The following is a 286628-nucleotide window of genomic DNA, read 5'->3' on the forward strand; positions in this document are numbered from 1 at the left end:
AAAGGAAAGCTTAAGCTGGTAGGATTTGCACAAGTGGGAAAACGGGCAGGGGAGAAGATGACTGGGAATGGATGCGACGCTGGGAACAGCAACACAGAGCACGACAGAGAGGGTGGTGATGGAAACCGAATGCTGTAACAACGTGGGAAGCCTGAGCTCCACAGAGGTGGAGCACTCAAAGGCACCAGGAGAGGCAGGGTCCGACTGCCCAAGCACAAACACGGTGCTCCAAGGCGGAGACTGAGCAGCAGACAGGGAAAAGCAAGTACCAGAGCTAGATGTGGTGGACTGAATACAACAGGATAGAGGCTCTTGGGAGTTGCTCAAGAAAAGAGGCACCAAAGAGCCATCAGCACCAGCCTTGAGCAGAAAAGCAAGCCTCAAAATGAAGTTTGGCAGCAAAAGGGAGGAGAAAGTTGCAAAGTGTATCCCACCAAAGTAACTGGGACATCAGCGGAAAAAACCCCAAACCACTAGCAAAGCAAGAAATAAGAGATGGGGGAAATTGGGCAGGCAGAGGACATCAGAGCATGCATAAAAGCAGAAAGAGAAAAATATAGAGCAGAAGAAATCCACCAACACCCTCCAGCCCTGAAAAGGCAGGTGCAACACAGGCTGTGGAAGAACAAGGCAGCAGGGAGCTGGTGGCACAGGACGAGCCAAGAAGGTTGCGGTAAGACCATGAAGTCTCACAGGAAAGGATAGGGATGATGCTCCATAGTATCAATGCAAGACACAAGGAGATGGGGAAGGAGGGGCAGGGAGAGATGAGAGAACAGCCAAAGCAAACCGAAAGCAAAGCTAAGGGATTTAACAAAAGCACGGAGGAGTCTCCACCAGTATGGCAACACTAATTAAGAGGATGCGGCACCAAGATATGATGGCAGCAAATAATTAAAGGTTGGTAAGAGGCAGTAATTTAAGGCTAATAAGAGGCAGTAATTTATCAGGAGCCAACAAGAGTAAAGAGTCCAGGAGCAATAAATTCAACAATGGAGTAAAAATAAACAGGCAGAGCAAGAACCAGAGCCACCAGCATGGTAACAAGGACAACGCCGCAGCAGCGTATAAAATCTGCGCACAAATGGAGAGCACCTGATGGAGGCCCAGATGGAGCTGCTGGGCCTCCTCCCTCTCCTTATTCTAATCTTCCCCAAACACCCATCTGCGCCAGGAGGCCTTTGGGAAGACGTCAAGACAGTCACCGGGGAAGACGCATCTTTTTGAAGTAAGCCCCCTATTGCACTTGTCCCTGCACCTAGCGTCTAGACCAAGAGCTCTTTGGGGCAGAGGCTGTCACAAGATCCCCACCGCGCATGGAGTGGACAGGGTGGGGACGGACACAAGGTTGCCAGGGGGGTACGTCCAGGGGACAGCAGCCGTCAATACGTCCCTGAAGGAAGGTGCCATTGCCGGGCTTGCGGAGCACAGGCAGCACGAGGAAGGGGCAAGAGGGCTTAATAGTTGCAGCCCCAGCTAAGGAGCGACAACCAGGCACCTCCCTGGAAAGCAAAGGACCGTCCTCCCACAGGAATGGCGAAACAGGAGCCCAGGCATTAACTGGGGAGTGGGAGGGCAGGAAGAGCAGGCTGCCTTCCCCACAGCTCTTGCTGCATCTTTCCAGCACCTTCCTAGAAAGCACATAAAGCTTATTAGCCATGCTCCTGCTCCATCCAGCCCAGAGTAACAGGGAACAATTGCCATTGTCCCTGCAGCAAGGATACCTCTCGTTTGCTCATGCCTAAGGACCAAAGCCAGGCAGCTGGAGGTATGCACCCACCCCATTGCTCTCTGCGTCTAAGCTTGAAAACCCCAGTCCTTAGCTCAGGCCTCTCCAAAGCGGGTCAGTGCCCAGCGACCGCACGCCAGCAGTCAGGTTTGCTCCAGCAATCCCTCCCGTCAGCTGTCCCCAGGCTCAGCCGCAGCCACCGCAGCCCAGACAGCACTTACAGCTGGGGACACGAGGTGTGGAAAGAAAGGGCTACCATGAAGTTAAGAGAAGTGCGTTGAGACACCGATGCAGAGAGCGTGGGAAAGAGGCTAACAACATTCATGTTCATCAGGAGACAGATAAAACCACTACAATAATAAAATTTCATTATGACAGCTAAGGAAGAAGAAACAAAAATTCTTTGTTTACTGTGTCTGTAATAAAGTACAAAGGTATCTGCCTTTGCACTACTGGTTGCACAGGCAGGTTTCAGCCCTGGGTGAGGGCTAGAAGTTTCTTTATGGACTGTATGTCATTTTCCAGGCAGCAGATCGGCCCTTTGCAGTGTTAACTCAGCCCTCCGTGTCACAAGGTGCACACAAAACACCTTTCCTGGGGTCCTTCTCCTTATGGGAACAGAGATTTACTAGTTCACACGGACTTACAGATTTATGAATTTATCAAGAGAGAAACGGGGAGGACATTAGAGTCCTCACCAATGGCCAAGGACTGTGCTTCATCCTTACTAGGCATGGGAGAGTCGACATTGGTGTTCATTCTCAGGACAGAAAACCATTAGAAACCTGACTTTTCCTCCCCGTAGAGCTTTGGGTTTTACTACAGGTCTTCACTAGTGCATTCAATTTGCAAATCCAAGGGAACAGTATGGGAAAAGTTTCTATTTTTAACAAAAAAAAGTAAAATCTTCTGAAGTAATGAACTACTGGATAAAAAGATTAATCTTCTTGAAAGAGTTTTGCTGCCTTATGTACTCCCACACAATACATTTTACATACTTAAATTTTGCATGCATATATACATACAATTCTCCTACAGAGTACAAAAATAAATTGATCCATATTATAAACTTACTCTACATATGCATGTTTTTTTATTCACAGACGTGTCTGAGAAAGTTTGAGAAAATGAAAAACCATACCAGCCTGCGACTGGGGCCAGGGGCAAGGACAGAGCTGGATGAAAGCTGTATATTCTAGGCAGTAAAGCATCCTCTCCTATCTGCTCACTTTTAAGGACATTCTTTTCCCTCCCCTTATTATTTTCGTTAAGAGAAGTCCATCTATCCCAAGCACCAGAGCAGCTGACCCAATGGCATAGTTACCTCCTGGTGAGTCATCCAGTCCTGAGCTCAATCTTGCCACCCCCATCCCAATAGGAAGACTTATTTTATATAGCTCCATCAGAGCATTCATGGCGATGTCTTAAGCACAGCTAAAAGCCCATACCAGTAAGGCAAATGTTTATTCCTCACTTTCAATCATCTCCCTTGGTTTTTTGAGAAATCCATTACTGACTAAGCATGTTTCATGACCAACTTTGAGAAATGCCTTTATACAATTTCACCTCGCTTTAAAAAGGCTTTCATAGTTTTGCCTCAAATGTTCTCAAAATGCAACAAGACTAGAGACATGGGTCTAGCTCAGAGTTCCCTGCAGCCATGGCATCCTGAATTTGCTCTAGTGTATTTTTTCCTAGGCTGGGTCTGCTTTTTCTCTCCTGTTCCAGCAATCTTGGCTTAGAAAGATGAGATTTTTCAGGGAAAAAGAGTTTACAGCTCATTTTTGAGTTTTTGTCCAATGGCTGATCTGAAGAGTCCGGCAATCCTAACAGCAAGCAAAAGCAGTATGGCAGACAGGGGCTCTGATGAACTAAACATAAATGACCTACAAATCGGTCATCGCTCACTGCGTTATTCAGCAAATTTAGAAAGAGCAGGCAACTAGAAGGATAATTGCAAGCCTGCACTGCCTTTGGATGAAGCTCCTGCAATTCTTTGAGTATCTTCAGGTGAGCTTCTTTCTTTCTCCCTGCCTCTAGTTTCTCATCTAGCTGATGGGATTAGTGATTATCACTGGCTTTTGAAGCCACCTGGAAATCTACTGCTGAATAATGATAACAGCACACTACTATCTTGATGGTTTCCCTCAAATTGCTCCTAAAACCCTTCCCCTCAAAATGTACGTGGGCTGCCACCGGTGACCCAGTTCTTACTCCTACACAGTATGCCCAACCGCAGTTCAAAGGACAAGGTCATAGTAGCACCGTAAGCGTCTCTGAAGATCTTTCATTGCTGTGACCTCAAATTTCCCATTCTTACAATTTTTCTTGGCATCACTTACTGGGCTGTTTTCAGCAGATTGAAAGTCCTTGGGCAAGGAGCTGTGGTCTGCCTGAGGATAACAACAAGATCTACCTGCTCAGCTCCGCAGGCTTTATTGGCTGGCCATGAACAGCAGTGTTTATGTAGTCTCAGTCCTTTTTTATGGCAAGCCTGAGTTTGAAGCTTGCAGGGCAGCTCTGGGCCTTCCCAGAAAGGCCTCAAGAGCCACATGAGCAATGATTGAAGGCCATCCCAAGGAGCCACGGACTGAAATGATCCAACTTCTACCTCTCTCTCAGGTCAAGTCGATGGAAAAAGTTTAGCACTGCTGAAGAGATCTTTTACTTGGGGCCTAAGAACCAGCCACAGGCAGCCAACATGCACCATTTGATACCACAACCTACCACGGTACCAAATGGTAGCTACTGTGGTACCAAAAGGTCACACACGTGACCGAGACCATCTGAACAGAGCTACAGGCTTTCATTAAACATACACAAAAGCATCTCTGCGCTGCATCCACATGAAGACATTTCACTCAGACTCTTCAGTCTGACTCGCAGCCCAGACAAGTTTACAGAGGCAACGGGCAACTTCTTTCAATTGTCTGCTCCCCCTCCTAAATCTAAAGCACCACCTTAGTCATCTTTCCCTCAGGCTCTCTGACTAGCAAAGGGGAAGGGAGAAATTTCACCAGAAACTAAGGAGGAAAACCACGTGTGAAATATAGGTTGGTTAGTGTAGCAACCACTTTCTCAAAACAGCCTAGATCAAGTTTTCAGAGCCGAGAGTAAGGTTCACCAGGTAAAACAAAGACTTATTGAGTCAGCCTCTTAATCACGAGAGCCGAAAACAAATACACACTAAACAAACACAGCCCAAGATATATTACCTTCCTCCAGCAAGACCAAGATAGGTGGCTGAAGGAGAAACCAACCCCCAAATCCAACTATTTGAAAAGAGACAACCTCTGGTGTAGCATCTCCGCACTACTGCGGTTCCCAATTTCATTAGCGCTGCCTTGAGTTTTTTTGCTAATGGTGATCGGATCTAAAGAAATACTGTAAGATTAGACACTGGTCCATTAGCCAGCAACACTCAGGAAATTTTGCCAGGAAGCAGAGCTGCCCATATGGGCTTTGTGTACAGATGAGCATTCCCAGATAGCAAGGCCACCTGTCAGGAACAACTTCATTTAGGGGCTAGTTTTGCCTCATTTAGAGGCAGAAATATCAGCAGTCCATCCTTTGAGCAAACTAAACCTTTCTCCTCGCAAATCAGTATTTCATCATCTAGAAGAAATTCAAAGATGCTAAGAGAGGCTTCCTCTCAAAATAGCAAAATGCTGCCAGGTGAGCCCTCACTGCAGCCCTGGGGGCAGTGGGGAAGGGAGGTGGGATGCTGCTTGAAAGGTGCCCCGACTTCTGGGGGTGCCGCTTGCCTTTCTAAACCCAGGCACAGGCCAGTGTCTGCACCAGCAATGCTGGTCCTTGTCCTAATCGTTAAAAATTAAAGGTAGCAGTATTGGAGGCTGGATGACACTTAACCAACTTGATGAGGAGTCAGTTGTATGACTCTCCCAAGCCATCAGGCTAAGACCACCACCAAACACTCAGGAAAGGTAACAGATAACAACTGAAGAATTTGTTTTGAATGCACTGAAAGACCAGGTCAATTTTTGTCAGATGCTTAATTGCAGGAGCCTATTCTTTAGCTTCCCATGTTCACTGCACTTTAATCATCCTCAGCTCTTCCCTTACGCAGGAGAGCATATGTATTTTTAAAAGAAAGGCAACCAGATAAGCAAACTGTCAGGCGAGAAGAACAAGCAGTTCATGTCATATCTTTGAAGTCGCTTCTACCACACCCAACCACTCTAAGAATGCACTTCCTGGATAGGTGTTCTTTTTCTGATGAAAATATAAAATGAGCAATAAATGTGGGAAACATACTTTTTCCATCCCCAGAAGCAGAACACATTTCATGTAAATTGTGGATTGCCACCTTCCACAACTCCAGCCAGACGAGTAGCCCACAAAAATCAAAAAGCAACCTTTTCCTGAGGTTTGGCTTACTTAGACAAACAAATCAGAAACATCCTGGGAACAAAGCTCCATGTGTCTTAATATCCCTACTCGGACCCAAGCCAGAGTCTCTTCTGCCTCTGCTGCAACCAGAGAAATAAATGGTGCGCCTGCATCCGCATCAATAAAAGCTGTTCTGCACTTTCCCAGCACCATAAGTTTTCAGGTAAACACTATTAGCCTGCTAAATATTTAGTGTCACTTGCCCTTCAGTAAAAAGGGTTGTTTCTAATAACTAATTATATCATGTCAGATACGCCAGAACTTCCCAATATCCTAGAAAGAAAAATGAGTCAGAGTAGGGATGCTTTCTTGTGAAGTTGCCTACTGAGCTCTTGAAACAATGAAATTAGGCTCTAGGCAGATTAAATGACCTTCAAACACTTCAGTCTCCCCTCAGGAATTTTCTAACTCGGACTGCCAGCAGTCCCCCTTCCAGAAGGGCACAAGTGCTGCTGAAAGCACCACGCCGCTCGCTAAATGCCTCTCACCAGCAGCACCTACTTCATGCTCCAGCACTGACTGAATACGTGCTTAATGCTCTGCCACCCTTACAAGGCCACGGTACTTTATCCCTTTGTGAGATGACTCAGTCAACACCACCCAAGAAAGGAGTGCCAGGCAGTCGGATCGGGCTGATCTGAAGGCTGGAATATCTCATCAGCAATTCTTTTTCCTGTGTAATCACCTCTTATAAAGAAAATGGAAATGAAGTGAAAACAGTACTATCAGGCTCCTCATACAAAAAAAGACCTAAGGCAGGGTCACTTGCAGTGAGAGGTACAGATGACATCTTCAACACAATCTAGGCCCAATTAGCTGTTCACTTAAAGAGGTGCCATTTCATCTTTGCATACCCTAACTAGACATTCAATTCCATTTCCAGTCTCCATCATTTCCCCCTCTTATCTGCTGAACAACACACAGCCTCCTCTCTCCACCACCTCACCTCCAGAAGCCCTTTTTGAGACTTCCAGGGACGAGTTTTTGCACAGAGCAGGAACAGAGCAAAGGATCTGCGAGTGCTCCCCTGAAGCACTCAACTAGCTGCAAGATGATTTTCCTATGTTTTCTTCTCATGAAAGGTGCAACCAGCATCAGTGGATCCAGATTGAACCCATGAACTACTAAAAGCCTAACCACAATGATTTGGGTAAAGGATGTAATCTCATCTGGTACCAGGTCTGCAAGTGTCCCCAAGGACGAGCTGAGAGCAGGGCAAGCCTGCAGTACAGTACTTCACCCTTCAACAGAGAGGACTGCCTCACGTGGTTCATCTCTTCAGTAACTCTCCACAAAAAGGTACTTCTAAGTATGCACCCAGGCCCTCCCCACATCAACAAATGTCTTATTTCTACCACATTCTTCAACCATCTCAAGGAATCATATCCTGTTGTCTGTTGTGTACTTGGTACCTTCGTTAACAGCCTCCAGCTCTCATGCTGGAAGGGACAGCAAGCAGTTCATCCCGATCCAGTTTCTCTGGCCTGACACGACTCCGCAGGCCTGTTGTACCTGTGGTCAGCCATTGCTTTTGCAGCTGAAGAGCCCTTGTCTGCTCTGTTGCTCCCTGCAGGGAAGCTCCTCCACGCCTCCAGGCCTCTTCCAATCCTAAAACACTTTCATCTGAGGGGACACCCTAACCACACACAGCAGGGGTGAACGACAGGTTTATACAATAGCATAGAAGCACTTGTTTTTCTTCAGTTCCTAATGCTTCATCTGCTTTTCTTGACCGTTGCCACCTCACCGGCTCAGTGCTCAGCAAGGACAGCCTGTGACGACAGTTCTTCCTCCTGAACAGTCACGGCCAGCTCAGAGCCCATCTCTTTATTTGTGAAGCAAGGAGAGTTTTTCCCCATGTGTATAGCCTCAGTTGCTCATGCAGACTTTCACCTGTGCTAAGGTGACTGCTTGTACCTGAGCTATAAGAATCAAGGACCAAAGCAAGGAAGTCATGGGGAAAACATGACCTTGTCAGAACTGCTATCATTCTTTCAGGTACACAAGGACAAGTGTTCAGGTAACAACCTGCAATTTGGACAACCTGGTGACTATTAACTCTATTTGGGGCACATCTGCCAAATACACAGGCAATACAACTGCATGGTGCATGACCCAAAACACCCAAGCACCAGCTTCAAAACCGGCATCAAACAAGAGAAAGCACAAACAGCAGGATGGAAAGACTTCATTTCGTCCTTAACAAATGGACCCTCACCAGCCTCACAGTACTACCATGCTAAATCGGTTTTACCTCAAGCTTGGTTTCATCATCCTTATTTGTATCACAGACAGTAACCACCAAAATTTAATTAGCATGTTTATTCAAACACAAGTTACATGAGACCCTTCAAGAAATACATCGCAACCAGGCCTCCGCATGTCAGATTTTTTCACTTAGCTTGTCTACAAGACATACTTTGTCAAAACAGCACAATCAGACTAATTAAACAGTTACGGCAGACAATTGCGTGTGATGCAAAAACAGTTTAAGAGCAAATACCAAAGAGAGGATATATTACTGGATTACAGCCCAGCATGTAACATTCAGAAAGTGATAGGAGGAAGTTTTCCCCAACAGAACACAAGTATACAGGATCCTTAGTATACAATTTGCATTAATACCCATAATTATTAAAAAATAGAAAAATGTTAAATTCAAATATTACTTTGCTAGCCACTATACCTATAAGGTAAAACCATAAATGGACTAACTCTGCTTAGGAGGTGAAAAACACTAAGTCTCTAGGATTAACTAGAGCCCAATCCAGCAAACTACTTACACATGTGCTTAAGTCCTACTGACACTAGTGGGGCTTACACATATTGAAGTATTAGAATTAACATCGACAGATTTCAGCACGCATCAACAGTTAAGTACATGCTAAATACTTCCACTGAATCAGGATCATATTCCTTAAAGTACAACAAAGTTATATACATTAGAAAAGTCATGATCTTTCTCCATCAATCTATTGTCCTAAAGAAAAAGCTTTACTGGGTACAAGAAAAACTGATACAGTCCCCTGAAGAAGCATGGCTTTTCACGTTTTATTAACAACTCCAAAAGCATGCGCAAATCAGTGCTAGGGACAATCTATCTTAACCGTACTTTCGGTCTTCAGGCTTTCAAAGCAACAAAATTTACCCGATTTGCACCAGCGTAGTATTAAAACTCTATATGCAATTTGCAAGTTCAAGATCAAGGAACTTGTTTCTTCAGTTCATTCCCCAAGCGATCAATAGATTCTTAGAACTATACAGCTGTACAATAACGCCAGTGACTATACACAATCCTGCACGAGATACTGGAAGAAAGCTACAAAGTTACATAAATAAATGTTCAACTTCAAAAATATTTGATTTCTCTAGCACTTAATATTCAAGTGCTATTATTAAAAACACAACAAAAACTTTGCAACGTTGACATGTATCAGCCCTCTCTAAATAGAAAGATTTCCTGTAGAATTGTCCTTGTCCAGAAGTTATCTATATGGCTGTTTAAATAAAATCAGTCTTGCTGTAGCTGTGAAATCCAAGTATCCAGGCAAATGTTCCACACACTTGGGAATGAAACATTCCCTTTTGCTCAGAGGAATTTGATTGTTGGGTTTTATTTTTTTTTTTTAATCTTACATAACCCACTATATGATAGTGAACAAAATACTTTTGTTTCATAGAAACAACTAACATTTGCCCACACCAGGCAAATGGTCTATTTACAGATACATTAGGACTGCCTGACTGACAGTGAGTGTGAGTTGCTGAACTCCAAGAAACATGGAGCTTAAAACGGCGACACTCTCTGCTGAATCGCCTTCCCTTTTAGGATACGTCTTATCTGGAGAAGAGAAAAAGACAAAACATTAGTATTCATCATCCTAAAGTGAGTCATAATCTAAAAAGAAAAAAAAACCCTAGACCCACTCCTGCATTCCTCATTTCTCTGAGCCTAGGTTCCGAGTTCAGTTACACCAGAAATGATCCAATTTTACAGTATTTGAACCAATGAAAGGCAACGATTACTCAGTTGCTGAAGTTATCAGCTTCTTAGGTCAAGAGTCACCTCTTCGGTCATGTATTTGTATACCTCCTAGGAAAAAGGGATTTTCTTCATCTGTTATTCAGGCCTAAGAACTGCCATTACTAATTATGACAAGAGCAACAAAAGCATGATCTCAGGCCATACTGAGATGAACAAGAGAAGGGATATTACCTCCAGTATGTTGCAAGGTTAAAATTAAAAACCTAGCTTGACAGGAAAAAAGCTTTTGAGATGGAAAAACCAAAAGCTACAAGTGAAACCTGTAATCTCAAGTTTTTGTATATTCTGCCTGGTCCTGACATTAAAACCAGAGATCCCTGAATATAATGGCATTTGCTACGTCTTTTCCTTAAAAGCTGCAATTCAAAACCCAAAAGAAACTTCTGGAGAAGAATAAGGCTTTTGTGTGGATGGGGACAGATGGAAGCAGAGGAGAGGGTTGTTTGGTTTTTTTACCTGTTCTCCTACAAGGCCATCAGGAACCAGATGAACTGGCTGCTCATTCTCCAAGTTTCTGGCACTTGGATCAGCTCCCTTTCGCATTAGCAGGCGCACAGCATCCAGCTGACTCACCCGATACTGCAGGCTGGCAGCTACGTGGAGTGCTGTGTTGCCATTGTAAGCCTGGAGAAGACAAAGTAACTCCATGAAGGAAAGGCAGGGGCGTGAGCCTCATGACACTCGCGGTGCCACACATGTGCACATCCCGGACTACATCTGCAGTCTGGAAAAGTCATCGTACCTTTGCGTTAACGAAAGAGAGACAGTTGGGCAGCTCCAAAAAGAGACGAATGAGCTCCAGGTTCGCTTCTTCTGCTGCCAAATGTAAAGCTGAGCGACCACTTTTGCGATCCTATCAAAAAAGAAACTGTTAGTCTTCCCTGAAGGTGCTTCACCTATCCAGGGTGAACATGCAGACAAATAAAACGGAAAGCAGAGTTACTGCAGAGTGTTGAACAAACATATTTGCACTACAATTCACTGAAAGTCAATCTGAATATGTATTTTAATATTACTATCTAATGAACAATGGACCAGATCGCATTTGGCAGCAAGCTTACACAGCCAAACTATCAAATATTATACTAAGTAATGATCTGGCTCAGCACAGACCTAAACTGGACAGGGAAGCAGTTTTTAATTAAAATTTGCAGTTCAAGAACAAGGTATCACCAGCACCTTATTACTACAGATACCTCTGAGTGCTCCAAACATATTCTTACTTTTAAAGACACAAGCAGCTGCAGCCAGCGTAGCATCATTCTTAATCCAGAAATTAGACTGTCACCTCCCTCTTTCCCCATGGTTCATTTGCATTGATAATACTTTGTTCTGAATAAATGCAACATATTCTCATTCCACTTGGGTAAATTAAGCTGTAGGGAAGCTTTCAAATTAGTCTGCTTCCTTTGTAATAAAGCTGAGACAGGCATGGGAGAAAGGGACATGTTCTGCTTCCACATTCTCTCTGGACCTGGCACTTCAGACAAAGCCACTGTACTTACTTTTGCTTCAACAGAGGCTCCCATTTGTATTAGAGTCTTGATGGTTTCTACCAGGCTCTTGTTTCTCAGCAGAAGCTCCTGGACCTCAGGGGAGTGAGGTGGCTGACTGTTTTGCAGTTCATGCAGCACAGCATTATGGGCCAGAACAGCACAGTGCAATGCCGTCAAACCTTAACGTTAAAAAAAAACAACCCATCATTAAGGAGCAAATGCAATACAGAAGTATTGACTGGCTGCTTGGTTTGCAGGATGGATAAAGGAGCTTCTCTCCCTGTCAAGCCCAGGGACAGTTCCACATTTGTAAGTGACAGTGATTGCTCTTGAAGGGCTCTGGATTTGGGTTGTCCATCGCCAGAGGAGTTAAGTAGCAACCTACTGTGAGCTCTCAGCCAGCAGATAATACAAGAATCAATTTCTGATACTTTTTTTTTTTTCCTTTTCTTCCCCCCCCCCCCCCCCCCAAATGTACTTTAGAAAGAGCTATTATATGGGAAGTGGTTCAGTTAAAACAGCTCTCTGGTGTCAGAGATTCTAGCTTCTGTATCCACCAATGTATTGCTGGTACTCACATGTTTTTAACAACAGCCTATTACCACCTACCCTCTCCATGCCAAACACAGCAATCACACGTAAGAGGGAAGAGGTCCTGACAGGCACGACTAACCATGTTTTTATCTGACAGATATGCCAATTGCAATGTAATTTCAATTGTAATTGTAAATTTCAACCTGGCAAAGATGTACTCCATCTTATTGCTTCTCAACCCAGGATAACATTCACATCAGCAGCCATAAAACATTGTAACATCGAGTAACTCTGTAAATTATAAACTCTTAACTACTCACCATCATAGTTTGTTGCCTCAAGGTCCACATACTGATTGCTTCCCATGGCTCCCTTTTGGATTGCCTACAAAAGTGGGAACAGGTATGCATTTAGGTCTTATCCAAACCACATATTGCTTCCTCAAGCTTGTATGCAGTCTTACTGCAACGAAGTTGCAATAAATAACGGCATTAAGAGACTTATTTACTGTTTTCGTAGACCAGAGGATTCCACCAGATTACTCTAAAATGTCAGTGAGAACCTTAATGTGAAATTCAGTCTCATTTTAATCCATTACTGTAGAGCCCCGAGACATACTCACAAGGCTACACGGGGGAAAAAAAAAAAGATAAAGGGAGGAGTGGTATTTTCAGAGTTTCCGAAGACAACTAATATAAGACGTAAGCATTAACGGTCAGGGCAGAGCTACGCCTGCCTGGTTCTTACCTGAAGGACCTGGGCATGCCCCTTCTCGGCGCAAACATGCAACGGCGTTCTACCCCAGCAGTCTGTGGTGTTGACTTGAGCCCCCAAGCTAACCAAGTCCTGCACGATGAGATGCTGATTGGCAGCCACAGCAACCTGGAAAGCACTCTGCAAACATCGAGAAGAAAATTTAAACTGTTAGTCATCTGATCTCTAACAGGAAAGAGCAACTAAAACAAATAAAAAAGCCTAGCTACCTGGGATTATTTAAGCAGTGATTATGAATACCAGGAAGCCCGGACAAATGAAGCAGAGCACATAGTTTTACCAGCTCAAGGTGATCCCAAGAAGCATTAATAGCTCAAGGTTAATATTAGTATGCAGGCCAAATCTCGGGGTTAATATTAAATAAGCATTTCACCACATCTTCCTCAAGGTCCAGACATGCAGAACCACTCAGGTGCGCAAAGCAGGTGCAAAGATTTTGAGGAACCTCACCTGGCCATTATGCTCTTTAATATCCAGCATGTGCAGGGCAGCCATCTTCCTTGCAAGAACATAGGAGAGAGCTCGTCGGCCCTGGGCAACCGCAATGTGAAGGAAGCTGCGGGAAAGAGGGGAAACACAGAGTTACACCACCATACAAACCGGGGCTCAAGTCATTACATTTCCAAACATATGGAAGCAGTGTTATGCCGCCAGCTTCAGACCTCCTCTGGGTGACTAAGACAGGAACCTTCTTCCCAGGGCAATTTAAAGCATCGAAATTAGAATCTTTTTCTCCCCATTTACTAGATAGAAGTCCAACGATAAGTACCTGAAATTAGATGATACCAACACCTTATCTACTCAGCATACTGCAACTCTGTGCATCGCGGACCATCAGCAAGACCACACGTTTCACTTGATTAGCGAAACTACTACGCTCGTGACACAAACACTGCTAATGAACTGCTTCCATTACAACCCCATGGTCCACCAAAACCCAAACAGAAACATTCCCGGTCCTTCCACATCAGAAACGTGGAGATAAACAGCACTCACGTGTCTCCATCCGAGTCTTTTGCAAGGAACTGGTCTTGAGAGATGTTAGCCAGTTTGTTTTCCTCCTGCTCCACTTGCCATTGAAAAAACGACTTGCCCAGCTGCGTTGTGCTTCTGGCGATGTTTTGGTCAGGTAGAGAGACATTCAAAGTAGCCAAAGAGACACCGCGCTCCAGACTGCCACAGATGTTATTGGAAAGCAAGCTGAAGTTCGGAGCCTGGGGGCCGACATCAGCCTGGGGGTGGGCACTGGTCAGCGGCTGGACGGGAGCGGAGATGCCCTCTGAGCCTTCAGAGTCATTCAAGAGGGAGGAGAAGCTCTGCGACGGGCAGTACTGCAGTTCCTGGCTCTCAAAGGTATTCTGCTGGTAGCCAGGAGACTGGTCATTGGCAGCAAACGCTCTGTACTCCAGGGAGGCATCTGAAGGATAGCTCTGCGACAAATCCTGGTTCTGGGATGGAGGGAACTGGCAATGCTGCGCCGGGTCAAGGATATGCTGGGAGGTGTGATCTTGGAAGGCTTGGTACTTCTGGGACGGGGAGAAAGCCTGTGTTCCCAGGCTCTCCTGGTATTGGTCACCAGGCGAGCTGTGACTGGAGACAGTGTGCAACCAGCTAACCTGCACCGTGCTCAGAGAAACCGGGCTCGACTCGTTCTTGATGTTTATAATGTTCTGAAGCAGATCAGAACTGCTGTCGTGCTTTGGGTCGTTTTTATGAGTCTCCTCCATGTTATCCATAGAAGTTGGTGTCTGGGGTGGTGTCTGTCGGGGGGGGGGGGGGGGGGGGGGGGGGAGGGGAAAAAAAAAAAAGAAAAATCAAAACAAGCCCCAACAAGTTAAGAGGTATTACTGTATCTGGCAGTTTCTGACTACACACAGCAAACTGAAAAATAAAGGGGCTGAAAAGATTACTTACCAGGAGGTGTGGGTGAACATTAGCTTGGCGTTTGAAAGAAGGTCCATCAGAAAGGAACTCTGGAGGCTTTCTTTTGCCACTGTGACCAAGTATGCTCTTCAGCTCTGCTGAAAAGAAAATTAATTTAGAATCCATTTGGAGGTTACTCTTACAATCAACTTTCAAAATCTTATTGCAGGGTATTTAAAGAAAGGGGTTTTTACCTGTGCACTGCTCGTAGTTCACCAATCCGCCTTGTGCCTTTTGAGAAAAAGGCAATTATTCCATTAGCATAATATTATTTCAGGAAAAAAAAAAAAAAACAACAAAACCAAGAAGAAAGAAGCAGAGACTTGCTTCTATAAACACAGAATATACCTTAGAATAATTCTAGTACATGATTGTCTAACCCTAATTTAATTGCTTTTAATTAAGGTTAGAAAATGGAAAGACTTTTATGGAACTTAAATGAAAACCACGATTTTTCTTAAGGCTTTTTAAGCTATTTGTTACAATACCACAAAACTCAAGAAAATCTAGAGAAAGGCACCATTCCTTACTGAGGTCTGAGGATTTTTTTTTTTTTTTTTAAATATAAATAAGCCAACCAATTTTATACTTCTTTAATGCCGTGAACTTTTCAACGCAAAAATTTTCTGGTGACAACACTTATCTAGGAAGTTCACAAATACACACTCAGAAAGACTATTCTAAAAAAAAAAAAAAAAAAAAAAAAAAATCTCCTTTAGCCTTCCCAGAATTTCTTCTATTTTTTTCCTGTTGCTATCTTTTCAGACTGGAGGGGTCAGCCTTTATACACGGCGGAGCACAACAGCATGACAAACGATTCTTTTCTGAAAAGATTCCCCAACTCTGACAATGAATGACCTCATTCGAGTTAACAGGGAGTTTCTGTGGTTTCATAACACAAACATATCTTCATCCAAACTCCGGTTAGAAAATAAAGCTTAGTCAGAACATTTTTAAGTGCCTCCTTCTCCCGCAGCAAACCCCCTCGCTAATTTCTTCCCAGCTCCGCTCTTCCATTACGTCTTGCAAAGGAAAAACACCGACTCCATCCACATCAGATAAAGCGACAAGCTCGCTTCTAGCGTTATCGCATGCCTTTTTTTTTTTTTTTTCTTTTTTCTTTTTTTCTTTTACCCAACTTCAGTAACCATTAAAGGCAATGATGTCAGCGCTGAAAAACGCCGGTTACCTTGCCTTCCTCCGCGGCGGGGCCCGAGGACATCTGCTTGCTGCTCCTGAAGTGCAGCAGGAGCTCCTTCACCGAGTTCTTCACGCGCACCCCCTGGAACGGTCCCCGGTGCTGCTTCCCCCCCCCCATGTGTTGTTCAGCTGTCGGGAGAGGAAAACAAAACCCGAATTTAAAGCCGCTGACGCCGTTTTCACTCGAAGAAAAAAAAAATTAAGTAAGAAGGGGAACGCTTGTGGAGAGGAACCTCCGCCGCCGGCCGGGCGGAGAAGGGCCGCGGCGATGCCCCCCGCCCCCTCAGAGGCCCGCGGACCCCCCGCCGCCGCCCCAGGCGGAGCTCCCGCTTTTCACCGCTCCGGGGGTTTTTAAGCCCAAAAGGGTCCGCGACCGGTTTCGCGGCGGCTCGCCCGGCGGGGAGGGAGCGGGAACCGCGGCTCCGCGCCCTCCCCCGCCGCCGCCGCTCCCCCGGGCGCAGGGGGCCGGGACCGCCGCCGGGGCACGCCGTACCTTGCAGCGCGGGGCGGGCGCCGCCCCGGGGGTCCCTCCGGCCGCCGCCGCGGCTGCTCACCGAGAGGTCCGAGTCGGAGCCCGGCGAGCCCGGGGCGGAGTGCGCCGGCGAGCAGCTGCCCTCGCTGGAGTGGGGCGAGGCCCGTAGAAGTAGGCGAGGTTGATGGGGCTGCTGAGGGCGCCGCCGTCGCCGACATCGGGCGCCGCGTCCCGGCTGCTCTCCACGATCATGGCGGTGCCGCGGGGCGGCGGGCGGCGGCGGAGGGCGGCGGGCGGCGGAGCGGGCGCGGGCACGGCCAGGGCTGGGCGGGCGCGCGCCGGCGAGTGGGGGCCCGGGCGCCGGCGGCGGCCGTTATAGCGGCTCCGCCCCCCCGAGGGGCGGGGCCGGGGCGGGGCCGCGCGTCCCGGGAGGGCGGTGGGAGGGGGCGGGGCCCGGTGCGAGGGGGCGGGGCCAAGAGGGCGGGGCTCGGTGCCCGCCCCGCTCCCCCCAGCCCGGGCAGCAGGCAGGGGGTGATGGGGATGGGATGGGGATGATGATAGGGGTGGGGATGATGGGGATGGGGTGGGATGAGGTGGGATGGGGATGGGGATGATGGGGATGGGGTGGGATGAGGTGGGATGGGGATGGGGATGATGGGGATGGGGTGGGATGAGGTGGGATGGGGGTGGGGATGATGGGGATGAGGTGGGATGGGGATGATGGGGATGGCGATGGATGCCACCCCGTCCTCCAAAATTGCCCCTGCAATCCCTCCCGCAGCTTTTGCAGCCTCCACAACACACGCCACCCCAGATTCCCACCCCAACTCCGCTCGCAACACACGCCACCCCAGATTCCCACCCTCTCATGCAGCTGCAAACGGAAAGCGCGAGCGTCGCCCTCGGCCTCCCACCGCTGCCGGTGCCGGCTCGCGTCCCCGCGCACACGTACCTCTCGCCCCAAGCACGACGGCGCGGGAGCGGTCGCCCCGCTCCTGCCAGGCCTCGGCTCCACGGACACGGGCCTGGGAGTACGGGGATTTTTTGGCCACGTGCATCAAGTGGGCAGCATCCAGAGAGAAGGGGAACGTGAGCGGTTACTCACAACAGAGATGAGTCATCTCTTTTCCTCTGTTATCGGAGCATGCAGTAGGCCGGGGGCAGACACAAGAGTTATTTTGGTTTTAGGTTGCACCATACCGCGGTGGCAAAGCCTCTCGGTCGATGCCAGCGGGGAGAAGCCGGTAAGAAACACAAGGCCGAAACAAAAAGTGGGCGAAACCGTGTGCCTGCGATTACTGTTAACAACACTACTGAGTTATTACCAAGATTCAAAAGGGAAACTTCTCAGATTTCTACTTTTCAAACAAATATTTCTGCTTTCCTCCTTTCCACTGAGGTCACCATCTTCTAAAATACAAGCGTGCATTCTTGTCCATGTGAGGTTGCGATAGGATGTTTTTAGCACTGCAGGTGCCCCAAAAAATACGTAGTAAAGCAACACTATTTCTAAAGTATATTACGCAAATTGGAGGTCTATAATTTAGTTTATTATACATGTTTTAATTGTATTAAAAAACATGGGACAGGTGCAACATGAAATTATATTAATCAGCCCATGAGGAGGCAGGAGGGAACTACTTTATATTATTCAAATATTTCTTCCACTGCCAGGTGAAGGAAGGGTTTCACTCGGAATTAGCTAGGCAGTTTTCTATTCTAAAGACTGTTGTTTTATGCCATAGATTGAGTTTATGCAGTCACAGTAAAATTTGCAAATGTAACCCATAAAATGAAATCAGACGCCAAGCAGTACCAGAAATAGCATCGTCTCATAAAGGTAAAAATTTGCTTCCTCCCTAATCGGCAGCTATCTCCCAAGCGCGTGTTCTCACTGATTTCAATGAACACCTTTGTGCAAGTGAGGATTTGTGAAATCAGGCCGTATGTTTTAAACATGCAAGGAGATGGTTCTCTGTTGTTCTTCAAGCCTCAGATCTCAGTTACGGTACCTTAGCCTTAGGTAGACACTTTAGGTGCTTCCCGGTTGAAAAGCGCTTGCTGCTCAGAGATGCTTTAGCCCCCGAAGGCTTTCTGCACAGCGGGCGGCTGATGGGAGGGCCCACAACCCCGCTTCCCAAAAGCAGGTCCAACTGATCAACCTTTGCATTCGCATCCCTGCCAGGTAGCCAGGAAAGCGAGTCGTTTTAATCTAGCCAGGAGGGTCTCCAACTACGGCAGCAAATGGATCTTGTCTTTCAACACGCAAACGTGAATCTAAGAAGTCTATAATCCAGAAAATTAGATTTGGCACCATAGTTGTCTGTAATTCCCTTAAAAACGTCAAGATCAAAAGTAGATTTCAAACCAAAAGTGGATTTCTCTCACTGTAGTCCTACTGTGTCATGGAAGGCCCCTAAACCACACACAGGCAGGGACAGACAGCGCCTTTATCCTTACTATTCAGTAATTATTTTGTAATGGATTTAATTGAAGATTAGTCTCTGCCTATGAATGAAAACTATTCTATAAAACAATTCAACAAGTTTTTTGTCTTGAAGAGGGCGTGGAATTACTTTTTCTCTTCTATTCCAAAGTTCCTACTCTACTGAAGGCTGAATTGCTGACTTGCTCTCATCTTACCAAGCAAAATCCACTTCGGGCAACACTCTGATACCTCAGCTCATACTGGTTTCATCAGCAACATCTCATTTATCAGGTCTTCTGGCATAAATCTACTCCCAGTCAAAGCAGATTAAGACAAGTCTAATTCTACTGAGCTCCCTAACAAAAGGCTCTTTCAAAAATACACACACCCATCGGTTGCACAAGATGAGCTGGCTGCCAGCAGCCTTGCACTCTCACAGCGCTTCCATGCAAGCTACTGGTAAATGATTGCTACATCTACAAATTGTAATTATTAATGCTCCAGACCCCGAGCATCTGGATTTTGGCCCAAACACTACGTAACATCTGCGGTGACCCAAACCCCATGAGGCATCTTCAGCCTAAGAAAGTTCCTCCTGGGCAGGGCGGTGACCAAAAGCCCTTGTCACCGCTTCTCCTGATGGGAAACCCGGCGCAGCCCCTACAGACGGCAACAAACTGGGGAAAAAGGGGGTCACTGGGAAGGTGTTGCAGGGCTGCGGTGTCCAGGTGGTTTCAGCTTGCCTTGGCCGGGCTGTAACACAGCACAACCCATCGGCCTCCAGAGCTGGAGAAGGCTGCAAGGCGAGCGAGGAGGAGGACACCGCAGCAACCCAAGTGCTGCCCTCCAGCTTTTTATTGCACCACCTCCGCTTACTGGGATGCATCAATAATGCCAACTAGCGGCCAGCATTAGCAACATTTGTCCCGAAAACTTTCTTATACACATCTGGAAATACCGAGATGTGCTTATCTTGGTATCTCAGACCACTGGAAAAATAAGAAATAAAATGCATTTGTTTCCAAAAACTCTGTGCCTTCCCTCTCTTCAGAACACAGCCTGGACAAGTATTGTGAAATTAAAGCTAATCAGCCTTGGTTTAGGTTATACCCATGTACTTGATCACCGAAACGGCTTTGATCACTGCTTTTGAACGTAAGACTTGTGCACACCCTTAAGCTGCTTTGAAGGGATCTGAAAATTCAGTTAAGAACAAAAAAAAATATCCTGTTGTCTCAAAGCTTGCACTCGCTGGGTAGGGGTCTCATTGCAAAAGTCAGAGAGGTCGAGAGCCGACACCTTAGACTTTCGCCACCAACTAGGCTAATGGCAATCACGGATCTCCCTTGTGCTGTCCTAACCAGAGCCAGCACGCAGAGAAGATGCGCCGGACCCGCTGTGCTGGGCTTCCCTCTGCATTAGGCCTCCAGTAACTGTGTCCTTGCACACAGAAACAGCTGAGCCACTGCCTTAAGTCAAAGTAAAATCAAGAAGCCTGCTCAGTGTTCGGGCTTTTTCTGTTAAAACAGACTTCCATGTTTTCAATACCCTTTTTAATTGTAACCATGATATTTTCTCTCATATCTGGGCCCTCATACTGAGAACAGCATTTCAATAACGATAGCACAAATTCAGACTGAGGGAGAAATTTTGCTGCCCAGCTTCCAGCCATCTCTGGTTTATCCTTTCCGACACAAGCTTTGCAGTCCGAGCTGTGCTGCCGCGGGGCAGGGGACTCCTGGGCCGTCCTGCGGAGCGGCAGCAAGGCAGCGGCAAGGAAACCTCCCGCAGAACTGCCCGTGGTCAGCAAAGCCCACACACGGCGTGAGGGAGCGGGGGGGTACCAGGCAAACGGGTTGAGGACTCTCAGCTCAGAAAAATCTGGGCTGCAAAACTCAGGCAGAGATCTGTGTGTGCTGGCAAAGGCATCCTCCCAACACCCTATGCCACTCCCTACAGCTTTGTGTGTAAGCGATCACTGCCGATCTAATCCCTGATGTAACTAGTCCCTACCTCTATAGGGTCAAACGATGTGGTCCCAGAGTTTACCGTCACGTCCTGGTCCCAGGAGTGGTAACAGTGCTCTTAGGCGAGCTCAATTCTGGGATCTCTGGTGGGAGAAACTAGCTCCTTTGGGTGAAGCCTGGGCATGGTTTATTCCAGGGCTGCTCCCTAGAGACAGCATGAGCAAGACTCTGCCAGTTGTCTCCCTCTATGTTAGCTTACTCTCCAAAAAGGCATCCTACCTCCTCTTCTCCCTCAGAAAATCTCCTTGAAACTGTAGCTCCAAGTTATACATGCAACAGTTGGAAAGAAAAACAAACAAACAAACAAACGAACGAACAGAAGATGCGTCCTGGGGAGGCCACATGGGGCTCAGAAGAGACCAAGGCTGAGAAAGGGTTGTTACGCTGGATGGATGGGGCCGGTGGGCTGTAAGGAAAGGGCTAGCCTTCACAGCATGAGCGTGCCTGCACTGCTTGGTCCCTGGGGCATGTACTGGGGTGAATGCTATAGGGGATGTGGGCTTTAAGTAGGTAAATACATAAATAAATACATAAATAAATCACGCCCTGAAAGTGGAGCTCTGCCTTCCCTGTAGAGCAGCACGTAGTCACTCTGCCAGGCCCACAGTCCCTCCTAGTCACAAGTGAGGAACATGCCAGCTCTCAGAGCAGCCCACGGTTCAGCGGGTATGGGAGCGGAATAAACATCTCTCTTCGGTCCATCTCCTAAGCAGAGGCACGGGACAAGGGTCAGCCTCTAGGTAAAGTGGCAGAGCACAAACTACTAGTAACAAGAACTTGGTTTTGCAACACATTTCTGCAGCAGTATAACCTTTGTCATACTTAACAAAGTTAAGTTCTTTCTTAAACTGGAAATAAAAATGGTAGTTTGCAATCCAGTTGCTTAATGCAAGTGAATATTCACTGTACAGCTGTCAGAAGTTCCTTATTCTCCAGCGGGTGTAATTAGCCTCCTGCTGCACACTGTGACTTGAGACGTGCAAACGCCGCTGCCGCACCTCTGTACCCTAGCAGCATTTCCACACAGCACGCAAACCCCAAGCCATCCAGCATAACGCTCAGAATAGCATCGAGAAAACCAGAGGTAAAAGCTTAGTAACTATTCCACGCCTAGCAGACCGTTCAGGATCAATACCCGTGTTTGCTTTAACGGTTTAGGAGAGCGCACGTCAGCAGGTTGGAAATGGTCCACGACACGGTTTTGCTCTACAAGCCAGTACAGAGGAGTCAGTGTTTCTTCCCTCTTTGCTATACTTGTATTGCTACATTTTTCCTGGATGTTGGTCTCCAAGACTGACGTTCCGGGATTAGCCTGAACTTCAAAAGGGGGCATGTATAATTCTTCATATTAAAGGAAAACTCAGACGATTTATTTAACATATGTCTTTTGGGCCTTGCTGCTTTGATCCGAAGAATGCCCTCAATTCTGCTTTTTTCTCCCAGGCTGTTTGATATTTAAAAAAAAAAACAACCCCCCCCAAAAAGTGGGTTCCTCCTAAGTAGATCCTTTCACACCGCGGATATAAAGCAGCTGAAATCAGTACAGAGGAAAAGAAACCCCAAACCCAGCAAGTGTTACAGACCTGGCTAAGTGGATCTGATTTCTGTACATGCAAAAAGTTTCCCTGTATGTACACCTTGTGTTTGTGGACATTCCTCTCAAGGTACTCACTGCCCTGGTTAGTCATGTTTTCTCATAGCTTACATGTCTCATTCGTTCATTAGCGCCTTGCAGTAGGGACGCATGGCTAAGAAACACACGCACCGCTGATGTCACCGCATGTAAACAAGGAGCAGAAGGCCGTTTCCCCATAGCAAAGGGCAACGTCATACGTCACCTATAAAGGATACTGTGTGTACATAGATGAGGTAAATAGTGCATGTTCTTGCCTCAAAATTTTTTCCTTGTTACGATATTCCAGTTTAGAAATGGAGTTAGTGCAGTTTCTCAGTGCTGTTAGGGGGTCTCAGTGTAGGTCTGAAGGGGTAAGCATCAGTTTTCCTCCTGACTCATGCTGAAGACCTTTTTCCTCCTAACTCAGGTGACCAACCTGGGCCAAAACCTGTCATTCTAAGCCCACGCTCATTTTATTTTCTGCTGTCAGATGCAGGAGCCTGTGCTGTAAGCACAGCAGGTGAGTTAGGCTCTGGTGGACTTTGATTTCAGCCTTCCCACCTTCCACAAACAAGGGCCGCTTCAACCACCTGTAAAACACAACCACTGTCTCGCAGGGACCGCAGAGCTGTCCCAACGCAGCATCGCCACTCAGCTCCTTAGTACAGGAACGGGAGGAAAAACTGCTTTATCTCAGCAAGATTTTCACCCAGAACAATATGATTTTTCAAACTGAAACCTACCCAGGACGCTGCTTTCCTAGCTTCTCAATTTATGTGTAGTGATGCGTAACCTATTTAAGGTTAAGGTTGCCAGACAGCCAGGCTTCCCAAACACATGTTTTTCCGCTTAAAAACATTGTCCAGGCAGATTTTGAAAATCTACCCACTTCTTGGACATGGCAAACCAGTCACACCTACTGGACAGCAGATCTAAGTGGGCTGACCAGTCCAGAAATCCCAGGCGCAGCGTCAGCACGCACGCAGCTCACCCGTGCTGCGGTTGCATGGCAGGACCGGCAGCCGCGGGAAGCCGCGGCACTGATCTGCGCGATGCTACACAGGCTGTGAGCCTACCATCAGCTCAGGGGTGCAGATCGGGGTGCAGGAAAGCCCAGGCAGAAACAAGACAACCACAGTAAAAGACGCTTGCACCATGTTAACACTGCAAAGATCATTGAAGGGAATGTCCTTGTCTTATGTCTTGATCTTATTTCACCGTGTTTTCCAGTTTACAGAGTCTAAATGCCTTCAGTTCAGACTTCCATTCACTACAGAAATCCCAGGTTTCAAAACACATGGCTGGCTGACCTTGGGAAAGTCCTGAAACTCAGCTGTAGAGCTCTCCTTCATTAGTCAGACAAAAATTCAATAAACAGGAAATTTTCTCATTTAAAAAAACACCTAAACCAAGGCAGCCAAATAAAATGTTATTATGGTAGGGAAAATGTTAGGTTGCTTCCAAGCAGCAGTAAAAAAAACTTTCCTGGTGCTTGGGATGAATTGCATGTACTAGGGCAGGTTTTATCTTCAGTTAAATGTGTGCTGGGACAACTGGGACAACATCGCTCCATCTATGGGTCAGAATTTGCTGCCATGCAAGTCTCAACCACAGATGTCCTATGTCTGCATAAAGGATATTAATATCTTGGAAAGGATACTAATACCATGTTCTTTCTTGCTTCTACAGACTTAACAGCCAGTTGCTACACTTTTAGAAAGAAATCCATGGCAATAAAGACAAATTCACAGTAATATGTAAATCGTGCACGAGTCAGCATAAAACATCAAGAAAGCTGGAAATAAACTCTTTGATTTGGTGGGGCATGGTGCAAAGCTCTGTTCCCAGGCATTGGCTCCCTCTTCCAGTTCTCAGCTGGGAAAAGACACCGGCCGAAGCCCGACACATCCTGTCTGACAGGACGCTGCTCTTCACAGAAGCTCGCCCATGGATATTTAAGTTTCCTTTTAATTTCCTGCCAATTTCTTAAGAAGAAAGCAAGAGTAAAGGCAGCTCTTGTTTCTACCTTGCACGTTTTGTCTCAGGAGCTTGTGACTGGGAACGTGAAAAGTCACACGGGGGTTTCTCAGCAGCACAGTCAGCATTGAGTTCTGCTGCCCTCGAAAACCCAGGGCTAGGAGCAAAGCCTGTCCAGGCCGTCCGGGCAGGAGGCAGAGCTGAAGGCACGGATGGGGCTGTGCCTGCCACCCCGCTGCTCCGGGCAGCCCAGGGGTGGGAAGGGAAGCTTCCCAGCACCCAGGAGAGCTGCTGGAAGCCCGTTTCCAGCAGCAGGTTGATGATGATGATGATGATGATGATATCCCAACCACCGCCTCTGGGGCGGCAGCAGGGCTCTGGTGTCAGCAGAGCAGGGTGCAGGGCTGAGGCTGCTCAGCTGCCCCAGGCAGCCCAGGGCTCGGCCGGTGCCCGGCCCCTGGAGGCAGAGGGCATTTCCTCCCCACACACACCTTCCTCCTATCCACTGCCATTAAACACAACGGGAAACACGTGGCTGGCTGTAAAGAAAGTCAATAAAAGGTCTAACTAGCCAAAAAGAAATCACTTGCCTCAGGAAACAAGCTGATACTGGAGTTTTGTTTGGAGCAGAAATATGGCCTTCTTCCCAGTGTCCCTAAGGTGACATTTGTCCCTGACCGCTGGTCACCCAGCCTGGCTGAGGGAGAGCCCAGGGTATCACCCTTTCTCTGCCCACTATGTGCCTCCAGGCAAACCACAATGTCCCAGCTGAAAATACCTGGCTTCCACCTAAAGTACTTGCAAGCGACCCGTCCCCAGCCATACGCAAGTCTCCAGTGACACCATGGTACAAACATGCCCCCAGATTTTGGGGGTCTAAAATCCAGACCGCGCTTCATCCTCTGCAAGCAGCTTAGCGCTGAGCTGCCTTCCCTGCCTGCCAGATACGGGCACGGGTAATGAACCCGGGTGCCGCATAATCGACCTCATGTGGTAAGCCAGAGAAACCCTCACCAGGCGATGAAAGGCAGTTTATGGTTTGGTTTAATAAACCCGTCAGCACTACAAATTTTAAAGTGAAGTTTAAGTTCATTAAAATTACTCCTTTTCATTCCCACAGATTTTTTGCTAAATTACAAGAAAGTAGGTGTAGATCCCTGTTTTAATATATGTTTCCCGGTGTTGTCTCACACTGCACCATGACAGTTTACTCCTGTCCTGGTGAAGCTGGCAGGCTTGTATGCTGATGATGCTCTGCTATTCCAAAATTAATGATGACCTGCCAGGAAAGAAACTGTAATCAAGAATATACAAAACACCTGCTTCCACTAACAATGTTTCTTCCATTCAGTTGTCTCGGAGCTTAGCTTCCCATCCATCTATCCATCCATCCTAACTCTGGAAAGCTACTACATCCTCCCCTGAAAACAGAAGATTGTTTCAGAGAGAACTGCCTGAAATAGCTACGCTATTTAGGGGTATTTTGCCCCTAGATCCACTGCGGCCTTTCAAAAATCCCGCCATTCATTGTGGTTTCTTCACACTTGGTTATTACCTGCTACCTTCCCAAAAGCCAGGCATTCTTCCGTACCCGACCCCAAAACATGCACGGACAATTATAGCACAAGCCACTTGCAAGGCTAGTAGAAGTAAAAAAATAATGAGAAGCCCATATTGTTCCAGTCAATTACAGGTTTTAAGCAATAAAGCAAATAAAATGATAATAGTGTACCTTCATGTCGGAGGAGTGAAGTTAGAATTAGCTCTACGGAAAACAAGCCATTTCTTTGCACCCCACAGGCAACTGAGCGTTCCTTAGGGCCACGTCTGTGTGAATGATTGAAAAGTTCCTCTGAGGTTTAACGGTATGAAACAGAGAAGCTGCAGCAAGGAAACTTTTTTTCGCCCCCCCTCCCTCACAAAAGTCCTGCTTACTCTGGCTTTCTGGTCACAGAGAAAAAAAAATAAAATAGACACCCTAAACAACCCTCGCCTAAATTTATTACAACTCCAGGCTGAGTACCCACAGGGCTCTTTTTATTGCAGCAGGTCACACACCGCTTATCTTTCAGCCCTGGTTAAGCGGGGAGGGGACGCTGTGGCATGTGAGAGGAAGCGGCAGGGTGGAGGAGGAGGGTGGCGTGAGCGTGGCTCCCTGGACTTTTTCTGCGCGGTGGAATTTCCCAGGTGGGGTAAGCCCTGGCAGGGACATTCCCCTGCCAAAGAGGCTGGCAGGAAATCCCAGGCTGGCGTAACGCTGCCAAAAAAGGGTCTAGAAGACACTGATGCAAGATTCACAGCAAGAACGATGAAAAAGGGCTGTACGACAAAAGGGCGAAGCGAAACCTGCAGCGTACAGCATGGCGGGGTTTCTTTCCTGACAGGGTCAGGTTCTCCTCCTTGCCCACCGCCTGCCTGCAGTGCTGCCTGTATGGCCACAAGCAGCCAAGCTGCGTCTCCTGGCCCTTCTCTCTCTGGGCACTACGGGGTGACCTGGACAAGCAGGTGCCTGCGTAGCGGTCACGTAGGAAGCAAGAGAGATGCAGTGTCCCATAGATAAAAAAACAGCTCCAGCCTATGGAAGGTGGAGCAGGGCAAACACCCCTCCTTGGTGACTGCCTGGATTTCAGTGGGATTTTGCCCTCAGAAAAGTCGGGATGAGTTTCATGGAGGCTAGTGTCGGTTAGCGTGAAAGCTCCGTACAGCCAGAAGCCTGAATAAAAAGGGGGGGCTGTAAAAGAAAAAAAAAAGGAAAAAAAGTACTCCCGTTTGTCACAGATGTATCAGATCTAAAATAGTCACCTGCTCCCGTAGATACGATAACCTTCAGCATGGAAGAAGTTTCCAGGATTTTCCTAAAAGGCGAGCAGATCCACCTGAATCATACTCCCTTTTCTTCTCCTTTCAGCAGTGGCACGGGCCAGGATTCAGCGTGCTTATCAAACGTGGCGGGCAAGGACAGGACACCCAAATCTTCTCAGAGCAAATACACCCTGGCTTCAGTGCCTTTCGTTACCCCTTCCCAAGTGCAGTTAACGCATACGGCTCCCGGCGGCTGGCACCAACAAGGTAAAAGCACTGAACCACTTATCCCCCTGCCCGTTGCGTCCCCAGTGCCTCCTGTTAAAAACAAACAAACAAAAGCCCCTCAAACTTTACCCCCGCCCTCGCCCTGCCTCAGCAAGCTGCAGGAGGGAGGTAGGAGAGAACGTCTCCTTCCCAAAGGTGATCATCTTGAAACCTTGCCCCTGCAGGCAGGAAACGCTGCGTGGGCTCCATCTTCCTGTTCGCAGATGTGTTATATCACTGGAACATGTTCAACTGATCATCTTGATAGGCTCAAGACTTTTCTTTGAAATAAGGGCAGTTTGTTCCAGCCGGGGCTGGAATTTGATTGCTTGCTCGCCGAAGGCCCGCGGTGCCCTCAGTCTTGTCTAACGCACGGCAGGGCAGTGCCCCGGCCAGACCCTTGCCCTGCTCTCTCCCGCAGCAACTCTGGAGCAAAGCGCGCTGCCGCCGGGGACCTGCGAGGCCTCTGGGTGCCTTCACAAGGTACCAAGGTCTCTCTCGGCAAAGAGGGGAGGCTGCAGCCCCAGAGGGGCACGGATGGCCCAACGTCACGGGCAGTAGGAGCAGCGCCTGGAGCACCACGCAGCTCATCCAGCTGCTTCTCCACCCCTTTCTCCCCAGGTGTTGCTGCCTCTTGAATCAGAGCAGCTCAGGTGCTCTGGCTCCTAAAGCCATGGGGGACTCTTGTTATCAGCTGCAAATGCACCAGAGGTCAGCCCCTCCTGGGCACCACTCACCCGTGCAAACAGGCAGCCCCTGCTGCAAAGAGAAGGAAAACCCAAATGGGACAAGAAACCAGCGGGGGCACAGGAGGGCAGAGTAGCACCGGCACGGCCGAACAGCCGATGTGTGGCAGGGCAGGATGAAAAGTCACGACTTCAGTCAGGAATCAAAATACCTGCTTGTAGCAACATTTGTTGCACAGAAGAACGGGGACATTAGGAAGAAATTTGTTGATGTAGAGAACCTACATTTCAAACAGCGGACATGAAATTGTTGGGATTGGCAGATACACATATATTGGACACATTTTACAACAATGTAAAATAATTGTAGTATCTGCTTGTTACTGGAGCTCTTGAATTTTTTTCATTGGATTTTTAAGACAGTATCTTTTTTCTGTAAAGGAACTTCTTTTTCCTATTCTTCCTTATCAAAGCAAAGGCAAAAACGAGACACAGCAGAAGCAAATAATAATAATACAAATACACAGGGCAAAAATAATAAAGGTGGAGCAGAAAGAGAAGAAACCATTAGAAGGAAGAAACAGCTAAAGACAGAAATAGCTGCCTTGCCAGCAGCAAGCGACAATTCCCTGAGAGAAGCTGATTCAGGCAGAGAGAGAGGGCAGGCGGGACTGGAAAGCGTGACTCACCCGGCCCAGGGAAAACCGGGGGGTAGGAAGGAGTGGAAAGAACTGAGTGCAGGGTGGCGAGGGGGAAAAAAAACCCGTGAATTTGTCGTGGTTCTTTCACTGCGGGTATTTTTGCTGTGTCTCTCACCTGCTGAACTCCAATGGGCAGGTCCCACCTGGAAGCTCTTTTGTGAGATCCTTCAGAGAGGGCTGCCGTGCTGTGGCAGAGCTACAGCGCTCGGCATATAACCAGTACTGACCATTGCAAACAACCTGCGGCGGGGAGTTAGAGTGAAAAGGGAGAGCTCCGGATCAAGCTGAACCAAAAAATAACAGGTCAGTGCAGAGGCCCCAAGCACGAGGGCACCGGGTGAAAAGCACTTGTCTATTTTCAGAGCTGGCCAGGGAAGGGAGAGAACAGCAAGTGGAGGGGCAGGACAAAATGTTTAATGGGTGGCTGACCCAGGGAACGCTGACTGCCATAGCAGGGACTTGCTGTCAGACCACACAGTCTGCTTAATTTTCTGCCTTACAGGAAGAAGTGACTTGAGATGGACTGTTCTATCCCAGTAAAGTTTACTCCTCTGGATCCTTTTGTGACTTAGGAAAGAAAAAAAAAAATCAGATTTAAGAGAATGTTTACGGTGGAAAAAATCGTAGGATTTGAAGGACAGTCTTAAGCCAACCTGAAGGACAGTCTTAAGCCAACCTATAAGTTATCAACATCTACGTCATCAACTGACTTTCATTCTAAAATGAACTCCCAAGTAAAAGAGCTTCATCCAGCGGCGTTCCTGCCATTTGTTTTCAAAACACAACTACCCAGGAGTTAGAAAACAAACCACCACCAAGACTATTACATTGTGGCTGATGTTTTTCATTTGAGAGTCATCTCAGGCTCTTTTTTCAGTGCCTCAAAGCCCTCTTCTGGCCACGTTCATTACGGAGTCACTGGTCTGTTCAGCCCATGCCAGCTGACGCGGTCAGGATGTGGGGGAGGCCGTGTTGTACTTTCACTTGGGTTTAGCAATGTGCCCACCCCGCATCTGGGGCTCATACAACATAACTCACACGGTCTTAATTCTCTAGCATCCTCCCACAAAATCCCTCTCCTCCGTTCCAGGCAGAGAAGCTCCTGTGCAGTTCACCGTGACGGACTCACAGAGCAGACCTGCTCATTTCACCCCCAAAAAGGCTATGGCATATGCCCACGAAGGGCTAGTAACACCAACAGTGAAGGAACACACTGTAATTTGGACAGGATTTTAGAGAGTCACTGCCCAGATAGAAGCTAGGTTATCTTACGTGAGAGTACAGATCTGGGTGACAAGCACCGCGGCAAATTAACATTTCAGGAAAGACCTAAATATCTAGATTCAGGGAGATAATAAAACATTTTTTCCTCGATTTCAAATACATTGGTCCTGCTTGTAAGTAAGACAGCTACTGTTAGAAGTAACGTAATACCTTGCTAATTGGGGATGCAGCGCTAAACCATGGGATGAGCACAAGAAGCCCCATTCCAACCAGGTAAGAAACCAGGCAGTCTCGGCTCTTCGCCAGCCCCGGCGAGCCTCGTGTCCCTCTGTCTGGCGGCGTGAGGCTCAAGCCCCTTCCCTGCCGAGCACCTGTGCCATCTCAGGCAAGTTACGTGCCTTCTCTGAGCCACCGCAGGCTCTGAGGAGCACACGACACAGGATGAAAGCCTGCCTGTGCACTGGTCCTTATTCTGGTTATAAATGCTTTGGTTTTGTTTTTAAAAGTTCCCCACCTATGATATCTGTCACGTCTACAAACACATGGAAACCCAATATACATGGCTGCAAACCGACTGTAAGCAGAAAGTCTGGAACAGAACCTAGCATATGATTGCTATGTCATTGCTGTCGGGGAGGGAGCAGAGGAAGAGGTGGGTGAGCAGCCTGGGTGGGAAGAACTGTTCCTTTTTCGACACGTTTGGAGAAATACATGTATGCAGATTTCAGCGTGCTATATGGGAGGAGTGACTCTGTCCCACATGACTGATACTGCCTTTGGAAACCTCCACATGACCACATCCCCAGCCTTCTTCCTCTCCCTGGTGTCACAGAGCAAGACCTTTGCACGCTGTCCTTCCTTCCACCCCATCCTACCCTTTTTGCTTCCCCTCTCTTTCCTGCTCCTCACTCCCATTTCCCCTCTAAGCGTGCCTGGGGCCTGACCTCACACCACACTGAAAAGCAGCTCATGCTTTGCAGCCTCTCTCCTCCATTTTTGGCTAAGTGAAGGCTGACATAGCTGGGGCATGATGGCAGTACACTTCACTTTCAGTTTCCAAAGCAAAATGCTGGGAATAAGGCACTTTGCCTTTGCCCCGTTACCTCGTGGCTGTCAGGCGGCATTGGCGAGAGCAGGCTGGGACGTGAACTCTTCGTTTTGGAGGAACATAAGAGCAGCACCCTAGATCACCCTGCCGGCCATTGCCCCCTGCCTCCTTCAGCCGTCACCATCGGATGAGAGGGGGAACAGAAGAACAGAGCAAACACTCAGCAATACTGCCTCAGTACACTCTCTTCTAGTTTCCAGGAATTTGTAGTTCAGGGATTTTTCTGAGTCAAACAGGCTATTTTTGGCTAGACATGTAGGAAAACAGCACACAGGGCAACGCACCCTGCTTCCTTCCTTCCCAGCTGCAATCCTGCAGCCTCACCCCGAGGCAGCCCTGTAGCTGTCCCCCAGCTCCTCAGCCTGGCCCTCCACCAGCCCAGAGGCTGCCCGCTCCGCGCTGTGCGGATGCCCTACGGCCCTTGAACGCCCTGACGGACTTACAGAACACATCTCTCCTCCGGTTTTCTTCCATTACTTAAAAGTAAAAACCGTTCATAAGCTAGAGAAGCAATGCCCACGCTGCGTCTCTTCTGTTCTTCGCACTGCTTTTTTAAATGGAGTGGCTTAAGGCTTTCCTGTTGGCCAGCTGGGCTGCAAAAGCCCTCAAGGAAGGAAGCCGAGATTATGTACGAGCTTTGATGTGTCAGGCCTGATGCACCGACAACAGGAAACATCAGCGTGCTTCGGCACCAGGTCTCGTCCCCGGCTTGTGCTGCTTGCACAGATCACTCCCCTCCAAATACACATCATCGGGGGGGGGGGGGGGGGGAATTTAAAAAAAAAAAAAAAAAAATCACTTTTTGAAGTGATTTTAATCTACAAACCATAGTGTGAAACTTCTACCCAACACACAGCACAAAATGTAATAGGTAAAACTAAGGGAACTACTACGCAACTATAAAAACAGAAAGTATGTGAGGTTACGGCAAACAAGATAAACTGAGACTAAATCAGATGAAACAGTTTTAAGTAAACTTGCCCTCTTTATTAGGAACTTTTTATTCTTTGAGACATTGGAGTCGTCTTTGTATTGTAAGCAATTCAAGAATATAGGAGAAACATGTAATAGAAAAAAAAACTTTTGAAAACAAGCTCTTTTTCTAATACACAGAGTCCTTTACTGCTACCAACAGGTCACAAGGGCCTTCCAAGCAGCCTAAATATAAGAGTAGAAACTAAGCATGAAGAAGTGATCTAGACTTAACAAGTAAGGACTTTATAAATTAAATACGCATTTGCGATTGAACAATTTTGCTGTTACTTAAACTATCAGGAGTGGAATGATGTTTTAACCCACACTTCTGCAACAAAACCGAAGCAAAACTCCAGGACCCCTATCCTTCCCCGCAGACGACATCAAATCTTTGTTTTTGTCGCATGTACGTGGCAAGTGTCAACTGTAGCACATAAAAAATCATACATACCCTTCTAGTAAGCAAAGTTCTCATTTTTAAATGCTTACCTCTAACAAGTAAAACAATGAAAACCGATAATTTCAGTCTTGTAAAGGAGAACTGCAATAGTGCTGCAGAGCAAATAAAATTAGAAGCAACTGAAAACTTGAAAAAAAGTAATGGAAACTTCTGCTTTTTATCCTCACTTTCATCACCAGTTCAACTAACGTTTTCCCTAAATTTCTAGAATGAAGAGATCAGCCTAAAATGGCGTATATGAGAAACAAGATTCTCAAAATATCAGGAGCAGAAAAATCATTGTGGATCAGTCTAATCTGTAAAAGGAAGTTTACTCATTTTATAAATAAAATGCTCTGAAATCTTCTGATAAACACCACAAAAATACAATATTTTTCACTGGGATTTGAGTAAGCTGGATTTGGAATAAAGAAATTTAAAAGAAAAAAAAATCTCTGTATTGAAAGGTTAATAATCAAAAGGCTCAGGACAGGAATGAAAATATCAAAAATAATACAATTTCTTCCCTTCAAGTGAGTAAAATGGAAAGAAAAGGAAGACAGGGCTTTGAAAAATCTCATGAAATAAACTTTGATGTGTAAAGAAAGATACTTAACTGAGCAATTCCTTTCCAGTCCTGTTTCAGATTAAGGAACTTGAAAAATAACCAACCTCTTAAATCCCCATTAAAATCCATTTAGAAGCTTAAAGGTTTAAAGAAACTGATTTTAAAAATATTTTATTGCTTCCATGTTTCTATAGACGGTACATACACAACTGGTGCGACTGGTAACAAGATGAGAATAGAAATGCCAACTCATTTATAGTTCAACTGAATGACATAGAGAAGCATAATGTCCCCAGTCTTCATCTTAGAACATGAGTAACTCCTCAGTTCCTCCCTGTCTATTCCAGAGCCCAAAGAAATGAAATATTGGTCCTCATTCCAAATTAACTGGCAATTTCCCTCAAGTTCACGCCCTAAAAGTTAGTTCATCTGCTATTAAAAAATTAATCTAATTAATCTAAAAGGGAGATATTCTACCAGAAGGTGATTAGACATCTTTGCTAATAGCAGTCCCATTCTCTTTCCCTCAATTATCAAAACATTAAAAAAAAATTTGTTCCTCTTTATCTGTTCCTGGTAGCTAAGAGCGATATAAAGTTGCTGTTGAAGAGCAGCGGTGAGCACAAGAAACACGCCGCCACAACACTTTCACACATGATAAGGCTTTATGAGGAAAACTAAATGGTTAGTCCACAAATTAAGTAGCTTCCTTCAAAGTAAAAGTTTGAAGTCTTATTTTCATTAGCCTTATTTGGATAGATTTGTTTTCAGGATGAAAGCCTTATACTCTACCTATTTTAAAAAACACACCTGGAAAAGATGAAAGGTCATTTTGCATTGTGGTGGTTTACCTTCCCAGACCTGAATCGGTGTGGTCTCTTTTTAGCAGAGGATAACTTGCCATTAACATATTAAAGCAAGAAATAGTTACCTAAAGCTAATGTATGGACAGGTACTATATGAGGCAGTAGTCAGAAGGAACTAGCAAACTGAACCTCCTTAATCCTGATTTGAAAAGCTAAGAATAAATGCTATTTCAGTGTATGCGACTCCTCCAGTCATTTTTAAACATTTTAAAGTTGTTACATTTATAGATGGATGCTACTGACGACTTTTACATGCTAAAAGCAGTTACATTTGTTTTTAAAACCGTTCTCAGTTGTCCTTTATAATGAACAAGACAAACCCCACTGTTCCTCTAGCTGGTAGCATTAGCTCTCCTGGGGCTCCAGCAATAAGAGCACAATCTTCCTAACATAGCAAACCCGGCAAAGAGTAAACCATTTCAAATAGGAAGACATCTCAATTATTCCACTCTCTGCAACCTACCAATTTGCCTTATTCATCTTCTCAGTTTGCTCACGAAGACTCATCTTTTGTATCCTCCTTAAGCACGATGAGCTGCTTCAGAAGCACTCCACTACTGTTCTGACACATTTCTCAGTAAAGCCACCGGTAAAGACTACCTTTGGCCCGAGTGGGACCAGAAATAAGACAACATGGAACGCTTCTCTGCTGTTTAATTCGGGGGCTGAATTTAATCAAAACTCTGTTTTCAAAGCACTACTAGTTAAAACTGTAGACAGGCTCAATCAAGTAAGCAGCAGAAAACACCGCGCCAAGAGGCCCAAGAGCCACCAGCTTTCACACCAGCAAACCCGCAAATATTTACCAAGCACCTGCACGAGGGGCAACCCTGTGTGCATTTGGCTTTTGGGTGCGATTTTTTTGACCTTTTATATTGGCAGCAGCGAAGCTCATGACTAAATGATAAAACTGCCAAACACAGAAGGGGCATCACCGCATGGCCTTGGCGCTAGTGTGTGCCAGTTACTGGTACCCATGGCCAAGCATCGTCAAGTGCACTCAGGTCACTTGGCTTCTCCGTACAGACACAATGTATGAACGATGTCCACCAGTAAGTACCAGAAGCCCAGCTTTGCAGGAGCATAACGGAATAGCTTCATCTTACAGGGAAGGGAAATACTCCCATTAGTAAACACTTCAAGCTTCAAGTAGGCGAGCCTGCAACTTGAACCTGCAGAAACTGCCTGAGACAGTGTCTTCACTGAAGTCATAATATACACATTTCTCCATTACAGATAAATCAAGAAGTAGACCGTGTATCAAAGCTCAGAAGAGATTCAGCAATACTGGAAACCAAACTAAAATACTGGCTATTTACATTATTTAGCAGCCATTTGTAAACACCAAGGGTGCCTAACTAGTGTGCTCTATTAAATTTCAGCCAATTCTTGATGAATATTAATATTACAGATATTTTGATTGTGCTTCTTTGATTGATATTAGTAATCTTGGTACACTCCCTTCATATTTCTAATTAGGACTTTGAAAATAGAGCAGACACTGTGCTTCTTTGACACACAACTGGAGGGGATGTCCCTCAAACTCTGGAACACTGAGAGACAGACCGCTCCCCAAATCTTTCCGAGGTTTCACACACAGTTCTGAGCAGCAAAACCCTGGCAACAGAATCAGTGTCATATGGATTAAATTAAGCATACGGTGCAGACAACTAGTAAAGCTAATAACCCACATAATTTCTTATTGAATTCTGTCAATGTAATTTAAGGTGCTCTCTAATACTCTCAGATATGAATAAGGTTGAAAAGAATCAACCTCGCAGGAATATATGGCCTGAACGGTCAACTCCTCTTTACCACCCTTCACAGCTACCCAGAGTTAAGGCCACCCCGCTTATACTGCATGCAAGTACAACAACCAGAGTTCTTCCATACCATCCAGCATAATTCCATAGCTCCAAAGAGCAACTTTACTTCGGCTACAGCAGAAGACAACATACGGATACCCACTGGTGCTAAGTTTGCAGAGGGCACACGTAAGATAAAAATGCATCTATCTGATTCTTAACAATGACTTCTTTTGGGTGCAAGTTATGTGGCAAGTAATGAGCCAGAGACATCTCCCAAGCATCCACAAAGTGCACAGCAATTCCTGAGAACATTTTCCTCATGACAGAATCAAGCTGAAAGGAATACCAGTCACTGTTAAAGAGGCTCACTTCTGGCCCAAGCTCCTGAACATTAGCAGTTCTAATGATGATTAAAGTCTTGGGGCTGCGATCCAGCAGTTGAATAATTGATCTCCGAATGTTCCTCAGCCGCCGGATATACACTTCCACAGGGAAAGTGCTGAAGTGGGACCATATAGTTATGGCTATCACCGTGTTTCTCCCACCTACTATGCCATTCAGTTCATTGGCAATGTAGCGCAGTTCACTGCTAAAGACTGTTGAAAAGCGAATGGGTGGCCCGTGACAGCGGAACTTCAGTAGGATATTGTGCTTCAGGTCCACAGACATGAAAGGGCCCACGTTCTTAGGACTCCCCAGGTTAAATTCCACTAGATCTGAAAACCCAAGAGCAAGCATTAGTGAAAGACGGCATAAGAGATTAACGCTATTGACAAGATACTAGGACCACAAGGCAAAAGTAGCAGTAGATAAGGAAATCTGAACATAATTCTAAGAACTCTAAAATGAAACAGAAGATGAGCGTCGTACATGTGCTAGCTGCATATTTCAGACTGGAGTTTGTGGGCGTTGAAATTTGCAAGACAGCACACTTCAACTTCACAAGGCTGTCAATGCCTTTTCCAAGTTTCCCAAACAATTTTCTTCTCTCTCGTAAAAAAGAAATTTTCCAAATAGACTCATTCAGTCATTGCTGCCCTACGAATCCAGTGCTCATGGGAACCCTTCTGGCAACTTTAAGACTCCATTAAATTTAAAGATGACTTCAACATGTAGGCAATAAGCTCAAAATCTGTGTTCCAACACAACTTCACTGCTTTAGGGGAAAGGGAGGAATATCTAATTGGCTACTGAAATTCTGTTATTTAAGTTAAAATAAGGGAAATATAAGAAAGCATCCAAACCCAATCAACAGTAACAGAAGTCATTTGCTACTTCGTTCCGAAACAACTTGTGTGACTGGGATGCTGCAAGGCCTTACGCAGGCACCCTAACACCCTAGGTGACTTCTGCTGTGCCCCCGGGTGGCCGCCTTAACTCACAGCAGCAGCCCTCATTAGTGAAACACTTTACAAGGACAACTTTGCCGATACCTTGTGGCCCTGTTTCCAAGGCCTACATGTTTCCAGTGTCTGCTCAAACATTTGACTAACTGCCTTTCTGCCAGCACTTCCGATGATGTTTTGTCTTTCCTCTTCCTTTGTTTTGTCACTGTCACTCACTAAGATCAACTCTGTGTCTGAGATGTGAGAAAAAAAGCTTTGCAAAGGTCTTTAAGAAAAAAAATAATAAAAAAAAAAAAAAAAATCACCTGGAACAAATGCTGTCAGATATTCAAACCACTGCCTTATTGTAGAGTCTCCGAACAAGTGGATTACTTTTCCTTGTAAGCACTTGGTTATATCATCTGACTTGTTGAAACGATGGATCCAGTGTGTTCTGGATCTCCACTGGTCTTCATAATAATAACCAGAAGGGGAAACTGTGGGATCTTCAGCTCTGTCCATACTGCTTGAATCTGGAAGAGAAGAATTCTTTGAAATTAACATACAACAATACCAGGTTCTGTAATCTTCGTGGACATAATAGCCAGTGACAGACCTCCCCTGGTTTAAAGCGGAAGAGTATGATGTACTGTGTAGATTAAAAAGCTTGATGCATCACAATTCTGCAAGCCCAAGGATTTCACCTCCTACTTCTGCAGCAAAACCTGAAACTACCTGCAGAGTTGGCTGAACAATTATAGCTTAACTTGGCTTAAATTAAATGGTATCTCTGATGATAAAGTAAAAAACAGTAAGTACCTGACATCTTTCACGCTTAGACAGAAATGCTCAATGGTGGGTGCTTGCAAAAGGTGCAGGAGCGCAGGCAGAACGATGGGCAGGGCACCTTCCCCTTCCCCTTCCCCCTGCAGCCGGGCGGGACCCCCCGGCCCCGGCCCCGGCCCCGGCCCCGGCCCCGGCCCCGGCCCCGGCCCCGGCCCCGGCCCCGGCCCCGGCCCCGCCGCAGCGCGCTGCCGCCCCCTAGCGGCCTGCCCGCACACAGCGGGGCCGCTCCGCTCCGCCCCCCCCCCAGCCCGAGGTGACAACCTGACACCGCTCCCGTTGGCTTAAAAACACCAACCAACCAAACAAAAATCCAAAAAAACCCAAAAAACAAACCAACCCGCCTATGGAATAACACGCACACTGACACTCCTGTTCCAACCACGCGTGCTAGATGAAGTCTGAACGACAAGGACTCCAAAAGTAGGAAACGCCAGAATTAAAGCTACGACCAAGAATTCTGTATGCGCCCTTTGAATGGATCAGCTACCAGGGTCTCTAATTCCGTGGATTTCATACTGTCTCTCTGCTACCTAGCCCCTTCCCCTTCTACTGCCCGGACAGGCGGCCCCCTGCGGAGTTACCAGACGACGGCAGGGAAGCGCTGCTCTGGAGGACGCCCATTTGACTGGCCCAAGTTGGACGACAGCTTGCAAGCAAGCGCCAGCGATTACAGGAAGAGAAGCTGCAATCTCCTGGTTACGTCAGTCAAACGTTGCCATATTTCTCTTAGTATCGCGTGCGACACTCGCACCTCAAACTTCCGTGAGGTCGTTACGCGTTCTTCCTTTACCACGTGTGTACTCAAATACCTAAACTGACCAGCACGGAGGTGTTCCCTGGCACCAACGCCAGCCACGTGGAGCAGCCACGTCCAGCTCTTTAAACACTTTTACCCACCTTGGCGTGGAGACTACCTGTTAAGAACAGTCCCTGCCCTGTCCTAACTTGCAGCTGTTTGGGAAAGCACACATTGCCACGGCCAAAATCATGTCAGGGACTGCTCTAACTATGGAAAGGTACAGGCAGTGGAATTCCAGTGCCCAGAAGCATCCCCTGGTAGATGCTTCGTTATAACACAGGTGTAGCCAAAATCTAAACACTCAAAAAATCAGGCCGTAAGCATCTTTAAACACCCATTCCTAATAGGCATTTTTGGTCTTGCTGTTTCTATACAATATTCTCTGAGTCTTGCATTAGAAGATGTTAACCGCCTTAGACCTCACAGGGACACTGTAAAATGCAGACTACTATTATGTTGGTATAACACTAAGATTATAATCATGAGTACCACTGAAAAAGCCATTAGAAAATTTTATCTTTGGATGATTCTTTAAATCAGGCAACAGGGACAATGAAGGAAGAGAAAAAAACCCAACTAGTAATATTGAGTCATCCAATATGTATGAAACAGGAATCCTACAAAGAAAAGGAAAGAAACCCTTTATGTGGTCCTATAATTAAAGACCAATTCATAATGTGAATTCACAACTTCATTTGTTTCTTAAGTTTTGATGTAAAAATATTTCTATTTGTTACCTTTTAAATTGATTCTTAGACTACACACACACACAAACATACATATATATATACACACACATAAAAATGGTACTAGAACAACTTTTTGGTGCCTCACACTAAACCTAACACCAGCATTTCAAATCATACCAATTTTGCTCCAGAATTCAGAAAGTCATTTATTTTGGATTTTATAGAAGAGAGTGAAAGCTCCATTCTGAATAGTTACAAACTAAGAATACAAATAAAAGCTTGTATTTCAGAAAAAGAAAGTTTTAAAAATCAACTTGATCTACATTTACCCCGAAACAGAAAGGTACGTGCAAAACTAACAACAGCAGAGCAATAAATTTAAGCATGCCATCAATCCTAACAAATCCATAGATCCACAATCATTATACCAATGTATTAAGTTTATTTATTCAGAGACTGTTCTTCATCAAAGGAATTTCCCTGAGGAATACTGTGCTACTCCTATCAACGCTTTCTAACCCAGCATTAATCCTCAGGAAATGCAGGCAGGCTTTGATCATCTGTAACTCCTGAAAGAAGGGCAATATAATCGAATTTCAAATTTGCAGCAGTTTCCGCGAGGAAATATGTCATCTAAAGGATGGGGAGAAAGAAAGGGGGGAAAGTGCTACTGGCCTAACAGCAGCACTCTGTTTTTTCAGTGAACAGCAAAACTAAAAGCAAGAAATGCTGTAGGCTGTTTTCTGGTAAGACCTTATTGCTCAGGTCAGGAACTCTACCTTTAAAGTCTCCTACAACCTTACAGAAAAAACATCTAGAAAAGCTTTCAATTAAGAAGTAATTCGCTGTGTATCACATTTTATGCAGGCTTTTGAGAGGCACAAAAAGCGTGCACGTGGATATGGATAAAACCTCTAAGCTTAACTTAGTACGGACTGTCCTTTTGTTCTGTTTTTAGACAGGGTACGGAACAATTAGGTTCTGGTCCACAACTGTAGGTTCTGACACCCTGGGGTAACAAAAATCATAGCAATACTTAAATGCAAATTTTCAAAATCTGTTAGATAAAATTCTTAACAAAGAAAGAAATTAAGAAACACCACACAGCTGGTTTTGCTAGATTAACTTGAGACTTTGGTGAGCAGTTACTGTAAGACATTTTACATCTCTGAGTAAATGCTAGAAAAAAGACGCTTCTGGAAAGAGAACAAACTTTTTTTTTTAATTATTTTTTGCTAAAAATCCCATTTATGTATGTAATTTTAGACAATTGTGTTATTAGTACTGAACTTATATTACAGTAACACCCAAAAGCCTTCATCTTCTCAATACAAATTTAGAAGTTAATTTCTATTCCATGCTATGTAAACAAACCAACCAATTATTACCTCATGCTGTTGTTCTTTTTATAAATTTAATTATGAATTTCAAACAAGAATCTTATAAAGTTCACTTTACCTGTAAATGCCTTGGGCTTTACAATCACTGAGTCAGGTCCACTGGAGAGTATCGGCCTTTTGATATTCACATTGCTTGAACAGAAATTAGTAACAATAATATAGTAAGGCTGTAAAATTTGAAGGTAATATTAATCTCATTTTTTCTTAACTCATTTCAAATAAGCACACAGGACTCACAATAAGAATTTTTTACTTTAAGTTTACTCTACTTCCTATAGCTGAATTAATTCCGTATTAATTTCCTTGAGACCACTACCACTGTTCTCAGTCAGAATTCAAAATTTTGTAGAATTAGGACACAAGTCTTGCGCACCCTTTTACTGGCACAAATCTAGATAAAGGTATCAAGCTATCACAGGTCTGCAAGAAGCTTTAGGGGATTTACCACAAAGATGGGAAGTTCCCAGCTTGTGGAACATGTACCACTGCCAGGAGACAAACCACTGAAAGGTATGCTGCAGCAGCAGCTCCCAGAGCGGCTGGCTCGCTGTAGGTGCTTAACATCGCCTTCAGCCCCCGAAATCCCACAGCCTGCTTCGCCGTACGCAGCGGAGCTTGCGGCAGTCCAGCGCCACCACCGCCTGCAGTTCTCAATCTGGACTAGGCTAGCGGTGGTGTGTCCTGCCTCTGGGGGAGATGGTAGGACCAGCCGATGTCCAACCAACTTCAGAGATCTCCAGCAATAAGGTCATCCAGTAGGAGAGCAATTTGCTGAATACAGAAATAAAGCTCATCCCCCAGAACGCCAAGAGACCTCAGAAGTATTCGCTGGTGGACATCAATGAATTCTGATCATTTGTGCTGGACACATATCACTATTGTACAGCTGTGACAGATGCGGAGATTTAATACTAAGCTCTTGTTCTGTCTTTTGTTGCTGTTTTGAAGAGAATCCCTGTCTAATGTTTTTCTCTATTTTAGAAATAAATTATTTGGCATTTCTATAAGCCATTTCAGTCAAAGATCTCAGAGCTGAATGAAACAAACAAACAAACAAATTCCCACTCCCATTTGGAAACATTACCCATCAATATCAGCCATATTTTACAGGTGAACTGCCTGAGGCACAGAAAGTCAAAAGACCCACTGACAAACTTGATAAGGAATAGCCAAAAACAATTCCACTGATATTTACTTTTGATTTCTGGTCTTCAGTTACAAACATGCACACACCCTTTCCTAATTAAACTATTTGGAGCTGCTCTAAAATCTTTCCCAATTTAAGCCTCAAGTGGACATACTGCTGAAACACTTTCCTTCAACACCTTTTTTGGAGAGCAAGGCAGTAGCCTTCAACCACAATTCTGACACAACACAGTAGCTAACTTTGTCTAATTTCAGCTGAGGGTATACACAGAAACAGTTCTATCATGTCTACCCATGCACTAAGAGGTGTGTTGTTTTTTTTTTAAATGTTGAATGCGGAAGAAAAACATGACTGTGAAACTAAATTAGTTTGACACTTGATATAACACACACAGATCATTTCCATTTGCACAGGTATTGCTCAGCAGTTTGTTCTACCAGGTGTTTTCTTCATGACTGGCTTAAAATTATTGCTAAGATTTGAAAGTCCTACTGAGCAACAAAGAACACATTGCATGACATATAAGATGACTTTTACTGAGGATAAAAGCAACTGGTATTTTGTGTAAAAATAAGCCTAAAACCTGGACCTTTTTAGGTAGTTCAGACTTGGCCAAAAATACATCTCAAACCATTGTTATTGATATTGCAAGCGTAGGTGTGGAAATTAAAAATAAGCAAACACTGCCCCAAAACACCACCAGATTTAGACAGCATGCTCTTGTGAAATTGAGCAGGTGAACCAGGGTTGAATTCAAAGCACAGAGAGAACTACACTCCAAGTTTCTTTAGTTTAAGATCACTGTGTTCTTGCATGGCTGAATGGAGGGGAAGAAAATATTCAACAACTCGCACCAAACACCTGCTCCTGCCGATACACACCTCTTCTAAGGCAATCTGTCATATTTCACCAATATCCCAGAGTTTGTCCTTAAAAAAAATTACTTGACTGAGTATATATAAATTCAACAACATACATACCTTTGGAAAAAGAGGCTTTCCTCTTGTGTCAGAAGACCTTTTTGATATCCACCCTTGGCATGGCTGATTCGGCTGGCACAGGGCAGTTTTCGAGGCTTATAACAGAACCATGGCTCACCCGTGTAGAGATCTGTGAAGTTACACACAGGGAGATCTCCAGACAAGCAAACATTGCACTCAGTGGTCTCCGAATACCTCCCAGACTTGAATGAGCTTTTGAAATAGACCCTGTCTGGCCTTTCTTCTCGTAAACGCAGGAGGACTTGGACTGCTTCACTTGGATGGACAAGTGACACAGAAACTTTGATCTCTCCTGGCCAAAGCAAGGTAAAGAAGACTTTGTAAAGGCCATTACGGCAATCTACAATCCTTCCTGTTGCTCCAGCTTTCAGCAGAGGAGAGTGAATTCGTGCCTGTAGATAGTCGCCACCATACTGCTTGGGTTTTCCTTGGAAATCCTTCATACGAACAAGCACCTCTAACTGATCACCCACCTTGAAGAACCCACGGGGTTTCACAATCACAAAGTCACTACGTGCAGGATCAGTGCTTTGTACAAAGGCAATTTTGCCATCAGAGGGTTTTGGCCACTGTATCGCAGCGAGCAATGACTCCTGTTCCGCTTGTTCTCTTTTGGACAAAATCTGCTGCTTATAACCACAGTAAGGCTTCCTGGTAGTTTTGGTTGTCTGTGAAAGAGAATGCTGGACATCGTTTTCTGTTATCCAATTTGATCCTGAAACTGTGTCATCATCCAGGTGCTGGGGAAGAAAAAGATTACCTGAAACCGTGCTATTAAATGAAACACTATGAATAACAGATGCTTTGTCAGGAAACGATCCCAAGAACCGGGGTTTGCTTTACAGAGCTTTGAAGCTGACCAAATGAAGCGACTTCACGAGAAGACACAAATCTATTACTTTGGCTGTGGGCTTTCTAAGGAAACAGGTGGGCAACCTGTGGTTACCCTGCTCTGGCAAAGAGGCTTTTATATAAATCAGGTGCAATATTTTCTGCAGCAGTATTTTGGCTACTAGTGTATTCTGTAAATATCAGTAGTGTGAAAAAAATTACAAAAGGTCGTATGATTAAATAGCAAACTGTAACTCATGTTTAATTTTCTTACCGTAGTAACATTTTAGTGTTCGAGCACAATGAGGTCTAATAGCTGCCCAATATAGTGCAAGGAAATAGGCTTTCTTTGAGACATTACACTGCAGATGAATCTGATGTACCCCCTGCACATGCCTTCTAGAGAAGTCTGCTGCATGTAGCAGCTGTGGTCATTTATCTGGTCATGCTCACATTGCTTCTTATCTAATTATCTGAAATGTGGTTTCCCTGTAATGTACAGATTGAAAGAAATGGAAGAAAAGAAAGGAATGCTTCAGGGGCAATGAATTCATGAACTGGTGGGCAAGTAAAATAGTCTAGGACAAGCTAGGACTAAACAGGAAAAAAAATGTATTTGTTTGTTTATTTTTAAGATTTTAAAATCTACACACAGCTTCTCCTAAAGCCAAATGAAACACAACCAGAGCATCCCCTAATCCACACAAGAGTTTAAAAATTAAAACAGTTAAACACAACGCTAGACTAAGAGAGGAGGCTTCTGCTGCGACTTGAGATCAGTGTCCAAAACTGTATTTTTATGCAAATGACTGCAGAGATACCATCTTCTTCAAGACATTACACAATTCTGCAGGTTTGCATAAGGGAAATTTAAAAAATAGCACAGTCTAAGACTCCCAGACCTACCTGTGAGATTTCTAGTCAGCAAATCCAAACTTACACCTCAAATACGCACAAAATCAGCAGTTAATGAGTATTTAATTATTGGGTGTATATAGTAGAACTTATCCATACTCGTATTTCATAAGAAGCAAAATACATCAAATCATTTTTCAAGTAAAGATTAAAATTATACAATGTGCCATTCACATGGCATCAGAGAACATGCTAGTTTAGATTTGAAAGATTGCTAAAAAATTAAAACAACGCTATTTGAAATTTTTATAAGATCACTGTACTTACCAATATCCTAGTGTTCTCCATTTACTTCCTCCATAATTAACTGCTCAGAAATGTACCAAATTCCCAGTACTTACATTAAAGCCTTATTTATTGTTATAAACCTTTCTTAGTCCATTGAAATATCACCTAGAGTACACGTACATACTAAGCAGTTTCCCCTCTGCTACATTTTATTTGAATTTGCCAGTATATTAAAGTCATTTGAACAACACAGAGACTTAATGTACTTTTTTGGAAGAGAGGTAAACCTAACAAGCAATAGAAATGCACGGGCTTCTGAAGCCTATTACATAAGAAGCTGGTTTTGATCAGCTTAAGAGTAAGAGGATAATGAGCACACTCAGATGTAGGATGGATACACAGGATCTTCTCTGTTTGATACCCATGTTAACCATAAAATCTGAAATTGTAAACTGTTACATTTTCACTATAAAATGTAAATTGACAGGTACCCACAGATACACAAAATGTTATTATCACAATAAAAGCTTTTGCTTCTGTTTTACATTTCTACACAAGATTTAACAAATTTTCCCTGAAGGCCATCTGAGGTAATTTGTAATTATTTCTGTTTTCCATCACAGCAGGCAAAAATGCCAACGTATCACTGCACATCACTTTTATGAATCCAGTAAATTTGAGGCAAAGCTGAGAATGAATCTCAGGCACAGTTCTACTTTAAAGCTTGCCTACGTGCATTCTTGAATTAAGCCAAGTTTCTATTTTTGGATACCTTCACAACTTCTTCCTTTCACTTGCTCATGCATATACATAACAGAAAATACTGCATGGAAATATTTTTAAGAGTTACCTATATATTTTGATGCATCCAACAAGCTAGTAACCATGTCTCAGTCAGCAAAAATATTTAAGCATTTTCCTAAGGAGGGGTGGAGAGGGAGAATACACAACTTTGATTAGTTCTTGTGTTCAGCGTAAGCTCTCAGAGAAAGTTTCTTTATTTCAGTTGGTTCTACAATGGTTGGTACTTCAAGGGGGGTATGTGGAAGAAAAAAATCTTTTCAAATGAGAAGAAAGATGGCTATCTAAGAAGGCCTTAAAAACAGACCTATCACTATTTTTAACCTTCTATACATTTATTCAGGGTTTTTAATGCAGTCAGAGATGTAGAAGATGTTGTTTATGTCCTAGCTAGCCTTTCTGAAGTCTTCAAAGGGCCTACGTATGTCTTCCAGCAGGAAAGGATACAGAGAACACCAAACCAACACTCATACATTCAGAAAACAGAGCAGAGAACATAGTTCGATGTCTCTAAAGCAGTCCACCTACACAGCCTTTTTAGCAAAGCACCAGGCCAAAGCTCTTCACTTGTATGCAGCTGAGGTCCCAGACAAGCACTATCACTTCAACTCCAGCATCTCCAGGTTATGACCCATTAAGCAGAATAGATCATACCACAAATATTTCCTCAGTCAGTCTTCAAGGGGAAAAAAAATCTCTATGAAGGTAAAACCAGAGCTGCTTCGACATCCTGAAGGACCATTCTTTCTATAACATCCTTGTTCATCTTTACAGCCCTCTCCCAAGTCCAAACAGGACCATGTATAATTGTAAGCTTACGTGTGAAAGTAAACTACATCATGTATGCTATTCACAGGAGAAAATATTACAGAGATTCCATTTTCCAGTTAAGGCAGGGAAAGCTTCAGAGTCAATTCGTACACCGAAGATCCTTGACTGGAACAGAAAAGCTTTCCAAACCATCTTCCTTACTTAAGTGCTTCCCAGGCTCATCTCCAAACAAGTGTCCAAGCTCTCCTATACCTACAGATACACATGGCTTGCCCTGAGGCAGATTAATAGCTTAGTCTGTCCCCACTCCATTCCCTACCCTCTCTTTCTCTGGCTTTTCCAGATCTCTCTGGCTCCTGTATGTTAACATGTCATACTGAGACCATGCAGAACTGTGGGCTCTCTACTCTAGTTAGCAGTCAAAATAAAGTAAGATTTCTTTAAGTAGGGCAGATAAAGAGCATGTCTCAAGATTTCTCAAGTCCTCTTCCTTTATCTTATGACACAGATTCTTTTAGTTTTTAATAAAATCTCCACGTTGAATAACACTTGCCCTGCTTTGCTTATTTCCATATATACTCCATTCAATGTGTCTTGATTTTGAATGCAATTCCCAAGGGGTTTTGTTTGTTTGTTTGTTGGGTTTGTTTGGGGTTTCTTTTAGTTTGTGTGGGTCAGTTTTTGTAGGGTTTTTCATTTGGTCTTTTTTCATTATTATTTTTTTTATTTGCTGCATTCTCAAGTTAACCAGAACCCAAATGTGATCATAAAGCAATTTAATGGATGTCTGCCAAGTAGCACAGGCAGGACAGAATGGATTACATGTCAATTAAGCACAAACAAATCCAGAAGCTGTTCCTGGTGCATGAAAGATGTCATAAAAAGGAAAAAAGGAAGCTGTCTTTTCTGGAGAACTAATGAAAGTTTCAACTCAACTACTCAGCTGTTAGCATTCTCACTGCCAACTAAGCAAAAATTAGATATATAGCCCCACCCAGGCAATCATGCTCTCAAAGATATTCTAGAAGGGTCACAAGGTACTTGATTAGACCTGCAATGAACACCTGTCCTCCGTTAAATGCAATAATGTTGGTGGCTGATTAAAAATGTTGAGTATTTCAATTGCTGCTGAAAAGGTGGAACTCCATCTCAAACCCCAGTATCTTCCACCAGCTGTAACTCTTAGCTTGGCCTAGTGCATTCAGACCAATTGCTGTAAACCTGCATATGTCACTAACGTTAGAGGAGAAAACATCGCAGGAGATTCCCAGGTGACAGGCATGCGGTGGGGGGCGGAGTTCCAGTTTGCCCAATAAAGAGTCTTAATTCATGCAGCAGACAATATCTGAAACTGAACAAATACCAATTACTGAAAGGTCAGTCATCTTATTTTCAGTAATTTTACACTCCAGGTACTTTATACCTATTTGCTGTCTAAGACAGGCATGAGATCAGTTCACTGTCTTTACTGTTTCACAGCACTGAGTGGGTGCTAAGTTACTCTAAATGTCAAAGCCAATCCTAAAAAGCCATCACCTGACAGACAAATGCTCCAGCAATAATTTGAATAAAATGATGCAGTTATCTTTTGTAGGCATCTGCAATTTAGAAGCAAGAATAAAAAACTCTGTTACACAGTGCTTTTGTTCAGTTTCAGCTGTTTGATTCCACACACGATTCCTTCAACCTTGCAAGAAACTTCCCCCCGCCCCATACACTCTCTTTTCTAAGTGCTTTTAAATAAAAGAATGCTCGCAACCAATCCTGAAGTGGTTCTCTCACTCTAAAGGCAATTGGTACAAATATACAAATTCTCCTGTATCCTAAAGGCATGATGTTGCTCCTTGGCCACAACCTAATACTTTGTGGAAAATTATTGAACATTTTATCTGTGTTTACAAAAAAAAATACAATAAAATAAAAATACATTTCTTCTGGTACTATAATGCAGTGGTCAGCTGTGGACCTCAAGGCAGGACTTACTGCCTACTAAAAAGCAAATTAAACAATAAGCAGGCTATCAAATGTTTTGTGGACAGCTTGATTTTTTTTTTTAAAACACAAAGTAAGAAAAGTAAAATTCTGACATGGGTAGGACGGTTGAGAGGGTATCATTAGTAGCTTAAGAATTCAAAAGGGAAGATTCCAACATGAAAAAGCATAAAATCATAAAGAGAAAAAGCAAGGAGGCTAGCTGGGGGTTAGCTGATAATTGCCTTAGCTTTTTAGCTTTAGCGAGCTAGATTAGATGATTTGGGGATGAGAAGCGTGTCTGATGCATTTACAAACATGTTTTCAACAGTAACCAACAATAAGCTGTCCTTCCAGAGCCTGAACAGATTTGGTTACAGATACTCGGTGAAAGCTTTGTAAGACTTTTTCTGGCTTTGATCTCTGGCTGAAAAGAACGAGCGGAGATAACGTACACTAGACCGCCTGGAAAGCTATGCCAAAGGCAGAGGCAAATACCAGAGCAGGTCCATTCAGAAAAGTCAAGACAACAAAATGGGTTAGAGTTGCATGTTATGGCATAAAAATTTACCAGCAACACAAAACTTAACCAAGTTTGGAATATCAGATATGTAAAGGCCAACAAAGCCACGTAGATACTTATCATGAATAGTGGCAAGAAAAAGCACAGAGTGAACACCCATACTGCGTTTTTCATTTCATTCTCGAAGCTCTGCTAGAGGCCTTTTCTCTAAGAAAGGATATCAAAACTGTTCTTCATGCAACATCCTAGGCCAAAAAAAAAACCACAGAAAGAGACAACAAAAGAAAAGTTACCTTCTGTGTTACACAAAAATGATCACGCTAACTCAAACCAAAGGTCCATCAGACACAGTATTTTGATTTCCAGTCGTTTCCAACAGTACGTATGTGGGAAAAGAATACAGGTCAAACGTTGCGATACTTCCTACTGAAGACTTAATCCATTTTCTAGCACTTCATGGCTTAGAGACTTATTAAACACTAGGGTTGACATCTTTAAGATTTAGTACCCGCTACTGGATTTTCCTTCTGTGAATTCATCCAGACTTTTTGAATATATGCTTTTAGCAGCTACACAGTCTTACTGCAAGGACTTCTGCAGCTTTGCTGGAATCCATAAAAAACCACCCCTGCTTCCTTCGAATTCGGGATCTGCAGATTTTATTTAATGTCTTCACTAGTACTGGAATAGGTAACAAACATTCATGCTTTAGTTACTGATCCTGTGCCACTTGTGATTTTAGACCTCTCAAACATCTTCCTTGCCCTTATCTGAACCTCTTCCAATTCAACTCTGTCTTTTGGGGAGGGAGAGGGGATTTTACAGCCTCTCTTTTGGATCATTTCATTTGGGCATCACTAGCCAAGAGAAAAAAAGACTCTGCAAGCAGGATACACACAACTTAAAAACATAAAGCAATTATTTATTGGCTAACATGCATAGAAGATAGCTAGAATTTAACGAGGTATTAGGCTAAGCATTATTATGCTCACCCACCAAATGCCGCACTGGATAGTCTGGCCAGGCAGGCAGCCAACGGGCAGGGTCAGCCTCCAAGGCTCCCTGGAACGGATCCTCGGTGATTGTATCTGTCTTGATTTTAGTCTGGGCTTACTGACTAATGCAGTTTGAAAGTACCTCTGCACTAAAGCGATAAATAAAATGAAGAAATATGCAAGTCAGGCACAGCAGAGGGAAAAAGGAAAAGGCAAAGAAAAGCTGCATCAGTACAGGCTGGAGGTCAACTAGCTAGCTAACAGCTCTGCAGAAAAAGATCTAGAGATTCTGGTGGACAGCAAACTGACCACGTGTCAACAGCAGAGCATTTTGGCAATGAATTAACAAGAGCATAACCAGCTGATCAGGCAAAGTGATAATTCCCCTCAATTTGACCTTGGTGAAGCCATATCTGTAACACTGTGTCTGGTTTGTGGACACCCTGTATCAGAGTCAAGCTGGAGAGACCAGCTAAGAACCCCTGAGATGATTAGGGGACTGGAGTACATGACGGGAAGGAGACACTAAGGGAGCCAGACTTTTTTTTTTTTTTTTTTTTTTTTTTTAAATTCTGGAGAAGGCCGAGAGGGGATCTAACTGCAGTCTTTCACTACCTAAAGGGAAGTTACAGAGGAGCTGGAGTCAGAAGTCCACACTAAAAGGACAAGAGGGAACTTCCACCTGCACATAAGAGAAACATTCTTCCCTATGAGAGGGGTGCAGCACTGCAACAGGCTGCCCAGGCAGGCTGTGAAACCTGACTGCCCTTAAAGACTGTCAAAACTCAACTCAACAATACCTTGCACAATCCAAGCTAACTTTGAAGTTAGCCCTTTGAGGAGGGCGCTGGATTAAATACCTCCAGGCATCCCTTCCACTCTGAATCTTCTGTGATTTCGAGTTGTAGCTAAACGCTGTCAGTCACAATTCTAACCTCACAAAGAAGAATAATGTTGCTCAAGCCCTCTTAGAGAAGAAACAGGCTCCACTTACCTCTAACTGAAAAAAATTATGGACCAGTACCACAACAGCCAGTACTGCCATAAGCAGGCAGAAGATTTGCAATCGGAACGAGTCACGCCACATTGTCCATTCATGTCTTTCCCTCCCATGTTAGACGCTGCCATGACTTCCATTCACCACAAACACGAATGTCATTTCGTCTCAGTAGCACGCAAGAGAATTCAGTTGACTTCCACTTCATTCCTGCAAATGTATTTACAAAAATTATATTAAGTCCCCAAAATATTATTAGAAGTAAAGTTGAGTTTAACACTAAAAGCATATAAATGGCGGAACTTTGCACAGCGACAACTGGTACAACAGAACTGTTAAGACAGATTTTTGTGGCATTAATCTGAACAGTACTATCTATTATGTTACTTAATTCTCTTGGGCACGTCAAGGCAAAATCTTACCATAGAGCCAGTCTCACCTGTATGTGATACAAAAAAAAGGCAAAAGAAGAGTGCAAGATTTCTTTCTGGCAACCAAAAAACCAAAACAACCACCCACCACCCAGCCAGCCTATCTAGGCCAGGCCCACCCCGGCCACACTATCACCATCCAGCCATCATGAGCTCAAGACTTTTAGCAGAAACTTGGGTTTTTAGACATCTCCCTGTTTACCTGATCAGAGATTCCAATCAGTTGTTATTAAAGACTAAGGTCTGAAGTAAGTCTGGATTAGCAAGATAAAAGATACTTTCTCCAGTTTTTTGCTGGAAAGAGGGGGGAAAAAAAATAGCTGTAACACCTATCAGTTAAACAGAAGCTATCTAACAGAGTTGAATGCACTGGAGTTAAACTTCAGAAATCTTCTATAATGTTAGACTACATCCACCTTGGGTTTTTTTTTTTTTTATCATTCCTTTTACATCATGTACTCTTATGCAGCTCTAATGGTAAAAAAAGTAAACTTCTAGGAAGAATGCAAGGTGTTGGGTTTTGGTTTTGTTGTTTGTGATTTTTAAAAATAAAATATAATAATAGACATGTTTTTAATAAAATTTATATTTTCATGACATTTATTGTTTCTTTGAGGTTGCTTGATAGCCGATCCATTATAAAATCAGATTTAACAACCATTGACAAACAGTTCTCACAGCTTAACGCTTGTTTAGTTTGACTCTTGTATCTTCCTTCTTTTTTAGAGGGACAATTCTGAGGCAGTCATTTTGCAAGCAAAAAGGGTACCATTCTTGCAGAAGGAGAAGCTCTAAACTTGGAAACAGACAACAGATGGCAAGGAGAGACAGTCAAAAGACACCAGTCTCTTCAAACCTAATATTCCTCAAAGCTGCGTTACTCATACAACCATCCACCAAGTGCAACAACATAATCAAATGGTTAGATAAACTTGTATAACTTTCTATAAACAGTATAACTGAGAAATTATACTATTGATTAAGACTTAATATTTAATAAATATTATTTATTATTTATGAAGAATGCTGTGCAAGTTTAAATTAAACATAATGATACATTAAATATCAAAATCAGTTAATTAAATCATTCATTAAATGAACACAGACTAGAAAACTGAAATATATTACTGGTATAACCAGGACAGTCTCAAAATAGACCACACATAAAATTGCTTTACAAGGATTATAGGGATTATAACTTCAAATACTTTGCTGAGAATTACAGAGATCATATTTCTGACTGATGAACAAGCATTGAAAGAGCAAGATGTCCATTAAACTAAAAGTATCAAACTGACAAAATGCAATAAAAACACAGCTTTGTTGGAACAGTTTGGCACTAATATAAAGTATTAAATTTGTATAAAATATCAACTCGGGTTTTAAACGATAACTGATAATGAATATACCTAAATACATCGAAATGCTAGTTTAAGGCCATATACGACCATTTGAGGAAAAGAAATAAATACATTAGAGAAAAGAGGAACTTCCGATTTTGTTGCTGAGAATTCTCTTCAAATCACTGAAAAGCACGAGGCACTGAAAATTAATAGAATGTAATTTCTTACACCTAAAAAGGCCACGGAGGCTGCTCCCATGTATTTTTGTTCAAAAGTGTTTGTTCAAAATTTTCTGTACTTCTGTAAATGTCACAAGTTCTAAAACATTCAGATGTACAGGTTTAGAGCTTTCTTTGTACTAAAGGCCTTAACATACTTCCAGTTTCATCATCCCTGAATAACTGATCTAGTCCATTTTTTATATAATGGAAGCACATAAGTACGCCAAAAAGCCTTAGATTCTTACCCTGTTCTTGGAGCATTCTCTGAAGCCATCCATGCAAAAGGCCAAAAATAACCTTGAAAACAATACAGAAAAAAAAAAAGTGTATATATATACGCACACACACATACACACACACAAATATTTTTTAATAAAATCTCATATATTGGTGGTTTGCTTGCAGTGACACAAAGTAACATAGCAGTTAAGCCTCCTTACCTGTAAAATTAATTTTGTTTCTACGATAATCCAGGGGTTTTTTTAAAAAGTATTTTAATTTTTTTATTTTAAATTTTAACTTCAGTCCTAGACCTTTGAATTTTCTGCTACTTATTGTTAAGTACTACTCCTCTCAGCTTTGTTCCATGTTGTTACAAGCCCCATTTTGCCCAAGATTAAAAACAAAAACCATCTCAGTGACATTTTCATGAACGCTCTTCAAGTTCTCTCATGCTCAATCACAGGAGTGGGTTTTTTAAGTCATTAAATACTGTCAGCTCTCTATCCCTATACTTCCCTAAGCCAGCAGCGTTACAAAAGCACGTATTAGTGCAACCGCTTCAAAGCACTGTTATGCAGAGCGCTAAGGCAGACCAGCCCGTAACTCTGGCGATGGCAAAATCATTGCACTGAGGCACAAGGTTTCTAGGCTAGCCCCTTGCCTTGCTGCAGCCACAGAAAATCAGATTTGCGGCTGTTTTTCCCAGCTCAGCCTTGCTCCCGGAGGAGAGAACAGCCCCTGCGGCCCGCTGACGCGCAGAGGTCAGCGCAGAGCCTTTGCAGAGCGTTTGCAGAGCTCGGCTTTGCTGCGGCTGCCCGCAGCGGTTCTGGCGGAGGGGAAGCAGCCCGCTCCCCCGCCGCGCTGCCCAGCGCCCCGCGGCGGGACGGGCACCCGCAGGGAAGGGACGGGGGCAACGCAAAGCAAGCGGGAAGCGCTGCTGCCGGCAATATACACGGCAAAGCCGGGTTTTACCGCTCTGAGGGTACTTCTTATCGCGCTCTTCCCACCCGGCGCACACCTCCGCCGGCGGCCCGGGCACAGGCCGCGGGGCCGCTCGCAGCCCCGGGGGGGGAGCGGCGCAAGAGGCTGCTCCGGCACCGGGCAGCCCCGGCACCGCCAGGAAGCACCTTCGGCCGCCGCCGAGGTAAACCCCGAGCGAGGCCCGGCAGCGAGGGGACGGGGCGGGGGGGAACGGGGATCCGAGCGGGACACCGACACCCGCCAGCCCCGGGAGCCCTCACCTCAGCCGGGCACCCGCCCCCGCCCCGGCGTCCGAGGCCGCCGGGCCTCCCCGCAACGGCCCCGCCGCCGCTCCGGCTTCCCCCGGCAGAGCCCCGTCCCCCCCCGCCCCAGACCAGGCCCGCAGGCCCCGCCGCCGGCGCCCCGCGCCCCCTCACCGCAGCCCCGGCCGTGCCGCCGGCGGCGGGCCGTCCCTCCGCCGGCCCTCCCTCCGCCAGCCCCGCCGCCCCTCCTCCCCCCCGCCCCCGCCGGCAGCGGCCATGGCACCACCTCCCGGCACGGCACCGCCCCGCCCCGGGCCACCCCCCGCGGGCTGCGGCACCGCCGCCCCGGCCGCTGAAGGGCCCGGGCCCGGCGGAGGACGCCGCGGGCGGAACCTGGCGGGGCCCCGCCGCGACTGACACAGCGGTCCTCGGGGGCAGGAAAGCCGTAAAACCGCACGCCCTTCTCTCCGGGCGCCCTTCTCTCCGGGAAGGGCCTCGAGGCAGGGCGGGGGAAGCCTCTGCCGCGTCTGGGTCGCAGTAGGTGAAGGCAAAGACACCAGGAGGCGGGGAGGCTGGCGCAGAGCTCGGGTTTATGCCAGCTGCAGGCGCTGAGCGAGGGGGACAGGAGAATTAGGCAAAGCCAGCTGCATTAAAGGGGGGACTTCAAAATGCTTGAGGAGATGCACGCTGTCAGTGTTGGGTTTAGCACCCTGCACCAGAGCTGGTGACAGGACATCTGCAATTGGATTTATAAACACTGCATAAGTTCGGGAATACCGCTTTCCAAACCATTCACCTGCTAGCGGTTGTCTGCCTGAGTACAGGTTAAAGGCTCAATCTTATTTGGGCTAAGGAATACTTGGCTTGCTTAAAACCAGGCACACACAGAGACAGAGCAACAGAACTATTCCTACTTCAGCCATTATAAATACTAAATGCCTCCTCTTGTCTCCTGCCCCCGCCCCATCAGCCATAGCTATTTCAAATGAGTTACAAGTGAGATCACTTCTACTTTTCTCTTCCTTTCCCCACATTACAATGCTGATTACCTGGTAGAGAGGGAAAGCAGAAGTCCCAACAGGCACCAGCTGGTTTTAGTACTATACACTGTCGGTCAACAATTGAAAGCCATCTGGCTGGATAAGCAGAACACTAAAAATACAGTATCTTGAAAGATACTTGGTATTGATTTTGTCTTCCTCTCTATTAAGTCTGTCAGTTTCATAGCAGTCTCATTTCTCATCACCCCTCCTTCATGAGCCGTGCTGTGTGTCAAATTCTCCTATAGTCTTCAGTTCAAAGTGAGACCCAAGGCAAAACTACCTAATTAGCCTGCCAACTGCCAGGCATAAGCCCATCTCTGTAATATAACCGGACTGATGTTGGGGATGAGGGCGTGGAAGATGACAACGATGACAAAACCTGCGCTCGTTTCACAGGACATGCTATTCTTCACCACATTTTACATTTCACCATCCCTCAATGCTGAGAAGGGATCCCTACTACATTTCTCCATAAATTCTTCAGTTATTACTGTAGTTTGCCTTGATGAAGGCCTAATAATGAATCAAATGTGCTTTTCTATAGCCTCTGAAGTGGTAAGCCTTTGTGCATAAAGAGGCCGTAACTGATCACTGAACATCTGCCCCCACACTCTATAGAAGGGACCTTGTAAAAGGCTGTTTGGTTTTAAGGTATTTGAATGTCAATGGCTTTGGTGAGGTCTGTTCCACATGCAACATCTAGACATCATTAGCCCCAAAAAACTACAGCTTCAGCAGCTGTCACTCACCTTACATCCCGCTTGGTTTAATCACACCAGAAGCACTTGGCAATTATTTTGAGAGGAGTATGGAAAGACAGATCATGAAAAAGAATCAATCTTTCCTTATTTCTTTTTCCAGAATTACATGCAGTAAGGTGACCTTATGCTGGGCCCTTGGCCCCATTGCCTTTCTATCCCTCACCTGCAAATAATAATCAACAATACACAGTACATGAGATAATGCAACTGGGATTACTAAACCGAGTCTTAATTTAGTGAACAATGCATTGGACAGAGTCCTGGATAGAGTCTGCAAAGAGCACAGCCCACCCTGTTCTCTTTCTGTACACATCTTTGACCAGTCCCCTTTTGCCACATTACCCCTGCATCACTTCTCCAACCATTTCCCACGTACATAGCCATCTGGTGGTGTCCCCCCGCAGCTCCTACAACAGCGAGTTTCACTCTGACCTCGCACACAAGTTCAGCATGTCCCCTGGTTTCAGGCATAGCAATAACTAAGGTATATTTGACTTGGCTCAAAAAAGTCTTTTGCTGATCTGGTGCTGCCAGACCCTTTTCACATCATCTAACGCTTGTAAAGGGGCAGAGTTTTTGCCAGAAGAATCCTCTTCCAGCTTCCCCAAATCCTTTCCCAAAAGGTTACAGAAAAGCTTACCTACAGGCACCAAGCAGCCTTTCTACTTCCCCTCTGCGCCAGGAAATCTGCTGCAGATCCTCCCTCGGGCAGCCGTGCTGCATTCCCCACTCCAGGGACATGCAGGAGCACAGCTTCCCGCTGCCCCCAGGTCGTTCTGTTCCCCTTTGGGACTAACACAAGCTCTTCCAGGGCTCCCTTCCCTTTTCTCCACCAGACAACAGGTTTGGCCACAGCCATCTCAGCCCAAGGATACCTGGAGCACATCCCGGTTTAACATTGCCACTGGCACACCAAAGAAGGGAAAGCACCAGGTCACTATCAATATGAAAAAGCAGGTGAGAAAGGTAGTTTACCTGTCCTGCTAGCAAATGAATAGCTACTTCACGTGCTTAAGACTCTCAGTATCTGTGAGTAAAGCCAGAGAATCAAAGACCAAAAGGACAGCCAATCTGCTGTAGAAAAAGTATCAAAATTGGGAACGAGCAAGCCACAATGAGAAGAGGACAAGCAAATGAACTCCACTCCAGGGAGCTCAGCACTACAATACAGCTCTTGAAAGTACAGGCTCCAATAGCACATGCATTTGCCTTTAACTTCAAGCTGAAGGGGCTGTAGGAGCTAACGATCGAAGGAAGAAAAGAGAGCTCAGGCTGTAGAATTTCTCAGTGTCTCCTGTTTCTCCTCAGGTCCCACAGTCTCTACACACATATGCAGCAGTAACTTCCTCAGCTCATTTTCCATGCACTTCCTACACCAGAAAACGTGCTGCAAATTCTCAAGGGACTGGAGAACTTCAGGTGGCGCAACAAAAACAGCCAGGAAGAGACATCACAAAGGCTGCTGCTTGAATGCAGTTCAGTACAATACCAACAAAACAACCCTGGCTGCTGGAGTGCTGTTCCTCACAACCCTACATAGTTTGAGAATTCTTTACGCTTTTGTAATGGTTTATTGCTTTCAGCCCAACACACAAACAATTTCAACACGATGTGCACAGATTTTACATTTTCCAGGGCATCCTTCATATCATGGGCTTCCCAGTTTTCACAGACAAATTAAAGAGTCCTGGAAGTCAAAGGCTGTGACTGGTTTCATTTGAGCATCCTGTACACAATTTTCTGCTATTTCTTGCACAGATCAGAAAGAAGGCAAACAGGATCTTGGCAAGGAAAAAGGGCGATAGACTTGAGCAACCCCAAAGCCCTCACATTCACAAGTTCTGCCAGAAATGACTTGGGCTGTACCTGAAAAGGTCCTAGCAATCCTCAGGAAGTCCCCACTGGGACACCAGGCAAAATCACCTAGGGTGGTATGTTGACTCCGTTGGTTTTGGTGCTCCTAGACCAAGGAACATGCTGGATTCCTTGCAGGACTTGTGGCAGTCACATGCACCTTTCCAGACCCACAAGAAGTTATGATGGAGTGTCACAAGGGACATGTCTGAAAATATCCTTATGTATAGGCAAAACCCGTGCCAAGCTATAGACAGCAAATGAGAATGAGCTCCATCAGTGACATGGATAAAGTTGAGGAAGCTCACGTATTAAGATCTGAAGAGATCTCTACGTGCTGTCCCATGTAGGCCGAAGTAATACTTCCTTCTACCTGTACCCCAAATTGATGCATTGTATTGCCACAGACCCTTCACAAATGCAGTATTATGGCTTGAAATGAGTGATGCACTGATGCAAACTATACCTGGACATAATGGTTTGTGCTTTTGCAACTATATCAACACAGTAGAGAAAGATTAGTTTTCACACCGTAACACCTGGGTGAAGGGGAAAAATACCTCCCCTACCATCTGGGCATAATGTTATAGAAAATTAACAGGAGTTTTTCAAACCACACTGTCATACACAAAATAAAACTCAGCTCCTAGCATATGTAAGGATTTCAGCCCATAAAATTCTAAGTAACTATTCCCATTTGAACAAAATTGGGTCCATCCGCTAGATATATTTACCCCTTTATTTTCCAACTCTAGCCAAAGATTTTAATGTCCGATCTTATTACAAACATGAATCAAAAACGGGGACAAGAGGTACCTTCCGCCTGAGCTCCTGAAGTGTTACGATTACTATCCCTACAATATACAGCATTTAAACTTAATAGTGCAGCTTTAAGGTCTTAACTCTACTCCAAGAGAAAACAGCACTACTCTGCTCTTTTTTAGACTTCACTAAAGTGAAGTCCCTTCAGCTATGCCTATTTCTGTCTTTCAAATATCTTCATAGAAGAGCAAGAAGCGTCTCGTTTAAAAACCTCAGCTAATTTCTTCAGTGTAATGAAGTGGAAGCGCATAACAGAGTTAAAAAACGCCCGCTAACCTCCATGTGTGAAATGAGAGTTAAGCAAAACAAAGTTATTTTTGGATTTTTTTTTTTTTTTGTTTGGTTGGTTTTTTACCTTTGGGATGACTGTCCTGCAGTAAAACACGACTTTCATATATGTCTGAGCTCCTGGACTGTTTGTCTGTTAAAGCCTGAAAGATGTTTAATTAGTCTTCATCTATTTAAGCACACAGCAGGAATCTGACCAAACCAAAATAGGAGAGGTAACAACATGTTTTGCAATTGTATTTCTCTTGATAAGCCCACAGCCTTAATTCTCTTTCTAGAAAGCTCTATACAGAATACTGCCACATCTTTTAATTTAAACACAGTAGGGAATTAAGAACATGAAAGAGTGGGCCAGTGATAGAAACAAAGGACTGCAAGTCACGAATACCAATTTTAGTGGCATCTGCTAATCAACTGGTGTATAAATTTCAAGTACCCTACACACTCTTACTATATTCAGCACTGAAACAGTGGGCCATTAGATGCCTCAGCTGTACCAAGTCATGAATGCTAATGCTTACCTTGTCATCACTGTTTTGCGATTTCTAAACCTTTTATCTCCAAAAGAGCCCTCCAATGGTAAGACAATGACTATTAGCTGTAAGAGTCAGGATCAAGCACAAATTAACATTTTCAGTAAACGTACAAATCATTTATTTAAAATTCAAAACTCAGAGGTACAAACAAAAATATTTAAGAAACAATAAATCCAGAAATGTAAACACTTATAGAAAATATATGAACTGTACCAATTTATCCACCCACAATTCTTCACAGAAAATAGTGAGAAGTAGAAAGACAAATCAATGCCTAATTGTTATTTTTTCAGATTCTAGTTTAGAGGTAGAATACTACTGTGAAAGACTCAACAAAATTTAGTTCAGTAGAATTATGCTACAAGTGCATTTGGCCCATACACTTAGAAATGTAACGAAGCCAGAAAGTAAGTTTCTTATTGAGAGCTCTTACACAATAAAATTTGGCGTGGCACTTTCCAAAAGATAAAGCACCTTTCCTGATAAATACTGGTTTATATTTTTGCAAGTAAAGGATCCTGTGCTTTTTCCATTACTGACATAAAGAAAGCATTTAAAAATAGACAGAAAGTCCCACCTTCTTGGCAGGCATATAGAAAGCAAGTGCTTTTCAGTAACTTGTCCTAGAAAGCCAAACTGGGAAAAAACCTGTAACTATCAAAGACGACTTTTTGAAAGACTTCATGAATACTTGATGCTTACTTATTTGGGTGGCACAGTCCTCAAGGAAAAAAAAAAAATTAATACAACAGGAAAAAAAAGTCTCTTTTCCACTAGCTAAAAAAAAGCAGGGGAACTGACCAGTTTTTACATTTTGTTGTCATTCAGTCAGTCTCCACTAAATGCTACAATTCTATCCTCTCAGGGAAAAGCATATCTGTGTGAGACACACTGTAACTTCAAGTCCAGTAGAAAGTACCCAGGTAGTCTCAAAGGAATGTATCTTTCATTTCTGTTCTTCAAATAACCTGCTACAAGTAGAAATTAAGATTGTAGCTCTCCAGACAATATATACAAATTCATAAAAACCAGGAACGTTTTGCAAGCTCAACAACATACAACATTATTCAGAAAAAGCCCAAACTTGTTTTTTATATACAGACTGGCTGCTAAATGCATTATTTAGATCACTGCATGCAAATATAATCTATGGTTGTTTAAGGAGCTTAACTATAAACAAACTGTTAGGCTTCTGCAATTTAGTTTAACAAGGACTTTCTCAAGTATTTGCTGAAAGATATTCGTGTTTTAGAAGCAACAAAATAAAATTTGCAGTCTTAATGCCTTCTTGCTTTGTGGTGTGAGAACACTTGTAGAGATGTAAATATGATAAAATCCCAATTTAGACAGCCAGTTCACAAGGACTCAACTTAAGCATGACCCTGCTTCTTTTAAGGAAACGAAAGCAGAGAGTTAGGCCAATGTTCAGTACCTTTTAAAAATTCCATCGTTGCCACACATACTTTGTTTACAAAATAGCACCACACAGGAATAGTCACCACAAAAAAAACCCATTAGAGTTGCTGCATTCATTCAGCAGCTAAATCTCCCATTCATATAAATGACAGTTTTAGGTACTAAAAAAAGAGAGTTGTGACCATTAAGCTCAGTTCATGGAAGAAGGCAGAAACAGAAGTTTACTTACTTTCATTAACGAGGCATTGCCTTGTGTTTTTCTTCTATAAAGAAGTTATCTAACAGAGAGGAATCAATACAATCCAAACACCTTAAGCTTGAAATGTAGAATGTGGACAGGTCTGCTTTCATGATATTCTTCTACCTTTCCAGATACCATCTGGAACAGTGTCTATCCAGTATTACATACAGTAGAAAAAAATGCATTCTTGATTACATGAAAGATTGAAATTTGTAAACTACAAAAATAATTGGGAGAAAACTGAAATAGCAATCATAGAAGAGTTGGTGTTATCATCACAGATTAAACCTGAAAACAGAGATAAATGCATTTCCACCTTCCCCTTTGTCCCTACCTTCAGAAGAACAGGCAAAGAGTAGTTTCTGCCATAGACTAGCTGAAAGAGGTCTGTATGTGCCAAACACCTCATTTGGGGCAAAACTACTTACGTGGCACAGTTTAAATCGTTAGTCTGAGCTATATTTAGCTTTTTCTGAAGAAAATTGAAGAGCGCTTAAACTGTACTCACAGCAGAGCTGACAACATTGCCTGACAAACAACCATGAGTAATCTCTTCCATCAGCACTGGAGGACAAAGTAGAACAGACAAACTTTCCTTCTACAAAGTCCATTTCTTCTGGGGAACATGAAGCCTTGCAAAAGGAAAATGCTGAAAGACATACAATACGAGTACAGGAAAATTTCAGACATGGATTTTCATATATTAGGCCTTCTGATTCCTTTATGAAATTTCCATCATCTCCAAAGGGAGCTGTGCATCCCTGTCCAGGTAAAAGACTATTACATACATAGATTAAGAAAACTTATACAAAGAAGAGTACATGTTAAGCTGTATACTAAACTATGATATTTCTATATCATGATTCTTTGAGAGCTCAAAACGGACTGAAAGAAGCCATTTTTAAGCATACATCCAGTTTGATTCCTCATTTTTCCACTCTATCCTCCATTATGTCTTTTCCTGTATGTATTTTAATGGTCAGGATGAAAATATTTTGTCTATACACAAACTAATTACATTTAACCCTGTAAAAACTAATCCAGAACTTCTTCATTCTTTGTCATTTCTGTGTATTTAGGCAACTCGTCTTCTACACATGCAAAATACTTTTCAGAACATCAGAAAAAAAATCTTTCATATTTCACAGCTTCCCCAAAAGAGTAAGATAAAGCTGATTACATGTTGGTACACACTTTGCTGTACCTTCATAAAATCAGTTTTGGCTATACAGGTTAAAAAAAGCCAACAGTTGACCTAGGCATTAGTTAAAAATAAGTTGTCTTGTGTTTACAAGCCCTAATAACAGAGGAAGCGTCAAGAAACATCTAGGGCTTCCATGAAAAAAAAAAAAAAAAAAAAAATCAAGTTTCACAGTCTTCCCCCTTTGACACCTCCAAAACTAAAGTTGTTTCTCCTCTTTCTAATTCTGCAGCAAAAGTGACAATAATACAAAATAGCAAAATATATATGGTCCCTTAGTGTCTTCACTTTATCTAGACAGTGGCCTAGTTTCTCCCAGGTCTTGCATATGCTAATACAGCACTCTGCCACAAAAGAGAACTTACCTAACCACTGTCTCCAGAGTGTTAGGTCCAACAACTGTTTCACAGACACAAGTAATTCCTCTCTCAAAACCCCAAAAAAGTCTCTTTAAAGGTTTACATTTTTTTTTATATCAGATTAACAGTCAAAGAGCCAAATTCTATGAACTGTGGAGATCTCTAAGCATGGCAGATTTAAATACAAGTTGAGAACCTTCAGAGGACAAGGGTACGATCATGTAGCCTGCACACTTTTTTGCACAGTTAATTAGGTGCTGTGATACATTAATGCACCTGTACCGCTTTCAATACCCAAGCACACTCATGCTCTAAGATCTAATTATGAATATGGTTATGCTACAAACATGCTGTAACTAGACTGGGTTAGAAAGATAGCACATTAAGAATCTACCACCTTAATTGGGTTTGCTTTTGTTTTTAAAGATTGATGTCATGTACGCAAGGCACAGTCAAATGTCAACCTGACTGCAGTGACAGCTCTTCTGAGAAGTTAGTGCTCTAGAATTTATTTTTTGGGGGGGTGGGGAGAAAGATGATGGCTACTTCATGCACAGAGGCAAGCTTTATTCTTCCAAGGTGAACTTCACCACTGGGCAGATGGCTGGTACAAGGCCAATACAACATTTATGTTCTAAATAAAGGCTGTTTTGAGGCCTCAAGCAGATACTGGCCTCATGCCAAACTCCTGAGTAGTGGTAAATTCCAGCTCAAAACCTAAAGCAGACAACCAACCAAAGCTTTTACAAAAATTAAATTATTTTACATGGTAACATGGTCATAAGAGACACTTCACCATTAGTTGATTTTAACAACACCATAGCACCAGAAGTTAACCTGTGGATTCAGAGAATTATAATATGCATGTGTCTCTATATCTGAGAAGTTAGTATTAACAAATTATCTGAGAAGTTAGTACTGGCCTTCCAGTGCACATTGCAAAATGAAGTATTGGCAAACTTAACTGACCCCTAGAAGTCACATCAACTTTTATTTTACTAGTCACATGGCAAAACAGATTTCCCTTGCTATTTCTGCAGTATACTAAGATACCTGATCTTTTTCCACTAAAAAAACAAAATAGCAATGACTAGGCAAAATACAAACCCTATTGCTTGCCCAGCATTTAAGTGAAAAGCATAGCCTAGGTAATTTAGCACATTTGCCAACAGGGAAGAAATACAGCTTTTTATCCACATCCAATTAGAATGTCAAATACTGGACATACAGAGAAAAAAAAAAACAAACAAAAACCCAACAGAGATGTCAAGAAATAGTTTTAAGTCATGACATTTGCTTTTAATATCTATACCTGTAGATAGAAGTAGCTGTGATCCATCAAACACACTAATGTCTTGAAAGCCATGCAGATCCAAATCCCAAAATGACATTAGCATCCTCATGGAGGTAAAACATATGTTACCAAGCCTGCTGCTGTAACCCAGCAGTGCAGTCTTGGAAACTATGTCCCCAAATCACATGCCCTTTAGAAATTCTTATTTAGTAAAGGCTGCTACTGGTTCCACTTTGAGTCTTACCTGAGAAAGTGGGGAAATTCAACCCCAGGACAAACAAAGGTCAAAGTTTGTCTGAAGCTCCCTAAGGTCTGACTCCTGTAAGTCCTTGTTTCAGTGCATATGTAAATGACCTAATTCCTAGCCAGCAGCTTCATGTAAATGACAAAAAGAAGTCACTGACCTGGACACTGGTTTCATGGAATGCATCTTTGAAACACTGACCAAACTACTCTTGTTAAAGTCAAAAGAAGTCTGAAAGGCAACTGCTTTCATCTTTCTCAAGCTGTATCCATACATGCACACACTGCCTATACTGACTCTGTTTCCTCCCACATTGTTCCTTTTGCAAAGTAAGAACTCAATCCTGCTTTTTAGGAAAAAAAAAAAAAAAAAAAGCTTACTAATACATTCACCGAAGAGAATTTACAGCAAACACCACTACCCCCACACCCCCAATCTTCAGAATTAATTTAATGGAAGCCAGTTATTAGGATATCAGTTTTATGTTTGAAAATAAAGTGCATAATGACTGTCACTGAGAACTTTGCTGATTTCAGGTTAGCATAGTTAGTGTCAGTCCTCAGCAACATCAATAAAATACTAATTAAAACATAAATTGGTAACATGAGTCAAACTCTGAAACAGCACACATGAAAACTAAGTTTTGTATAAACAGGAAAAAGAAAGAGAACGGAAAGTGAAATGGAATCCCTAGTCCTTTGTGGAACTGAGCCTATACAGCTATCCCAACATGCAGCATCTGAAACGAAGAATCGCAGTCTGTTTGCTTCCCTTCTACTATTCCTGAATTCAGTTTGCAGCTTTCTGGTGCCTGACTGATTTCACCTCGGGCAGGAGAAGATGTATCTTGAGGGAGATCTACAGAGACAGTGTCAGACGAAGAATCTTGGCTTTCTGCCGAAACCGTGATTTGTGGCCAGCTACCTGTTTCATCATTGCAATTTGTCCCTTCATCAGCCTCTTCCAGCTGCTGAACAGATTTCAAATACTGTTGTATTAGTCCATTGTCCTGCTCATTATTAGAGCTCTCTTTACTTTCCCCACGGTCATCCTCTGCATCTGAAGAACACGCTGAAACAGAATTGCCACATTGTTTGACAGTTTCCACTGAAAGAGAGCTCTCGGTTCCTTCCGTTAAACTCTTTTCAGTGCTACACAAGTCATCGGCATGAGTCTGATCAGCCATGGAAGAATGAAAACCAGAATCCGGGAACGGCAACAAAGACTTTTCCTGCAGAACATCACTAGCTGGAACTAACCAAGCAGAACTAACATCCGCCGGGGTTTCTTGCTCAAGTGTGGATGACTGAATAGATGGTTCAGATGGACAGAAAGCACTGGCTGAAGGGATCACAGGTTGCCAAGTGGCACCTAAATTTTGTGTCACTGAAAGCTGCCATTGTTGAAGGGATTTAACCTGTATAGAAAGAATTTCATTATGAAATGCAATTAAGAAAAGTACTTTGATTTCTAGAATATTTCTTGCAATCACCAACAAAGCTCTAGCATAAAATTTAAGACCAGGCAAACTAAAAAAAGGTTCGCTGTACCTTTAGGGAAAATAGGTTCTTCCCACTGTTAAATAATGTCTTTTAAACCTAGATGCCCAACACTGACAGAGCACATAAGCCTCCCAGTTCAAACACCTGAAGAAAAAGGAATCAGCTCTTACAACCAGAAAGGCTGGTGAACCTTTATGAAATAATCCACGCTTAAGAAAACAAATCAGTCTTATTTTTGGAAGAATAGTTTATTGCAAGATGTATTAATAACTTGTCTACTTTAGAAATGAGCTGCTCACAAGCAACATAGCTTGACGCCATTTCATTTGCCCTGGGCATCTAGCAGTCACATCATTCTTCACACTTCTGCTATGTTTATTTAGCTTCCCTTGCATTTTGTCCTCCTCCTCACACCAGACTACAATTTAGCCTTTTGTAACAAAACCACTGTTATCGCGCTAATACTTATGAATGTTATTTTATCCCAGAATACAAGTATAGCAAACAACACAGCAATTAGATTCTGGAAAAAATGAAACTATATTGACTATCTCTTCAGGATTTACAGTATGAAATAATGACTTTCAAATTCATATGTAAGCAGAAAAATAAGAGGACTAAAACAATTTACCTCGTTCCAAAGAAATCTGACAGCTTCCTCCTGTACAAGCCTCTGAATCTTGTCTTCCTCTCTTTCTTTTCTTAGTCTGCAAGAACACACATCCAAATTTATGCAGCTTAAATAAGCAACGTTTTGGTAATAAGATCAACAAGAATACATAAAAAGCCTACTTATATAACAGCACTCTTGAAAGATACAACAGAGCCTAACATTAAGACATTACTGCAGTCTGGCTTGCCATCAATATCCAGCTGCTGACTTCAAGTTTCTTTTTCAGAGTTACATTAAGATTCTGCTTCCTTTTGCTGTAGCGCATTTATTGACTTGCTAATACTTTAAGTGCCTTCATTTTAAAATGAAGAGCTCTGGTTTAGTTTAAGTAGACATGCTTCTTTTTCCTGCACAAAAAAAAAAAACCAAAACAAAAAAAAATAGTGCTTCTTCATTTCAAATTATGCTCTCCCCAGCTGATACCACTTGGATGTAGGCATGATGTGTAAGCATTGGGAGTTTTGAGGTTCACTAAGGGCTCAACTTGATTCACAGAACTTTTGCCACTTGTGATAGTAAAGGAAGAGAGCCTGTCAGACCACCAGTTCCCAGGCTGATCCTGAAAGATATTAACTAAATCTGAAATTTATATCTTACAAATGGAGGAACTTTGATAATGATCCCCTCCAAACATGGATTCATAGGATAAAAAAAAAAAAAAAAAAAAAAAAAAAAAAAAGAACCAAACACAGAATCACATTTTAAAATTGTATCATGCAAGGCAGAGAGAGAATTCTTCTTTTCACCAGTAACAGAGGAATGACTCTCATTATGGACACTTCATTTACAGACTCTGTAATTGCCAGGAGACAAGTTAAAAAAAAATATCACACTTAGCAATTTCTATTTTGGTTATGTAGTGAAACATGCAAGTCCTGCTAACAGAGGAATAGAATACCCACTCATAGAAGGTACTTTGAGAGTATGAACAGCGATGTGCCTAACTGTGCTTATCTTCCAGGAAGCGATTCTCTACTGTAATCACAGTTTTATATTACCAATGCTAGGTTCTACTGTGAGTAGTTCTACCGAGACCCATTTATACCTGTTCTGAAATATCCTGGAACAATGGTTATATTCATTCAGATTTGAAAATACACAGCTTGACCTCAACTTACTTTTCTATTTCATCAGTTAAGCAAATGATGTGCTCCTGCATTCTGTTTAGCCGAATTTCATACCGCACTTCCTTGGCTCGGGGATGATAGTTCCTTGTGTAAAATCCTCTCCAGCAGGCTTGAAGCTTGGTAGCTGCTTTAGTCATTCTTTGCAGTTCAGCTGCGCCTTGATCAACAGCCACCAATGAATCGGAACTTTCTCCTGCCATCTGGTCAGGACAGAGAGTTGTAACTCCCGATTCAGCACCTACTGAGGTGCTGGGGTGACTACGCAGAACTTGGTCTTCAGAGGATGCTGAAGAGCTGCTAGTATTAGCAGTCAGGCTAGCTGTTACTGGATCAGGAGAAGGCAACAGCATACTCTCTTCGATATGCTCTTGAGTTTCCACACTTTCTACTGCTCTGTTGGAGTGCTCCCTTGTAGCACATGAAGCTTCTTCCTTGTTAGCTGTTTCTCCTCTATTAACATCTCTCACACATTGAATCCCTGTATCATCATCTAGGCCCAAATTGATTCCATGTAGCTTCAGATCTGAAGTAGGAGACACTGGAGACAATCCTGAAGCAACTGGCATGAAAGTAGACTCTGAGGATAAAAGGCTGCTGTTTAGTTTGTCTTCATCTGTCTGTATATCTTCAAGGTATAGCTCCTTGTGAAAACTTCTTTCAAGAAGAAAAGTGTTCTTTACTGCATAGGAATGATCATCGTTTGCACTTGGTCCAACCCAAGAATTCTTCTGGATGATAGGTTCTAAACAGGCAGAAAGCCATATTCAAAAGTGTCACAGTATTTCAACAACATATCTTCTTTTAATTCATAGGGATTCACAACTTGATTTAGATAGTTAGAACCTGAGTGTGTAAGAAGATCTAAAATGCTACTAATGATAAGCATTATTTCTATATAACAATAAGGACAATAACTACTTATCACAGTAACATCCACAAACTTTGCAAATACTGGATACGGTAAATTGCACAAACTGCCTCCCCCTGGAGAGGTTAGCTTTTATCAGATGGAACAATCAAAGTAATAACTCTTTAGTTTATTGGATTGTGTTTTTCACCTAACAATCTCACCAGCATTTCAAGACATGAATAAGCATAGAATGTATTTTTAGAAAACAACGTATAAACTTCAGTTGAAAATCTCCAAAAATCAATAGAACAAAATATTAGCAGGGCCTTGTTCTGAAATTCTCTCCACAAAGTTATTTCCACAGGTTAGATCACAGGTGCAGATTAGCTTCTTACCACTTTCAAGAACTATCTGTGGTGGCTGGGCTGGACTGCTGTGTTCATAAGTAACTGTCAGTGGTTTGTTGGGCGTAGAAGACGTAGGTGGTCCTTCGTTTTGGTTCTGATGCATCAACTGCCTCTGGTGGAGCCTAAGCACAGAGTTCCAACAGATTTTATATTTCTTTTAAACTCTTTTGGTACAGAAGACATCTAAAAGAAGCTATCAACTACTTTACAGGAAAAAAGTGATCACACCATTCTAAAACAAGAGGCTAGTTATGCAGATCCCTACACCTACAGGACACTAAAAGGACTACTCACAAAGTAGGGGATTGCACACACTGCTCCTGTTCCCCTTCCTCCTGCCCCTTTTTCTTCATTACATGTACAAGTATCAAAAAAAAGAGAAAAAATCCAACATGCAATTCTGACTACAGACTGAAAACCATGAAGTATTTCTACACACGAGGAAGGAAGGTATGCAGATATTTTAAGTGTCTACTGCAGGATACATTATGCTTATATGCATAGAGGAGTTTGAGGAATGGAGGGAGTGCCTTTTACATTTGAAAATGACTGAATCAGGCAAAGGGTATCCCTGTTACTAAAGGGACAAAATCCTAATACAAAACAACACTGCCACAAACAAAATTATCCTTTACAAACTGAAAAAACACAGATTGTTTCAGCCCAGCTAAATTCAAAGATCATGAGGTAGAGATCAGAAAAGTCAAACTGCCTTAAAAAAAAAAAAATATATGGGTGGGGATTTTGGTTTTTTTGTTTGTTTGTTTGTTGATTTTTAAAGAGTTATATTTTGCAAGCCAACTTCCTGAATCCTTCTCCTCTGAAATGGCCCCAACATTTCTATAATTTCCTCCTGAAGATCAGTCTACACTGACAATGTATGCAGTAGCACCTTCCAGATGCTCCCGCGTTTCCAGCCTTTTGATGAGATGCCGCCCTTCTGCTTACCACAACACTTTCGCTGCCCAACTTTCCACCCACACTATGCCACTTACGTAGCCTGCTCCTTTGAGTTGAGTATTCTGCTCTGATCTTTCTGCAGAAAGTTTGTCAATAGGTCCTGGGGACTAGGGATACCTGTATTATTATGTTTTCTGGCTTTTAATCCCAATTACTTCACTTTTTCATGGAAGCAAAGTGCACCACAGTAACTCTCCTGATCTACTTGCATAGACATTTGCAAAATGGCTACTGCTGGCAGAACCAGCAAGCTCTGCAGAGGCCTCTGCTGACAGACCCGAGGTGCCAGATACAGAGATTGTAAAGAGCATCACTGGGAACAGTGTCCCTCAAAGGACAGCGTTAACTTTAAAACCAAGAAAGAACACGCTAACAACAAAAAAGTGACTAATACACCAGTGTACCACAACAGTCTTCATTTACAATTAGAGCAAAAGTTAATCTAAGCTCCTTTTTGAGGTTTTCCTCACTTTCTCCATGGCAAAAAAAAAAATCTCAGTAGGTAGGTTGTTTATTTTAATCACAGTCCTAACACAAATCACATTCAATATCCTACAGAGGACAGACTGAAAAATATAGAGGATTTGCCCCCAGATGACCCAGCAAGCAGGGAAACAGTCCTGCTGCTGCCTTGCCTCTCATTCCCCTCTACGATACATCGTGTAGCTGTACTCTTCCCACCTCCAGCCCTCACTGCTGCTTTGAAATACTTAACAGGAAATATTATATCTAACACATAAGATGACATATAATTATGTTCTCGATTACATTCTCTAACAATAGAGAAACAAGAAGTTCTCACCTTTGCTTACTTAGTATTTTTTCCAATTTGGCATCCTCTTCAGTCTGGAGACCATATGTAGATATAAGAGGACAAACAGTAGCCAAGTACTGGACTAACTGAACATGCTGCCCAGGTCGATATGACCTTCCTTTACCTTGACTGTAGAGCCATTCTGCTTTCAAGCTGTTGGGAAAGGGGAAAACGGCCACAATTAATGCATGGGTAAACGCCCTAACTCTCCTTTGATTACTGTTCTTCTACTTAAGAGCTAATGTACAAATCTAACAAAAACTTGGAACATGAGCAATGCCCAGAGGAATTGGGATTTTCACTACCAGAATAGTGAATAAATTACTCCCTCACACCAACATGGATTAAAAAAAAAAAGGTCTGAGAAACACTCTGCAGTCTCTGCTTTATCTATGTGTAGCCTTTGAGCACTGAAAATATTTGTGTGAATGAATTTATCAGCAAAGCTTTCACAGAAACAGAAGAAACTCACACAAACATGTAGAACAGCCACAGACAGCAAATCTTGCTGAGAGCATTCAACAATTAAAATCTGTTTCTAATTTAAACATTCTTCACTCTGAGAACATTTAACATAATATGTTCACATATAATACTGCTAATACCAAAAACTCCACTAGCCATGAAAAAAATTCTAGAATTCTTACAGACAGCTTTTTGGTAACCTCATGCTATGCTATGGTGAAACAGAAACAGGAGTGGTTTGCCTTTGACCAAATAAGCAGCTTTTTATTTTATTAACTGGGAAATAAAACAGTAATGTCCTGGAATGTGTTCACATATTGGACTAGAACATCTAGTTATGGATATGGATAATATTTATATTATTATTTTTATGGATTTATATTATTTTTATGGATAATATTTATACTCTTGGACTGTTCTGATGTCAAGAACTTTAAGAAAACATCTCATACAGATATCAGTGATATAATGACCACAATGATACATTAAGTGACATGAGCAAAGTGATATTTAACTAATTGATACAAAAAAATGCCAAATCTAGAAATGCATATGCAAATCAGACCCTTTATAAAAGAGCACATTTGAGCTTCCCCCAAGCTAATAGCTTTAATATCTGCTGGTTGTCTCACTCTGCAAAGTCAAAGAAGCTGTAAACTTGGAAGGGATAATAGACCATTGATAAATTGCTACCACAGTTTTGCTCTGTAAAAGTGTGACTGAGTTGAGCAACAAAACAACCTTAACTTTATACTTCTACTTAAATAAACTTGTGATTTCACATAATAATTCCAGTGTAACAGATGAAAAATTTAGCAAAAGCAATAGTGTTAATTGGCCTGTATCTCATTAGCAAGGCAAACAATTTCAGATCATTAGCACTTTTCCATTTATTGTTATATAGAATGCAACTTCAGGTTAGCCAAACTTTACTTCATAATTTCAGAGATTTAATGATACGATGTCACCTTTCCTTCTGAGAAATCACATATCCGTCGAGAACTTTAAGGTTGAGACACCAGCTGACAATATACGGCCTGTAGTCAAAGCCAGGGATAGAAGGCGTGGCCATCACACAAGGGTTGTTCATAATTGACAACTGTTCCAATTGACGAAGAGAGGCCAGGAAAGAAATCTTGAGAAAACAAGATATATTCATTAACTGAAGAGAACCATTAAATGCTTATAGGATGTACCACATTTCTCTAGTTACAGCTAGATATCCCACACAACATAACACAGTTACAAACACATTGAAAGTCATGTTTGCTTTTCGAAATGTGAAAGCCTTCTATCAACTACTGCCATTTTCCCATTAATTCTCTTGTAGGTACTATAGCCCTTGGAAATTATTAGCTTCTCTTAAAATCTGGGAATTGGGCTTTATATATGGAAAGGTATAGTATTTCTATCATTCAGTTCACTATAACAGGCATTGATATTTTGACAAAAAAATGGCAAGACAAAAAGCTGAGAAACACTGTTTGAAGAAGAGAAATGTATTACCAAAACAAGATTTTTCTTCCAACACGGAAGTCCAACTGTCATTTTTGGCTGCTACTTATATTAAGAAAAAAACCCCACCCCACAAACAAAACAATAAAGACAAAAATCACAGGAGAATATTTGTTAATCTTATATGATGTTTGAGAAACAGATAAGACATGGGCCCGAAAACATTCAGTTGCAACAAGCACAATTCAAACCTCTGTTCTAAACACAGCAGCTGCAGAAGCCCTCTGCAGCAGTTAATCAGCTCAGTTTTCAACCTTCAGACAATCATGAAAAGCTCTCTATGAATTTACCCCTTAAAGTATACTTCTGACATCCTTGAATAAATATAAAAACAAAAAATAAAAAAGGCAAAGCTTCTTCTAAGGATAAATTTTAAACAGTATCACGTAGCTTGTGCAGCTAGTGAAAAGCATAGTCATTACGTATAAACTATTAAAAGTTACTTCTGTCAACATGGGTCACATCAGAGTAGGGAGCCCTTTTCATTTTTATCCACCTACAGCCTTTCAGTCTACCTCAAGACAAGGTGATATATCTTCTGTATCTTACCTCATTTAAGTCTCTGATTTCATTTTCTGCCAAAGAAAGAACAGTCAGATTCTGAGGTAGGCAAACAGGGGCAGTGCGAAGTGAAGTTATAATATTTCCATGTAGCAACAGAGTCTATAAAATAAAAATGTGGTGATGAAACGTATGTTTGATCAAAACCCCCGTATTTTTTTGTTCAGGCAGTACCCGCAAAATACACACAAAAGAACTATAATTAAGGCTTTCTGGTATCATCAAAATATTTTTGTTTATTCCAGCAAGGGAAAACTAATTTTTATATTTGACATCAAAATCTTCTAATTTTAAAATGCAGAACTGAATTATAGTCACAGATACAAAAAATGTATTTGCAAACATTTTTTCTCTACAGTGTTCATGCTGAAAGAGTTAACACTATGTTTTGTCTTGACTCATGACATAGGACAAGAGAACCACGCGCTATGAACAAGATCTCACCATGTTATCTTTATCAAAATCATTAGAGTGGTTATAGAAAAATTACTGCCTCAGTTCCTACAACTTGAAAAACAAGGAGAAGAATTCTTACATGCTTCCCTCTAGAAATTATAGTGATTAATTAAAACACTTTAAGAGCTAGTGTTTGAATAATGAATGCTTTAAAAGGCAGCAATTTTCAAAGCAAATTTCTTTATGCAAAGAACGTAACAAAACCAGAGATAAAAATAGCATCTACCTTCAGTGACGTAAGCTTGGAGAGATCGCCTAATTGAGCTATGTTATTGTCTGACAAATCAAGATGCTGAAGAGATAGACAGGAATTGATTTGTTCAATGGCCTACAAAAATAAAGAAGTCAATTACTCACAGTAACTCTGTTTTAGTCATTAAATAAAACCAGGTATCGATAATTATAAGTTATTTTGAAAGCTAAGAAACACCGGATAAGTAACCCAAAACAAAAACTTTTTTTTTTTTATACACAGTTTCATTTTAAAGATGATAATTCTTTTCCTGTTTTGGAGACTATTTCCCAATTCTCATTACATTTTGATATCAAAACCTTTTTTTTTTTTCCCTAGACAATTCTTGTCCAGAAGTTGCCCTCATAAACCAGCAGACACTAAACTTCAACATTTGTTTGAGCCAAAACCAGAAATATATTCAGATTTCTTTGGAGCATTTTCCAAATTTCTACAACACTAGGTTCTGGAAAGTCTAAAAAGACTAAATACTTTACCTTAAGGTTATTTCCTGCCAAGTTCAGCCATTCCAGGTGCACCAAATCCTTCAGCCCTTCCACATACCCAATACTATTATGAGGCAAGTTTAGCACCCGGAGCTTAGTCAGTTTTGCTACACCCATCATTCGCACCAAACGATTGTTGGCTACAGAGAGCTGCAGATCGACACACAAATAAAAGAAACAGTTTTAACTATTAAATTGCACAGAGAGAATAGGCTTTTATTTTTAGTGGTTAAAAATCTAATCCAACAGGAACTACTTCAATCTATGTATTCCATTGTCAAGCAAATAACACAGACACAAAAAAGTGCAAGAGCCAGGAAAGAAATTACTGATCAAAGCAAGCAGTCTTCACAACTCACTCTGCAAACCTAAGAGGAAATCTTCCTCCTAGCAACAGCTAAACAAAGGAGAATGAATGAGGAATCGTGTCATACGAAAATAAGGTTTTAAAATCAGCATTGCCAAATCATTGTGCAAATTGTTGCACCATTCCTGGTGTAAAATCATATTTTTCCTCTGCCATGTTGGCAGTAAGTATATTTCACATGATTCTCAAAAAAGTCCTGTGCTAACAGGACTGTAAATCACAGACTTTTTAAAGGGCAAATCCTGATTAGACATACACATTAATAACATGACCACCAAGCTGGCAGACTGGTGAAAGTTTTTGGCACCGACAAACCCCACCTCTCCTGTCTCAGTTTAGCTTGTCTCTAGAAGCCATTAGGTGACTTCAGGTCTATCTGGAGGCACTTGCAGTGATAATTAACATGGACTTGTACAGCTTTGCCCCAGACGGATTAACGCTCTGACTTTTGCAAGCACCATGCACATGCTTAACATTGTTATGACTAATACCTTCATGAACTTAAATGGACTGTTGCTAGTATTTAAATTAAGGATAAGCACTAGCAACATCAGGGCCTACATGATTTGATGTTAACAAGACTACATAGATCCCTCCCACTTCATTTGTTTATTTGCTATTTCTATTTTAAACTAATCCACGTGCCTTTTCTTCTTGTAAATTAAGGCTATTGATCCTCTTCCTTTGTGAAGAGTTATGAAACCCAAATGGGGAGAAGAGTCCTATATCTATGTATGTATGCATGTTTACAATTACACAGAGGAAAGATAAAACAAAGTTATTTTTACGGTTACAAAGCTCAGGTATTCAAAAGCTAACAAGTATCAAAATTTGGGTTATCAGTGACTTTTCTAAGTGTCCTTATCCCCCCTCCCCATTAGGATTTATTTACTTCATTTTTAGTTACCTAGGTAACTAGCAAAACAGCCTCCCCCACTACCAACTGTAGAGCTACACTCAAAACAAAGCTTTCTATTTTAGTTAGCCACCATTTATTTTCCTATGAAGACAGTAACTGCTAACTTACTTCAACTACATAATATGTCCTTAAAGCAGAAGTATTTTAATTAGCATCACAGTACCATTATTTCATAGCAAATTCAAGTCAAGTAACACTGACCTGCATCAGATTTCTGCATTTCTCCAAGTGTTCCAATTTAATTATCTGGTTTTTGTCCAGAATCAGAGTGTGAGTATCAGCATCACAGGGTAATGTCGGACCCAGTTTTTGCAATCCTTGACCTGACCAGTTGACTACCAAGCCTTAGAACAAAAGGGAGAAGAAAAACAAAAAAGGAGGGGAAAAAAAGCCCCAAAGTCAACACTTTATATATGAGAACACGTACTGAAAAAGCCAAGCAAGATAAACAGATTTGTTTTATAACGCATGCAGCTAATTTGCAAATACAAATGAACTTTCTTTTCCACGTAAAACTGAAGCAGATTACTTCAGACCAAACACATGAGAACAACTGATCCAGTTATTGGAAGACATGGATTCCAGGCCCCGTCCTAATAAAGAATTCTGATGCAATTCTCGGAAAGTCAGTAACAGCTCCTCTGGAATGGGAAGCAGAGCAAAATTTCAGTAGCTAAATTTAAAAGTGTGATCCTCAAACCCCAGAATTTCAAAAGCCCTTAAATTTTTAAATTCTTCAGAGATTTCAAGTTTTGAGTAGGTTGACAACTACCTATGTGTAGGCACTATCTAAATTCCTGCTTATAGGCAAACACAGAACATGCCCAGCACACATCCGTAGGACCACACTCCACACACAACAGCAACCATATCTGTCACTAAAAAAAATTTTGGGAAGGGGTCTGGAAAAAGGGTAAGCAGCATCGACCCTTTCATCAATCAGAATGTGGGAAACCTGAGGCAGATGCAAACCTACCAACTTCACCTTCCTGGAGAGTTCCATCAAACACCCTGCTAAAATATTTGAAGATTAGGGAACTTAATTTGTAAATGTGAAATGCCCATGTGACAGTCCTCGGCCTAAGGAAAAGAAACAATCTTATCATGAACAAGTCCTATAAAAGCTAGACCACTAAATAAAAGCCTGCAGTTTTCTCTTTTCCCTTTCTCTCTCTCTGTGTATTTAAAAGGAAAAAATAATATTAGCCTACACCATTTTTTTTACAAGGGCAATCTAGGTACAAAACACGGAGGTTTCAGCCTGTGAAACCAAAACTGACACCTCTCTGCGGTCAGAAGTTGAATGCTTAAACTTCAGAAGAGAAAGAAACTTAAGATTCAACCCTCCCTTTAAGATTTCCTATCAGATATATTAAGATATGCTTCCTTTTAGCAGTTTGGCTGCTGCAAAACCTAATCCTAAGTATTTAACTTATTGGGTAGGAAACGTGTCTAATTCAGAGCCAAAGATTCCACTCCAGGACTTTGCTGGCCAAATCCTTCAGTGCATCTCACCTTAGGATTTTGGTGCTTGTGTCCTCAAATTGTATCGATAGGCTAAATGTTACATGTTCCAGAAAAGTACCTAGGGAAAGGTCAGAATAAAGGACCCATTCATGTAGCCATACTACAGTACAGGTGATATTTGGGCAGGAACAAATTGTAAATAGGCTAGCATATCATTTAATTAACAGAACACACAATTAAAATGTTCTATGCAAAAACTGTTACTATATCAAGTTAAAAGGAAAACATTTGCCACCTACAGAGAACTTGAATCACTAGGTACCCATGGTGACAGCTGCTAATAATAATTTTTATATATAAAGCCTCTGCTGTGTGTTTTACATACACATGCCATTCTAGTGCTTGCTCATCTCTTACTATCTGCTCAGAAAATAATGCTACCTTTTTCAGCAGCATGTCCCAGCACAGTGTTCTTACGCTAACATGCACTACATATTAATATTCTTACAGTTTTCAGGCTTTTAGGGTTCAGTTATGCTAAGGATGGAGACAAACATTTTTGGTCTACCATTCTGCCAACTAGAGAATATGCTTTCCTAAGAAGCATCTCTGATGACATTTATGACACCTCCATTGCTTCTCAAATCCACAGCCACTCGAAGAGCTCTGCAGAGCAGCAAGGCCGAGACAGCAGTAGCAGAAACAGTCACACTCCTGTCTTGGCACATTCAGAGAGAAGGTACTGCATGTTTCTCCCTTAAGTAGCCATCTCTGCAACCACTTGGTCACCTTAACTAACTAGAAAAGTTTTCCATCTGCCCATTAAGGGCTTGTTATGAAAATTTTCAACTGGCCCATGCTGACTGAGGAGAGAGGCTAGGATGCACAGTATAGAATTACAAGAGTAATTCTTTTATTCATGTGCATGAGGCGTCCCATTCAAACTGGGGCACGCCAAATGTGGTTTTATACATGGTTCTTATACCTTTATAGTGTTCAGGTACAACATGATTTGACTAATTGCTACTTAACACACACTACCATTTGCAAAGCAACTGCCTTTCTATGGCATCGTTATCCACCTGCTGCTCCACTGATCTAGATAACCCTGGAGTCAGTCTTGCTATACTTATCTATGACACCGGGTAATGGCAGGGTTTCACAGATGTGTTGGAGGGACTAGAATGTTGATGTTATCATGTCGGTTGTTCAGTGGCATCCTTTAACCTCTCTGGATAGCTTTAAGATTCTGAGAATCAAAGGTCCTTGTGCGGGGCGGTGGGGAGTTGTCCTTCTTGTAATGAGGTGGGGTCCTTTAGTTTGCTTGCTTAAGCACAACTACTCAGTATACAATGTAAACTACATAAATATACATATATTAAGAAAGTTAATACAGTTTCACACTATAAAGACTAATTGGTATAGTAGTTAGGGAATGAGATTTTCCTAACAGGCTTTCAGCACCCAGAAAAAAGTTTCGGAGTTGCTCATTACTCGTTGGGCAGGTATGTACATCAACAGACACAAGGAGGTTCCCACCTCAGAAGCTCACAGCTTTTATTCAGGCCCCTGCTCACTGAGTCCTTAAGCCCCCAAAGCCAGGCTCGCGTTATCACAACGCGCCATCCTTTCAGACACAGCTGCAGGGAGCAAGAAACTGCACCCTCAGAGGAGGCGCAGCCCCCCGGATCTCTCTACCCTCCGCTGTAGGGAAAGGCGCCTTACCCCGCCTCCCGGCCTACCTCCTGCAAGGCTGCGGGCGAACCCCTCCTCAGGGGCCCGGGGCTCCGCAGGGCGGACAGCCCCCCTCCGCGCCCCCCGCCCACGCCCAGAGCCGAACGCGCTGCCGGGCGGCGACCCCCGCCCCTCAGGGCGGCCTGCCCGAGCGCGGGAAGCCGTCCCGACGCCGGTCCCCTCGGCCCCCCGCTTCCAGCCCCGCTTAGGGACCTCAGGTGCCGGCCGTAAGTGCGGAAAGCGAAGAGGGGAGCGGCCAAGCCGCCCCCTCATCCCCGAGAGGAGGGGGAGCGCCCCGGCCCCCCCTCAGCCGCGGCCCCCGCCGCCCGCACACCCACCCACCGCCGGGCCACAGGGGCTTTCGGGGCTCGCAGTCCGAGCCCCGCGCCCGCGGCCGGCACGGCGCCGCCTCCGCACTACAGCTCCCAGGGTGCGCTGCGCGCCCCCGCCTCTCGGCGGCACACAACGGACGCCCAAACAGACCCCCGCCACCCGGCCGGCTGCCCACCGGCGCTCCCCTTACCCCCGCCAGCCGGCGGGGCGGCCTCGCTCCGCGCCGCAACCCCCGTCGCCGCCATGCTTCCCGCTCGCCGCCGGACGCCGAGGGGCTGCCTCGCTCCGCGACGGGAAAACGGTGCCTTTTATCCTCGGCGGGGCGGAAGGTCCCGCAGACGGGGCCGCCCGGCGGGGCGCTAACCGAACGGCGGACAGCCCGCCGGCCCGACCGCTCCCGCAGGGCCCCCGCCCGCCCCGCTCCCTTCCCGTCAGGCGCTGCGCGGGCGGAGCCGTCCCGGCGTGCTGCGCGCGGCGCACGGAACGCCGGTTCGCACCGCCCCCGCTTCCTCTTCGCCCCGGCCGCCGCCCGCCTCGCAGCTGCCGCCATCATGAAGTAAGGGCCTCGGCGGCTCCCCGCCGCCCCATCCGGGGCCATCCGCCGCGGGGAGGCCGCCGGAGGGCTGCGCTCTCCCTCCTCCGCTAACCCGCTCTCTCCTCTCCCGCGCAGGGTCGAGCTGTGCAGTTTCAGCGGGTACAAGATCTACCCGGGCCACGGGCGCCGCTACGCCCGCACCGACGGCAAGGTGAGGCCGGGGGCGGGCGGGGAGGCCGGGGCGAGCCCCGCGGGGAGGGGGCAGCCGCGGCGCCGGGCGGCGGGGACTGGCAGGAGCGGGCCCGGCGGAGGGAGAGGCCGGCGAAGGCCTCGCACCGGCCGCGCAGCGGGGAGCTCGGTGTTGCCCGGGGCCTCCGGGGGCGTTGCTGTGGCGCCTGCCGGAACCGCTCGTATTGAGCGGTACGAGCCCAGCATCGCTGTGCTGCCGTCGGCGTCTGGATGTCGCGACTGCCGTCAGAGCCGGTCGGCGGGAGAACCGCACTTGTGCGGTAGCCTGGGAGTTGGGTTTTAGGTTGTGGTTTGGGAAAGGTTTCTCAAAGCGCCCGGTCTAAAGTGCCGAGGTTCTGTAGAAAATGCTACTGAGACATACTGCATCTAATGCTGAGGTCTGCTGAAGCAAATAACTGGACTTGCAAATAATTTGGGTGCGGATCATTGGGATAAAATAGGGATGAGAGCCCTTTCAGGCTCTCACATCTCATACAGATAGTTCTGTCATAAATAGAAGTACACTCTACAGATCTACAAAAGGAGGGTTTGGGTTTTGGATATCCCAGTGCAGTCGTCTTGCTGTACAGAATCTGCTGGGAAATGACAGCTAAGTAAATAGACTGATTGAATCCTCAGGTGCTCTCCTGGGAATTAGTTTATACTTTAAATTGAATTGTGTAGCTAATGACAAACCAACCTGCTAACTCTGCCTGTTAGTCTAGGCAAGATTGTTAGCCAAACTATGCAAGAAGGAATGGGGCAGAGTATTGGTCTCTTGTCTGTTTGACTCGCTTACACACGCAGGAAGCGCGTAGCTACTTGAGGACAGACGCTTTCAAAGTATGATGCTGGATATGTCTGCTCAGGCTGCGCCTAGAACACAGAGCAGCAGTGGATGCAAGTGGTAATTTGAGCTTTCCTCAGAAAAATGAAGCTGCTTCGGAATGCCTTGTACGAGATCAGTTTGATCAGTAGAACAAAATTCCAAGCTTCCAATTTTTTAAATTATCTACTAAAATTTTTAATTGTCAGAGCTGTGTAACGAAATACAAAAGCATCACTGTTGAAGAACACTGAACCAAAGAATTACTCGATGCGTTAAGGTAAACCGTGATAATGTCTTTCATAGAAACAAAGCTTACGCAAAATACTTTACCTTCCCAGGTTTTTCAGTTCTTGAATGCAAAATGTGAGTCTGCATTCCTTTCTAAGAGAAACCCCCGTCAAATCAACTGGACTGTTCTGTATAGGCGTAAACACAAGAAAGGACAGTCAGTAAGTATAAACCAACTAATGGCGCTCTAAAGTTTTCTACCAGAAGATGTGGTCACTGGTTTGTTAGAATAGCGGTAACTGCAGTATGCTGGTGTTTAGCAGAAGTGTGACCCATAGAACCAGGATGAAGACGGGCCAATAATGGCGAAAATGTGAGTGCATTTACATGAGTTTACGTGCTGCTTTATGTTTGAAAGGTAACCAGTTCAGCAAAAGCATTGTATTTGGAGTGTATCACTTCTTTGAGGGACCACTCAGAACCACAGTAGGTTCGGTAGATTTTAACAACTGTATGAATGGCGTATGTTTTAAAAAAACAGTTTTAGAGAAGGTGGGTAATGCTGTTTAATGTGCAGACTTTCTAAAAGTTTGGACTTGTAAACTTCCTGAATTGAGGTAGCATAGAGAGCTGATTTGGGGGTTAAGGGGTGGGGGAGCTTTTCATGTACCCTTCTTGAAGACTTTGGGCTGTAACTTAGTAGGAGGTCTTTCCTATGTAGTTGTCATTGCATGAAAAAGATAAATTAATAAGGCATGTAGCATGAGGTATTTTCAGTGCTCTTGCTTAACCTTGCACAGCAAAAGAGCATTTAGAAAGGCTGACGTACGTGTTCTAAGTCAGTGTTTTTACCAGTTTTTTGGGGGAAGGAAAGTTGGTGTTCGATGGCTTACACCACTGCCCAGCACCATGATCCCACTTGAAGCAGGTGGGAAGTGTCTTCCTTTCAGAAGATTCCATCAAAATGGACTTCATCCCTCCCTCCTGTATTTTTTTCCTGGGAAGCCTGAACTTCTGACATTCTCCAAAATACTTATTTATTTAATTATTTATTAATATTACCTTGCAGAGGAGAATACGTTGTTCTTTTTTAGCTATTCATCTGCTTTGGCAAATCAAGAAATCAGTTATCTCCAAAGTGAGGAGTAAAATTCTACTTCTGTATACAGTTTTATAATAGTTCCCGTCTTAATAGCAGCTTGTTTCTATAATTGTCTTTAGCCTTTTATTTAATGTCTTGTGATACTAATTGTCTTCAATTCCTGCCATTTTAGGAAGAGATACAAAAGAAGCGCACGCGTCGTGCTGTTAAGTTTCAGAGGGCTATCACTGGTGCGTCTTTAGCTGAGATTATGGCTAAACGAAATCAGAAGCCTGAAGTACGAAAGGCGCAGAGGGAACAAGCTATTAGGTGAGAAATCAGAGATAAGTGGAGCTATCTTAGGCTTTTCAAAGATTATTAATGCTTTTCATACAAGAGCTTAAACTCTAGATGAACTCCGTGTTTTATAAGCATTTTTGAGAGTTTGAGGTTTGTTTTGTTTTTTTTTTTTTTAATGAGTATATTTGGAGGTAATACTGCGTAATCTCAGCAAGAGATAGTAGCAGCAGACAAAGGTCTCTTTTTGCCCTCTCCCTTTGTGAAAACACCACTTTTGTCACACACAGTTCTGCTGTCTCTGTAGTAGTCTCCCCTAGAGGGTGCTGAATGCAGATGATAAACGTGAAATAACGCGTTCCTTTCTTGATCTTAGAGAGTTCTTACAGTGCTGAGACAAACAGTGAATGGCAGGCACAGATAACCGTTACTCTCTTACTGTGAATTAACAGGGCCGCAAAAGAAGCCAAGAAGGCTAAGCAAGCAACCAAGAAAACGGCTGTTTCTGCTGCAAAGGTAAGATGGATAGAAGTAATGAAATGGAATATGCTGTGTTGGAACACAACGTTCCGTTGCAGCGCTTAATTGGAAATTCACATTTGTGTTTGGAAGAAGCATTTGCTTATCTGTTTTGATCTGGAAGCACCTTGACCAAACTTTTGTACTAAAGTTAAACACACCCAAACAGCTGAATAGAATGAGCCTTTTTTACAGAAGAAATAAATACTACAGTTAAGACAACTTTCTGACCATGTGTCAGAGATTCTCGATAGCTAAACACTTGCTGGATCTGACATCTTCACTGTCTAGGAACTTGGTAACAATATACCGATGAATGTTAGCATCTATTTCACTATTACTTATGAATTAATACGGTATGTTGTCATCATACATGTCAGAGGCTTACAGTGGTACGTGTGTAACAATGTTAACATGATTCTAATCTGATCAGATTTAAATTGCCTGATTTCTGTCAAGAATCTTAAATACACAGGGACGCTTTCAGGACTGCAGATGAATTGCTTCTCTTCACTCATGCTTTATTATTTCTCTACAGGCTCCTACAAAGGCAGCACCTAAGCAGAAGATTGTGAAACCAGTCAAGGTTTCTGCTCCCCGTGTTGGTGGAAAGCGCTAACTTGCCAAACTGTTAGTGATGCTGAATAAACACCTGACTAACCTTCATAACTTGTGCCATGTTCCCTTCAACTGTGTGAGATATACTGAAGAGAATTAATCTATGAAATAACCATGTCTGGTTTTGCAGACTGAAAAACACCTTGCCAGAAAACATTTGGTTTCTCAGACACTCTCCTGTATTAGCACACATTTCATAAGTCTTTAATAAATGACCAAGGTGGCAGGGAAGATGACTATGTTGAGAAGCTGATGGTTGAGAAGCTGTTCTTGCCTGAAGGACAATACAGCACATGAGTACAAGTTTATTCCACATCTATGTCAGATGGCATAAAAAGAGGTTTCTAAGTTTAGAGATGCAAACTAAAGGGTGTGTGAAGCAGTACCATCTGTAAGGGACTTAAAAACACTGATGCACTTCTTGTGTTGTGGAACGCATGTAGCAAGATGTTGTAGAAGATAAACAGAGAAACAGGTTGAAAAAAGGGACTGGATGGTTTCACAGACTGCATGGCTATCACATGCTAAGGTTCAGATGCAACTCCTGGGTCAGGAAGTTTAAAAAAAAAAAAAAAAAAATTGATTGCTGGAAGCTGTTGTCAGAAAAAGGATGGCTGTGAAGGTCCTGCCTTGCACTCGCCCACTAAGCTAAATGGGTTTCTTGACCCAGCATAGCCATTCTGCAATTACGATCTAGTTAGTTATCAGCACTTGCAACACTGGTAACAGGTTGAATGAGCTTCGAATGCAGCTGATGGTATACATTTACTTCAAGCCTGTTTAGGTTCATGTTTAACCTCCAGAATGCAGGTAGGGGTTCCCTTTGTAATTCCCCACCCTCCTACCCCCAGAGGGAGTGGCCATTTGTTAAATTCTTCATGTGAAGTATATGTCTGTCTACTTTAGTCGTTACACTACGTAGACAGCATGCCTAAACTTTGCCGTAGTTTTGATGGACAGTAATAGCCTTGGCAAAGCAATGTCCTCTGACTTACTAGAAGCACAGGAGAAAACCTATATTTTCTGGATCAGATACTTCTCAATTTATTGATGCCACATCTTAATGCCTGTTAATCCTACCACGCTAGTCAAGAGAGCAGCTGTCTTCTCATAGTTTTGCTTCCTACAGTTGTTTTGGGCTTCAAAAACATAATGGCTGTAATGGGCACTTTGGGTTATTGGTTATATTTTGAGTTGCATCATACTTTTTTGGGTTTATTAATAAAATAGATACAGGCCTGGATGAAGGTTGCAAGTCATTTAAAATAGGTCTAGCTTGATTACATTAGTAGAATTTGCACCATTATCTTCCAAACAATTATGCTTTTTACTGAAAAAAAAAACCAAAAAAATCCAACCATAGGAGCTACTTGTGTTTAGAATTAAATTGAAGGCTTTTAAGCTGGATAACACACTTGAAAGTGAAGGAGCCAGAAACTGGAAAGGAAAAGAGGGGAAGGAAAACTGCTTGTCAGAAGGGAAAGGAATTTTTAACCATTTAAGACTGAAAGCTGAAAACACCACTGAAAGTTACCTATGCTAGTGACGACTATATAAAATCCTGATTGTATCAGTGTCTTGTATAAAGTGCCTGGGACGCTGCGTGTAAGTCAAAGTCCTCAGCTAAAAAGCTGAAAGTGAAGATGAGCTTTTACAATCTGCTTGAAATACCATTAATGATATATAGGAATTGATTATCAGACATGACTAATTAGGAAGTCAATATTTGTTAATGCTTTGAAGTTTGCAGGCTTTGGCTGCCTGGTGTTACTGGGGAGGTGCACAGAAATGCTTTACAATTACTCTTCCTTGCTGTTTATTCCTGAGTTCTGACTGATACAGTGAGACGGAGTAAAGAGTAACAGCCCATCAGGTTACTCCTTTCACAAGCTATGCTTCAAGTGAGTGAGGCAGGCTGTTCAGAGCAGGGCCTTAACCTGGTGCATTAACTGCACATTATTCAGCTCAAACACAGATATAATGCAATGAATTAACACAGCAATTAATAAATTAAAGTCCTTGTGTTTACCTCATGCAACATAATTGATCCTCTATTAAATATTTATCATGAAAAATTGAATACTTGTCTTTTTCATAGACCCACAGAATAATTTAGGTTGAAAAGGACCTCCAGAGGTCATCTAGTCCAACCCCTTCCTCAAAGCATGTCCATTTAGATCAGGTTGCTCAGCTGAGTATCCAGCTGAGTTTTGAACAACTCCAAAGACAGAAGTTCCGCAACCTCTTACGGCAACCTGTGCCAGTATTTGAGCACCACCATGGTTTAAAAAAAGATTAAAAAATCCATATATATATAGGTAGAATTTCCTGTGTTCTAACCTGTGCCTGTTGACTATTGCTATGCAACTCTGACAAGAGTTTGCCTCCATCTTCTCTCTATCTCTTGGTGAGGTAGCTGTGGACAGCAGCAAGGTCCTCACGAAGCCTTCCCTTTTTAAGGCTGAAAAAGCCCGTCTCTCAGCCTCGCCTCATCCCTCGTGCTCTGATCCCTGACCACCTTTGCGGTCTTCTGCCGGACTCGCTCCATCCAGTCAGTATCTTTGTATTTGGGGGGATCACAGTACCCCAGACGCCGTCTTCCAAGTACTGAGCGCAGGGGAAGGCTCGCTGCTGGCTGCGCTGCTGCCTGGGCGCGGGCATCCTGCAGCTCCTGCGCTTCGTGTCTCCGTTACAGGTGCAAAACAAAATCAGGTCAGAACTCGGACAAGGAAAACCAGCAGTTGACGTTCAAAAGATTTTCCTTCCTTTTAAAAATAAAAAAGAGCGCGCTCAGCGCACCGAGACGCAGCCGCCGCGCCACCGCCCGCGCTGGTGCAGCTGGCCCCGGCTGCGCTGCTCCTGACAGGCACGCTCACACCGTAACATGAAATCACGCTGCCAATGTTCTCGCAGCTCCTACTCCCGAGGCAAGCTTGAAGCGGAGGCTGCTCGTTTCGGAGCTAGGGCTATAAAGTTATTTACTGAGAGGCGTCCCCTGCTCCCAGCACCACGGCCGCGCCCGCCCTCACAGGCTTTGCCCGGCTCTAAGATGGCCGCCCCCAGCCTTCCGCCCGCCCCCTCCTTTGCCCGTTCCCAAGATGGCGGCTTTGTTCCCCCCTGCGAGCTGCGCCTTCCCTGAGCACACGCCCCTCCTCCCGCCCCCTCCCATGCGCGCGGGCTTCTGACCTCACTTCCTCTTGTGCAGCAGCCATTTTGTCTTTCCGTTGCTGCTGCTGCCCGAGCTTCTCCCTCCCACCCGCCGCCGCTGGCTGCGAAACTCCAGTTCCCCCCCGGGCCTGGCTCCCGCCGGACCCGCCGCCCGCGTTCTCCCGGCTCCCCGCGCCCGGGCGAGGGGCCGGCGGAGGCGCGGGAGGCCCCCATCCTCCCTCCCTCCCCCCGCCCCGGCAGGCGCCTCCGCAGCCCCCCCGGCGAGGGCCGGGTCGCCCTTCCCCCCCCCCCCCACCCCGCACCGGCCCGCCGCATGTGACCGGCCCGGGCGGGCCCCGTCCCGCGCGGAGAGCCTGACCCTCCTCTCCCTCCGCCCGCCCTCCGAGAGCGCCGTGCCCGGCGCCCTGCCCTTCCCCGGCGCGGCCCTGAGGGCGCGGGGGAGCGGCGCGGAGGCCGCCCCTTCATCCCCCCCGTCCTCCTCCTCCTCCTCCTCTCCCCCCGCCCCGCCATGTCCAGCGAGGAGAGCTACCTGGCCATCCTCCGCTACCTGACCAACGAGCGGGAGCCCTACGCGCCGGGGACGGAGGGCAACGCCAAGCGAAAGATCCGCAAAGCCGCCGCCTGCTACGTGGTGCGCGGCGGCACCCTCTACTACCAGCGGCGGCAGCGGGACCAGCAGCGCTTCGCCGAGCTCGAGGTGGTGCTGCAGGCCGAGCGCCGCGCCCGCCTCATCCGCGCCGCCCACCTGGCGCCCGACGGCGGCCACCGCACCCGCCTGCAGACCTGGCAGGGGCTCTCCCAGAAGTACTGGTGGCGAGGTGAGAAGCGGGGCAGCCGGCGGAGCCGGGGCGGGGGGCCCGGGGCCCGGCCTCCTGGGGAGGATGGCTGGGAAGCCTCCCGCCGAGCGCGGCAGGGGGCTGTTGGTTGTGGGACGCGGTGGTCGCGGAGGTCCTTTCCAACCGGAGTGACTCCATGATGACCGCTGCCCGCCAACCCTCCAGGCTGCGGGTCGCTCCTTCGGCAGGCTTCGCTCTGCCAGTTACGCCCCGCTCAGCGCGCTGCCCCGCGGCTTCGTGCTGAGAAGCGATGGGCACGCCGAGCGCGGCCGTCCCCGTTCGAGCGTCGCGTGTGCAGCCTGCCTAAGGTAGCGATTTCTCAACTTGTACGCTTTGTATTGGGCGATAATCCATTCTGGGTGACCTAGTTCGGCTTTTAACCTCATAATACCTGTTCCAGCTAGCATGCGGACGGCGTTCGCCTTTAAATAGTAGAGCTGCCAGTGGTGGTTCGTAGTCCTTGCACTCGTCGTTACATTTGTCTCTTTCTTCCAATGAGAAGCCAAAACGACCAAACTAATTCTCAGTGGGGTCCTGAGTGATGTCATAGCCATTAGAAATGGTAGTGTATGAACATCAATAATTCCCAGTCGGGGCCTTCCTTCGGCTGAGCCAATTACTTAGTATCTGCCTTCTTTTTGGATTTGGTGTTCTGCTTTTAGCTTGATGTATCTATTAAACAAATATCCTGCTTTTCAGTTGCCCAGGGCCCAGTTTCCATTTGTACTGCTTCTCTTGTTCTGCTTTTTTTTTCATCCATCAGTCAGCAAGTCTGTCATTTCAGCTTTAGTTTTCCCTGTCTTAATTTAGAGGCTTTTTGCTCTAGCTGCAGCCCATCCTTCCAGTCCAGATCTCGTTGACTTGAAGATCTTTGATGTGAAAAAGGACTTGGTGTCTCAAAGTTGATAGAGCCATTCTGGATGGTGGTCTCCTTGCCTTTATCTGGGTTCTCATCGTCTGCCCAATCTTGGACTGTTCTAGCATCTACTGTCACCCTATGCCGGAAACTTCCTTAATGGACCTCCGTATATCTTCTGTTCGTCAGAAGAGGGCATTCTGTATTCTGCATCTTTTGCTCTTATTTGTTAGCTTTATTTGCACAACCTATATTCTCTTATTTCTCTTGCACTGAGAATACTAAAATTCATGCCCTGCTTTCAGTTCAAGCGTCATGTTTCTTATCTGTGTCTCCTTTAAAACATTGGTTTCCCCTGCCATTATAATATTTTTCTGCTGCTAGTGGACAGCAGCTTTGAGTCATCATCCTGAGGTGGGTGCCAGTCTGTTGTGTCTGTCTGCTCTGTAACTGGGAAGCAATGGGTTGGAGTGTGGCCCCGTGGCCAGGAAGGGTGTTAGGTATGTGATTTGAAGACCAGAGACCTTCTGTCCCAAGAACTAGCCCTGGTTTCGGATTAAATCAAGGAAACGTAAAAATGTTTGAAATGGGCATGAATGCCTGTCTTGGGTTGCCCGAAGTCTGTGTTTTCCTGATCCTTACGGAGATAGGTGTGTAATGATAGTGCATCTCGTGCTCTTGAAAAGGTGTGAGCAGTGCCAGTCTAACTCTGTCAGCCAAGTTTTTGAGCTGTGCTAGATTTTGAACTATAGAGACATGACTGTTGTTATGTACGCTTTTATATTGTCCTAGCGAAGAAAATTAATTTGGGTTGAAAGCCATACACTGAAAATGCCTTGGTACCTAGAAGAGGACCCTGAGCATAGGAACTATTGAGTATCTAAAATTATTTAGTTACACCGGTTAAGGTACTGGTGGGAGATAGCCTTAAAAATCTTTCAAGGAGGGTGTGCTTGACGTAGTGATGTTCTAAATGTTCTATCTCAAATTAACGAGGGATTACAGTAGTGACGTAAAATATCATACAATGGTGTGAGAGAAGCAGAACTGGTAAAAAGAAGTCAGAGAAGGGAAGTGTAGGTGACTGACTTCATTTTTCTCAGCGACTGTGTTACATTGTTTTGCTAATCACCTACATATTTAGTGACGTGTTTAAGGTAAATTGAAGATTAGAAGCCTAATTAAGCTCCATCAATTTTTCTTAGGTATTCTTAAGCAGGTTAAAGATTACATTAAAGAATGCAGCAAGTGCCAGGAAAAGCTAGATCGCTCTAGATCTCTGTCAGATCCTTCTGAAATGCTGGAGGAACTAGGACTGGATGCAAAATCTCATGAAGACAGTAATGAAACGGATGATGAATTGAGTAATACGGCATCAATCCCAGCTGCATCCCCAAAGCCTGTGAAGAAGAAGCCAATAGCGAAGCATGAGCTTGTATTTGTAAGTACCATTGTTTACATCTGAATGTATTTAAGATATTTGTTAACGCGTTCTTACTCACATACTTATTTTCCATTGTTGTGATAAACTTGTAATAATAAGATGACATAACTTTTGCCAAAGATATTCAATATGTGGAAACGGGTTACTGCTATATATGACATGAAAGTAATTATAGTATGTCATCTTTGGAAAATAAAATCACCCCGACTCCTATTTATGCATATAGGACCCAAGGGAAAATGAATGGCGAAAGTATAAGTAGTAAAGCATCACATACAAGATTCTCATGGAATCCATATATGTTCCTTAATAAATGATGCTGTATTTATATATAAATTCTTGTTGATAACTGGGGGCTCATATGCATGTAAAGACTTTTGAATCTAGAAACCATTTCAGACTGTAGCATTGAAAAATACAGTCAAAAGAACTGTTTGAATATCCGTGTCTTCCCACTTTTCCAGTTGTTGGTTTTAACTGTGTTTGGAGGGAGGGTGAAACTTGACACGTTTAAAGAAAGAAAACAATAGTAAAGTTAAGCTGTATATTATACAGGCTTGAACTGATTGTATGGTTGCAGAAAATAATCCTTTTCTGTGTTTCAGTGTGAATGCTTAAAAAGGCACAGTCTAAATGTAATGAAGTTCTCATAATGTTGTTTATGACAGGTTGACAGTAAGGGCCTTGTGAAGCAGTCATCTTCCAAACATTGTCTGTCAGTCTTAAACCAACTGAATCAGCAGAGGCTTTCCAATCAGTTCTGTGATGTGACTCTGCTGATTGAAGGAGAGGAGTACAAAGCTCACAAATCTGTCTTGGCAGCCAACAGCGAGTACTTCCGAGAGCTCTTCATTGAAAAGGGAGCTGTCTCTAGTCATGAAGCTGTAGTGGATCTGTCAGGTGAATTGTTGTGGGTTCAACTAAGCTAGAAATCATAATATCCTAAGTAAGGTGTACAGTATTTGATTCAGTCTTTTTTGAGTGTTCAAGACAACCAAATATTTTATCTTGCTTTTTTTTCTCTCTTTTAATCTAAAAGTATTTTGTGTGGATTTTAATGCTAAAGTGTTCACTCTGGTTTTGCATAATCTGATCTTCCATATTGAATGGACTATGGGATTTCATCTTAAAATTTCTGAGAAGCTTTGGATTGATTTTTTTTTACCTTGCTTAGGCGTGTTTTCTCCTTGTATTAGTCACAAACATTAAAAAAGGGAACATAATCAAATGCTTGAATACATCAAGAGGGGATGTTGACTAGCTTCTCGGAGAGCTGTTTAGCTGAACAAATACTGAATTGTTTCTTATGTCTATGAAACGCTGTTATACATGTTTCTGCTTATTCCTCAAACCTTCTGGTACCTTAAAGATGGGAGACGATCCTAAAATAAACGTTCTAAAAATAGCTTTGTAGTGATGAAGAATACTGTACGGAACATATGCCTGCTGCATTGCTTTCTCATTAGTTTCTTAACTGTGTCTGTCTCTGCATGAACAATAGACATGCATGAGCAATAGATTTCTAGTGTGATGGTCCAGAAGGTCCCCCAAATTAAATATTTAGATTTATGATTTACAAAACTCTGGAAATCATACCACATGCTTATTTTTAAGCATTTCTATCTATATATCCATGTCTTTTTTTTTTCATTAGCCACTTCCTTGTCTTATTTTTCTGCTACATCAGTTGTTACTTAAGTCCTGACTACTTCCTGAATGTAGCAGGTCCAGAAAGACTCTGGTTAAATTAGGGTTAATCTGCTTCAAAAGTATTGTGGCTCTCCCAGCACCTTGAAACATTCTTCTAGAGAATTTTATTGTGAAACTGCCTCAGTTCTACTTACTGGAAAGTTGTCCGAGCTTACTTCCACATAGAAAATACACAAGGAGGATGCTTTTGCATAAATAACAATTAATTGAGTCCCAGTGGAGGGGCTTCAATGTTACTTGCAAGTGTGTTTCGCTCTAAATTTCAGATTTAACCATATCAAAGGTGAACTGTTGTATCCATCATGGGATATTTTGGTGTAATTCAGGGTCGTCAGTGTTTGCTCTAATCTCTTGTTTTCTTCCTGGTAGGGTTCTGCAAGTCCAGTTTCCTGCCTCTATTGGAATTTGCTTATACTTCAGAATTAACTTTTGATTTCTGTAGCATGGCAGAAGTGGCCATGCTTGCTCGGCATCTCTTCATGTCAGAGGTCCTCGAAATCTGTGAAAATGTGCACAAACAGATGGAAGAGAAACAAATTACGGTGTACCAAAAGGGAGATATTCAAACAGTAGAGTCAACGCAAAATCTAGCAGAGCAGACTGAAGTTGAGACGCAGCCCGTGGACGGTGCTGAGCAACCGGAGCTCGCAGCCAGTGAAGTGCCAGTAGCTGTGAATGGAGCTCCTTCCTCTGCTGGGACAGAGGAGGCAGCAGCACCCCAGCCTGACCTCCTGCCCCCAGAGCCTGCGGAGGCCACTCCGGATGATCTTTCGAAGCCTGGGGAGCAGTGTGAAACAACTGAAAATTACGTCAAGATGCAGCTGCTGGAGAGCATTTCAAATAGCACCGTGTCTGTCGTAGAGGCTGAGCCATCGGCTGTGGAAGCCATGGACACACAAAGTCAAACGGAAATTGAGACAGATCAAAATGACAGCGGTAAAGCAAATGCGGACGCCGCTTCTGAAGACTCCTCGGAAACACTCAAGCAAAAACGTGGCAGGCAAAGTAAAGAACAGAGCATTTCAGTTTCACAACCGGAAAGCCTAGCTTCCAGCCAAGATGATACTTACAAAAGCAAGCTTCGCCAGCGTTCTGTTAGTGAAGGGGGATATATCAGATTGCATAAAGGAATTGAAAAAAAACTGCAAAATAGAAAGACAAATCCTAAATCTGCAATACAGCAGGTATTCTATCTGTCTTTAGGCCCGTTGTCAGTAATCGTCCAGTGTTTCGAGACCAATCTGAAAAGACTGTTTCCCGATTCCAAGCACTGTCTGGCAAATGTTTTTCTTTTTTGAGCAATTAACATTACTGCAAACCAAAGTAACTTCTAAGATGTGACAGTTGTGCAAAAAAAAAAAAAAAAAAACTAAACCAAAACCAGAAACAAAAACATTGGCGTCAAAATTCCTTCTGTATTGAAGATCTTTAGAATGCTCAGTGACCTTAGCCCAGCTTGAGTATCTTCTCACATCTTCTTATGGTTGGACAGAAGGTGTATCTTCTCCCTAAAATTCTTAATGATCTGGGAATTTAATTCTTTACTAGTATGTGTGTATGTCAGTCGTAGATAAATGTATTTATCTATTAGAGAAGTGAGACCTTACATTTGTTAAGACTTGAAAACAGAGCATTGGGGATGAAAAATTTGACATCCGATGTAGATCTTAAGACATAGTCATAAGTCACAATAGTGCAGTCCTGCTACCTTCAGATTAGGGTCAGTTAAAAAAAAATAGCTTCAAAGAGCACTGGTATTAAAAACTCTAGCACTCAGACATATTGAATGTTTAGTAATTGAACTAGTTGTTCCTTTTTTTTTTTTTTTTTTTTACATGAAACAATCTTCTTACTCTTTCCCCTTCAGGAGCCTTTCCTCTTTTAGTGCTTATGGATAGCTGACATTCACCTCACTGAGCGTTAAATACATTTGGTTTTGTGACAGAGTACACTTTGCCTTACTCATTGCACGTTGGCTAAATCTTAGGAAGAACTGCTAATTTCCAGAGGGGTTCTGTGAGACGTTTACATACTAGAGCCACCAGTCCCACAGGCAGGGGGATAATTTGTTATCATTACAACACCCTCCTCCATAGCAATTGTAGCATTAGTCTCCTTTTACAGATGGACAACTTAAAGCCCAGATGTTAAAACTAGCACAATCAAAATATTTGAGCAACCTATTTATGATGGTTGGAGAATGACAGGTTTTTGTTCTGTTTTGGGAGGAGGAATATCTACCTTCAGGAACAGCTCCTGTTAACTTATTTTGCAGTTTTTAAATCTGACCCCTCAACAGATGAGGTCTACAGACAGTGGCCACCTATGGAGAGAAGAAATTGGTTTAGATAATTGCTCAGAGTTGGACTCAGGAATAGGTCTCTGCTTTCCTAACTCACCTCATAGCTTTTAGCATTTTTGTCTCGTGCATCCCTCAACTCCACCCCATGGCACTGGATGTCGTATAACATTGGGAAAGAGACGCTCCTTCCTGAGTTCGCCCCGTTTTGAGGCTGGAAGAATAACAGGAAAGAGAGGTTGTGGGGAAAAATGCTGCTGACTTTTGAATTACAGTAATTGCAGTTGGCACGGAGATGTTGGGGATGAAGCGTGCTTTGTATGAATGGATTATTTTCCCAGCTTTTACTAACCATCTACTGAACAAAATTATTTTTGTGGCTTCACACTTTAGCTAAGTTTGCATAAGTTTTCAGAGCAACAGCAAAATTAAAAAAAATTTAAAATGTCCCTGTGTTGAGTTTCAGTTTTGTTTTGAGAGACATGGAAGGGCTAGCATGTTTTCAAAACCTGTTAAATACCTCATTTGTTGAGAGAACAGGAAGAAGAAATGGGGATGCTTGTACTTTTTTCCCTTACCTTACTCTCACAAAGCTGAAGGGGAGGTACCTGATACAGGAAATTTCAGCCTGATCACTTACAATTTGGCTTTTAAAGAATTTGACAGCAAGTTTCTACAAAGAAAAATGAGATTATCAGCTCCAGGTAGCACTGCCAATACTGCCTAACAAAAAACCACTAGTGCCTAACAAAAAAAACCCTCTAGTAAAGCTGGAATTCTCTTAATCAGAAATAACTTTGCTTAAATACTGTAATTTTTTTTTACAGGTTATTAATAACTCAGTTTTTGCTGGCTGGTAGAAATTAATTAGGCCACTTTTTTTTTTTTTTAACCTGATTACTTTTGTAGCAAAGCAAATATAAATCCTGAAAAGGGAAGTTGGGAGTTGAGGAAAGGGTTGGAAACATTTGATAGAAACTGTGACTGGCAGTACTTTGTGGTTCCTCTGTAACTATCCCTTAGCTCTCACTTAGGCATTTACTCAGGGCTGAATAGTTAGTTGTCTCTGAACTGGTAAGTCATTGTCTGCCTATAGTTATAATCAGTTTATGGTTTTAAAACAAGACCAGTTTTTCACCCACCATGAGATCTGTAGTTTTGTAGTGAACTGAAAGGGGCTGACTTTCTAGCAGATAAGTAAACTGAGCAAAATTAGGTGGTATTAGAGTAACACACAGAAACATCAGCTTTTAGTACTAACTTGCAGAGGAAGTATGAAATGCAATGTAGTAAAGTTCATTCAAGGGTTATGTTTTTCCAACTTAGGTTGCCATGAAGCTGGTACAAAGAGGGAAAAAAATGAAACAACCTAAAAGAGAGAGCACGGAAAATAATGAAGTAGAAGCTCAGCACAAATGCACTGAGTGCGGAATGGTGTTCCAGCGGCGCTATGCACTTATAATGCACACACTGAAACATGAAAGATCTAAAGATTATAAATGCCCAGTAAGTTGTTTTTTTTTTTTGTCTGTAATCCTCCCTCTTTATGAAAATTCCTTCAGTAATGATGTTCGTAATTATTTTTCTTGCCTTTTTTCATACATGTATTTGTTTTCCTTATGGATTTCAGAGACTGATGCAACCCTGATCTGGATGGGGTGGGGTAAAATGTGGTGCAGCCACATGGCCTGTCAGCACTGTGTGACATGGGAACACGCTTGCTGCTCAAGACAGTGCTGGCATGGGCTTTACTTTTAACCGTACCAGTAAATTTGCAACTGTGTTTAGATTAGCCTGGAAGTTAGCTTCGTTGGGAAAGGATCAGAGGTTCTGTCAGTAGCCATAAAATTCAAAATTTACAGCTATTAATTAACCTGAGATAAAAAGCCTATTGGAGTCAGGTCATAGACCTAGCTAATCATATTACTATACTTAAAACCTTTCATTACCTTTTTTTTTTAAAAAATAATTTTGGAGTATTAAATGCAAAGTAAAGTTGTAATATTTTCTTTCCCAGTTGTGTAAAAAAGAATTCCAGTATGGTGCCTCCCTGCGAGCCCACCTTGTCCGGCACACTCGGAAGACCGAAGTGAACACTGCAGCTGCTAGTGTAGAAGAGACAGGCGTGTCTTCGGTGAAAGGGAGAACTAAACGGGAATTTATATGCGATATATGTGGGAGAACTCTACCTAAGCTCTATTCTCTCAGAATACATATGCTCAAACATACAGGTGTAAAACCACATGCATGCAAGGTAAAGTCCTTTTACTCTGTAATCAAATTAGTAATGTTTTCTTGACATTTTAGCATTGACACACTGTCGTAAAATTTAGGTTTAATTTAGGTCACTTCAAAATGGGGAAAACTATTGTAACATTCCTGATGAAAATTCTTGTAGTCCAAGACAGAGAAAACTAGAATGAAGTTGAATCATGAAAGTTCATTTTCCTGTGTCTAGAAGCATGTCTTCCCTTGAGTATTCTTTTTTAACAGACCAGTTCTGCCAGTGGTGTGAAATCACAGGCTTGGCTGTCCTGGTTCCCAAGAAATACAGGAGGTTTTGTTGTGCTTGAAGTTAAACACCTATTACATAATGAGTTTTATTTGTCCTATTCCACCGGATACGGATTTTTTTAGGTTTGTGGAAAGACCTTTACGTATAAGCATGGATTAAAAATGCACTTAGCTCTCCATGAAGTACAGAAACAGTTCAAGTGTGACTTGTGTGAAAAGTCTTTTGTCACAAAAAGAAGTCTTCAGGAACACATGAGCATTCATACAGGTAAGTGATGAGAAAGGGGATCCTGTTACTTTGGTTGGCTATTGTGTGCTGCTGAACTTTGACATTGTTCTTCAGTGTCAAAGGAACTGTTTAAAAAAAAAAAAAAAGTAGTTTCTCCTTTTTCTTCTACTGGTCGGGCAGCTGAGATAGAGGTAAGTAGTCATTTTACATTTATTTTCTGGGCTTATTTTACCATAGCTTAATATTATTATGCAAATGTTCTATACAAGAACAGGGAATCATGGTTGGTCTGTGGCTATGTTTTTATGTCGTAGTTATGCTTGTGTGATGTCAGTTCAACAAAGATGGGCAACAGGCTGGAATGTTTGGGAGCACTTGCACTTCCAGCCTATGCTTTCAGAGGAGAACACGCTAAGTTAAACCTCTGAGAATCTGCATATATGTTTTACAAGCCTAATACTGAAATTTTGTAAAACCTGGTATCTTGAAAGATCTTAGCATGTGAAAGATGACAATGTAATAATTTAATACAAGCAGAGTTTTAAAATTGTAATGTGTAGAAATTGTCTGTGTTTCTTGTTTCCCTAGTTGGGGGGAATCAAAAGTAAGGGACTGTTTCTGTTAAGACAGTTTGTTCCAGAAATGAAGGAATTTTATTAGTACTCAGCACTCCTAAATTGATGAATCGGAGTGGAAAACTTATTTTAAGGTGGTGTTCCACAAATTCACGATGTAAGTCATCTGTAAGCAATGCTGCATTGCTGGAGAAGTTGCATATTACATGAGCACAGGCAATTGGTTTTTTTTTTTCACACAAGAGGGCAATTTTTTAGGCTGTTCACATGTCATGACTAATTAGTAGCTGCAATGTTGTACCTGTGTTTAAAAACATGGAATAAAGTAATTTAGAGTTGCTACTCCCCACTCTGTATTATTACATTGGCACATGTGAAATATACTTAAAAATTCCATCTGTGTGTAATTAAACCCACTTCTCTTTGTAGCACTGCTCTGATTACTTAAGATAAATTATATGAGAAGAAAAAAAAACACTCTCACAAAGCACTCCAGAGATACAGAGGCCTGGCTTCGTAACATGCTTTGTTTTGTTTTTGTCAGGAGAATCCAAGTATCTTTGCTCCATCTGTGGAAGATCTTTCCACAGGGCATCAGGACTCAGTAAACACATAAAGAAACACCAGCCAAAGCCTGAAGTTCGTGGATATCAGTGTACTCAGTAAGTTGGTTGGTGGTTTTCTTGGTGGGCTTTTTTTCTTAACATTAATGATCGTAGTAATTTTAAACATTAAAAGCATCTCCTTGATGTAGCGTAAAGCTGTTCACTGGCCCGGAATAAGACTTTAAAGCATGAGAGTAAAAAATGCACTTTTGTTAATACATGCGTTGGAGAGCAAAAGCTTGGTTTTTAACTGTTACCTAGCTCTAGTTTCATCCAGTTGTTTTTCAATGAGTGTGTTTGTGCTTGGAGCTGTAATCAGTAGCTAGGTGGTTTTAAAGCTCCCTTGTAGGACAGAGAGAGGAGTGGTAAGCTTGTCAGAGGCAAAGGGCCTTCAGCCTGTTCTTGCCCTCTTTTACTGTGATAGTTGATTTCAGTTTAAATTGAAAATTTCCTATACGGTCTATGAAGTCATGTCCTTGTGTGCACTGCAATACATGCTGTGTTTAACAAACAGCTCTGCAGGACATCGTAAATTAAGACTCACTGACTCTTGCAGTTAACTTGATTATAAAACTTATCTGACCACTGAAATATCTTTGTGTTATGGACTTTAGTTTAGCAGAAACTCTGTGTAACTGGAAAGAGTGTGTCTCCTAGTGCATTAGCAAAACATAGATACTTCTTCCATGACCAAGCAGACTATAGATAGAGAACCTTTCAAGTGACCTGCAAAAGCACAAATGGTGCTTGATTTCCAAACTGTCAATTAGGTCTTTGGAAAGCTCTCTCAGGTATTAAGAGGGGTTGTACAATTGATATAATTGCCTGTATACAAGTCATGGTTTTAATGAAAGCTTTAATCTAAAGTATAAAGTATCTCTGGTAGTGCTGCTGCGTGCTAGCAAAAATAGTATTTTCTAACTGCTGAAAACTCACTTTAATTCTGTCAGCAATGTTTTTATTTAGTGCTTTGTAATGCTAAAAATATCCATCTTAGAAATACAAAGAATAGAGTTAATAGGGTCCGCAACAGGGACAGAACTGTTTACTGAAACATACTAGGGAAGGCAATCTTGGTTCCGATTTCATACCAAGAAGAGCTAGTGATTTGTAATTTTATATAGTCATACTATGGCAAGGTATAAATGAAGGAAAACTAGGAATTTGCCTGGGTTTAGATGTATACAAACAGCAAGCTGAAGAATGAGTATCACCACTTTCTTGTAGGATTCTGAATTTGGTTTTTAATTTCTAAAAAAAAAATACATTTGAGCATTACAAACAACAAATCCTGGTTATCTTTGTATCACTAATTACTCCTCTTTGGTTAAGGGGAGAAACAGCTGTTGCTATCCTCATAAGTTCATATGGTATGATACAAATTTCTGATGTCTTCCAGTTGGTTTGCCTTTGATTATTCCCCATAAAAATAACAGAAAGAATAGTTATCCGCAACAGGAAAAAAAAATATTTCAGAGGTGCTCAAGTTACATTCCAGGCTTTCAGATAAGCTGCTGTTCCTTTTAATTTTCCCTAGTTTGGAACGGGATTGTGCTTTATATAGATATTGATGACACAGAAGGTGGTGTCTTCTCAAAGTCTTCAGTTCCCATTAAAGAAGAGGGTTCCAGTGCCTTTGAAATCAGGATCATCAAGATCTATCTTATATGGGATGCTAAAGGTTTTCCTTTACTGTTACAGGTGTGAAAAGAGTTTCTATGAAGCTCGGGATCTTCGGCAGCATATGAATAAACATTTAGGTGTGAAGCCATTTCAGTGTCAGTTCTGTGGAAAATGTTATAGTTGGAAGAAAGACTGGTATTCTCATGTAAAGTCTCATTCTGTCACAGACCCGTATAGGTAAGAGGAAATTCATTTAACAACTGACATGTACTAACCAATATGAGGTTATACAGATGCACAGCCAGGCAGCAGGGAACTGCCTAGTCCATTGTTAAAGTACCAATTGATTCACATGGGCTGGGGTCTTGAGTACTTGAGAATGGATGGGTGACTTCACATAGCGTGGTCCAACCGTTAACCTGCTGGCGCAATCCTGGAACTTATACATACGAAGCTGTGAGAGGGGAAATATAATTGATGAAGTCAGAAATGCTTTGTATGTGATCCCACTTCTCTAGAATGGTAAGTGGAAGCTTTGTGGCTGTGAATAAGAGAAAAAGTAGCTCAGTCCAACAACATTATTTCTAATTAGGGAACTACTTGTCATGTGAGACAGTATTCCTATTAAACTTTGCCTACTGTAATTAAAGTGCATTTTGGTTTAAAAAACATAACATAAGCACAGCATGATGGTTTCAATAGACTTCTCACTTAACACATTTTAGGTGTAATATATGTGGTAAAGAATTTTATGAGAAAGCTTTGTACAGAAGACATGTAAAGAAAGCCACACATGGTAAAAAAGGAAGAGCAAAACAAAATCTGGAACGAGTTTGTGAGCACTGCGGAAGAAAATTCACACAACTCCGGGAATACAGGAGACACATGAACAATCATGAAGGTACGTAGAAAACAAGTAGTCACAACATCCCTCAACCCCTAAAAACATTATGGAGAAAGGGGCAGTTGTTTCTTTGAGTCTGCGTATGTCCTGTGTTGCGAGACGCATAGAAGTTCTTACAGATTCTCCAGTTAGTTTTACGCTAGTCCTGGTTTGTTTGTTAACTTGCTTCCAGCGATTCCCAGAAGTGGCTGTTGGGATCGTCCTAAAACTGCAGTCATACACAGGGACAGTGACAATTTGTCCTTCTCAGAACTTTAATGAAGTGGAGCTTTTTTACAAGTGATTAAAAAATGTATATCTGGCAAAGAATTGGATGTAGAAAAACATTCTCCAGTTTGAAAGGTGCACACGGTTAACAAAATATTCTTCAAACAGGAGAGCGATTGGCCTGAATTTAAAAAAAGGACCACTGTTGGAAATTGGTCAGCTTCTTGATTTGTAACAAGGAGTAAGCTATATGATGTTTGGGGAAAACATGAAAACACTTTATAATTTAAAAAGTATGCATTTTTACTTTAGATGTGAAATATTGTATTGATTTTTGAGCATTTGGTTGTTCCAGCTGTGTTGGAAGTCTATATATACTCCTGTCTTGGGGTAAAAACCACTTTTTTGAAGCATGTGTCTTTTTAAAGAGCTGTTATGAATAAATCAAAGAGCTGTCTGACTACTGAAATAGAGATTTTGAGTTTGTTTCTAAATGGAGAAAGTATCCTGTAAATAAAGTACCTAGCCTGAATCTGCAGTAACTGGAAAACCCAGTTTTGAAATAGTGTTTGTCACCACCCACACGCCCCATTAGATACCGCAGACCACAGAACTCAGACGCTGTAAGGGAGAATAAGATTACACAAACATCAGGTGCAGTATTTGAACCTATGCGGCGTGGAGGAGGAGGGAAGAAGCCGTAGATGGTGTTATAAGCTAACTAGAGTAAGTGCTGGTTTGATGAGCCCTGCATAGCAAGATTTACAGAAACAAAGTGTGACTAGGAATGTAAGTGACAAATTCTTCGTTTCAGAAAGGCATGACTGGCAAAAAAAATTAGAATTTTATTAAGCAGCATGGACTTAAAGTAGGGGAGAAACTGCATTCAAAGGAATTTTGAAAAGAAAAAACTTTTTAAAAGTAAAATGTTAGATTGGGCAGAGCACTTGTGGAAAATCTTACCATTGCATGTATTATGCTCGCATTGTATCGTAGTATAGAAATGGTAAACGATCTCTTTCTTACATGGAAAAAGTTACAGTATTTCTTTTATTCTTTTATACTGCTGTTCTCCCTGTCACGTCTCATCGTCGCTCGTGCATATTTACCAACACTGATGGCCATCTTTTCCTTGCTTTCCCTTTGAGAACAGGTGTGAAGCCGTTTGAATGTCTAACCTGCGGAGTAGCCTGGGCCGATGCACGTTCATTGAAGCGTCACGTGAGGACGCATACCGGAGAACGGCCGTACGTCTGTCCAGTGTGCAATGAAGCTTACATAGATGCCCGGACGCTACGGAAGCACATGACCAAGTTTCATAGGGACTACGTACCCTGCAAAATTATGCTGGAAAAAGATACTCTTCAGTTCCATAACCAGGGGACACAGGTGGAGCATGCCATCAGCATTTTAGCAGCAGACGTGCAGGAACAAGAAACTGAGATTAGCGTTGGCGGTAGCGAGATTGAGACCGTGGTGGTGACAGGAGAGACGCTCGAAGCCATCGAGGCAGTTGCAGCTACTGAGGAATGTACGTCAGTCTCTACTCTCTCTGACCAAAGCATCATGCAGGTGGTGAATTACGTGTTGGCGCAACAGCAAGGACAGAAAATGGCTGAAGTGACACAGGCCATTGAAACCGTAGAAGTAGAAGTGGCCCACGTTACCAAGACAGACTGAATATAGTATATGAGAGAGCAAGAAGGGTGAGGTCTTGCGATCTGTGAGAGCGAAGTATTTAACTGGGCACTTGAGGCTTACAGTGATACCTATTTTGAAACAGTTAATCCCCAGTACTGAATGTCTTGGTGACGAAATACCGCATCATGCTTTACGGGGAACCAGCTAAGATGCTTCAGTGTGGGCCAAGGCTTTGAAGCCTAAGATTTCTGCACTGGCCATAGCTGTAGGGGAAAAAAGAAGTTGGAATAATAATGTTTTCTGTGTCATGGAGTAAGTATCATGCTGTAACTTTTAAAAAACAAAAAGGAAAAAAAAAAAACCATAAAGAGGCTGCACTAAAAACTAGAAATGCACAGCTATCGGTAGCATTTTTTTACTTTTGTTTTTATGTGCATTTCATCAAGTTTGTGAGCAAATTATCTCTATTGGATTCTGCCTGTTTACGCCCCAAGACAAGGGGATGTTAGAATGCCTCATGCAGCGTGCGCTTCGTGCGACGTACAGAAAATGCGAGGCTGGTTTCTTTGGGTAGGTGCACCATCGGCAGTTAGCAAATCCCAGTTTTGAAGAATTCCAGGTCGGTGGGTGGCAGGTCCAAGGTTCGGCAAAATGCCGTAAAATATTTTACGGATAACGGGCAGGGGTCCGCTGACGTCTGAGGAGGTGGTTCTCTGAGACGGATTGTGAATTTAAGTTGCAGAGGACAGCCCGCTGCAGGGAGGCTGCTTAGGGGGGTAAACTGCTTTTTATTTGTAAGTGAGGAGCTCACGCTTCATCCTCTGCGCACAACCGTGTTTTGTTTAATGGTGTTCGGTTGCGTAAAGGAAGCTGTCGCCTGCGCTGTTGGATGTATCCAAAGCAGGCAACCTAATGATGGATGTTTCTGATTTTTGCATTACACTTGATGTAGAAGCTCTCAAATGAAAAAGGTCTGATGGCACGCTTCTTTGGGAATGTAACTGTACTGAACAAGTCCAGCGAGTTAGAATCTGATCTTGTCTTGTATCATGTTGAAAGGAGGAGCCCTGATAATTCCCAAATGGGACACATAGCAATATCAGGATAGAGAACTATGAAAAACTTAGTGTGGGGTAAAAATTAAATATTTCTCAAAATACCAGAGTCTCCAGAAGACCTTATTACTGCTGCTGTAAGAAAATACTTCTGGGGCAAGCTAATTCCTGCTGTTACACCACAGAGATGGAAAAATTCTTACTAGGTTTTCCTACGAGTAAGCACGAATCACAGCCATGCTTGGCCCAAGTTTAAACGCCTCTGATTTAATACCAGCAACAGTGCACATCTTAATCTGTACAAGGTTTCACTGTTGTTTGCTTGGGTGTTTTTTAAGCCAGACACGTGTCTGTCGAGGTACCTGAATGTGCTATGCACCTGAACAATCAGAGCTGTGTTCTTTAAATTGTTCTCAGTCTATAGTATTACCAAATGTTTCCCAACTTTGACAGCAGCAAGGTAGCCAAGGAGCCAGAAGCCTGTAATATTGCAGGGTAAACTTGGTAAATAAAGTTACATGCCTGTAACTCTGTACTACCTGTGAAACAGATCCACTGAACAAAATTTAAGTAAAATCTGTGACGGAATAGCCACCTCATTCGATTTAGTATTTCTGCCTTTCATCTTATTTAACTATTTGAGTATCTGTCTACTAAGCTACAGAATGGACTGTTCTTTTTATACTTTGCAAGCATGTAGATAAGCAGTTGTTGAAAATTTTGTAAGCAATACGTAGTTAAAGTTCCTGCCTTGGATCCGAATTAATCTGTAGATGACTATTCAAGGTCAAGGTCTTCCTGCAGGGAAGTAATGTAGTTATTTATACATCCTGCAGCCCTTTACAGGTGTATTCTTTTCTATTACCAAATGGAGTAAAACTAAAATTAATACTTTAAAACAAAAAATATTGCTAGCTGTAACTCTTGAATTTTTGTACGGTCAAGAATCTGGAGATAGCCATCCTGCTTAAAATTAAAATACTGCCATTATGATGGAAGAAGATTTAAAAGAGCGCTCGGTGGACTTTAAAAATCACTTCGATGTTTGTATCTTACAAATAATTATGTATTACTAAAGTGAGGAAATGTTCAAGGAAAAATAGCTGTAAATAGTGCTAGAACATTATTTGTATATTTAGTGTGTTACCTTACAAAAAGAATATTACCAGCACCTTAGTTTGATCTTTGGTGCATTTATTTATTTGCCCAACCTCTGGAAGAGACAGAAGTGAATCTGAGTTTCAGAGCCTTGTTACCCACTGTAAAAATGCTTTACCTGACTCGATGGCCTGCCACTTAAAAACAAAAAGCAACCAACCACAAAAAGTTGTTTCCTGAACAAGACTCAGCCAGGAACCCCGAAGCCGACTGTTGCGGCACCCCGTTCCTGAGGCACCGTGCCTTACCCTTTCAGAAGGGCACGGGGTAAGCGGGGAGCGCCCCTCTCAGCTTTGCTGTTCCCACACGTGTGAAGTTGCCTTATGTTTTTTCTTTAGATTTCAGCTCTTAATTTAAGATGTTCACTACACTTCTGCAATCTGTTTGAAGTCAGACTGCAAATATGCAGTTGGTATTATTTAATTTGATTTTTTTTTTTAAATAAAGTTCACGAGAAGTGTCCATTTATAAAGTATTCCTAGTGAATTCCTGTACATAATGGATTTGATCTGTACATTCTGCTGTTTTTATTTAGTGTTAGATGTATAAAGTTACGGTTATTTCTGTCATTAAATAAACTGAGCTTTGCCATGAATTACTCTTTTAAGCAACTTTTTTTTTCAGGAGGGGAAAAAAAAAGTGTTACAGAATTATTTATTCCTCTTCAGTATTTAACCTTTCATATATAGATAGTTCTAGTAACACCTGTTTTTTAATTTTTGCTTAAGTCTCAAAAAACTAACTTGTATGAGGAAAGGAAACCCACTGCCCTCCTAAATTCCGTCAGAACACGGCGATGGGAGAGCGCAACGTTACCGAAAGACAGCGCGTATTTATGCTGAAATGGGGGCATCCCCTCAGCCCTCCCCACCCAGCTGCAGCCGTTTTTGGCTTGCCTGGGCTGTCGTTGCTCCTGGCTTGGGGTGGCAGTGCCGTACGGACACGGGCAGCGGGCAGCGTCCAGCGTTTCCGTCTCGGCCGCTGCCCTGGGACGAATATGTGAGCAGGGGTTGTGGCGTGGGCGCTGTCCTCCCGTGCCGCCCTCCCGGCCGCTGGGCGAGCTGCACGGCCTCTGCCTTGCCCTTTGCTGCGAGAGAAACTGTAAGGCAACGTCCATGTTGCGAAGGCCGAGCGCTTTTTGTGGTTCATCCCCATTCCTAGGGGAAATGCCAGGAACGTTTCGGCCTATTAACTCTTCTGCGAGCCCGTAGAGGTAACCAAGCCAAGTGGGAAGCACATAAACAAAAGGCTGAGTGCTGAAGGAGCAATGTGACCTGCCATTGACCAACCGTTCCATAGGGAGGCAACTACAGGTGAGAAAGTGATGCGTGGGTGATTTTCAGTTTTACACCGAGGAGCCAGTCCTGCAGCTGCTGCTGCCAGGCGGCGGGAACCCGGCACCTCTCCAGCAGTTCCCGAGCGAGACCCGTCCTCGTGCAGAAGGGTTCCTGCTCCGCAGGCGAGAGGCTGCGGCTCACTCCCACCGCCCTCAGGCACAGGGCGTGCAGGTCCCGCCCGAATTTGGAGGTCCTTTTTGCAAAGTAACACTTTGTCTTGCACCCCTATGAAAGTTTTATCCTGAGGGCAGCATTTCTTGTCTTAGGTAAAGCGCTCTGCCTTACAGGTGGTAACATCAGTATTCACTTACTCGGTGCTTTTAGATGTGTAGTAGCCCAGCCTCCTCACAGCCTTAAATTTTATGTGTGGACACGGCTGCGTTAAACAAGCATCTGAGTAACAGAAATAAAGCACGGCCTCAGACGACACTTGCTAGTTTCGCAATTACTCTTTACACTACGCTGCTGTATTTGGTGCCTGCAATTCTACACGGCGGAGGCTGGTGTAGTATGAATGCGAAAGGCTACCACAGTCACCCTTCTTTCACAAAAGCAAAGGCAGAATTCTGATTTTATAACAAGCTACTGAGCATCAGCCAACACTTTATATGCAACTACGATGCTTACAAATTATGGAAAGCTGGGGGAGAAAAGGAGAGAGAATGATGTTTTTATTATGACTTGCATTACCTTAAGTTAATACACTTGTACTGCAAGGAAAACATAAACGTGGGCTCATGATGTCAAGTTTCAGCGGAGCTCTTGCTACAGAACCACAAACGCTTCATTTGTGCATCCGCCTCATCAGGAAACCCAATCCCAAGAACCAAATTTTAAGAACGAAGTCACAAGATTCGCAAAGGTTTTTAAGATCTCGCTACATGCCACTGAATCAAAAAATACACGCTCCGATTGCTATCTGCGACGGTCACTGCCGCCCTTACCCACCCCACCCAGCCTCAAGGGCACTGGCACCGACGTACCTATACCACAAAAAGCGTGCGCGCACGCGCTGCGGCGTTTAAAGGTTTGCTTTGGTAACAAAATCTTGCTTGGCCTCCCACCGCTCCAGACTTTTAAACGAAGTTCATGAACAGAAATTTAAGACGCTATATACAGAGTTCAAGTGTAACAGTTCATGTTTCATGCTTTTAATTCTATGGATAACTATGCATCGATCCTGAGGCAGCGGCTCCAAATTACTAAGCAGAAGTAGCTTTCCTAAGCAAGCACTACGTAGTTTTTAAGATGCCAATATATCAAAATCAGAGAACAGCAGGCGATCCCTTCGTTAATAAGCCCAGAAGAAATAAGGACGGAGTTACTAGGATAAAGTAAAAAGCAAGCTGTTAAATGTCCAATTTTTATGGTGTTCTAGTGTCTCTTAGCAGACGAACTAGACAAATTATGGGGACTTTAGAACGTAACCTTCCCTTCTGTAGCTTGAGGGCAGAACTACTCATTCCTCAACTTATAATTTTATACTGAATTACAAATTACCTCTTTTAGCAGAACACCTTTTAAGGCCTTGAAATTCTGCTGCTTCTCCAAACAGATTTAGCTTCTTATCTTACGGCAGCCTAGAAAGAGTTCTGGTTACACCAGTGATTTCCAATAGTTTAAAACCTCAGTTTGCCTCAGAAGCTGCCGTTTTCCCCGAAGCTGCCTTTCCCCCACGACGAGCGCTTTGGCACAGCCGCCCCGGCAGGCAGAACTCGGCACAAGCACGCGAGCTCCGACAAGGAGGTGCTCTGCGGACCGGGCAGACGCAGAGATCGAGCGCGTCAGGCCCGAACGCCGCCGTGGCTGCTGCTGCGGTGGCCGCGTTAGGACGTGACAGCAGGCTTTGTCAAAGTTGGCTGAATACCGTAATTGGGTCATCTATGACGTGGGAGCAAGCCCACGAAATTAAAATCGCATCCGTCAGTCACCTCACAGACAGGCTGGTTGGGCATTTCTTCTTTCTGCTGCTAAAATGTGGATTCTGAGCATCCGGACAGTGCACCTCCTATGCTTTTAAAGAATGAAATTAGGTGTCTAAGGGGCTACACCCAGGACTGCCCAAAACACTGCCACCAGCAGGTGACTGCGCTGGTTTTGTTGTTTGTTTTTTTGGTTGTGTGTTTTTTTTTTTTAATTATTTTTAATATAGTTAGTTAGCATTAGATGAGTTTGGATCCATTCACAACTCAGCAGGCTCAGAAGCAGCCTAGCTGCAGGGTGGCACAAAAGGTTACTGGTTAACTACTTCTACCTTCACCTAATGTCTTGAATGGTTTGCAAGCGGCTCAGGCGCTAAGTAAAGCTTTACTGCTACGCAAGCACAAGCCTTCTGAGATAAAACTGCACCAGTTACGTGGCTAGGCATTTCAGCCGCTGATAGGTACGCACACCGTGCTATACTAAGCAGCTACAGGTCTCAGCATATCTCCTGGAAGCACTTAAGATAGCTCAATCAGGCAATTTGCCACGAGTTTTAGGATTCCCGAGTATTCTTAGAAAAAGAACAAAAAAATAACACACGCACCCCCAAGACTATCTTCACACAAAGATCACGACTGTTGTAACAAAAGCCTAGAACTTCAAGTGAAGTTCTAGCTAACATTTGCCTCCACAACACTTTTCAGATCAGTTCTTTCCTGCAAGCGTCAGACATTAAACACCAGCAGACACCCCTGCAGCTACACGGTCAAGCTTGTTAGGCACTCAGCCCTGAGCGGATTTAGGCCACCCTGATCGATTTTCTTCCATGAAACACTGAGAAGGAACAAAACTCACACATGAAGTGAGGCAGGATCTCTGCTCCCCTTCAGCTGAGATCTAGAAGCTGCTGCAGTCTCTCACAAGGTCTAGGATTACACGTATTGACCACGGGAGCAAGTAAGATAAATATAACTTTTGCTCTCTCACTTGCATGGAAGGTATTTCCTAGCGTGTCTGCTGTTCTGCCTAGCAATTTCCGAAAGGATTTTGAAGTACCAGGAAATTCTGTTGAAATGGATGTCTACTTCAGCCGAAGATGTGGAAGACATTGCTGGTGTCAGGTTAACTAAAAAAAGAACAGGTCTCAAAGTCATCCTCTCACTCTTACCCAAAGTTCCCTTTTGCTTTTTCCTAATACAAGTGACTGAGACAGCAGCACGTAACTACTAAGGAGCAAGATAAAATAGTTATTCACTGTGAATTACCACTATCTTAACGGGATTTATTTCGACAAACATAACCACATGTGATAAAAGTAAGAGAAAAGTCAATGCTTCATTTTGCCTTGCTTAGTTCCAGCAATGCCCAAATCAGTTTTGGAAGTCCTGAAAGTCAGTTTTGAAAGTGTGTTTTGTTTTGTTTTAAATAAACCAAAGATTTCTGCTATGGAAAAAAAATAATGTATATGTTTTTATGTTACGTTTATAACAAGGCTTTTAAAGAAAATAGTTACAGGTATTCAACTGCATCAGACTTCAAAAGAAAAAAAGATTACACATACAATACAAAAATACAAAAAAATATTTTTTAGAACTTACAAACTCAAAAGTCTAAGTGGTCAGAGCTTTCCTAAAATAATAATTAAAAAAATACACTTCAAGATGCACTTTCCTTTCTGCACTTGCAGGTTCAACTTTAGCATGAACAAAGGTTTTAGAGGCAGGATGAAAGCAATTAACACATTGAATTCTAATTTCAGCCTGGAACTGGTTGTCATTTAGTGGTCAACGCTATCAGGTATTTGAGTTTAAAAAGAACCTTGTGTTCACAGGGGGGAGGAGGGGGATGTTGCTGTTGATAACTTTTTGTTTAACCAGTTTTGCTAGTAAAATGTTTTAAAAATATGCAATCTGAATTAGACTGAAATTTAGACAGTCCTTACTAGGTTTGAAATCCTACAGCACTGTTCTGCAGTATGAAAGCTAGGAAATTAAACTGACCAGACTAACGTCATTCTTGACAATTACTGCAAAAGGCAGACAGGGAGGAAAAGGTAGAATATTATTTCTGAAGTTGACAGTTGTTACAAGCATTAGGACTGCAAATACAGTATTTTTCTTTAACCTGATAGCATCCACTGAGGTCATAGGCATCGAGGCATTTTGTTTTAAATGGCAAGACAGGGAAAGTGCATCTTTTATTTTTCATACTTAAGCAGTGAGTTACCGATTTTTGGTGTGGCTTTTATTCCTTCTAGGCATAGTAAAGAAAAATATTTCAACCAAATGTGAAGCTTAATGTACATTAGCTTGTCTTTTTGGTGGTGGCTTTTGTGTGCCACAAGGAAATGCTAACAAGCACTACTCAAGGCTAACGATTTAAGAGGAGCACACTGAAAATACCGATTTACCTGTGTAGTGAATATTCTTTACAGACTGTATCTAATATACAGACAAGGCCCATTTCCTGAGGATGAAACAGGCCACAGAAGGTTACACATCCTACATGACGTTTTAAACAAAATTAGAGCTAAGTTACCAGAGCCACTCAGAGCAACGTAATTCCTAGTTTGCGGAGACTTAACAAAGGTGACTGCAGGGAGAAAAAAAATCCAGGTTCTTATTATTTCCTGCATAAGTTTATATTCAAATTAATAGTCCAGTAACACTTCTAGCACAAGACAATGCTCACTTTCTTTAGCAGTATTCCTAGGAGTCAACTGTTTCTCCTGTTATGAAGAGGGAGCCAGAAGTGAGAATGCCAGAGCATTCAACGTTAACCTGATTAAAGAGACAGTAACCTTTTTCATCCACCTTAATTAATCACTGACAAAAAAAAAAAAATCTTAAAAAGGTACCACTCCAATTTCTTTATTATCTGTAACCTTTTGAAACTAATCACATGGAACTACAAAATTAGCAAATGCCTTGAAATCTGTATACAAAACATAAATTACCTCTAATTTCAAACTCAGTTATTAGTGTACCACTCAAAATCTTAAAAAAGTGGCTCCAAAGATAGTCTTATACCATTCTTAAAAAAGGAAACTGTTCCTTTAACGTTACACCCTCCCCTCCCCCCAAACACCCAACTCTCAATCCACATCATTTAGTTATTTTCTTGGTCGTGGACATTTCCAAGATGAGATTTTATATTTCGTTCCCATAGCTTCTGGTTGTCAGAAAACCCATGCTTTCCTTTATTGAAGGAATTTGGTCCTGCTGAGGTTGGTGTATCCCTGTGAAAAGTAAAACAAGATCAGTTGAGAAAGTCAGTTCAACTATAGCAGTTTGTGCAACATGACACTGAAAACACCAATTTCAAGTCCATCCTGCCACCAGAAATTACCACACATTTCCTTCTTTCCATTACATTGGGAGTCCTCACTATTAGCAACTGTAAGTTAGCCAGAGAATTGATCTCTCTGTAGCATGTCAAGACAGAGCGACGAGATGGGGCAGCAGAGGAGGTGGGAGTGGCAGCAACTGCTGCCAGCTGTGAAGAATTTGTTGCAAGGGCTACAAAAATGAGGATCCAAATTTGCCACTGGAGAAAAAAAACTCACTGAACTGTAGTGAGCCTCCAGAGGACTGACTGTAAAAGCAGTCTATCAGTCTATCTATAAACATATTTAAAATATATATGCTCAAAAATCCATCCCTAACTTGGAGTGAAGCCTGCTCTGAAAATGTTCCTATTTGTTTTAGGATTGGCCCAATACTCAAATTTGTGGCAAGCAGAAGTATTACATAGATTTGTTTTAAAAGTAAACAAGCTATTCTGTGTCCCTCTGGAAGAGATGATTCTCATCTTCCCCTTGCACGGGAGTTGAAAAATCTGAGCAAACTACCCTACTTCAGGGCAATTTATAAAATGGAGAACTAGAATAACACAAAGTTTAGCAGCAAGCATGAACTCCCACCTATTATCTTTCCAAGAAGAAAGCTAGCTTCTATTTAATATAGAATCAATTTCTTCCTCAGAAAGAAAGAAGGAGGCGAATAAGATTCAAAGTGCAAATGTGAATGTACTATTTTTAGCGTGCAGCTGACATATTAGAAAATATTTCTACTAACATTTTCTTGATTCTGGAGAAAAACTTTTTGAACCTAATCTATCTTCTTATATTTCTAAACCATCTGCAAGATCTGACCTGTGCTCGAGAAGGCATTCTCACACACTCACCCTTCTCCAAACCATAGTTAAAAGCTGACCTACCTTCCAATGTTCTTCATGCGCATCTTGGCTTCCGGGGGCATTTCTTCTGGTTCACTCTACAGAGAAAAAGGAGATTAGAGTGTGGCTGGCTGCTGTCTTTTGAACATTTCAAATGCCTGACAAGATAAAGTATGGACTACAGCCCTACAGGAAAGCAAAGTGACTTAGGACAAAACAGAGGTTCTACAAGGTTATAGAAAGTAATATAAATTCCTTTGTTCACCTCTGTGTAAGACGGAGCAGTAACGCAACAATAAAATATGTAGCAATCCAGAAGCAGCACAACTTTTCCTCGCCTCCCCTTTATCAAGGCCAGAGAAAGCAACCATTAATTCAAATTACGTTGTGCATCTCATTTTCAGGGAAAAGTTATCACACTTTAATGATTTCTTGAATCAACACAGAGCTACAGAGTTGTAGTCTTGAACAGAAACACAAGAGATGTTTCTAGGTTGAAAATCCCTGACATTTATGTAAAGAACCTTAAATGACCGACTCTCTCTGCCTAACTCTAACCCACAATGGTACCTTAAGCTGTGTTGATCACTAGCTTATTACTCACATCTTCATCTTCATTGAAAGCTGCTGCTACAGAAAGGGTTTTTGGAGCAAGGGTTGGAACAGGCTCTTTAGGCTTCTGAAAAAGACCAAATGCACAAGTAAAGTTAAGTCTACTAACTCAAAAAAGCTACCCTTGGTACTTTAAATATTTTGGTAAAATGAAGTCAAACATCTTCACTGAAATGGGCAATGAGGGGGAAAAGTGTTTTTGTTTGAATCAAGCAGATAAAGGTTTCTCTCTAATGAAAAGGGAAAATGGCTGTTCATTTGTGCATGATATACTCTGAAAAGCAGGTTGAGCCCTCTCATATTACAATTCCCCACAAGCAAGTCTTGACTTTCTAGCAGACTGCAGGGGTACACGGCCACTGATGCATGACATGAACAATTAAATCAGAATCTGAACAAGTTGGGGTATTCAAAATTTTACTATGTCACTGTCTCCATTATTCTTTTGGAGTATCCTTATCCATCAATGCCAGAAAGATGAATATGTTTATTTTCTTGTCTTTTAACAGCATAACTGCTTTCTGGCTTAAAACAATTCAATACTTTTTAACCAGCATCAGTGTGCATCACACAGTCTGATTAATATAAGGCTCCTGTAAAAATATTATTTTGATTTCCAATAAATACCTTCCTCTATTTAAAGTTCAAGAAGCTATCAAAGTCACAACTGTTGCTGTAATACAGCAGAGATATCGAAAGCAGCTCCGAGATCACTAAGAAAGCATTGAGTCATCAGTAACCGTCTGCTTCTACAGTACTATCAATTATCTAAATCAATCATCTAAATCAATGGTATACAGTGCTTCCTCCATTTTGACTTTGTTGGTGATTATTTCATATACACTCATAGTTTTGAGGCTGCAGAGTCCTTACGTGACTGTCTACAGCTAATCCTCACCAATAGTGTGAGGTATAGTATAAATGTATAAATATCGTGCCATTTTTTAAAGCATCAGCTCCACAGGAATGGGTAACATACTAAGGGAGTAAAAATGACTAAAAAGAAACAGGGTAAGTTTCAGCACTGTCCAATCTGGTGCACTGTCAGTCACCCACTAAATTCAGTGAGCCAGAAATCCTGAGCCAAATTTATTGCCACTGGAAGTATCTTTCTACATGAGACATGGGAGCTTGCTAGTGGCTCAGAGAAGGCCGCTTTGTCAATTTTTCCAAAGTCTGAGCTGAGCTGATTGCATTTATACCCTAGAATGCCGCCAGCCCACATCGCCCTCCCATCTCAAAATAACAGAGCACTCTTTTCATCTTTTGCAGATCTGTGAAATTCTGGCATTGCAGGTGCAAGCCTTTCATGATTACAGTTTGAATTTAATCCAGACAAGGATTTATAACGTATCCATCACAGTGGTAGGTGGGAAGTATAAATGAGCTGTATTAAAATTGAGAGGCAGCATCTGGCTTGTCCTTGCCCAAGCCAGTAGGGGACTACTTTGGTAGCAAAGAGAAGCAGCTGATTCACATCCGAACAAGCACAAGGATACCCTGTACTGGACAATAAAGGGGATCAGAATTCTTAGGACCCTATGTAATGAAGCCTCATCTCTCGCATACAGTATGCGTGAATCATACTGACCTTGCAAAGAACAGGCAAAGTCATTGAAAAATAAACTACAGTTCCCCATGCTAAAATAAGGTCTTTGGAGTGGAAGATGACCTATTAAGCCATCGAGGAGAGTACTTGCTTTCTTGTAGCTTTAAGCATCCTATGCAACGAAGCTCTCGGCACTCATTTCAAAGTAGCCTGAACAGTTTAACAAGTCTGCTCATTTCCCTCAGGAAATTATTCCAGACTTACCAAATCTCATTACAAAATTATTCTGTATGTTCAAAGATCTACAGTTCATTTCAGTCAAGCTTTATGCTTCCCGAGACAACTGACCTGGTATTAATCACCTTGAAGTACTTACACATGCATGACCAGCTGGCCCTGCAATGCTTTCTTAAACTTTATCCAAGTTACCCACATGTAATTCAAAGCTTTTCCTTCTGCAAGGAAGCCTCCCCAAAGTACTTCCCCCTTTGCCTCACTTCCCTTAAAATTAAAAGCCCTCAGACAACTTACATTTGCTCCTAGTTTGATGGATATTGCAGATGCCTTCTTTGCTGTCTGACTGCCTATGGAAAATCCAAACTTGGACATTTTGGCAGGAGCAGGCTTTGTGGTGAAGTCTTCAGCTTCTTCATTAGCTGCCCGTTTCTCTGCGCTGCGGCTCGAACTTTCTCCTCCATTACTGGAAGAAACAGTCTTAGTTTTCACAGGTTTTTCTGCCTCTTCTTCAGGTCCTGGTGAAGTCGAAACAACTTACCAAGATGAGCTATTTTTACTGAGCAGATTGATGGGAGCAGCAACCTCAAAAAGCATTATACTTTGGGTGCAACAGGTAAGGTGTTTTTAGTGACAGCAGTTTCCACCAACGTACATTTAGTGGACAGCAAAACACAAAGAGGAGAAGAAACTGCAAGCACTCCACTACTTGTAAAGAACTTCTTGTGTATGAGCCAGGAAAACAATCTTGAAGCACCATCTCTTTATTTAGTATGGAAGTCAAAGTTCATGTAGTAAATTAAATGTAGATGACTAAATCTTTTTAGGATTTAAGTTGCCATAGATAAGCTTTCATAATTGGAATCCCAATTCCAAATCTAGAGCAGATAATCTAAGTTAAAATTAATTCTACTAAATTTCTATAACAAACATGTCCATGCCAGTCTCTAGGCTTGTCTGGCACAACTCTAAAATCATGGAAGTGACTACAGTGAGGCCGGCTGTCTCAATCATGTTTCAAGTCACTGCTTGTCCGCATCTCATCTGTAATAAATCTGCCAAGCTCTGCTTGAGGAAGGAATCAGCACTAGAAAAACATATATATAGATTTCATCTTTTCTGGTTTTGTATAAAGTCATGGAAAACATAGCAGCTGAACAATGATCCACAGAGAAAAACACTCAAATCACATTTTCATTCCTATACACTCAGCTTCTTCAGCTACACCAAGAGACAAAAGTGTCCTTGGAAAACTCGTACTGAACATAGTAAGTCCTTTAGCAAAAATACATTTCTCTGCTGCTGCAATAAGCAAACCACTGCAGTAGCAGAAGAAGAAAAAAAAAAACCAAAACACCACGCATTGGGGAATGGACAGGAAAGTGCTCATACTATCAGCCCAAGAAAAACTGGAGCTAGGAACAGTTCCTCCTTATATCAACTGAGAACAGGACCCTCCACACACAGCAAATTCAGACCATTGGGGAGAAAGCTCTCTGCACTGCTCTCTTACAGCAAAAAGCTATTAAGTAAGACAGAGCAATGGGAGAGAAGCTAGTCTGAATCAGGGGTCAACAAGATTGTAGCTCTGAGAAAAAAAAGGAAGCAAACAACATCAGGAGAAAGAAAAACTAGGGACACCATCTATATATATTTTTCTGCTATTTCCCAAATCATAAGCAGCAAAATATATCCTTTCTACCCCACTCTTCTACCTATCAAGATAATAAGTAATTGGAACAAAAATGGATTTATTATTCACCTTTGGAAACATGGCAGATCGCAACAAAATTAATTAATAACTTTAATCAATTTCACTCTATTAAAAAAATGGTACTAGTCTGCACCACTAGAAATTTGACCCAGAAAGTACAGATATGAAAGTGACAAACAAAGGAGGAAAGAGAAACAAGCAAAATTTACACAAGTGACCTTGGGTACTGGTTGCTGTCTTAGCACAGTTTTCCAAACAGCAGTCCACAAGGCTATGAGAAGCTCTTTACAGCTAGTCCATGAAATCACATTAAACAGAGTATTCAATTACAAGTCCAGTCTAGGTACGCTACAGACTGTGCGGTGATTTGAGGGTAGGCAGAAGATTCATTGGCTTCAAAGTGTTGGAACCGTGGGCCTAAAAGTCTTCTTTTTCATAAGATGATACAAAATCCACAGCAGCCCAAATCTCAAGGCACGCTGGACTAGTCCAGGTTCCTAAGCTAATGCTAGCTTGAAGGTAATTACACTACAGATTACTTCTTTGACTGCAAATTCTAGAATATTGCTAGGCACAAGATAAAGCCTAACACAATCTACCCACATCTGTTTTCTCACCAAAATATGAAATAGCTTCTCTCTCAAAATTAGCTCCTCTCACCACTACATTCTGAATGTTACTTCTACTAGGCTCCACTTAGGAAGAACAGCAAAGTGTTGAAAGAAATAGCTTCCTTACAAAAACTCTTACTTGCTGAAGGAGCTATAAAGGGCGTAGGACAATTGGGGTAGGTGGGGAGGGAGCCATTGTGCTGTTCTATTTCTGCAGGAAACAGTTAGAAATGCAGACATATGTTATCCATGAAACAGGTCTCTCCCATCTCCCATGCCAATGCATATATATTTTTCAAGACATTAAGGCTTCTTTATTATTTCCTAGAGATCTCAAGGAGGTCATATTTCACCTATGGAAAGCACCAGTACCATTTCGAACACTAGTCTGCCCAGTGCTCTTTTCATGGATCACAGTAATAAAAAGCTGTCCTGTTTCACAGATGAGTTTTTCTCATAAGTATCAACAAGCTATGTAAGTGGAGAACTTTCACTGTCTAGGAGGTTTAAGTGACAAGACTGACAGTGCTAATTGCGCAGCATTTCAGGATCTCTTGCCCCTGGGAGTGAGAACATTGGTGGTGGTGGGAACAAACCAGTCACAACTAAGTCAGTTTTAAGGTAGATGCCACTGATCTTGGCAAAAGCTAAAGACTCTAAATTGCTTTCAAAAATCACCAGTTATGAATATGAAAAAAAACCTCAAAACCCACCCACCAAAAAAAAAAACCCACAACAAAACCCAAACAGAGGATCAAGAGTCAAGGAACTACCTAAAATCAGCTATTACTGTTCACATTGTAGTGATTATCAGAAATAACATTCACTGTTGAGGATATCCTAAGTAGTTTACAAGCTTGATTTAATCTTTCAACAGATCAAAGAAATGCCCTCTGCCTACAGATATACTTAAACCAAAAAAAAAACCACGAAAGGGAGACTACATCTTTCCAAAGACACTGTCTTTTCAATTTTAAGTAGGGGAAGAAAGAAGGAAAAAAACATGATTAAAAATTTTAGGAGAACTGATAATAAGCAGTACAGAAGATGACAGGACTGTCCAGTCATAATATAGGTAATATAAAACCAAACAGAAAACTTGCAGATTGCTGCCAAGCAAAAAACCCAGGATGCTTAAAGCAGTAGCTAAGGAGTATTCACTGTACCCATTTTAAAAGGTGCCACAGCTGTTAAAAGCTAATCTTTAAGGCGTTGTCTTCATCCTTGCCAGCAGCAACAGCCAAATTTCTCTCAATACACGGCAGAACTATGCCGTATATTTTTTTTACGGAGAGAGAAATAACGCATTTACGTGCACAAGGAGAAGCGGTTAGATTCTTAAAAAAAGCTCCTCTAAGGCTGCGGCTGACTCTCAGGCGTGAGGACAGCGGGCCCAGACCTCGGCCTCTCCTCCAGCGCAGCCCCCTCAGGCCCGGGCCGCCCCCTCTCCCCGCAGGGCCGGGCACGGCCCCTCACGGCCCGGCCCAGGCCTGCCCGGCCGGGGGCGGCACCCCTGGACCCCCCCCACCCCTGGGGGACCGGCCCGGGCCCCCTGCCCACCCCGCAGCTACGCGGCGAGAGGCGCTACATGTTCACCTCCTGCGGGCTGCGGCCGCTTCGCCTTCTCCCCCTCAGCTCTGCCGTCCGCCATTTTCCCCGACTCCGCCTCCCGCGCCGCGCATGCGCGCCGCCCCGCCGCGGCCCCACCACCCCTCGGCCCTCCCCCGACCATAGAGAAAGCGCGGGCGGAGGCCAGAGCGGCCAGGCCGGCCCCGCCTTCCACGGCGCAGCGGCAATGACGCAGCCGGAAGCTTTGCACTCCGAGCCGGCTAGGAAGGCGGGAAAGCCTCGAATGACGCTGCTCTGACGCCCTTCCGGCCGGTAGGCGTGGGCGCGAAGGGCGAGTGACGCGGGGCTGTGCAGGCGGCCGCGCTGCGCGCGTGGGGCCGTTTCCCTCCCGCGGGGGTGGAGGCTCAACGTCACCCCCGCTCCCCCGCGCCCCTCAGGCGTCACACGCCGAACCCCCGCGTCACTGGTGTTCAGAAGAACCACGTCTGCGTGCAGCGCTGGCGGCTGCCACAGTCACTGGCGTAGCCTCCCCTCCCCTCCCGGCTTAAAAATCATCTTCCACGTTTCACCAACACGAGCTCAAGCGAGCAATGACGTCATTTTTTCTCTCCCCAAAGCAAAAACCAGTTCACAGATCAGAAGAGGCTGTTTTTATGGAGAAACAGCAAATAACAGGAGGCACAGTCCCGCAGCGCACACCTCTTGTGTCGCCTCTTCCTCAGGTGAGGAAAAAGAGGGGCCGTTGGAGCGAGGCGGCCGCACGCTCGCGTGTCCTCGCACCCGAGGGCTCGACAGGGAGCGGGGACGCAGCCCCGCGCCGCGCCGGACGCGCTACCCCAGGGTGAAGCTTTGCGTGCTACCCAACCACGCGCGGCCGAAAGGAAGCGGGTCTTTCTCAGCGCCAGGGGTTCTCCGCGCTGCAGAGGCGTCGAGGGGCAGTGCCATCCGCTGCCTTCCAGCCCCTCCTCGCACCAGGGGACGCGTCATCACCAACCCCGGGTATACGGGGAGCCTGCTCTTCGAAACTACATTTCCCGCTCATGGTTTTTGAATTTTCAGGACAAATCCTACCATCTGCCATCATTGACTTCACACATTGAGGTAATCAGATTAAATTAAAAAGATTTAAGTACCCGTGAAGGCACCAAGAAATCCCTCCTCCTCCTCCTCCAGACAGCAGAAAGCTGTATTTAACAGCACGCCCGTTGTAGCTCGGCCTGAACACAGACGTTCACAGCGAGACCAATCACTATGTTTTCAGCTGTGAGAAATACTACAAGGCTCTCCGCTCCTGTAAGTATTTACTAACAGGACTGTACATCATCTCAAAGTTCCAGCACTTTGGGAAATCTACACCATATGGACTGAAAACACAGGTGCTCAGGGATAAATGTTTTACACAAAAGTACATAAGGTATTTTTTTGGCGGGGTCAAGAAAATTTGGATTATTCCTTCCAAATAGGGACCTGATTCGTGCCAGATAGAACACCCAGGAAAAAAAAAATCGTGCAACTCCCCAAACTCATGCTAGGTTTAAACCATGGTTTTAGTTCAGCTATTGAAAGTCAGTTCATCTATGCACCAAAAGAGGGTCCAGGAAGTAAGGGGGAAAGGCCTCTTCTGTTTCACCTTAGGTAGTCTTTTAGAAGACGACTGTGGACGGCCTCCACCTGCAAACCCAAAGCACTGAGGGATTCTCTGAAGAACCACTTTTGCATTCAGTTACAGTCACCCTTGTCCCAGCATGATTCAGCTGAACAGGTTTATATTCTTTGTACAGAGTAATTTTTTTAGAACTGATCATCTCATTTCTCTTACATAATTTCAATACTCTGTGAATAAATTCAAACAGCTGGAATACTACGGTAATTAAAAATAGAAAATCCCTAATAACAGTCCTTTCAAACTTGACCAAGAAAGGCATTTTTAGAGATCAATAACTGAATACAGTTCCAGAAGTCCCGAGAAAATGGAACATTCAAGGGCAGTTTTCTCATAATAAATCATTCTCTTCCCCATCACTCTACTTTTGCATTAGCTTCTTAGAGTAGTTCTTGGCAAATTGCTTTCGTACTTCTTCCTGTCTCTTTCCAAGTTTAAGTGTGTTGATCAGGTTTAAGGTTTTTTTCAGTTCATGCATAGGCTTGGTTACAAAGCCATAATACTTCCTTTTCGGAACAAACTCCAGAGCCTTCTTCCAGTCTCCAGTATCTTTCAAGGTTAATAAAATATGCATCATTTGATCCAGCGTGAGATTTTTGGCACCAGTATTCCAAAGCAAGTACTTCTCCAATGGAAGGGCCGCAGTCTCCAGCCCCAGTCGCTTTGCCCGTGCTAAAGAGACTCCTGTTTTTATGCTCCTGTCAACCATTGACCCGACAATATAGATTTTATTGTGATCGAATGTTTTCATCACTTTGGGAGAATCCGCAGTAAGGTAGATAAGCTTATCCTTTGGAAAGACATCTGTGTAGCACTGGTCTGTCACAGTGATGAGCAATTTCCCCCACGCCTCTCTATAATGCTTGATGAATTCCTTATGATAGAGGCTGTCGTCTTTGAAGTTACAGAAGTGGATGTGGAACGGATCCACAGATCTTCGATTGCAGCCTTCACTTAACACTAGCTGTCTGACTGTATTTGCAACTTCTCGGGCGGACATATCTTTTTCGTAAGACATGTCAAATACTAGGGGTTGGCCAAAGATCATAGACTGAGCAACCCTCCAACTGTATGCTCTATCCATACAGTTGGCCCACAAACATACGAATGAATTCCTTCTGGTCTCATCAGTTTTTGAAGCGTGCTCTTGTGTTTCCAGCCTCCTTTCCCTCTTCTCATCCATCTTTCTTTTGTCGTTTTTCTTGTGAAGTTCCTTGAGATGCAAATATTTTAAGTACTTCTTTTTGGCTGACTTGGAAGGACATTCCATAAAGGTTTTTAGCTGTTCTTCACTGATATTTTCCGGAACTGATCTGCCGGCTAGTCTCCACATCTCCAAAATCTCACGTGCAGCAGCCAAACTGGAAAGCTCCTTATGCTCAGAGACCGTCTCACTGACTTCTTCTTGCACCCCAGACTTCATTACCTTCTTCCAGGCATCTAAATCTAGTTTTTCTGAGGGACTGCATGAATTGTCCTGCTTCAGGCAAAGCGATAAACTCAGAGTTCTACTGAGTGGAAACAAATCCTTTTTCATCCCATGTTGCGCAGCAAATGGAAGGACAGAACTTGTTACAATTTTTTTGAGAAGCACATTAGCAGACTGCATACTTAAGACATGTACTGTGTTCAAACACTTAGCTGCAAAACACCAACAAAAGGGGGAAAAAAACTTGTCAGAAATCATGAAGAAAACACACAGAGATTTTCATCCTTAGTAAGACTGACAGACAATAACTTACTTCTTGGAGAATACTAGAAATTTCTGCTTCCACTATTACTTTTCTATTGTTTTCTAAATAAAAACACCGTATGTGGCACTGCTGTGAAGAGACTTGGTTAGTTCTGCTGTTTAAAGCAGCTATAGTTAATGCAATTCAAAATGTGTTCAAACAACCTTCAAGTATTTGCTGAGATCTATTTAAATTATCTGTATCACGTAAGAACCTTCACAACCAAAGCAAGCAAAATGCTGCATGGAGACCGAAAATATTTTTATACACGTCCAGAGGTGCCTACCTAATTTTCCTATACTGTGAAAACGGACAAGATGCTTCATCTTGCAACATTTTCTGGAAAAGCTTTCTATCGCAGAAGATCACATTTTTGCTTTTACCTTTATATTTTGGGAAAGCTCCACTGGCAAACTTTAGTACTAAACTTCTTCCTCTTCTATACGTTTCCACATTGTAGGTCACTGAAGTACTGAAACTACCAATGCTGTAGTTTTGCTACACCGATACTCCTGCCAATGAAAGCACTCTTATGTCCCCTGAGCCCCTTGTTCCCGGCTCTGTCATCAGTGCAGGCATTCAGGTGGCCACACTATGAGCCGAATCAGAGAACCGATCTTAGGGACAGCTAACCAGGAGGCGGAGAGAGAGAGGGGAAAAAAAAAAGCTCGTTATCATCCCACCTAAATGAAGTTCCACGCCTGATTCACCGGACACCTAGAAACAAGAGGAGATGGAAGAATAAACAACTAGTGTAGGAAAAGGCCATCTTTTTTCTTTTTGCTAAATTGCCTGTGAAGTTGATGTTGGCACATAAAGCTAAGGACATGAAACCCACAGTCCCATTAATTTCATACACATTTGTATTTAAATGTAAAAGATCTGCAAAAAGAAGGAAACCACAGAATGTTTTTTTTCCCTTGTCCTATACAAACCTACTTAAGTAAAATCAGTGAAGTTTCAGGGTTTGAAAACACATGATTTGGCCAAAACATAAAAATTAGCTTCACATTTTAAAAGCAAATTCATACTCTCTGTAATAACTTATCACCTGAAAATAATTTGATATAAAGAACAAGTTAAATCTAATTTTGGGGTTATATATATACCTGCCCAGATAAAGAGCCACAGAAAGAACGGCGTATTATTAGGAAACATTACATAAACTAGGATGTATTTTATGATACTGTAATTGGTCAAACTGGTGAGCGGCCTTTCATTTTCTACTGTTATTAAGAAAAAATGAACAGAAAAGCCCTAATAGCGTGAAGTTAAGAGAAAATCTGTAAGCGTTACAATGGAGATGTTAATAATTTTATATTTAAGTGTTAAAGATACTGGCAAAAGTAACAATACAAAAAGCATGTTGTCCAGCTTGGAGAAATCAAGGGATCAGTTCCTCAATAAACTTACATTACTGGAGCACCAATTAAGTCAATAACTGAAAGGCAGATTTACACAATCTGAATACTTGATGACAGCTTTGGATAAAAGCCAAGTAACCTTTCAGTGTATCCAACACGCACACTACCGTGTCATTACTGCATGAATTACTCTAAATCTCTTTGAAGAACCGACATTTGTAGGACTTTAAATATTTTTCTGATTTTTTTTTTTTTTTAGCATGACTTCACTGTAACTCATCCCAGGAACAGAAAGGCCCTTCACTGATATTTCAGACTGAATAATTCGGTTACTCCCGAGCGCGCCTCGCTCCCCCCTGCTGCGGCGGGGAGCGGGGCCTCCGGGGCGCCGCGCCGCAGGCCCGACCCGCGCCCGCCGAGGAAAGGCGGGCTGGCGGCACGGCAGGCAGGCGAAGGTCGCCGGGAGCCACCGGCGGGACGAGGCGGGGCGCCTGACGGGGCACCTCAGGCGCCCCGGGCGTCTCTCGCCGGTACCCCCGGTGGCGGGAAACACGGGGCGGGAGAGGCCTCCCCCTCCAGCGGCTGCGCCCGCACCTGCCCGAGCTCCGGCCGCGCTCCAGCCCGCCTGGCCGCCGTCCCGTCCCGTCCCACCCGGGAAGGGAAGGGGTCGGGGGGACGCCTCCGGGCGGCGGACGCGGCTAACGGCCGCCCGGCAGCGGCAACGACCCCTCCGCCATCCCCAGCTCACCTCAGGGGAGAGGCCTGTACGCACGCAGGGAGGGGCCGGTCCGCCGCGCCTTCTTGTCCGGGCGCGGCGCCGTGCGCGTCGCCTGTCCGCGGGGTTCCGCGGCTGCACGGCGAAGGTTCCGGCCCTCTCTTCTCCCGCCACCGCAGGGCCCTGCGGGGTATGGTGATCCCGCGGGGGGCGGGCGGGCTGCACCGGGGCCCCGCGGGGAGCCTCCGGGCCCTGAGGGGGGCTGCCGGGGGGCCCCGCCGCTGCCGCTGTGCGGGGCGAGGCCCCGTGGGGGGCGGTTGCGCCTGGGCCCTGCCGTACTGGGGCGGGGGCGTGAGGCAGAGCCCGGGCCCGGGGCGTTTGTCAGCCCGGGGGGCGGGCGGTGAGGTCGCGCTCTTTTTTTTTTAACAGCATGGAGAAGTTTCGCTGATTTTTGACGCAGTTTTTTTTTTTTTTTTTTAGTGGAAGCCGTGGTCTGTCGGGATGAGTTTTCTGCTGCCCAAACTGACCTGTAAGAGGGAAGTCGATCAAGCAATAAAAAGCGTGGCCGAGAAGGTTTTGGTTCTCCGGTTTGGAAGAGATAACGATGCTGTTTGTCTGCAGCTCGACGATATTGTAAGAGCAATTTTTTCTTTTCTTTTTTTTTTTAAACAAACTCTACTAGTATACGTATTGCATACAAGAGAATGTCATATGTTGCTTTTGGATAATATGGTGTCTCATGAAAATTTTGGTGACAATTAAATGTAAAATGAAATAATACTATATTCATAAAGCGGTTTGAAAATTAAGCAAATGTTTATGTTATTGTAGTGGGTGTACAAAGTGCTTAAAGTAGATAAGACACGATATTCTAGCCCCGCTTAAACTGATAAGACATAAGGGAAATGGGCTTTATAAAGCTTGCCACCTGTCTTCCTCTTGTGTCTCAATCCGTTTGTCATCCCTCTTTTTCACCCTTTTCAGCTTGCAAAGACAGCTCACGACCTAAGTAAAATGGCAGTCATTTACCTGGTGGATGTGAACAAGGTTCCAGTGTACACCCAGTATTTTGACATCAGTTATATTCCGTCTACTGTGTTTTTCTTCAATGGACAACACATGAAGGTTGATTATGGGTATGTCATCCTACCTGGCTGTATCTATAACGTCTGTTAAGAATTATCAGGCTTTCTCTATGTTACCGTGTCTGGGGAAGGTAATGTTTGAAAACTAACCTTGTTAGCAGCATCTGCGTTTAGAAGTCTGTAGGAAGCTAGAAGGACGTAAAATTAAGAAGTATTTTGAAATATGCTCTGATGCAATAAGTAGGTGTCAGCTGTGAAACGTGCCCGATTCTGCAAAAAATCATATGGTTGAAGTCTTAGACATGACACTGCACCGTTTTGGACTGTGGAGGTCACATTATATTCCTGACTTGGTTTTGCCATTACCAGTGTGGTTCATTCTTTCAGAGTGACCAAATCAGAACCCCTAATGTCATTATACATCTTTTCTTGTCTTTAGGTGGTTTTGCTTTGAACACTTTAACCTTACGGTTCTACCTTTATCGTATGCTTATATTTAGGTCTCCAGATCATACCAAATTTGTAGGAAGCTTCAAAACAAAGCAAGACTTTATAGATCTGATTGAAGTGATTTACCGTGGAGCAATGCGTGGAAAGCTCATTGTGAGAAGCCCTATTGATCCCAATAACATTCCTAAATACGACCTTCTCTACCAAGGAATTTAATGGGTTGACCTGAGATAAAGAATTATGGAGATGGCTGATGTTCTAGATCCCTTTTTTTTCTTCAAGCGTTTTTAGCCACCTCTGACACCGTGGGACAGTTTGAGCATTTATGTTGAAGGATCATATTGGTCTCCTTCTGAAGACAGACATTCTGTCACCTCCTTCTTCTCTTGTAAATAAAGCTACATGTTCATGCGTAGAATTCATGCAAGTGCCTATTCTTTGAGCTGCATGCTGACCAGCACCCACAAAACAGGCAGGTTGTGTGCATCCTCAATGATGGCACCTCCAGCGCCACTTTTGTAAGTGAACTAAAGCACCGTATAGTCTATTAATTGTCTATTTAGTGCCATTTTCATTCAGATGCAATAACAGTAAACCTACCTTTATTTAAAAAGCTATGCTTGCTCTCAAGAGCGTTCAACTGACTGTGCCTTTCCAATGGAATTTTACACTTTTACCCATTACTGGTAACGGGACAGAAGCTTTTTCAAACAGTATTAGAGATGACTGAAACCTGAAATGGATATAAACACAAAAGGGAAGTTGACACACTCTTTTCTCTGGTACCCGATATTACTGTTCAACAATTTTTTTGACTGAGACAGGAACTGGAGGTGTAGGATAAGGTTTTGTCATTCTTCAAAGCCCTTTTGCAGCTGCTGAGCACTTTTAATTCCCACAGGATTAAACTGGAAATTAAGAACAACAGTTTTGTTTACATTCGCTTTGACCTTCTGCTTGTATAAATTGCAAACCTTAAGTATGGATATTTAAAAACTGTCTCTATTTCCAACCTCTGTCTAAAATTAAAACAGCTGAGAGAAAACAGCAATGTCATTCTTTTGCATCAGTTTGGTAATTGCAGGTTGCTAGAGCATTGTATTTCTATAGCAGCTCATGCCCAGTAATCTCACTGGCTTAGTTGGCTTTAAAACAGAAATTACTTTAGCTCACTGTATCATCTTTGGGGCATACTGCCTCTGACTGGAGGGAAGGCAGTAGTGTGTAGTTCCCTGAAGTATCGCTCAACTTAACAGTAAACATTTCCAGGGGGAAGGTGGATGTTCCAGCTCTTGAAAGATTTTAAACACTATATGGTATATAGTGGGGAGGGAATAGATCCTTTACATGCCTTTTATGCTCCGGATTTGTCCTTTTAATGAAAGCTATGCACTTAAGAAGCGAGTGTTTTCCTGATAGTTTAGTCTGATCATAGAGCTATAACTGCAGAACGTTTATTTAAAAAACGACACAGATGAGAGTTGATATACCTTAACGTCTTTATTTTGTGCAACTTTAAATTTCACAGCTAGGTGAAGGGTTGTGGCTTAAAGCTTTCAACAATGCACTTCTTTTCTAATAGTTAACTTGTATTTGTGTGTTTCTCGAAAGCAAACAAACTATCTTCAAGATAGAACTGTAAGTTGTTCCACAGTGAGAAGAAGGTCCTTAGATGACTGAAAAGTGCAGGGGCAGTTACGAAAGGAAGAGACCACTATCAAGAACAAATCGGTCTACCTTTATTTATTGCCTCTCTTCTCACTCATGCTGCTTCTGGTTGCAACAGGTGAATACCTAAAGGCTGTTGTGGTCTTGGCTTTCAGCATGCTCTTCAGGTACTTAAAGATGGCACGTAAGCAGCAGGAGGGTGCTAAACCATACTTTTCCGTTCCAGCAGAAACAGTAGGACAGTTCACTTTCATGAGAGAACCTACAGCTTTACCAAGAGGCTTGCTGGTTGACACCCATCCACGGCAGTATTTCTGTATCCATTCTTGTATTTGTGGATCGCTTCTAGTCTGGTGCTGCGTGTTGTGCATGGAGTCGATGAATGCCACACAGTACACTTTATTCATTACCTCCCATTTTCTCTGCACCAGCAGATCGACGAACACCAAGCCACCGTAGCCATGGGCAATGAAGGCCACATTCTTGGCCGCGCTCTTTGAAATGAAATGATCCCATACATACGTGGTATGTTCCTCAGGGCTGCTGCTGCCCCTCTTGGGAATCCACCAGACAGACGGCCTAGAAGTCGGTGATTCTTCCCCGGTAGAAAAGCTTAACCTCTCCTTTTCAGTCTTCGGATCAACAAAGTTGTCATTGGGATTCAATACAATCACTCCCCCGTGGTTTCGAAGGGCCATTTTGATGAATGGTATTTGTGTTCCATGCTGCAGACCCTCACTGACAATCGTCCTTTGCCCCCACTGTCCGGCACGGGAAACTCCATGGTCTTGAAGAAGGACAGTTAAGCTAGAGGAACTTGTTAGTGCATTCTTGCTCATGAAAAAGAAACTTCTTGGTTCATCCTCTGTAGCATCAGTAGGAATATAAACTTTCTGCAGCATGCAGACTCTTTCCAGGAGCTCATAAACATATTGGGTAATCAAATGTCCCAAAACTTGATAGCGTTTATGATTTTGCTCATGTGCATTCTTGTAATAATTGAAAACAAAGGACTCATTTGTATCCAGATGTCTCAGTTCCCCTTTTATATTGAAGTCGTACTTCAGTTCCTCTTGATACCCTGAACCCTCTATTAGTTTCCTCCAGGTTAGTTGGTGCTGTATTTGTAACCACTACAAATTAAGAAGACTATGTCAATGTAGTGATAGACCTCCATACAACACCTACATAAAGAAAACCTATTGTACTAGAATTCAGATTTAAAAGTGGTTACAAACAAAATACTCGTTGATACAGACGATCTTGGTGGTCTGTAGTAAGCCAGCTGCTTGTAAAGCCTCTCACAGACCTCAGTTGCTAAATTCCAACAGCAGTACATTAATGCTAATCTCTCCAGTTATTCGTTCATCCTTGCAAGCACTTGCCACGTGGAAATTGTGGAATGGATGACAGAATAAGCTAGCCACTGTGATCCAGGAACAGGAGAAAAGAAAGTCCACGCAGCAAACTTTCATGAGATTGGATTGAGGTCTCTAGTTTCAGCTAAGATCATTTTTCAACTTGTATGACTGATCAACTGATACGAATTATACCAGGAAGTGGTTTCCATGCAACTGAAAAATTAAGCTTATCATAACCTTCTGTTTTCCTAATAACTCTTTAATCTGCTACTGACTGTCCCTGGCTGTAGAACAGTAAACATGGGGTAACCTTTGGTGTGGTTAGAATCCTACTTTTATAGGATTTTTGTCCTAACAGCAGAGATTTGCAACCATTACATTCCCACAATTATCAGTATTTTTAAAATTAATTTATCATCTTAACACAGTAATTTTGTTTTGCCAAATGGTTTATATGAAGTTATATTTGGCAAATACAGTGGTACAAGCTACTAGATACCTTTAAATTTTTCTCGTTGAACTAACAGAGGTTTTTAGAACACAGTAAATCACATTCTGACTATGTTAAGACTCATTATACCATCTGATAAAGCTGATTACTAGTACAGAAAGTGATCTGAAAATTTTCATGTAAGCGACTTGAATTGGAGCCCAACTCCTTTATGGAATGCAAGTTACCTTGAGTAAGCTGCTTAGCATATTGAAAATTATTTCTTACATGTCCAAATTAAAAAAAAAAAAAAGTTCTTTGCTTTTCAACAGAGCAACACCACATACATTTTCCTTTTGAGCAATCTCCATTGGGTCAGAGATGTTAAGTCATCTCTTCAGCGTCATTCCTGTCTTTTGATTCAAAGAGAGTAGGCTAGAAAATGCTACCTTCTCCTTTTTTCTCTCATATAGTAAGTACACATAGAAATGGGGAAAAAGTCAGATTCTATGATATATAAACCATTTACTGTCTTGCCAGTTTCTTGGAATGGAAACAAGGAATTTGCAAGCGCATGCATTCATCTATGATTTTTTCATTCTGCTGGAAGGCATGAAAGACACAATGAGATGGGAGGACAGTCTTTTGCTGTACTACTGAAATATGGGCAGTTCACACAAAAGAGGTCATATTTAGTAGGGAGGAAGCTACCCATATTCGTGTTCTTTTCCCCATGCAATGAAGCAGGAAAAAAACGGACATGGTTTAAGGAAAGATGTCTGTGGAGAAAGGTGAAGCACAGAGGAAGCATTCCATAACGATTAGGAATAGGTAAATGCAGTTTCTTCACAGAGTGGCATGCTGTTCAACACTTCTCTCTGTCCCTTTCTCTCCTCACCCCTAAAAGGCTGGAGACTGGTTTCCCAACATACTGTGAACAGGAAGTTACTATGCTCTTACTTCAGCTACTAGCAACAACATTGCTTTTTCAGTTCCAAAACAAAACAGGATACGTGATTCCAAATTAAACCCCACATACGTAATATTGAACATCTACTTAAATACCTCCTTTACAAAGCATTGTGAAAGGTTTCCAAAGATTTCAGGAAGCAGAAACATAAAAATAGAGTTTTACATCAGGCATAGGTATGACTTCCCTTCCCAAAATTGCCTTCAAGGTGCAAACTGAAAAATTTTGAAGCAATTTAGAGTAGGTTATCACTTAAGAGTTCACTTGACTAGCACCTTAGAATCATATACTTATTAGTCTGGAGGACTGATTTTATTTTAGTAATGCCATTTATAGTATTAGAAAGCAGCTATAGATTGTTCTAGATACAGCTGCATAGTGCATTTACTTCTTTTTGGCAAAGGTACATTCTAAATCAGTGTTGACTGCTGCTTGTGCTTCATTGTCTGTATATAAATGCAATATTCAGGGGTGTTTATGCTGGCAACCTTTACAATTGCTATTTTGATTTTAAAAAATTACTGTTGGGGGAAAAAAAATCCCTCTTTCCCTTCCTCCTACTTTTCTGTTTGGATTCTAAGATTCTTCAGCTGTAAATTCGGCTAGTGTTTGTTACAGCAGTTGGCATATTTGAAACACTACTGCAGTATAAGTATTATTCTTTATGAGATTTTCCATTTAAAAACAGTTTCCTCTATTCTAGTAAAGGCCAACATTACCGTATGCTCTCCTGCAAAATCTGTCATCATCATAGACGGAAATCTTTTTCACTCTGGGATTGTAGACAATTTCTCTGCATGAAAGAAAATAAACCCATCTTAGTTCAGGTTTCATTACTTAGGTACTTTATTTTGGGGTGTACCTATAAAATATATCAGTTGCTGATAGTTAAGGCCATCTGAAGCGTTTCAGATAGTTGCAAGTTACAAGCTAACATCTCATGTTTGTAATTTACACCTGGCCATAAGTTAAAGCTAAACCTCTTCGGTGTGAAACTAAAAAGTTGTCAAAACTCGTTTTGCACGGCTTGCCGTTACTTGATATAAAGGCACTACCAGACAAACCAGAAAGCTACGCACAAAACGTAACATTCTGAAACTGCCCTGAAAAAAAAAAAAAAAAAAGAAAAACAAACAAAACCCCACAAAAACCAACAAACAAATCTTTGTCTCCGCTGGGCTGTGGGAGGATTTCCAAGGCCACCAGCTGAAACCCACGGCCGCAGCTGGGGTTGGGAGGGCGCCCAGCCCTGCCCCGCGGCCCACCCGCCCCGGCCGCGCCTGGGCCCCGCGGCGGCCCCCGGCTGCGCGGGGAACCCACCTGCTGCGGCCCGGCGGGGAAAGCGGGACCGGCAAGGTACCTCTTACACCCCCCTCGGCTGGGCTTTGTACCGCTGCTTTTAAAATACCGAGGTTGTCTTGATTCCTTCCGCAAACCTTCGTTTTTCTCCCGTTTCCTTAGCGCGTGCTACCCTGTGCTTCCTTTATATTTTATTGCGTTCGCAGTACTCGTTTTGTGACTACTCATCAGTTTGTCAGGGGCAGGGGAGCACCTGTAACAGCCCTCCCGGGGCGCCATCATTCGCTCCGCGCCACTGACGGTTTTTTCCCCCTCAGCGGCTCAATTTCAGGCGAAGCCCGAGGAAGTTGTACAGCGGGGAGGCCGCCCGCGCGGTGGGGCACGCCTGTCAGGGAGGGGCGGGCGGGACAGCGGCCGCGGCGGGGCTGGAGGGGATTGCGGGCAGCTGCGGGGCAGCGCCTCACGGACGGGGGGGAGGCGGTTACTGCGGTTACTGCCGTTACGGGGCGGGAGAGGAGGCGGTTACTGCCGTTACGGGGCGGGAGGGCGCGGGAGAGGAGGCGGTTACTGCCGTTACGGGGCGGGCCGGCCGGGCGGAGGCGCTGCCCAGCCCGGAAGTACCCGGGGAAGCTGCGCAGGCAACGGCGGGGCCTGGATAAACAACAGCGGCGGCGCAGCGCAGCGCTGAGGGGTGCTGCTTGCTCCCTGCCCTTCAGCTGCTGAAGGGGGGAGCGAAGCTGAGATAAGGCTGGCTGGCAGCGCCCCGGTGGGTCCTGCGCCGTCGGTGTCCCCGCTGGCCGGGGCTGGGCCGTTCGCGCCGCCCGGGGTGTCTGTGGCGAACGAGCGGAGCCGGCCGGGGAGGGCGGGTGAGCGGCCGGACAGCGGGAGAGGGGAGGGGGCGGCGTGGGCGTTGCTGCTCCCTTGTGAGGAGGCTGAGGAGGGGGCGCGGAAAGGCGGAGCTGCTGGGCCTCGGCACCGCTCCGTTTGTCAGCGAGGAGCCCGTTCCCGTCCGAGCGGGAGGAGCCGGCGGCTGGGTTGGGAGCTGGGGGTGCGGGGCGGCCCCGCTCTGCCCCGCGGCGGCCGGGGGCGGGCTCCTGCGGTGACAGCCCGGGGGGTGCCACCCCTGGGTGGCGCCGCGCGTTCCCCTCAGAGCTGTCAGGAGGCCGCCGCTCGTCAGCTTTTCCTCTTTGCGAGCATCGGATAGGCAGCAGTTTGGCTTTTCTTTAATATGTTGCTGTTCCCCACACCAGGGGACTGGGGCTGTAAGTTGAAAAACGGCCGAGCTAAATGAAAGTACACGAACTTAAAGGTCTTCTTGAGGGACTTCAAGCTAGCTGTAAGGTTTGAAGGTCTTGCACTGGAGTCATACAGAGTATTTATAAAGAGAATAAACCCCTATGAATGCTGGAAGCTCTGAAGCTGTGTTCTTCCACTGAGGAAGAAGTTTAGTTGTTAACAGGAATCCTTGAATTTTATTTATTCTTGGAGCTCCTGTAGTGTTACAGATGTCTTCTGTGATTCCTTTTTACTTTATAATCAAAGCCTGAATTGCTTATTAGCTGTGTGCTTGCCAGGGTGTGGAGTTAAGCAGTAAATGCCTTCACTAAGGATAAATTTTGGTGAAAATTTTGTTAATGGTTCTGTCCATGCTGACAATGTAGAGCCTTGCCTGAGCACGTGTCTCTCTTGTATTGTGGCTGTCAATGACTTTTTATCGAGGCCTGTAGTGACAGGACAAGGGGCAACTGTTTTAAATGGGAAGGAGGTAGATTTAGGTTGGACACAAGGAAGAAATTTTTTATGATGAGGGTGGTGAGACACTGGAATGAGTTGTTCAGACATGATGTGAATGCATCGTCACTGGAAGTGCTCAAGGTCAGGTTGGATGGGGCTTTGAGCGACCTGCTCTAGTGAAAGGTGTTCCTGCCCATGGCAGGGGGGTTGGACTAGATGCTCTTTTAAAGGTTCCTTCCAACCCAAACCATTCTGTGAATGAGGTTTTTTTGTGCTAGCTTGCTCAAAAATTATTTTCTTGTTCTTGCTTAGTACCTACTACTGTGGTCCTGCTTGCCTCTGAATAAACAAAACACAAATTGCTAAGCTTATTTTTTATCTTTTCTTTCAGTAGAGAAAATCATGGAAGGAAGAACATCATCTTCAAGTCACGTCAGTGTAAGTGTTCCTACAATTTGCAACAACTTACTTTGAGGCTGTGGGTATCCTGGGGTGTTCTGATGTATTTGTGCAACAAAATTTGTTCTCTAGTGGTCCAGCTTTTGCTTTGTTGGAGCACTCTTTCTTGAGAAACAGTTTATTCTGGTAGCAGTCAATCGTAATGTCTGCTGTTGAACATCTATTAATACGTGATAGGCTTAACATCTGATTGCACGTAAACAGTGTGTTCTAAAGGATATTTTAGGACCTAAGCTAACATCTAAAACATTAAGAGTAATGCTCATGTAAGTAGAGCAGCTGCATAACTGCATAGTATTTAGTTATCTGTAGAGATGTGTTCAGAGACTACTTATGCTAGTGTTTATTTTTTTCTAAGATATCCCTATTAGTAGTAGTTTCTAGTAATGGAAGCACTGGTGAAAACAAATTGTAGGCACAGCAACTGATTTGGTTGGTTAAGGTCTGGACTGTCTAGTGTTTTAGAAATAAGCTGTTTCCAGCACCCTGTTTATGCACTTTCTCTGACCCTTGCTCCTACAGGTGGGAACCTTCAGAAAAGTACTGCTGGTTTAGATGAGGAGTCTGCTAAGTGCGTATGCACATGTATGTGTTGAGTTAGTCACCTTCTGTCAGGGAAAAGCTGAGGCAACTGCAGATGTTGCACTTGCCATAGATACAGACCTCTGTTGGTCACCTCTTGATTTCGTGCTTGTTCTGTAAGTTAATTGTGGGCACTGCAAACCAACATCTTCTTAATGAGCGCAAGCATTGGGAAGATATTGTACAGTGAGGTGGAAATTTTGCAGATGAACATATTTTGTGTTTTTTATCCCTTTCTGTCTGTCCATCTGTCTCCTTCTGTTTTCTGAGTCTGCCCTTACTTGTTCTCAGTGTTATCTGTTATGTTATTACAAAGGTTATCTGAACCTCTGTAACTTTAAATGGATGTTAAAATTTTAGATAAATATGTGTTCTTAGGAAGCTCATAACAGAAACCACTAGTCAGGCAGCTGGTGGAGTTCTGAAGTAAGAAATTTGTACTTGGCCATTAAGGTGCAGATCAGAAGAATGCGTTCTGACTGATAAAATATGTTTATAGGCCACTTCTCCAAAAAAAAAAAAAATCAATCTAATTGCAGACATTCTTGAATAGGAAAATACCTGTTTCAATCCTTAAACGTTGATTGAAAGGGAAGGGGGGTGCTCGTATTAGTAGTTGTTACCTGTGTGTAGCATTTACATCCTTTATAATTTGAGGAACCTGTTAAAGACGTATTTGTTATTACAGCATTTTGACCAGTAAAAGCAGTTTGAGGTACTGTATAGAAATTCAGGTCTAATTACTAAAAAAACCAAATCTTTGTTTCAAAGAAGTGTAGAGAAGGAATAAGAGCCCTCACAATTCAAACTGAAGAATTGAAGGATTATCTCATTATGGTACAGTATGCTTCAGTTATGGTCTGTCTGAAGGACTACCTACAGAGTTAATGCCTGCAGTTTCTGTGTTAATTATTAAGTTGTTGGCGTCACTGTTCTAGAGTCCTTGCTTGTAATTTCATGTTGCAAGGTAGGGCATCTGGTGGCTTGCAAATTAAGTTCATAATACGCTTGACAGTGGCTATCATATGGAGTAGCTTCAGCTTTTTCCTGGCTGAGATAGACTCAGTTGTCTGAAAGATGCAAATGTTGCATTCCCTCTCCGATACATTCTTATCTGGTCGTATTTGCAGTGTAAGGTTTTACTTCTCAGGGTACCTGGAGAAATGGCAAGGCTCACACTTTTATTCTTTCAGTTGATATTATTTTAACTGGTAGGAAATGCCACCCTCTTTTCCTTGTCTTGATGAGCTGGTAGGAATCTAGTTTGACCATTTTTGTTTTGAATTTCAATGAATGAACAGTATTTCCTACATATTTTTTCTGTATTGGCAAACTTCTATGAGTTACTAACTGCTTTATCTTCCAATAATTACTTTTGAAATGCTGGTTCCATTTTTGTGAAGCTTGGCAATGACAATAGCTGATACCATTTTAAGTAGTGTATCGGTGCTAAATTATCATACCAAAATACTCGTACTATTCTAAGATGCAATTGCTCTTCATCCTGAAATTTTTTTTGAGAATGCAAGCCTGGTGCGACATTTGTTATGACATTCAGCTATTTTGTTTTCTCTTTATTATTCTCTAAGATGAGATGATTAAACTAGAGTGTAAACAAGTCAGAGGGAAACTAGAAAACTGTAAGTGCCGGTAGATTGGTTCTCACCTTCTGGGCACACATTTGAAGTTGTTGTAAAGGTAATGAAACAGGAAGAGCTTTTTCTTGCTTTTTAAGACAGTTCATATGTTAAAACTAGTTCCTCGTGTGGTATGACACATGATTTGGGATCAAGACTCAGTGAGGAATGCATTTAAATTAAAGTCATAGGTCAGTGGTTCCCTTGCAAATTTCTTGTTTTGCCTGACAATTAAGAAAACTTTGTACGTGGCAGTATGTTGGCTCATAGCACCAGTGGATAATTTAGTTTTGTTATGTGTGTAACATCATCTATTTTCAGTTTCATATACCAAAGAAGAAAATAAACACCAAGTCAGAGGATGTCCAAGTTCAGTCCCCTTTGGCAAGGCTCCCAGGCTCCCACCATTGGGACTACCCTTTAAAAGAGGTAAAGAGAAGTTCTTCGAAGTGTAAAGTGTGTAGGAGAATGTTATATGGGGTTTTTTGTTCTGTTTTGGAGGCTGGATTTTTTCAATACTGAGTGCTGTCTTGTGACCAATATCTGACCCAGATTGTCTTGGAAAGAGACAAGTGTGTAGGTCTGAAATCTGCCTGAAAGCATACAGTTACAGAAATGGAAGTACTGTATTACCAACCTAAATTGTTAAAAAGCAGAGTTTGTCTTCAGGTGTAGTTTGAAGTTATCTTGAAAATAATGAATTTAAAGGCAAATATAATTTTTTTTTTTTTTTTTAGTTAATTGTCCTCTGATTCCTGAACTTTTATATTCAGGTCACTTACCAAAATTTTTGTTATGATATGGAAATAATTTTTACACTGAGTTTTCAATTAGTCACTATTTGTATCCAAGAGCTTAAACTTTAAGAGACTATATTAAGTACTGTATGACTTTTGACTGACAGAATTTTAGGTGCTAATACAGAAATAACTGATTTCAGTATTAAGACAAAAGACTGTAAGAGTACTTACATGGCATTTATCGTAAATGAGTGTCTTGATCATCTCAGTCACATATAGAAGCAATTATTTGCTTCTACAAATCTGTTCCAAATTCAGTAAGCATTTTTAAAATGCCAAGTTTTGGAAACATATTTTTGCTGCTCTTGACTCCTTCAGCTCAGTATTGAGAGTTTGTTGCTGCTTTTAGTGCTTTGAGAATCATGGGGCTGGACAAATAGGTTCCCCCACAGAGGAGTTTTAAAAACCTAGTGAGGGAAGTTAGGAGTTTCTCTGACTTACAGTAGTGGTGATAAGGTGACCCAGGTCTCTTGGTAGGCCTGGTCATTTGAGTATGCTGCAATACAAACTCCCTGTGTGGTTGTGTTCTTTACTGTTAATACTTTAAGTGAGCAGAGCATCCAATTACAGTTGTGTTTTGAAGTCAGAAGTAATGTCTCTTGTGGTTACAAGCAGCAGCCTCTTAGGCAGAGCCAGGCAGCACTTGTATGGAATTCTTCCTGTCTTTCTCTCTGCCTCTATAAAAACAGTGGTTAGACTGGATGAATTGAAAAATCTTTTTTTCCTTTTTGTTTCCTGTATATTGCCTAATTTTCCATTTCTTACTTTTCTTACATGTTTCTGTATATTTCAGACTTTTCCATGTGGTAGAGGGTGCTGTATGCTTTAAACACTGACTAGTCTTTATATTCTACTTTAAAAGAAAAGATTGCTCATGAGGTATCATAATTAAAAGACATATTACTGGTCTATCCATACAAAGGTCTCTCTGGGTTGTATTTAGTGTTGCCAGAGTTTGTTCCATGTTGTTTGAGTAATTTTGTGCAGCTTTCAGTGATTTGGGCATATAGGTCTCTAACATGCTTGAAGGCCAGTGCTATGAGGTGAACTAGATGATGTTTGAAGGCAGGAGGAGGGGCGAGCATCTTCAAGGCAACTTCTTGCTGCCAGCTGTTTTAATAATGAGGGTATTTTCCATTACAGAGTTGGCCCCTATGGTAGGGAAAAGATTGATTTGGGATGCACCTTTCAGACTTCACTAAAGCATGTAAAATATGCGTGGGCATGAATTTTTCAGATGCCCTTTCACCCCATGCTTGAACAGAAATGAAGATAAGTTTGTCTGCTTTCAGCCTGACTGGCATAATTTTCAAACATCTCTTTGCTCTATTATCTTTTGTATTAAAAAAAGCAAGGAGAGATTAGGAGGAGGTAATGGCAGAGGGAGGTAGGTTTCTGGAATTGCAGAAATAACTATGTTTTGGCGGGGCTTCACTAATTTGAAAATATAAGTGCATTCTGGTAAGGTACGAGAATTTGGAAAAAGTGAAGTCTTGCTGTTGTGGGTTTTGCCACCCAAGTACCAAACCTTCACATTCTTTTCCTTCTCAGAATTTTGTATCTTTGAGTGGAATATAATTTGGTTAAATGCATAGAGTTAAAGAAAGTAGAGGTTATCTTGTGTATTTGTGATTATGTAAAACAGGCCTAATGTTGAAGTCTCTGGGATAGTCCCCCTCTAAATAGGGAGATAATTGACTTGTCCTGTATTGTCAAATTTCTTCAGGAGAAAAAAAGTTCCATTCAAGATCAGGTGGTACACAGGCAATTTAAATCAAGCAAATTAATTCTTTGCAAAATTGGTGTGTATATTCTTTGTGGCTCTGCTTTATTTGATCAGTTGCATTGTTTCAGTGTCTGGCATTGTTCCCTTTTTCTAGTGTGATATCCATTATGACATAATGTCTGTTAGAACCTGCCAATTTTATTTTTTTTATTTCAGTGGAAATTAAGTGCAAACAACAGAAGGCCTTCCACAAAAGGAAAAAGGCAAAAAGACTGCAACAGACACAGCTCTAATGATGAAGAATCAATTGGGTAAGAAGTCATCTCAAAATTAGTTCTTCTCCGTTTGTATATTCAGAGTTTCATAATCTTTCTTGAAGATGGGTATCACTGATCTCTAGCTAATTATTTGTGTCATGCACAGATGATTTTCAAGCTGTTAGGTAGCCCACCTTCAGAGAATCATGTTTCAGTCACTTAATGGCATTGTGAACTGTGAAGCAACCATAACTTTTTGTTTTAACACAACACAAGACTGCGACATCAGAATGGGAATTCAACACTTACTGGAGCAATTACTGCTTGTTGACCTGCTTGGAATCTTGAAAGGTGTTCATTGCTCTCCAAGTGTAAATTATCATTCTAGCCCTAGATATTTTAGATATTTAAGAAGTTTCCCATATTATCTTTTGTTTGTCACTTTTTGCTCTGTATTTCACAGTCATTAAGCTGACTTTATCAACTCTTAAAAACAACAAACCTTGCCCCCCCCCCCCCCCCCCCCCCCCCGAAGCAATATGATGATTAGTAGGGGAAGGAAGTAAAAAGGTTTTTCACCTCTATGTTATAGTTAAGGCACCTAAGTGAGTAAATAAGACTGATGTGCCATTTCTTTATGCTCTGCTGCCAAGAGCAAATATCTTGGTTTCCTTGAGATTATGGCAAATTATTTAAAATCATCTTCTGTGCAGCTGTCAGCTAGATAATTGTTTATCCAAGAAAATTTTGAAGCTGTGAGTGCTGTAGTTGACAAATGGAAATGAAAATGTAGAATTAGGTTCATTGACAGCAGCTAGGAAGCATAATGACTTCATAATGTAATTAATCATGTTTATCTTAATGAAGCAATTGTTATTGCATGAATCATTTAAATCTAAACAAATAGGAGTATGCATTCTCTGCCCCATTTTCTGACTGGAACTTAACTTGACCATAAGTGATTTCTTGTCAGGAGGGGCTGTTAAAAACAAATTACACAGGTAATGAAAATGCTTAATGACAGCAGGGGATTTTGACACTGCTGAATTCGGTGTTTTTGTGACCTACAAATAGTCATCGTTTAGCCTGGTCTTTATATTCAGAATGCTTCAAACAGAATTGCAAGGAAGAGCTGAACTTAACAAAAGATTCTGAATTTATTTTTCATACCTCCTCAGAGGCGTAGCTGTCAGTTTACATGTAGTTACCTCGAAATGCTTCTCTCAGTAACTTTAACTGAGGGAGTGGCTCACAGGGTCAGAATTTAACAGCTATGTTAATTGCAGTTTCCCGAGTTTTAATTATGCTGTGAAATGGTTGATATCTGATATCAGCCTCTAAAGGTCTTTCAGTAAACTTTGAACTGACCTTTCAAGGTTGAGGAGCTTTAAAAAAACAAAACAAAAACAACAACAACAACAACAAAAAAAACCACCTTTGGATCTGTTACATATCTTAATTTTCTGTTACATATGTTAATTTTGATATGTGAAAGACTTTAAAGTAGCATTTGTAGGTGTTCCATCATTTTTACCGAAATTATTACCAGCATGTTAGTGAGAAATGATTTAGACTGGAAAGAGACAATAAATATTCAGATATTAAACCTATGTATTTTTTACTTCCTCAAAAAAAAAGATGTGTGTCTAGAGATGAGCTGGAGCTTCTCTGTATAATAAACTTAAATCTACTCTCTGCAATAAAGCTTGTTTTAAGTATTCTGTTTGGGTACCAGGCGTTTCTCAGTAAGTCAAAATCAACATGCTGACCTCCTTGCATAATAAGTAGAAAGAGCACACGTGTTCTAAAGAGGTGGTGTTTGTTGAGCAAAAAGTCCAAGAACTGACAAAACACAGAAGAGGTAAGTGTGAAGTGGCATGCTGAGAATCTTTCTAATGTGAAAGTTGCTCTGCTCCTTCTTCTGAATGAGGAATTTTTTATTTGCATTGAAAAGCAGGAAATAAGTCTTAATGACAAACTCCTGTTAGCTTCTGATGTTTTAAAAATAGTCTTTTTTTATTGATAGGAGGTAATCTCAAATATTTAGAGAGGCGTGTTTTGTCTAATGCATTACTTGAGCGTTGTTATTGTCATTTAATTTTAGTCAGAAAGGACAAAGTGGATGTATTAGCACAAACCCACTTTCACTTGTGTTTTTAACTGAAGTTCTGGATTACAAAATTTGATAGTTGATTGCTGCTGTCAGTCCTGCTGTGACGTGAGACCATGGGGGCTGGAAGCAGCAGCCACAGCTGCTCTCACTTGAACACCTGTGTTCATGGCCCTGTGAAAGGTCACTGTTAGGTGACTTGTTCGTGATCCCAGACCGGGCTCTCGGGACAGGTTAGTGCCGTAGTCCTCCTCATACGCTGGAGGTCTCTTACACATTCCTACGATTGTGTCACAAAACAGATTAGGACTGTCATGAAATATGAATAGTTCAATTTATTAGTGTCGTTGCTGAAAGTTAGGTATGGTAGTTATGTAATTGGACAATTAATATTTTGTATCTCACTTAAAAAACTTTTTTATTGGTGAGGAATGGCATAACACTATTTCAAGGGTAGCTATCACCACCTGGAAATAGAGCTTAGAGGTGTCCACTTGCCTCAGCTGTATTACTCCTACATTCTCCAAGAAGGAAATAGAGGGAAATTAAAACAAACAAACAAAAAAAAAACCAAAACCCCCAAATGAAATAGAACACTATTTTGAAATTTAAGCTTCTTGTCCTGGTCTGTCAAGTTTTCTTTAGGGGGAGGGTGGGAAGAGCACTTAAGATGCGCGTGATTCTTTCAGCTCAGTATTTTAAATGTTAATTGAAATACATGTCACATCTGAATCAAGTACTGTCTCCGTAGCAGTCAGGTTTTTGTGGCAATCATTTACATGCTGGTTCCCCTTGCCCTGACAAGCGTGTTTTGGCAGTAATAACCTCCTGGTCCAGCAAAGCAAGGAGGTTACTAGGGATATTCATGTTTAGTGTTAAAACATTGGCTTCTCATCAGTTGATGAAAGGTCAAGGCATTGAAGTAGGAGGGGGACAGACAGAGGCTCCCTTCTCAACAGGGTGTAGTCAGTGAATGTGGCAATCAGTTTCCCGTTAATGATAGTGCATCACGTTATTCCTTTGGGCTCTGAAAGGCCAAGGACCTCCAGAGCTGTGCACGTGCTGCAGCAGCTCAGATAGCTGAATGCACATCAAGTCTATCAGTGGCTTTATTCTGTAAACCCAGGACAGATGTTCAGCTTTTATGGGACCTGATGGGGTGACTCTCACATGGTATGTGGCATCCCACTGTCAAAATATTTATTTCCCCAAACTTGGATTTACCAGTAGAAGAATGTAGGCATGAAGATGGTGGTGTAGACAATTAATAATAATTTACTCCAAAAGGAGTCAGTAGCCTCCAGGTCTTGTTTTGATCACTTTCTAATATAAATTTGAGCAAATTGGAGCCAGTGGTTACAACACTGGTGTGTACATAAAGATGATCATTGAGAAAGGAACTGGATCTAGCAGCTCTGATTATTAGAAATAGAGGTCAAACATTTTCCCGAAAGAGGTACAAACAATTAATAGCTTTTGGTCGTGCGCTTTGTAAGGTAGGATAATCCTTTTTCGCCTGTGAAAAGGGATATGAGACTTGCCAGGAGTAGCTACCAGCATTTTTCACAGTACATATTTTTTGTCTGTTCCATCCTTACATGTGTAAGTATGTTTTCATTACCTTTGCATATGTATTTCTTTCTGTTTTGTGGAGGTAGATAAGAGGGTATACAGTACGTGCTTGATTTAGAAACAAAAATAATTGCCTTTGGTTTTCCTTCACCAAGATGCCTCCAGTCTTACTGTTGTGCAGGTTATTTGCTGGGTCTGCTGGTGGGACTTGCTTTTAATGTATACTTTGCTTGCTTTTTTCTGCTTGATACTAGTTTTTATCTTTTGAAATGTCTTTTGCATTACTTGCTCACTTTATTCTGTGGAGAATTTAACAGGTAATTTAGGGGTCTGTATATCAACCATTGTTTACAGATATACAGGCTGGCTTAAGTGTAGATGTTTTTCCTGAATCTATTTTACACCCAGTCTTTATAACATGATTTCTCAAGAAATGCCACCAGATGCCATTCCTCCTTTAGAAAGGGAAGCCATTAAAGGCTGTGAAGCCACTGTACAGCCCTGAAGATCACGTCATAACCAGCTGTCCTGTCAAGATCTTCAGTCAAAAACTGGTGCCACGTAAGAAGTGATGCCTTAGCATGGCACTGACGTCTTTAAGAATAGCCAAATGTATACTATTTTCTTCCTTGTCGTTTGTTGAAGGTTCCTCTCCTTTGCACAGGCTAGTGTGTACTTTAAACTGTAAGATAATTTTTGCAAAGATACTTGCTGAAAATTTATAAACCCCATTTAAATCAAGGGAGCGGGAAACATTACAAATTCTGTACTTAACAACAATCAGTAAACCAAATTCAGAGGGGCCTGGAGCCTGCCAAGGTCTAGCCTGATGCGAATGTGAGCAAAGGATGTCAGATCTGAGTTTCCAAGGTGGCCAACAAATTATAGGTAATGAAATCCAGTTTCACTGGAAATTCTGCTTCTGATGCCTTTACCTGCTGCTGTGGGCTTTCTCTGTCATGATGGTATTGTTAAAGACCCTAAAGGTTGGAATCTTTTCTGTTATCTTTACGAGTCCTGATCATACAATTAAAATAAAGACTGTGACCATGTATGGTCCCACTGGACTAATTACCTGGCAAGTTCAGGCTAAAGTTAGTAACATTTCATTATGGTATCTTGTGTTTGACAAATAGAAAGAAAAAAAAATCTTGCATTTCTACAAGGTGGAACAATGAAAACTGAAAGAATTTAGATCTGGGAAATAGACTGTTAGGCTCAGCATGATTCTGGTCAGGAGAATTGAAGTGTTCCATAGAGAATAATACATTTATGTTGTCTCATGGTGCTCTACAGTAATGATTTTAAAACTTTTTTTTTAAGGAGAAACAATTTCTGATTTACATCTTCATATTGCTAGGGCCCACTTCTGCAACTGTTTTGTATTTGGAGGAAAAATGCAATTTAGATACTTCAAGGTTTGATTTGTAATTTCAAGTCCTGTTCGAGGAAGAGAGGAAGTATCTGGCTTAGTTTTTCATTGTTTCATCTCTTCTGGCATCCCAAAAGATGAAATGTCTTTCCACTATGGTTCTTTAGTAACTGGACCTCTAAAGTAGTTTGGATTTTCCTTATCTTTAAGGAGGAAATTAAAGCACAAGAGTAAATGTCTAATTTCATAAGATTCATTTGCATGAGTTACTTGATGACTTTTGCCTTGAAATTGCCTTTAACTGCTTTAGTAGTTGTAAATTTTCTTAACAGTCTAATCGGTTCTTGTGTAGCTGAATTTTGAATTTTTATCACATTTCTTAAAAGTATATATTCTTTATTTCTTTTTATATTACTTGTATAATCCTTACTTCTAATATACCTTACAGTTGAACAAACAACAAATGATGTATAGGTCTGGTCACTGTAAGCTCTTCTGTCGTATTAAGCTATGGTTAATGTATCAACTCTGAACATTTGAGAAGCCCAGAAAAAAGCTAGAACTTCTGACTTAGCAGGGACTTCTGTAGAAAATAAGTCTCTTGTTTCCCATGCTAAATCAAGAACACTTTGCAGGCTTGGTATATGCTCACTAGGCTGCTACAGTTGGGCTTCACCATGTAAGACATTATTGTTAGAAAATTGTCCTTCATGACCTGTATTTACTTTCTAAGCTTTTCAGCAGTTAAAGCATAACTTTAAATGAAACTCCAATCTCCAGATCCTTGGAGTGTAGAACAAACTTTTCTTAGGTCTACAGTATTTGAAGCACATGCTTGGACCCTGTAATAGGTTCTTAAAAACAACAGTTCTTTGCATTAGTAGTCATAGAGTATATACAGGTCTAGGTAAAAGAACAAATGTATACCTGCCTTTTCCTGAGTCTGCCTAAAACGTTCTGGAGCACTCCTGTGGTTTTGGTCAGCCTTCTAACGAGACAGTCTTTGTACATACGACGTCTCATTGCCTTCATAGAGTCAATCTCTCACTTCAGAAGCACTGGATTGTTTTTCCAACAGCTAATTAGGACCCTTCCCTTACATAACACACTTTTTCTCCTCTGTCCAGATTCTTGGGATCAGAATGCCTTAATGTAGCGGTTGGGTGGTTAGAAGTTTCCCAAAGAAAAACTAAGAGAAGCTGAAAGAGTGAAGGAAACTGTCTTCACTTGAGCTTAAGTTGCTTAGCTTTGGGAACCATTTAGGTTTATTGTCCATTGTCTAGATAGTGGTCTCCAAGGTGTGGTGTGTGCAAGACAATCCACTGCTGTGCAGGAAGGAAATATTTTTTTTTGTATAATAAATAAAATATTTCATCTTTATCGCATCCTTTTTAAAATTTGTGTGTTTTATAGTGTACATAATATTAGTACATCTGTATAAATCATAATTAAATAAACATTTTGAAGGTGCATGCTCAAAATACTTTTACTGGTAGGGGTGCATGATCGAAAAAAGTTTAGAGACCACTGGTCTAGGAAATGCATAGCAGAGCTCTAAGAGAAAGCAGCTTGTTGCATACACATGGCATCCAGTGATGCAGAGATCTAATAGGCTATGAACATTGGTCAATCTTATATGCAGGTTCTCTAAGCTGTGCATAGGAACCTTACTGTCTTTTCAAGCTCAGTGAGGGGTCATGTGTCCTGTTAACATAAGTAACCAGGGAAAAGAAATCTCAACATGCAGGCAACTACTGAAAGAGCAAAATATAAGGATTATGTGAAATGTCTTCCCCAAGTTCAACATGTTTCACTAGCATGGCAGTTCCAATTTTTTTTTTTTTTTTTTTTTTTTTGTTCAGGCATATCTGTACTTAAGCAGTTTTCATGCCATACCTATTTGCTTACCACTAGGTACCATGTAACCATGCTGTTGAGCTGAATGCAGCATGTCAGTGGGACAATTACAATTTCCTAAAAGTTCCTTGCACGGTTGTCAACCCACTGAGGAACAGCAGCCATTTGCTTAAGAAATGTCACTGTAGCATGCACGTAACAGCTATGTGAGTAGTAAAAGGTGTTTTCTTTAACTATAAAAGAAGGATTCTTGCTCCACAATGTGAACACTTTAGTTTGTTATGCAAGACATGCAATAGAAAGCAATTCTTGCCTCAGTAATCTTTTAAAACCAACAAATGAGCCCCAACTTCAGTGTTGTCTCAGGACCAGTCCTGGGAAAACAAGTCCAATTCTCATCTGTTTGAAAATAAAGTCAATCCTGACAAATTATCTATTATATATAATGCTTATTGGCTTATAAGGAAACTGTCCAAATTACTGGCCATGCTGCAGAATTAACTCTTTTATGTGAAGACTTCAGTACCAATTTTGCAGAATCAGCGAAGTATAGATAAAAAACTTCAATAGGGAGTTTTTACTAACTTTGTAATTCATAATTTGCAATTCTTCTTTAGTCAAATTGAATAGAAATCGGTTGGAGCTTCAAACCTGAGAGATTGTGCTAGCTTCTTGATTTTTTTTTTTTCCCCCTAGCAAGATCATAACCTATTTTTTCATATGGTAACTAATAATATTCATGGTTCTAAATTACTATGCCACAATACGAGTGCTTGTTTTCATATCCTGCCAATGCTCAAATGTACACTTTCAGAATAGTTTGTAAGGCCGTAGTGACTACTTCCAACATTTTGCAATAAAAAGATGCACCAAAATTCCCATGCTTCTGCACTGAAAGTTTGCCTCTTCAGAATCACATATGGATGTGTTAGTGATTGATGCCAGAAGAAGAAACCTTGAAAGGCTGTCCTGATCAAGAGATGTCTTTGTGATTCCTCTTCTCCAAAGAACTGCTTTTTAAATTGTCAGGGAAGTGAACTTAATTCTACTGAAGATATAAGGTATGATGCAGAGACAGTGAACTCATAGAAAAGCTTTGTTGAATTCATGTGACTTAAGAAGTTCTCAGCACCCTATTATTAATTTATTATTATATGTATGGCAGGCAACCCAAAGTTATCTTGACGAATGTCCTGAGGACGAAAATAGGAAGAAAATACACACAGGTGCAACCTAAAACTGGTGCCAATTTTTCTGATGCTGGCAAGCTGCAGTCAGATCAACCACCCTCATCATCTGCTGCCAGCCTAAAGATATGGCAAATTTTAAACCCTACTCTCCAAAGCCTTTTTCTGTCTAAAAGGTACGTTGTCTTCGCCTTGTGTCACTAAACAAAATAATTTTCCTTGCATTTTTTTTCATGAGAAAGTATTCTTTGTTGTACCACAGCTGTCTTGTTCATGAACTATATTCTCATTCTCATGTCATCTGACCTGACTGAATTCCCTTGTACCTGGCTCCTTTTGATAATCATTGAGAGAGATGGTTCCAGGCACACGTAGTGGGTTTTCTGATTGGATGGCTTCTAGATGGTCCTGTACTGACAGGACCAATTAATGCTGATTTAGTGATTGGACTCTGAAGATGTTGGGGTTTTTTTATTCTTGTGAAAATAAGAGTACACTTGCATTTAACTACCCTCTTTTCTTAGAGGAGGTGTCAAGGTGTATTCTCACTGTTAACCGCTTCAGACTACTCATGAAAATAGGAGAACTGTCATAATGGATTAGAAGAAAAGTATATCAAGTCCAGTATCTTTATTCCTTTATTGGAGGTTACATCCAGACTACAACGTCCTATATTTTTATTTATTATTTTTTATATTTTATATTTTTATATTCTATTATTATTTTATTTAAATCCCAATATGAGAAACTAAGTGGATAAATCAAGGACTATACAACAGTCAGGCTGCAGTGACATTGTATGAAATAAGTTGTGCTGCTCTTACACATCTGTGCTCAAGCGGGCGGTTGCATCTTCATATTTCTGTTTAGCTTATTTTTGATGCTTGTCTCTTCTAGCACTTGCAGATGTTTTTCTGAGCCTTGCTGTTGCTATTCTGTAGAATGCCACCTGGAAGCTGAGGAGGGGAACAAAATCTAATGCTACATTTTTCTGTGTGTGCTACTTTTCTACCTGTTGACTAAGCGCTTGAGAAAATTCAGTCTATTTTACTGGAGGCTTCTTGTTCACAGGAAAATCAAGATTGTTTGCTCTATAGTTCTGAGAAATGTGTACAGATATTGCATGAAACCTATTTAGAGATAAACATTTACCAGTTTTTAAACAATACTTAGATGATGTGTTAGAGGCAATACAGTGTGACTTGTATCTGGCTAAGGTGAAATTATATGGCTAGTGTTTCTTACCCTGGTCTCTTGTTGCTTTTTTGTGTTTATCTGCTTATCTTGGATTTTAAGTTCCTCATTAGGATTTTGCTTTGTCTCTAAGGGACTGAAAGTAATGATGTTTCATGATTATCAAGCCTCTAAGATACATGAATTTAACAAGAAGTTTCTTTCTCTAGATTTCAGTGCAGTATTTATGATTTGCTGTTATATATATGGCAGGCAACCCACAGTTCTTTTGACGAATGTCCTGAGGACGAAAATTGGAAGAAAATACATAGACAGCCACGTAATAATTGATGCAAATTTATCTGATGCTGACAAATTACAATCGGGTCAACTACCCTCATCATCTGTTGCCAGCCTACAGACATGTCAAATATTAAGTTCTCCTCATGAAAGTTCTTTTCTGTCTGAAAGGTATGTTACTCACTGCTGATTTTGCCAGTCTTCCTGAAATGACATAACTTCACAATGGAAAAGAATTTCCCTGAAACAATTTTTGTTATACTCTTGTCTTGAAGCAGGAGATTGGTTTCCTGAGCGCAAACTAACATGCCGCTCCAATGAGCCATTTTAACATTGTGTTTATTCTGATTTGCTGTACCTGATGTTAACAGGCTACTTTTCTTTTATAGAAGGAATTTCCATTTACAATAGATCAGTGTTTTCATTTGTGAAGAAGGCCATGTAATTCAAACATGTTTAAGTTGGTTTTGTGTCCAGAACCAAAATATTGCTTTCCTGTTGCTGTTAATGTGTTCTAGCATGATTTCAAGTAACTTCTTCTGCAGAATTTCTCCAAATTCCTCTCTGTGGTTGTTCATTTCTTTTCACATTAATCCACCAGCGTTCTCAGTCCCAACAGAATGCCGTTGGTTAAGGGCTCTGTGTGTCCCCTCTCATTCCTTAACATCTACTTTTCCTCTTTTCTTCCTATATTTAAGTTGACTGAGCATTACAGTAATGCTTGACATATAAAACTAGCAGAAATCAGATACTAGAATTATATAACATTTGTTTTGGCCTCAGATGGCAGTTGAATTCAGAATAAGCTGTTTCCTCTTGTCTTTTATGGCTGCCTCTGCCTAACAGCAAAGTATACGCAGGAACAAATAGCAAGAAATTTGAGGGAATAAAATAGAAAGAGGAAGGCAGAGAAAAATTATTTGTGAGGGCAGGAATAATCAACAGTTCCAAGGTTAAAGAAATCTTAAAAATTATTGAGAAAAGTAAGTCATATTAATCATTCTCATACATAAACATCTTAGAGAACCTAAATTAGTATGAATTCCTTTCTCTTTTTCTGTTTGATTCCCATTGCTGCTTAAATTAATCTGACAAAGCTCCAATTTAAATGAGGGATTTAGAACAGTTTGTTAGATTGTCTCATTTTAGAAGCATTACATTTGTTGCTAATAAGTACTTTTCCATAACTTTAGACTGACTAAAGTGTGGGGAGTTTGTTTGGGTTGTTGTTTTTTTGTTTTGTTTTGGTTTTGTTTTGGTTTGGTTTGGTTTTTTTTTTTATTACAAAATATTTAAGATCTATGATTTTTAATATCTGATTTTTCCACTTGGTATTGTTTTGGATGATGGGAGAGAGGAGAACATGAACTCTTGTATGTAACTCTAAATCTGAGGAAACATCTTGCATATTTTTTCAAGGTCATATCTGAGGGGCGGCTGTTGAGTTTTATGTTAAGCACAAGAATGGTTTGAACTAGTCAGGTTTTTTAGTAGTTGGTGTACTCAACTTGCTTTAGATTTGGAGTGGTTCATTGCTTGAAGGATTAATTTTCCATTCCTGTGATATGCTTTTCTAATGTATTAAGTAAAAGGCTTGTTATTAGCGGGAACCAACATTAGGAGAATTTTCCACCCCTCCCCAGTGACCAACCTGTTAGTGCAGGTTGTAATAGATATCACATGGAAAATGGAGAATTTAGGAATTATTTCGACACAGTTGTGGTTTGATCCTGGTCACCTCTCTGTAACTAAGCTCTGTGCATAAGATACACTTGGCACTGATTCTTTTGGGGTCTCTTCTTTCAGAGGAGAGTAAAAGCTCCCCGCTTATGATGGTTATGCATATATATGTTCATGGCCATATAGAAATTATTTTGTATCGTCAGAGTAGCTAGAACGCACACTCTATTTTAGTAAAAATCGTGCCAGTTTTGTACTATGGAAATTTCATATTAAGTCAAAGAATTGTGTATGATCAGAACAGGGTGGTAATAAGTTAACCTTTCTCTATCAGCTAGAACTGGCTGCGAGCTCCCCATTTCCTTTCCTGCTTTTGGTATTACAGAATTGGTGGATTTTGCATTGCTTGTTCACTGCAACCCAGTGTGAAATGCATTTGCTTAAGTCACTACTGACCTATCAGTATAACTGATGAATTTGCGATAGATCTTAAATGTAAAGAAATTTAGGGTTTTAAAGTGTGTTTCATACTTGTTTCTCATGGCTGTTGAGAACACTTCAGTATATACTGCCATAGCTTCTTAGCTTATGCATATATCTGTTAAGAGGTACATTTTAAACTGAGGTATCAGCAAAGATTGGAAGTGAAAATAGAATGTGCAGAATTTGTGTATAGAGTAAATATGTTTAGGGAAGTCTATTAGCTGAAACATTCCTTTTGAAATGTTTGCTGTTGTTGAAATGCCTGAATTATGATGTTGGTGTAAAACAAATGCTAAACACCACTTAATGGTTTTGTATGGTCTTTGAAGGCAGTCAAATCTATATAGCTGTTATGCATACAAATATTGAAGTTCAGAGAGATGTGGGTTCCAAAATCAAGTTTTCTGTAGTGAGGTTATTCCTGGACTAGAGCTGCCTCATCTATGGAAGACTCTGTCTTGTTCAATACACATAATGAATAATAGTGCTTACCGAACAGTTTTTCTGTATATGGTCCAATTCATGATTCTTTGTGAATGGAACGATAATCAGTAATTTCTTCACGGTGCTTATATACTGTTCATCACTGTAGTATCAGAGCACTCTGGAAATCCTTATTTGTCTTTACAGTATTCCCAAAGAGCAACAATACTCCAGTCTACAGATAAGGCACTGAAGAATAGGCATCTGTTCAGAAAGTGTTCAATGGTTTTGGCTGTCTAGTTAAGAGATATCAAGAATGTTTCTTTCCCATGGTTGGTGATGTTCCTTATGGGTCCAGGCTCAGCTGTCAGTGATTTCAGTCATTGCGATGATTTCTTAGCTCTTTGCCAATTGGAGACTGCAACATTATGAGTTAGGTGGCACGTTATAAAACAATGAACACAAAATCCCTTTGGATTAAGTGAGGTGACAAAGGAGGAATGGAACAGATTTTCCAGAGCAGCATTAAATTGCTTTATCTATGAAATCTTCTTTGTTTCCTTTTTTATTTTCCAACTCTCACAGAAAATGAAGCAGAGGTCATGAAGGTTAGTTTCTTTTATCTTGTAACCCTGATAAATTTTCAGAAGAGAAGTCTTGCATACTGAATGTAATTAAGTTAATGTGAGAAAATATCACATGAACATATAAATAAATGTTATCCTAATGCATACACTGGAAACCAAAATACAGTTATGTAGACTTTTGTCAGCTGTAACTAGTCTCCAGAGAAGTTGAGAGTATGTTTACAAGATCAGGCCTCAAATGTGAGGATGTCATACAGGTCAGTCTATCAGTACCTCCTGAATATATTCTCCTGTTTATAAAAAAGATTACTTTCTTGTATGTCCTTCTTTTTAGAATGAAACTACAAACTCATCTGAACACCTGTAGGTTGCCTAGTTTCTTGTATTGTAATCCTTTTCTGTTTCTTTTCTGTTTCTTCGTCATTCGTGTCCCGTCCCCCCTCACCTCCTTCAAAGGCCGTTTTGAGCAGGAATTTCTATTTCAAATCTTTTCTCGTTGCAGGAACTTACTCAGTGGATTCTATTAGCAGTTCTAAATCTAAATTAAAAATATACTACATTGCCTCATTCGTACCGCATTCATGACAAAGGCAAGGATACACTCAACTAACTGTTGTTCTCTCTTTTTTTTTTTTTTTTTTTTTTTTTTTTTTTTTTTTTTGTTATGTGTTCTTGTTGCAGTCGTGCTTTACAGGAAAATAATATTTCAGTGTCTGATGTCAGGCATGTCAGATTTTCATTCTTTGTGCCTTTTAGAAGCATCCGTTTCGTTAATAATGTTAGAGTATCTGTGTGTTACCTGTTAGAGGAACTGAATTAGTTTGTGTTTCATTTGCCAAGCTCCACATGCTTACAAGAGAGGCAGAAGTTTGTGGTTCAAACAACACTTGTTTCTGTTGGGATTTTTATTCAGTATTTTTTCAAAAATTAAAGATAAGTCATAGTTAATATTCTTTCCAGGTCTGAGCGTTGCCTGAGAAAAACAGATGATGATCTGTATAGATTGACCAAGACTTCTAAGGAACCAGAAAAAAATAATGTCCTCGCTTTTAGAAGGCGGGAGCTGCAGAAGAAAGGTTTGTAGTGAGCAATACTCTGGCATTTAAATATGAATTTTGGAGAGTGTTGGGAAATTTTCTTTTTTTAGTCTAGTATTATGAGGAGAGCACAGAAATAAAATAGACATTGCACGCAGTGTATGCGTTTCCTCAAAATGCATTTTTTTACAGATATGGTAAAATATGTCAAATAGCTGTTTTTAAATAGGAATAAAGCTATGGTGAATCAGATCTGTGGAAGAAAGAGGAAACTGAGGGAAGCCTCACTGCACCATTATAATCCTGATTTTATAAAAGAAGTCTTTTATACTCAAGAATGTAATACGTTAAGAATGCTCAAATGGTTTGTGTACCCTGCTGAAATGTTTATGCTATATGACAAGATTTGTATTTACGGCTGAAAAATGATGAGCTCTATGCTGAGTCTCTAGGGAGAATGTACTATCTTTTTAATGCTGGTTGGTAATATTTGCAGATTAGAACCAGGAACAGAATATTCCATCCAGCAGAAGATAAAAGAAAGACTGTGGAGTATGGAGTGCTAATTCTTACTTTGAGGGGAGCTATGAATTTGGTTATACCCTTATCTTAACTAATTGTGCCATAATAATCTTTCCTTAATTATTTTAGGGAATATATTTTGGCAGCCACACACAATTAAAAAAGGAAAGAACTATCATGGAAGGTATCTGCTTCCATGCACTTTATTTAAGACATAATAGATATGAAGAAATACAAAGGTTTTTAAAGATAACCCATTAAATAACTTTTTTTTTTCTGACACAGAAAACAGGAACTACGATGAATTGGAAAAGAGGCGTAGAAACGTGAACAGCACCACTCTTAGTCAGAAGGAATATTTTGATTCTGAGAAAAGGAAAAGAAGATCTAGTGGCCATATTTCTGATGATTGTAATGCACACATTCCAGAAAAATCACTTCTATTGTCCGTAAGTTGCACTTAATTTTAATGTATGTGTTTGTGTACACACATGCACACACACTTCGGTAGCAGCAGTAGCGACATCAAAAATAAAACAACTATACTAATAAGTAGGGGATGTAAGGACACTGTTATACCTGCTGAGGGAAAGTTGTTCAGTGGCGCATCAAGAAGAGTGAGTATATGTACTTCTGTCCACAACATCAGAATAGGCTCATTGTAGCAGCAGGGTTGAGAGAGATGAATGACAGTGTTTCCTTCAGATGGGAGCATGGAGTAAACCAATTTTGGAAATAAGGCATCTAGCTACGTAAGTGAAGCTTCTTTCACAAATGGTATAGAACTAATTAGGAACTTTGATACAAAAATTACAGAGTGTACCTGGTGTTATTGAAACTTCGCAGATGTCATCTTTCTCCTTCCTCCTCAGTCTATCGTACCCTTCCCTAAAGTTTTATTCTTATCTGTCGTTAAAATTAAAAAAAAAAAAAAAAAAAGAAAAGAGACTGAGGGAATCAGTCGGTCAAGTACAAACTGTGATTTATATTCAACCATTTGAATATAATAAAGGCATCTCTGTAACCTTGTGATTAAAACCGCACAGAAGTAGGTAGTTGCTGAGTCCTGTTCCCCCAGTTGACGAAGCCACACATTTGCAAAGTAATGAACATCACTGGTGCTTGTCAGTGTCAGACAGTGAGAGCTGCTAAAAAATCAGAAATAGTTTCTCGTTCAGTTTGAATGGAGGTCATAGCAGACTTTTAAAAGGTTGTCCCTCATACCTTTATATCATAACCTTTGGAATACGAGGAAGGAGAAATTACCCTGACTTGAGCTCTAAATGCAGCTGCATTAAGCTACACTTGTTTTGTCTAGCACATAGCTAAGTCTCGGTGATCATTGATCTGAACCATCATAGAAATGTCAAAAAATAAACATATATCCCATCTCTGATTCCTGTTTTCTAGAAAGAGCAAAGATTGAGTTCAACTTGGTCTCCTGGACACAGAACATCCTGTGAGGATGGACAAAGTCGCAGATCTAATACAATTCTGGTGCCGGATTGTATTCCGCAGCCGTTGGAGGGAGACTCTAAAGACACTTCCACCCACAACCACTTAAGGCCTGCTCACAGCTGCACAGAGGAACCTGGCTCAGAGTGTCTTCCCAGAAATTTGTCAGAGAAACAGCTTTCTGCCACCAGTGAGGACGTGATTTCACCACGAGTTAGTACCATCAGGAAATTAAAGATGGACACATCACAGTACCTGAGCAAGCTGCGGAACAGAATCTGCAGGGGTAATCGGCAACTTGTTTCAGTTGACCCAAGTATGTACTGTGTATGTACTGTATCTGTGCTGCTGATAATTACTATTGGTATGCTTAGGTACTAGGAGAACTCATGCATGACTGACTAGTTGAAACACATGGAACAAAAGATTGAAGACAGAGATCACGTTGTTTGTAATGTATTGTGCGGATTAGAGAACAGTGCCTGGTGCCAGTGTCCTCTGCTGGAGTGTAGAGGGTCTTGTACTTGAGAAACAGGATAGACAGCAGGATTTTCAAATTCCAGTCCTTATTTTGCAGCTGATTTTGTGGCTATGGAAAAACCAAGCTTGTACTTTTTAATGATGCTTAAACTGAGAAAAAATATTCTCTCTTCTTTGAAGCAGCTATGTTGTGGCCTGTTTCTTTTAATAGTCAAATAATTTTGAGGATCTTGGGTAAAAAGTGTTAAAGATACAAAGCAGTACTTGTTGCATACACTTTCATGCACGCAGACCTTGACTGGTTTGGACAATGTACTTTAATATTACGTACTGGAAGAGAGAATCCTTTGCTCATCTGAAATCCACAATGAATGAAATATTCTCAAGTCTGCATCTTGTAGTATATGTATAGTTCTTTCTTCCTCTTTAGTTGTCCTTTCCAGTGATGATGAAGATGGACCTTCTGAACCAAAACGCACAGAGCTGCTGCAGGATAATATCGCTGACAATAAAGAAACAGACCAACAGTCTGACTTCTGTTTCTCAGCAAAGCAATTGGAAGACGAGACGGAAAGTCATGCAGAGCAGGTAATGCAGTTTTTGGTCTATGTGTTGTTATGCCAACCCTTTAATTTATTTCTCCAATGTTTATTTTTTCTTGCATGTTAGAACAAAAGTGAAATGCTTAGACCAGGTGTGATTAGTCCCAGCAACAAGCAGTAGCTGCAGTAATTTATTTCACAGATAGAATTCTGGACAGTCTTCAGAGAAGATCTCTGGCTCTGAAGCTTGAGTGTTTTTGCAACATACAATGTATTTCATATTTTGAAAATAAATATTTGGAAATGTTTAATATTGCAAAACAGGAAAGATCAAATAGTAGTCTGAGCTAGAGGTGAACATGATGAAGATACATATGTCTGTGAAAAGTTTTTGGTTTTTTTTTATTCCCCCACACAAAATTTTATATTGATTGTAGTTCAAGGCAGTAGTTTCTTCTTGTCATCCAGTCCTCTGCTGTAATTCAGTGCATGGAGAATTTCAAGGATCTCTGTTGACAGCAGACAGAGATAGGGTAAAGTTCCCTTTCCTGTGTGGCTAGCAGTGGAATTTGAATCTAAAACTAGCCATAAAGGTTGTTGCCTCATTTTGGACTTGATTTAGCCTTGTGCTGCTTGCTTTCACCTGGATTTGGGTTCTCTCTGTAATCCTGAAGCAAGTCAGAAAAGCCATTGCTGCCTCTTCTCACAGATGCATCATTTTCATCATAAGCATTGAGTTGGATTCTGTACCTCTGATATCAAAATGGGTATTTTTTGTTGCTCTGTTGTTTGAGTTTTTACTTGGCTTTAGATTAGTAAAGAGCACAGGTTATGTCTTGGCAATGCGAACTTTAGAGGTGGAGTAAGACACTGTTAGACCCTTAAGGACATTGTCAGTAATGATCATAACAACATTTACAGCATTTTAATATGGAATTCTTACATGGAAGTTGGCTTTGGGAGTAAACTCTTATAAATGTAAAGAGAAAATGCCTAAGGTTACAGGAGGGAAGTATCTCATTTAAATCCCTGTAGTAAAGATACTTTTTTTTCCAGTTTTTAACAGAGTCAACTGAAGATAAATGTCCTATCAGCTTACCTTCTGGAAGCACACCTAGAAAACAGATGAACCCAGCACTCGATGTTGAATTTGACAGTCTATACATTGGGAAATATAAATGGTTATCAACAGGTCCTGCTAGGGTAAGTTGTTCTATTATGGTGATATTTTGAGAATATTTTAAAAAATTCTGGTTAAGCAAAGCTAGTGGTACTTAGTGTGGAAGCACTGAGTTCTGGTCATTGTTGCATCAAATTCCTTTGGCTAAATGATGGAGTGTGTAGTCCATTACCTCATATGTTTGGGTTGCTGTCAGTAGAAAAGCTAACTGGGATTTTCTATGGCCCCAGTTTTCAGAGGTAAAGGTTCTGTATAAATGCTGTACTGGAACAGAAATCATACTGAGGAAGCTTTTCATGAATTCTAACAGAAAATAATGGCAATGTTAGAGTTAATGTCCCTTGAAATAAACACCAATTACTTTTCTCAGAAATAGTACAGCTATTAGAATAAAGTAATCCATAGTTATCAGAGTTCAGATACTTAGTATGTGCTAATCTTTCCTTTTAAACAGAAAATTGCTTGTTTTGTAGCTTTAAAGAGCATAAAAACAACGCTAAAAGCATTAGTGCATAGGCAACATGCTACTCACAGGGTGTAAAAATGTAAGTGAAAGTGTACTTCAAATGGAATACCAGCTGCAGGAGTTTCAACAGGTCTTTGACCAGGCTCATTCTGTATATTGCAATTGAAAAATAAATGTTTGGATGTATATATCTTTTTTTTTTTTTGCTTGCAGTAAGACATTTTGAAATCTTGGATTGTAATAATAATTTCAACTTTTCACAAAACAGCGGTTTTGTACAGCAGTTCTCATGCAGTAGTGGAAACATTTCAAGGAAATTTCCTAAATTAATATGCCAAAATCATTTGAGGGATGAGTTAAAACATTTTTAGAAGCAATACTTTTAGGTGGAAAGTGGAATTTTTCCTTGGACTGTGGTAATGTAGGAGAACCCTCTTCACTCAATGTATATGACAACCTTCTGTCAAAGTGACAATAAAACACGCTTTATTTAACCAAGTCTTTTTAACATGGCAGCAGTGTAAGTGGAAACTTTAAAGGCCTTTAATTCAAAGGTTAACGTAAATAGCAAAGTAACACCCCAGTGTTGGACCGTTTATATAGCGTCCTTAATTCAAATAGTGCAGCTGACAGTCTTTATTATGGGGTACTTACAAATAAGCTCCTCTTGTCCCAAGTGTTAATAATTTTTTTTCTTCTTAAGGAGCCTGTAGGCAGCTCTGCAACTTTCTGCTTATTTCTCAGTGCTGAGCACCTTTGGAAGTCAGTTTGCTGTCCTTTAGATTCTGCAATATGTATTTAGGAGTGGTGTTTTAGGTGAAATAGGCAGTATTAAGTCTCAAATTAAGCATATTGGACTTGGCCGTGTTAGGTTAACAGTTGGACTCAATGATCTTGAGGGTCTTTTCCAACCTAAATGATTCTGTGATATTATTTTCAGTTTATTTGGCTATAAGCAAAGAAGGATGTGCAGATAATTAAAAGTTCTTACTTTGTTTTAATCAATTTGTAAAAGCAAAGTATTTATATTTTTTTAATCTTCTTTCAGTTTACAGTCAAGTATATTATGATCCCATTTCAGGGTAAGAAAATTTTTTTCTTTAGCCTTCTCTTAACTATATCTTTAAAGTATTGCATTAAAATACTCAGTATATATTTATATTATAAATAATTCATAATAATAATTTATAATTTTTGCTTTCACAAAGACGTTAAATAATTTTGTAAATCTACATTTTTCAATAAATAGAAGTATCAGTGTCTATAGTGTAAGCATTAATAACTCTAGCAGCTTCTTACACTTTTAAGGTGAACTTGTAGTTCTAATGGTCTTGCTTCTCACATTCCTGCATATATTAAGTGTTGAACTATAGTAAATATGACTATGCATGTTTTGGAGGTGAAACATTAATCTTTTCAGAGTAGGGTTTTAGACCCTTAGGTTTATTAAAGAAAAATGTATGGGTTGAATAAAGCTAAGAGGAATATAATTGTAGATTTGCATTCAGTCCATTTTCTGAAGCTGATGTGTGGTTTCTGTATCTTATAGGAGAAGGTTTGTGAGCAGTTCTGAATTGGATTGACTAAAAGCAAATCGGAGTTCATGATTTGCAATTTTTTTTCTATATTTGTAGGTATTAACTGTGGTTATTCTGAGCGAAAATACAGTTTTTTTCATGAAGAATCCTGCATTTAGATGTTTAGCTTTTGGTGTTATGATTTGGTAGCTTTGTTTTACATAGTTTGATATAACTGATTTAAGTATTAAATTCTCAACACATTTTATGTAATACCAGGAATAAAATCTACAAGTACTGTTTTAATACACTCTGGTCATACTTAGTATGTAATTACTATAACATGTATGACTTTATAATTACCCATGGCTGTGAAAGATATGGTTATTTTAAATTCTGTTTTCTACAGTGGCTCTTAATAAGAATATTAAGCTGACAGTGGATACTCTGGATCTGAGAAGGTTTGGTTTGTGGAGAAGCGATGGTGGCTGTTCTTCAACAACAATAATTTTCCTTTGGTTGTCTGTGGATTATGGAGAAAAGATTGAAACCCAATTAGGAAAGTTAGTTACCAGCAAGCCATGTGAGTAATCTCTTTCCTTAAATGCAATGAAAAGGTCTAATATATGGCATGTCACTAAAGCAATTATTTTACAGTTGTGCTTCTGGAATACTGAGAAAAGCCTATAGCTTTCTAAAGATAAGTTGGTCAGTTTTGCTTTTCTAAAATGCCTCCCTATACTTGCATTTGGAAGAAAAATCAAACATAATGTGATTCAAAACCACCGCTAATTAATAAAAAGACCTTGTTAACACAGTTCAATTGTAATCTGTGCGAGGAGGCCTTCTGAAACTAGGCTTGTGTCTAAAGTATCTCTCCCTTTTTAAAATAAGCGGGATGTTTTAAGTGTCCTTACTCTTGAGTAATGTCTATGCTAGATGAAATGCTTGGCAGATAAAGGTTTATTTGATCTTTGACAAGACTGCATTGGGCCATTGCATTATTACTGGAGAAAATTTCCACTAAAGGCCGAATGGGCTATTTAGTCTGTAGGGTCTTAAGGACTGGCTCTATTTGCTTTTCTAGCGTGAAGGTCTGTAAAACTGAATATAACTTTTGCTCAAATATTCAGAGTGGCACAATCACACAAGGTTTTTACATTAGAAAAATCATTGGAAAATGACATTAGCAAAATGATGATGTCAGAGTTGCCTGTGTGAAATTTAACAGTATGTTTAGCCTGTACAATCACCACCTATATGAAGAAAAATAAGTAATGTTAACTTTCTGTACAATCACCACCTGCATGAAGAAAAATTATAAGTAATATTAACTTTACATAAGGAACATGAGTAGTTTGAAGTGAGATACTGTGTGAAATTTTAGCAATGAGTTACGTGATGGAAGTTTATCAAAGTTAGGGGTAGCTTCTATAGCTACACAGCTCCCAGTGAAATGAGTGGAATCTGAAGCTGTGAGGCACTTCTTAATCTTAGGTTTATTTATATTAGAGGAAAATATATTGTGCTGGATCTGACAGCCTGAGAGGGGCGAGGCTGCTGTAGCTTCGTGTCCCCGGGTCCAACCAGTAGCAAGGCTGAGGATGTAGTCCCAATAGGTAGAGCACACAGAGCACAGACATACACCACATATATACATAGCTGGCCACACAGATAACACAGACACACAGCACTCGTACAAACACAGACAGCACCCACAGCATCATCCTGCTTCCCCCTCTGGCTGAGCAGGATGGAGGCCCACTAGTGAGAGAATAGATATGTATACATATATATATATATATGCATGCACGCACATATCTACAAAGTGGATCTCTCTGTTGGCTGGGCTCAGACACTCAGTCTGCCCCATTGCTGGCCCTGGATCCCAGTCTGTCCAGTTGCTGGCACCTGGACATACAAGCCACTGAGGCCACTGCCAGTTGCTGGTACAGACGGTCATGCGCACGCGGGCACGCAGCTGGCCAGGACCCCCTTGGTCCAATAGCTGACCCCCCTGTGCTCTCATCCTTAGAGGTACACAGGCAGTCTCGCAGCCAGAGCTGTCCCTTAGGGGCCTGCTCACCCCTGGGGCTCCCAGGACATTTCACCTATTCACCTAGTTTGGCTCGATCTTCGCTAGCAATAACACATTTACTTGCCCATGCGCGCTCACTCCAGTTGCTGTGCTCAGACCCCTGTACACACACATCAGATAGAGAGTTCCTCACCCAAGAGAGTTAGAAAGGAATTTAACAAGAAGACAGGACAGACTGTGCTGATCAACACACAGGGCGTGGCCAGACAAGCGTACTGACCAGCAAAGTATTTAGATGCGACTGGTCCTTTTTATGCCCTTAGCCCTCTGTTTTCCTACAGTGGTTCCTCCCCAAATCATCTAAATGCCTCCCTTTGCCTGCCTTTGGTCCTTCCCTGAAACATCCCATAATAAGTCCTGTGCAATCCCCAAATGCTCTTCCCCTGCATCCCATCCTGTGGGCCGTACACCCCAGCAGCAACCCCCCCCTCAGCCCAAATGCTCTGGCATTGACTCATCTTGATGGGTTTCAGGTCTGGACCCTGGGGCTGAGGCTCTCCTGGGTCAGCCCTGGGAAGGGCCCAGAGCGGGTGTCCCTTCCTCCCAGTCCTTAATTCGGGTTCCTACCTGCCATTGTGCCCCCGTGCTTCTCTGGGCTTGTGGAGGTGGGCCTTTGGTGGGCTGATGGCCCCTGTGATGGCCTGGGAGGGTATTATTTGGGCTCCCCCTCCTGCCGTTGTCTCTCTATGCTCCTTTGTGGGTGTGCAGACAAGTTTTTATCACATAACCTAATAGTTAATACTATCCATTCTCTCCTTTTTTTGCAGCTGAATGTAGTGAATTTGTATTTCTTGAACTGTCGCAACCACTCACAGAATGGGAAGAAGACAGACTGACTGAGCTGATGATAGATGTGAGCAAGAAGAACAGAGCACCAGATCTCCCTGACTTTTTGTCTTTGAAGCAAGCATTACCCTTGTTTAAGGACCTTTCTCCTGAAGAGAGCTCTTTTATGAGTTACAGTAAGGATCTACTAAAGCAATGTATGCCAAAAGAGAATACCTCAGATGCTCGTGAGCCTGCAGTTCAGGTTAGTGAGTAGCTGTTGCTTGATTCATCACCACCTGTCGGCATTCACATGTTCTAGTAAATTTTAGATCAGCCAGTTGCAGAAAATAAATTCTTTCTTAATCCATAGCTCAAAAAAAAAAAAATCAATTATGTTTGTTATTTCTCTCTCACAATGGGACAAGATTTGCAGTAAACTAGATTGTGTCCACAGAGGGATAGTGTATAGATCTCATCAGTAGGTGACAAATACTGAAGCTTTAGGTTGACTTATAGTTGCGTATGCCTAGAACCACCAGGATTTCCCTTGTGGTGTCTCCAGGGCAGCAAGTTGGGAGTTAATCAAGTAATGAGTGATAGAGCCATTTTTCAGTTGAGCTGGAAGTGAAGGGGTGTAGCAGAGGAGGAGCTGTGCATCTTGCTTGTTCCAGACACCTCTAGACGTTCTTGTGGGGGCTCCACAGCTTGAAATGCGAAATGATTCCTAAGGTTGCTGAGGAGATGGGGCTGTGCAAGTTAATGTGTTGATACATCTCCCTCTGAGGAGTAAATGTCTCAACTCAACCCCACATCATTGTCACTTCAGAAATTACATATGTTTGTTCCCATTAGTAAAAAGCATGGGGACAACAGGTCAATCTGGCTATGAAACTAGGAACTTAAAAATTGAGCCAGCCAGTTCAAATCTGTATCATTTTTAGGCAAATTGTTAAGAACTAGATTTTCAAACTTTCCAAGCATACACAGCTCCTAGTAAGACAGTCTGATACTTGTCTCCATCCTTTCAGGTCCTGTTTCTTCTCCAAAACCAATTCTGCATCACTTGGCTGAATAATGCTTAAACTGTTTTAGAGAGAGGTTATGAACAGATGAAGACCTGTCATCATTTTAAAGGGGACATAACTTTTTTATTGTCTGAGCAGTGGCATATTTGCCTAAATACTGATGTTTAGACTTCTGTTCTACAGCAAGATTCCTCTTCAGTGATGTAGGGTACTCCTGTGGGCTTCAGGTTTCATTTTTGTGTGTTCTGTTTTGCATATCGAACTGTGTAATGCTTTTTACTATTGTTTGGATTTTTTCTGGTAGGAATCAAAACCAAAAGTGGTCAGGCCCAGTTATGCTCTTGCAAATAAACAGAATAGTGGTTGCTATTCTATCTCTCTGTCCTCTGCACTGAATGAAGAATGGAAAGAAGTAAGAGAAACGGGAGCAGTTAAGAAGTAAGTATATTTCATATAAATGAGAAGGTGAAAATAAAACAAATGGAATAAACAAATTGCAGGAATAAAAGCATTCTCTAGTTGATTTGAAAGTGGTGTGTGAAAGATGCTCCAGAAATCTAAAATATCACGAAGTATGAATGTAGTTATTCCTGTTTCCAGTTAATAGTTAACAGACAAAATGGGTGTGTTACAGGATGACAGAAAATCTCACAGAAATTCGAGAATACCTGAACTGTGACTACAAGCTCATATCATGGATGCATCGGTGGGAGGGTAGGGACCTCATGGCCTCTGTGAGTGTCCATCTAAGTCCATATCACAGGAAAACTATTGCTAACTTAAGCTGAGCCTTTTTTTTGAAATCTAAACAATGTTTTCTTTCACTGTTGTGTCACACTCAATCTATTTATAACTAGTTTGTCATACAATTTCCTAGTTAGTACAGGAACTTGGTTGACAAAAAACATTAGAAAATGAGAACACACAAATGTGTCATGCAGGAAGATACTATGAGAGCACTCACATGCCTCAGTTCTGTCTGCACTAGCCTGTTAGTCCTCATACTTCTAGTACTGCAAACATTAGTGAAGTAAATTGCTCTTAAGGACTTTTGCCTTTTGCCATCATCACTGTTTTTACTGACAGTATAGCAGTTGCTTTTGTTTCTGCAACAGCAAAAATGCTCAGTTCATGGTTCCAGTTAAGTAATACGGTTGTTAATCTAGAGCTTTTTAACTACCTTTTAAATACTAGCGTTAGAAGTAACTTGGACAGTTTCAAACCACTTACAGTACATTATCCTGCATGGTGCGTAAACTCAAGTTTCCTGCTTAGAAGTGTGGGAGTCCTTATTGGAGTCTTAATGAACAGAAAATCACTGTTCATTCATACCATTTGAGAATATGTCCCCTAGTATTTCTTCCCATTTTCTATAGCCATTTGTCAGTTACTTTTATCAAAAATAGAAAAACAAGATGAAGGTAAAAATAATCTTCTTTTCAAAAGTTTTCTCAAAATTTCAGTGTGCAGTGGGGTGCATATTTCTTTTGTAACACTTAACTATTGGAGGAAGAAATGGTAAAGGACTTTTGAGTTAGTCAACAGTTTTGAGAACTACCACTTTTAACAGGTTTTCTAGAAAACCTGTTACATGTGGAACAGCCATGCTAAGAAGAATGCCATATAAACACAGTTTGTCACTGTTATAATGTGATTTGTGTTTTCTAGTTTAATTGTTTATCCACCCCCACCTGCAAAAGGAGGACTGGGAGTCACAAGAGAAGACCTAGAGTGCTTAGAATATGGAGAATTTCTCAATGATGTCATCATTGATTTCTATCTTAAGTAAGTATTCACAGCCTTAATTGTACCCTTCTTTCTGGGACTTGATCTGGACATGAATGTTACTGTAAATGTTGGTCACTAAATACGGTACAACAATTTTAGAAGTAACAGTACGATGAATTTGTAAGTTGGGTGCTTTTTTTAAAGCTTTTATGTATTCTCAGCAGTTTCATTTGTTTCAGTTTTATTCTTCTTGTCCCTCTAAAGGGCTGTGATGTAATCCAGACAGAATAGCTGGGGGGGGGGAAAGCTTCTTGGTGACCTAACAGAACAAAACGTACTGAGCAGTTTTAGGCAGGTGTTTGAACAAAGTAGAGGGTCTGTACTAGGTAGTTTATTTACTAAGTTTGTATGAAGTGGAGCATCCTCTGCTATTCTGTGCAAGAGTTCGGGAATCCTTCTGATACACAGCTCCTGCAGAAAGGAACACAGCTAATACCTCTTGAGGAAGTTGTGCTTGGCTTACCTGCTTCATGCCATCCTGCTAAAGTTGCTTGTGAAAGCAAGTTTTCCAAAACCAGCATTGTGGGCCACTATTTCCTAAAGCTGAGGTTTATTTTCCCTGTGCTTACTTAAACCTAAGCAGAATTCTGGCTCTTTTGAAGGTTGTCTGCAAGAATTCCATTTTGCTTGGCATCCAGCATGGCTGTGGTAACTGTGAGCAATAGGAAGCCAGTTAAAACTTCTTGTCTAGAGGAGTGGGAAAGGAAATGTGTACCAGAGTGTTTCAATGTGGTTTTACAGCAAAGCCACCTGTATTTTTTTGTAAACTAAAATAAATCATGCAGCATGGTCCTCTCAATAGCTGTAGCTTCATCTCGCCAGAAAAGGAAGATTTGAATAAAGGAATTTAATACAATCATTGCATAAACCCCTCTGCTTTTGAAATTTTTTAGACCTCCCACATTCTCATTTTTCATTGTGTTGCAAGCTGTGTCACGTATGTTTCTGTTGCCCAAATCATCAGGTGAAGCTGGAGGCACCTTGTCTAGCGTGACTGCAATTATGAGAGCTGTGGCCTTCTAGGATGACAGAATAAACACTCAAGCTGATGTTTATAGTAAAATGATCAACAGTAAAATCATACAGAATGAGTGCCTGTAGAATATTTCTCTTGACTTTCACATGCATAACCTGTAGAAGTAAAATGGACAATTCATAGTGCTGAACTGTTCTATGCTTTTTGTATAACACTCCATAGGCTTATACTAGGTTAGGTTTTCAAGCCTGTCTTGATTGCAAGGGCTAGAAACCTAACTCTAAAAATACATTCAGAAGCATCGATACTGAAGCACAAATCTGAGATAAAAAAATAACTGTATTCTTAGCAGTTGCTTGGCTGTTATGTACTCTGATGATGTCCACCCATGTGCATATTGAAAATAGAAAAGTTTGGCATGATTAGTGGCTGTGAAGGCAACTGATAGTAAGCATAACTTGATTATGATAAGTCATTAAAATAATTGTCCTTTTTTTTTATCAGTAATGGTACTTTCTAGAAAAGGAATTTAATAATTTCCTTCTTTTTTCTTTGGTAGATACCTGTTGTTGGAGAAGGTGCCAAAACATCTTGCTGATCGTACACACATTTTTAGCAGTTTCTTCTATAAGTGCCTGACCAGGACAGAAAAAAACTCTGAGGGGGATCTCAAAGTTTCGTAAGTTCATTTTAGATGCCATTATGACCAGAAATAAGCTATCTATTGATGTCACTTGGAAGTTCTGCAGATCATGTCCGAATTAGCACATAAAATAGTAATTGGTGTTCTCCAAAGGACTAGTAGTTAAATGTTGTAACTCACAATTGAAGCATACTAGTATTTTTCATTAAAATCTGCCTGTGATGCATACTTAGTATGAATGAAAATGTTACCACCTTTCTCCAACTTTATCTGAATCTGTACTTCAGAAAATTATTTATATATTTTGATCTTTTTATTATAAACTCAGAGTTTTGCAAGGTATGCATGGTTTTTAAGAAATTGCACTTCTAAAAATATTTTTAGGTCTAGCACATATTTTATTTTAGATATTGGTAATAAATTATTGTCCAAATTGTTAGTAAGAAAATTTTCTTACACACCAGGTTTACACATTTGTTTTTTAACACTTAAGCATACTGAAATTGGAGAGTTTCCCAAAAAGTTATCATTAAGAGCTCAAGAACGCTGTATCACTTTGTGTTTCCAGCTAAGACTGTATAAAGGGTAGGACCATCCCTAGCACACTTTCTGTTCCTTCTCAACACTGATGTTTGAGAGTGGAGCTTGCCCTGCTGCTTCACTCAGTGATGATCTGCCAGTAACTTTAATTCTGTTTTCATCATTGAGATAATTGAAGGTTTTTTCTGTTTCTCTGAAGTGATTTTTCTTCTGTTATCCATGAAGTCTCCAGGTTTTTCATTCTATTGGCAAATGAGGCCACCTGCGCAAAGAGGTGTGCCATCTTGTTTGTGTTGCAGTGCTGGGTGAAAGCTATGTTAAAGGGAAAAAAATGCAACTTCTGTAGTATTTTCAAAGATATCTCAAAAATTCAAGGAGCTGTGCTTGAATGTCTTCCGTCATTTTACTGTCTTCTGACCCTGAATGTTCTGAGGTGGAAACAAAATTATCCACGTTAAGAATGCTGTTGTGCCTTGATCAGATTCCTTTTACAAGGCTGGACTGTCCGTAACCTTCTTGATGAACTAGAACGGCTCTCTTAATTCACTGTATTTCAAGACCTGTAGCTGCTCCGGATCAGGAGATAGCTTTGGAAATTCTTGGTTTGTGTTTGGGCTTGGATACTTATGTGGTGATTACAGGTAGTTTGGGTTTTGTTTGTTTGTTTCTGTGGGGTTTTTTGGATAAATGGATAGTGGAAAATTTGGCTCTGTACAGTTGTAGATTAAATTAATCTCAACTGATTTAGCTACTTAACTTAAAGGCCCTTTGCTTCTCTTTCTTCACACTGCTTAGGTAGTAGATTAAGAAAGCTCCGTCTACAGGTGCTTTCCCAGGCTGCAAACATGCCTTCCCCTTTTAAGTTCCCAGTGCTTCTAGAGTCATGTAGCAGAGGAAGTTTGCAGCAAGTCTTCACTTAATGCTGGCCCACAGCAGCTTTTTTTCCATTCCTCATTTCTGTTCTTCCGTTCCTCCTACACTGAAGTTACATTTTTTTGATCACAGATCAGGATGGATTCAGAACAGTAATAGGGATGTCTCCTGAGTAGAGTGAATTTTGCTTTCTGATCATATTGGAGCAAAGTTCTATGAACCATTGGTTTCTATTTCAACTTGTGCAAACTAAGAAAGCTGAAAATCTAAATTTAGGTTTCTTCTCAAATTTTTCTTATTCTCCTAGTATTCTGTCCTCATGCTTTGTGTCTCTAGGACTGGAGATAAAATGTGCTCCAGCATTTAAAGCTCAGGGCTGGAGGGAATCTGTTTCAGTTCTGGCTTTGCTACAGGTGTATTGCATGACCCTACGCAAGGCATTTAGCTTTTTCCTCCAAAAGATAAGGTTGTTTAGACAGGCCTTCAAAAGTGGTATTGTGAAGTTTAATTCATGGATGTTTGTAAATTGCTATAGATCTGTTTTTACACTGTCTGGTGTTTAGTTGAGATTTTTGCATTTAGTGTAATAAATAATAATTGCTGGATAAATAACTGCAAGAAATCCTTTCAAATCTACGGATGATTTTTTCCAGAAGAGTTTAAGATGGTTTGGAAATGGCTTGTTAGTCACTTGGGCTTAATGGTGTGCTGATTTATTTTTTCTCTGTCTGGGAAATTTGAACAGTAAATGAAAAACCCATTGAGGGATTGGGAAGCTGTAGGAGTACTAATCCCTATACCTTGCTTTAAAGAAAAAGAACAAATCCGAACAACAATTGTTATTTGGTTTCTGCAGAGCAGCACAGAGAAGACACAGAAGAGTAAGAACATGGACTCGTCATATAAACATCTTCAATAAAGATTATATCTTTGTGCCTGTGAACGAGGAGTAAGTCTATATGTTTTAGACACCTTTTCTAATATTTGAAGATTTAAATATTTGAATGTTGTGGTGATAAAAAGATTTTTATCTGTAAGGCTTTTTAGGCTTAAGCTTGGATCATTGGAAATGAACATATTAGATTTTGAAGAAGTAACAGGTGTGGAATGAGTAATTTTGAAGTCTCTTCAAAAGTTAAACTTTTTATTTAGTTGTCTTCAGTAAACTTTTCATCTTTTGTTTTTGTTTTACTGAAAATTGCTTATATGTATTTTTCAAAATAATTTGTGTGTCATTATGATGATAGCTGTGCACTTAAGTAATATTTCTCTAAAGAAATCACAGCAACTCATAGTGTTAATCTGTCAGGAGTAGTACTTCCATGGTCTGTGCCTTGGCCTGGTTGAATAACTGACCTGCAAACTCCAGTAAAACTGAAGTCATTGAGAGTTAATCTGCAAAACAGCTGCAGAAAGAGATAAGGATAGAGGCATGCCATACCCTCAGCTATATTTAAAGCTGGGATCACCATCGCAGATTATTTTATTACTGTTTTTTTTGCGTTTTTTTACAGTGTGGGATGGGTGGTGAGACACTGATAAATAGCTGTGGTGGGTTTGTTGTTGTGTGTTTTTTTGTTGTTGTTGTTTTTTTTTTTTAGAGGAATTGGTACTTATTTTTGCTGTTATGCCACAATGCAAAGTAAAAAACAAGTGAGAGGATTATTGTGAGGTGCCATGAAGGAACATGGCAACAATGGTTATGTGTCACAGAACAGTTGTCCATGAGCTCTTGATGTTATAAACACTTTTGATATCCTTTTCAGAACCAGATGTTATAAATTTTTGACGTTTTTCCCCCCCTCTCCCCACTGCTGGGCAGGTCTCATTGGTACATTGCAGTTATCTGTTTTCCTTGGTTAGAAGAAGCTGTGTATGAGGAGTGTCCCCGTCAGAATTCATTGTATCACCAGCCTCAGTCTCCGCTTCAGGCAGAGAGTGAGAACACTAGAACTGGTTCAGTGTTGGCCTTTCCTGGTAACTGCAAGGATGAAGAAGAAACGGATGCTAACAGAAGTTTATTCTCAAAAGGTAGGTAATCAAGAAGAAAATTATGTCAAGCCATATACAGTTCTAATAGTGTCTTAATTCTTGAAGGAGAGATATGATGTCTTAAAAAGTATCTTTCACGTCAAGATGGATGTAATATGTTTATGTATTACCATGCATAGCAAGGACTGCACTGCATTCTTCTTGTCTGCAACTCTGGAAAATACTGGAAGGGACATGTAAAATCAGTGGCTCAGATCCCATCATGAGTGGAAAGTTCTTGGATTTCAGTAAGAATTTTATCAGGAAGGCAGGCCCTCAGTAACTCTGCTATTTGAACATTCAGAAGGGAAGCAAAATCAGTTTATACTTCACTATTGTATTTTGAATACTAATAATCATGAATTTGAAAATGAAAATATTTCAGTTAGGAAATGTATTCTTAACACTTTTTAATTTGTTCTTTTGTGCTAGGTGGCAATGAAATTGCTGCTTCTGCTTCAGTCCTGGATGCAGGTATTTCTAAAGTAAGTGCCTTTTTGTACTGACAGAGGAAACATCTATTACTCTATTTCTGAAGGCTCTGAGACTTGACCAAGTGATTTTGCATCATCTTTTTTGCAGCAGCTGTCGATGTTTGTGTGGCCTGCAGCATGTGCAAGGCACTTTGAATTAGCCTAAAGTCCTCTTTTGCCTACCTATGTTGCCTGTGCTATGCTTTCACCTGTTTTTAAAAATTATTTATCAGTTTCTCTTTCTGAAATGGGAGCCTCTCTGGTTTTACCTTTAAATCTATGAAGACATTTGAGTTTATAATTGTTGTAGTTTTTTTACTGTTATTTTTATTTTCTCTTCTCCCAGATCTCCCTAAGTAATTCCAAAAGTCAGATTTGTAAAAGGTACGTTTCTATTTTCATACTAATATCTTATCGTTAAATTATATTAAGAAATTCTGCAGTCATTCAATTATTTGTCATAAAGCCACAGCTGTAGGAACTTGTCCATTTTTGTCCATGTTTGTTCAGATATTGATGGTCTTGTTAAGCTGTATTCAAACAAAATATTTGCTTCAGTAGTGTTGGTAATGAAAGAGTACAATGATTTGTTTGTTTGTTTTTGTTGTGTACAGGCCTTGTATACTCATCTTAGATTCTTTGAAAGCTGGTTCCGTGCAGAAAACAGTTCAGGTTTTGAGAGAGTAAGTAACTACAGTTTCTATATATTAGAAAGAGGTGCTGCTGGTCATATTTCTATGTTCAAAATACTTCTCTCTATAAAGGTGTACATTACTAATGTATTACCGTGCATAGCAAAGACTGCACTAAAGGAAAATCCATAAAGACCCATGACAAAGAAAATTGTAATAGCAATACAGAGGCTTGTGTGAAAAGCCTGTCTTTGTTCTGCAGCCCAGATATAATGCAGAAATTGTAAAGTGGACAGTCTTTTTGAAATTGGAAAAAAAAAAATTAAAAGTAGAGAGGGTTTTTGGTTTTTTTATCCCCTCCAGTTCAGTAATGGAGGGTGTTTTTAACAGTAGAAAAACAGATTCTTTAAAATGAATACTTTGAAATTTAAATGATTAATTTTCCAAAGGGCTGCTCTTCATGTTTTTGATGGAGCTTACAGAATTGCATTGTTAAATCCGCTCCTATCTATATGCAAAAAAGTAGAAGCTAGACTGAAGCTGTCTAAAAGCTTGATGTGTCAGTATAGTTATATCAGAATGGTATAGTTTGTTTTGAAAAGTGAGAGTAAAAATATATTTAGTCTTTTATGTGATAAGTATGTAAGTATTGGAAGAACATCTCCAAACTTTCAGTACTTTTACACATGCCTAATGACTTTAAAATCTATCAACAACTTTTTAAAAAGTTGCTACTATTAAATATTTGAAGCTAAACAGAATTGTTCTTTTTGTTCTGTGTTGTATCCACTTCACTGAAAGGAAGAAATATCTGCAAACCAAATAGTACATTCTTCTTGTAAAAGTAAGTTCTTCAAAATACTGTGTGAGGGTTAGATGAGAATCAGAAATTTTTGTGAAACCATCTTTTCCCTAGGTAGAGAGGCCTCCCCACCATGTATGTCTTGGGAGGAAGAATGAAATAGCTTTTTTTTTTTCTTTTTTTTTTTTTTTTTTTTTTTTTTTGGTCTCTGTGGGATGTATTAACTTAGTGCTCTATGCTTTGAGCTGCTTCTGGGGTTGAAATTCCAGAGAGGGTGGTTTCCTGGAGTTCAGAGAGATGTCATGAAAGAGGTGATTTATGGAGTTGTGAAATCAGGGAAGTTTAGGAAGCAGACCTCTTATTCCTTCAATTTGCACTTACACCCTGAAAGCAGAAGTTTAAGGAAACTGACACAGGGATTCTGTGACCTCTTCTTTCCTTGAATTGATTTTTGTTGTGTTTTAGGCAGTGGTCAGGCTCAAACAAATGAATTTGAAAGCCTACAGTCATAAGTTCTTAGAGTTTGTAGGGATTGTGCTTCACTGAACAGTCTTTATCTTTGGATTGTTTCATGTTTGCCTTTTTTTTCACAGTTGCTATTTTCCCCAAAGGTGTTTTGGGTGTTTTATATGTATTTTTATTCTCAGAATTGCAAGGATTTGGGGCTTTTAGAAATCAAACACAAAGTCTGACTTAATGTATATATTTTTTTTTTTTATTCCCTAAAGTCAGACTTATGTTTGATTTTTCACAAGCCCTGAGCCTTTGCAACTCTGACTAAAGTCAGCAGAAAAGTATAGGTAACTGTTGCCTTTGAAAATCAGACCCTTATGCTTTCAATCCCATCTTCAAGATCAGTGGCCAGCCCAGAACGTAGGGCCAATGAGTTGCTACTGAAGCACAAGAACAATAGAAAAGCCCGATAACAAGTAAGTCGTAATCATTAAAGAAGTGATCCCTTAAGGTTTTTAACAAGTCTTTATATACCTTGTACACTAGTAGGTTGCAGGGGTTATGTTGGTGCAATTGTAACTGAAGTTGTCAGGTGAATTCTAAGGTTTTTTTAGTGGTTTGCTTAGGTTAGAAAACCACTGCTGGCCTCTTAGGATGAACCCAGGAAAAATCTGTGTGATAGCCAGGAAAGATTACTTGAGGAGTTCTTTTAGTTAAGGTTTAAAAATATCATGGTATCCTAATAGCTTGAAGAAAATCAGCACAAATAACTGTTTTTAAATAACATCATGTGTCTTTCTGTTTCATATATTGCATATTATGTGGTAGAGATGCCTCTGAGTGCGATAGAATATCGGATGCTGGACACTGTGCTTTTCCTTGTATGAATTTCTTTGACAGATTCTGTGAAAAAAAATGGTTAAAGCTATTTTAGCTTTTTGGCCAGTTCCAGAACAATATTGAGTAGTATCCCAAAATACATTGAGCTTGGGAGTTATTTCTCAGGTATTTAATCTGTTTGCTTTCTTTTGTAGGTACCTTGAAGCGGAATGGGAAGCTAAACGAAAAACGCATCGAGAATTCAGTAAATCAACTATGATTGACCTCTGTCCCAGAGTGCCTAAACAAGACAACAGCAGCGATTGTGGGGTCTATTTGCTGCAATATGTGGAAAGCTTCTTCCAGGTACAAACGGAAACTACCTTCCCCTTTCCCCAAAATCACCTTAAACCCCAAAAAACTATTTCTGAGGGAAACAGCCAGACACAAAAGCCTGTGATGCTCGGCCTCAAAAGTGTCAAAGCCATTTGAGGAAGAGGAGATAAACCCCATTCTTCAAGTAGTGGCAGGGGTCTTTGTATCTGGAGCACAACAGTTTCTCATCTCTGTTTGTTGGGAAATGTTTCTGACCCTGTAGTTTAATGTTGCTTTTACATCGACACACGCAATATCCCTAACTATTTGGGTGTATTTGTGGTCTATTCAGTTTACGCATTTCTGGCCTACAGATGTTACAAAGGCATCTTTTCTGCGGTCTCTTCTTGTAGCCTCTAAAACTTTGGTCAGCTTGTGCATTGGCCTTTGAGTGGCTCTGCAGGCAGCAGCTTCTGCAGAGAGAGGGGGGTGGAATCCTTAAAAGGGAATGCACAGAGCTAAGGGAGCCTCCCTTTCCTCTTCAGCACATACCTTTAAACATCTGCAGATGCTGGGCTTCAGGCACTGTCTTTTAGGGTGTCCCCAACTCTTCCTCCCCTGATCAATGCATTGCCCTCTTGCTCTGTTGTTTGAATGGCTCTGCTTGTTTGATGCTTTTACATGTGGTCCATGTTTTCTCTGAGAGTCCTGTGCGTGGAAAGCCTTGTGTGGGGCCTTGGCCAGTGGACAGATTTTTCTTCTGTAGTAGAACAGATCGCCATTCCAAAGTGCCTGCACACTCATGCTCGCAGAGTGGGGAATAAATGTGAGGAATTAGAGATCTGCGTGCAGTTGCAGGGCTATGATCTTGTTGAGATCACGGGGATGTGGTGGGATAGCTCACGTGACTGGCGTGCTGTGATGGATGGATACAGGCTCTTTTGGAAGGACAGGCTGGGAAGACAAGGAGGTAGAGTTGCCCTTTATGTGAGAGAGCAGCTGGAATGCATGGAGCCCTGCCTAGGCTTGGATGAGGAGCCAACTGAGAGCTTATGGGTAGTGATTAAAGAGCAGACTAATATGGGTGACATAGGAGTGGGCATCTGCTGTAGGCCACCTGATCAGGAAGAACAAGTGGATGAGGCTTTCTACGGACAGCTAGAAGCAGCCTGTTCACAGGCCCTGGTCCCTGTGGGGGACTTTAACCACCCTGACATCTGCTGGAGGGACAACACAGAAGGATATAAGCAATTCAGGAGGTTCCTGAAGAGCACCGATGACAGCTTCCTGACCCAAGTGATAAAGGAGCTAATGAGGAGAGGTGCTCTGCTGGACAGCATACTCACAAGCCAGGAAGGTCTGGTTGGGGATGTAAAGGTCAAAGTCAGCCTTGGCTGCACTGACCATAAGATGGTGGAGTTCAGGATCATGAGAGGAAGGAGCAGGGCAAAAAGCAAGATCACAAGCCTGGACTTTGGCCTCTTCAGGGATCTGCTTGGGAGAGTTCCATGGGATAAGGCCCTGGAGGGAGGAGCGGTCCAAGAAGACTGGTTGATATTCAAGGAACGCCACCTCCAAGCTAAAGAACAGTTCATCCAAACAAGCAGCAAGTCAGACAAAGATGCCAGGAGGCCTGCATGGATGGAGGAGCAGCTCCTGGCAAAACTCAAACATAGAAAACAAGCATACAGAAGACCGAAGCAGGGACAAGTAACCTGGGAGGAATACAGAGATGCTGTCCAAGCATGCAGAGATGTAATGCAGAAAGCCAAACCCAACTGGAGTTTAATCTGGTGAGGGATGTCAAAGGGAACACGAAGGGCTTCTATAATTATGTAAGCAGCAAAAGGAAGAGTAGGGAAGATGTGGACTGACTGCTGAATGGGGCAGGGGCCCTGGTGACACAGGACATGGAAAAGGCTGAGCTTCTGAATGCCTTCCTCATCTCTCAATTTGTCCTAAACGTGCCAGGGCTCATAGACCACAAATGATAATGTGTTTTTTGCTTTGCTTTTTCAATTTGTCATATACTACTTTATTCAAAAGAAGAAGGTGAGATATAAGCATGGCAAAAGAATGAAGAGGGAAAGAGGAGAAAAAATGACTTTGGCAAATCAAATATGGTGGTGTGGTCTTACTGCCAAAGCTGCCAGCATCTCTCAGCCATTTCAATTTGCTACCCTCTTTTGTTCCAAATTCTCCCCCTCTCGTGTCCTGCTAAAACTGCTAGCAGTGTTCTTGCTTCTTTGTTGTCTGCTATCAGACAGACCAGCTCATGACAGTAAAACACATGCCTGAGGCAACAAAACCTCATCATCCGTAACTGCTGTGTGCTTGATCCTTCCCTATAGTGTGATTGTACGTGTGTGTTTTGCGACCGAAGTGCATCTGTCCCTTGTTAGATATCAAGAGTATGTCTAATTGTATCATAGTACATGGAATCTGCCTTGAATATGCGCTTATACTGATGTATCTTTAAGAGAAGTGGTGCTAACCTGTTTGGTGTTTACCACAAGTAGCTTGTGGTAAGGGTATGTATGTATGTGATTACCATGGAGGAACTGGAATTTGACTTTGAAGCCTGTCACTGTCTCGTGGAAACTTGGTTGTGCATCCTTGGTCTCAGCAGTAATGGAAGGGTTTGAAATTCTTCTTGAAGGTTGCTTTAGGAAATTCATGCTGTAAATATTCCTTTTTCTGTTACCAGAATCCCATAGTTAACTTCGAAGAGCCACTGCAGCTGGAGAAGTGGTTCCCTCGTCAGCTGATCAGAAGCAAAAGAGAAGAAATTCGAGACCTAATCTTGCAACTGCACTTTCAACAGCATAGTGGCAGCAGCAGCTAATAAATCTAATAAGCCAGACCTGGCAAAGAACATTGCTGTGTAAAGTAACTGGAACTCTACTTAGCAGCATTTGGGCTCTTTCTGCCTTGCAACGAAGGAGAAAAAAAAAACACCAAACAAAAAAACCCCACAAGAAGTATTTTGTTTGTTCAGTGTGTATTTATTTAAAGTTTGTTTTTTTTTTTTTTTTTTTCATTTGGTTTGTGTGGTCATAGAATGCAGTTGTGGTGGGGAAAGGAGAAGGTTGTAGATAAAAGTGTAAATATGTAAGTTAAAGCTAATACATATGGATTGCTAATTGATTCTTTACTTGGAATATGAAAGCTGCGTACAGGTGTGTGCCACAAGGATGTAAAAGTATTTTCATCTTTTGGAGCCTGTTCTTTACAAGTCTATATAAACATGGATGATCAGGGATGATCAGGTAAGAGTCAGGCCTGAAGACAGGATTTTGACCCTAATACTGTGTCTCTTTCGATTTTGCAGCTCATACAGATGGAATGAATACTATGTATTGTTTTAATTTAAGGATCTAATATTCACTCTCTTTAGAGATGTATTTTTTGGTTTGTTTCTGATTACATACAGAAGTAGTCTGCATGTGTCAGAAAATTCTGCCAAGATTTGAGGCTGCTGAGTTTTTTGTTTTGTTTTGTTTTCCCCTCCCTAGCATGATCATCATAAAAATTTATTTCCATGAGTGTTTTCCATGACATTTGCTTGAGAGGGACTGCTGAAATCTTTAAAAGTTGAGAGTGGATTTTTTTTTGAAGTCTTTTTTATGACATTTTTTTTCTTATCAGATTTTGGAAGAAATCTTGCTGTCAAAGTACATGCCGATACCATACATGTAGGCAGTAGATTTTTTTAATCCTATTCGCCTTATTATTGGGAGTTATACCTGCGAATCTTATGGCATCACTTCCATTAAAAAGACAAGCAGGTTGTGGCTCAACAACCTCAAAAGTTTAAGGCGTTTTACTGAAAAATAAGGCTGTTTTCATTCCAAAAGGTCTTTATGTTATATATAATGTCTTTAAGATATGTAATTTACATATAAGACAAACAGGATTTATACTTTGCTCAGGAGCATTGAGTAAAGATGGCCAAATATTTGAGTGTTTGAACTCAGACTTGATTTGATAAACTAGTACGAGTTTATCATTGTCTTAATATGTATTTATGTAGTTGTTCCTCAAGCAGTGATCACATGAAACTTCAATAACATTTTGACAAGTGCACACTTTTTTCTGTAGTTACTGCACAATAGAAGGTGGCTGTTCTAAGAGGATGCTTTCTCCTGTTCCCCACTGTAAGTAAACTTAAGTGTCATCACACCCTTCAGAAGGACCATGTGTCAGATAACCACCAAAACCACCTGTGTCATAAACATACCTACAAAACCAGAGCTCTTAAAGCTGGAAGTAGGCTAGAGAGTTACAGTGAAAATTGAGGGCAACCCAAAAATGCGAACATTTTTATGGCATCACAGAATTCTCAGGGCCCCTTCCCTCAAGACGACTCTGAAACCTAGCATTAGGAGAAGCCAGTTATTATTTCAGGTTCTGTACAGTCATCCAAAAAAGTCTCCCACCATTGTTTCTCAAAGCAGGAAGCATTCTTTCTGGAGAAGAGAGGCAATTTTAAAATAAAATAATTTGCTGAGCGCAGTTACCTTCTGTATAGCTGTGAGCAGCCTAGTGCAATTACTGTGTGATTTTTGTCTTTGTTTCTACTTTAATTCTGTAGTTTGTCACTACCCACTCACCAACATCTGTCCCCCTCATCCCAGAGCTTTTGTGGCTTTCATCACCTAAATCACATCATCAGCATTACTTACAGGGATAATCTTTGTATTTATTGTAAGACAGATGAAAGATAAAATGCGGAAATGCGTGCGTTTTCTCTACACCTTTTTAATTGATGCATATTTTCAATGTTATGACAAATAGTTTGGGCTTTTTCTTATGGTAAAGTTAGTTTTTATCATAAAGTAATTTGTTCTTTTTTAGATTGACCGATTTATAGATATTTAAAAACAAAAGTCATGTATAAACTTTTCTAAATTGGTTTTATAACATTAAAGGATTGCCTTTGTAGATTTGTTAAATATGTGCTATGAGAATGCCAATACATTTGATATTAAAATTATCTCCAGAAGTTGCTGAATGTGATTGTTACCATTTTTTTCCCAGCTGCCACAAATAGCCAGTGAGCTGAGCATAAGATAGGCCATCTTTCTGCTTTTAAGGTATGTACACAGTATGTGTATCTTAACCCAATTTGTATCAAAGTGATTATTTGTTCTCCAGTCCTTATAAAGGCACGCAGCTAGTTTATAGCTGCTTGTGGCAAGCAAGGCTGCTTTTTGACTCAGGAGTCTTAGAGTTGGTTTCTGTAATTAGGCTAACAGTCTTGACAGCCTGAATGACTAGCCTGAGCAGTGCCTGGGTCCACCAGCCACAACCCACCCCATTCCAGCCATTTGCATTTAACATACGTGGTGAATCCTAGGAAGTGTCTGTGGAAAAAGTTACACTCCAGGTACCTTCGTGCTTCCTTTTTAGTTGCTAGAACTCCCCAAAGAGAACTTTTGGCATATATAAGGCACCAGACTGACTCGGGGACCTTTTTGCACATCTCCTGCATCTCCATTTCCTGTATTAAGCCCTGTTTAACTGAAATTATAGAGTGGCGTGATACTTCAAAGCAAACCAGTCTTTGTAAGGCTCTTTACCCTACACAGTGTAATTTTGGTTTCAAGGCAGTGAATTGTACTCAAAATGTTAAATGTAGCTATGAGTTTCTTTTAAAGAAACTGCTACGTTCTGGCTGTGTGTGACCAGAAACTGGCTTCCACGAAGAAATCTCAGTGATGGGGATCAGTTTAAGGTACTGTTGGCAAGCATGACACAAGAAACAAGGTGGAAGAGAAGTAACTTGTAGGAAGTAAATCTTCCAGGAAAAACAAAGAAAACATTAGTTTTCATCATGAACTGGAGAAGTGAATCACGAAACTGCAGGTGTGCTTTTTTAAAGGTATCTGTGGACTGCTGTGTTTTTCCTCTGGAATTGCAGGCATAGATTCATTGCAGTTCATCTGTCCTTTCTGGGACTCGTCTTCTCAAATTTGACCCTGAAATGAGCTTGCAGTACTCAGTAAGTACTACACCTTATAAAATAATAAAGACTTCAAAGCCACAGTAGTAACGCTTTTATCTTGATTATGACAAAGAAGCAGAATATTGCTTCTGGCAACCCCCGCAAAAAAAGACTCTGGTTTCTAGATGGAAAAGCAGGAATTTTAGAATGAGACTCGAAAAGTTTCAGGATTGAAAATGTTTCCATTAATGGTCGAATGAAACCAAGAACAACAGCAATAATTCTGTCCAACCAAATTGAAGTTGGAAACACTGTTCAAAGATGAAGCACAGGCCCTGGGATCATCTTTGACTATTGAGCAAGGTAAGAGATACTTATCTGATCAACAGTTCAGAAAAGGAGGAATGTTGAGGGTAGGCTTACATTACAAGGACAGAGTAGACAATGAAGTGTTCGATCAATTTGTTTGACCTCACTTCCTGATTTTTCTGCTCCAAATACATTACAATGCTATGTGATGGAAGAGGTGGCAGTATGACGGGCTATGGTGGGCTGAATTTGCTCAGCTGGAAGGCTAAACAGCTTCAGACCTTGCTTATTCTTGGGAGGCAGTTCACCAGAGAACTCCCCAGGAGCACAAGTGAAAAGTGGTACTGGTGAAATGCTTGGCAACAGCAAGCACAGAAACTGAACAAGTGAAAAGGTTTTGTCTAAGCTAATTTTCTCAGCTAAACTGATTGGGAATTTTGTTGCTGAGTCCTGTCAAATGCCATAAAGTCGGTTGCTGTAGTCCAGTCACAGGAGACAATTTATAATCTTGGTGTTAAGCCCTGTGAGCTTGGAGATAGGGAGTGTCTGCCATCATATGGCTCTTCATTAGGGGCATTTTCATTAAGGTATACCATCATTTTGTGTTATTTAGCTACAGATGAGTGGCTTTAGCTTTTTGATTAAATTGCATTTGAAAACAATGAAGTTATTTAGAACAGTATGTGTGCTGTAGCAGAATTTCAGTGACGGTTACCTTGCAGAGAGCTATAATTCAGCTTAATCACGTCTGCTATGTGAAAGTGCATGTCCTTTCTTTTCAGAAATACAGATCATCAGAAAATTGTCTTTTTATTTTTGGAGGTACTGATGTGACCTTGACGTGTTACATCACTAGGATTATACTTCCCTTTTTTTCCCTAGCAAGAATGTACTTTTCCTAAGTACTTTTGAAGAGATGCAATTTGGCTGCTGGAAATGAAGAACTATGCATCTTCTGATTCAAGGTATTACTGTAAAGGCCATAGTCAAATCAAGGGAGGAGTTAATTTTCCAAGGTTATTTTGGAAAACTCTTGCAAGAGTTGTTTTGCTTGTTTTAAGAAACTTTAAATGATGATTGTGCTTTTAGTTACGCATTTTGCCATCATAAGTGTAGGAGATTTTCGGCTGTTGCAAATCTAAATTTCAGTGCTGAAATCAGTGTTGAATTTAAAATTGACAGCTTGAACTAATATTAATGAAACTGAATTTAAATGTTTAAAATATTTTATCACACAGAAGCTCACATAGCCATACCATAGAAAACAAATTGTGACAGAGAGATGAAGCAGGTAGTTTTTATACTATTCATATTCTGAGTGCCTTTGAGTACTTTGCTGATGAAAAAACCAGGACTGCTGTAAATCTGAAGATTCTCCAGGAAAACTTTTAATTGGGTTTCATACTTTTACTGAAGCACATGTATTCTGAGAATTTTCTGTAAAAGAATTAGTTATCATTCATTCTTGAGGTAAGTTAGCCTTTGCCTTTATAAGCATGTATAGTATTTCTAATCTTGATTCAGTTGCATTTTTGCAGGGTAACGCAAGCAAAAGCGTTCATGACAGTGAAAGCACCAGACTCTGCAGAGGATTTAAAAAAAAAGTCTGGTCTGTGTTGTTGAATCCAAGATTGTAATAAAGGTACCCAAGCTAGCCTGAAAAGTTGCTCTGTCTACCTAGAGATGCTGCATAGGACTTTGAAACAGTTTATGAGCACCTGTGCAATGTTGTTCCCGTGCCTTGTGTCATAGGACCGTTCGATTTCCACCTCCAGTGTGGTGTACTGCACTCGGTGCTGCTGCCAGTATTGCAGTTGGCTTGACAGAGCCAGCCTAGGTGAACAGTGCTGGTTCGATATATCCAGAATGTCTGATTTGAAGAAAACTGTTTGGGGGTGTTAGAGCAGCTCACTGGTTTAACTTAAAGTGTAATTTAGAAGTTCTGTGGAAAAATCAGGGAAGATATGTTGTTGTTTTGAAAAATATCTACTAGAGTCTGTTAGATGTCAGAAGACAGAGCCTAAAAACAAAGGTGCTTTTACTGGATTCCTGTGAGTGCCCTGTGTGTGATATCAGGAATTACCAGTGTTATCTGAATTGCTGGAGTTCAGCAGAGCAGCTAGAAGAGAGGAGTCAGCACTGTATAGCTAAGGAGCTCTGTGTAAATGCTCTGCAGACTGTCATCTGGGAAGCCTTGGGAATCCAGCTTTGAAATATTTATGCAAAACCACTACGAATAATAGTCACTTCAGACAAATTGGCAGTTTGCTCAGATTGATCTGAACGCAGTAACCAGCAAGTCCTGAGTTAATGCCACCCAGGAGAGAGCCCTGACGGGGTTTTTCTAGTGCTCCGAGTGCCGTCTGCCATTGCAGGACTGCTTCCATACACGTTTCCACAATGAGCTGACCCTGGACAGGAGGGGAGCTGAGATTGCTGCTGCTTTCCTGCACTGCTGTCCTTCCTGCAGTTCTTCTTAGCTGATCATCTCTTCAGGTATCTGTACGCATTTGTTCCTACTGCTCATGTCAGATAATACCTGAACAGAGATGAAAAAAATCACAACTTGCCCTGGCGTTATCTTTGGGGGAATCACCTCTTCTGGGATGCAAGGGACGGTGGTGTAACAGCACAAGATTTTCTGCTTTAGCACAGGCTCGGGCAGCAGGGCTGTATTAGCTCTGTCACCAGAAGACGCAATCCTCCAGAAAGATTCCTTCAGTGTTATCTACATATGCATCAGTGTTTAAGCAAGTCAGTGCATTTTTAGATCCATATATTTGTATAAGGAGAAGACAAAACACGCTGAGACCTTCCACTGAAGACTAGTGTGCTCCCTCTGATGTTTTGTGGTCAGCATGGTTTTAAAAAAGGGCAGAAATTGAAGGGCCAATGAAAAAACATGGCTAATTAAATGTGAAAGGTGCTGTCCTTGTTTGGACTGTCTGTTAATGGTATGACAAGCTCTGGTAAAGAGCTTAGCTGGCCAGCTTAAAACTAAAAAATTGTCTCAGTCCATCTGCTAGCTCCAAGGAGTTTACTTCCATCACCTTTGCTTGCTTCTTCACTAAAGCAGAATACTGTCTTTGAAAAGAATATTCCCAGGATGTCTCTGTTGACTTTTTTTTCCTAATGTTTTTTCCAACGGTAATTATACCTGACGTCAAGACATTTTCAAGAAGGGCAATGCTCTTGGTTGGTTCAAGGATACGTTAAAGACAACAGCTCTTTTGCTAAAAGGGATTTTCTTATTTTTTCATTCCTATTGCTTTTTTTGGCACAAATATGTTTGGCTTCATTTGGAAAATCTTTCTTTGCTTTCCGGTTTTGGGAATGATTAAAGGCGATCTTCAAATAGTTGCAGGTAATGCAGAAATCTTATTAATATTCTGGTTTTCAAAGTTGAGCTGTGGCAGGGATAGGGGGGACTAATACAGAGAAATGTTTGGTCTAATCTGTGCCATGATATCAGTATAAATATGGAATGCTTAAGAGTGATTTCCAGGAGGTATTACTGTGCATTTGTATTGTTTTGAGTGTAGAATGTAGCTACAAGAGGCAAGTTTTTCCAACTTCAAGAGACAGTAAATACTGAAAAATTTTTTACTTGGTGCTTTTTTCTTTAAGATTTAATATAAAATTATTAAAAATTGAGGTTCCATCTTCTGCTTATGCACACTGAAGATGTGTCAGTTTGGGTAAAGATCAGGCTTTTGTCTTAGTGACCTTCTTTGATGTTCCCTTCTCCTTCTGATGTACCATCTGGTGGTGGTCTTCTGCACTAGAGCTGACTTAATATACCATCAAAATAACCACGTTCTTCATCTTTCAGTCATTGAAATCAAAGGTGCTATTGACTTGGAAGTTGCAGAACAAGCTCATAATCTGTGAGATGAAAAATGCCATACACTTATTACTGTTCTTTCTCTAATAAATGATTCATTGTGATTCTTCTTCAGTTATGTTTTCTGGGGAAAAAGTGAAAGAAGAAAGTTGCGTTAACTAGTTTCAGATCAGCTGACTGCTGACTGTGGAGGATAGAATATTAGACTGTTGGACTAAAACCAAATAGACACATTCTCCCCATAGCTGTAAAGTTTCCTCTGGAGTGATGTGGAACAACTATCCTAAGAGGGAATATTAAAAAAGCTGAAGCTGATGAGCCCTTTTTTTTCCCTTTTCTTTTTTTCCCCACTCCAATCGAGTAGGGAGCTATCTCACGGTGGTGAAAGGCGTACTTGCTAGCTGTCAATTCAAGCAGCTTTCTTGATGCAAGGGATATAAATGTTTCTTGTGGAAAGAAAGTATGGAATAAGGGGACTTGTTAATTAATTAATTACTTATTTCATTCCTGGCCCTGAAAGCTTCTGAGTAGATGTCTGTTCACAAATATAGTCCCATTGCCTCAAACAAGCCAATCACAGAAGGGAAGTTAAACACAAAACATTAGCATTCAAAGGCTTAGGGCTTTAGGTTATGTTATCATTTGATGGGATGCTGTAAAGAGCTTAAGGTTGTTTATAATAAGACAGTCATACAGATGGGTTTTGTTAACAGAAAAAAGCACAGTTATGTCCTTCAGAGACCAGAGCAATTGCATTAAGATACATGAGGTGATTGCATCACTATCTCATCTGAGAAATTTATGTGTGGTTTTAATTTTACAGCAGAAGGTTATTCAGCTACAGAAGGAGGACAAACTAAAGATGGTTCACCAACCCCTCAGCTCAGTGGCTGGCAGTTGGCAAACCCTTCTCAGCCTCCCGAGTTGAAAAAGCTTCATGGCATCGTGAAGGCTGAACAGGTCAACAAGCATTTGCTGTTACGAAGGAAGAGGTCCATTCTGTTTCCCAGTGGAGTTAAGATCTGCCCTGATGAATCTGTTGAGCAGGCTATTGCCAACCATCTGAAATATTTCAGGCTGAGAGGTAAGTGATTGTACGTCTCACGGGTAATTGATAAAGAGCATTTATTTATAAAAAAATAATAGATGAAGCTTTTAAACATAATAAATACCAGGCCATAGGAAATAAATTGTTACCCAAGAAACTTAGTTTTCTGTGATAATCTTCCTTATGAGAGCTGTTCTGAGCTAAAAAAACACCTTCTGGTTATGCTCATATATCATAAAAACTCTCAGTCCCTGGAACCGCAGTTAGTGTTTAATAATTACTCATCCTTTATCATAGAACAATTTGAATGCTAAGAAAAATAGGTGTTGTGTACACGTTAGCTAAATGACAGAGCTTATACAATCATAGCATCATTTAGGTTGGAAAAGACCTTTAAGATCATCAAGTCCAACTGTTAAGCTTGTTGTTTTTATTTAGTGTTCTTCAATTGCTAGTAGAATTCATTGAGGGATCTTTCAGAAAAGCCAAGTCTGAGACGTTGGTGTCTCAGCCATGTGACTTTTGACTATGGCTGGTTGTGCAAAGCATAATATATTCTGTTGTCTAGAAAGCCAATCTCTGTGTATCAGGCTGTAGTATAATAGAGATGAAGCCTTTCTTTCGAGATGTAGAAGTTGGTGTAACAGAGCTTTCTCTGAAAAGCTGAAATATTCCCAGTAACAGCTTCTTTCATGTGATGAAATATTACAGCAATATGATGTATTTTAACCCTTCTGCCTGTCAACATTGGAATGGGGCATCGAGGTCATGCAGCACTTTCTGGTATGTGTGTGTCTGCACTGTAGCATTCAAACAATTCATAATGTCTTAACATGTTTGCACATAATTGCTGAAACAGGAAAGAGCCGCTGTCACTTAAAGGAGAAGGAAAGGTGTTCAGAGACACATGTTTAATGAAACGTTTTTGAGTGCCTATAGAAGAAACTCCCACTGGTAACTAATTTGTTCACTTAGAGTAGTGAAAAACAAAACCAGGAGCTGCTGAGTGTCTCTGTAAAAGTAAACATAAAGGGTGTATTTGGAGAACAAAGTGGAATTATGTGGGATCAGAGCCTCATTCAAATATGAATTGCGCCCAGCTTGCGAGGGGTGTCGACATTGATGATCACACGGACAGTTTGACAGGCTCTGCAAGCTTCTCGTTTATGTCCACCCAGTAACACTCAACTGTTGTGTTTTGCTCAAAATGAATCCATACTATGTGCTTTAACTGCAGTCACCCCCCAGTTTTCTGTGATAGTGGTATGTAAGGGCAATACCAAGTAAGCAAAAGCGTGAGTGGTAATAAAGAAGAAAAATCTGTACATTAGGTTGTAAAAGCTTATTTAGAACTTAATGGTCCTAGGTTGAACCAAAAATCCACCTAGTCCATCTGCTTCCCTACTGGACTTATGGCTTCCACAGTCCACAAGGATTTCTTGAGCAGAGATGCTATGACCACTCTTACCACTTTTAAGTTAAAACTTTCGAAAAAGATCTCTGCAAGTAGCAGAGGTGACTTTAATTAGCAGCAAGGTGAGCAAGGTCTGTTTGAAGCAACACATCATCTTCATTCTGATAGCAGCAATGCACTGCACCACGAGTATGGTGATGTTTAGTTAATTGCATCCTGAGTAAATGCACCCGAGGTAGGTGAGAGTTGATGATGCTATTACTTTCATTCACAGTAAAGCTGTTCCTTGAGTGTTATTGAATTATATACCAGCTTTTTCTTGAAACCATGCTTTTACTAGCTTGCTGAATCAGTGCAGTGATGAAATAGTGAGATGGACTTGCTTCTCTCTGCACTGTCAAGAAAATAGTCCTAGGAAAGAGTGTGGTCACTGTTTAGCACTCAGACACCAGCTATCAGTGCTTAGAAAAATAACTGACCCCACAAAGGAATAAATATGAAAGTACACAGAATCTGTTGATTTTTCAATCTCAGTCTGCATTTTTAGAAGCTTTTTATTCTGTATCTGTTGAAGTAAGGAATGACTTCAATATCCCATACTTTCTCTGGAAAGGATGATTTCAATACAATCTATTCTTTCCCTAGTTTTACTTTACTGTCAGCAGTAAACAGTGCCACTACCATGGAAGGAAAGGTTGATTGCTGTTTTGGTATAAGAGCATGTTAGAAAAACGGAAAAGGTTTGCATGTGCTGATTATCCAGATTACATTTGTTCTATCTATATCTACCTTAGAAGGAAACAGGTGGGAATATAATTATCTATGTGTAGCTTCTAGCTTTATTTACTTTTTCTAGCTTGCTAAAGTCTCTATTAGTGTCAGAGAGACTGACTGACGAACACTTCTTTCATAGCCTTTAAGCAAGTGCTTATGTCATAGAGCTGTAGGCTTAACAGTGTACAGCTGGTTTTTTTTTTTCTTCAGACTACAATGCCTGGATTTTTTTAGCCTTAAAAAGATATAAGATAAAGAGATATAGTAAATATATAATAAATAATAAAAAAAAATTCAAAGGGCAGCAAAATACAGGGATCTGGAGAAAAATCAGTATTTTTCAAAGCAGCAGCAACTCCCTTCACATATGAAAGTCTAAGTAATGGTATGATTATTCACTGGTGGTTGTTGTTATTACTGTAGTAGTCAGAACCACCAGCAAGAATATGGGTGGTTTTGTATTTGTTTCTCTGCACCTGCGGTCTAGAAGAGAGATTCCTGAGGTGCTGATTTATTCCTACAGTCAATCACATTGCAGAACAAACTGAGTTTTGCGTTAGCAGAAGGTATTATTTTCAGTCTGTTTTGAGACAAATCTGGGATTATGATTGTCTCTGTATTCCCCAGTATGATATAGTCTCTGTATCTCTTGTAGGTATATATGGAAGTTGCTGCTGTTGGCTGGCTTTGTATTTCATTTAAGATGTAATTACTCTGGTGGCTACTTTTTCCTAAATCTTGTTTGCATTTTATCCTACTGTGATCCATTGTCTTAAACAATTCAGTGTATGCTCGTGAGTACATCTTCTTTTCACATGAGTAGATCAGTTAGTCTCTCTGCCAGAACTGTTTTTGTCAACCAGAGCTTCAGAGAAAGCTGACATCTAAAGATAGTGTTTAAAGATCCTGACCAAAGAAGGAAGTGGGCCGTATTCTCGTGTGTCATACCTGATGAGAGACAAGGACATTTTGGAACTTTGGAAAGAATAAAAGGTATTTCTCAGGAATGAAATTCTATGTATGATTATAATCCCTAGATTTGGTAATCTTGGGCATAGCACTGAGCTTTCTCATTTTCCCTTTCTTGGGTCACTTCAAATCTATTTACTGAAGCATTAGAAATAATGATGTTATGTTCTGCACATGGACAGAGTTAAGAGTGACATTTCAATTTGATGCTGAAATCCTAGATGTTACAAATTATTCAAATCTTGCTGAATAATGATGACAGCAAACAGTCAAAAGTCATAAGAAGTACCTGGCTAAACAAGCATACAATAAATAAAGTGTCCGGCTGAGTGAGCCTGTTCTCCTTGCTTCCCCCTCATCCCTGGCACATATTATGCATAGCTCATGCTCAGCCAATAGATTTCTGAAGTTTATTTGTAGAAGGTCTAGTTCTGTCTCCCTCTCCATTTGAATTTTTAGATGTCGGCATATTCTTCTAAAAAGCTTGACTTTTCCCATGAAAGACACTCCTTTGTAGTTACTGAAATATTACTGGTGAGAATAGTTTATGTGCTAGAGTTTAGTATGTTAGTGTTCAAAGAAAAAAATCTTTCATGTGGATTATCTAATCCCCATTCAACTATTTTAATTTAAAATCCTGGTTTGTTGTGTATGTTGTTTAAGGGTTGCTATGTTATAGGCCATACACAGCAGCATTTCAGCAATAGATGAAGTGATTTCTCTGTATGTGTGTATATTAATTTGTTTAGTGAGTGCTAATGAAGTCTTTGCAGGAAAGATCTCTTAGGAGGTGTCTGTCAGTCTCCTTGTCACTGTAGTCCTGATCAAAACCCACTGCAATTAAGCCATTCAGTTGTGCAGAAATTGTTAGAGAGAAGGAGTTGGTCTCATGTTGCCTCAAAATAGAATATTCAGCCTGATTCAGTGCTCCGAGCCACTGTACATGATTCAACTCTTAAGAAGCACTAATGGGATTTAACTGGGATTAAACTCCAGCACTGCCCACTTACACGAATGGCCAGAAAGCCACCCTACCCCCTACTAGGTGCCCAGTGCTGTCATGTGGTGCCCCTTGTGTTAACCTCAGAAATCCCTGAGCATGGACTGAGTGTAATAGGCTAATTGTCTCTCATTTGAGAGATAAATGCATCCTGAATGGTAAAGCTGGAGCCACAGAGACGTTGTGTCCTACCCAGGTGTGTGAGAGGCAGCTATACAGGAGAATTTCAGAGAGAGAGAGAGAGAGATCATCTCATCACAGATCTTAGCTGGAGGTTTTGAAAACAATGATGAAGTCTTTAGGAAAGGCAGCTTCAAATAAAGTTGTTTTTTTTTTTTTTACCCTTTCCTGCAGATTTATAGGACTGAAAAGAGCTTGTGCCTGCCTATGTTGTATTTTTTTAGCTGAAACACAATTTATCTTAAGCTTTTCAGGATATTCTCTATTATTTGTAAGTATTACTTGAGCGTAAACACTGCATTTGAAGCAGATAAGCTCCCAAGGGCTGGGCTTTTCGGCTTCTGGAGTAGATATGTTGGGATTCACATGGGCTTGGTACATGTCCGGCTTTCTGAGGCAGGCTTTGAAACTTGTTATGGCCTTTAAAAGTCAAGACCTTGCCTACTTTAAGTACCTATGACACTTTGCTCAAGTGGAAGTTTGCACAAGGGCATGGGCCAAACATGCTGATCTTTCAATTCTTCCTACCTGAAAAGAAGGATGAAGATGATTATCTCAGTGATGAGTTAAGCGACTTCTAATTTCTGAGGCACTTCAGGATGGAGTACATGCAAAGTGTAGTATGTGCATGCAAAATGTACTTTGGGGAAAGACTGCAGAACAAGCCATCTGGTTTGCATTCTCGGTTTGAATTCTGGTTGATTGTGTCAGACAGTTACACAGCTTCAGTGTACCTACTTACTTTCCTGTAGACAGCTGGATTGATCACATCTCTGTAGGAGGGAGCCTCTCTTTTTCTCATAAGCCTTCATTTTTTTAACATTTGAAATCTTCAGAGGAAAATTGCAAAGTAGCCGAGAAATCAGGTAACACTAAAATACAAGTTATTTATTACTGCAGCCATGGGATGAAGGAAGTCATTTTCTAGAGGAGCTTACCTTCCCACCCACGTGTAGCTTCAAGGCTCTTAGCTCACTGCCTTAAAAGATTGATCTCGATTTTATGATGCTTTTAATCAGTATTGTTTGCCAGGGATTAGAGGCCTCATCGCAAATCCTATCTCCTCCAGGGCCTGGTGTTGCTAATGCTGTCCCATATATCTGCGCCTGTGGCTACCCCTGTAGCAGGCTAGTGAAAGTTTGGCGTGAGATCTAGCCACAAAGACATGCTCTTCTCACGTGCCCCGAGGACTGATCAGGTGGCATGTGGCAGCACTGCTGGGTCTGCTCAGCCGTTCCTTCCTGACCCTGGCAGGGCTGGCTGCTTGGCTGGTTGGTTTTTAAGGGTTTTGCAGCTAGATGTAGAAATCTACTTCCTGGAAAGATCGTCGTGCAAAGCCTGTACAGCAGTATTATTTTACTTAATAGTTGGAGTATGTTAACACAGCATATTGCACTAAGCAAGCAGCTTCAGTCATAACTCTGAACTGTTGGGCTCCTGTCAATTTACTGTAAGGTCTGATGCTGCAGTTTTTTTCCATTCCCTATCTACTTTAAACATTTTGTATTTAAAATTCAAAGTTACATTGCTAGTCAAAAAGCTTACTGGTAAATCTGCTGGGTTCCGCCCCTTCCTTCCCCCCCCCCATTTTCTTTTATTTTCTATTTTGGTTTCAAGGAGTTGGTATTTTAAATATTAGCCAAAAGTTGTTTCATTTATTGTCAACATATGTAGATAGTATACTTGGCACTGGCAAGTTGCTGGAAGGTCAGAAAGGATAGATAGTGAGTTATTTTTATACAGTAAAATATAGTTATTTACTGAAGTTTCCAGTCAAGTCCTGTTTAACTTTGTTTACATTTTTATGTCTCCAAGTTTTGTCTACAGAGTCTCAGAATGCTTATAATCTAGTTATGAAAAACATCTTTTTCTTATATGGGAGTTCTCAAGAGTTTGTTGATAAGGAACTTTGAACAACCTCCCTGGCCAGCAGATAGTTGAAAACCCGCCACAGGGGTGGGCTCCACCATCACGTTAAAAGAAGCTTAATGACATTTATTATGGAACTTGAACACACTGTGAGGGTGGTGTCTCTTCAGTTCCCTGCATGGCCGTGTCAGTGAGGCCATGATAAGAACTGGCTCCCTCTTTGACATACCTGAAGGAGAGGTGGGAGATAGAATCGTACTTGTCTCTTTCTTTACGTGAGCGTGATTTGAATCACACTGAAGAAACAGTGCTGTTCTTCTGCTGTGCTTGGAGTGGCAACTCTCATCTAACTGTGAAACATTGGAAAGGTGTATGAGAAAGAAAGACTGAAACAAAATTGTTCCTTTTCTTAGCCAGGCTATGAATTTGCTCTTGAACACCATATAGGTAAGCATGCTTGGGGATGGTTCTTGGGTTGAGCCCTTACAGCCTGGAGTTTTTTTATCCTGCAAAGCTGGATAAAATCTTTACAAACTGGCCAGTTGGAATAAACAGGACAATGACAAGATGGACTGTGTGTCAACAAGGTCGCAGGGTGACTGTGTGTGGCAAGCAGGTCACTGTGGCTGAGGACGCCATTTTCTGGGCAAGGCTAGCCAAAGTGTTTAAATGGCAGTCGTGGTAGATGTTTGCTTGGGGTTTTTAATCCCTCCCTGAGTGTCAGAACTAACAAACTCTCGGACTACTTGGGAGGAAGAAATGGGCCAGCCTTTTCCTTCTGAATACAGAAGCAATTTGCACCATATTGTCCAACTTGTTACTGCTCGCTGCAGTGGAAACGGCTAGATAAGGCACAGGCTGGAGAGGATGGAATGTGACTCCTTGTCCACGTCCCCTTTCCTCAGAAAATATGACCCTGTTCTGACAGCTTAGGTCTGACTCATGGGTTTGGAGCCCACAGATGACACAAAGCTTTTGGGATTGGAGTTCAGTGTGTTGTCTAATCCTAAATGAAAGGACACACAACAAATCCTTTTCTATTGGGAGCTGACTGGGACAACTGTTCAAACGGCAGCAGCCTGTACTCAGGCAAGACACTGTCTCATCACATTTGTTTTAAAAAAGAGATTAAACTTATTTAAGAGCATTAAGGAAAACTGCCTTCAATTATTACTGCCAATTATTACTTGGAACTGGAAAGCCAGTCCTTTGACATTTGAAAACTGTAGGATTAGACAGTGCCACTGCAATGTGTTTGCAAGCTATTGCCATAGCTTCATCTCTCACTGATAGCCTGCTGTGAAGACTTCTCAGCCACAGGGAATAATCTCCTTGCAGGATTGTTGCTGTACAACGTTGTGCCTGGAGTGAAAGATCTATTAGTCAGAATGCAGGATACAAGTACCACCAAAAGAAATGAGAGCAAGTGGTATTCCTTGGTGTAGTCTTCTGGATCTGAAACAAGATTTTGGTCTTTTCCAGCTCTTATGAGTGGGATGGTAGAGAGGATACTACAGATGTTATTCTGCTTTAGGAAGCTTATTAGTACTCCAGCAGGATCCAGAAATCCCAGAGCAGGATTGCGGCTTCGTTGCTTGAGGTCTGTGCAGAGGCCATATGGAAACGTCCCTGCCTCAAAGAGTTTGCTTCCTCAGCCGCTGAGGAAACATATGTAACTTGAGGGGGAATGTGAGAGGGTGCATGGATGCTTGTAAATTTGGCTATTTATTTCTGATTAATAAAGATGCATAAGCAAAATTGATTGGAGGTATCTCCAATACTCCTTACCTAATTACTGTATCTTACAGATAAAGTTAACTGCTTGAAAGCTGGAGGGGTGCTAGAGCAACAATATACTACTGACAGTTAATAATGCAGAGCTGGAGGACTGTATTCTTTAGTCATACATGTCAAATGAGCTGCAAGGCTGATCTCCATGTAGAAAAGCTGTCAGGAGTGTGGCATGGAAATGAGAGATATCTACGTGTCTGTAGAGTTCCACAATGGAGAAATGGTCTCAACTGCTCTGATAAGCTGAAATTCGGGGTGGAGAAAAGAGCTTTTTCTGTATGGTGCCATCCAGCATGCCAGAATCAGCTAAGCTTTAAGGGCACTACTGCATGTGACACAGTTCCTTAAGGTTGTTATTTATAAAGCCTTCGCATTTAAGAAAAATGTCCATCTCTTTGTTGAATGAAGGTATGCTTCCATATGTGAACTATATGTTAAGTTTTACACAAGTACATTTAATCGATTTTGGAATTCGGAATTCAGAGTATCAAGAAGTAGCAGCAGTGAGGTACTGTTTTTGGCAGCCTGGAGCGTATTTTTAAGCTGATTGAAGAAAATGACTTTCCAAAGATAGACTCGTGGTCAGTCTCCTGTAGGGTCTTGCTTATGACGTCAGGACTTTCCCTGAACGCAAAGCATTCCTCTGCTGAACTGTGTATATATAAGTAGTGAAATCCGATTAAGACCAAAAAGCAGGTTTGTCTGCTACTACTCCAGGCTGGCACCTGCTGCGAGTGATTTTTAGAGTTGTTCTCCTTTTAACGTTGTTCTTTTCCAGGACACAAGGAAAATCCTATAAATCTTCCAGTTATCCTGGGTCACAGAGAGGTTCTTGTTGAGCGTCATGTGACCAACTTCTCTGATTGGCAAAGAGCACACGCAAGATAGGGAGGTTAAAGCACTTGACGTAGTACAAGATGATTTAACCCTTAATTCGCAGACTATCTGTTCAGTCAGAGATGTCTAGTTCTTTCTCAGTGCATACATGCCGTAGGGTTAGAGATTGACTTATTTCTTAGCATAGTATGTTGTTGTGTCATCATCCTGCCTTGTTTTTCAAATTATTAATGCAATTATAATTTCTGAAACTTATTTTAAATTCCATGGAGAGGCGAGTCCAAAGGAATTGTAACTGATTGAGGCTCTAAAACCTTGATCAGTGCGACTGTCATTCTTACAAATTAAGCTCCAGCTCTACTTTCTGTGAGGACGTTTGCCATACTATTTTGGTTTTCTAAATTTTCTAAAAATTTGACCCACTGATCAAAGGCAGTTTCACTCAGTGAAAATATTATTGTTCTTGATAGTTGTTAGGAGACAAGTGCACTCTCTCTTGCTCTCTTCTTTTTTTCTTTAATGAAGTAATTAATTACTTCAGTAAAAAAAAAAAATCAGGGAGGGAAGTAGTATGGGTGTGGAAGATCCACCAGATCTTCACTGTCAGTCTGTGGTGGGCTGACCCTGGCTGGACACCAGGTGCCCGCCAAAGCCGCTCCATCACTCCCCCTCCTCAGCTGGACAGGGGAGAGAAAATATAACGAAAGGCTCGTGGGTTGAGATAAGGACGGGGAGAGATCATTCACCAATTACAGTCATGGGCAAAACAGACTCAGCTTGGGGAAATTAGTTTAATTATTACCAATCAAATCAGAGTAAGGTAATGAGAAATAAAAACTAAATCTTAAAACACCTTCCCCCCACCCCTCCCTTCTTCCTGGGCTTAACTTCACTCCTGATTTCCTCTACCTCCTCCCTGCCAGCAGCGCAGGGGGACGGGGAATGGGGTTGTGGTCGGTTCATCACACGTTGTCTCTGCTGCTCCTTCCTCCCCAGGGGGGGGACTCGTCACAACTCTTCCCCTGCTCCAGCATGGGGTCCTTCCCATGGGAGACAGTCCTCCATGAACTTCTCCAGCGTGAGTCCTTCCCATGGGCTGCAGTTCTTCAGGAACAGACTGCTCCAGCCTGGGTCCCCTGCGGGGTCACAAGTCCTGCCAGCAAACCTGCTCCAGTGTGGGCTCCTCTCTCCACGGGGCCACAGGCCCTGCCAGGAGCCTGCTGCAGCACTGGCTTCCCATGGGGTCACAGCCTCCTTCGGGCATCCACCTGCTCCGGCGTGGGGTCCTCCACAGGCTGCAGATGGATATCTGCTCCACCGTGGACCTCCATGGGCTGCAGGGGGACAGCCTGCCTCACCATGGTCTTCCCCAGGGGCTGCAGGGGAATCTCTGCTCCAGCGCCTGGAGCACCTCCTCCCCTCCTTCTTCACTGACCTTGTCTGTCTGCAGGGCTGTTCCTCTCACATAGTGTCACTCCTCTCTTTGGCTGCAGTTGCGCAGGGTTTTGTTTCATTTTTTTTCCCCTTCTTAAATATGTTATCCCAGAGGCACTACTACCATTGCTGATGAGCTCGGCCTCGGCCGGCGGCAGGTCCATCTTGGAGCTGGCTGGCATTGGCTCTATTGGACATGGGGGAAGCTTCTGGCATCTTCTCACAGAAGGCACCCCTGTAGCGCCCCCGCTACCAAAACCTTGCCACACAAACCCAATACACCGTCCCTTCAACACTTTACACATTTACGTTTAGGGGTATAGTGACTGTATTCTACATATTAATGTATTGAAAGGTATACAACATTTGGACTATACTATCCTGCCCACCCAGGCCATGGAAGCACGCCTGTTGTACTAACACCAGACCTTTCTTGTGCCTTCAGTGTGTCAGGAAACAGTCTGGGAGGTCTTCAAGACATTCTGGGATAGACTGCCAGAGCGTGAAGAATATCACAACTGGATGAGCCTGTGTGAGGAAGGAACCATGAGTATCTTTGAAATAGGCACGAACTTCAGTCAGTCCGAGGAGCACCGCAGTCTGATTGTGAAGGTGGGTGTCACACCTGGTTGGTGTTTTCTCATGAGCAAGGGCATAATGTGCCACTGCAGCGTACACCTTGGCATATGGCAGGTGGTAACATGTGGAGCACTTAAAATGGACAGGCATGAGTATCCCAGCTCTTGGATCTGTAGTTCTCAGATCAGTTCCAAAGACAAAGTTGTAGCTGATCTGATGGAGGGAAGAGCAACGATGATGAAAACATTGTCTTCAGTAGGTATGTTCCTGACAAGTAGATGATGTCTAAACCCCTTGTCCTAAAAGGCAGCACGACACGAGGCAGGCTGTGGCGCATTGCCCTCTGTGGCGTGTAGCAGCCCTCCTGCTCTGAACTGTGCATGGAGATGCCTTCAGCTCAAATGGCACTTCGAAGCGGGAAGTTCTGAGCTGTATTTCTGATGCTACCAAGGCGTATGGCAAAATTACCTGTTTGATGTTTTACGTTGCTGTAGGTTTGTGACGTCTGTGCACTGCAGCCTGAAGGAAATGAGTGTGGCTATAAATACAAAAACCTCTAGTGTCCTATGAGGGCAATTGATAACATTGTCACCATGGGGAGTTGCAGAGGTTAAAATCAGAGTACGAATGTAAAACAATTTAATAAAAAATTGCTGAATATCTTGGTATATTCTCTGTTATTTCAGTTGAAGTAAGCTTGTTTTAGCTTAAAGCAAATAAAAGGAGCATTAAGCTAAACTAAAGAAGCCTATCTCAAATGAAATATGAAGATGTCTTTTCAGGAGTTTGTGAATTTTAAAATTAAGTCCTTAGTACAGAATTAAGTACTTAACTTTGTATGCATCTAAGATACAGTAGACATCTTAATTTCTCTGGATAAAAGGCTGTCTTAAAATGTATGGTGGTTTATGGATCTTCTTTACGATTACAATGTCTTCTATTTTTGAAAGCTAATGGATGAGTAGTTTTATGAAACTGATAATAAGTCTTAAATGTATGATCCCATAGAATCGGTAATGTTCTGCTAGTATGGATTTTTCCTTCCTGCTTTTTTATGGACTCTTATGCTAGGAATGTGCACTAGGGAATGAGGATGAAATTGTTGTGGATAATGGGGAGTGGTTTTTTTTCTGAGCCTGCGTGCTAGTCTTCACAGGTGGATGCTAGCCAAAGTTTGCTTCTATGATGTCTGATGGTACTGTTGTCCTTAGAAGACTTTGCAAAATGATGGAGACAAATTCATGTGAAATTTTTATGTGCACAGTGAACGTATCATTGCTTTATGTAAGATTTTGGTAGTGAGATGATCTATAGCGGGAGCTTATTAAAAGAAATCAGGATGATTCTTGGAAGCAGGATGGTGCATCTAACTTCCCACTGCTGCTTTACCTTTTTGGGTGTGATCCTTTGGCATTACAGTGGAGTCAGATAAAGTGCTCTGTGTTTGATGATTTATTCAGATGGTTTATGTGCAATTTATGTTTCCTTTCTCCTGTAAATGGATATATTCCCTTCAGTATTGCAATATTCTGGGAAAGGACTGTGTATCCTTCTATCTGCTTTCAGCATAGTTGATAAAAGGTGATGGTTGTTGGGCTGATTTGATGGGAGACTAGGGGGATTGAATGCTGTCACCACTGTGCTCCACATAAAATGTCACGAATCTGTCAGGGAACTTTTTTTGAAATAAAAGCCTGAATTCAATTTAAATTTGAGCCAAAGACTGAAAGCAAGAGCACTCTATCTCACCCCCCAATCAGCCAGCTTCACAGGGTCTGATGGTGTATTTTTGAATACATAGGTCAGAGTGTGGATTTAATTGCTAACTCTAGTACTGACTCACTCTTTCTCATATGTGCTCGTGCACAAAATGCTTGTCGGAGTGTGAAACCTCTTTAAAGCACCTCTGAGAACATTAAGTCCAAACAGATGCAGCGGTTACGTCTCTGCTTTTAAGAACATCCTTCCTCCTGCTAGTTGCTTGCTCCAGTTGAATGTGGTGGTAAGAGCTGGAGTCAGCCTGTGGGACCGAGCACACTTCCTAAAGCACTGTGTCCTACACTCTTGTTCTTTCCACTTTCACCAGCTAAGCTGACCAAGTTGCACGGCTAAGCCTTTCCCATACTTGTGGGATTTTTTTTTTTTCTCTCATTACAGCATGTTTGTTCATTTGTTCGTGGTCAGCTGTTGCCATGTGTTGTTTTTCCATTCTTTAGGTTTGATCTATAAAGTGCTGAGCACTTCTCACCAAAGGGCTGCCATCATTTCACAGGGCACACAGTACTCTGTAGTGTCCATACGTGATACAGGTGAATAGTCCACACTCAATTGCTTAAAAGGAAGATTCACTTCTGCCTGGCACTGTAGAAAAGCAGTGTATGTGGTTGTCAGTAGTTCTTTGTCTGACCATTACATGCCTGATTAAATACCACTTGTTTTTAATCGTCCTCTGCTCTCCAGTATCTGTGAATCATCTGTGGTTAATTTCAAGAGTTTAGTTTAGATCCTGCAGCTGATCAAAGTATTTCTGCTTTTTTTTTTGGTACACATTGGCTATTACTGCCATAGCATTGATCTGCCACCTCTTTTGTATTATGCATGTTGGCAGTTTCTGGCAGTCTTATTCTAGAGTATCTGTATTACTTTTTGGTAGATGGCAACATGAAATTCAATTTTCAGAAGTGCTACATGCCATGAATTCTCCCTCCCTCCCTCTCTCCCTCCCTCCCTCTCTCTCTCTGAGTTCAGCATATCTGAAAATTAGGCAAAATAAATCTGTGGGGTTTGCTCTCAATAAACAATAATTCAGCAAAATGATTGCTTTCGTGCTATTTTTGCTGTAGTGTGGAGTTTCTGTTTTGAGTAGTGTAATTAAATGACACTTTATTAGCCTTCCTTCCTGGTTTTATTTCTTACCCTTTCCTCTAATCCCTGGTAATCACTGTCACACACCTACAGATGTTGTGATGTCTGCTCCAGCATGGCTTAGTTCATGTAAAGAAAAATTCTATTTCTCTTCGTTTCAACACACTTTCTTACTGGATATCAGCTGGAGCTTAGACCAGCTCTGTTCTCAAGCTCTCATACTTTTTTCCTTCAGAAAAAATGTTGTTCAGTCTCTAATAGTCTGTCAAAGACTTGACTAATTTGGTGGAGGTGAAGGTATACATAGCTGGAATTTGCTCTTTTGCCATCAGGCGGCTTCTACTGGTAGGGGAGGTGTGCCTCAGAAGGCAATGCTTTTGCTGCTCTGTAATAAGCAAGCTATGCGCCATATGTTGTCTTGGAGAATTGAGGCCTGCCTCTGTGTCATTGCCTATACCTGTGTGTGTATATATATGTGCATGTCATATAGTAATATATAATACGTATACTAAGGTTTCTTCAGATTCTTAAGGCAAATCACCTGCCAGATTTTCAGAAGGAGCAGATGAACAGATTTATGCCAACCATAAAAGATTATTTTAAATATTCTTTTTTTTCCCCTGAAATTCCTTCATTTTACTTTCTGTGTGATCGTGATAAATGAAAGCACTTTACGTAGGATGAATACTAGCCTAACAAATTTCTTTGGATATTAAGTAGACTTAAAGTGTGGGATTATGTTATCCCTCCATCTCTTTTCAAATCTTGGCAGAAATAGAAAAGGAGAAGGTAATTCTAATCTAAAGGGAAGTTTTACAGTATATTTCTTCATATAAACCTTCCTTCGTATAAATTAATTCTGCTTGTGTTCCTTACTGCGTAGCTGTATTTGAGGGGGAGTATAACTCTGTATTATGTAGAATGTTCTCATTCATCCCATTCACGTGGTCGTTCTACACTTTGGGCCATGCGTGTCTGGAATTCTGATATTGCCAAAACTTGCCCCCACTCTGCCTTGTGACTGTGGCATGTTCACACTTTTGCTAGATAATTCTTGAAAAATCCAAGAGAGGAGAAACATAAGCAAAAGTAACTATTAATTTCCCAGAAGCCTTGTACTTCTTGCTACCAGATTGAAGCACTGCTGCCAAACCATCACAATCTGTGCTGTTCATAGGAGCGTTTACAGCTGGCATATGATATTCTTTGTACAATGCCCACCTAGCTGCTGGGCACATTTTTTTACTTTATAAATTACTGAAATAATGCAGCAGTTCTGGAGTAGCTGGTCAAACTGTTTTGATACCTGCTTTCCTGCTTTTTCTGTCTGTTAGAGAAGACTTTTTTCCTTCTGTGTGTTCTGGGGATGCTACAAGGAGGGGTTTTTTAGCTACAAAAAAAATGGCTTCCCTGCCTATTTTTTTCTACAATTTTTCTTTAATTCTGTGCAGCTTGTCATATGAAATGAAACCAGAGGTTTGAATTTTCATATGCAGCCTATTCTTACAGTAAATAAGAAGATTAAAGGAGAGTCAGTTGCCAGTGCTTCCCTTGTTTCTTCCTTTAACTGCTGGGACCTGCTCACCAAGCATGGAGTCAGGAGGTGGTTTGGGTGTTGGTGAGCTCCCAGGCTAGACTACCGCTGCCCCGTCCTCACATCCAAGAGCTTCAGCAGAGCAGTACAAACTTCTGCTTCTTCTGTGACCTGTTAGGGCTGAGCAAGGCTGTTGGGAATAAAGTTTGCATTTTTCTCTTCCATTTGTAATACTTCTAGACAATGGATTTATTGCAGTTTGAGAACCAAATACTGCAACAGTCAAAAGAACTTTTTTCCTAGACTGGTTGTCTACTGTGTCTCCTTAGCATGCTGAGAGATCGCTTAAGGTTCCTGTCCAGTTTTTGGAGCTTCATACAATTTCCATAGAGGCATCTGCTGCTGACAGTGATTAGGAAGAAGAAATCAAGCCAGGTGGACTAAAGCCTCGACTCATGTGTCAGGTTTTTTTCCTTTTCTTTTTTTCCTTTTTTTAATCATTTTAGTTTCAACAGGACAAAGCTCTGCTACTGTTTCAGCCATGATGCAACTGAAAAGGTGTAGCACACCAACCAGGTGCTCTTCCAAAGTGTATTTGTTGAAGAGATGTGGAAAGTTCAGAAAATTGGTGGCTTTGTGCTGCCTAAACAAAATTTTGCACACCTTGAGGCTCACCAATCTGTAGCATATACGGAGCAATTAATATAAGAAGTTCCAAGCAACATTTTGGACAAATTGCATCAGAAGATGCTGCGCTGAATGTTTAAGTGTGAAGGAACAAAGTTAAAAGGCCCCGAAGGTTTGAAAAATGTGGAGTGGTAGTAAGACCAAAGATATTTTCAAGAGGTTTAAAAAAGTAGATGTGAAATCAAGCACATCCTTATAGAGTTTGCGGTTCTTTAAAATCAAAAACAAAACCACAGTGTGCAGAATACACTGTAAAAACTCAGCTTCTGTTGAAAGATACTGGTGAGTACCTTTTACCTTGCGGACACCTTGATTGCTTACATTTTTTTTATGGAGCCTCAGGTGATTTCACATTGACTAGTAGTATATATGCTTATATAGCAGGAAACAATGTCAGGTCTTGTTATGAATACAATTCATAAACATACTGTGATTAGAAGAGAAGGAAAAAAATACAATTCCTTTCTAGTGAATAAAATACAATCTTTACCAAGTTACGCTTATACTTTTTTTACTTTCCATTTTTTTCATTAGCCTGATGTCGTATCACAGAAAACAAGGGAATAATGTCCAGTATAAGACTTTTGCTGCTGTTGTAATACAAACTGTACTATAACATTTAGCTATAGCGCATGCTGACATTTTGAAGGTGGCCTTTGGCTGTGGGGAAAAATAAATTATTGGAGATTTTCTTGGGTGATTATTTTGAGCGATCTTACAGCCTCTTGTTTAATACTCTCTTGATTGCCAGTGTGCTCTGAACCTAGCCCACACTGATGTGTCTATCAAACAGAACAACAACAATAATAACAGCAAAACAAGTAGGTAGACTTCTGTGTGTGTAGGCCCAGAGGAAGAAAAAAGTGACAATCAGAATTTAGAATACGGGGCACGTAGATAAAGGTGAAGAAGTAACTTCTTCCTGGAGCAAGAGACACAAGTCAGGGCCATGCCAGCTGCTTAACCCTGGTTTCTGCCTGCATAGAGCTGCTTCCCATGTGGTGTCGAAGCACAACTACTCAGCAGTCCCTGCCAGGAACTGGTCTCTGAGTTTTTAGTGCAGTGGATACCTTGAAATAGGTCTAATAATATTCCTTGGTGGGTGGAGAGGACCTAAAATACTGATGGTCATACTTATCTGTTTGTGACCTTCCTCTTCATCAAGGCACTTAAAGCAAGCAAAGAGGCCCACCAACTTGCATGATTTTTGTTATTGTTCTGTTTGGTCAGTTAATTTGGGGCCATTTCTTAATTCATCAAAATCCTGAAACTTGATGTTTTACAGTTCTTGGAAAATTCAGGAAATTTATGTTTTACCAAGAGACTCTAATGGAATAGACCCTCGCCTTTCCAATACAAGTAAAATCTCCTTCCCAAGTCCATAGCAAAATGCAGCAAAAAGCATGACACTGCAGTGCTCCAGTCATAAAGTTCTGTCTGCATCCCGCATTTCCAGTGTGGGCATGTAATAGGGCAAATCCGTCCCCTATGCCAGATTGCGTGTCCCAATCGCTATTTCTCCAAACTTCAGTCGAATTTCAGAAGAAAAATTTTTAATGAGCTGCTGTTCCTTGTAGATCTGATAACAATCTACAACAACAAGGCATGTTGAGAAAAGCTGTCATGAGAAATGAAGAATTAAGGGAGCTCATGTAACTTAAGTCATTGTGCAGATACTCAGCTATACCTGCTGAGGGCTCATATATAGCCCCATGTGTATAACAAAGCGTATCTGAACAGTGTTGGGCAAATGAGACACATGACAAGATGGATTAGGTCATGAATCCTTTCCAAGGGAAGCAGGGCTGTAAGATTTTTGGATGCCGGAGAGAGATTTGTGCTGTGCGCACCTTTTGGTGGGGCTGAGATCCAAGAGTTAAGCTAAGAGTTAGCTGTGGAAAGGAGTTTGTAGTACAGCTTTGTCTGAGAACCAAAAGGCAGACGGTTTCCCCAGGAATCCCCAAAACAGTGACAGGAGGTGCTCGCCTTCCAAAAGTCAACTCGAGAAGCTCCTGGGCCAAGAAACAAACCCTGCAGTTGTGCTGACTCAGCAGTACATTTGTTTAGCATTGACTCTTAAGCCCATCAGCAGCTCTATGTTTCAGTGTGTTTGGAGCACAGGCTAACTGCTCAGTGAGGGAGACTAGGATGAAAGGGGCAGAAGGCAACCCTACCTTAGGATGCCTTAATGGGTACCAAAACAAAATACCCTCTTTGCATGCTGAAATGGGCACTTAGCAATGTAAAATACATGATTTTTCCTGAATTCTGATCTGTGTTCAGAGGTGGGGTGTAGCACCCCAATGACGAGTTGCTTGCAACCACTTACTCCCGGTGCTGTAGTTTCTGATCACTTCATGCGGTAGATGATTTTGTCTTCCTAAGGTTCCTCTGAGGCAGAAAGACCTTCTGTGCTGTTTCTCCTTTTCTGTGATCTTCCTTGCTAACCATTGTCTTTCTCTGTTTAATGAAATGCCCTGATCATGGTTTCCAGTATCTTTTTGATTGCTGACTTAGATACCTTAACATTTTTTTCTTTGCATAGAACATCTCCAGTTTCTTCTAAATCTGCAAAAAAGCAGATTTCGTCTGCTCTTTCACACCCTCCACCCCCCCCTTACGTATGCAAAAACAATTTCTTCTGTTGCCCTCCTTTGAGCCATTATGTCAGATTTCCTTCACTCCCTTTCTTATCCCCACACTTACTGTTCTCCTGTTGACTTTGTCTCTTTCTTTTTGCATTGAAAGTTTTAGCCCCCTCTAATTTAAGAAGAAAAAAACCCCCCCAAACCTTCACCACATATATGCAAACAGATGAATTAGCTCCGGTTGCTTCTCCAAATCTTGCCTCATCTCCCTTTCCTCTCTTAAGCTCTTTCTGTGTTAATGCTCTCTCTGGTCACTCTCCTCCAGTTCCAGCCTAAATCTGTGTTTTTGGTCTCTCTCTTTGTCACCTGGCACAGCACAGAAACTGTCAGCCCTGAAGCCTGTGCTCACCTCTTTCCAGGCAGGGCTCAGAACTGATACTTCATCCTCATCATCCTTGTCTGATCAGCTCCTTTACTTTGCAAATCTGTAGTTCTTCCTTGTCTTCCCTGGTCTGTACCTCGTTCCTAGATAGCACTGCCTAACACACACTTCTATGTTGAGAGTTCACCTCTGCTGTGGAGCTGATTCCTCCTGGACAGACTGGACACTTAGCTTGTTTCTGACACCTTACCATGGATGTCCAGCTTTCATTTCAAGTTGAACATGGCTAAAACAATTTCTGTTCCACTAAGCTTTTCCTACTATCTCTCCTTTTGCTCACTGTAGACCATATTTTCACCTTACCTGTCAGGGCTGTGCCTCAGAGCACTGCTCTCCATCCTAGCCTTCCCTCCAGCTTCAGTTCTGGGCATTGTCGTCCATTTCCTTGAATTCCCCCCCAAGCTTTGCCCTTGCCTTCATGAGACCATGATTCTGCCACGCACCGTGGTGGGGAATCAGGACAGGCAAAAAGAGAATTGTTTCTTGGTATGACTTTCCTGTTGAAAATGATGTGTACAGGTGGGTTAAATCAAACATGCTTGGTACAATCCTACACAGATGGGCTTAAACTAATATGAGATTATTTAAGATCTCCTTGACATTTCCTCCACCTTTTTCTCCTGCCTGGAATTATCTCCAAGGTATTTTGTCTTCTGTGCATAACAATCGCCTCTTGGGATCAGACAAGAGTATCCTATATAATTGCTGTTCCTGCAAATTCACGAGTTGACAGAAGCTCATCCATCCAGTCGGTACTGTATATGATTTGTGGGATTGTGGTAGCCTGTATTTAATGCTATGGACTCTTATTAATTTGTGATAATTTTGCGTTATATAAAACTAACAGATCTGTTGAGAAAGGGAGGTGCTAGTGCAACTGACACAAAACCCAGCTCCCAGCTTTAGAATTAGTATAATAATGTTATGAAGGTCTCGCTTCAAGAGAACTAATTTTATACAAAGCATCTGCCAGAGGTAGCTTCACTGAGTAAAAGCCATTCCCTTGAGCTTTGGTGTGACTGCTGCTGCAGCTACGTAGAACTATTTATAGATCACTTCAAGTATTCAAAGGGTAAGGATGTTAATTAATCCTTGCAGATCCTTGTGTGGTAGGTATGTTTATAACTCCATCTTGTTAGTGAAGGAACTGAGCCAGGGAGGTGAGGTGATTTGGCAAAGGCTATTCTGTACTAAATGAGAAACCAAGCTAATGTTAGAACTCTAGAGCCCTTGGCTTCTAATTAGGGGAAAAAGCTGCCTGTTTGCCATGAAATTCAAATATGTCAGTGCTTGCCCCCACCCCAGGCTGGAATGCAAATTAGATACTTAAGAGAGAGGAAGGCAATCACACTACGAACTATCGCAGACCATGCCAGCTTAGCAATAGCGGGATGCTTCATTTTCACATCCTCAGTTGAAAAAAAAAAAAACATTTAACGTTATAAAAAACAAGTCTTATGTTTCAGTCTGTAGGGCTGATCCAAAATATGTGAATCTGTTTTACAGCTCTCTGTAGACTTTAAGACACTGAAGACCGGGTATTGAGATCATACTTTCCTTTTGAATTTACTGTAAAACCTAAGATTTTAGCTGTGACATAAAGCTGCAAGATGATAATAATCTCTGTGCAAGCTTTGCATTGGCATATGGGTTTTAATGGATGACTGATAATTCTTTTATCGACTCATTTGTAATTTACAGTTCATGCATTTCGTTGTCGTCGTCGTTTTTGCAATAGCTTCACAGCATTATATAGCAACCAAATGTAAGGGTGACAATCTTTACCATTACTTCTCAAAGCTGCTGTTGAATCCAGTGGGAGATTTTGCCTGAGAAAGAGTGGTAGTAAGTCAGGTCATTTAAACAGTCATTTAAAGCGTGTAATCCTTTAAAGTTATTTTATTTCACAAAAGATGTGATTTGCAGTGAAGAGAGAATATTCTGTCCTGAACTAGGTGAATTAAGGAATAATCCAGCTACCCTATGCAGAGGCTGTCATTCAAAGCCAATCATACAGTATTAGGCATTGCTAGTTTACTACAAAATTGGATGAGAACTTAGTCATTTGATGCCTTTTTTTTTTTAAATGTAGATGTGGAGAGAGAGTTTGTTATTCCAGGCCTTGGCCATTAAAATAATAATTTGGCATTTCAGGTTTGGTTCTTGTAAGTTCTTCTTTGAACTTATTGAATAGAAGACTTGGAAATAACAAGACATATTGGTTAAGTTCTGGGACCCAGGTCTGGGAAAGCTGGATGCCACCAGCTCCTCAGGCTGCCCTGCAACAGAGCTTTGGCCAAGGCATCCCTCGCCGGGGCATCTCTGTGCCTCGCTCGATGCAGTAGTCAGGGCTATACTGACCTCTGCTGTCAGTCGCCTTTGTGGACTAGTGAGTAAAGCTGATGGGGACGGACTACCAGGTGGTATTAAAAATATGTCTGGGGCCCCTAATAACCGGGGTTGTTTTTAATAGCACCTACGAACTGCCTTGACTGACTGAATATGGAAGAAAGTCTCTTTTTCTAATGAACAAACACCTGTTACTAAAAGGGCTACTACTTATCTGTAACTTTCCAAAAGGTTGTAGAGAGGGAATCAGTCTCTCCATTCCTTGCAGATCCCAGCGCACTAAAGCTGAGTACAAACACTGTATAGAGCAGTGTAATGACCTCTTAAAAAAATACCCAAAGTCTAGTACAGTTTTATTGGCCCTGAGTTAGGCTTTTCACTGTTAGACTACCTAGTCTTGCTAGTTTCTTTGTCACTTAAAACTGGTCTCGCTGTGTCTTAGTTTTTCCCACTAAAGTATCTCCAAATACTTCATTCAATGGACTTGTACAATAAAGGTTGGCCAAAGGACATGCTGAAAAGCAAACTGACTGAAATTAGTATTTTGGCAAGCCCTCCTCAGGCTGATATCCAGGCTGCCTGCCGTTCTAGCTGTGATCGCGCTTACTGTCCACAGATGTCCTGGAAAGAAGAGAAAGGTAGTCCTTGGGGTGGCTCCGAATCAATAAAAACTGAACTTCTAGACTTCCTTAGAAACATAGGTGAAGAAGAAGAAGAGCAGGCTAACCTGTTCAAAAAGTCTCTTCTGCCTTTTCACTCCTCCTTCACAAAAAGAATCACCAAGATAGCTTAGAGTGTCAGTCCTCAGGTCACTAAATACACATGGGTGTTTCGCAGAGAAGTTTTCGAGTGGAAATACTATGTGCTAAGTTTATTGTCATTTAACTTCAAAGTAGATATTTGAGTTGATCCACTTTGGGTTGAGTTTTTACTGAAAAATGTATCTGCATTGATTATGTAAAGAAAGCCAGCCCAATAAACAAACCGCTAAACAATCTCCTTTCCCCTAAAACCAGAGAGAAACAGAAATTTTGTAGCTGAACAATAATCTTCTATAAGTATTTTATATTCTGTTCACATTGGTACAGCAGCAGGACACAGCATTATTCCTCAACAACTATCGTGCTGCAAACCACTCAAGATCTCCTCCACTTCTTGTGGGGTTCCCCGCAGAAACTCCTGGGACTCCTCTCTGCAACCAGTGTCACTAACACCAGGAGAATTTTGATGAAAAATTGTGAACTGTGTAGCCCTGCCTTAGTCTTTATACACCAATAAATGAAAAAATGTCACCTGTGTCACTCATATAACCCTATACAAAGTCATCAGACCAATCCTACTATGTTATTTTTAAGCTGTAACTGTACTTTCAAAAAGATGGTTTTAAATCTATAGACAAGTAGCAGAAGTAATAGTGTATTTCTTAAGAGCACTTGCTTAAAATGATCTTATTACTAGCCTCCTCTAAGGTGAGAACATTGTTCCTGCAGAACAATGCAGGAAAATCCAGAAATGCAGTGCATCTTCTGACAGACCTAGTGCTCTTCACAGCATCTGTTGCTGAGTTGCAGTTGTATTTTGGAAATGTAGGACACATTTTCTTTTCGGCGGGGAATTTGTTAATAAATTTTGAACTTAAAAAATGAACATAGAACAAAGAAAAGGTAATTATTTTGGCACAGGGGAGGCAACAAAGTGATATAAACTGTGTTTCAGTTCCTTTCACCTTATGATACTCAAATGTACTTAGGGTTGGTTTGTTTGTTTGTTTTCCAGAAACTGTCCTATACAAAGGAAGCAATGGGCGGGTGAGTATCTGTGTTTGCCTTGCGTTTTATTCTGCCTGGAGATAACAGCAGGGCTGAATTGTGACATTTTGTAACCTTTTCTCTCTTTTTCTTGTCAGCTCCTGCACTGATTGGTCATGTGGGTAAGTCATTTTCCCTTTTTAAAGCCTTGTTGTGATCGGTCCTTTCGCCAGTTCTTGCTGCTGCTGGAGTTGATTTGTGCACTGAACAAAATTCACCTTTGTGCAAAAGGGCACCTAGGAAAGTGCAGTGGAGAAATCCTGTGGTTCTCACACGTGAACCTCTCGCAGGCTGGCCTAGCATGCTTGACGTGCTCAAAATACCTCAGCCAATCTGGGGCTTGTACTTTTGCTTAAGTATGTCATCACCTTGTTGGCCGTCGGGCACAGATACAGCCTATTTACCTGAAGAGGTTTAGTGGGGAAAATCTATTTTGGGAAAGAGATGTGTCCATAGTTACTTGTGTTAGTGTTCCGGTTATCCTGTGAACCTTTCCCAAAGGCTTTAAGGTAGTCCTGGTCATCATTACAAAAAGCAAAAAAGTGGAATGTTTTTTAAATGCTTTTTAAAAAAAACTTTTGAGAGGTGTGCTCTAAAAACAGATACAAGGGAATTGGCTGTTTGGGCTTCTCACACTTTTAACAAGGCAATAAAAATGAAAACCAGTCTGAATTGTGGCTTCTTTTTACCAAAGCAAACCTGAACTTGACCTGGTATTTGCATGTCTTTTTTGAACTGAAAGGAAAACCAGTTCAAGTTATTACTCCATTCCTACTCAAAACTTAATCTAAGCTGTTATTTTTAGAGCAATTCAAACCCAAACAACCTAGGGCTGAACTCATCTGAAAAATTGGCAAGTTCAATTCCCTGCTTTATGGGCCATATAAAGCTATTATAAATATGAGTAATTCATTTACTGGGAAGAGTAATCACTTAACAGACTTTTAAAAAAGCCCCAACTTCCCAAATTAGGTATCCTTATAATGATTTCATAACCACAACATTATATATATATAAATATAAATTTTATATATATATATATATAAAAATTAATAATGTGAGACAATAAGGGCAAAAGTGATTCCTAAGAGACTGGTTTCTCTCTGTCCTGTTGAGCCAAACACTCCTTTGACATGAGCGCTCCCCGAAGCCTCCAGGTCAACTGGGTGGCATACATCTGTTCAGAATTTTCTCTGTTGAGAATGCAACATTGACTAAACTTTTATATGCTTTTCTTTTTGAAAAGCAACTGAATTAAAAAAAAAAAAAAATCTTGTCCTTGTAAACTTCGCGGGTCTGATTCTTTCTCATTAGCATCCGTCATCCTCTAGACTGGCTCTTTACATGAATGGAACCACATCTTACTTATCAGAAAATGTTAATTCAGAGATACAGTTATCTCAGTCTGAATGTTGAAAACTCTGAAAAAATTAATCTTTCTGAAGAAGTTTGAGTTTGAAAACCTACTGTATCCCTCTGTGTGACCATTCAGGAAATCTCGTAAAAGTGGAGATACATGAGAGGAATTAGAGTCAACACTAATTAATCTAGAGTCCCTACGTGCACTGGGCTGAACAACCTAACAATGCAAAAAGCCCAACATTTGATTGAAAGGTGGATCAGAGTGATTAATGTTGTACTCATACAAAATCCATCTTATCGAGTGCTTTGTGACAGGCATTAAAGGGGCTCCAGTAGACAATTGCCAAGCTTTACCCAACTCAGTTCACTGTGAGGCTTTATTGCATCTCTCTCAAAAACTCACTGCCTTTATCCCAGTATATATGACTTCAGATTGTTTGTAGCTTTAGGATGGGATCACCGTCAGTTTAAACTTTGGTTCTACTATATCTTTTCCTCTAAAAGCTGTTGTATGTCTTGTGCTTGGATATGATAGTGTTTTATTGCATAATGAGAGTGATACAAGACTGAATCAGTGAGACAGAAAGAGGTAGATTTGCTCTGGATAACGGAGCATCAGGAAGAAAATACAATTTATTTTGGCAAAATTAAAAAACACACAACCCTTGTTCTAAGAGCATCCTGGGCATCTCTGCACCACAGGGTTTAAGAAGTGAAATTTGTAAGCCAGGGTCATGTAAAAATATTGGCTGTCATGGGTAGAAGATGTCTCATCTAACTTCAGGCATCTTCTATTAAGAGGAGTGAGTGAGCCATCTCAGTATGGCCAACAGCCAACATTATTATTTCCTGAAAAAATATACTAGACTTCCCAGTACACATCAGAATAAAATGAAGACCTTTTTAAAATGTTCTGTAAGAAACGGGAGTAAGGACCTAAACCAGGATCACCCGCAGTCCTTAAGGCACAGCATGGGAAATCCAGCATCAAGTCCCTCCTGCACAGAAGGAGATGTGAGTGTGCTTCTGACGGTTCCTGGGCAGTGCTGGTGTCGCCTGCTGACCCACGTGTGCAGAGAGGCTGGTCCAGCGCAGGGCAATGCAATGATTCGAGCATGGCTGTATTGCCACCCCAGCTGTGCCATCTGTGTCAGAACAGGGAATTCACCTGGCCTTATGTCTCAAGGGATGGCAGGACTACCCTAAAGCACCAGCTGTAGGTATCTGGCTGAGACGTTCAGGGGAAGGACAGGCTTCTCAGGAGGATACCTCAGAGCAGGGGTCTAACAGAGGTGCTCTGACTTGTCCTCTGGCGAACTCCAGTTTCTCTGATGACTGTGCAGAAGCAGTCATTTCAGTTTGGAGGCCTAGCACTAGGCGTATTTCTCAGTCTGTTTTCCCACTGATAAGAACGTAGGAATTTTTGCAGTAGATTCGTTTTGTAGAGTATAACCCAGGCACAAGAATTAAGAGTGTTTTGTTTTTATGAGCTTTGACCAATCTGTTTTTTCTGTGAAACAACTGGGGGACATTTCCTTAATTTGAGGCTGATCTGGAACAGAAAATAGGCCCTGGATATCTGTTGGTCATTTTAACTACACTACCTTTCTAGATTAAAGCAAAACTGTACTGAAAGCGAAAAACAACTGTTAAATTGAAGCTGTGATTTAATACATCTCATAATCCTACCTAGATGTCAATACTGTGTGTCTACCTAGCTGGAAAAATCTGGTTTCAGCTATTTAAATGCTAAGATAGTTTTAGTGTAGCCTACAGAAAGGTGGCTTGTATTTGTGTAATTTACTTCCCAGAATAACTCACAATCCGGCATTACTGACAATTGCGTAACAGCAGGATGAAAGTTCGTTCCCATAAGGCTCGTGCATGCATTCACGTAGGTTAAACGCTCAGCTAGCCTGGCCTTTTATGGGACGGAGGGATTAAACTAAGTACCACTGAGGAGAAAACCTCAAAGGAAAAGTAATACGTAGGACATAATGCAGATGTGTATAGAGCGGCCCAGTGGACATGGCAGAGTTTTGCCCCAGTGGGAAGTGTGGGAGCACTACATCAGCTAAAGACTTTTAATAATTGCTTTATTCAGTAGGTTATCAGGACTTTGCATAATGAATTTTGCTCTCTTAATTCTGGAGTATGTCTCGTGACAATAGGACAGTAATTTTGTCTAATTCCTGGCGGGGGCTCAAAAGCCAGAAGTTGAGAATCAACTGGAGGCAAAGGAGTAGCACAAAATTGCTGCAATAGAAAAGTATAGCTTTTATGTCAGAGCCTTGCTTGAATGGTGTATGCACAATAACATACTGAAGAAAAGATAAGGAGTATGGGATAGTTGAAAAGGATTAATATAATGTACTACTTTTTCTCTTCTTCAGAAGTGGCTGTTAATGTCAAATGAAATAAATAGAAGCATGTGTCCTTTCTGAGTGGTGCCTGCTGATTCTGGACTCACTGAAATCAGTCACAATAAATCAGGTCCGGACCTCCTTTGTTCTGTCCGTGTTCTCTGCTTTGAAATACACTGGCAAATTTAGGATCCATATTTCATCAGTGGTGGCAGCAGTGGCTGATGATGCATCAACTCAAATTTTGTACTGTTTTGTACTATTTTATACCATTTGTACCGTTTTATCTAAATGTGCTTCATGAAAGAAAAAGAGTTTCCATGCTGGGATCATTTCAACAGTTCAGCAGTTCTGCCTGCAGTGAAGTAGAAACACACCTGAGCTTTCCTACCTTTCCATACATATGTGTATGTTTTTATATTTTGCTTACTGCTCAGCCAAGGTGGTCCAGGGCATCACTCATGCAGGTAGGACAATAGAAATTACATTTCATATGTATGTGTCTCAAATTCACCATAAGCTCTTGCTGGAATATAGTCCCTCCATGCAGAGTGGCTTGCTTGTGTAGGTATAGTCAAAAATAAAGCTTGGGCCCTGGATTAATCCTGGGGAAAAAAAAAAAAAATCCCCAGTATTTTAAATGGTGTGAAGGGGAATTTGAATCTGTGTTTACTTTGAAGAGCAGTGTGTTCAGGCAAATCAGTATATGCGCTGTCACGTGCATTTTGAGTGGCTTCCTTAGATACCTAGTACTATTGCTGCTTTTTTAGGAGATTAATAAAGTGGGCATTTGAAAAATTAAAAGGTTAAGGGGAAGTAGAAGGCAAAAAGAAATGGATGCAAAAAGAAAGCGAACCTCATCGTTCTGATAAAGCAATGAAAAAACAATGTTGTGCATAAAGTGAGGTAGGTTATAGCACAGTTTCTTAAAACAGTATTTTTATCCTCCTGAGAAAAAGTGGTAACTGTTAATTTGACCAAATTCAGTACTTGACTCGTCTTGCTTGGTTAGATTGATTAGGGTTTTACTAGGTGTTATTTAAACCATCGGCTTTTAATTTTCCAGCTAGCTGTGAGCCAGAATTTTGTCAGAAAATGGGTTGCCTCTTGGGGGCTTGTATTTAAAAGCCCCTCAGTACCAGTAAGAATATATTACCCAGCCTTGGCAAGCCTGTTACTGCTTAAGGTGATGGTTTTGCTACGCTCTAAATGACAGCGGCTTTATTCTCCCCTTGCTTTTCAGCACTCTCACAGTTGCCCCGTGGCCCGGTTTGGTCTGTGGTTGCCACCGCGTGGCTAACCCGCTGCCTAAGTTGATGTTACTAACCAGAGTGCCCTGTCGCATGGATGGCTGCTGCTCATTTGAGTCAGCGACAGTGAGAGTGCTCTGGGACTTGTGAAAAATTGGATGCTGCTCCTCTTTTGAAAGTGTGATTTATACCATAGCTCATCATTCTCCTTGTTTTTTCTTGCCTACTTTGAGGATTTTTTCTTTAAAAACTGAAGCAACGTTAAAATTGATCTTGCAGTACTGGGCGCGGGTGCCCGGGCGCTGGCAGCGTGGGGGCTGCAGGGCGGCCTCTGTGAGGAGAGGCACAGCCGGTTCCCGCCGGCTCCGACCGACCCGCCTCAGCACGGCCGAGCCCCGCGGCCGAGCTGGTGGCACCTCAGGGAAGGCATGTTTAAGAAAGGGTGAAAACACTGCACAGGGAGACAAGGAGGGAACAAAAAGAATGAGAAATGGCGGCATAGGGAACACCAAGGTCGAAGGCGGAGGAGGCGCTCCACGGTGGAGCAGGTATTCCCTGCAGGCTGTGGAGGACTGGTGCTGGAGCAGGCAGACGTTTCCTGAAGGAATTGCTGCCCCCGCAGAGCCCACACCGGGTAGAGGAGTCAGGAGTGAAGTTGAGCCTGGGAAAGGTGGTGTTTTAATGTTTGTTTCTCACTACCCAAATCTATCTATATGCAATAAATTAATTTAATTTTCCCCAAGGTGAGTCTGTTCTGCCCATGGAGATAATTGGTAAGCAGTCTTCCTATCTTTATCTCAGCCCATGAACTTTTTCATCTTATTTTCTCCCGTCTCACTGAGGAGGAGGAGTGAGAGCGCGGCTGGGTGGGCATTTGGCCCTTCGCCAAGGCTAACCCACCACAAAACTGCATCCCCATTTCAGTTGGTCAGATAGCCTTTTAGGGCCTTTTGAGATGCCCTAAGTTACGGTCCACATCTGCAGAAGGCTGGCAGGTATGATGTGGGATCCGCGGGCGACCAGTGCCTTCTGCCGCAGCAGCTGGAGGTCAGGAGCGCCTGGAGGCCCTCAGAGTATCCTGGGCACCGACCCACTGGATCAAGTCCTGCGAGTCTCAGGTTGAGCTCAGAGCCTGAATCATTCTCCCAAAGCAAATCACGTTTCTCGCTGTCCCCTTCTCAAGAAAAGAGGGTTGATACGAGGCTTAGCTAATGTTTATGTACGCGTTTGAGCACTTCAGCTGAACAGAAGGTTACAAATCCTGTGGCAGAGTTGTTTCAATGCACATCACTTTGTTTTCGTTGAGTTTTTATTCTGACCTTAGTTACACTAAACAGTTTGTAATAAGTAAAATCCCAGATTGTTTCACCTCTCCTGAAAGTAGAATCATAGTTGCTTCTGAACATACCATCATTACATATGATGCACTAAAATGCTTTATTTACTGGTGCTGTAATTTGGTGAGACTCTGGTACAGATATAATCTAATGCCTATTGAAACTGGTAAGAGTAATGCATCCTTGGAGTTAGGTGACTTTAATTGGAAAATATTGCATCTGACCCATTAATAATTAAGCAATAGGTTTTATTTCAGTTCTAAGATGATAAACAAGTAAGGAAACTAAATCCCTGTAAAATGTAACCAGCATTCTTAAGAAAATCTAAATGCTTTTAATGTGGGGTTTTGTTTTGGTTTTAGCAGTTTTAAAGTTGATGTTTTTTGAATGAGTTACTTGTGACTCTTTATGCATGTGATGGCAATGGCAGAGTGGGTAAGAGGGGACATCTTGTCTAAATTATACTTGCTAGTAAAATTTGGCTTTCCGGTCTTGGAAGCCATTCCAAGATTTATTGAGGTTGTCAAAGAATCGGTGGAGAGTTACCTTGTGCTGTGCTGGCTGAAAACAGGTAGCAGTGTCCACGAGATGGAAGCAGACACAAATAACTATTTCAAAGCTTGCATATAGCTCATCGGCTTTAGTTGTTCAGAAAAATACATGAAGGTTTTGTTTAAACTCTCGAATAAGTATTTTCTGCTTTGTTCATCTGGAGATTATGTTGTTTTCCGTTAATATTTTATAATTGTTATGTAGATCTCACCCTGTCAGTTTAACATTCCCTGAACTTACGATATTTTAATGATTATGCGCAGGACTAGCCTGTGCCTCCTGAGAAAGGGTGGGTGAAAAGATTCTTGGCTTAAATAGAAAATTCATCAGATTTGTCTTCAGGTCTCTTTATTGGCAAGTGTTATGTGTCTGTGAGAGGCAGGGGGAGAAACAGAGTTTGAGACATTAACTCAGTGAAACTATCATATGTTTGATCATATGCTTGCGCCCCGGTATCTTTAGTATGTAACTTTGGATCTGGTTGTCTGGCTGGTGCTGGAAGCCTTTGATTTTTGGAGTGATAGAGAGACTGATTATACATCCTGAAGGAGGCAACGTATCCATTAACTTTGACTGGAGTTTTGATTGAGGACAGACTGCAAGACCAGTAATCTAGTAAGTGAATCAAAAATCAGACCTGACAAGGCTAGGAAGCATGGCTGACATAGTGTCAGCACTTGCATATATTACAGGGAAGACTCCTTGCTGCAATGCTTATTTTATGGCACAAGTATGACCACGAAAAAAAAAGGAGTTCCTTTAGAAGTGAGAAAAATATCTCAATGCAATCAACTTCAATGATTTTCTGAAGTCTGAAGTTCAGTTTCTCTCCAGCACTTAAAATTCTAATCTTACAGATTGGGCTGTATATATTAAAAATATGACAAACCTAAAAAATATTTTTTTCTTCATTCAGGAAAGGCTTGTTTCTGTCAGAGCGTGTCTCCCACTCTTGGTAACTTGACAGTTGCTCAGGGCTTACAGAAATGGCCCCAAGGAGCTTGGGTGTACTCTAAGAGCTGTGTCAAAGCTGTTAGTTTTTCTTCAGGCTGACAGTCTTCAACTGATTTTTATCTGAAATGTTTTTCTTTTCCACATTTGGCCTAGAGTTGTTTTGTGTGTGTGTGAATGCAATAATTGGATTTGGAAACTGATGCCTTTTGAAGATTTCCAAATGAGCAGGGTAAAAGTCATGATAAGAGCCCATCATCTTGTAGTGATTTCAGTACAGTTATGATGTTTTAGTGCACTGGTGAGTATTTTAAAAACTGAGGGTTTTATAGAATATTACAGGTTATCTTTGTGTTTTATCTCTGGTCTTTGTATTTGTTTCCTTTACAGAACTGCTAGAAGGCAAAATGTATTTTGGGGGGAGCTCCAAGTCAGTTGGAATATAAGGACGTTAGCAGCCCAGGGAGGCACATGATGTGTTGCATGATGCAAGCAAACCAATATCTAAGTTGCAAAAGATAACTGAAATATTGCAAAGCCTAGTTTTTACAATGTTATCAGCAAAGTAGTACCATGACAAATTTCTTCTGCAAACATGTTATTTGGTGTGGCAGCAGAATCACAGATAAATCAAAAACTAAGAAATCTATCTTGCCATGTCCAGCTTCAATTTCTGATTTTATTTTTATTTAGCAGCAGTGGGACTCCAACTCCAGCTTCGGATGCTGATGTTACCACATTGAGAGGTCAGTTTTCATCTGACTCATGTCAAGGCTGATTCTGAATTACTAGAAAATTGAGAAATTTGATGGTGTTTGGATTTCAGAAAGAGCTGTGTATTTTTCCATCTCCAAATAATGCTCTTTGTGATCTGGAGATCGTGTTATATGCTGACATTATTTTGTTATATAAATAATGAAAATCCTACTTGAGAAATTAGTTCTGTGCACTTTTTGCTGCACTTAACTAAATGTTTCCAAAATTACATCTGCTTAGATAGAACATTAGCATTTTGTTCTGATTAGTGCTTTTGATACTTTTCCTGAGGCTCTTCAGGTGTTTCCTGTGTTGTTTCTGTCACGATGATGGGAATAGGAATCAAATTTTATTGTTGGTTTATGCTTGCTGAACTGCTTCTGTGTGTATCTACATGTACATGGGTATAAAAAAAAATAAAAACCAAACAAAATAATACTGCTCTCTCTCAAACTCAGATGCAGCTGCCAATGTTCCTCCCCCTCATGAGATCTCTGTTGAGAGTCCTGCGGGCGGTACCGTCAATGAGATCAAAGATGCAGACACTACTGTGAGTGGTTTTTTTTTCATTTGGTTCAGCACTCTGTTGCCTTTCCTAAATAATATTGTTTGTGGTCATTTGCATTTCCTAGCACTTAAAGGTGTTGTTAGCCTAGTGTGTTAACACAAATTAAGATTTCATAAAAACAGGGCATGAATTTTAGAAAGTTTTAAAATAATTTCCTGGGTAGGTTTTTCATTTGCAGAGACTTTGCAGTGCCACTTCCCCCACAGTGAGAGAGAATGGATCAGTTGAGCTATCAGGTGAGGATTTTGCTAGTGACATAGGACTAGACAGGGAACGCCTAGGGCTTTTGAAAGCTCCAAGAACGTGGAGCGTTATTATTCCTATGGAAACACAATACACCCTTAATTGCTGTAGTAGTGTTTCAAGGGTCCGTGTGGTACAATTGCGTAGGGCAGCAGAGAGGTGGCCTGGATAGCCTTGAAGATTCCTTCTGATTCTCTGCTCCTTTTCCTCTGCTGACATAGGCGAACTTTTTATGTATCATCTCACAGTCAACCTTACCTCAATATCGAAACAAAACTTCCAACATAGGGAAGCCCACATCAAGTACTTAAAATGTCTCTGTAGAAGTGAGCTGGCTTTCAGAAGTGCTGACCACCACATAGGTCCCAGGGAGGCATTTGCTTCCAGTAAACAGCTCCTCTGGATTAAAATTTAAGCTCCAACTTTAGATTCCAACTGCGGTATTCATGGGCCTAGATGACTGAAGAAAATTTTGCAAACCAGTGGTATGAATCAGCTGGCTTTTGTTTTCTTATAAATGTGAAACTCTCACTGGATTTACTGAGAAGCTTACGAAGTTGCACATGCTGCATATAAGTAGAAGCTGATTTATGGTACTGGGTTTAACTCTGCACTGTTCTGTAACCTAGTATGGCCATGAAACAAGGCTCGGCCAAACTGTACTTTCTTCTAGAGCTTTCAGGGCTGACTGTGGAGCTCCGATATTGAGCTTCCAAGAATAAATACTGAATATGAAACAGACAGACAGCTTCTGACTCAAGTCCAGGGTCTGACTTTATATTATGTACCAAGAACACTTGCGGTTTGGTCCCATGTACACCGTTATTCTTTTTTGAAACAGAACTGCCTGAAGTATTTCTGCCTGAGCAGAGAACAGGACCACTCAGTAAATGAGAAAGAAACCAGAATTAGCTTTCTGCTGCTACAGTGTTTTCACTCTGTGCGGTTACATCACACCTCATCGTTGCTCTGTGCAGCCAAAGTCCATTGCAGATTACAAGACCAAGAGTGAGCAAAGCTCACCTTCTGCACTCATGTTGACTGTACTTTTGGTTTGGGGGGACTGATAAATGATGGAAACTACATGGAGTTGCAAACAGCCATACAGTAGCAGCACATATGTGCCTGCTAAGTATGTATCTCTCAAATGCTGACTGGCTTTATGTAGCGTACCAGTCATTCTGGTCCTTAACAAAGTTATCTAGTCAAAAAGGGACGGGGAGAGACAGAGAATTTAACTAAAAATTTTTAGAGGGTCCCTAAACAATGTATAAGTTGCTCACTGGTGGCAGCTAAGCTTTATGGGGAAAAGTTTTTCCATTTCCTGCACCATACATAACACAGGCTGCAGTTTTGCTGAAAAGGTCTGTTTTGTTGGCTTTCTTTTTTCCTTTTTAATGTGGGGAAAAAACAACTGCATGTAACTAGCCAAAGACATTTGGCTGTTTGGTTAAAGCCAGCCTTCCCTCCTCTCCCCCACAAATCCCAATTTTTTGTTTTAGAACAAAACTGTGAAACAAGATCTGGTTTTTCTCATGTTTTTCAGTATACCACAAGGAACAGTATACTGGTTGTAAAATACTAAGGAACTAAGCAGAAAATGTTCTTCCTGCATCGCTCAGTCCTTCAAGTTAGATTAAAATTTGGAATTCACTGTTGCCTGTGGCAGCCATGATAGCTACACGCTTCCCTGCTGCATTGCACAGCCACTGCTGCAGGGCTCCTTGGGCAACTGCAGACCAACCAGTTGAAGCCCACCAGATTAGCTTGGCAGAGATCCCCACAGATCTCCCAATGCCCACTGTATATCCAGGGGGATCCTTAACCTACTGAGGCTGAACAACACAGAGTGTTGTTCTGAATTTGGAACTTGGCAGAGGTAACTTGTCTTCCAGGTAGAATAGTAAGTGGGAGCCTTGTGGTCCCACACAACTAGGTTTCTGCTTGTAGCTGAGGTCAACTAGAAGGAGTTGCACTAAAGATGTGCAAATGGAAAATAGAATTACCTGCAATACAAGAATTCTCAAAAAAATTTCTTGCTTAGTAGACTGCCTCATTAGTTGCCTCCTCTGTCCCTGAGGCTCCATGAGCACCCCGTTATAGTGCAAGGCAAACAGGTATGCTGATGGCTCAAGTGAGCATGCTGTGCTTTGGACTGCAGTTTTTACATGTCATTAAGTATGTCCGTGACCATCAGCGTGGCCCATCAGTGGTGCCCTGAAGGTGTTCCTGTCCATACAGCATTTATGGAGAGGGCTCAGGTTTTCTGCCCCGTCACGAGCCAGAGAAACCTCCAGGTTTGCAGCGGCTGGAGAAGTTTCTGGCCCATGTAAGAAAGATGTTTGGACCTAAGCTTAGGAATGTAGCGTGCTGTTGACAGATGGCAGACCATATGTACATAAACATATCTGGGGATGATTTTTACATGGAGTAAATCCAGGATAGGTAGGAATCTGTCTGTGGTGAGTAACGAGGATTTATTTCTTGGAAAAAAACCAAAAGGCAAAACAAAAAAAAAAGGCATTAAACCACCTCGTCTTTTCTCCCTTCTTCCTTCTCTTCCAGATCAATAATGAGATAAAGAAGCAGGATGAGAAGCTAATGAAACCTGTAACTGAGCAGATGATTGAGTTCAGCGTTTTGATTGTTGGCGAAAAGTACAGTGAGGAGCTGAGTGACCCAGCCTCGGTGAAGCATCAACTGCTCTCTGAACAGTTCATTTCTCAGGTGATTACCTTCCCTGACTTCCTTTTTCTTTTTGCTGGCTCTGCAAAGCAATAGTAGCATGTAGCACCTGTGTTAGGACTGCCTTTTTCTCATGGGCTCTGCAGAACTAGGTTAGGGCTTTTGTTGCCTGGGGCAGGCTGGAAAATATTCACCCACTGTGAGAATACTCTGTTTTGTCTGACTTTTTGAAGTAACAGAGTGCCATACATTGTGCGTAGCATACCAGTTCCCAAAGACCGATTACTCTAGTTTTCTTCTTGTGTTTCTGATGAAATAGCCTGCTATCGATTTTGCAGGCGAAAGAGGTAGAGGTATGCTTTTGGGAGGATCAGAAAATTATGCTGAACCCCTGAATGGGGACATACTGTAAATGGGACCTTTCTGAGGGACTGCTTTCTCTCTCTCCCCCCTTTTCTGGTTTCATTAATTTACTTTGCCTCATGTTAGCAAAAGAAGCTAAGCCAGATGTTATTAATAAACGAAAAGCATTTCCACTTACTTTAGTCCTTTTAAAGACCTATTTCTACCAGGGCTACCTTTGGCCTTACTATCCTTTCAGAATTTTTCAGTACCCGTCCCTGTCAGTGTCACTGCAGTAGAGCTTTTAAGCTCACAGAGAAGTGACAAGATTCTTGTTTGCCTCTTGCTGCAACTTCATTTGTTCTTAAAGTTTTAGGACTTGAAAATCTTAAATTTTAAAGATACATTTAACATCTTTCTAGTAACCAGTCTGCCTAGAGTTTATTTCAGCGCTTTCTAATCTCATTGTCCAGTTTGAATTCTTCCGTAATGTAGTTGGTTTGAAACTGGGGAGAGAAAAAGATAATGTGAGGGTCCTAGCAAACCAGCCTGCCTGCACTCTCAAATGGCAGGACATGAATCAGTTCATGAGCCGTCAGCCTGTGCTGAGGCAGTGCTGGAAGGCAGCTCGAGTAATTCCAGTATAGCACAGCATTAACGTGGAGTGCCAGCAGAAGGTGAACAAGTCCATCGGCACCTGCCTATGTGGACATGCTCTGGGTCTCCTACAGAAGCTGAGCACTGAAATGGGGTTTAGGATATCTTAACGGTTACACAGTGTCCAGATTTTGGACTGTAGAAGTAACTCTGGCATCAGTCTAGAGAATCTGTCTGTACAGAGTAGGTGATAGGTGGGGAAATGGGAAGAAGTCGCCAACAGCAGAACTCGTTCATCATTTCTGCTCAGGAGCGACATTTCGAATGAATCGTCGTGCACTGCAGTGAAACACTCTCTGAAATCTAGGCTGCCAAGACTATGCTTGCTCCTCATTTATGCCCAGGATCGGCAGTGCATGTGAGCACGTTTTAAAACTCTCCAGCCTCAGAAGAGTTCTTAAACACAGGCTTAAATCCCACTCAAGTCAGTGGGAATGAACCATGGTTTAGACTGTTAGGCACCTAATTAAAAGAAAAAATACCTATGTGCATATACATATAAATATGTGTATATACGCATATATGCATGATTTATTAAAACTTTATTTCAAGTTAATTTAATTTTAATTAAAATTTAATGTCTTAATTTGTGTGCTACAAAGTTGCTGGCCTATCAATACACAAGTGCATATTTAAAATACGATCATACTGCTGTCTCCTAACTTTCCTCTCCCTATTGTTTCCATTACTTTTTAAATTTTGTTTATAATGACGGTAATTTTATTACCATCATTTTCTTGGGGCGGAGAGTTTGTCTTTCCTTTCTTTTGGGAGAGGCATCTAGGATGCCATAGAGCAGCACATCATGCGGCTTATCTCTAGCTTTGCTTCCTTCTTGGTCGCATTTAGTTGGGGTTCTCTGTTGAATCCCTTTTACTGGGGCTAAAGCTGTGCCAGATGCTGGGCCAGATGGGAAAGAGATGTACTGTTCACTGCAGCCAAAAAGCATCACCACAACTGTCACAAGTTGCTAGTGTAGGCTAGACATCTTAATTTTCCTAGTTGTGTGGCCAAGTAGCAATGCCATAGTGTGTGTGTGTGGAAGAAATGTCAGATGGGACAGAGTCCACCTGGCACATGGATGTTCCACTCCTTTGATCCCTTGCCTGGTTTTCTCTGTGCTTGGATAAAGAAGCTCTTGCAAAAAAGAAAGTCGGCAGCACTTCGATTGTTTAAGTCTCACCAGAGACAGTTTAAAAATAGGGAGATTGGGGAGGGGAAGAAGAATTTGAGGAGTAAAAAATAATTCTCAACTGGCAAGAATCTTTTGGGAGGGAAAAAAACCAACCCCAAACCGGCACGAACCTGCAATATCCTATTTCTTGTTTTTGTCTTGTGTAATACAGTTGACTATTGAATTAGGCCTGGATGTGCTACCATTTTGCAGCCCCCAGTCATCTCTTTTGAGTAGTGCTGCCGGTCGCTCCCGAGCCCTTTGTATGTTTAGGGCGGCAGAGATGAGCCATGTTTTGCACTGCGTAATGCATTAGTGCCTCTTTGAGGTCCCTGTTCCTAGGGCAGCCGTTGCTCCTCTTGTTTAAGTTGCTACGGTCCAAAGCATTTTCCTGAATTCTTTTTAGTCCAGAGAGGTTTGGGAGGTAATGGAAACCTTTTGGGCAGAGAAGGGTTTGTGCTGCATAAATAAGAGAGAGAGTGTAGTCTGCTATGGGCAGTGCAGATCTCTGCAGAGTCTGTTTGAATTTCCCCCCCTTTGAACGTTTCTATACATTTCTTGGGGAACACTGGTTGTTGTTCTTCATACCTTTTATTTTCCTTTCTAGTAATGAAACAATGTCACCAAAACTATTCTTCCATAAAGAGAGAGAATATTCAACCATTTTTCTCCTATGAGAGATAACAACTTAGATACGTTTTTAGAAAATGTTGAAAATACTTCCTGTTTTTTCACTAAATGAGTAGGGTGGAGGAAATCTGTGTTAATTTTTTGTTTTCTCCTCAAAATAGATCGAAAGTGTATTTGAAGGACTACCTGGATACAAAACCATCCGTGTCCTGGGTTACAGGTAAAAAGATACTGATGCATACGTGGTGATTGAAACCCATCATGTATGATGGTGTGATGTGCTAGCACCGCACCTGGGAGAATGTTGGGCATGTGCGTGGGAGTTCCTAGGATGTGTTAACCAAAGGACAAGTGCTTTCGTATTGGTACCTTTAATACAGAGGTTGAAATAGAAATACAAAACTGTATGTAAATGTAATAATCTCTTTTTTGTGCCTGGCATTCACCACAGAATCTCACATGATATGCTTGCCTTGATTTTAAGACAAGGCATTCTTGTTCAAGATTCCATCCTAAAATTAAGTGAGATCTTTTCTAATTTAAAATTAGTATCTGATACCTCTTCAATACTGTTGACATGTCCTAGTATTAAACAAGGAAGAACACAGAAACCTTTTTGAAAAAATGTGGCGTATTTAAATTTTTTTTTTCAACTTCTTAATGTTAATTTGGGATGACTCTAAAGGTTGGAGTTTGACATACATAAAGGTCTGTCTCCCTTTGATCAAAGCAAAGGTAGGTGAATAGTTTGATAAATGATATGCAATGTTTTAACTCTATTTATTCGTATAAATATTTTTTTTTAAAGACTAGTTTCCTCAAATCAATTTGTGCTTCGGGATGACAAGTTAATTTGGGAAAAAAGGGGATACTGCGTATTATGCATCAATCATCTGATGTCTGGGGTTCGGGGTACATGGATCACAAATTATGATTTTTCTTGAATGGACTGGGTATAACTTTCAGAATCTAGTGAGACTGTTCATGAATTAATCTAAATTGTGTTTTCTTTGAGACTTTAACCTGTGTTTCTTAGAATTTATTGGCTGGAATATTCTAGTTAGAAAGCACACAGGTAACAAAGCAGCTATCGTGAGAAAGCTTTTATGGTTGGAACCCCAGACTGCGTTCAGTTTCCAGCCTGGGAGGCAGCAAAACCTTCCATCTTGGTATCTGCAGTCTAATACATTTGCGAGCTCTTGATTCATTTGAGAAGACAAATAAAAGGTTGATACTTCTGGCAAAGTACCAGAGCTCTGTGCTCTGCTGTGCCTGGCAAAAAGTGTTTGTAAACTAACCCTCTAGGTAGAATTAGCGAGCCTTGATTTTCTTGGTACTGAGAGCAATTTAACTGATTCCTTGTGATCAATAGGAAGTATCTCAGTTCAGTAAAAGCAGAACACTTTGTTATGTAGCAGAATAATTATGCAACTTATAAGCATTTTGCCATATGCTTTTCCAAATTTGTGTGCCTTGTAGAATACCAAAGCAAATTTGTTAAAGATAGAAGACTTAAAGGAAATAATAACATTGATTTAACAGGTTTTGCCATTGTGTTTTGTTTTGTTTCTATATTCAGCTCTCCTGAGGAGGACAGGTAAAGACAACTTTTTTGTATATATTGTCATAATAACAGATGGAAAAACACATTTAGCTGGACGACTCTGTTTTGGGGATTTGTAGTTTTGGCTCCAGAGCGAGATTTGTAGTTTTGGCTCCAGCATAAATATTATGTGAGGAGATTCTACCAGAAACTGCGAGTAACTGCTCTGTTTTGATTACAGATAAACCTAATTTGCTTATTTAAGTCCTAATCATAAAAAACTACTTGGGGAAAATCTTCCTAAACACAAGTCAGCTACTGGGCTAACTTGTGTATAGGAGTCTCTTTTGAGAAGAAAACAAAATTCCTTAACGATGACTCAAGGTCTTCGTACTTTGCAGCTAAGTCTTGAATAGATACGGGATGATTATTATTATAGAAATTAAAGTAGGTAAGAAAACCATAGTTCCCCAGCAAAGGCAGTTGGCTTAGCTACTTCAAGGCCAGAGGTGCTGCACATCTTAGCAGTAATTTTACAAACATCTCTTAGCAGAAGATGGGATCGCTCTGGACTTGTTTTTTGTTAGACATATGCAGGTTAAGCATCCAAGATTTTCCTCCTTTGGTATTTTAAGAACTTCACAAGACAGAAAATGAACTGCAGCCTTTAACTTCATAGACGTCTTATTTTCTTTTGTGTATTTCTCAGGAAAGGCGTAACCAGCTTCCACAAACGGTTTTACAGAGGATGAGCATTTTAATTTTAGAAGGTTAGAAAACACAAATCTCTTCACAAACAGTAGTGACTTAAAGCCATCCTCTACTACTCTGCACTTCGGCAGGCTAAGATGCATGCAACTATTCACAAAGTTATGTTCCAAGCACCAGATGTGCTAGCCCTTTCCAGACAGATGATGGTGTCATAGTTAGTAGTTAGGAATTATTAACTGCAACTGACAGCACAGTTGTATTAAATCTAAATGTTACTTTTGAAGAGCATGCTGTATTCCATCTTCGCTGTGCCTTTTCACTACTGCTGTCCTTTTTTATTTCCTCTGCTGACAGTCAGTGCCCATGGTGAGCCTGTGGTGGGCTCATTTCAGTGACAGAGCCAGCAGCAAAACTCCGGCAGGCTCCTGGTTTTAGTCAGTGTGTTTGCTGATTATGTCTCTGTTGTATCTGGTGCTGGGGCTTTAGAGACTGCTCTGAACAGAGCCATTACTTTAGCAATCCAGTCCAGCTCTGTGGAATAACGGATAACTTGTCTTTGGAGCGCATTTTTCTAACACTTCACAGATGACTTCATTTTCTTGCTGTGCCCTGTGTACAGCCATATGTTATATTATATATTTTCTAAAGCTCCCTTGTGCTTATGCCCAGTATATGGTAAATCTGATCACTACCTATTCTGTCATGTGGGAAAGGACGTCCAGACATATTCAGGAAAAGAAAATTAAGAAAATGGAGGAGAGTTCATATGAAAAAAGCTAAGCTGTGCACAGATACAAAGCTTCTTTAAAGAATAAATTATCAAATAAGTCTAGAAAAATGTTCCCAGTTATAAGCTGTATTAAATATCATTTCATTGCCATTAAAGACATTATTTCAAGCAGATTGACACTGTACAGTGACAGTGTTCAGGACTATTGTATATTGCTACTATATATTTTCGTACTCGGAGCCATTCCCACCATTGGCATGATCTTAAAATCATCGCTCACACTACTGCAGGCTGGTGGGCCCACTAATAATTCTGGCAGAAAACCAACGGTTTTGGTCTGCTTGTGCTCTATCTGCCATTCACAAGTAGAAATACAGGGCTGGGACCTGACCAGGTGTCAGGTTCTGGTAGCCTTTTCCTTGAGAACTTTACAGTGGTGGAAGGCACAGGCAGGCAGACGCAAGCGTGAAAAGAATTAAATTGTTTTTATCTAGAATCCTTTAAAGCAATATGTTTTTATATTAAAAAAGGTATTGACACATATTCTTGGGGAAAAAACATATCATAATATTTGCTGTATGTTGGAAAACCTTGCATCTCTCATCTGTGTTCTCTTTCTCTTTGTACAACCGAAGTGGGGTGAAAGTTCACTCTGCTGTTACATTTGATGGAAAAGCCATCAGCAATGCCACCTGGGACCTGATTAACCTTCATTCCAACAAGGTGGAGGACAACTCCTTTATGGGCATAGAGGATAATCCGACAGTTGTGTACACCATCAGCGATTTCCGAGATTATATTGCTGAAATCCTCCAGAAAAATGCCTTGCTTGAAAACACTTCCTTGTCTTTAGACCCTAACTCTCTCCAGCTTACTAATGGTGGGTATTAATTCTTATGCGTCAGTGTGCCACACATCTGAAATTTTATAAACTAAATCTCAGAGATGAGTGAATTACTCAGCTGCCCTCTGAATAAGTAAAAAGAATCAACAAAAGCAACTGTGTTGTAGCTTGTTTTGCTCTGATCGTAACCAGGTCAAGTCATGAGCAGTAGTATCCCAGTCTTTATCCGTTAGATTAGCCTCTTTTTTGTCTTTGACACCGAGGTTTGTGGTATGCAGTTTCAGTAATACATCCAACAGTTAACAGGAATAGAAGGGGAAATGTGGTTCACGTGATGCGTGTTGCACCAAGATGACCTTCGGCTTCGTAGCTCAGAGTTGGCCTTGAGCAGCACAAAGGAAATACCTGGTTTATTGTTGAATATTCAGCAGTCCTGCTGGAGGTGGCGGAGGAGTGCTGTCCACCCCCCTGTGCTCATCTTCCCTCTGTACTTCCTGCCAGTGAGCTGGGGGCAGTTCCAGAAACACAAGCTCTCTGGCACGCTTTTTGAAAACATTTTACCCACAAGTTTGAGATGAAGGAGGGTTTTTCAGTCAGTCTTCCAAAACAACTTCCTCACGCTGCTACTGCAGCCTTTAGATCCCCTGTATTTATATTTCCACAGTGAAAGAAATACTACACCCTATGCCAGAAGACCCATCCTGGATTACTGAGCACCCGGTTGTGCTGGAGCGCCCAGAGTTTGAGGTGAGTATGGTTCCGTGCGGTGGCCTTCGGACACATTTGAACAACTTAACTCAGTAAGGCGGAATTACAGCCAACACCCAGAGCTTCTCTATCCTGTTGTTCATGCAGAATAAGTAGTAGTGAAGGCACAACATATACTGGAGTAAAACCTCTGGTGAAATCTCTCACCTGATAATTTTGTATCTGCTGCACAACAGTTTTCTGTGATCATCTTATATCACATGGCAGTACTGTGTTCCTGGCTGTTCAGCCAGGTCTCGCTTCTTAGGCTTCCTTTGTCTGTTTTTTTCATAATGTTTAGATGGTGAATTGCTCTAAAGACATGATTCTTCCCACAATACTACCTTTCTTTGGAAAGAGAGAAACACATATAAGCACTAAAGCTGGCTGCTAGAAGAGATAAAATGGTAAATTTCATATGCTCCTTTATTGCTTTCACTGAAAGTTCTCAGTTCAGTTTTAAAATGATGTCCATCCCCTTAATGCCAGCAAAAGAAACATAGAAAACTAATAGGCAGTTTCTTTTTTTTCCTCTTGAAATTGTAATTATCTCCTCTGATTACCTCTGGAACAAGCCAGGGCATAGACTGCAGTTCCCCATTGGACAGGAGACCTAGCGTCCCTGACCATGTCTGTGCAATGCAATGGGGCTTTAAGCAGAGATACCAAGTTAGGTGCCAGCCACGCTGAGATGGAGTTAATTAGTTCTGCCGACAGCTAGAATTTCGGAATGGTGGAGCACTGTCTGGGCTTAAGGATTTATCCAGTAGGTTTCTGCTCTGCACTCTGTTGTATAGCACACATGTGCCTTCCAAAAAGAAATGAGCTCAGTTCATACCGCAAAATCCAGATCCGCCTATGTTTGATGGTAGGTTTTCACTAAATTCGTTTTGAGATAACGTTGAGAACACAGACACATTTAATTTCAGGCCAACTTCTAAAATCTTATGGAAGCAAAATTCGCAGTCACTTCACAGAACCCAAATATTCTTGTTATAATGGTGACAGGTATATCATCCTTAATTTCGTGCTAGTTTTCCCCGAGTTTTAAAAACTAATCACTGATGTCTAAAATGCAAATTCATATGGATTTGAAATAAATGGCTTAAACATGGTGTGAATAAACATGAATTTAAGTTAACTTTCAGGAAAGGCCTTTCTCTTTACTAGAGCTATCTAACTAGATCAAAATGTTACAGATGTTTATTTTAGTACGACAAATAATTCTGCCATCTTTACATTCTATCTGTGGATGCTCTGACAAATATGCAGGCAAGAAGATTTAAGAGTAGAGGTAGCTTTGCAATAATAAATTTTAAACCAGTTTTAGGGAATAGTATGTACAAGAAAAATTTCTGGAAGTTACGTTTTTCTAATCATGGACTATTAATAATAACGTCATCTATGTCTTCAGTTAAAGACTCTGATTTTACAAAACATATTGAGTATATCCAGGAAGAGCTGTGTGCAGTCTGCAATACACAGATATTTTGGGAAGTAACTTCAGCTAAATTTAAGAAAATAATAAACATGCTTAAACAGTAAATAGGGCTGAAATGATTAGTCAGTTACTTCCACAGATGTCAAACCTTTATGCTTCAAGTAGGTACTGTTAAGTAGAACTGTTACCTACGAAAAAGAGTTTTGCTATTATTTTTCTTAGCTGATTTGAGAATAAGTTGGATTTGTATTATCATACATACTCATGACATAATGTGGGACTATCATGACTTCACCATCTAATTGCTAGCAGATGGTACCAACTACTCATTAATTCTTTTCTTTCAGTTTTACAGCTCTTAAAAAGCGAAGAAAAAAAATCAAGTCTAGTATTTGAAATCTGTATTTTTCTTGTTATTTCTCTTGAGTTGTAACAGGTAGAATGCTCTGGCTTGCTGAATACAATGCCTTTCTGGCAGCAGAAGATGGAAACTCAGGGAGGGGGTTCTGTGTTTGCAGTCATCTGTCATATTTGTAAGCCTTTCAAAAGACATTAGCGAAAACCAGAACTTGCCAATATGATATTAAACTTGTTAATATAATATATTGCACTGTAACAAGAATCTTTGAATAATGTTAGTTGTCATAGGAACATCTGTCCACATTCAAATAAATGATGAAGTGCAATCCCTGGCAACTAAATGCTCACATGAAAAAACAAATGTATTGAGAAGCTATTGCTGGTAGTCCTTATTCATTCTTTATGGAATTTATGTGTGTAATTTGTTTCTAATCTTGCACAGTAACTTTTTTTACGGCTTTATTTATAGTGGTCAGTTTTGCCAAAAAAGATAATTGCTGGAGCACATGTCTACACGGTATACCTACTTTTCAGTTGATTGTTACCATATAAATTAAAAAATGTGAGGAGGAGACTGTGGTGGCATAACAACTGGCTATAAAAATGTGATCAATACAGGTAGACAAATGACTGAATAAAAATGCCTTAACTGGCTTGTTTCCAAAGCGTTCAAATGCAGTTTGAATCAAGTTGAAAATTTAATTCACCTGTGTTTCAACCAGGAGTAAAATTTCAAATTGAAAAGTATTTGGACTCTTCCTGTTATTCATGCTGGTCAAGTAAAAGAAAGAGATTAGACAGGAATGGTGAGCTACAGAAACGGTAAATCAGTAGTTTGTAATACGTGTACAGAAACCTGTGTCCACTGCCCACTTAAGTTCACTAGTCACCATCAGCAATTGGTTGGTTCTTAGTAAATTGCTGCTTTTTGAAATTGTTGGGCAGTTTTTCATACCCCAAGGGCTTTTTTTTGTCCATATCAGACTATTGCACAGCGTTGATATGTGGGCAGGTAGCCATGGGAAGCACTAATTCCTGGGTTGTAGGCAGGCAGCTTGCTTTTGCAGCCTTGACCAAAGAACGCCATCTTTTCATTGGTTTTTCCCAGTATAATTCCCTTATGAGACACCGTGGTAGTAGATGAGTGTTCAAAGGCGAAACGTGCTAAGTATTCTAACTGTAAACCAAATAATGATTGGGGTATGGAGTAGTAAGTAAACGGTGTGCGAATGAGAGATTTAAAAACAAATTCTTTTTTCACATTTCAAACAAATCACAAATTAATTGTGCATGCTCTTTGTTGTTCATCATTACTGCTAATAGGTTTTTTTTCTGCATAGGCATCTTGGCTTGGAGACTAAAGTTATTCCAGGTTCTAAACGCTCTTCTTTATGGTCTTTGTTTCCCTCCGGGGTTCTCGTACCCACATACTAAAAGATAGCAATAAATGACCAACAGGGCACGCGTACATTCAAGTTCAGTTTCTAAACTGAAACTCTAAACTAAGACTTCTTCATGCCTTAGGCAGTACTGTGTGCATTTATCTTTGATTTAATTACAAACGGACAGATCCATTTTTTCAGTCAAGAAAAGGAAAGGAGATGGGGTGGGTATAGATGGTAAATCTCTTACTACCATAGCCGAAGATGCACTCCAAACAATCTGAATGGCTTCTGTCCCCTTTTAGTGGACGTGACTGGACATGAAATGTATGTCACAAGGACGTGCATTTTACATCTACATTGCACGTGATTAGCGAAGGGTATATATTTGCCAGTCTTCCCAGTTTGGCCCCTCCTGCTGCTGTGCACTGCTTTCTCACAGAGGCAGTAGTACCAGATTTTGCTGTCGGCTGCTGCTAACACCCTTTATCAGGTGTTCAGCCCAACGCGGACAGGCAGTGCTTGCCCTGTAATAGTGGAAATATTAATAGTGGGTTTATGTTCCAGGACAGCACCTTTTTAGCTGAGCGGCCTTCAGCAGATGAATCAACTGTCAGCAATACCTTGCCCTTTGATTTCACCAAACCAGATTCCACTTCAGATAGTGAACAGTCCAATGACAATGAAATCCAGCCAAGAGCAGAAAATCTGGACTCTGAGGCCAGTTTGGCACCTGAAGCTCCGCTCTCCTCAGAGGCTGACGTCACTTCTTTGCCTGATGGGCTGAATTTAGAGGATGGGAATCGGATTCCTCATTTGGTCACTGCAGCAGTGTCAGGGCGTGATTCCGTGGACTCTCTGGAACGGCTTTCAGCCCCCAGTTCTTTAGATGGTAAGTTAATGCCATTGACTAAAGCTTAAATTTGGATGCCAGTGCTTCCTGACACTCGCCAAAGGTGTAGGTCACCAAAATGACTTTTCAGAAAGGTCTAAAAAAATTGCATATCTTTTTCTGATAGTTTTTACCTTTCCTGTGTGCATGTATCCGAGAACAATATGCTAAGATAAAATGTTTGTAACATCTAATAATGCCTGTTTATCCCTTCAGGAAATGGTATGTACATGATACTTGTTTAATTGCACAGAAGTATTTTTGTATAGGGCATGTTTTGGTGATGCCATGCAGAGATAACTCATCTCTGAAGTAGACTGACTGCCTAAGGACGTGCCACACAGTTACTGCTTGCTTGCTTACTCTGCAGTCTTGACTTGGCCCATAGAATATCTGAATGAAAAGTGGGAGAGATCGACAGGGGTCCTTCTGCCTTTGGCATATAAAGGCCGGGATATATCATGGGAAACACGCTGAACAGAGACCTACAGACAATAAAATGAATGGAATTTGACACTTTTTATCATAAACAACTCCCACAGCATTCTCCGGGAGAAACTGGCTGCTTATGGCTTGGATGGGCGTACTCTTTGCTGGGTAACAAACCGGCTGGACGGCCGGGCCCAGAGAGTGGGGGTGAATGGAGTGAAATCCAGTTGGCGGCCGGTCACAAGTGGTGTTCCCCAGGGCTCAGTACTGGGGCCAGTTCTGTTTAATGTCTTTATCAATGATCTGGATGAGGGGATCGAGGGCACCCTCTGGAAGTTTGCAGATGACACCAAGTTGGGCGGGAGTGTTGATCTGCTGGAGGGCAGGAAGGCCCTGCAGGGGGACCTGTCCCTCCAAGGACAGGCTGGATCATTGGGCCAGGGCCAACTGTATGAGGTTCAACAAAGCCAAGTGCCGGGTCCTGCACTTGGGTCACAACAACCCCATGCAATGCTACAGGCTTGGGGAAGAGTGGCTGGAGAGCTGCCTGGTGGAAAAGGACCTGGGAGTGTTGGTTGAGAGCAGGCTGAACATGAGCCAGCAGTGTGCCCAGGTGGCCAAGAGGGCCAATGGCATCCTGGCTTGTATCAGAAATAGTGTGGCCAGCAGGACTAGGGAAGTGATCGTCCCCCTGTACTCAGCACTGGTGAGGCCGCACCTCGAATCCTGTGTTCAGTTTTGTGCCCCTCACTACAAGAAGGACATCGAGGTGCTGGAGCGTGTCCAGAGAAGGGCAACGAAGCTGGTGAAGGGTCTGGAGCACAAGTCTTATGAGGAGCGGCTGAGGGAGCTGGGGTTGTTTAGTTTGGAGAAGAGGAGGCTGAGGGGAGACCTCCTTGCTCTCTACAACTGCCTGAAAGGAGGCTGTAGCGAGGTGGGGGTCGGTTACAAGCAATAGGGCAAGAGGAAATGGCCTCAAGCTGTGCCAGGGGAGGTTTAGGTTGGATATTGGGAAAAATTTCTTCACTGAAAGGGCAGTCAGGCGCTGGCACAGGCTGCCCAGGGAAGTGGTTGGGTCCCCATCCCTGGAGGTATTTAAAAGATGGGTAGATGTGGCACTTAGGGACGTGGTTTAGTGGTGGGCTTGGCAGTGCTAGGTAAACAGTTGGACTTGATCTTAAAGGTCTTTTCCAACCTAAATGATTCAATGATTCTAATTCGAAATGTATTTTTATTTTTAGTGTTTGAAGATACTGGACTATCTGAAGACCTTCTTTTGCCTTCAAATCCTCCTCCTCACCTTGTGCCTGAAGAACCTCCATCTACAGATGATGATGCAGTTCCTCTGCTTTCTGCACCAACAGTGGCCTCTTCATCAGTCATGGAGACTGATAGGAAAGACACAGTATCTGCTGAGAAGGAAGAAGTAACTCAGGGCAGTCCTGCAGACAGTAACAATGCAGACTCTGTGTTGCATGAGTCTGTGGAAGAAATTAATTTTCCCTTAGAAGTACACCCTGTGGAAGATGAAACTGATATATATCTTGGAGATAGAGTTATATATGATGATGGGTCTGGTTCAGCTTTTGACGGCTCAGGAAAAGAAATGGAATCAAGTATTTGGCCTTGGGAAGAAGCAACACTGGAACCAGTTTTCTACCCTGGTCCTGATAGCTGGCTTGAGGGTGACAATGAGTCTTTGTTAATCAGAACTGAGGATATTCCTGAAGGCATGATCTTAGACTATATTCTTAACTCTGGGAATAAATTGGATGATGATCCTTCCAAAGATGAGAATGAAGGTATGGCCAATATAAAAGAAGATTTCCTCGATGAGGCTGAAATATTTGTCTTTCCAGAGACTACAACTCAGCAGGTACCTCCGTTACAGACAGAAGAGCCATCATCTGTGGAGCCATCTACACAGAGAGGAACATCGGGCATGTATGATTCCTCTTTTGTTAAACCATCCTTGGTTTTGGAGCCTGCAGCGGACCATTCCTTTGTAGACACGCCAACTGGGGAGGCCCCTGTCTCACCGCACAGTACAGGTCTGTCTGTGGAAGAGAGTCTCCTTACACCGACAGGGACCGTCAGTATGGAGCAACCTGAAGAGTCCAATGTAGGTCAGAACATCATTTCTGAAGCAGTTGAACACCAAAATGAAGACAGGACAACGGCAGAAGAACTGTTCACAGTGGGGCAGTCAGATGTAACTGAAGCTGCTGCAATAGGCCACTTGGACACAAGCTCTTCAGAAGCTATTCTGACTGCAGGTCCTTCCACGGTAAACCCTGATGCTTCCACAGAGGAGCAGCAAACCCTAGATTCATCATTGGCAGGGCGAGACGCTACTGGATCAGCAGTGAAGGAACCTGCTGATGTTTGGCCTACTGACAGAGCACCAGAAAGCTCATTAGATCAGGCAGTGCAATCGGCAACGCCGACTGCCGCTCAAGTTTCAACTGCAGTTCCTTCTGTGAGAGATCAGACCACTGTTCTAGAGGGCTTCGCTGGACAGGCTGCTGCAGACCATGACACGCACGTTTCCATGAGCTTCAGCACTGTTACGAACTCTTACCTAATGGTGAGTGTAACAACAAGCACCGTTGAGCCTCCGTCCCGTCTCCCTCCTGTGGGATCCACGGCGGCAGCGTCTGTGGCTACCTCAGCAAAGCTGGGAGATGAAACCACGAGAGTCCTGGATGTTTCAGTGGATCTGGGTCGCGTGAGCACTGTCCGCTTTTCTCCTGAGCGGACTGAGGAGGGAAGGAGCATGACTGAAAGTCACGTGGAGCTAACAACTCGTGTCCAGTCCACAGAGATGGCCAGCGTGGCTTGGGCCACACATGAAAATCACAATAGCACTCCTGTCTCGTCACGAGCTCTAGTCGTGTTTTTCAGTCTTCGGGTTACCAACATGATGTTTTCAGAGGACCTGTTCAATAAAAATTCCCCTGAATACAAAGCGTTGGAGCAGCGATTCTTGGAACTAGTAAGAATCACTTCTATGCTAAATGTCCGTTACTAGATAGACAGAAATTGTCGGTAAATAATAGTTTGTTGGCTCTCCTTTGCAGAGAACAACTCAAGACTGGTGTTCATAGATATTATTTGTGTCCCTCCATGGGAAAAATGTCTGGAAACGGGAGGTGGGATGTGCTGTGTTGTTTGTCTTTTATTCAGTCAGCAGTCTCTCTAAAGCGTAACTTTTCAGCGCTACGGGCCAGACGCTCTGCTGGTGTCAATAAATGCCGCGGTGCAGCTGAGGTCACGCTGACGCTCCCCTTATTTGCTTCCAGAGAGCTCTGCATTTAGTCCATAGGGAGAGAGAAGTAAATAAATGGGGGCTGTGGGGAGGTAACTTTTCTGCAACTCTTTCAACCCATCCTAAGTAAGAAGTAGCTTGGGGAACTAAGCTGTTCCGAAACCGACTGATGGCTGGCAAAGCCTCACAGGAGTTCTACAGCAACAGTTGTCTGCCTTTAACCGGGAGATTCCCCTCTCCTGACTGAAATGAACCTTTTGTTGTGGGAGATGAAGGGAGCAAAGGAGAGAGAGGGAAGGGGGACGTGCTTGAAGGAAATACCCTGTGAAACGGGGAGCTTAGATGGAGGGAGAGTACCGCGTATGGCCCGAGAACTGCATTTCTGAACCGTAGATCTTTGGAAACTGTCTGCAAATCGGTGTAAGCTTAGGAACTGTCTGAAGTACTCGGGCTCCTGGCAGGCTGCCAGCACGGGCCTCCGTTGGGTAAAGTTTTAATGCCCTTGCTGTGGGATTTGGATAAAATAATTCCGACTGCCGCTGTTTGATGCAGTAACAGTGCAACTGGCTTGAGTAGAGATGCAAAGATTCAGCTTTTCTGTCACGTCCCCTCTGTTGCAGCTGGTGCCCTACCTGCAGTCCAATCTGACGGGCTTCCAGAATCTGGAAATCCTCAACTTCAGAAATGGCAGCATCGTGGTGAACAGTCGAATGAAGTTTGCCAGACCTGTGCCTCGGAACGTCACCAACGCCGTCTATATGATCCTGGAAGACTTCTGCAACACTGCGTATCACACCATGAACCTGGCCATCGATAAATACTCCCTGGATGTGGAATCGGGTAAGGATGGCAGGGAAATGCAGGTAGGAGTAAGGGATTTAGAGCTGCTTTAAGAACTTACTAAGGATCCGAGCGGCTCAGAGACTGCCCGCTGCTTGTCACAGGCTGGGCTTTAGGAAGACAGCCTTTCACAGAGTTCAAACAAACGAGCAAATCTGTTAAGGGACTAAAGAGGTGACAATCAAAGTGGGACCCAGACTGAGCAAACTATATAGGGCCCATATAGAGATACGGGGACAAAATCGGGTCGTGTAATTCTCTGTGTAAGGCCAGTGTGCGTTCACTGGGGAGCGAGGGGGAAGGCTGGTGCCTGTGATCATCCCCACAGGTGGCAGCCAGCGTAGCTGCCAGGCGGGCATCTGCACCGGTAACGGCCACTGCCTCACCCTCGCGGTAAGGTCTCGGTTGCCCTAAAAGCTTACAGGCCTTCTTAGTTCACTCCTCTGGCACAGGGAGAAAGCTTCTTCCCTGTCCAAGTTAGCCCGTGGTTTACAACAGAAGCAACTCGGAAATGTTTCCTGTTTTAAGGTTAGAGAAAAATAACAGCGCTGACCTGTTGGCGAATGGCAGCTGTTCTTCTGAGGGAGCTCTCTTATGAAGACGGTCTAATTAGCAGGACAGATCTTCTGATATTGATCATTGACCTGTATGCCAGCCCTCTTAAGCTTGATACAAGTGGGAGAGCTCAAATGCTACAGGCTGGTGTTCCTCGCAGACAAAGGCAAATCACCTCGCAGTTAGGTGCCGAGTGCCTGAAGTCCCCTTACCCTTCCCTGTACGCTGCTTAGATTCTCTGTAACAAGAAATACTGGAGATCGGCCGTGTTTTACTCATTTGCAAAACACAGTTCCAGCAGACAGGGAACATCTGAGGTACTGCGCGTTCCAGTAAGGAAAAGAACATTTTATACTTGCTTTTTCGATTGGCTCGTTGGGTGGTCTTAGCCACCCCGCTGACACGCACTGTGCAGAGAGAGATGACCGCTGCCTAGCACTCGTTCACCTTAGCAGAACCTTTTGTTACTCAGGAAAGATGCAGGCCGGATTTTGGTGGATTATTTTAACAAAGAGATCATTAGAGAAAATGGCAGCAGCCAGCCAGCGCTTTGCCTCCGTTAAGGTTCTCCTCTCTCATTCGTATTTTCTGCTTTGTGTATTCTCAGGCGAGCAAGCAGATCCCTGCAAGTTCCAGGCCTGCAACGAGTTCTCCGAGTGCTTAGTAAATCGCTGGAGCGGGGAAGCCGAGTGCGTCTGCAATCCTGGCTACCTAAGCATCGACGGGCTGCCCTGCAGTAGCATTTGTGATCTGCAGCCCAACTTCTGCCTGAACGACGGGAAGTGCGACATAAGCCCCGGGCAAGGGGCCATCTGCCGGTAGGTCCTGCTGCTGCTTGAAGTCCGTCCTTCCTGTAGGCAAACCCCTTCTCGTCTCCTCTAGCGCAGCATTCGACAAGATTTGTGCAAAACGCTGTCAGGTAGTGTGCAACAAGGGAGACGATAATGATTATCATGTGTGTTATGCTGCTGAGTGGGGGTCCCAATGTTAACATTAAGTTTTCTTCTTAGGTAAATATCGGAAATGAAACAGTAAAAAATTTCTTTAATAGAATAGAAACATCAGGAAATAGAACTAACTAGGAAAAATGGTAGTAATGGAACATACTCAGTTGTTCAAATCACCTTCATTGACCTTTGGGGACAGAATTTATCTCCAGAGGTTTTCTCAAGTAGCAAAGTGTTCTTTAACGTCAGAAAACATGAGAGAGTTAATTTCATCATAAAAATTCCACCCTGAAAGGCATATTCGTACAGCATAAATACATTAAAAATAGTGGTCTTGGTTAAGAAAAAGGCATAAAGTTAAATCATGGCCACCTGGGAAGAATCATGTGTGGTTCATAAAAAGATCAAGGCACAGGCCCCTTGTTCAAATTTTTGCTTTTAAAAAGATACGGATGCATTTGAAGAGGATCTCCGTGTTTTACAGGTGATTGACAAGGCTTAGCACAAGATACAGGCAAAGTGATGCTCCCTCCAACACTGCACTTCATTTTTTTTTTTTTTTTTTTTTCTTGTCAAGCAATGTAACAGTCTATTTTTAAAAACAAGGTATACCTAACAAAAGGTAGGAGGCTGACTGCAAAAAAGAATATTTCTACTAATACTTACTATTTATGTTACTTCAGGTGATTTTTTTTTTAAAAAAGCTTAACCTAGAGCATCTCTAAAATCAGTCTCAGAGTCCTAGCAGTTAATGGGAGAAATAAAAATGTTTTTAAAGCTCCAAAAATGGATGCTCTCACAGATGTACTATAAATTTTATCGTATTTGTATAAATATCTGGACTCAAGCATGCTCCGGCCACCATTTACTGAAAACTTTTTGAAAAATTTAAAGTATTGCTTACTACTTTCAGAAACTATTTCAGATATTTATGTTAGAAGACTTAATTTACTGATGTTTCTTATTAATAAGGTTCACTGCTGTGAGTGCTCGTAATAAAATTCCTTGAGTTTTATAGCAAGAACTCCCAAACACGCAAATGTATTCTTTTTCCTGGTGTATTTAAAGTCAGTGTTAACATTAAAGTTCTCAAGTTCAGAACCACAGCAAGGCGGAAATAATGAATGCTGTTTTGGGCAGCTGTTCCAAAGGCACACTCTTGGACACACACTTCTTTCTAGTCATTTATTTTATGTATTTATGTAACTAACCATAAACATTCTGCTCATTTAACACAGCTTCTTTTGTATTTACATTACAATATGAATAAGACAACTGCTTTCTACCTTGGCAGTGTTTGATGTCACGCGCCAGGCTCAATCAAGGCCTAGCTTTTTACTTAGTCTAAACACCTTCCAGTTTTAACACATCACAGGATACTCCGAACTGCAAAACCCACAGGCTTTTTCCATCACAAACGCATTATCCTTTTATTATTCTACTTACCTTCACCAATTCAGTAATTGGGGTTGTTCGGCCTGGAGAAGAGGAGGCTGCGGGGAGACCTTATTGCGGCCTTTCAATACTTAAAGGGGGCTTATGTAAGAAAGATGGGGGACAGACTTTTTAGCAGGGCCTGCTGTAATAGGACAAGGGGTAGTGGTTTTAAACTGAAAGAGGGCAGATTCAGACTAGATAGAAGGAAGAAATTTTTTACAATAAGGGTGGTGAAACACTGGAACGGGTTGCCCAGAGAGGTGGTAGATGCCCCATCCTTGGAAACATTCAAGGTCAGATTGGACAGGGCTCTGAGCAACCGGATCTGGGTGAAGTGTCCCTGCCCATTGCAGGGGGGATGGACCAGATGGCCTTTAAAGGTCCCTTCCAACCCAAAGCATTCTATGATTCTATACCAAAAAGGCTGTTCACAATAATAATAACAACAATAAAAGAAAGTTGGTGTTTGGACATGCAAAGGTATTTATTGAGGTGACTTAACTGAGGGCATGTCGTAACAGGAAGTTAAATACATTTCCATTAACCAAAGCTTTTGCTGGTGTTTAATTCCCCATTTTTCTCTGTGCAGGTGTCGTGTGGGAGAGAACTGGTGGTACAGAGGGGAGCACTGCGAAGAATACGTGTCTGAGCCGCTGGTTGTGGGTATTGCAATTGCTTCTGTGGCAGGATTCCTTCTTGTGGCATCTGCTGTCATCTTCTTCTTGGCCAGGACCCTTCGAGACCAGTACACAAAGAGCGACACCGAGGAATCACAGGGGTAAGCGACACCACCTAATATTTTAAAACACAATAAAGATAATGCTGCTGTAAATCTCATCTCGGGCAGCTGACAAGCAACAGGATGTACAGGCGCCTCCAACTGCCAGGTTTCCTCCATCTTCCTGCTGCCCTGCCAGGCTGCAGAGAAGCTCACAGTTTGTCTGTTGCTCCCCCAGGCAGGGCGACAGCCTCTCGTCCATGGAGAACGCAGTTAAATACAACCCCATGTACGAGAGCGATACGACTGGCTACAGCCATTATTACCGGAGATACCCTCAGCTAACCTCCTACAGCTCTACCAGCGCCGAGACATCCACAGAGTACAGCAGTGAAGAGATCAGGCACATTTATGAAAACAGTGAGCTTACTAAGGAGGTAAATGGCCTTGTTTTCACAGCGGCATGGAAAAGATCACAGGAACAATAAGATGTTGTAACTCTTGTGTAACCTGAGAGGTGGGCCCCGCCTTTCCCAGGGTCTATGCTCTAGGTAAACAAGTTGCAACTATGGCTGCTGCAGTTATTTAAGAGAAGAGAGAAAGGATTTCTCTCCCTGCTTGCTGTCAGGTACAGAGAAAGGAGTGGGTGTGTTCTGACCCGTAATGGATTTCACACCATAAAGGAGGTGACCCCTTAGGTAACTTCACAGGAGTTGGGGGGGTTCGCAGCTGTATCGCTCGACACAGCCTTTAGCTTGTAACGCCAACTACCTTATCTAAGAGTAGTTACACAGCGAAGACCTGGCGCACCCAGGCCTTTTTACAGGTTGGGTTTGTTTTTTTTTTTAAAAAACGTTTAGGTCTTTCTATAAGCTGCGAGTTAGATCACATCCTTCGCCTTTCGTCCTGTATACACGGTACCCAGGGTTTACTCTAGAAGGCTGAAGAGAAGGGATTTACATCCAGGAACTGACCACACATCCTTAAACAACCGTGAGAGGTGTCAATCCAGCCTGGAGCTGGGCTTGGAGGGAAAGTATCTACGAGAGAGAAGTGGGTTTGTTAAAGCCTGTTGAAATGCCGCACTCTGTCCAAACCCTGGTTTTGATTTAAAAGTAAGGGATTACTGGATTCCAATGAAGTACTTAAAAAAAAGAAAGGCATAAAGAAGAATGTTAGTATTGGAGTGCCCAATTTCGAGCTCTACTCCTTGAAATAGCAAAGCATAGGAGTTTTATTTTCCAAAACCCAGAAATGAGTTATTTCAGTAGTATTCTAATTTCTATTGTCTCCTTACAATTGTGTTTCTTGTATTCCAGGAAATTCAGGACAGAATTCGAATTATAGAGCTCTACGCTAAAGACCGTCAGTTCGCAGAGTTTGTTAGGCAGCATCAAATGTGAGTGAAGCGTCTTGTCTGGCTAACTCCTTTGGTGTGTTCTCATGTGGCCTTTACTACGTTACTGTATTTTTTTTATATAAAGGGTGTAGAAATGCTGAGACACTAGAGGGTAAGATTTAAACATTATTTCTGAAGAGGTTCAATCCCTTTAAAGTACTTATAATAATCAGTGTCAAAAGTAGATAGCCCCAGAAGGTACGTAAAAAGCAGCGAAGAGGAATCCTGAAGTTGGTGAGTGTCAGAGAAGCACTGACATCAGTTTAGGTCCCTGAAACCACAGACAGAACCTTCTTAACTCTTCTAGTGTAGTCGCTATTGCGTAGTGTTCTATTTAAAATAGAAATTTAAAAAGCATGTCAGTTTATCTTGAGTTCTCAAGACTTGGCAACGAACCAAAACCCAACAGATCACTAGTGCAGTCCTGTCCAGCGTGGTGGGCACCTACCACAACAGAAGTCTTACAGTTCCAAACGATTAAGCAAGCTGAGCCGTGTGCTTTGATGAAAGTTAACCATGAAAAAGGCCATCAAGGAATTAATTATTAGCATACACACTCTTATGAACTGTACGCTCACTGCAGCAAGCAGCAAATTACAGCTGGCTGGGTTAGTTTGAAAGATACTGTAGGACAATTCCTTGGGATCCTATTAAAAATAGCTACAGTAGCAAAAATCTTGTCTTCCAAGATCATCAACTAGACTTTTTTTTAATTGCAAATAAACAGCAGGTCACATTTTTCCATGTCAGTTGTTCATTTTTTCATCTTGAAAAGGATCAGCGTCTAGATTTTCCACAGCTGGAAAGTAGTAAGGGCTGCCTCATATAAGCCTTGAATCCAGTGTTTGAAAGAGACCAACTTAATCGTTGCTTCTCTGTTTTTCATTTCAGGAAGCTGCTTTAAGAAAAAAAGAAATCAGTAGAATGCATGTGGGAGATAAAGACTACCTTGTTGCCATAGCAATGGGCTCAGATGTAACTGCAAAGTTACTTATAGTCTTAACGTTGCATGGATGGGTACAGATGTTTTCTAAATGAATGGCTAAAATGTACACATGTCTGTTTATCTCCATTACTTCTGGCTTTTCTGGGTAAAGTGACATTTTTTAAGAGGTGATCAGAAGTGGCAGAGGTTATGAAAGTTCATTATTCTTTAACTCTGAAACAGACAGTGAAAGTTTGTATACGAAGGCAAAAAATCTCCACAGGTAAGAGAAGATACATGCACAACCAAAATAAAGGGCACGTTTAAAATCCCTGCCTGGCATTTATCCCCCTGCTGGAGGCTACTGTAACGATTTCACAGGTATAAAGCACTAGCGGAAAGAAATATTTGGTTTGCACGTGAATGATTTGTAGGGGAGAACTATTGTGCTAGAATTCTGTTAGCATTATTTTAAAGCATTCCCGTTACAAACACAACCTCACTGGAGAAATTGCTCTGTTGTACAGAAGACTGAGGCACATTTTGTCACCTGGCATTAGCGACAGGGAAGATAGCAGGGAGCCTGCAGGCCTCCTAAAGGCTCTCCCCAACAGCAAGCATCACCGCTGCCTGTCCGTGACGCCCCGGGGCGCCTCAGCGAGGCGGGGCGGCGCTCCGGCAGTAGCACCACTGCTTTTATCGCCAGGGTGGTCGGCTCCTCGGCTGTTCCCAGCAGACAGGCGAGCTGGGGCACGGAAGGGCTTCTATCATACAAATGTTCTGGGAAGCTTAAGTGACTAACATTGACTTTTTTTGTATGTAGACAAGTTGTTTGATATTTTCTAAGTTAATATGCATTATTTATTTGTTGTGTATTTCCCTACCAGTTCATTTTCATAATGGATTTAATTGTTGAAATAGAAGGATGAATAGTTTAATGATGAAATACTACAGTGGCATTTGTGCCCATCCTTTTGAAAAATATACTTAGTGTTCACTCAATGGTGAATTCAGCCAACCAATATTTGAATTTTCTTCACTGAACTGGGCAATAGCCTGCCATGAGCTCTGTTTCAAAATCAGGCTGTGGTACTTAAGCGCATGCATATTTGGTAGATGGCAGCACCTTCCTATGGCGAAGGGAAAAAAATGAGATGATTCTTGGCTTAGTGGAAGTCAATGTAGAATTCCTCAGACAGAAGAAGTCAGCCTGAAGCATTTTAAAACAGCTGAATTGAGATGGGGACCTCCGAGGTACAGAAACAGAGTTTTATCGTCAAGTTTCGAAGGGAGCTCTGACTACACGGTAAGGTGTGCCGGGGCTCCCTTCGGTCACCCAGTGTCTCCGGTTTAAGGCTTTAACGCGGCTGTCACAGGTAGGGCACTCTCAGTCTCATTTTAGCTTCCACTAGCAACCAAGGCCAAGTTATTTCTTATTTCTACAAGGCCTGTAGTTCTTGGCCGCATGTGCCAACAGCCACCTGATACTTTTTACAGTTAGGCGACAGTGAGAATTACTTACTTGTCTATAGGCGGCTTAGCTGAACAAGTGAGTATTTCAGTGCAATTCTTCTACGTGTCCTGGAGAACCTCACTGGACCACTTGTGTAGGACCTTCTTGCCTTGAGTGGCAGGGAACGGGTGTCAGAGCCACACATCTGTCAAAGAAACGCTTGCGTAAACCACAGTAAGCCCCAATGACGCCAGACAGCAGGAAGCAACGTGGTGCTGCTGAACACCGCTGCGACCAGATGTCAGGAGGCCGCGTCCTGCTGGGTGACCCAGGGGCTCTCAGAGCAGCTGGTCTGGAGCCCCCTCCCTCCTGCCCCTGCAGCAGCGTGGCGGAGCCCTTCTGTAACGCCAGGGCCCGCCATCACGGTAACTGTGCGACGCAGAGAAGTACCGGGCTCGGGGCAGGCACCAGCGTGGGGCTTGCTTCTGCGCAGCTGGGCCGTTTAAAGGTATTCTCCTGTTTGCTGTGCACAAGCCCAGGAGTCGTGGTTACACTTAGTACGAGGTATTTCAGTGTATATACCGTGAATCTTTGTGTGTCTGTATACATACGAACATAATGGTATCTTATTTTCACTACAATAAAACATTATTTCCAAAATATTTTTTCTATATAATTAACGTAGAGATTATGAGTTTGGTACGAAGGGAGAAGGTATCTTAGCCATGATGATTTGTGCACGTAGGAGCAGAAAGTTTGTTGTGTTTTGTTTTTCTTTTGTTTTTTAAACGGAGTTGGTTAAGCTGTTAAACTCCTTTGCTAACAAAAGTGCCAAATATAGTTCATTATCACTTGCAAGGTTATATTCTGAGAATTCATGCTGGAAAGGACATAATTGAGTGCTTTGCTTTCAGTTAAGCTCTTTGCCCGTTTTGAAGATGTTTCGGCTCTAATCAAAGAGCTGAAACACGTTGTTACTTAGGTGATCTTGAAGTCTTAAAAGCAAAAACACTCCCCCTCCCTTCAAACCTCTTCATCTAAACTGTTTGATGATGCATCTTACAACAACCCAAGGAGGACTTAATGAACTTGCTTTGACACTTTCCGAATCCAAGGCAAGGAACTCTAACTATCTTAACAAAAAGAAAACCCCAACCCAGCCCTGTGTACACATCTACCAGTACTTGCTCTCAGTTCGTGTGCAGTTTTTGCCTCGCTAAAAGTAAATTTAAGAATTTAGGCGCGATTTAAGAACATGTACGAAAGCAGTTGCTGTTTACTGAACGCTGACAGGTCTGCCAGCTTCTGTGGCTCCCCAGATGGAAAGGAGGCCCTGCATGACACCGCCAGCTGCCCCTCTAACAGAGGAGCTCAAACGTACAGCAACCCATTTTGGACCACAGTGCAAAACCTCAGGGTGTAAGTTCTGCCCACGCTATTTTTGGGGTCTCTCAAGGCACCAGTCCACAGTGGTAGAATTCTACCACGGCTGGAAATTGAAAGAGAGAAGGAGCGTTCAGAGCTGCAAGACTGACAGGAACTGCGCGCTTGCCTTTTATTTGGTTGCTTTTTAGCAAAGGACAGAGCCTTGCCCAGCAAAAACCCACTCAGTTACTCCGTATCTTTTAGCTAGCCTGTTACGGGCCGGTCTGTGGACTTCATGTACTGCTAGGTGACAATTTGGTCCCAGAAAACAGATTTCTTCAGGTCCTCAGACATAGCTGAAACTCTGCTTTTCTCCCGTCTCCTCCAAAACAAGGAAGCACGGATAAAGTTTAGATTTTTAAGAATTAACAGCTTAGTTGTTAAAATGGAAAAAGCCTTTAACAATTGAAACTTCCGCTCCCGTTCCTCATCAGACCTGCTGGAATTGGTCCTTGCTGTGAAAGGCTGCAGAAGGAGCATGAGAGGACTCCGAGCACGCTTCCACACGGAGTCTGTGGACAGCAGGCGTGCCAAGGTGCCGGTGCTCCAGCGCAGGGACGGTCAGCTCATCCTGTTAAAACACAAAGCAAAAATATTCATCAACACCCATTTATCTGTCTGTCTGGAAGCACTACAGGACAGACACAGACAGACTTTGTACAGCATATGGAATGTGACAGGGCACTGTTACTATTTAAATATTAGTAGAAAGCAGGCAGCAATTTCACGGCCCTTTGTTTACTTGAGGTGCGCTATAACACCAGCAGCATTTCTGTCTTATCTTTCCACTGCTTGATCCAGTGTGGGAACAGATGCTTTATGTTCTACATAACATCCGTCCATTTGCTTTGGTTTCTCAACTGAAAAAGAAAAACCAACAACAAAAAAACCCCACAGCTATTTCTGGGCCAGGAAAGGGAATTTGTTCATTTGTCAGTCCAAGTGGGAAGTTTTGTTTTTGCCACGTTCAACACTAGCTGGCTCTCCTACTGCAGATTATTAATGACCCCCAGGAATGTCAGTTGAGTTGCTGTCCTCTTGGACTCCCGCCCTCCTCGCTGGGTCACCCACTGCACTTCGCAGTGGGAAACGCACTCACGGCGGTTACCTCTGCTTGAGGACGACAGCAGGCTGCAACGCCAGAAGGAGAGCTTGCCTGAGGTGCCACAGAAGGAGCCAGCCGAACACCACCTCACAACCTGTGCTTTTAGGTGTCCTGTGTTTCCAGTCCAACACAAAACCAGATTTCAACTCTTATTTGTTTCAGGATGAAAAATACCCTCAGTGCTGGAATTCTGTGGGATGCGTGCCAATTATTTATTATTTTTTAAATCAACTCTCCCATCAGCACATCTCAGGACTATGTATTAAATATATAAGTTGGAGTAAACTACACTTAAAGCCTGACCTTTTATACAGGGACCACCTCCCCACTCCCAGCTCTCCTTTATACAACCAAAACAACAAAAAATACCCTCTGTCTTGAGTCGTTGGAGGTGGAAATGTTATTCAAAAATCTCATACTAAACACAACTCAGAGTTAGTGTTAACTGGCGTTGCGATTGCATCTCCACAGCTGATTACCAGATGGGGAAACTATGCCTTTCTGGAAAGGCGGCTGTAGCTTGAACAGAAATGAAAGCAGGAACAATAATGGATATGGCCATCCATCAAAACTCTATGCAGTAACGCGGGCACGCGGCTGGGTAAAAAGAGGGCAAGGGAGGAGGCAGCCTCTCGGTGGTGGGCATACGAGCAATCCCAAGAGTGAAAGACCTCCATCTACTCACAGGAGACAGCGACAAGGAAATTCACTCAGCTCCACCTCAAGAGGATCACAGTGATTAAACGATCTCTCGGCCCATAAAGGGAGGGGGATGCAGAGCACTTCCAGCAGCGGCACAGAGCTCAAGTCTCCCAGCACGACCCCCAGGTAACTGCTGGCTGCGGTGCACTGTTCACAGTTCCGGTCATCTGCTCAGCACGGGAGCGGCTGTTCTTCCCGTCCCTGTTTTCAGACAGGAAGATCAGAGGGTTTTGATCTACAAAAATGCAGTATACAGTTCTCCTGTAAACCAGGGACCGCTGCACAGCTTTTTTATTTTCTTTTTTTCTTTTGTTATTTCTTATTTTAAGTTTTGATTCAAAACAACAAACCAAAGCAACCACCGACAGAAAAATAATCAAAAAAACCTTCCCACACTTCACTTTTTTAGGGTTTGCTTTCTCCCTGCTCCCCTTAGGCATGGATGGAAACCCACAGCCGTGGTGGGAAGGCAGCGTGGTTCTAGAGAGCTCCTCCACAAGAAGTTCTCACTTTGCCCTTCTCCCCTTCACATTTATAACGTCAGCTCACGCGTACCGGCTTTCAAACCACCAAACCAACCAGCCAACCCACGCTGAAATACCCTCCCGAGGCTGGCAGTGAACATGCCTGGAGCCTCATGCACGCAGAGACTGACCTTTCAAGAGAGCCAACTCTTTTGCATTATGCATGTAGCTCCTGACGGGATGTCACATCTAACGCAACGCTGAATACACCAAGCTAACAGAAAGCAGAACCAGCGGGTAGATGACTTAAAAGTAAGGCTGATGGCAGGCGGTTTGGGGCCACCTCTCAGCACACCACACGACTCCACGGGCATTTTTCAAAGGGCAAAGCACTCACCTGCCAAGAAAAAGGAAACGGAAGCTGCTGGTAAGACATCCGAAGCAGAGAAACAGTCGCGGTTTGCAGGCCGCATAAGCCAGTCTCCAAGAAGGGATCATTTAGCCTGGAAAGAAGGAAGAAAGTCATGTTAGGAGCAACAAAGTAAATGAACAGGTTATTATTTTTACTTTTTTTTCTATATAAGGAAGAGGAGAAATATCCCATAATCACTATGGTTTGATGTACGTTCAAGTCAATAAGCTGCTCCTGGCTAAGTATCCTTAATATTGTGTTGCAGAGGGGAGGGCAGAACTCCGATCGTTTTGCCCCGTCAGGCCTTCTGCAACCTGCAGCTGCCACATCCAGAGCTAAGCAGGGAGGAAGGATCGCCCAGAGCCTAGGGCTCCAGCAAGGGAGGTCAACTGGAAAATTTTACTTCTGCAATATTAGCGAGGGCTGTGGTTCTGCAGCGTTGCTGCTCAGCACCTATTCGAGAGCTGTCTTGTATCAAGCACCCTCAGCTGTCTGCAAACAAACTTGTAAACCATCAACCGTTCCTCTCCAGATGGAGCATCGCAAAGTGTTCCACGTCATGATAGAAAAACCCGATTAGCTGTGCTAACCAGTATGTTCCATAAACATACAACAAAACTTCCCACTGTTTAATTATTTGTGTGCAAAAAGCAGATGATTTTATAACATGAAAAACTTGAACTGGCAGATCATGGGGGGGAGAAAAACCAGAAGAAAACGCAGCAAAAATGGGAGAGCTGTTCAGCCCTGTAATATAGAAAACCAAAGATGTGAATTCTTCAACCCTCATGTGAATCTCTCATGAACATTTTTAAGCCTCTTGCAGTACGATGTCAAAATGGTGGTGCGCAGTCCCCGTTCTGCTCTGGGAAATGGGAAACCTCAAATCTAGCACAGATCGGTCAGCAAACGGAGGCAGCGTTCAGGGACCAAATTTGAAAACTAAAGTCTTTATCCAGTTTCAAATGTCAGACCATGCAAAAACCCATACACAGTTCATCCTGAGAAACAGACCTGGTACAGCCAAACACAATTACTTGCTCTTTGACGGGCTTTTCTAAGACCACCAGCTGTCTCACACAGCTGGATTTACTCGATCATTTCAGGACTTCTGCTGGTCTACACAGTGCTTGCCTCAAAACTCTGCCACTTTGAGCTTTCTCCCCTCTAGTTAATGGAAACAACATCAAAGGGCTTCAGCTTGGAAGGGCCTAATCAGAACTTGGTCCCAATTAAAGAAGCCATCAACCCAGCCCGCCAGCACCAGCAATACTGACTGCTCTGCAGCTGTGCCAACTGGATCCCGCTTCAGGATGCTTTTGGGGCGGGAAGCAGGGGCAGAAGAAGGGGAGAAAAACAGACAAAAGACAAAGCTTGGCTACGGTCTGGGTCAGCAACAAGTCAGAAATAAAAGTCTAAGTGACACTGTAGCCTTAGGCACACTGCGAGGGAAAGCAGGCAGTCCTGTCCCCCTCTGGTTTTACAGGCTCTTACTAAGGGCAGGACAAAGGAGAGATGCATTGCCACAAGAGGAGTGACAGGAGCAGAATTCCTTCAGCTTTGGAGGAAGCCTGGAGGGACGTTTCCACTGCGGGACACGAGGCACTCTAGGAAATACTCATTTCAACTTGGTGTCCGTTTGGTGTGCGCACTGAAACACCCGCTCTGTTTTTCCACACACACAGAGCATGGTGAAACCAGAGTTAAAAATCTAACCTCTGCAATGAGCTATGAAATGAAGCAGAGCCAAGGCAAAGAATACCTTCAAACTGGGGGAGGAAGGACTGAGGGGAAGAGCACTCGAGCTTCTTACTAGTGCCAAAACTCACAATTTGAAATCTCTCTACCTTTCCACATTTTTTCCACCAACATATAAAGAAAAAGCAAACACTGTTTCAGTTTTTTTCGTAACGTAGGCTGTCCTTCCTTAACTTCCCAAACAAACCTTTCTATTTTTATTACCCTTTATCCATAATTACCGCACACTCAGACCCCCACTCCCAAAGTCTAAACCTGCATGCCACTATGGCAAAACTTTTATCAGTAGCAGCTCCCCGATGACACTCCGACTCTAACCTTCCCTTATTCAGAGGCTGAGAACGGAACGGCCTCCTATCCATACAGTCATGTCCTCATTTTCAGTCTTTCTGCAATAAAATATTGCAAGAGCTTTTTCCAAAGCAGGTGTAGTGGGTTTTGTTTTGTTTTATTTTTAAAATCAAAATGCAGCAGAGGATCTCACTAAGATACAGAGTTGTTTTACTGACAGCTATTTAAGACGCCAGATGTATAAAGCCCTTCTGATATTCATTCCAGCTCAAGGGCACGGCTGACAGTCTGTACCTGTTGATGCGGGGCAGAGATACTACGCTTTCTCCACTTTTTATGGTACCAAACGGTGACCAAACAGCCATGTCTGGAGTCTCATTCTCCATCCCAAGATGCAGGAAGAGCTGTATCAGCCTAGTCTAGTTACAAGGTTTTTGGTTGACTCCAGCTGACTAAATCTCACTTGCAGCTGCCTTCAAAATACCATATGGGCGTACGTGGTTCGCCCGAGCATCAGCAAGAAAGCCAAAAGCAACCACAGCCTGCCAAGCAACTGTCAGCTCAGTAAAGCTGCCATATAATACGCGGACCACAAACAGTCAACATCATACTAAAAGGGAAGACTATTAGCTTAGCATGGATTCAGGCAAATGGTCTACAGGTAGAGATCCCGCACAGGGCAGCACAGACTGACGTCCGCTGTAGGTTAATTTGTCTTTGTGGGTAAGCTATTCTACACGGACCACGAGGCCACTCAGGCTGCTCCCAGCACTGAGCCTGAGCTGGTCTGTGCATGGCAAAGCTGGCTCCAGGCCGGCAGCAGGGGAGCGCTCAGAACAACACGAGCGATGGCTTCATCAGTGCTGATCCTGCCTTAATCAGCCACAGAGCTCTGGAAAACCAGGCTGGCGGCAGCAACCCGGAGCGGCTCTGGAAAGGACTGTCCCACAGGGGCAGCCAGCATCCCCCTCTTCATTGCACCCACAGCGACAGCGAGTGTCCTCTCAGCAGCTGCAAAACTGACATTTTCCAGTGCCTCCTGAGCAGACAGAACCACAAAGACAAAAGTGTTCTCTGGTTTCAGGGGTCTGAGGACAGCTCTCCTCATAGCTTACTACAGAAACTGGTTCCATGACCGACTGCTCTGCAGAAGACATTAACTACTGGTCGTGTCTTTGCTTCTTAAAGGAAGACTGAAAAAATGCAGTCCTACTCGAAGCGTCAGCATAAGCTTTGACATTTTGCTTGCTTTTAATTATTTCTTTAAATCACGCTGGAATGCTTAAGCCTGTCACTTTTAATAAGCAACTTGTCAACTCAGATATTGACACATTTCTGAAAAATCTGCTGCAAGGTGTTTCTGAAGATTAAAAGCTTCTGGTTCTGTTTCTTTATACATAAATGGTATTTACTGACGTGCTTTTATGATATAAAACATTCCTCAGAAGACAGAGCTGTTCAGCCAAGCAGCCTTAATTCAAGCACTAGTGTTTTGCACCTACTAGCGCAGTACCTGTACCAAAGCAGAAGCTGTTTCAGGGGTGATACAGGCAAGTTAAACGCATTTCCTCATTATGGTCACATTAAACATGCTCCAGGCCCGTTCTAGAGGCAGCGTGTTGCAATCAGGGTGCTTTCTGCAGAAAGCTGGCTGAACATCCCCCTCTGGCCGCCTACCAGCCTGAAGAACATCCAGCCACTGAATCCCTAAGCATCTCCTACGGCTCCAGAGTTGATCACAGGCCAGTCTCGAAATCTTGTGGTCTAGGTAAAGTCCTTCAACGCTGATCTTTCCCTTAGCATCTCCCCCCAAAACTGCCACCCACCCACCCAGTCACCAAGGTCCAATCTTTAATATCCTCCCTGGATCATAAATAAGCCCTGCTCCCAGAACCTCGGAACAGTCTCATCCCGCTCTGGTAGATTCTTGCCAGCAGTGACAATAAGCACTGGCCATTGTTCACAACAAAACATTTTTTGTAGTAATAATGAGATATTATCCACCAGCACACGTATCACTTCCCAAGTTATCACACTTATTTGCAGTTTGCCTCTCTGCTGAGGCTGCCAGTGACAGTCCATACCCACTGGAGAGTGCAATGAGACAGCTAACTCATTTCACATAAGCCCCCAACTCGCTATCCAAGGGCAATTAATTTTCTACTTGGCACTGAATCTGAGGAACACTCGCATAAAAAGAACACAAACCCAAATGCTCTAAGTTACACTTCATCTGAACATTGTCCACATAAATAAGCACAGACATTAATGAGAGAGAGATGTCAACACTAAGAGGTGTTGAAAATTATTTTAGGAATAACGAATGCTTCGGGGATTAACAGTACCATATGGTACCTTTCACCTCCAACTTACTGGTACAAATCCAGCTAGAGCAGCATGAATAAAAGCCTTTACCATCTGCTGACTTATTACTTTATGGAAAATAAACAGGTGTTTGTATCACACACAAACAAAATCCACCATCATAACTGGACGTCTCATTGGCTTTCCCAGTAGAGGAGATCAAAGAGGGCCAGAATACTCTTCTCTCCCCCAGTACAACTAGTCTGTCTATATGAGGAGCGAGGACAGCTGAATGCCAAATACTACTACCACCCACTATCAGAAATTAAAATATGACCTACCATGTTTCCAGCAACAGTCTTTTTCAGGGAACAGGACGATTTGTGGCTTTCAAACTGAAATCTCATCTGCAGCAGGTGTAACAATATTCTCCCTCCCTACAAGCTTTATCTTGCTTGTATTCTTAGACCATCACTGCTATGACAGCACTACTATAAAATATTTCACATTTAGCAGCCTTCCTATCAGCCTTAACAAGGAAGCCTGAAGTAATCAGCATCCATACCTCAAGTGAGTTCATTTGAATATTATCCTTTTTTATTCAAGAGTACTGAGTTTGAGTTACCCCGTTTGTTTATAAATGTTCCAGTTTCTCCCTATGAGTTAGAAAGGAGATTTTTATTATTATTATTATTATTACATGAAACATGCAAGCAGTTACTGTTGGTTTTAAACTTCATAGCAACCGGTACATAAGCATCCTCTGAGTCTCCTCAATTTATGTGGAAACCACTTTTTGTATAGCAGGATTGACTGGCTGTTTAATACATCTTATCTTTGTCAGTGGCATATGGGAGCTTCTCTGAATAACTCAAGACTGGAATAGTCAGAGCATAATTTGTTTGCCTTCTTTAAAGCTCTATTTTTATCCTGGAGCAAGCAGAGTTTTTTTGGCTAAGGCTGAATGCAGTTACTCTCACATCACGTAATGACCAGGAGCACAAATCACATCAGAGAAATCTCTTGAGTTTCCTTGGCAAATCTGCATCTGCCGTGTTGTAGCCTCTTAATAAAAAACAAAAACAAAAAAAACCCCACCAAACCATTAAGTATTCTTATTTCACAACCACACGTACACTTTGAACACTACAGATCAAAGGCATGGCAATGCAGACCAGACATTTTCTATTATTCCTCCTTTGACTGTTTTATCAGTATGATTAACACACATCAAGTAAGACAAAGCTAGAAATAACTAAGAGAGATTTGTTAAACCGAAGATCTGCCAGAAACATCATCCTACAAGTCATATTTTGTTTCTTCATACAGCAGACACGCTAGCTCCCTGGTCTGACCACCTGTGTCTTGATGCACTGTCTGGCAGGGCACCCCAGGGAAAATTTTCATGCCTCTGCTAGACTTTTCCAGTATCTTTGAGCTTTTATCCTTACTCTGCCAAATACACACATACTATATAAATAAAGGATCAGTGACTACTAAGTCGCTAAACATTCAGGGCCAAAAGCAGCCCTGTACAACAGAGAACAGTCTGCATTACTTCAAAGTGACAAAGCTCCAGGTCCTAGTTTAAACACAGTGTGCACTTAGGTGTCTCACTTCTCCGTTCGCTTCCAGTTCTTGTACGCTATTGATTAAACCGCTGCTGAACCACAGTGGAAGTCCTAGGTGAATTAATGCACAAGGTCTCAAGGGGTGTCCTCCCCGCAACTACGTGCCGTGCATAAACGGTTACTCAAGAATTTCAAAAGGACCAGAAAGTGCACGGGCCCAGATGGCATCATGTCAGCCACTGCCTGCTAGAAAGGCTTAACCCATGTGGGGATTTGCTTGGCACTTATCCATTTAAGATTTTAATCCACAGCCTTTGTCCTTCAGATTCTTCTACGTATTTGTGGCACAGACAGAAGGCAAGATTGCTTAATTTGAGCCTTACTTTCAGACACCTTCCTTGTCACTCCTGACAAGTTTCATGTCTCTCCCCAAAATGAGTGGCTTCTCTTTGTCAGCTGTGTGTCACTACCTAGTGTGCCTTCCCAGCCTTCCCAGGAGAACCAAACCAAACGCCAGCCATTTGACACCTGTTTAAATGCAATTACGAGCTGGCTGAAACTAGATGGACTCCTGAAAAAGAGATAAAGGGACAAAGTCTGCTTTGAAAGGGACCACAAAACATCCCCGCAAGCTCGCACTGCTCTAACAAAAGGTAAACCCGGAGCTACAGGAGATACCAGGGACTCTGTGTCATCCCAACAAAACCAGCTCAAACCAGAGTGCAGCGGCATTTGCAAGGCAGACCAGGTGGCTTGTTGGAGGCTGCGTAAAACCAGAGCAAAGCTCCCAAGAGATTTGCTAACCTATCCATTTCACAAAAAGGGCACAGTCTAAGCTAACAGTGTCTTCCCACCATTTCCAGCACCTCTGGGACCACGCTTCCCAAAAGGCAGAGAAATGCTCTTACAATTCACCAGGAACTCATCATTGGTTCATCTGCACATTGCAAAGACCCCTGCAGTAAACTCTTAGAAGCCTTGTGGTCCACGTAGGAGCAGACATCATCATAACCATGGATGCATCAACATTCTTCTGGGCAAGCTTAAACCCAGATTTCAGACCTAGGTGCCGATCACTTGATTTACCTTCGTAGTAATATACAAGGAAAACCACCTATAACTTTGTAACCGGGGAGGTCCAAGTGCTAGCTTTTCGGACCTTCACTTTCGAAGGAAGACTCTCAGCCTGTGGAACTGCCCATGGAACGAAAGAGCCCTCAGTGAAGCCAGGGTGGAGCCTACAGGCAAAACAGATCACTCAAGCGTTCGGTATCGGCCACCCTGGAAACTTTGGCTAACACAGGTGCAATTGCAGAGGCTGCTAAACCTACCTAAGAGCGCTCCTTTGCACCTTCTCCCTGTGCCCACTTGGGCACTTCTGCTGCCAGTGTGTGATGACCGGAGGTCACACAGCTATGTGCTCAGCTGAAGCCAGCGAGACCCCCAAGCCCGAACAAGCATTTTAGCTCTATCATATCAACTGGCTGCCCATCTGGCTTCACTGGTGCCAATGCTGGCAAGGGGGCAAGGAATGCTTTCTGAGCACGGGGGATGGGGGGACTTCTCTTGTCGGCACTGATCTACACGTTTAAGGTGCAGTTTCATAATCAGCCTAAGTCGCAGTGGGTGCTTGGTACCTGACCGGCAGACCACACAGCCGGCTTTCTGTATGAACACTACTACGATTTGCCCATTTGCTTCTTCAGTATTTTACAATATTCCCTTCTAGCCCTCTAAGTGGGATTCCTACCAATACCTCAAACTATCAGAATATCTGAGGAAAACAATCAGACTCCAAATCCAACATTTTCCTTTTCTGCAGAGAGAAGGGAAAGCACAAAGGAGAAAAATATTCTCCACGCACATGCTCACATACAGTTTGAGGCTGTGACGTCCTCCTTCTTAGTTATTGAAGGCAAAGTCTGAAGGACTGCAAAATCTTTTCAGTCATGAATTACTCAAAAATACGGCTACAACTGTGCCTAGACTTTACATGTCCAGTTAACCTTTTTAGCTCAGTCTCCAGGTGGGGCGGAGGTAATAAATAAATAAAACTTCAAATGCAGATTTTTTTTTAAATGACAAACAACTACCAATGCACCAACTGCAGACTGCAGTGTTATTAGATGTACCAGAAAATGCTCACAGAAACGAGGTGTGTGTGAGCTAATAGTATATTTCTGGTTTGTAATTTTCCCTGCCACAGTTTCTCTTTTAGTTCCCGATTCTTTGCTCTCTCCTTCAATTTTCTCAACTTCTCCCACCCCTTAGCTGCATTTCTTACAGTATGAGTATAGTCTTTCATTTTCTCCCTCCAGAAAGTGGGACTTGAATGAGTCTTGCACACTGAATGGCACCTGATGTAATTTTCTCATGTCCCATCTCAAGTGTCTCAACTTCAAACACTACTTTGTGTCCCCTTATACCCAGTTGTCTTTCCTTGATCTCACTGTTACACTCCAAGCTCAACAGCATGAGCTCATTATTGAAAAGAAGGACTAAAAGGTGGCCGGCTTGCTATTTACCTGTAATAAGAGAAGCTGTCTGAAACCGGAGGCATCTTCATCTTGCATACAAAGGCATTTAAGAAGACCCAGTGACCTGATGCTGAACTTTGAAAAACTGAACACCAAATGAGAAGCAGTTTTCAGAATCAGATCAGATTTTCATTACTCAGATCCCGGACTCACTCCTGCTCAGAGTCCTCAAACCCGGATGCTCCCTCCCCCAACTCTCTAAAAAGGGACAGCTGAATTTAACTTCCAAGAGAAAAATGTGATGGCCACTCCTGAAGGCACCTGACAGCAACACCTTTTGGCATGAGTGTGTGTACTTCATCCTTGTCCTCATTTGCACCCCCAATGCAGCTGACCACACAAAACTAACATACCGCTTTAGCCTTCACCATCTGTCCTCACCCACTTTTGGCAATTCTGCCTTACATTCTTTACATGACTACCATGATATAGATGAGCTTTAGGGTACAGAAACACTTATATGAAACTGGGTTTACTGGGCATAAAAATCAGGATATCTGTGTAATATGTGTACAAAAGCACAACTTCATACACACACAGAGAGCTATTCCAGCCAGCAAGTTTGGACTGTCGTGTTCTCTGAAACAGAGATGAAAACAAGGACCAAGGGGAATAAAGCTACTGCAAGTTAATGCACGCACGCATACACACGTTATGCTGGAAGTTTCCCCAGTGGCTCAGATTCTCACTTTTGTTAGGTTCAAAGGGGGCTTCTTCCCTCAAAAATTGTATCTGCTCACATGGTTCAAATATGAATTACACGAACTTCACAAAGGAATTAATTGGGGTTTGATTAAACTCTTATCAAGTCCTGTATCCTGAGTTTTGCATCTTTTTTTCCTGACGTTCTGTAATGGCTTTAAATATAACACGGCCAAAAATAATCTCAGATTCTTCTTCTGTAGAGATACCGCAGCTGTGACACTGACCACAGCATCTTTGTGTGCGTGTGTCTCTCTCCCCCCCATCTCCAGCCTGTCCCTGCTACTTCTTTCCCTGGACTACCTACACAATCTGATCTCTGTCATCAGCCTGATCATTTTTTCTTCCAGCCCCGTAACATTCTTGACTGCGACAACCGCTGAAGTCACCATTTGCCTTTCTAAGCTCACCTCAGTTCCTCAGAGCTATTCAGTGTAGTACTACTTAGATAGTTACCCTAGCTGGTAACTTCAGTTATACGTCCTTCACTGATCTGCCACCCTCACAAGCTTCGTGGCTCTATCAGGGCACATCCTCTGTCTCCAGGAACATACTCACCTGCTCTTCCATTTTACTACTTCACTGCACCTCCATCCCATCCCATGTTGTGCCACCATCCTTTGCCGTCCCACTGTCTGCACTACCCCCAATAGAAAACTCTTGCCCACGACTGTCTGTAGAGATTTCTCTGTCCTCCTTCTAATCACCTCTTTGAACCACTTTTGATCGTGATTCCCCACCCCGGCCCCACAGACATGTTTCCCCAGGAGGAAACCTACCCAACAGACCTACACAATTAGTGCTGCTAGCTTAAAAAAAAAAAACAAACCCCAAACCAAAAAACAAAACACCAATCCAAACTTACAGAAACCTAAGAAAACCACTGAGAAGGTAAGAAAAGGAAATTTAACTTCTTTGTAATAACACAGAGAACTATACCCCATTCCCAGTTATATATAAATATATATATACACGCAGACACACAAACACACCATTCTCATATTCTGAAATTACTTCTGGCCTTGAACATTTAGTTTCCAGAATCATGTTAAATGTTCTCTGCTCCAGGTCACAGCCCTAGCTCTGTCACAGGCTTCCTACATTATCTCAGGCAAGTTACTAAATCTTTGGAAGTCTGGAGCACCTGGTTCCTCTCCACTAGAATTACGGGAGTACCCAGCTCGCTCAGATTCATGGCAGGGCAATCAATCCTGATCTGTATGCCTGTTTCCCAATCTCTTAATTTTGCTCCTCTAATATTTAACAGGGATAACATTAGTGCCTCATCTGGGTGAGGCTCAAGAAGGCACTCAAGCACTTGCGGAACGTTCAGACTAAAGTTGTACAAATGAATTGCAGTAAAAGAGCAAAACCAAAACCCAACAAATCTGGCCAACAATAAACATAAAACAAAGCAGAGAAACACCTCAAACCCTAATTGTGGAGGACAAATAAAGATTTATGAAAGATCCCGTCAGCTACTAGACATGTATTATCTCTCCTCCATGTTACATCTAGAAAATTCTCTGTGTTTATATTGTTCACCTACATAGGCGCTTCACCTCGCGTCTCATTAACCATGGTGTCAGCGTCTAGCAAGCTGTCAAGTGGCATCACTAATAACTGTTGTCTTAAAAACTGCATGCTGAACTACCAGCAAAAGAGCTCATTAGAAAGAATAAAGGAGAAAATCTGGCCAAACTTCTCGTTAATTTTCATTTATCCTTTAAGGACAATGAGGAGAGCAGATGGTTTATCATTCCTGCACAGCTTCTGAGTAAAGAGTGCTGATCCATTGATTTAAGGGTCTTATCTCCTGTCAGCCCTGTGTTTGGGAAATGGCATATTGCAAGGTTTCCCCTTATTACAAGACTGCTTTCCCGACAGGCCTGGAAAAATTTAAGCTTTCCTGTCAGTCAGATGAGCCCCTTTATCCCATCTGGCGACAAACCTTGGATAAAAATAGACTGCCATCTGACTAAGCAACTGTGCGACTGAAAGACACATGCTGGAATGCAACCGATGTGAATATTAGTTATCAGCTGATGCCTCTCCAGCAACACCTTATGGCTGCCGGGAAAGCAGATGAGACTTCTTTCAACAGTGCACTTAAAAAAAATTAAATTAAAAGCAAGCATTTGGCTTTGTGTTTTTTTGGGTTTTGTTGTTGTTTTGTGTTTTTTCTTGGTTGTTTTTTTGGGTTTTTTTTTGAGTGGCTATACTACAGCGTCCCTATTTTAAAGGCGGCTTGTTAACTTGAGCCTTCTCCATGCGTTCTGTGCAGAAAGCTTCATGCTATTTTCTTTTCACCTTTTGTGCTTCTTTCTCCCCTTTCACTTTTTGGGACAGAAGGGAAAGAGAACAGACTCAGAAGGAAAGATAGTTCAGAGGACCTAGAAGACTTCTGCGTAAAGACTTTGATGTAATGCATACCAGTCTGCTAGTTTGGCATACGGAAATGACTGTTGTTGGCTATTAGGAAGGTAATAGGACAAATAGAGATCAGGCTTTCTCACAGTAAAACATTTCACGGTACCCTAAAAGTATTAAGAGTATTTTGGTTTTATTGACAGAAACGTCTTCTGTCTAAAATTAAAAATAAACAAACAAACAAATAAATAAAAAATTCCTATCAATCACTAACACAAGCTAAAAAGAGTCAATAAAGTAACTGAGGTGAGAGAGAGAACTCCTTTCTCATCAACACATACTTCATCAGTTTAGTCATTTGAATTGGGAAACCTTGAGGAAAGAAGTTAAGTGATAGCAACTCTGCTAACATGAAGTTTGAATCTCTTCTATTACTTCAGGCTGAATAAAAATTTGTGGTAGCTCAGAATAACATGACTTTACAACTATCAAATTCTAACAATTTTAAAGCATAACTTCTGAGAAATTTTTGATGCATGTACACGGAGCATAACTCGTGAAGGTTATGCTTTGCTACCTGAAGTCCACATTTTGGACCGCAGAGAAACATTCACCTGCCTTTCCAACACTCTTCTACTCCTTCACTGTCAAATGTATTTCAGCAGATAACCTAGAGCACACAGTTATCTCTGCTGGAATTTCTGGACTGGTACTTAACTGAGAAATTGCAATATTCTTTTGCTCATGCTTCTCCAAGTAGTTTACTTTTATACATCTATAAGTAATAATGATAATTAAAAGTCTTATATTTTTGAGTGTTACCATTGTGCCCTAGAAGTGCATTAGACAGGGTACCTCCACTTCAAAGCACCATCATATTATTTTAGTTAGGAAATAGCACAAGTTTGGATGCATCAGGGAAGGAAAAATTCAGGGAAGTAGTCAGTATCTACTGCCCTAAGGACTGACCACAGACTAGACTGTTACCTCTAGACTGCTACCTCTACATTACTATGGAAGACTCCGCTTCAACGATAACTTCCAAGAAAAATTTAAGCAAATGCTATATTAGGTATGAGACGAAAAGCCAGTTTCCCAGAGAAATGCGGAGATGCAGTGTTCATTTAATTCATTTATGTCACGTGATGATCCACACTGAAGGGAAGAGTGGAAAGAAGAAAGTTCCTAACTTTTACTGTCACCCAACCGGTTATTACTAGATAGTCTTGAAGTCATGTCATGGTCCTCAACAAGACTAGGTGAGCAATTAATTCAACACATCTCCAGAAAACTACCGCATATTTATAGTATCTCAGAGCAACATGAATTATAGAGGAAAACACGTCTTTTTCAGTCCTCTACTGAGGTCTTTGAGGAGAGAAAGACATCTCCAAGACGTAACTACAATTACTTTAGGCAAAGCTGTCACTTTCTACTCAAACTCCACAACAAAACAATTCTGACTGGAAACATGCACTGACTGATGCTTTGAATGCTGCTAGAAGGCAAACAAAGCCATTTACCATTTTGCAACAGAGAAGGGCTAAATTACTTTGCACAACCCACCTGCCACCATGCAGGAAGTTTGGTTTGCTTTTCTGCTTTTTAAAAACTAACAATAACATCCTTTTGCAAACAAAATGGTAGCAACCAGTCTGACACAAACATTAAACTTAAATCCTCCCTATTCTGCCTACTCCCCATGTCATTTATTGGATGATGAATGTTTCAGATCTTGCAGAGGACATGTCCTTAGATCCCAGAGCAGACAGGGAAAGTTCGAGCTTACTTCCTTTTAAATATGGCGATTAGTTCTTGGTCCACATATGCATTTTTTAATTGCGTTATCAAAAAAGGAGTGTCTTAATTTTCTTCCAAGAATCACATTTTGCTCCCTAGAAGAGGAAAGTCTGTAAAGAGCAAATACATATATTAAAAAAGAAAGAGACACCCAGATCACAGAAAAAATGGGAGCTTCCCATTTTTCCAAAAGATACTCTATTAGAAGGAAGGTCATTTTAGGATTATTGTAGTATATACTTTCCATTAGCTGTGAGCCTCCTGCTCACCCATAAGCTGCTTCTCCTTTTAAGTGCAGCAAGGACTATTCATCCTAGTTGTGGGGCTGTATGCGGTCAAACTAAATGATTGCATTTGTGCTGACAAGGATCAAATGAACATGTAGGGTCAAAAAAACCTGTAGCAGCTGAGCTAATTATAGCAGGGGGTAGGAGAAATTAGAGCTGGCATGGTGGGCTTTAACAAGTGATATGAATAAACCTGCCCAAGTATAAATTGCAAGGATTTATTGCAATGCAAATGCAGGAACAAGAACTTGAGTCATAACTGTCCCCTAGCCCAAGAAGACAGGATATGCGAGCTGTTGATTATAACATGTTCTCAGCTTTCAGCAGCATGAGTAAAAAGAGCATGTCCTGTTGTTCATTTTTCTTCTTTTTTCTTTTAGCACCTTTTTTTTTGTTTGAGGGGAAGGGGGTGTGCTTTCCAGCACCTATTTTTTGGGGGGGGGGTGCTTTCCACGAACTCTCACAGCTGCACTCCTCAGTATGCTTTGAGAGGCAGCTGAGAGGAGAGGGGAAAGTGAGTGTTCTGATGGCCATACAAGTAATAACAATTCAGAGAGTTTTATCCTATTCAAGCAAAGCCAGCCTTCTACTCCAGACTGGTCACCAAGCTTTTTCCTCTCAGTTTGAGTGACCATCATGTAGTGGCCGGACAAAAAGGTCTATTACAAGGAACACCTCCTGTAGTCAGTCTGGGTCATTTTGTGATGTGCTACAGATATCACGCCAGAAACTGAAGTTCGGTACCTTTCACTACAGAATTGCCCAGAAGGCCTAAGTGGCATCCTGGCAATGTATAAGCCCCTGATCAAATAACATACCACTTAAAAAAACATATCCATTAGTAAACACGCCATTATTTCAAAAGGATGTGTTTGAAGCAAGCAGTACTTGAGATAATGCCTTGCTGACTGATACATCTGCTTCCCACGATAACTGGAAGGCTTACTGTACTTTCCAAGAAGTTCTATATGTCTGTTGGCCATGCAGGGCCAATACCACCACCACAGAAGCAGCATTTAGGTCCTACATCATTACAGAGCAGTGCAATCACTGCTTCACGACCTCGTTCTGGTTACATTTCTACCATTTTTCTAGAAGATTCTGGCAGCCAAATTGTACTTGTAACTGACACACATAGAAATAAAAAAAAAAAAAACAAACCACAAAAACCCCTTAACAACAACAAAAAACCCCAAGAAATCTTGCTGTCACATCCCAGTTAAAAGAACAAGAAATCACTAGTATGACAAAAGATTCCACAATGCCTTCTTTTTTGCCACTTAAAAATGACTCCCATCTTTAAGCTTCACCCACTTTTATCGTTCCAAGACATTTTTACAAGTCTCAAATTGTATTTTTACATATTCAAGGGTAACAAAAGGATTTTTATTCACTGGACTATTCACTATGCCTATACTGCACAACAAAGCCCAAAGCAGAAACACCTGGGCTGGCCCTTCTGGACAAAGCGGGGTTGTACCGTGGCCAGACTGCAGCTCCCACTCGAAAGCAGAGACAGCACGGTGCCACAGACCAGCAAGCTGTACCACCTGGGGCTTACTGAGGGCGTGCTGACACAGTGGCAGTGCATCAGCTCCAAAATGGGGACAGTCTCCACCTGGGCAGGTACACTGTGCCCCCATGGCATGATACACGCTTGCTTACTGGAGTGCCAGGCAAATGAAGTGCCTCAGCACCCAGAACCTCTGGCCCAACTCGCCAACTTATGTCACACCCACAGCTAAAAGCCAAAGCACCGGAAAGAACAGAAGCCTCATGCGTCGGGTCGTAATCCAATCCCAGGATTAGGGATTAAGAGCACAGGCTTTCAGGGCAAAAGCAAACAATCTGTTTTGGTGAGTTAAAGCTTCTTGTGAAGAACAGACAAAGCAATATTGCTTCTTGCCAACTGAAGATGCTGGAATACTGGGAAATTTCTTCAGGCAGTATCCAGTTGCACACAGGGACTAAGACTTCAGAAATACCTATGTCACGGAGCATATGGTAAGAAAGGGAGAAAGTCCCACTCCTGCCACCTCTCTTAAAGACTCTCATCTCTTTTTGCTCCTACAGTTCCATCCTTCAACTAACTCCCTTCCCTACAGTGTAGGGATGCGGTTGTAATTCTCAAAACCACCACTGTTCTCACTACCTTCTCTCTGCTTCCAAGACTGCTAAGGCTTTTAAAGCCTTTGCTTCAAATTCTTTTCCAGGCTTTATTGACCCAGTTTATGTCTTCTGCAGACTCAAAGCTCTAACATCTCCCACATTAAGACGAAGAGCCTTTCCTTCATACTTATTGACCTTAATCTTGCCGTAATAGTTTAAAAAAAAGAAAAAAAAGAAGTGTTCAGCACACACTTCAGCAAGCAGTATCTTGTTCTCCCTACAACTTTTTTGAAGTGCACTAAGCCCAACCAGATGTAGCATTTTTGACAGCCCATAAAATATGTTACCACAAACATGTTCTCCCCATAAAAGGAAGAGTCTGCCTTTGCCATCTCCTGTTTTTGTGCCTTAAAATTAGCTGAATTGCCCATCACTCTCTCACTTTGCCCACATTCATGAAAATATTCTCTGTGCATTGGTACAGATACTGCATGGATCAAGTTTCATTACTTCTGGTAAAAAAAAACCCAAAAACCAAACCAAAACCAACAAACAGAACTTCAGAGAATTCCTGCTTTGATTTCACTGACGTTTTTCAGAGAGTAATGCTCACCTTCACTGCAAGCTAGTTAAGGACAATATGTTTGACAACTTGCAAGCACACAACCAAGAAACACTCTTCACATTGCTGTATGAAAGTCAGCTGTACATCCTATGCATTTCAAAAGAGAGAGTCAGCCAACATGTAAACAGCAGAGGAGCACAAAGCCCTGTAACATTCACGTGAGTCAAAAGAAGGACAGGGTTGCTTTACCACAGTATTGTCAGACAGATGTAGTGCCAGTGCAACGTGCTTAGCAGTTTTGACCTACGAAGTCCTAAATAAACTGTGACTACTCAGGAGAGTCCCTCACCCAGCTGTGACACTCCTGTGAGTGACATCACTAGAAAATCGTGGGCAGGAAACTCCTGCGTTACTCCTTCTAGCCTAACAGCTTGAAACAAGGTCTTTTACACTTTGTTTTCCTCTCCTAATTTAAGATTAAAAATAAGAAAGGTTGGAGTGACAAGCACTTGGGGATTCTGGTATTAATATATGTATATTGTTGCCCTGTTACTCTATCATTGGCTAGTTGTTTGCTTCTGGCACTATTTCTGTTCCAATTACTGCTTGCCTTCTCATCATGTTCTATATGGAGCAGTGTCACATACGCACAAGGCTATCAGGTAAAAACTCATTTGTTAGAATGAATGCACACTTAGCAGCCATATGAAAAAAATCTACCTATCTGGACCTCTCTATTCATTTGTACCATGTGGTTACACCAGTCACACCCAACACTTGAACCTTCCCTAAGTTACCTCTGGTATGTTTGTGATTGTGCTCTTTCCAATTCTGCTATAAGAGAGGAGAAACACCTTTGATTTGAACTAGGAATAGAATCATAGAATATCTCAAGTTGGAAGGGACCCCACTAGGATAGAGTCCAACTCCCTGCTCCTCACAGGACTACCTAAAGCTAAACCATATGACTAAGAGCGTCGTCCAGATGCTCCTTGAACTCTGACAGGCTCGGTGCCATGACCACTTCCCTAGGGAGCCTGTTCCAGTGACTGACCACCCTCTCAGTGAGGAACCTTCTCCTAATGTCAAATCCAGACTGTGTGCTGGAGACACACATACCTCATTACTGCTGCTTCAATTACCTTTGAAACAGAAACGTTATGCACACAAAGCTGGGGCAGCAGCATGGTGTCCTCAGAATCAGAGGCACAGACACAGGCGTGCATGGAAGTGGCCAAGCCTGAACCAAAGCTACGGTCTCCTGGTAGTCTCAGCCTGCCGGCTGCAACGCTACCCGGCAGGGACAGTGCCCACCGAGGACAGGCGGTAGGAGCCAAGCAGCTGCCCCCTCCCACAGCCGCGCAACGGAGCGGGTTGCTCCCGGGGCACCCCCACCCGCGGGGGCCGAGGCCGGCGGGACGGAGCCCGCAGCAGCCGGGCCCGCCCCAAGCGCCCGGTGGTGCCGCGCTCCGGCCGCCAGGGGGCGGCAGAGGCTGAGGCGCGGCGGGCCCCGGCCGGAGGCGGCCGCGGGGTCCTGCTGCCGACCCGCGCCGCGGCCCGCTCCCCTCCGCCCCCGCCCCCCGGCGGTCCCGGTCCCCGGCACAGGCAGGGAAGGTACGCACTGCTGGCTAGGGAGCTCCGCCTTAAAAAGGCGTTCAAAATACCTTTTAATAAATCTTTGCACATAATTACATGGAACTAGTATATATTTAATAATTTCCTATGAAATCATGCTTTCGTAGGAGTCAAAGCATCAACCCACGGACCTCCCTATCCCACCTGTTAATTGGCAGTATCATCTGCTCCAGAGCAGAGCTTTTCTCTAGGAAACTCTTTTGGCACCAAGTGTTTCAGGGCACTGACCTCCAGAGGTTATCATCTGAGCTTGGTAAAAAGTAAATCGACACGAAGTCTGCTGCTTGTGTTTGACTAGAAGTCTTTGCAACCGCATACCTAGTGTCATGCAAACTCATTACCTATCTTCTTTCAACAGTCACAGATTGCAGACACTGCTATACGTTGCCCAACTCCAGAAAGTTTGTACTCCTGCTTCTTTGCAGTATTTTCATTCTTCCAAGCCTCACGATATTTCTATCACCACTATTTAATCACCTGTTTCTTTGTGTCTGGGACAGAACTCTTATTTAATTGGTTCTACCTGCGCAAAACGCAGGTAAAGTACTGCAGCTCGGTGCACACAGGTGAGGGCGTGGGCTATATATACTAATTTATAATATGGAAAATATTTAATTAAAAAAAAAAAAAAAAGAGTTACTTGTGAAACATCATTTGGTGAAGTGGCTCAATATGTTCACCCGTGACAGCAAAATTGAAAGAAGTGCTGTCAAGTAAATACACACTTAATGTCACTTCAAATGACACTTCATAAGGGACTATCCTCTGTACATAGTCCTTTGTAAAGATAAAGCTCATTAGCAGCAGTAGGATAGCTGAAAAAAGAATACTAAATTCATTCCCCTTGCAAGGTAGGAAGTGTTCTTTGCAGACCCCACAAGTTTCAGTTCCTCATGCCCAAATGGCAGCAAAATCTCAGCCCTCCCTTCACTGCTCCTTGAAAAGGAGGACAACTGCTCCCCCCAGTGAGTACCATACATTCCTAAACTCTTTCAGTTAAACTAGAACTTAAGTTTAGAAAACATCCCATGCTCAGTCCTAGATAACCTTGATATTCTCATAAACACAAGTAAAAGGTTTCACATGAAACTGAATCAATCTTGATGTCACTCAGTTTTATAGAGCTCTTCTACATTCCCTCTCAGTCCTGTCTTTTGAAGATGTCATCCAAGCTGTCATAAAGAGGGAAGAGAAGCAGTGACACCAAATAAATGAAAGTTATATCTTAGTTGTGTCAGTTAACCCAATCCAGCTTAAGCTTCGTATTTAAGATACTATTTTTCAGTCAGGTTTTAAGAACTTTTCTTGCAAGCAGGTGAAGATGAAGTAATAACTAACATATGCTGGAAAAAACAACGGATGACTCAAAACCACACACACACTTCAGAAAAACATCAGGCACTTCTGATCCCACCAAAAAGAGGCTTTTGTCACTTTACTTGAAGAAACAGATGCATTAGGATGTCTGGGCACAACACAATGCAACGGAGCTAGATTTTCTAATAGTTCTCTGCACTACCTCTCTTTTCAAAACCTAGTTACTTACCGGGTATGTCTTCCAAGGGCTACATTCATTCTGTATGATAAACCTTGGATAAGAATTCTAATCATATCAGTTCAAACCAGCAACAGTGTCACTTAACTGGGAAAGAATTTATAATAGGGAGGGGAGGATGCTCTACAATTAACATCTACTGAAACTGCATGAGGCAGAGCAGAAACGTGCCTTGCATACTAGCCTTGTCCCAACAGTAGAAAAAGGAGTTAAGTTCAGACCTTGGATATTAAGCACAGCGCATCACGCATTTGCAGGTCCACGTTGTAAGCCAGCATCACCCTAACGTGCCTGTATGGCCCGAGACACTACCACCTGCTTCTCAGAAGAGTGTGCTAGCTGAGGTTCATCTCTGCATTGCATGGCTTCCACTCACAGCTGGCCAGAAGCCACCCAGTACAAGGCACAGGCTGAGCAAGCTTGTGTCTGCCTGCTCACTACCATGCAAATGACCCCTTACTTTACAGTTCTGGTATGAAAGGGACTACACTGTCCAAGAACACACGATGAACAGAGTATAATTACACAGTAATAATAAAAAGACTACAGGTAGAGGTGTCAAGATAGCCAGTATGTATCAGCTGAACTGCATTCATGCTGCTGGACTGAAGGGAATATGGAACAGTACATTTTATCCTACTATTACATTGCACAACATTAGGATGGACTCCTGTTGAATTTTTATTAAATGACTATTGGAATGAGACCTAACCTCTATATAAACTGCAACTAATTGCCTGTAGCACCTGTGGTTAACCAGAATTTAGAGGCTTAGATACTTAAACTGTGAGCAATGATGTTTGAGAGCTAACTAAAGCCATGCACTTGCCTAGCATGCTGGCAGGTTGCTAGAATGTGACTGACATTCTGTACTCCGTGGAAAATACCAGCTCCGTTAGCATGCACACAGCTCAGCTTCAGATGTAAACACAATTCCATTTCATTAACTGCTCACCAGCTAAAAGCGAGGAGAAAGACAAATTGCTGTGGATTGCGTTTAACATTTTAGTTCATTAAATCTGTATTACTAACCTCTCATACTTTCCACAGGTACGCAGAGTTTTAACTCAAAGGGTAACTGCATTGAAAACTGTGCAAAGTCAACTTGCACCTTACAACAATTAGTAATAGTATCTCACTTTGAACATACAAGCAATTTAGTCTTTGGGCCTTCACCTTCTCAGTTTTTCAGGTCTCAAGAACCTTGAAAACCTCCAACTTTCTCTTCCCCTTCCTCACAACCCCCAAAAACCAACCCAACCAAAAAAACCCACAAACAAGAGCTACTTTCCTGGATAGTAGGCTGACGGTATTTTCCAGATTTTACAAGACTAGTTCGTTTTTCAGACTGGGCAGGGATAGAGCAGAAAGCCAAGTGAGCAATAGGGAGTTGGCAACAAAGCTGCAGTTCCTAAGTGTTTTTTTCTGTAGTGGTCGAGGAACTTCTGTGAGAGGTATACTTCTCTCCCTCCACAACAAAACCGTTACCAACACATTTTTTCTCAGACACAAATACTCTCATAGAGAAGTGCTCTAACTGATGTCCTGAATTACTAGTCAGAGATTACTTCACGTGTTTGGCCAATGAGGACAGCTTACTAAGTTGCCACTCACTCTCTCCAACAAAGTTATTCCCTTTCCCGGTTCAGGCTACAGTCTTTAGACTCCTATTGCTTATTCCCTCCTCACTCTGAAGAGCCTGCGCTGTCTCTTTAGAAACACGCCAGGTGCCAGTCGAGGTTGCCATCCTTGCTGAAAGCACTACTAAAGTTACTGTGGGGACTGTTCCCCTTTCCTGACTGAAGCTGCCAAGCATCACGGGACAAGCGCCTTATTACGACATTGCTTGTTTCTCTTACTCTGCGAAGATAAGCTGTAGGACATACATCATTGCTGTGTAACTATACCAGTGCTGGGGTGAGGGAGGTCTAGCCCACTTCAAGTTATAATACAAAAGAGGAACAAACTTGTGTATGTTGACAAGGGCCAGGTCAGATAGAAAAACATTCAATATCAAGAACTCGCCATCTTTTCTGCAAAAAGAAATAATCCACTATGCAGAATAAAACTGCTCCATGAATCGTTCACTTTCATATAAGTTGCTGTTGAGGTAGGTGGCCAGAGGGCTATCTTACACTCCCAAATGTAACACAAGTTGTCTCAGAGTCCCAGTTTGTTAACTGTATCAAAGAGTTGGAAGACTGAGGAATCAGGCTCTTTGAATAATAGGGTATTTCTCTTCATCTCACATCTAGCTATTGAATGTTGGCCATGACAGCAGTTCTGCGTGACCATATTTACCAGCTTTCAGAATATTGTAAGATTTATGGACAAAGAGTATTCTCTCCATTCCAAAACTGGAAAAAACAAGAATAGCAAAGCAACTCGGGCAAAGTCAAGTAGCAACTATTTCTTGCTAATCTAGAGACACTAGCTTGTTAAAATGGCACAGCTAAATTTATTCAACGTGTGCTTGAGTATACTATGCCAACATCAATCCAAGTCCAACTGGTGTGGATAAAGTGTTCCTGCATTAACCATTATAAACCTTTTCCAGTGCAACACATTTAGCCTGGCAAGATGCAGAGGGCATCAGTATAAGTATGAACTGGAAATTCTCCACCTATTTTATAGCAGCAGCCAGGCTCTTCCTCCAAATTTGATTTTGTCTATGTCATTTACTCAGGAGGAACGGGCCTTACTAAACACAAAACTCCCTTTTTTCATTAAAAAATTATAAAGTCAACAACTTTCCAAGTCTCTGTTGTTAACTTGGTCTTTTATGCTTCTATATAATAATAGCATTTGGACAAATTTGGAAAGGGTAAGTGAGGACACATTCTATTTCGACTAAAACTGTGAAAAGGTATTATATTATTTATAACACACCTATCACAGTGGTATCTGAATGCTAAGAACTTTAGCAGACAGGCTTTAAAGGCAAATAAACAGAAAGGATAATTTACATTCCTTTCTTAGGCATGCCATTTGGATGTACTACTCTCTTTCCCCTCTCCTACAGATGCTAAGAAAGGAGCTGCAAAGAAATCTCAAGTCCAGTTACTGCAATACTCCAGAATAATAAGCTTTCTGCAAGGTTTATTCTGTTCAAATGCAATTCTCACTGATCACGGTGCTTTACGTGCAATGAACTACCAGATCGCTTGCCTCGCAATGGGAAACAGGGAAAGACAGCTATTTCTGATCTCAGTATTTAAATCATTCTCTTCCTGGTAGATAGGAAATAAAATGTGAATTTAGTTCACATTAAAGTTCTTGAGGTGGTGGCTTTGAGAGAGAAGTACTATGGCTTAATAAGTCACGCAGCCAACCAAAACAAAAAGCTATATCTAAATCTTGGTTTGTGTTTTTTTTTTTAAAAAAATCCTGTCTGCTCTGAACAGGATTAGTTTCTTTTCTAAGCTAGAATAGTGTTTTGGAAGCCAAACTACTTTCTGATCAACATACCACATCAAATGCAGACAAATAAATATAGAAATGGGCTATTTAATCTGGAATCTTGGCTGACAATGGTTAGCATCAGAAAATTAGCATAAGACAATAGAAACCTCACATTTCAGAGATCAAATCTGGGCAATATTTCAGTAAAATTTGGACCTAGCAGTAAAAAACAGCAAAAACCCCACAAATACAGACACAGATCCCTGGTTACTCTGAGTCCTAATATATCATCACTATGTCAGAAAAAAGAAAAATCTACCTTCAGAAGTACATTCACAGCTGTACAAGTGTAAGGCAGCTGCTATGCACAATAAATATACTTTATATATTTATGCCTGATAAACAGGAATGACTACTGAGAACAACTTTCTGTTATGTCATTCCATAAGTCTGACAGCATATGTGATTATTGTCCCCAAAATAATTTACTGCTGTAATAACTTCCCATTAGTTTCTACAAGCATACTTAAAGAAAACCCCTCTCCCTCTACATAACTGCATTACACTCAATTTTAAGATGGCTAATACCTTAGCATGACTGGTTTTGTTTTTATTATTTGAAAGTGTCAACCAGTGTGGCTGTCTTTGGAAATTACACCAGGGATAACATCTGTTAGCATTGCTGTTCCAGTAAGAGTCATGGCCAATCCAGCTCAGATGTATAAAAAAGTAACTCAGGACCAAGTTCATGCTTTGTATTAAAGCTTACTGGAATCCTTAAGCCAATTCTCAATATTGTGAAAATGAAAGTTATGGCTAGGAAACTTTTCTGTTGGAAATGTATCAATCACCTATGCAACAACAACTAAACACATACTTGCGTATCACAAAGGTCCAAAGGTCCAAAACTTAACCAAGCACGCACTTAAAAGTCTGTATGATGAAGCCAAAACACACAGTCCACAAACAACAACAAGACTTAAAAGGTGTCTGGCATCTCAAGTCAGTCAGCTAATATGCTGAGATCACGCCGACCAGTGCTGCCTAATTGCTTCCCTGTGTTTCCCTCCACCTCCCCAAATCCACACTGTCCTAAGCCTAGTTTACTTTTAGAAGTTTCACTAGCATAGTTATTAGGTGTACATTCTACAATAGGAATATAACCATGTTTCTATCACTGTATTTTTATGCTAGTTCACCTCCGATAGGAGGAAACAGAAACTTCAAAGATTAAATGAAACACGAGAACCAGCTAGAAAGGGCTATGAAAACAAAGACAAGCAACCTGGGTATGACGATAGAATGGGAGCAAGTGGAAGGATGCTAATAAAAGGGCGACGGGATCAAACAGTGGCCCCAGGAACTGGTTTTAAAGCTACATTTTGCGGCTGAGACACTCCCATCTCTCAGAGTCTGCAAAATGGATGTCCTAATAACTAAGATAAAATAAGGAGAGCCTAGAGAAGAGACATCTCTGCAGCTGAATTAGGAAAGCTGTATCATAACAGAAAGAACTGACAGTGTTTAAATGTCAATTAGACAACAGTTTTGCCTTTCAGTCCAAAGTAATTAAGTAATTGCTCCCCTCTCACTAAGAAAAGACACATCACAACCAGTGGGACTGGGTATATAAAAAGACAGATGACAAATTTCTGCAGGCCAGACACTATTGGTCTAGTAGTCAGCTGTGAGGACAAAAAAAAAAAAAAAAAGGTTGTTCTTAGATGTCACCTAGATACGAGGTCCTGGGGAAAGGCTTTCACTGAAGAAAAATACCTTGACTGTGAAAGTGAATAACAGGCAGAATGACAGCACAGATTCTCTACAGTAATCACAGCGGTGGTGGATGAAAGACCTCAGGTTTTACACATGTTTCTGCGGCCCATTCATGAGAAACTAACAAAGTAATGGGGTAAGATTTCAGTATTGACAAGGACGCAGACCTCTGGTCTAAAGGTAAACCTATGACTTGTCATCAGAGGGGGAAACTAAATTTGTATTGGAAAGCAAGACTAGTGGGAGAAAAAACAATCCTCTGACGGAAGAGTGATTAGAGATGTAGAAATTCAAACAGCACAGTCACATACGCCAAGAGAATGAATGTGACATTTCAGGAACACTATGCTGACAGTATTAAAAGCAAAAGATATAACAAGGAGAAGGGTGAAATGCTGCTTTTGAATTTTGACTTGGAAAACATCATGGGAAACTTTCTGAGAGCTGTTTCAGCAACACTGGGGGAAGACAAGAGACTGGAACAAGGAGTCACAACCAGTGGCACTGGGTATATAGAAAGACAGAAGACAAATTACTGCAGGCCAGCTGATACAGCTCTGTACAGCCAGCCATGGCGCTCAGAAATAGTTAGTTCATAGGAGGATATTCCATATTCAATTTCCTATCCAAAGAGACTTCCTGTACCTGAAATACAAGCTGCTGTTCATATTTAAGTAAAAAGACATTTGTGGTCTTAAAAAAAAATATTCATCAACTCTGCATATTCTCTAGAAGGCAAACTTTTGATAACCAGATATTGGCAGACCTCAAAAGAATTCAAGTTGTTTTGAAGGGAACGCAAGAAAGGAAAACATAAAGAACTAATTCTTGCTAAAGTAGTGAGCAAAGAAAGCAGAAAATATTCTGCAAGAGCCAGAAGCAGAGAAGGGCAGACAGTGGCCAAGAGCAGAATCTCAGTTATCGAACAGAAGAGGTGCAGGTAACGTCCAAGAAGATTCGAGGGAGGAAACGAACAAAAAATATCCACATGTCAAAACCAGGGATGAACACTGGTTCCAATGACAGAAGAGATTCCATAGTAGCCTTTCAGGGCATAAAACACTATGTAAACAGACAGCAGAGATCAGATATGAAGTCACCAGGAATTTGATACCATAAACTGCAAATAATCCTGTCATTCTGTTCACCAACTTCTTTAACAAAAAAAGCAAAACCCCCAAAAATGTCTGCCTCAAAATGAACCCACAAGTTGGCTGAGAATCCACAAGGAAATATGGGCATAAGATATCTTGAATAAAAATCTCAGAAAGCAGATGGCCATTTTACACTATATGGTTTATTGTCAAAAGACTAATACCATTGGATCAGACCCTTTCAAAACAAGGTTTTTTTTTTCCTGAGCAGTTTTCAGTTTGACAAAACAAAATAATAATCACACTGTCCAACATCTTCTCATCTGAGAAACCCAATTTTCCATCAAATGCAATAATAGAAAATAATAAAAGAAATAACAATAATAGAAATTTAAGACAATTTTTTCTTTAGTAAAAACAGAATACGTGCTCCAATCCAACTGTAATATTAACCTACTTTTTCAGTTTTTTTCTTCATTCACCATCTCATGTTAACATTGTTTAAAAACAGATACTTAAACGAAAAGAAGTAACTAGAGACACCTACAAAAAACAGATGATAGCATGCATAAATATGCATGAAATACAAGAAATTTGTTTATCCTTATACAACAATTCAGGACAAGAAAGTAATGTGAAAACTGGAAACGTGTAAGTCACGAACAAAAATCAGACATATCCCGAAAGAGTTGGAACAGGCCTTTAATACATTAAAAAAAAAAAAAAAAAAAAAAAGGATTGTATTTAGTATCATTATCCTAAACTGCAATTTATGAGACTAAAACATTATGTAGCACAAGCTGTTTAGCAAGCTAATAATCCTAAACTTGAGGCAAAAAACCCACTCCATGGTTAAGTTTTACCAAAAGGCAGTAATGGTTTTGTTCTAAAGAAGCCCTGATACTCTTTAAGGAGTCAAACTAAACCCTTCTACGAACTCAATACAGATTTAGAGGCAAGCATCACAGGCATACTGAAAAGTATATCCATGCTGTTTTCATTTATTTTGCACTTTATTTGAAGTAACAAGTGAACACCCACTAGATTGGAAAGTGGCACATGAAAGGAAACTCCAAGTTGTTATCAGCCCATTGCAACTAACCTCACCACACACACACTTTAGAGAAACCACCGCTGAGACTACAGCCTTGAAGCCACTCATGCAAGCAAAGGTTTTTAAGAAGCTTTCAGAATCTTATCTTTCTCTTACACATTTCTAGAGCACCTACTAAAAAATTGACCACTAAAGCATTAAACCACAGGGATACACGAGTAAAGAACATTCTGGTATTTCAATCTACTGAGGAGCTGCACGCTTGCCTTCCTCCTGTACTGCTGATAATATTGAGGAAAAAGCTTTGTGTTTATTTAGGATCTATCTGTGTCAGAAAGAAAACAAATCTCAGGCCATATTTAGTCCCCCATCTTCAAGTCTCTTCATAGCCCTGACAACGCTAGGAAGATACTGCCTTCATGCAACAGCCATAGACTCTCTGGAGAAATAGATAAAGGCTGTCTGCTGAGCTGCTTGCAAGCCCACTGCCAACAGCAGTTACCACTGGCTTACTATCAATCCTTAAGTGCACGCTGCCTTTTAAACAGTTTGCCACCAGCCTGGTAACAACTGCACCCCCCTGGGAGGAAGATGAGAGCACCTTCCAGAGCTGCCTTTCAATTTACCCACTATCACGACTGACAGAGTTCCTGTCTTTCACCGTGCTACCATCAGACTTAGTCTAATGGGGCTGTATTTGACTTGTCATTAGTTACCGAAATGAAGCTCCACAGCTTACGCACAGCGTGTCTGAAAAGAAGTGATCTCCATACTGAAACACAGGCCCTCTGTACAATCCTATTTCCATTTCTCAAAGTTTCCACTTGCTTGTTTCGTGACCTCCAAAGCTTATGAATGCATAATTAAATGGCTACAGTTACAGATGAAACAATTAATTGTTTGTGAGGACAACTGGGTGTTTTAGGAAGATAAGAAGGACTGATATTAGTCAGAGCTGGCATCATCTGGGAGTGTTTGGCAACCCATCTGCAACCCATCTGCTATTTCTTCCTTCTTCCTCACCAAGTAAAACATTGAGGGGGTTTTGCTGAGATAGTTGGAATAATGTCCTGGAATGCATTACTCTTCCTTGCTAATGGCTTTTTTTACTAGATTAGTTAACAAGTGGATATATATTATTTTTAAACTCTCAGCTCTAAAATTACTGCAGAGGACCTTGAAAGTCAAGCTATGATCATTTTTACTTGTTTCTTAAAAGTCACAAGGAGAAATCTGCAACTGGAACTTACCTAACAATAATAAAAGTCGGAGCACAGCCCCACAATCTCCAGGAAGAAATTACTAAGAGGAACATCTTTGCCAGTAAACCTATGACCTAGCCCAAGCAGCCAGACTTCTTAACATGCACACCGCTGTGCCTATCAAGTCTTTGCATGTCCACTATGAATGCTAATTGTCATTCACCTGGCTATGCATGCATGCAACTACTCAGTCAACCTACATGATTTTACAGCTTACTGGCTTTAATGCATAAAAGTTTATGTTAAATTAAACATTTAAATTAAAAATTTAAATTTAAAAGTTTAATCCACCTCAGTTTAATGCATAAAAATGAAACCCTGTTACACTCCCAACTATTATCTGTTAAGTAAAACCGCAGCAGGTCTTATGACTAATTCTAGAACATTTTGATCATCCACAAGGCACCAAATGTTATTTCTTAAAGAGTACTACTTGCTCTCTCTGAAATAAACTTGTGATTAAAAGGTTATCTGCATTTATTTGAAACTCTGTGCACCTTCAGTTGTTTTATTCTTACACAGATATCTCTAACTGTTCCTGACAGGAGACATGGCTAAAACACAGAGCTTGTCAACAGATTTTGGTCTGATGTGGAACTACACTGTTTGCAAACACCTCTGTAATGTCTGAAGATGTGGTTTGTGGTCTTTTTTAAAGGAACCAAAATGAAATATCATACATGCCTATAGATAATAATGACTGAGTATCTGGTGGTATTGAGCTCCAAAGCTACTTACGACACCATTATGTCCTTTCCATAGAATTATTCTTAAGAATGGGTGCAGAAAGCTATAAAGCAAATTTTAGAGGTATGCACAAGTTCAAGCAGTTAATCCTAAGTCTTCTTATAAAACATTAGCAATAGAGGTTATGTAATCCCTTTTGAACAGCCAGATATCAAGTTAATGCAATTTTCTTCCATGAAACAAGGAAGGAAATGACTGTGGCTTCTGATTTTGGATAAAGCCATGCTGAACTAATCTCAAAATTCCCTTGGTATCAGTAGATTCCAGCATTTTTTTGGGCCTATTCAGCACCATTCCTGTACACAGCCATATATTTATCTATCTGTTACCCCTTCGTGGAACTGGGACCAAGGGGTCCAGTGGCTGTAGTCCATTCCTGGCCAACTCAAGATATTTCAGCTGCTTAAGCATCCTCTTGAGGACATTTTAGTTTGCAAACAGCTTTTCCATAGTTATATTTTCACTAAAGAAAGTAAACAGATGGCTGTTGCAAAGGCTTCAAATAACACATCTCCAATATTGAGGTTTTGTTTCACTTAGCCAGAATCAACATTTTTCAGCATGGTGATTTTGGTAAGATGCCTTAAAAGCCAACAGGTCTCAACAGTCAGCCTAGAGCAATGGGGCACTACTCTCCTTATTTAGAGAGGATGCAGTGCATCCAGAACGGATCCAACGGATCCAGAATCGTACTCTGTCTTCTGTGCAATTCCAAGCCTACATGTAACAGACTGTCAGTGTTTACCTGACTTCAGGCTTGAAATAGTTTTAAAAGTATGAAGAGAACTAAGTCACAGTATTACTCATACACATAAGTATGTCTCAAAGGAATTTTCAAATTAATTTCCTATATGGCTGTTAGCTTGATTAGTAGAAACATTTTATTGAAACCACATTGCTGAGCCTACACTTGACAATATTTTTTTCTGCTGCAAGAGATAAAAGTCTTATAAGCTGCTAATATAAATGCTGAAAGAGAAACTTGCTCTTAAGTGTGTCAGCTGGCTTTCCAGATCAAAGTCCAAGCAGCCAACATTTTCACAAGAACAGCCTTTTTTTTCAGTAAAGCTATTTCCATAAAATTGCTTCTAATAAGTAAGAAAGAGACAAACCAACCCCCCTCTGAATTAGGCTAACCCAGTTTATACATTTTAAATGGTTTGGTCTTTGCTCTGTGTAGCCAAAAATAATTTTTTCATTCAGGGTCAGCCCTGGATAGTTCACCTAACAAGGTGCAACATCCCCATGCTCAAATCCTACAGTGTTTCTGGAAAGACATCAATACTGAAAGAAGATTTTTCATAAACTTTCTGAGCTTACATACTATGATAAACTGCCAGAAAGTTGTTAAGCAGACCTTATTAAGAGACAAATTAATATCAATTTATGTGCATCTATTCTCTAATCCAATCCATAAATTCTGTTTTAAGTAATTGTCCCAATCACCAATCAAACAAGTCAAGCAGCCTCTGATCATCCCAATTAAAAAACCCACATATTGAAGGTCTGATTGAAGCCATAAAAGATTAAAAGACAGATTGAAGGTAATAGTTACTGTGAGACACTGAAGGAGTTATTGTTATTTGAAAAGCTGGACCAACAGCTTCTCCACAGTCTTAAACAATGACATTTTTAGTTTTCAGACCTCACCTCCGGCTGAGGCCTAAAGTCTGCATTTGGCAACCTATTAGCCTGCTTCAAAACATCTCTCTCTTAAGATGAATAGGGCTGCAGGTCTGACAATAACTTTACGAAATGTATAAAATCCACCTGCCATGTATGGTGATGTGCAGTTAGGCTTCATTTAACAAAATCAGAATCTGAATTAGCCTTAGCGTTTGCCTTTCTGGCATGGACAAGGTATTAAGCCAGAAACAACATATTAGCAGTCTGTCAGTGACAATCCTACTGCTAGAGTTAACCTGTGCTAAGAGTAAAATATTAGCAATACCTAAAGACCTCCTGTAGATAGACTAATAACTGCCGATACCAAAAATAAAATTTCATACCCTTGCCCACAATTGCAGATCCAGAAGTTATATACGTATAGGTTGTGCCCTTGGGTTTTTATATTTAGTCTTCACTTTCCTGGATATCCATGTCAAAGAAACAATGGGATCAAACCTTAGAAGATAAAACAGATTTAAGGGAAAAATAGGTGGATGATTTTACTTTACATCTGCAAAACAAATCCACTGCTAGGAAAGAAATCTGAAGTACATAAGGGAGACAGGTCACGAAGACAAAATTATTCATCACAATACCAAGTATTTTAGTAAGGACTAAATTGTCCTTTGACAGCCCTACATGTAACATCAGGAACAGGTTTTTTCTTTTTCACTGTATTTCAAATATGCAGTTTGGAACTGCACATACTTCAACTGAACATTAGTCCTGCATGAAGAACGGCTGATGACTTCGCCCACAGTACATATACTGTGTACTTACAGTTTGAAAGCCACACAAGAATTATCACTAATCTAAAGAGCAAAGCAAGCCAGATTTCTGTAGAGTTGTCCACTGTCACTTCTGCAAAACATTCATGGTGTATTGGCTGAGATTAGTGAGTGGACAGCCCAAGTACTGTTAGTTGGAAAGAACACCTAGTTGTCATAATGGGGAAATGAACCATCCTTTACTCTTAGCTACTAATGTAAAACAAAATACGTTTACTGAATTACTAGGTGTTCGAATAATATTTAACCAAATAACAGAAGGCAGTGCTAACCGTTCTACATCTCACATGTGTTGTAAGCACATCTTTGTTGGCTGAGATGCAGTAAGAACTAAATTACTGTCCCCAGCTCCTCATTATGAGGCTCCCACTCCATTTCACTAGCTTCTCAAACCTGCTGGATGAATGGCTTGTCAGATGTCTCTGACTCATTATGGACAAATCAAACTCTTCAGCCAATATAGAAGCAAATGGATTCGGATATACGTCCACAGCCTGAAACTCCAGACAGACTCACAGCAGTAGAAGAATATCAAATGTCTGAAGCTGCCATTGCCCCTGAGTGAAAGCCTCACACGCTAATGGAGGGTCATAGATCTGCTGCTGAATTGCCACAGTTTTCAGCCTAACATATGAAGATAAACTGTTCACATCTGGCAGTAATTGTTAGAGCAAGCATTTCAGAGCCAGCCATCTTTTAGCTGTCTTATTTTAACCCACTTCTGACAGTCTGTCAGATCCTTAATCATATAATGATGGTACTATCATCATATAAAATCAACGTTCTTAAATATTACAGTTAAAACGCAATTATTGGCTACTAGTCTCTGAAACTACACTTACACTTGATAATACGTTTGGTATGGCCACAAAAGTTTCACTGGCATAAAACAAGGATTTAAAATGTCCTAATTATGATGGCTTTCTCATACAGTGCAGAAAAGCTTAAAGCACTACTAAAGGTAAATACTTAGTCTACCAAATTTACCATCATCATACTGTCTTCTAATGAAAGTACTTGCTGCCCCTTCTACTGGTTTGATCATACGCAGCCACCTTTCTGTGAACAACTTGTCAGGGCAAATGAACACAAAGGGCTGTGGCAGAGGATAGTGAAGGTGCAAGGACAAGACAAGCACAGTATACAAAATTCTCAATGGGTTCAATAAATCCTGCAGATGTTGGAATCTCCGTTACTTCTTCCAAAATCCTGCCAGGACTGCATTTGTTTGCTTCCTTTCCTTTTCTGCCTGCCACTGAGTACAAGAGTACAGCTGCTCAGAAAAGACAGGGCTTGCTTTTCTTTAAAACTATACCAGATGGGATGCTCATTTACTGACTTTGTCCAAAACAATAAGGTTTAGTGCAAGACAGTTTTCCAGATATGTACATGGCCAAGTGCTCTCTTCCGTCCTTTATTCTTCTGTTGTAACTAAACTCAATTTTACATAAATTGTTGATTGCTAAACCATTTTGGAATAGATTTCTGCAAGGTCAACTAATTGCAAGTTCTGCTTATAGTTTATTTATAAAATAGTAAAGTATCACTATAGAGAAATAGACAGTATTTAAATAAATTTTTATTGTCAATAAATGTTTAGCCATTATGGTTTTGCTAAACATTTATTTGAAGAGTGCCTACTAGGATCAGAACACCTAAAAATATTGCTCAAAATGTTTCCCTTCAAGTATTTGCAACATCTTTGGCCTGTATATCCAACAAGACCTCCAATTTATTCATTTAAGGGTTGAGTAGAGGGAATTACATTAATCTTCTCTAAATGATCTTCCCATAAACAAACGTTAGCACTGTCAGTTGCATTTTACATCTCGCTGTGAATATCAGAACCAAAAATACTTCCATAAGCAGACTCAAAGTATTTGTTAGGTATTAGCCCTAGGATTTACAGCCTCCTATGGGAGAGCTAACCATAAACATGTGAGCAGTCCTGACTCATGCTTGTAGACAGTAGTACTATGTATAACCACATTGATAAGAGAACAGGGGTAAATTAGGGAGACACTGTTAAAAAAAGTTACTGCAATCAACACGTACAATGGCACATTTTAATTATGGTAGATCAGACAGTTAAATAGACCACTTCTTGAACATGTATTAATTCAGCATTTCTTTACTGGTTGCCAGTCATACACACTAAAAAATAACTCTCCCTAATTCCAAGTTGAGAGACCTATATTTAGAAAGTCGCTCAGTTACAACTGCATTTTAAAAAAATAATAATAATGACAACCCTAGATGTAGCTGCTTTTAAATCCTGGAGCCAGTCACGGAATTGAAATCTGCAGAATGACATTTCTAAGCTTGTCACAGCACACTACTACCTGTCAGACCATGACAAGATAGATAGCCAGGCGCCCACTAAAAGTGCTTGCCAAGCTCCACTGTGAGTTTACTGCATCGTACTGTTAATACCAGGGAGCACTTCACTTATGGGCTGAGGCAGGCAGAAGTAGAACATATCACAAGATGTGCTACGGAAGCATACGAGGCAAAAGTCAAAGGGATTCAAAAGCAGTGAGACATTCCCCATTGTGTCTCTTCCTCCCTCATTACAAATCTATGTAAGTAGATATGCACAAGCATAAATTCTTCAAATGATTCTCTGGATTCATCTCCTCAAAGGGAGTCTTGTAGATTGATTTACCTGCTGAATAGTGTGCATCATTACCACCTGCAACCTCCAGAAGCATTCCAGCAGCCTGTGCTCTGGAGCACACTGCCTCCGGTATCTATTGCCCCTGTGCAACACTTGCATAGCTAGCTAAACTCTGGCTATAGTTATTGTAACTGATCTAATGGTTAATAATGCATATTTCAGTAATTCTCAAGCTCTCATTATTAGCATAAAAACTATGTTAGGTAGTTTTCCAATACGACCTCTATTAACTACGGTTCCCCACTCATAGAGCAACAGTCATTTTCCTTCTTAGTTCCTCCCTTTCCATTCTCCTTCCCTCTCAGCAGAGCACGTTCTCTGTTCATAACTGTGCAATAGATGGCAATAGTTGATGGCCCACAGATAGGAGAGAGAATTTCAAGTATGCTACAGTCAAGCATACAAGAATCAAGAGAAAAAAAAGAAATGGTTTGTAGACAGACTGAAACCATCTTTGCAGAATGCTGGAAAAAAACCCACACATGTTAAATGGATATTGAGAAGTAGTTACTACATTTAATATAAACAGTAGTATTGCTTTCATGCACTTTTTTTTTTTTTTTTTAAGTACATTAGCTCATATACTGGAATTGACTGAGTTGTTTTATAAGCACTGTGCTTTTAAGCAGTAAGAGCAGGGCCTCATCAAGTTACTGAAGCTGGTGTTGCTCTGACAAATAGGGCACATGTCTTTAATTTGCCTGTTTTGCTGTTCAGCTATGCTATAAGTATATAGAATTCTGGTTGCACAAGGTAGTTTGTCAGTCCAAACATCTGAAACACAATTTGATTTTTTGATTTTTTTTTTTAAAGAAAGGTGCTAGTTTTCTTTTACAGCCTATCTTTGTATTTTACCCAAGCATTCTTGAGGTCAAACAATATTGTTTAATTATACACATTATTGCTTTTTTTCCCTACTCATTTTTCTTGCTCTTTTCTCCTGTCATGAGTTTCTTTCTCAACCTGTTTTGTCCAGGTTCAGTGATTCCTTGTTCTTTGCATCCTCATTTGTATCTCATCACTGTTCTCATCACTATTTCCATTTTTTAATAACAGCTGTTCTTTCCTCTGATGCAGACTCAGAGCCCACGTCACTGCAGCATGATGCAGAGACACCCTATGAAAGCTCTCCAGGTGGCTGACATCTCTGAAAATCTTCGTTTGGTACACTGAAGTAAATGAGATGAGCTTATAAGAGACAAATATGAGTACTTTTGTTTTCATATGCAATCTGAGCTTCTATTTTAGAGGTCTAAGGATTTTGAAAAGAATTTAAAATGTATATACAATCTCTGTAGTTCCATGGATGTCTGACCAGTGTTTTAAAGCCAAATAGTACCATATTCTTGAAATTGTCAGATGGCCTTAAAAAGCAAGTCCCCCTACCTGCTTCCTCAAACTCCTGATCATTACAATCATACTTACAGATGCGTCTACCACAGTACTATTGAAAAGATTTATTTCATAACAGCATTTTATTTTGAGACCTTGTGGTAAATAAGTCTTTTCACTGAGGACTGATGCCTGTATTCGAATTTTTGGAAGGCATTAGTTGGGTTGAAAGTATGATCAGTTTATTTACAGTTACCATCTTCTCTGTTCTTCCAACTGCTATAACAATCTAAATGTGCTTTGACACATATTAGCTTGGAATCTGACACGATACACTCAGTTACTTAAAACTGAAAATTGGCTTTGCACACTGCCTATTTCAGTTTTTGGAAAGCTCTTACTTTCTCCTTATTCCCAAAAGAAGACAGCTATTTTATAACAGAACCCGTAGAGAGAGTGGTATAAATTCTTTTATAATTTCTTCTCTCAAACTACACACCATGTGACCATGTGGAAAAGCTATTTAAGAAACAATTGCGTGGCAACTAAACTGTGAGAGAAACTTGTTGCGAGCTAACTTACAACACAGTATAAGAATTCAAAGCACATGAGTGTGTATGTATAAAAAATACATTAACATTGTTTTAAATGGAAGGACTTGAGGGGGGCAGGGTCCAAAGTGGCAACGCTCACACCATTGCAAGGAACTGGGGTATAAGCCAGGCAAACCAGCACAGTGATAAACGTTCGTTAGCTGCCTCCCAAGATGAGAGCCAGAAGACCAACCACCTCAAGTGTATATATGCCAATGCGTGCAGCCTGGGGAACAAACAGGAGGAACTGGAGCTCCGTGCCCAGTCAGAAAATTATGGTATTATAGGAATAACTGAAACACGGTGAGACAACTCACATGACTGGAGGATTGCGATGGATGGCTATAGGCTGTTTTGTAAAGACAGGCAGGGGAGGAGAGGAGGAGGAGTCACGCTCTATTTAAGGAGAACCTTGAAAGCATAGAAGGCAACTACGGCGATCGTGGAAGCCCTGTTGAATGCCTCTGGATCAAGATCAGAGGGGTTGTCTCCAAGGGGGATCTTACAGTAGGCATCTGCTACCAACCTCCAAACCAAGACAATAAGGCCAATGAAGCAATATTTGGGTCACTTAAGCAAGCTTTGGGTCAACAGAACCTGGTTCTTACGGGTGACTTCAACTACACAGACATTTGTTGGAAGAACAATACAGCAGCTCACATGTCATCCATGAAGTTCCTGTAACGCGTAGAGGACTGCTTCCTCATACAAATGTTAGATGTGCCAACCAGGAATGAGGCACTGCTGGACTGGCTACTCTCAAACCAAGAAAACCTGCTTTGTAGTATCTTGGTTAGCGATAGCCTTGGCTGCAGTGATCACAATATTGTGGAGTTAGGGATCCTGCTGAGCACACTGAAGGTTAGTACTAAGACAAAGGTTTTAGACTTTAGAAGAGCAAACTTCAGCTTGCTCAGAGCTCAACTGGAAGGGATTCCATAGGAAGCTTCCATGGAGCATAAAGGAGCCAGTGAGTGCCAGGAGTTTTTCAAGAACGCTCTCCTGGAAGCACAAAACCAGTTCATATCCCTTAAAGGTAAGGGAAGTACGCAGAAGTTTGGCTTAACTGCAAGCTTCTGAGCCTGCTCAAAGCCAAAAGAAAAGCGTACCAGAGAAGAAGTACAGAAAAGTGGATGAATACCCATTCAGAACTACAAGGGCATTGCCAGAGCATGCAGAGATGCGGTTACAAAAGCAAAACCTGAGCTCAAATTGAAATTGGCCAGAGGTGTCAAAAACTACAAGAAAGGGTTTTTCAGGTACATAAACAACAAGCAGAAACAGAAGGAAAATGTTGGCATGCTGTTAAAAGGAGAGGTGAATTAAGTCACCAACAACACTGAAAAGGCAGAGGTTCTCAAAACTTTCTTTACTTCTGTATTTACCAGCACTGTTGGGCTCCAGGCCTTGGGAACAAAAAATTCCGTTTTTTGGGTCATACCCAATAGCATTTCCCATCTTTGCTAAAAATCACAGGCATGTCTGACTAGCCCATTCCAAAATTGGCAAGGAATTAAGACAATTATATTCCATTAGCAAAAAAACCACCTCTTTTGTTAGAGGAAGTGCATAAAGTAAAAGCACACTCAATATATTAGCAACATTGAAGGTGAGGGAAAAAACCCCAAACTGATTACACCAAGTTTGTTATTCTCTCTCATAACAAGAATATGTTAATATCAAGTGTGTGAAGACTAAAAGATACCCGAGATAAATACTTAGCTTGATGTAATTTATATTCATGTTTAGCTGAGATACCATGCAGCTTCAGCTCAAGAGAACTGACATAATCCGAAATAAACTTTGAAGTGGATTGTCAACTAAGGATTCTACCACTTTGGGTGAGTTTGTCTTGGAAGTTTACTGGGAGACTAAAAAGGAATGAAATCAGGAGGATTTGAAAATAATTTCTTGCCTAATTATATTTGAAATTTAAATGGTGACCTCGTGCCAATGAGGCAAGTTTATAAAGAAGCAAAACTTACTTCCAGGAAAGATCTGAATTAAGTAATTCTGAACTGATTTAATGTTGAGTAATTTGTTTGAATTCTAAAACCACACTGCTGTTAGACTAAATTGGTCTCGACATCCCTATTACTGTGTTAGAGCATTAATTTGGAAAATAACAAAGATTTATAAAACTTCAAGAAGTCTAGTTACATGTAACAAAGTCATCTGCCACAAGGAAGTATTGTTAATAAACTTAAAATAATTCTTTCTTCCTCATTTTAGGTAAGGATACAGATCCAAAAATAATGACAGATATGCTAAAGATGACCAGCGGATACAGTCATTACACCAACTGTACACTTAGTTCCTTCATAGCAAGGTAAGTCTTTACATGCATGATCTAAATCTTATGATACCTGAAATACCAAGACCTGCATCCCGACTCTTGGACCTTAAGCTTAAGTAGTTCCCTATGTGATTTTCTTTTTTTTGTGCCTTATGACTTCCATAGTATTTTAGGAAAATTCACGGTGTGCCATTTTGTCTCTTTATATGACCATAGCGTAGCCGAATACTGAGTGTACTTTGGGTTGCCGTATTTCAAGAAGGACATTGAGAAATTAGAGAAGGGTAACTAAAATAAATCAGGAGAACGGAACAGCTACCTTAAGAGGATGGTTTAAAATGGCTGGAACACCCCAGCCGGGAAAGGATTAGGCAGAGGGGAATACGACAGAGGTTTGCAGATGCCACTAAGACGGCAGACAGAGTAAATGAAAAATTGTGGTTCAACAAATCCCAGAATACATTAGTAGAAGGCACTTAATGAAACAAGACTGGTGTAAGATGGGGGGGGGGGGTGAGGTGAGGGAGGAAGAATACTTTTTATGCAGCAGGTAGCCAGCTTCTGGAACTTACTGCCACAGACAGCTGTGGACAGTATCAAGACATTCAAGAAAGATTACACAGACTAATGGAAAACAGGTTCATAAATAGATACAAAAGGATCAAGCAGGAATATGTCTTCCAACATGCCTAATACAAAAATTGTCAACGCTGGGAGAGTAAAAGGGAAAGGACTGCAAAGAGCAGCCAGGCCCGCATACTCTCCCTATAAAGCATCTCTTTTTGCTGCTGTTGTTTCCAGTCCTTACATTTAAAGTACTGCATCACTCCATTTAGCAGTGCTTCTAAGAAGGTGGGTATCATGTATAGTAGGTAGAGAAGACAAGGAACAATTGCTGGGTCTATTGCACAAAGTTGGATTTTGCTTTATTATACTCACGTCATTCTGCTAACTTATTTAGAAGCTACCTGCTATAAAGACATTAAGTCCAGAATATAAACATAAGTAAATATAAAAATCAATTCTCTAGGGGTAACATCTGTGAAGTAAAGCAGAAGTTGAACAGAGTTCTGTTCGGTTTTGCCCAACAGGAAAAAGCAATTGTTATGTAAAACAAGGCAATGCCGATCAGATATATAAGAGCATAGGGAAACAATAACAGCAAAATAAAAGCCCCAGACCTAAGTCCTTTTTTTTTTTTTTTTTTTTTTAATAAACTTGCTAGCACAATGTAGGGACATGGTTTAGAGGCTAGGTTAACAGTTGGACTCAATGATCTCAGACGTCCTTTCCAACCTTAATGATTCCATATAAGTACGTTTCCAAAGAAAATTATTAAAGACATATAAGGACAAATGGATTATGGTTAAAGACAGCTATCTCCATTAATTCCATATTCTGATTAATATAGTACAGGAATGTGTTGCTGAACTGCTTGAAAGAACAAAGTAACACTGTAATGGTCTTCCTTTAGGATATTTACCGCAGGCTTCAAGGGCCAATATTACCAACTCATTTCAATTAGGAAAACAAACTTTTTGCAAGTTTCTTCCCTTCTGTTCCTTTCTTTCTTATCTCACACCAAGTCACTATATAACCATTAATACAAGACGTTATTCATGAAGAACACAGAATATTAATTCCCAATTTTTGCCTCTTAAGGATTTTCATGCAGCATTAAGGGTGAGCATGTACCTGAGCATGTATCTTGAATATATTGTCATGTCACTACATTGTGGGAAAAAGAGAGAATATGTAATTTTTCAGATTTCTTTAGTCTTACTTGCTATGACCTGTGAATATTACTTTGGAAACCACAGGAATCTCTCTGTGCTACTGACTGCTTTGCAGCTGAGACCCTCTCACTCTCACTAAGTGACATTTTGCCCTTC

The 286628-nt window shown here is 41.8% G+C and overlaps 11 protein-coding genes across 40 annotated transcripts; 5 read left to right on the forward strand and 6 right to left on the reverse strand.

Moving 5' to 3' along the window:
* Positions 1-9906: 9906 nt before the first annotated feature.
* NFKBIZ (NFKB inhibitor zeta) lies at positions 9907-16229 on the reverse strand (the record flags this gene model as incomplete). The annotated part of the gene is made up of 11 exons (XM_082337902.1): positions 9907-9980; positions 10641-10808; positions 10927-11037; positions 11690-11859; positions 12535-12598; positions 12962-13108; positions 13439-13544; positions 13985-14748; positions 14903-15006; positions 15106-15142; positions 16101-16229. The coding sequence occupies 11 exons, from the start codon at positions 16227-16229 to the stop codon at positions 9927-9929; spliced, it is 1854 nt and encodes a 617-aa protein (XP_082194028.1). The 3' UTR covers positions 9907-9926.
* Positions 16230-32426: 16197 nt separating this feature from the next.
* NXPE3 (neurexophilin and PC-esterase domain family member 3) lies at positions 32427-54960 on the reverse strand. Its single transcript, XM_082304101.1, has 7 exons — positions 54928-54960; positions 53554-53605; positions 51311-51523; positions 43261-44021; positions 41192-41265; positions 37726-37932; positions 32427-36790 (listed from the first exon to the last, which is right to left on the reverse strand). Exons 3-7 carry the CDS (start codon positions 51401-51403, stop codon positions 36240-36242), a joined length of 1686 nt encoding a protein of 561 aa, XP_082160227.1. The 5' UTR covers positions 51404-51523; positions 53554-53605; positions 54928-54960; the 3' UTR covers positions 32427-36239.
* A 1608-nt stretch (positions 54961-56568) lies between these two features.
* Positions 56569-79969, reverse strand: CEP97 (centrosomal protein 97). The gene is made up of 13 exons (XM_082337723.1): positions 79891-79969; positions 76368-76510; positions 74872-75030; positions 74369-74470; positions 73675-73788; positions 72579-72745; positions 71134-71298; positions 69360-69493; positions 68106-68856; positions 66946-67021; positions 60043-66229; positions 59589-59664; positions 56569-56720 (listed from the first exon to the last, which is right to left on the reverse strand). The coding sequence occupies exons 1-11, from the start codon at positions 79943-79945 to the stop codon at positions 65525-65527; spliced, it is 2571 nt and encodes an 856-aa protein (XP_082193849.1). The 5' UTR covers positions 79946-79969; the 3' UTR covers positions 56569-56720; positions 59589-59664; positions 60043-65524.
* Positions 79970-80134: 165 nt separating this feature from the next.
* On the forward strand, positions 80135-84086 carry RPL24 (ribosomal protein L24). Its single transcript, XM_082337734.1, has 6 exons — positions 80135-80256; positions 80371-80446; positions 81631-81741; positions 82795-82931; positions 83351-83414; positions 83956-84086. Exons 1-6 carry the CDS (start codon positions 80252-80254, stop codon positions 84034-84036), a joined length of 474 nt encoding a protein of 157 aa, XP_082193860.1. The 5' UTR covers positions 80135-80251; the 3' UTR covers positions 84037-84086.
* Positions 84087-87491: 3405 nt separating this feature from the next.
* ZBTB11 (zinc finger and BTB domain containing 11) lies at positions 87492-103014 on the forward strand. Of its 2 annotated transcripts, none has more exons than XM_082304716.1 (11): positions 87492-88021; positions 90101-90336; positions 91008-91239; positions 92419-93233; positions 95675-95854; positions 96366-96602; positions 96986-97130; positions 98211-98328; positions 99973-100131; positions 100620-100795; positions 102159-103014. In XM_082304716.1, the coding sequence occupies exons 1-11, from the start codon at positions 87712-87714 to the stop codon at positions 102683-102685; spliced, it is 3135 nt and encodes a 1044-aa protein (XP_082160842.1). In that variant the 5' UTR covers positions 87492-87711; the 3' UTR covers positions 102686-103014. The 2 variants fall into 2 exon arrangements, with proteins under 2 accessions (XP_082160842.1, XP_082160843.1); XM_082304717.1 differs by lacking the exon at positions 87492-88021 and adding an exon at positions 88068-88347.
* A 6676-nt stretch (positions 103015-109690) lies between these two features.
* On the reverse strand, positions 109691-118883 carry PCNP (PEST proteolytic signal containing nuclear protein). Its single transcript, XM_082337732.1, has 5 exons — positions 118612-118883; positions 114988-115208; positions 112900-112974; positions 112338-112393; positions 109691-111357 (listed from the first exon to the last, which is right to left on the reverse strand). Exons 1-5 carry the CDS (start codon positions 118745-118747, stop codon positions 111228-111230), a joined length of 618 nt encoding a protein of 205 aa, XP_082193858.1. The 5' UTR covers positions 118748-118883; the 3' UTR covers positions 109691-111227.
* Positions 118884-119795: 912 nt separating this feature from the next.
* On the forward strand, positions 119796-126414 carry TXNL4B (thioredoxin like 4B). The gene is made up of 4 exons (XM_082337733.1): positions 119796-119877; positions 124540-124692; positions 125044-125195; positions 125645-126414. Exons 1-4 carry the CDS (start codon positions 119836-119838, stop codon positions 125808-125810), a joined length of 513 nt encoding a protein of 170 aa, XP_082193859.1. The 5' UTR covers positions 119796-119835; the 3' UTR covers positions 125811-126414.
* On the reverse strand, positions 119871-124248 carry TRMT10C (tRNA methyltransferase 10C, mitochondrial RNase P subunit). 4 transcript variants are annotated; one of them, XM_082337724.1, is made up of 3 exons: positions 124093-124248; positions 122664-122697; positions 119871-121888 (listed from the first exon to the last, which is right to left on the reverse strand). In XM_082337724.1, the coding sequence occupies exon 3, from the start codon at positions 121854-121856 to the stop codon at positions 120609-120611; it is 1248 nt and encodes a 415-aa protein (XP_082193850.1). In that variant the 5' UTR covers positions 121857-121888; positions 122664-122697; positions 124093-124248; the 3' UTR covers positions 119871-120608. The 4 variants fall into 4 exon arrangements, with proteins under 4 accessions (XP_082193850.1, XP_082193851.1, XP_082193852.1 ...); XM_082337725.1 differs by lacking the exon at positions 124093-124248 and adding an exon at positions 123939-124080; XM_082337726.1 differs by lacking the exon at positions 122664-122697.
* Positions 126415-127203: 789 nt separating the features above from the next.
* Positions 127204-131777, reverse strand: LOC309604065 (putative protein ARB2BP). 3 transcript variants are annotated; one of them, XM_082337731.1, is made up of 3 exons: positions 131576-131777; positions 130743-130816; positions 127204-128395 (listed from the first exon to the last, which is right to left on the reverse strand). In XM_082337731.1, the coding sequence occupies exons 2-3, from the start codon at positions 130773-130775 to the stop codon at positions 127334-127336; spliced, it is 1095 nt and encodes a 364-aa protein (XP_082193857.1). In that variant the 5' UTR covers positions 130776-130816; positions 131576-131777; the 3' UTR covers positions 127204-127333. The 3 variants fall into 3 exon arrangements, with proteins under 3 accessions (XP_082193857.1, XP_082193856.1, XP_082193855.1); XM_082337730.1 differs by having other exon boundaries at positions 131384-131777; XM_082337729.1 differs by having other exon boundaries at positions 131344-131777.
* A 145-nt stretch (positions 131778-131922) lies between these two features.
* Positions 131923-177695, forward strand: SENP7 (SUMO specific peptidase 7). 12 transcript variants are annotated; one of them, XM_082337710.1, is made up of 24 exons: positions 131923-132088; positions 133448-133494; positions 136056-136163; positions 138477-138571; positions 146594-146791; positions 148062-148259; positions 152222-152337; positions 153106-153269; positions 154231-154591; positions 155186-155343; positions 156354-156500; positions 157992-158025; positions 158870-159043; positions 161326-161588; positions 162656-162789; positions 164020-164136; positions 165675-165794; positions 168028-168120; positions 168994-169202; positions 169635-169687; positions 170022-170059; positions 170290-170358; positions 172597-172747; positions 175404-177695. In XM_082337710.1, exons 2-24 carry the CDS (start codon positions 133459-133461, stop codon positions 175539-175541), a joined length of 3174 nt encoding a protein of 1057 aa, XP_082193836.1. In that variant the 5' UTR covers positions 131923-132088; positions 133448-133458; the 3' UTR covers positions 175542-177695. The 12 variants fall into 12 exon arrangements, with proteins under 12 accessions (XP_082193836.1, XP_082193840.1, XP_082193843.1 ...); XM_082337714.1 differs by having other exon boundaries at positions 133451-133494; XM_082337713.1 differs by lacking the exon at positions 131923-132088 and adding an exon at positions 132117-132188.
* Positions 175606-243086, forward strand: IMPG2 (interphotoreceptor matrix proteoglycan 2; the record flags this gene model as incomplete). Of its 13 annotated transcripts, XM_082337705.1 has the most annotated exons (23): positions 176796-176853; positions 177737-177792; positions 178620-178700; positions 179835-179917; positions 183620-183880; positions 194558-194724; positions 206933-206964; positions 207063-207086; positions 215473-215525; positions 215994-216085; positions 218912-219073; positions 221996-222054; positions 223414-223431; positions 225454-225698; positions 226327-226409; positions 230160-230484; positions 232155-233908; positions 234802-235021; positions 236184-236394; positions 238550-238738; positions 238917-239115; positions 239998-240077; positions 240969-243086. In XM_082337705.1, exons 4-23 carry the CDS (start codon positions 179899-179901, stop codon positions 240979-240981), a joined length of 4206 nt encoding a protein of 1401 aa, XP_082193831.1. In that variant the 5' UTR covers positions 176796-176853; positions 177737-177792; positions 178620-178700; positions 179835-179898. The 13 variants fall into 13 exon arrangements, with proteins under 13 accessions (XP_082193832.1, XP_082193831.1, XP_082193822.1 ...); XM_082337706.1 differs by adding an exon at positions 175606-175693 and having other exon boundaries at positions 176798-176853; positions 177737-179917; XM_082337696.1 differs by having other exon boundaries at positions 177737-179006.
* Positions 243087-286628: the final 43542 nt, after the last annotated feature.

The sequence above is a fragment of the Platalea leucorodia genome (genome assembly GCF_965183815.1).
Source record: "Platalea leucorodia genome assembly, chromosome: 2".
NCBI lineage: Eukaryota > Metazoa > Chordata > Aves > Pelecaniformes > Threskiornithidae > Platalea > Platalea leucorodia.

What these genes read in the sequence shown, in the direction of transcription:
- NXPE3 (XM_082304101.1), bottom strand. Translation starts at nt 51,403, where the DNA reads ATGTGGCGTGACTCGTTCCGATTGCAAATCTTCTGCCTGCTTATGGCA. An exon ending in ATAATTTTTTTCAGTTAGAG is followed by an intron (nt 44,022 to 51,310) that starts GTAAGTGGAGCC and finishes TTTCTTCCCCAG; the next exon opens with CACCTGGATGATGACACAGT. An exon ending in AAAGCCCAAGGCATTTACAG is followed by an intron (nt 37,933 to 41,191) that starts GTAAAGTGAACT and finishes CTTCTCTTCCAG; the next exon opens with ATTCAAGCAGTATGGACAGA.
- CEP97 (XM_082337723.1), bottom strand. Translation starts at nt 79,945, where the DNA reads ATGGCGGCGACGGGGGTTGCGGCGCGGAGCGAGGCCGCCCCGCCGGCT. An exon ending in TGGCAGGAAATAACCTTAAG is followed by an intron (nt 74,471 to 74,871) that starts GTAAAGTATTTA and finishes TTATTTTTGTAG; the next exon opens with GCCATTGAACAAATCAATTC. An exon ending in TCAGATTTCTTTGGAACGAG is followed by an intron (nt 66,230 to 66,945) that starts GTAAATTGTTTT and finishes CTTTCTATACAG; the next exon opens with GTTAAATCCCTTCAACAATG.
- RPL24 (XM_082337734.1), top strand. An exon ending in ACGCCCGCACCGACGGCAAG is followed by an intron (nt 80,447 to 81,630) that starts GTGAGGCCGGGG and finishes TTACCTTCCCAG; the next exon opens with GTTTTTCAGTTCTTGAATGC. An exon ending in CGGCTGTTTCTGCTGCAAAG is followed by an intron (nt 83,415 to 83,955) that starts GTAAGATGGATA and finishes ATTTCTCTACAG; the next exon opens with GCTCCTACAAAGGCAGCACC.
- ZBTB11 (XM_082304716.1), top strand. Translation starts at nt 87,712, where the DNA reads ATGTCCAGCGAGGAGAGCTACCTGGCCATCCTCCGCTACCTGACCAAC. An exon ending in CGAAGCATGAGCTTGTATTT is followed by an intron (nt 90,337 to 91,007) that starts GTAAGTACCATT and finishes TGTTTATGACAG; the next exon opens with GTTGACAGTAAGGGCCTTGT. An exon ending in TAAAACCACATGCATGCAAG is followed by an intron (nt 96,603 to 96,985) that starts GTAAAGTCCTTT and finishes GGATTTTTTTAG; the next exon opens with GTTTGTGGAAAGACCTTTAC.
- PCNP (XM_082337732.1), bottom strand. Translation starts at nt 118,747, where the DNA reads ATGGTCGGGGGAGGGCCGAGGGGTGGTGGGGCCGCGGCGGGGCGGCGC. An exon ending in GCGGCCGCAGCCCGCAGGAG is followed by an intron (nt 115,209 to 118,611) that starts GTGAACATGTAG and finishes CGACTTCACCAG; the next exon opens with GACCTGAAGAAGAGGCAGAA. An exon ending in CCATCAAACTAGGAGCAAAT is followed by an intron (nt 112,975 to 114,987) that starts GTAAGTTGTCTG and finishes GGTCTTTTTCAG; the next exon opens with AAGCCTAAAGAGCCTGTTCC.
- TXNL4B (XM_082337733.1), top strand. Translation starts at nt 119,836, where the DNA reads ATGTTTTCAGCTGTGAGAAATACTACAAGGCTCTCCGCTCCT. An exon ending in GTCTGCAGCTCGACGATATT is followed by an intron (nt 124,693 to 125,043) that starts GTAAGAGCAATT and finishes CACCCTTTTCAG; the next exon opens with CTTGCAAAGACAGCTCACGA. An exon ending in CACATGAAGGTTGATTATGG is followed by an intron (nt 125,196 to 125,644) that starts GTATGTCATCCT and finishes GCTTATATTTAG; the next exon opens with GTCTCCAGATCATACCAAAT.
- TRMT10C (XM_082337726.1), bottom strand. Translation starts at nt 121,856, where the DNA reads ATGCAGTCTGCTAATGTGCTTCTCAAAAAAATTGTAACAAGTTCTGTC.
- LOC309604065 (XM_082337731.1), bottom strand. Translation starts at nt 130,775, where the DNA reads ATGATGATGACAGATTTTGCAGGAGAGCATACG. An exon ending in ATTTTGCAGGAGAGCATACG is followed by an intron (nt 128,396 to 130,742) that starts GTAATGTTGGCC and finishes CTTAATTTGTAG; the next exon opens with TGGTTACAAATACAGCACCA.
- SENP7 (XM_082337710.1), top strand. Translation starts at nt 133,459, where the DNA reads ATGGAAGGAAGAACATCATCTTCAAGTCACGTCAGT. An exon ending in CATCTTCAAGTCACGTCAGT is followed by an intron (nt 133,495 to 136,055) that starts GTAAGTGTTCCT and finishes ATCTATTTTCAG; the next exon opens with TTTCATATACCAAAGAAGAA. An exon ending in GCGGGAGCTGCAGAAGAAAG is followed by an intron (nt 152,338 to 153,105) that starts GTTTGTAGTGAG and finishes TTTCTGACACAG; the next exon opens with AAAACAGGAACTACGATGAA.